A 288,358-nucleotide genomic window follows, 5' to 3' on the forward strand; every position below is an offset into this window, starting at 1 on the left:
CCAGTTATCCTATTTCCCAAGATATAATTAAGTATTACCCACTAAAACATTTTCTTGCAAGTTGTTTAACACCTAGATATGGTCTAAATTTCCCAAAGTCTTTTGGGTATAAGAAATTCAATGCATACTATACTAATTTCCAGTGACAAGAAATTAACAAACACATATTTGTGAACAGTATTTTTTCAATATGATGTCAACATTAAATGGAGTACATATTGATTTCAAGAAAATGATTTTAGAAGCATGAATTTAAAGAGCTATAAAGTGTCAACACAAAATATATACAACAAAGTAAGACTTTTAGCGTAGAAGGCATTTGAGTCTCTTAGGACTTTGTTCCCAGGATCAGACTATCGACTGAGGGCTTTTTTCCACGGCTGTGATGAGACTCAGCTGGACCACTAACAATCCTCTCCAGGGAGCTGGCAAGTCCGAAGGAGAAAGCTGCAATTGGCTCCCCTGCACCCACCCTCACTGTGCTGCCCTCGGTGAAACTGACTGTCTGGGAAGACAAAAGTGTACAGACAGGGAATTTGACATCAAGTTTAAAGCAGTGCCAAACCCACTTTATTTAATGTAAGCAGTGGCTTTCCACCCACGGCTTCCATCTCTTCTAAATGTTCCAGTAATGTCGGCTCATGAACAATCCTTTCCTGTGGACCAGTGCCAGCTTCTTGATTATTATATTTTCCTTTCTAACTTTGAACTGAATTATCTTTCACTGGTTGAAAATCTTTCAGAAATGTTCCCCAATAAAAGTAAACTCTTTCTTTTAATCTTTCCTTTTAATGTATGGAAAACATAAGCATATGAGGCCAGCCAGGGCTAAAGTGAAATTAGAGTTAGAAAAGTAAAATTGAATCTACATATTTTATTGGCAGAGGGAGGAGACTGGTTAGTTAAAGAAAAGTGATTCATATTTTATGCTATATATTACTTCTTTCAATGTAGACCTCAAACTCTGATACTATACTTTTTTTTGACTTTTTGGAAAGTTGCATTTAATTTATTCTCAATATTCACTAGTATAGCCCCACAGAGGCTGGTTTTCTCTAATCCATTTTTTTTTTCTTAGCATTCTTCATTATAGCTCATCTTAACTTCACTAGAAGTTACTATATATGACTTTATATATAATTCAATAGTCAGAATAGAATGAGAAAGTGTAACCAAACTCATTAAAATCTTATTACTACCTAGTAAACTTGATAATAGGGGATATGGGAATGGTAATGAGAGAGTTCAAACACTGGATATATTATCAAATCAAGAGAATACACATGAATGTTCTGGAATTCTCATCCTTCATGAAAAAGTACAATAAAAACTAATCACCAGGGATTTCCCTGGTGGTGCAGTGGTTAAGAATCCGCCTGCCAATGCAGGGGACACGGGTTCGAGCCCTGGTACGGGATGACTCCACACGCAGCAGAGCTACTAAGCCCGTGCGCCACAGCTACTGAGCCTGCGCTCTAGAGCCCGCGAGCCACAACTACTGAAGCCCACGTGCCTAGAGCCCGTGCTCTGCAACAAGAGAAGCCACCGCAATGAGAAGCCCGCGCACTGCACCGAAGAGTAGCCCCCGCTCGCCGCAACTAGAGAAAGCCCGCGTGCAGCAACGAAGACCCAGTGCTGTCATAAATTAATTAATTTTAAAAAAAACTAATCACCAGTTCTAGTTTACCTAGACCAACTGGTCTTCTACACAAAGAAAATTCCAAATTTTTAAACTATATTTCATTAAGAAAGTATCGTTTGAGGCGCAAATCTCAGGAGGGGTTGGTAAATTGCTGGTTTCTTCGGATATGAGTATAAAAATTGACCCATATACAAATATATCCAACCCATATGAAAGATATTCTCAATATGTCCTACTTTTTATGTGAAAAATTTTAAGAGCTATTTCTACAATAGCAAAGGGTATGTTTTTCGGAATAAACAACATTTCCATCCCCCCCCCCCCCAAAAAAAACACTCCTTGGCTGTCACATCCTAATGACACACACCATTTCTAGTTTCCTTGCAAATGCTTCCATTTCATTTGAGGACAGGTGCCATATGAGGTCAAGAGTACAGTGGTCAGAGCACGTATTGCACATTGGCGGTGGTAGTCATGACTTCTGGATAAAAGAATGAAAAGTGAATATATTTCCATTCAGAGTGTCAGTTAAAAACTCAGTCTTTGGTGGTGATGACGAGTGGGTGGGGAGGGCCTTGTATGGTTTTCTTTGTCTTGCTAAGGTTTTAAAATGTTTCAAAAATATATACACTGTTCCAAAATAAACCACTTAGCTTTAAATAAGCTAATTGGAGAATTTTACAAACTTTAATGGTGCTCTTGACTTTCACATAAAAAAAATCAAAGGAAAAACATTATGGCTTTCTATGGGTAATTGAGGCATTAAAGTAGTAGTAGTGGTAATAATAATAATAATAATGTTGTATTTGGCAAAGAGAAGCATCACGGAAATTCTAAACAAATTGCAAGTGTCACAGTAGCAGATCTCTGTCCAGTTGGGAGGTGACAGCAAAATTTATTTTTCATTAAAAGACAAGACTTTTTCCCATGTTTACTAAAGACTCTTTGCCAAAATCCACCAAAACTATTAAGCAAGAGCACTAGGTATAATGCTCCTGTTTGTTAATAAATTAACAGATTTCTGAAGTGATATCGATTAATTGCCATTTTTGTCTCTTTTTCTTGGCTCATACATTTTAATTTGAGGTAACTAGTTTAATCTTGACAGATACAGAGAATATTTAGTTTATCCTGTGACTTAAGGAAAATTTTCTTTCCATCCATTCATTCATGTAACATCAAAGCCCAGGATGATAATGATAATGTCCTGGTGGGCAAAGCCACAGTCTTTTATATTGATTGAAAGTATGGAGATTGTATTAGTTTTCTACTGCCGCTATAACAAATTACCACAAACTTTGTGGCTTAAAACAACACACATTTATTAGCTTACAATTCTGGAGATTAGGAGTCCAAAATGGGTCTCACAGGCTAAAATCCAGACAGCTTGCATTCATCTCAGGAGGCTCTAGAGGAAAATATTTCCTTGCTCTTTCCAGCTTCTAGAGGCTGCCTGCATTTCTTGATTTGTGGCTTCCTTTCATCTTCAAAGCCAGCAGTGGCTGATGGAATCTTTTTCACATGATATCACTGTGACACTAACTCTTTCGCCTCCCTCTTCCACGTTTAAGAACCCATGTGATTACCTTGGGCCCATGCAGATAATCCAGGATAATCTCCCTATTTTAGATAATCTCCCTGACTAGCAACCTGAATTCCATCTGCTTCTTTAATTCTTTTGCCATGGAAACCACCATATTCATTTAATGAAAACGAATTTTTTTTGCAATTATTTTTTTCTCCAAAGAAAGAATATGGTTCTGGGGAACTAGGATATGACATCTCTGGTAGTCTATTTTGCTGCCTGCCACAGAGCTATTCTGTACAGATTTGTGTAAAGGAACATCTTAAGGAGGTGATTTTCAATGTGAAACATGTGGTTATTAATATAGTTTTATGAACTTGCCCAGCAATGAAAACCAACTGCTCATTAAATGAGTTACTTGTTAGAAATATATTCAGGCCTACAAATTAATTGAAAGTTTGTAGAAAAAGTTATGAAATGTCCATATCTTAAAAATGGCATGTAGCTCAGAAATAGTTTCAATAGCATGAGCTCCACATTGTGGGATCTTAGTTCTCCGACCAGGGCTCAAACCTGGGCCCCCTGTGGTGAAAGCTCGGCGCCCTAACCACTGGACCGTCAGGGAATTCCGGAGTGAGTTTTTAATAATGACTGATTCCTAAGGAACCCTCCAAATCTACAGTCCTCTCTTTTAAAACTTTGCCTAATTTACTAAAATGTTTTATTTTGTACATGAAAAGAGAACTTTACCTAGTTAAATGCATACAATCTTGTTTTTTAAATATTGGCAATAGCAAATTTAATTTATAAACACTCGTGTGTTTATTGTTTGGTGTTCTCTAAAGGTGCTGTACATACTTGTTTCAACAAATCGCCAGATACAATTGATCAGACAAGTGTGTCACCATCCTCCCTTTGAAGATGAGGAAACGAGGCTATTAGAGCCATCAGTGATTTATCTAACATTACTTATCTGGAAAATGGCACAGACAGCCTTCAAACCCAGGGATTCGACGACTTACAGTGAAGGGTGCTTTGAACCCTGGCATTTGTTATCCGGGAAAATCTAATAGGAAACACTCATATCAAAATACGAACAAGTTAGAATCCATGATCATAAGACTGAATTTTTGAATGTTCAGTAGAAATGAATTTATATAGGTAGGTTTCAGCCTTCCAATATAATAAGCTCAGTCACTTGGTATTATTTCTCTAATTTTGCTTAGTATCATTGCATGACTTGAATCTGTTGTGAACCATTGTATTTACATGTGTATATATATCCTTATATTCGTAATCGGTATGAGCTGAGGTATGAACATAGTCAAAAATAACACTGATTTAAAACTTAATTTCATGTTTAAAAAAAAAACACAATAATGTTAACATGTTTATGCAAGATAGCCTCAGGAAAATTGAGTATTAAGGAGTTTTTCTGAATCCCTTGTATTTATAATGCTGAAAACATTGGTAGAAATTGGTGAACTGAACTGCAAAGACACAGATAGAATTTTTCCCTCAATGTAGATATTTATTTGGAATTTCAAAAATTTTGCCTAAGCTCAGAGTTAAATTTTGTCACTTATGTTTATTTAATTGGTCTTTTCTCTGTAACTGTACAGTCTTCCTTTATATACCTAAGAAAAAATCCCTGCCAAAGTTGCTGATCACATCTCATCCATGTCCAGATATGGCTCCTGTTTTTTCTATTTTATTTCTAGAATTTATGAAAAATAATCATGACCTCTTCTCAATTTCTCTAATCCTCACCCCTTCTGGTTTTGTTCTAATTTCTCTCAGGAATTGAAAAGTTCAGTTTTCTCATATAAAGGTTTTCCCTATGTACACATAATGCTTTTGTAGCACTCTTTCCATGTATCATATACAATTAACATCATTCAAATAGATATGGTTTGATGGATCTATTACTTCTCCTGAACTCTTATGTTACCAACCTATTGTTACCCACAAAAGCAAATCTACCTCTTCACGTGTACTCATTTGCCTGTAATACATATCATATATTAGCATATGCATAACCTCATGCTTTTGATAACATGAAGACATAATTATAAAACCAAAACAAAACAAAACAAAAAGTAAGAAATAAATAGTCTAACTACTAATTAAACTAAAACTAAAACTGCATTGGCATTTATCACAGGCACCGTGAGGATCTATTCTGAAGATTAAGGAAGAAACCTGAAAGAGGGAGAAATTGTGATTTTTGTCCAGAATATTTTGTTATCCACCACAGCAGTTTTACTTTTTCACTCCTCATTGATTTTTCCTCCCTTTAAGAGTAATGTGTATATCACAAAAATGAGATATTTTACTAAGATTAGTCAACAGCCTCCCTCACCTCTGTCTGTTTGCTAGAAAGTGCACAAAATTAAAAACTAGAACATTAGGGTGAGAAATAGAGGCCAACGGAAACTAGGAAGAATCTAGGATGAGATTCAAAAGAACTGTTTTCAAAGTGTGAGAGGCTCATTTAAATTGCTGACTTAAACTGTCATGTGCATTTAGATATTGATGTGGTAAAAGTAATTCTCTCTTCTTACTCCATTAGTTGCTCAAAATCATACTACTTTTTTATTTGATCCATGACTTTCTGGTGAGCACTGTATATTTCTCAGAGTAAATTGCCTTCATATTTCTGCTTACATGTTGCCTCCATATTTTTGACACAAAATAATGTGCCCTTTCAACTGATCAGTTTTTCAACAAAATTGTCTTGTTTTCTCGAAGACATACCTCCTGGAGGCCTCGAAGTTGTTTTGCACACAGACACACACACGCTAATCTTGATTATTCTGCATGAGAGCGCCACAAATCACTTTGCTCTTTGTATCTTCAGGAATCAAGTCTCCCCATGGCATTTCTTGGACAATTAGACTCTCATCTCTACCAACATGCTCAACTCTGTCATTTATGAGGTCCTGAGCAAGAGGATGAACAGAGGCCCATGTAGCATATGGCTAAATTTTTAAAGATTATAAACCAAGTTAACAAACTGCTAATAAATTATGATTTAGCCCTGTGCCTTACACATATGCATTCATAAAAATATATTTAAAGAAATATGTGTAAAGCTATGGTTTGTATATTACTGAAAGTCAAAATAATATCAAGGATGAGTGAAATCAATTATTATTGCACATGTAGGCATTCCGCTGATGACCTGACATTTTTCTTGGAGGAAAAATAAAATCGAAATATAATAAATGATTATACACTTAGTCCATAACATTTTCTTTTATTTATTTTCATTTTAGCATAATGTTATTATATGGTAATCTTAATCTTAAAAATATGAAATAGAATATAATTGTATTAAAAATGTAAATGTAAAAAATCAATATGACAAAATTATACTTATGTATTTTTCCAAAAAGTTATTTTTCTAAATTATTTAAAATTATCCATTAGAATTAAGAGGCAAAATACAATTATAATCAATAAATATCTAAAATTTAAATCAAAATTATTTAAATAAAGTTAAATTTGTCATAAACCTTTGTAAATTAAGTTAAATACTATACTAATACTATATTAGTATAATACTAATATACTAATATACTAATACTAATACTATAAATACTGTTATGTCACTTAATGTCCATCTACTTCCTGGTTCAAAGGACAAATAACACACTTCCAGTATGGTATGGCTAGACCCCAGAAAGACAAAGTAAAAATAATATGTTTACGATTGCAAAAAGTAATATGTTAATTATTTAAAATTGCAAAATATCCCTCATTGGCATGAGCAATACCCGTGAATATCGCGCTAATTTGTGTCACCAAAACCTCAAAATGGAGCAAAAAGAAAAGCAAAATAAACTAGATCTCAGCACTACTGGGAAAGGACACTTCATTATGCAAGAATCTATGGTAATCATGCTATTTTAATGGAAGGATATGATACATGAATTTATTTTTTCTCTTTAAGCAATTCTGTCACTCAATTCCTCTGGGCACATGTAAACACTGTCAGTCTCCAACTTTGGCATCACACAAATTAAAATTTTCACAGCATTCGGACTACGTTGACTTTAGCTTCTGAACATTGGGCAAGAGAAACAGAGGTTTCCTAGGGGTCAGAATGGTGTTAGTTCACAAACTGTGGATGCTTAGAGTAAACACCCATTGGGTTGCTTTGCTTTGGTGCCAAGGGCTGGATCCTGAGTGACAGAAACTCATGCATTCCTTAATGTATAGTGAAGAATTAACTTTACCTAAAGAGAGGTCTGGTCTTTGTCCTTAGCTACTGGGAAGTGATTCCAAGCTCCTGGAATGTGTTGCTGATAAGCACATCTTTGTTTATCAGAGGTTTTGGCAACCAGACAACCTAACAATGTAATTTGTAATGGGAGCTTTAGACCACACCATATTAGTTTGGACTTCCAAGAGAAACTGGACACTGAAGGTATTAGTCAGACCTCTGGAGGGAGGGGTGTACTGGAGACTAAAGGTCAGCCATGTGGGTAGTATGTGAGCCCCAGTTAAAATTCTGGACACCAGAGACTAGCGTGAACTTCTCTGCATGAAATACTCTGAGTATCGTCACACTGCAATGCCAGGAGGATAACTTGTCCCTGAGAACAACAGGAGCTTCATGTTCAAAACCCTCCCAGATTTTCCCTGTATGTCTCTTCTTTTGGTTAGTTCTAATTTATATACTTTCACTTAAAAAAAAAAAAAGAATAATGTAATTGTAAGTATAGTGCCAAGTTCTGTGAGCTATCTAGCAAATTCTCAAACCTAGTGGGGTTCTGGGAATACCTGAACTTGTAGTCAGTTGGTCCAAAGTGAAGGTGGTCCTGCAGTCCCCAGACTTGTGGCTGGTGTCTAAAGTGAGGACAGCGTTTTGGGTACTATTCCCTCAGACCGTGTGATTTGCCCAAACTCCATTGCTCTTAGAGTAGTTGCTTTTTTTTTAATTTTTATTTTAATTGGAGTTTTAAGATGAATTCTTCTAATAAACTTTTAGGGAGGGATCTAACTTGTTCTTAGGCTTTCATATTATAAACACAAACATGTACCTTTGTTTTTTGTGTGTTTGCTTATGTGAGCCCTTTAAAGCAGAGTGCCCATGGAAAGGGTCCCTCTCCTTAGTCAATGTGTGATCCTGTCCCCAGAACACCTGTGTACTTAACTTTGTTTCATCCATAAATAATGTTTATCCACATTCTCTCTTGCAAGAAATACATTGTTTGCTGATCACTCCCCCCCGCCCCACGCCCCTGCTATTTTCTTCATTTGTGGTACTCTTTTTCTTTTTTAACAGCTTTAATTAAGAATAATAAACATCAGTAAAATGCTTATGATTAAAGTTTAAAATTGATAAGATTTGATATATGTATATACCCATGAAACTATCACCAAAATCAAGATAATAAGCAATCACAGCCAAAATTTCTTTAGGTCTCTTTGTAATCCCTCTCTCTGCTTTTCTCCACCCCCTCCATCCCGAAAGATCATTTATTTGCTCTATCTCACTATAGATGAATTTGCATTTTATAGAATTTAATACAGTGAAATCATACATTATATACTTTTTTTAGTCTGGCTTCTTTCACCCAGCATGATTATTTTGATATGCATCAAGACTGCTAAGTGACTCAGTAGTTCACTGCTTTTTATTACTGAGCAGTAGTCCATTCTATACCAAATTCTATCATTTGTTATCCATTGATCTGCTGTTGGAAATATGGATTGTTTCCAGTTTTCGGTTATTACAAATAACATTCATGAACAAGTATAAATATATGCTTTATTTATACTGAGTAAATAGCTAAGAAGGAAATGACTAGGTCATATGATAATTTTAACTTAAGAAACTGAAAAATTGTTTCTCAAAGTCGTTGTATCATTTTACATTTGTACCAACCGTGTATGAGAATTTCCGTTGTTATACATCCTCATCAACACTTTAACATCTCATCTACATTTTAACTTTTGACTTTCCAGTAGCTGTTCAGACTTACCTTATTGTTGTTCTAATTTCCTTTTCTCCAGAGACTAATGATGTTGAGCATCTTTTCATGTACTTGTTGCAATCCATATATATTCTTTGATAAAGTGTTCAAATCTTTTGCTTTTTTAATTTGATTGTTGGTTGTCTTATTCAGTTTTGAGTGTTCTATATATGTTCTGGATACAATTTCCTTACTAGTTGTGCAATTTGCAAATATTTTCTCCCCGTGTGTGGTTTCTCTTTTCAATTTCTCATCAGTGTTGTTCAAAGAGCCAAAGTTCTTAATTTTAATGATGTTCCATTTATCAATTATTTCTTCGATACGTTGTAATTTTGGTGTTATATCTAAGAAACGTTTACCCAACACAGGATCAAAAATTTTTCTCTCACATTTTCTTTGGTGAGAGAAATCACTTTTATGGTCTTTGGTGTTACATTTAGGTCAATATACCACTTTGAGTTTATTTTCGTATATAGAGAAAGATATACATTTTGCATATAGAGAAAGGGAAAGAAATTGGTGAGGGAGATTAAGAGGTACAAACTTCCAGTTGCAAAATAAATGAATCACAGGTGTGACATGTATAGTGTGGGGAATATAGTCAATAATTATGTAATATCTTTGTATGGTGACAGATGGTAACTAGATTCATTGTGGTGATCATTTTGAAATGCATAACAATATCGAATCACTATGTTTTGCAACAAGAGCTAACAGTGTAGGTCAATTATACTTCAAAAGCAAACAAGCTCATAGAAAAAGAGATCAGAGTTGTGGCTACCAGAGATGGTTTGGATGAAGGCAGTCAAAACGTATAAGCTTCCATTTATAAGATAAATAAGTACTAAGGATGTAATGTACAAGATGATAAATATAATTAACACTGCTATAAGTTATATATGAAAGTCGTTGAGAGTATATCCTAAGAGCTCTTATCACAAGGAAAAAAAATTTTTTTCTATTTCTTTAGTTTTGTATCTATATCTCATATGATCTATACGAGATGATGGATGTTCACTAAACCTATTGTGATAATCATTTCCTGATGTATGTGGTCAAATCAGTATGTTGCACACCTTAAACTCATACAGTACTGTAGGTGAGTTATATCTCAATAAGCCTTGAAGGAAAGAAAAAGAAAAGACCCTGAGTCTAGTAAGGGAACTTACAGATAAACTTTAATTAATTAATTAATTATTTAAAAGAATCAATTGATTGTGGCTTCTGTGAAAGGATGTGGGTGGAAAATTCCCTTTAGCATTTGTGTGCATCGGCAAGTTCTTATTTAACCCCAACTCTTGAATAAAAGTTCGGCTGGACGTGAAAGGAGAGAAAGATATGGATCAAAGTTCACCATTTTTTTTATAAATGGATATTCAATTATTCCCATACAGTACAAGAATTGTATTCCTTCTTTGTGAAACTGACTTTGCACCCTTGATGAACTGACCATGTACATACATGTATGTCTATTTCTATAATCGCGATTCTATTTCATCAATCTGTTCATCCTCACACCATCATCACACTATATTGACTACTGTAACTTATAATAAGTCCTAAAGTCATATTCCTAGTCATCTAAGTTTAATCTTTTTTTTCCAAGTTGTTTTGTCTATTCTAGGTAATATGTATTCCTGTACGAAACTTAGAATGACCTTGCCGATTTCTACAGTAGAAAACCTGCTATAATTTTGACTGAGATTGCATTAAACCTATAGCTCAATTTTAGGAGAAATGACATCTTAACATTATTGTGTGTTCCAATTTGTAAACAAGGCATATATCTCTACTTACTTAGATTTTCTTTGAAATCTTTTATCAGTTTTGTAATATTGATTGTACAGGCATTGTACATATTTTTCAGATTTGCTCTTAAGTATTTTATATTTTAGTTCTATTGTAAATTGTATTTATTTAAGTTTCAATTTCCAATTTTGTCTAGCTAGCATATAGAATAAAATTAATTTTAGTATATTTATCTGGCCTCCTGCACTATGTTAAACTCAGAGTGAGTTTAGTTTTCATTGTCCAATCTGTACACCTTTCATTTAGTTTTCTTGCCTTACTGCACCTACTAGAACCTCCCACACAATGCTGAATAGAAGTGGTGAGAGTAAACTGTCTTGACCTCTTGCTTCTCTTACAGGGAAGGTAATCAGTCTTTCTTCATTACGTATAAATTTAGCTGTAGATTTGTCACAGAAGCACTTTATCAGGTCAAGAAAGTACCTTTCTATTCCAAGTAAGCTGAAAGTTTTTCATCAGGACTAGATTCGGATGTTGCCATATGCTTTTTCTGCATCTGTTGGGACAATCATGTGTTTTTTCTTTTTTTTCTACTCTGTTAATATTGTGAGCTATACTGATTGATTTTCAAACTCTAAAACATTTCATTCCTTGGGTAAAACTCAGGTGGTCAGTATATTATACTGTTAAAAGTATTGTTGGGTTCAATTTGCTATCATTTTGTTTAAAATTTTTGCATCTATATTCACAAGGGATGTAGGTTTGCTATTTTCTATTTGTGTATTATCTTGATCTGGTTTTAGGATCATGGTAACAATAGCCTCATAGAATGAGTTGGGAAATATCTCATCTTGTTTATTTTTCTTGATGAGATAGAGTAGCATAGATATTACTACCTCTTTACTGTTAGAATTCACCTCTTATCTAGAACTAGATTTTCTTTCTGCAAAGATTTTAACTGCAATTACATTTTTTAAAATAAATTTATTTATTTATTTTTGGCTGTGTTGGGTCTTTGTTGCTGCGCGCAGGCTTTCGCTAATTGCGGCAAGCGGGGTTACTCTTGGTTTTGTTGCATGGGCTTCTCATTGCGGTGGCTTCTCTTGTTGCGGAGCATGGGCTCTAGGCATGCGGGCTTCAGTAGTTGTGGCATGCGGGCTCAGTAGTTGTGGCTCGGGAGCTCTAGAGCGCAGGCTCAGTAGTTGTGGCACACAGGCTTAGTTGCTCTGCGGCATGTGGAATCTTCCCTGACCAAGGCTCGAACCCATGTCCCCTGCATTGGCAGGCAGACTCTTAACCACTGTGCCACCAGGGAAGCCCTGCAAATACATATTTTTAAATAAACCTATGGAATTCAGGTTATCTGTTTCTTCTTGAGTAAACATTGTAGTTTGTGCTTTTCATGTTATTAGCTTAATATAAATTTTCAAAGTTATGACACAAATTGTTCATAATACTCCCCTTTATCTTTTTAATAACTGTAACATCTGTAGTAATATCACCTCTCTCATTCCTGATATGGGTAGTTGGCTTCTTTTCTGTATCTTTTTTTTTTCCTTTTCTTAATTATCCTGACTAGAGTTTTATTAATTTTATTGATCATGTCAAAACCATCTTTGGTTTTATAATTTTTTCTATTTTGTATGGTGTTCTTATTTCCTAATACACTGATTTTTGCTTATTTATTATTTCCTGTATTTTGAGTTTCATGTAGGCAGCATCTAGTTGAGTTTGTTTATTTGTCCCTGTAGTGTGGTTATGGTATTCAACTGAAACACAATTAGGTCCTATTGTTTCAGTGTTCTTTCAGTTTTTGAGTTACTGTTTTCCTTTCCCATTTATATTAATTTATATTTAAAATATGTAGAAATGTAAAACTATGCTTAATAATAACTTTAAATATAAATGGCCCAAATTTCCAACTAAAAATAGAGCTTTCAAATGTCAAAATTATACAAAAGCATATACTCAAGAAAGTGTCATTCTCTCTCCCTTGTATTCTACTTCATTCTCTGCTCAAGTTTTCCCATCAATTTTGTCTTTTCAAACTACGGTGAAACTCTGATTCATCAATCAAGCCATGACAGCATTTGAACTTGGGGAAAATACAACATTTCTATACTAATTATTAATTTGACTCCTGCTGTTTTCACTGTTCTCTTAGCTCAACTCAATTAGTATAGTTTTATTTGGCACCCAAAAGCTGTAAACACAAACGTAAAGACAAGGACTATTGTTTGGCACCACTTGATTACAGAAGTGCCAAACATTATCCAGAGTATACATATGTGTGCATGTGTCTTTGTGTGTATCATCAGAATGAGAACACAATAATATAATATCTCATAGGGAACTCATTGACCTCTGAGAAAGCATCTGTGGGTCCAAGTACAAATAACACATATACTTGTCCAATTCTCTCTTTTTCAGGAATTTTACCATAATTCAGGGAGAAAAAGAAAGAAAAAAGATAAATCCTACCACTTTTATTAGTTTATGTACACACCATTGTTTTTTGCTCTTCAGTGGTATATATTTTTCATGGGGTACATAAATAGAGAGTGTTTTTTTTTAAATAAGTAGTTTATGTAGGCTTTATTAAATACAACATGCCCATGTTCTTCCTAATGGTATGAATGGTAAATGTAAGGAAAACTCTGAACTGAACTGACAACTTTTTTTTCACATTCTTTATTTGAGTTTTGGTAGGAAATGTACTCTTATACAGGATTACTTATTAACTGAAGAATGAGTAGAAATTTAATGATAATAATCAAATTATGGGTATAAAAATAAAATAATGTTTGCCTAACTACCTTTTCTTACATCTCTTTCTCCTTTCTTCTATTCCACTCCTAAGCTAGCCGGCATGCTTGCACCTACATCACAAACTTGCTCAGTACTTTTTCCATCTCAAAATTTCAGTCTAAATTCCTTTTCCAAATTATGCCATATGCTAATTTCACATTCTTTTCTCTCACTTCTCAGATCTCACTTTAACATACCAAGACTTGTTCGTTTCATATTTCTAGAAATCACGTTGCAGTAAATTGACAATTTTGTGGTGAATTAATATCCAACATATTATTGAATCACTTTGCTAGTTGAAGTTAAAGTAGAAAATCAGGAAGTAACCAGAATTAATATCCAATATTTGGCTTTAAATAATGACATTTGACAAGATCTCATTTTCTTAGGTTAATATTTATTAATTTTTAAGTCCTATCTCCCACATTTTACTCCTTTATTCAGTTAGGAAATGGTTGTTATAGTCATAGGTGTCTTATGTAAGCAGAACTAGAAGAAAAGCATTACACTAAAATGCGAGTTGAGTATATTTTGACGAAAAAAGACTTCAAGGCACGATGAAACAAACAACAAATAAAATGTTCACAATGTTCACCTGTAAAATTATTCCCTGTAATTTTTTAGTTTTGTTGTTACTGTTGTTTGGTTTTTTAGTGTGTGTTTAATTTTGCCAACATGGTATGAAAGAGAAAGTTCTACTTAAGCTCTACTTAATAGGAGCACCTCATCAGCATTCTTGTCTTAAGCATGAAGATAGAGTTTAGTCCTCTGAGACCAGGTGGTGGACTATCCTGCAGCATTAGCTCATAGCCTGTGGAGAATTATAACACATGACAGACTCAGCAAAGAGATGGATTCCAAACCCTTTCAGAGCAGAGCTCTGAAAGATGACAATAATATTTTGGCAAGGAAAAATCAATACACATGATGGCAGCAGTTTCAAGCTCAGACTGACTCCACCCTTTTTCTTCACCTACATTTCTAGCTTTGTTTCAGAATGTTTATTGCTGCAGATTTGAGAGGAGTGGTCAGATGAGAAGCCTCTTATCAGGCTATGAATGTGTGAGGATCCACCTGGCCTTCTCTACAGTGAGGCTTCTAGGTCCAGGCGGATTGGATTTGACACTTGTCTCAGTATCCTTGAAAGGCAAGAGCAGATAAGAAATTTGATCAAAGTTAGGGGAAATAAGAGGGAAGTTAATCATTTGGTGGTTTGGAGTGGTTCAAGAAGTCTGGCGAGATTAGAAGTACTGGGCACCCTGGAAAGCTTTGAATAGGTAGTGTTAGAACAACTGAAAACACTTATTTAATACAGTGACTGATAATTTGTGGAACTTGACTGCCCAAGGGTTAATGCTGTTTGAAGATGGAACAATTTAATAGCAATTTTAAGGAATATCTAGATAATAAATTACAGTTAGTTTAGAAGAACTTGATTAAAAATCCATTGCACAGAAATGACCTCTGAGAGGTCTCCCATCCAATTCTTTTCATGGAGTCACTGTTAGTCTCATGGTGAACTGGGGTGGGTGCACTGAGGTCCTGGCCTAGAGGGCATTTTAAATGCTCTCACTGAAATACAGTAAATTTATTGAACAAATATTCTGTGTATATTCACACAGATTATGTCTTATCTGGCTGAAAAAAAGAACAGTCTTGTGTGTTATTTACCAGATATTTATTTAGTACCTGTTATGGCCTGGGGAGCATATTGGATTAAATAAGAGAGTGATTTAAAGATAACATTGAAACATCTTCTGCTGGATTTTAAATGTGTTTTTATTATCTAATTAAAATGCTTAAGATAAGAACATTTATCTCCATGGGCAATCTAAGCTTGTCTTCTTTTAAATACAGAATAAAGTCTAATCCCCCCACCTCCTCCCTTTCCGTTTTTCCATATTGATTCTTTCTCTCTTTTACTTGCAACAAATATCAAATGCATACCATAAGCTAGGCACCATGATAAGCTCTAGGGATCTGGATGTGAGCAAGACAAATGAGATGACCATCTGCATGGCACTTAGACCCCAGTAGAGGACACAGAAAAATAATCCATTTAAATAACATGTGATGACTGCTTTGAGAAATGCCAGTACTAAGTAGGTACTTATCAGGAACAACTGGTTTTTCTGTCCTTTAGGGAAAGCGTCCCAGGGCGAGAACATCTGACACTGAAGAATGCATAAGAGCTAGGCTAATAAAGTGGGTTGTGAAAATCGTGTGTCAAACAGAATGGAGGTGAAGATCTCGAAGTAAGAAAGAAGGTGGTGAGTTAGAGGAACTCTAACACCAGTAGTTTAGGATGATCAGAATGAAGACTGGAGTGTTAGGACCCGAGACAGCAAAGTGAGATGAGGAAAGCTAACGTGATTCTTCTTAAAATGTAGGTTTTTCTTCTAAGGGTGGTGAAATCCATTGGAAAATTATAAATTGGTGAGTGACAGGATAAGATTTGGACTATAGAATAATTTCTCAAGAGATGGTATAGAGAATAAATGTAAAAAGAAGAAAGACTGGAAGCAAGGCTAGAACCTAGGAGGGTATCAGCCGAATCCAGGCAAGAGATGGACCATAGTGCTGACCTCTAGAGTAAAGATGTGTGGCACTCAGGAAAGAGGCCAGAGGTGAAGTAAACGTTTAGGGTTTATTTATTCATTCATTTATTTTACAAATATTTATTGAAGATCTATCATGTCCAATACTTGGTACTTGAGTATTGGGTGCTGGCGTTGCAGAAAAGAACAGACGAGACAAAAGCCCTGTCTTCATGGAATTTATAATCCACTTGGAAAGACACTAGCAGAAAAGTAAGTAAAATATATAGTATGTCAGGGGATCATAAATGGTGAGAAGAAAAATAAAGCAGGAAAGAGGAGGTAGAGGGATGGTAAGGATGTGAGATTTTAAGTGAGACAGTCAAAGAAATACTCACTGGGTGATATTTGAGCAAAGATCTGCAGAAGATGAGGGAGCAAACCATGCAGATGTTGGGAAGGAATGATCTAGGATGAGGAGGAGAAGGAGGATGAGAAGAAGAAAAAGCAAAGAGATCTTAGGATAAACAATACCTAGATTACTCTAAAAATAGACGTTTAGCTCTCTTTCTCAGATGCAGTACAAAATTACCTAACTCCTTTAATAGAATATAGACTATAACATCTCTCTCTTACTGGTAAACATTATTGACAATACTACAAAATAGGGCTTGTTTGGGGGCTAATGGCTTTCGTAGATGTGTTTGCTCCAACTCTGAATGTTTTGAGGCATTATGATCTGGAAATAAGAAAGAGTAACTAATCTGCCTTTTAGATTTCTTTTTTTTTTTAATTTTTAATTTTTTGGCTGCATTGGGTCTTCGTTGCTGCATGCGGGCTTTCTCTAGTTGTGGAGAGGTGGGGCTACTCTTCTTTGTGGTGCGCAGGCTTCTCATTATGGTGGCTTCTGTTGTTGCTGAGCACGAGCTCTAGGTGCATGGGCTTCAGTAGTTGTGGCACACGGGCTTAGTTGCTCTGCAGCATGTGGGATCTTCCTGGACCAGGGCTTGAACCTATGTCCCCTGCACTGGCAGACAGATTCTTAACCACTGTGCCACCAGGGAAGTCCCTAGATTTCTTTTATCTATCCTCTTTCCTACTTTCTTTCCTAAAAGAGCTACGGGGATGCACAACCTGAATGCAACTCTATTTCTTATCAAGGAGAGGGAAGAAGTATTATGAAAGCCCTTTGGTTGTCAGAATCTTTCATTGCCCAATTTCACGTTTATAAGAATTTTCTGCATGGTTGAGGGAGTTAGAAATGGTACCATGTTCAGTCTTTCCCAGATAGTGTAGAGGAGGGGGAAGGGTAGCAAGATCATTATAGAACCGGCCAAGGTTGGGATTTAGATGTCACTGGATGAGCCTCTTTGTGTAAGATTTGTAGAAGATAGAAGCAGAAGCAGTATCATTCTTGAAATCATTTGCTCTGGAAAACTCATCTTGACAACTATAGACTGGATCATGTGGCCTTCACAAGTTTCAGTACCACCTTTTTCATAGTATTTTTCACTCTGAGTTGAAACTGTTTCTTGTCAACCTTTCAGACAAGACTGTTTGTAGATTTATTAAAGATGTGGATCAGGTCTATTTCGTCACTAGCCCCATGCCAGGCATAATGCTTAGCACACAATAGTTACTCAATAAGTATACATTTAATTCATGAACAAGGTCATAGACCAATTTAACAGCCATATTTCCCTGCTAAGATTGACTAAAACCTACCAACTTTTTTTGTCACATCAGCTACTATTATGCAGCCATGTCTCTTCACCATATTCTTCTGTAATCAGTTTTTAATATATGCTTTTACATTTATCTCTTACACAACTTTATGATGTTGCTATCAGCCCACCATCACTAAATTCTGAGATTTTAATTTTAATCCTAATATTGCCATGCAACATGTAGTTTTTATCACCTACAAATTTGATTAAAATTTCTGCTATGTCCGTTAATCATAGGACCATTGGTTAAACTGATTTCACACCTTTTATTTCAATATCAGTCCACCAAGACGTCTTCACTTATCTGGCACAGGATAATATGAGAGACATTGCCAAAATTCACTAACATGAACTCTGCAGAATCAGAAAGAAAGCTCTAATTAGTCCCAATCATGTAAAATTGTCCAATTGGAAGATAGTAATGTTGAGATTTTTGTCATATTATTTTTAAGTATATTCACCATTCTCTACACAAAAAAGCTTACATTATTGTCAGCACTTTCCTAAGTCAGAGTGAAGCATTTGATTAGAAATAGAAGAATGCATGCTTGCAAGGCCTTGAGCTTTGTATAGGACAGTATGAATCAGACTCAATTGCTATGACTAACAAATAAAACAATGTGACAGCCAGATGAAGAATATGCTTACCATGACTCAACAAAGCAGTCACAGAAAGGCTAACCACCCCATCTCTGGATCATGGATATTATCAGTTCCTATATTTATTAAGCAGTTAATACGCTTTTAAAAAATGCTACATATTTTGATATGAATTTCTTTGATCTCTTGGTATAAGAGACATTTTGGTTGGATTGAGAAAGTAAGTTTCTTTCTTCTTTTTTCTAGGCTTATTTCACTAAAGTGTATACAATAGGAAAAAATAGATGCTACCTACTAATAGTTAGAGTTTGCAAGCTTATTGCCTTATTCTGAAGCATCCCGTTCAAAATTAATACATCAATTAATCAGGCTACTCCAACTAAAACCAAAATGAACTCAAGTGTAATAAAATAAATAACAAAAAAGAATTAATCTAGAATAGGTATAATCCCTTAAAGTACAAAAAATTCTAGCATGAACTTTAAGTTAAAAGCATCCATATATCAGCTCCAGAGAGAGGTTAAGTAGCTCACAGCTCAGAAAACACTTCATGTGCAATTTTTTTAAAAAATATGTTTGGTTCTCTTTACCTGTGTTTTACAATAATGTGTTTTAAGAAAAAGAATGATATACTGTTAAGTCCAGAGAACAGATGCATCTATTTCTGTGGGAGCTATTTGGAAAACAGAAACTACTGTAGAAATACAAAACATATTACAGGAGGGAGAAGCAAGTATGAGTAAATAATTGAAATATTTTTAATTGGGGAAAAAATAAGTACTCTATGATTTTTTTAGAAAATTGTCGACTTCTTAAACTAGAATAAATCTCAGTCAAATTATGTTTAAACTTATCACTTCATAGATGAATTTATTATAAGAGTGCCCAATGGATATGTTCAATATTAAGTAAATTATATAATCTCTTTAAGGCTAAGAATCATATTACTTTTCTGTTTATACCCTAACAAACTTAGTGCAGTGCATTGCACACAATAGGTATTTGAATAGCATAATTAATTAATTGATCAGAAACTGTTAGAATCATCAAGGAGATATGCTCTACACCTAGAGGCACTTACCTGAATTGTTGGAAAGTAATTTGGAGACAAAAATGTAGAAAGCAGACAATGTTCCTGAAAATCCAAATCTATAAAGTGAGGGCAAACAGCACATCTATGAAATGATTAAAGTGAAAATAAAATAAAATAAAAATTGGAATTTAGTTATCTGCTTTAATTTAACTGTTAATAATCCACAATGTCCCCCAGCTTAACTGTTTTTCATGCTCCTCAATTGCTTCTTAGCACTGAATCAACATGTACATCAAAATAAAATTGTTGTTTGAATAAAAAAATTTTCTTTGAAGAAACTCAAAATTAATAAAGCTTTTTAAAAATAATGATAAAGAGAGAAAGTGATAAAGAGAAGGCCAAGCTGAGAAATGTAAAGCCTATGAAATACTGTTGTAAAGGAAAACCTATGATCCTTTTGGAAATATTTGTCTAAGTATGTCATTTCGGGACAGCTCCCTGCCACATATGTAAGTTTTGTTGGAAACTGTGTTCATTTCTCCACTGTCAGGATAGGATCATTTTGTACAGTTTACAACGTGGACAGGCCCTCAGGGGAGGGAAAGCCTAATTTTTCACTTTCTGGTTTTGCTTGGCTAATCCTAGATTAACACTGCCTACAATAAAACTTGGGTTGTCCTAACAGATTCTGAGAAAAACAAAAATCAGATTAAAAAATATAATTTAGTAGAAGAATGAGATTCTACACAAAGACCTCTGTATTCCAATGTACATTCACACCACCTCAATTCAAGACATTAGACTTCAAGGACTCTTCCATTGACTTTTAAATTCCATAAAGCACTGAGATTTTTCTTTTCTATTCTCTTTTTACTAATATAACAGAAAGAATACACCTTTGACTACATCTTCACATTATGTATTTTTTCAAAAACACTTTTGGATCTAATCTGTGGGATTGTCTTTACAATCATTTTATGAGACATGAAGGAGAATTGGAATCATTACTTTGTATTCACATTTTGTTTTTTGATGCAATGTCACACAATTTTACTTGTTTAATCCTACTTATTCACCAGAAATTGCAACAAGTCGTTTTTGGTAGTTAAAAAAATTAAACCTACTCTCAATAGGTTCACCAGTGGAAACAGTGAAAATAATGTTTCAAATAAATACGTAATTGAGAGGAAAAAAACTGTACTAAACCTAGCCACTCCAATGTTTTCACTGATGAGGAAAACACTCATTTAAATATAAAGTTTCTGATCTGTTTGAAAGCATTTAGGGCTACTAAATTCAACTTAATTCATGGGGATTGAAAGAATGGATCCTGGAATCAGATTTCCTGGGTTTGAATCTTGGCTCTGTGTTCACTAAGCATGTGCTTTTTGGGAAGTCATTTTACTCATTTGCAAAACAGGTATAGCATTAGTCATGCTCACAGGGTTGTAGTGAAGATTAAATAAATTATATGTACATGTTATATATTCTACTTATATATTCTATTTTTATATATTATATTAAATACATATAAAAATAAATACATACAAATAAAACTTAGAATAAGGCTGGCACATAGTAAGTACTAAATAAAAACTGCTATTATTCTTCTTATTATTAAGGGCTTTGTTTATTGTTTTAATTATGGACAATCGTCCACAATTATATTTTCATGAAAATAACCTTCTTCCTACTAATAAAATCAAAACATGAAAGCCCAAATCATAATTGAGCACCTTATGTGCCAGGAACTGCATCAGGCATTAGATATTTAATATTTTTCAAATTTTATTTTGAGATGATTGAATCTCTCTGCATTAACACTCTTTAGGGCTAAGTGCTTAAATGACACAGTCAAAAACAATTTCTGGGAACATTTTAATTGTGGGAGACACTCTTCCTCTTCCTCACTCAACCCCATTCCTTGCCTTTATCTATGCAAACTAACATTTATAAGCCAAGCATTTTCTTATAAGCTTTAAAAAAAAATTATCTTTTGGATGGTGATCCAAAATAAACAGTTCAAATTAGATATGCTTTGGGAAAATGTTAATAAACTTGCCCTGGCAAATTATTTGAGTTGCCTTGTATTACTTTCATTTGGCAGGGATTTTATTTGGGGATTTAAAAAAAAAAAAAAAAAAAAAGAAATGAAGAAAAATATAAAACTTTACAGATGGATATTTTTATTCTAAAGTGAAGCTTTTCTTATAAAACCACTCTTCCAGTTTGAGAATTAAGAACGTTTAATTTAAATTTAGATTATATAAATTAGACTGGAAAAATAAGGAAATCACCAGAAAGCTTAGAATCATTGGTATTGGACTGGATTCTCAGCATCTCATCTGTCAACAGGTCAGTACTTCCTGAGCACTTATTTACTGAGTGAGTACCTTCTCTTTGAGACTACATGCAAGGTACCAGAGAAACAGTGACCACCAGAACAGACACAGCCCTTTCCCCGTGGGGCTTTCATCCTTGCAGAAAATATAAAATAATAATTATGAGTAATCAAGTAAATTATCATAATAAGTAAATAACTACCGGAAAATAATGAGAGAAAATAACTGAACTAATGGCCACTTCAGGAATGTGGCCATTCAGTATGGCCCATATTTTGGCCTTCTTTTTCAATATTTTAAAATTCTGTGTCTTAAGATTTCTTTACCCCAAACTCTTGCTGCCCACTTCCCCTAAGTTCTAAGCTGTTGAGAAGAGGAAATGAGAGGTGTTCTCTTCACCTTTTTTAGCCAAGGAGAACAAAATTTAATTACACCAATGCAGTGCTGGAAAAAACAGCTAGGAAGAGAGCTAACACCATGGTGGGTACACATGGGTACCCAAGGTGCCTGTCACTACTGCTGTTGTTTCCTCTGATTCACTGGTCACCCTTTCTTCTTATTAACTGCTAGGAAGGATTTTGCTAACTAGTATGGCTGCGATCATTAGCAATTTGGTGAGATTCCAAAATCCACAGCCCCTAGAAATTTTCCTGGATTCCTTACTTGGAGAAACACTACAAGCAACTTACAGCACACTAAATCAGAAAGGTTGGCCTGGAAAACCATTTATGTAACTTCTCTGCTTTTGTTTTGGGGAATCTTCCAAATGAAGTGTCTAGAGAATCAGATATAATTTTGAGCAGGGTATGTTAACGTGGCTTCAACAATGATTTTACTTTTCTTGTAATTTTGCACTTGACATCATTTTTTCCAGTGGTGTGTCATGCTGTCCCAATTGACTGTCTGGCCATATTTTGCTCTGGTGTCTGCTATAGCAAAAAGTGCAGATATAAAGTTACCTTCTTCAACTCGATGTTAATTTCAGTGAAATCTCTCAAGATGCATCCTCTCCCCTTTTCCTCCGCTAAATCTATATGATTTCAAAGAGTCCATCAGTTCTTGATTATATTTTGAATAGGAAAGAGTAACTCTCTGATATTTTAAAATATTTCAAGAGACTTATTTTAGCTTGGGATTTCTTCTTAGTTAGTCATCACAATTAATAACTAGAAAACATATTTCTTTCTTATTTCTTCCCTTCCCCACCATAAATGTATGTTTTTTTGAAACGTACTTTTATTTGAAGTACACCACTTCAAATTGGGAGATGGAGAGGGCCAAGGAATTTTCATACAATCCTATGCAGTTTGATCACATAGTGCCTCCAACTATAACCTTTAGCTGTTGGCCTCTCACCGCCAGTCATACCCTAACTGATATTTTAGGAGTGACCATTTCAGCTCACACCAAGCAGCAATCAAGAGTGATACAACCCTGATGCTGAATCTAGGTCAATGAGGCTGCTCACTTTGGAGCTGACCTTGACCCAAACAACCGAAAACTGGATTCCAACTCCTACACACAGGGATCCTCTCAAGAATACTATTACCTGCTTCTATATATTCCTTGGCATACTCAACTAACCCAACTGGCATTTCCATACTTCTCCAGGGAATTTAAACCAATAAAGCAAGCAATAGGAATAAAGGCATTCAACATTTGTCTTACATTATGTGTGGGGTGCCTATATTTGTGGAAGGGAAGGAAAATGTCAGTATTTTGATGACTTGATTATTTTACATTATTATTTTTTTCCTTTTTAGAATTTTTACTGCAAGGAAATTGAGTCAAGGGAAGTGAAACAGTTCAAAAGTGTGAGAACTCCTCGTTGAAGTATTTTGTTCTCATGATACTCATTTATATGTCATTTAAAAATTTTTATCCCCAAAATAAAACACATGAAAATCGTGATGCATTTCTAGCTCAATTATTTAAATTGTTTTTGAAATTAACTTTTGACTTTCTTGTCATTCTTTCTTATCATCCTTGGCAAATTACCTGTGTTTCTTTCCATTAAAAAAAAAATTGTTTGTTTTTTTTTTTTTTTAGTGGTCTCTTACTTGTGATTCTTGTGGTGAACACAGAGTTTGACTGTTTTCAATTTGTTTGCTAACTAGTTCTATTGTTTACTTTTTTTTTTTTCTATTTGAGAAATAAATTCATAACATCTGGAAGTCTCAAAAACCCATTATAAATCCAAAGCCTTCCTATGCTGGAAAGAGTGACCTTTCTTTTTTCAGAGTGATGAAATACTGGGAATAATTAATTTATTAAAAATTACATGAGTTCTAAAGGATACAAAGGAAATAGATTACTTCACATGCATTCTGTTGGATTAAGTGTTTCATATTGTAAATCATGACACTTGACATTTATTCATTGCATATTCTATGAAAGGCACTATGGTAGTTACTATTGGGTATAAAATGATGATTAAACCTGAATCTTGCTTTCAGTAGCTTTCAGTCTAGCAAGAAAGATAAAACACTATAAATTAAAAGAAACTAAGAGCCATGGGAAAGCTAAGGAAGATTAGAGGAGGAGGAGAATTATCTCAACAGGGAGGATCAGAGAGATTTCCTAAATTAGGTGATGTTTGGGTTGGGTGTTAAAAATTGAGTAGGACTCGAGCATATGGAGTTGAGGAAGGCTCGTTTCAGACAGGAAGGCAGCATAAGGAAAGGCATGGGTACATATAAATATGTTAGGAATTGGAAAAAGGGAGCCATTCGATTCTCATTAGTCAGAGGTTTTGACCCAATCACTTCATGAAACGTATCTAATATCTGTGAAATGATGAAGGGTAGAGGCAGACTCTTCGTATGGGTCCTGCAAATTTTAAGAAATTCTTATATTATTAACCACTTAACTTTTCCCCCACACTTTCATTTATTTACTTTTCAATGTCTAAAATCTCAAGGGGTACAGCATCATGTGGATTCTGTGTCCAGTGGCCTTCGCAGGAAGATTGCTTCCGAATTTGGCACAAACCATGCCACTGTTTCCATGAGCACAAGTGGACTGACTTTTCCCCTCATTTTTTTGGTTTTGTCTGGTTTGCCCCCAGGAGTCACTGTGTTCTTTGCTTTGTATACAAAAGAACATTTCTTGCCAAAATAGAATTCAGTTTCATTTCAGGCATTAGCATCTTCAGTTTTGAGAAAAGCTGTGCTGTACTCCCTCTTGTTCTGGAGATCCCACTTAAGCCAGCAAAAATGGCCTTGGACCACAACCTTCCAGACAGATCTGCATTTTAGAAATTCTATTCCCAGCAGGCGTCCACACGTCCCAAGATGGAAGAAAGGGAATGCCTAATATTTCAACTACTTCATTCCAATCCAGTCATTCTTTTTTTACATTTATGACCTATTACCTATGATCTACACGGGACTGTGTTTGCTGCTGTGCATGAGTTTTAAAAGGGGATGGGAATAAAAAATAAGAATAGCTTATAGGCAGGAATAAAATAAATATATAAATGAGCATAAATATAAAGCAAAGTTACAAAAATGGACATTGTCACATGAAAGCTAAGACTCCCGAGGGCAACACTCACATCCTTTGGAACAAAAGGAGCCTATTTACCATAGCTTCCTTCCACCAAGAATCTAATATTGGGATTATTCCATATACCAATAACATGCCTAAATATAAAGCTTCTTTAAACATGATTTAATGTATAGACAAAAATGCAGTCTTCAGACAATCAAGCAGAATATTTGTTACATGAGCAGTAATGCTGACCTGAATAGGGGTTAGTTGTACAGAGTAACAGTCATAATAAGTTACACCTGGAAAGGCCATGTTTACCTCCATTTATTTGGTGAGAGAGAAGCAGGTGGCTCTAAATTTCTTTGTCCTAAAGAATTATTTGGATTAAGGGACCCTAAATATGGCCCCATTGGAATATCTGAATATAAAAATATTGAGAGGAATTAAAATCACTCTCCATTTGAAGCATGTAAATCCAATAAATTTGGCTTTGGCCTATCTCATGCTTCTATCAGAAGATCGTAATTTGGGCTTTCTTTTTATCTTCAGACAGAATTGGCTTCATTTGAAAAGCTATTGCAGCTGTGTTGGATACTGCTGAAAATTCCTAAGTATGACTCAGATGACGAATTATATTTGATAGAGAGTCTGGTGGGATTTGCAGAGTGGAGCTTCAATCCTGAGAATGATTAAGTTAACTGAAGACCCAACAGGGAACTTCTGAACTCCTACAAGATGTTACTCCCAGACTCTGTGTCACCTTTGTGACAAAATTTATAAAGTAATCACACTGTTCTGGAATGAGTCAGTATGTTAGGTAATGAGATAGATTCCAATTTTCTGTGAATTTTCAAATATAATTACAATAATTATGATGGCAAATAAATATCATTGAAACATAAGTATATAAAGACTTCATTCCAGGAGGACATAATCATAATACTTCATAAACGTTCACAATTCAAACATGTACATTAAAGCAGTTTCCAGGGGACTTCCCTGGTGGCATAGTGGTTAAGAATCCACCTGCCAGTGAGGGGGACACGGGTTCCATCCCTGGTCTGGTCCCTGGTTCTGTCCCAGGTGCCACATCCCGCGAAGCAACTAAGCCCGTGCTCCACCACTACTGAGCCTGCGCTCTACAGACCGTGAGCCACAACTACTGAAGATCGCGTGCCTAGAGCCCGTGCTCCACAACAAGAGAAGCCACTGCAACCAGGAGCCCCTGCTCACCGCAACTAGAGAAAGCCCACGCACAGCAACGAAGATCCAACGCAGCCAAAAATAAATAAATTAATTAATTATTTTTTTAAAGCAGTTTCCAGGAAATTTTACTTGCTCAAATTTTAGTCAACCTTTAAAAGTATATGTGAATATATTAAAAATATATTTGCATATATATATATATATAAGCATATACACAGACACACATACAGACACACAAACACAGATGTGAATTCTCTTGCGTGCCCTGAGATTGAACTCCATCATTCAGTATAAATTAATGAGGATTTACTCAAAACTTCTTAAATTACAGCAACACTGGAAATTAAATGATGAGCCGAAATCAGAATATTTCTTTTTAAAGATTAATGATGAGCCGAAATCAGAATATTTCTTTTTAAATTGGTCATTAACTCTACCACTGTATTCTTTCTCCATCTTTTTACAATCCTTCATTAGAAAAAAAAAAAATGTATTCACCCAATTCCTAAATTGCATAAAAATATTGTTACCACATCAGTGACTAACCCAAGTGGAAAACATGGTGAAAAAAATTTGGAAAGCGTGCTATTTAATTCCAATTCCGATGAGTAATTTTGAGGTCATGCAACCTCATTGAACTTTCTGTTCAATCTTGGGGTAATTTTCAGCTGAAAAATACCGGGAGAGAAATGCAGAACCTCAGGCTTAACAGCAAACGATATAAAAAATAGATAAGAATAGAGGTACTTAGTGTTTCCAAAATGAGTACGTGTAGCACACTTCATTTTACTAAACATCAAGGAAATGTGAGTCCTGTCCAAAAGTAAAATTTCTAGGTTAAAGAGAAGTGGTTATCAATATAGTTCTATAGGAACAAAAATAAGGAGACAATTAACTCTACTTCAGGGAATAAGAGGAAATTACAGGGTCTTGAAGAACTGATCGTAGTAATCATTCAGAAATTTGCCTGTCATGTCCCACTACCAATCTCACTGCCTCAATCTTAGATATACCTGTGGTTAGAAGTGCCCCAGTCATTCAATACAACATGACATTTGCAACCACATTTTGGCTCTACTACACACATATTGGTATTTGTTTACATTATTTTAAAGGAAACACATCTCTCCAAACATGTTTTCACCACATAAAGTAAGTGAACTGACCCACCTCTCTAGGAATAGCAAAGAAAATTTGCATTGTATTTTACAATTGTAAGTTATCCTATTTTAGGCTGCAATTCTGCTATGGATTCAGTATATTTTTAAGTGAATCTTACCACAGATACATTTCAAATGGTTTTACAGTGATTTGAAAGCATATAGAAAATGTCCATTAAAAAATGCACCTCCTTTGCTTAAAGAAGAAAGTTATATATGAAGCAGTACGAGAAAGAGAGAGAGACGGAGAAAGAGAGGGAGAGACTTCTCTTCCATGTGTTTTTCATGATGGAGATAATTGATTTTCTTATCGCTATTGCTGTGTCGCTTAATGCTGACATTCACTGGCCTACTGAGTTCATCACAGCTGTGCTTATGCATCTCTCCCAAGCTCCATTTTCCACTGAACTGGAAAAGATTTGAATTTTTGTTTGATAATCTGCCACACCCTTGCTTTGCCTCATCTTTTTAGTCACCCTCTTTGTTAAAGGAGAACCAGATTAATCAGTGCTTTAGTTGGTGCAGGTGTTTAGATTTGTGTTAAAACTCTAAATGTGATCCAGAGAGCAAAATGACATGTCTGTGTGAACTGGTTAATATCAGGGAAGTCAGGGATGTATAGAAACCAATGTGTGTCTAGAGTACTACGAGGACATCAGCCCTTGGACTGCATAGTAGAATTCAACACTGTGTGTATTTTGTCCAGTCGTGACACCAGCTGAGATCCACATCCATCTAGACACTGTATTAGAAAACATTTTGACATGAAAAGGATAATAAGATCTGGGACATAGAATACAAAGGATCCTGGTGCAGGACCTCCAGATATGCTTGAGGTAGTGAAGAATGCCAAATCAGAAAATCTGGAGTATGAGATTTATCTCTGGATCGCTCATGGATACCTTAAAACACAACAATTATTTTTTTGTGCAAAATATCAGCTAACTTTTTAAAAATGAGTACATCAATCATGAATTTTTCTCATGGGTATAAAACTTTTATTTGAATAGATAACCAAATTAAGAATTTTAGGACAAACCAAAAATACAATAGAAATTGTATATGTAATACCTGAAATAAAGTATAAAAAGCATTATTTTAAAAATAATGTATCTAATTTTCCACATTGGAAAACAATTCTAATGAAGAAATTTAATCAATTTCAACTTTTATTGATCATGTACCTAAGATAAGGTAATGAATACAGATACATAAATTTTTTTATGCAAGTGTCAGAGACACCAGGAGAAAAATGAATCATGTTTCTGAATTGGTTTGAACACAAGGGGATTTTTTTTTAATATAAAGCAAAGATGATTGAAAGACAGAAAAATGTATATAACAGTCTTTTCCCCCAACCTCTCCACTATGATCCAGTAGCAAAGCTTATTTTCATGACTGTTCAATTGTTACTTTTTTTCCCTAAGTAGTGTATCTCTGGTCTAAAATCAGAAGATGTACAAGAGATTGGTCCAACTAGTTTTCTTTTCCTGTCACCAGGTGATGTCATCTACATTTGGACGTCTTTGTGCTTTTAGTAACTGGGCCTGTAGGGAGGCAAGTGTACAACTGTCCTCTCTTATAGAATAGATGTACACCTACGATTATACAAATAACATGTAAATTGAGTAAAACATTGTGTAACATGAATTGGGAGAAAGAGAAAGAAGATGAAAACAGTTTTAATGGAGGAAAGTCTTGAACTGGGTATTAGAGAAGTGACTTCCATGAATTGGTGTGAGATGGGGAGAATTTTATGTGCACATACATGCATGGAGATGGGCATGGCTAAGTTGACATGGAAAAAATAAAATAAATGCAGATGACCTTGATTAGAATTGAATAGCTCATGTAGAATAGAGAGATGAATGAAGGAACTATGGACTGATGATTAGGGTATAAAGAAATATCTTGATTAATAGAAATAACTTGGTACTGTGGACAAGCACATTTTTCTTGCAAAGATTTATCAAAGACCTATAAATAGTATTTGCCCCTCTTTAAAATATGACCCAGAAATTACTCCCCCTATCCAGAAATACATTGAAAAACTATGTTAATGTGGCCTGGAAATTATACATACAAAAGTCTAAGTTGAGAAATATTTATACTAATATTTATACCAATCCAGATAAAATGAGAAGTTTTGGTACTCTTCTGATATTTCATGTGATAAGCTCTTTCTCTTTCTGTTTCTTACAAAGTCAAGACATGAAGGGCTAAATTTTCCTCTAGAAAAATCCGTTTCAGCTTTTACAAGCAGTATAAAATTTGCACTCACAAGGAATTACTCTTTGGCTGGCTAAAGAAATTTGTGAAAAATAGAAACAGCTATAGATTAGCATCTAACTTTTAAGGTGCCATTCAAACATATCTTAGATACTTAGTCTTTTGACATTTGCCTGAAACTGAATTTCCAGGACCCAGAGTGGGTGGATGAATGAAAGGGACACACAGAGGCTTTTCTTCCAGTTAATCTTTTCCAGTTCCCTATTTAAATTGAGTTAGGGTGGATCCTGGCAAAATCCCAATATAAAAGTCTTCTAGGAAGATCAGGTTGGCAAATTAGTCATGCCCAAGAAAAGGGCATGAAGAAATTTCTCAAAATGATGCAGTTGTTAATAAGGGGAAATAAAAAAATACCCACATCTAAGCCTTTTATTAAAACTCAAGGTAGAGCCTTTTGATATATATTCTTAAGTTGTGCAAAGACACGTATGACTAAAATATGAAACAAACTTATACATACACAGATAGACACAAGCTCCAGATGTGCAATTTCTCCTAAGTTGTGGGTTGTGTCTTCCATAAGGGAAAAAGACATATTAATCATTTCTTTTACTGCTCAGGGGATGGGTGCTGCTCTCATATTTCAGAAAGGGGCTGGAGAGCGAGGGAAGCCAAACTTTTTCCTATTTAAGGCCAAAGCACAGGAATCTCAGTGGCTGAGTTTTATGACGGGCCCGGTGCTGAAGGGCAGGGAACAACTGATGGTGCTACTCTGAGCTGCTTTGCTTTTCTCCTTTTTGCACAAAGAGTCTCATGTCCGATATTTAGACATGGTGAGCTTTGTGCAAAAGGGGACCTGGTTACTTTTCGCTCTGCTTCATCCCACTGTTATTCTGGCACAACAGGAAGGTGAGTAGGTACCGATTTCAAGCAACTTTATGGGGTTTTTGCCTTTACTTCTCTTTACAAATCAGTATAAAGGGGAAACCAGTCTCCTAAAAGCTAATTTCCTCTGTCAGCTCCCAGCTGTGAAACGTAGAACTGACCAGGGTGGTGCTTTTTACATTTGCTTAAAGAGAATACTGTCCGTTTTGTATTTTAAAGTTCTCTGGTTGTTGAAGATAAAGATGTTCTCGTACTAACTTGTTTTCACGTTAACGGTACTGGAAACTTTTTTAAATGGCTTTTAAAAGTTCCCCTCCTGGATTGTTAACATCGTGGAATGCTTCCCTAAGCAGTCTGGAAGTTGTTGGTCTCTTGTAATACCTTTATGCTCTCCTTTGTATGCTGGATTCTTTGTCAGGATAGAACATTAAGCATTGTTTACCCAGTAAGATAATACATCTTAAAAATAGCATGCATTAAGGATAGTCTAAAGGAAAACACTACACATTATTAGAACCATTGAAACATAGTTCTGTAAAATGGCAACAAGGTAATACCTGCAACGTTCTTTAAACGGGTTCAAACTGTAAAAGAGTTTCATTGTTCCTGTTTGTATTCAGTTTCAAGCATTTACATGGTTGATTAATACGTATCTTCTAGTAATTTATGGTTAAGGCTCTAGTGTTTTCTGCATGTTCTACATTTTAACTGCATTTACATTGACAAAGAGAGTATTTATGAAAATATTTTCAACAGGAATGTTTGACTTTTCTGCAAACAAGGTAAAGATATTAGTACTCTTTGACTTCAAAAAGTTGATTTGTTCTATTTTCTAATAAGTGTAAATGATGGTTCTCATGTTCTAATTTCCTCAAAACCATGTTTGGTTCATTATCTTACTGTGTGAAAATATTTCTTTTAATTCATATGTTTCTCAGAGTCATTAAAATACCAGACATATTGGAATTAAACCTTTCATAGAATTAAGTCTTTAAATGCTAAATTTGAAGATACTAGAAGAAATCATTACACATTCATTTCTATGTGCACATAGTAAAAAAATGCTTACATTTAAACCTATAGTTTTTGCAAACATGGTGTCTGAAAACAGTTTTTCATTTTTAATGTCAAATATCTTTAATGTCCTATAGGTTGTATATGTAAGGAGGGGGGAAACACCCAACGATCTTTCTTCAGTTATATTCAGCCCATGGCCACAAATGAAAAGAAACATCCATATTCCTTGTTCCCTTCATTTCCTCTCCTCCTTTTTCCTCTCCTCCCTTCCTTTCTCCACCTTCTTATCTCTCCACCCCTTTTGACTCCTTTGGACCTCTTCCCCCTTGTCATTCCTTCACTTGTCACCCCATCCCCTTCCTAGGCAAGACCATCTCTCTTCATCTCTCCTCCTCCTTCCCCCCTTCCTCTATCACCTCCTCCCTCATCCCCTAGTGCCCTCCCTGTGGCTCCATCTCTTTTCTTTCTTCCCTCCTCTTGCCTCCTCCCCCTTTCCTTCCCTTGAATTCTCAGTCCTCTTTCCTCTGTTCCTCTCCTCTTCCCCTCCCCATTCTATTCTCCCAGAAGATGCCACAACCCCTAGTCCTTGGCTAAAATACCAAATGACTTCTACCACACCTCCACCTCAATCAAGACTTTTACCTTTTTAAAAATCCTTAAATTCTGCTAATTTCTGGGGAAAAAAATCACAAAGTTCTCATTTATTGGAAAGACTACAAACCTTTAATGTTTAGTTCAAAAGAGTGACAAAATATTTGTGGTTGCCTAGTGGTTACAATCTTTTATAATCATTATGGCTGTTTTTCTTCTCAATCCCACTTTAGAGGGGAAAAAAGTGTTTGATACCTACAGGATCTTTATATCACATAAGTTCTTTTTATTTTCCCTTTTCCCTTTAGCTGCAGAATATAATAAAAAACCATGAAATTTTGCTGATCCATTTGTATGCTTTTATGCTCAAAAAAGTTGTAAAGGATTTTGTTCAGTTTACTGCTTTTGTTTCTCATGAAAAAAGATGTTTAAGTTTTTTTTGAGATAGTAACATCTTATGTTCCCTGGAGGTTTTACAAAACAAGACCAAAAAAATGCTGGTAGATTAGCTTGGGGGAGGTTACAGGAGGTGGTTGAATATACAGCACATTGAGAATAGTCATATATAGTTCTGGGGTATGGGTTTCTTATAAATGCCCTGAGAATCCCAGAAACAGAACAGCTCCAATAAGCACTAACTTCTAGTCTACTCACACGAATATTCTAGAGCATAAAACATGTCCTCACAAAGAATTTTGGTCTTATTACAAATCTGTGGAAGTTCTATCTAATTCATGTATTTTCTTCTACCAATGGAGAAATATGTTCTATTTTATATTTCCTGTAGTTTATAAACATGCCAGATCTTAAGCACAAAGACTTGCCACCTAGTGGCTGACAGACAGTTACCATTTGCATAACCAGTGCCAACATAGATGTTACACAGCTGGATTCCGTACTTTATAATGAGATTTCAAAATATCACATGTGTGAATTTTAAGTATTAAACACTACTTTCCTAAGAAAACAGGTATATTACTGATAAAATATTGTCAAACACACATACTCAAACACAAACACATGGTAGCAATATTCAAAGACTTTTAGGAAATGGGCTTGAATGTTATGGCCACTTTCAAAATTCCATATATAACTATTCCACATATAATATATAACTATTTTTGTGAATATGTCAAGTTTCTGATTTTTTGGACTATTTGACATATTTTAGTTACTGCTTATTAAATAGATAAAAGGATAAAAAGTTATTACTAAGTAATATTTCTTCATTAGGGCAGGGAGATAAACTTAATTTTAATTCAAAGTGTTCTAATGTTTGAGCTTATATTTAGTTACTCGGCTAATTCCACTGTGATAATGAACTCTGGGCATTTAATTGTTTTAGAATTAAAGTCCACTGTAAATGGACTCAGAGAAATCAGTTCCTTATCACAGGTTATGAGAGTCTATTTTCTTTTACACTAATTTCCGTTATGCTTTAAGAGGGGATTTGTAACTGATCAAGCACACTTTGAACTGCTAAATCTACTTTTAAATAGGAGGTTCATCTAAAATTTAAGCAGAAATTATCTTCAGCTCTGTAAAAATATAAATTCCAAGAAAATAAAGTATTGGTACAAAATTTTGTGTTTTTCATTAATGATACCTTGCATTTCCTCCCCACCTCTAGAGTATTCAACATCAGATGATCTAAAGGCCTCTAAGTAAATAGATATTCTGATTAAATTCTGAAATTAAACATCTCTGTATTGTAAGAGAAAAGAACAAAGCCACTGGAACAATTCTGGGAAAGAAAGACTGTGGTTATGTGCTTCTAACTAATTCAGATTCTTGGGTTGATGTCTTATCTACAGGCTCATTATAAAAAATCAAGAAGCATTGGATATGAGTTTTCTAGGAGTAGAGTTGAGACTAAAAGCCCTCACAAAAGTCTCTGTTCCACACCTACAGAGTTGCATGCCAGAACTTGAGTAGTCACTCAGGGAGAAGAGTGCCATCTACTGAAACCCCATGGTTTCCATTGTGGAGGACTGGTGCAGAGTTCCAAAGATTATGTAGCTCAGTTCTTTCATTTTGTAACATCAGATGATCTCACCACCTTGAAGTGATTAAAGTGGATTGCTTAAGAGTTAAAGTTTTAAAGATGAAAGATGTTATTATTGCCTTTGCTGGACATGAAGAACATTTGTAAAGTTTCCAGGTCTACAATAACTTTCTGGAAACGTCTCAGTGGGCTGTTTCTCGTAAAACAGTTTTTCCTAGAAAAAAGTGTAGTGCTGTTGTTTTCTACATTCAAAAGAAAAAAATAAAATAAAATAGAAAAGAGAGGGGTGGTATGATGTAAAAAAATCTAGAGTTTTCAAAAGGGAAACTTGGCCTGTTTCATGTCAAGATGACAACGGAAAAAATAAGATAGCAATTCTTACACAAATCATTTGTTAACTGCAGTTTGGGGAGTTACATTAAACACTAGAATTTCTGTCTGTGCCTAATGAAAACACAGCAGAAATGGATTCCTTTCAGATTAACTAATAAAACCCTTGTATTTTCCATGACTGAGGTCAAGAACTGCCATTTAAAATGTAATCTTAGTGAACAAAACGAAAAGTTCAAAGAAGAGGACAAAAATTAAAGTGCCCCAAAGATGTAAACCTTGAACATAAAGGATTCAGAACCTATTAAAAATTAAATTTGCTTTGAAAAGTCACATTAAGAAATTACTGCTTCAGTAAAATGGCATTTATTTTTCCAAAACTTTGTTTTCTATAGTATTTGGTGCGGAGGATAGCAAACAGGGACTGTGTTTCTCAAGTTAATTAAAATCAGAGAAATGCTCTGGAGCTGCCTGGTGTGTTCATAAATGTCCAAGTTCAGAAGGGAAGCTTTTAATGAAGTTAGAAGTTCATTAATATGAATCATTTAGTAACTGTATTTTCTGAAAATCAATCTTAGACATCCTAAATAGGATGTCTAAAAACAAAATCCTATGTTTTTTGGCACTGGATACATAGGCCTTATCTGTTTATTGTTGTTGCTGCTGATAGGCTCCTGCTTCTCTGTATCTAGTAAAATGTATGCTGAGTTCCCAGTCCCGGTTAATCCTGTTGGTGGTCTGGATGTCATTAGGGTGGTCTTGGAGATTAAACTCTTTTTCATAAGGTCAGGAGAAAATAAACAACAGAATTCAACTCCAGATATTATCTTCTCTTTTTGAGGCCAGATTGAAAAGATATTCTGCAGAAAAATGTTATTCCTTAAAAAAAACAAAAAACAAAAAATAAACCCTGTCTTTTTAGATTCTGATTTTAAGCTTGCAGGATTTAGAAACCATAATGGGACAGAGCTTTGAAGTTAACTTCTTTAATCCTACCCTGCCCTTGAAACTGCAGAAAGGGAATAGAATGTAGTAGTTAAAGAGTATGGAATTTAGAGACAGCTTTCCTAGGTTCAAATATTAGCTTTACCTCTTACCATAGAAAACCTTGGGAAAATCACTTCATGTCTCTGTATCTCAGATTTCCCACCTGTAAAATGAGGATTATGACAACACCCACCTCACAGGGCCTGTGGGAAGATTAAGTAAAATAGATATGCGAAGCGCTCAGAACAGGGCCTGCAACATAAGAGATACAGATACAAACTCTGCCTAGTATTAGTTTTACTAACACTGGAAAATAAAATTACTGTAAGGAAGAAATTAAAGTACTTAATGACTTAGTGATAAGGAAGGTAAGAATAACATTTTGGTTATCAGGCATAAAACTTAAAGATGTTTGCCAACTGTAATTATACAAGTAGAATATATTTTCCTCAGTATTCCTATAATTGATCACTAATCAGATTATATTATAATGTAATTGCTGATTGTTAGGTATATGATACTTTTAATTCTAATTCTCTAATATTTTTATTTTTCACAGGGAAAAATATTAACCACCTTAAAGGAAATTTCTAATTGGAGACATAAAAATCATATAACTATAAAGAATAAAACAAGGAAACATCTAGAAATGATGATTCATAAAATTTCTTGGTTTGGGGTTTTTTTTTTTGTTTGTAGGGGACAAGAATAAGAAGAATCTACCTTGTCCATGCAAAACATTTTAAAATTGAAATTATCTACTTAGGTCTACAGATATTTCCTTCAGTCCTTTTTGTTAATTCATCTAACATACTTTAACATACTCTGATTAATAATAAGCAGCCAAAACATATTTATTAAAAATGTATGTTCTTCAAACATAAGTATCATTTAAAAGCCAAACATATTTCAGTTGGAAGCTATATGAATTCCTTTTGCTCACACTTACAAAATATTCAACTTTCTACCGTAACAGGAAAATAATGTTACGATAATTTGCATATCACATCTGTTATTTTTAGATTTTCAGATGAAAGAAAACCTTCTCTCTGAAGAGGATTCAATCAGAAGAGAAGAGAAAAGAATTAAACTTGTCACTCAAGCTAAATCAACAATTTGATTGGATGCTTTAGGGCATATTATTTTTACTCCAAAAATGGAATTAAGACAAACATAACTTGCATTATTTTTTAGTCACTACAGTAAAAGTCTATCAAATCAGCATAAATTAACATTTGAAGAATGGAAACCAAAACAACAAAAAGGAAAGCTTTTAAGAACATCTGAAAATATTAAATTATGTTACTTGGTTTTATTTTTCTCTAAAGTTCCAAAACAGAGAGCTAGAAAATAAAAGAGTCAAAGAGTGGATTATGTCATACACTAGCTTCATTTTGTTTTATAACTTAGATGATGATTTAGTCTAATGCATTGTTTGAGTGAACACAGAGAAATTTATTTCAGGACAGTTCTTTGTACATGTCACTAAGTGACATGAGAGGTGGGGTTTAAAATTAATTACGCATTGGAACAGGGAGACTTAGTTTAAGCAATAACAATAAAGGAAGTAATTGGGAAATCTATTACTTGTCCAGCAGTAAAAATGAGATTATTTACCTCTTCTTTAACATATTTACAAAAGTATGCATCTTATTTTTTTTCATCAAAGCTGCTCTGAATTTAGATATCTAAGAAAAGAAGGGAATAATATGAGATGACTACTGTTTCTGAATTCCGTTTTCTATTTTATTTCTAAACGCTGCAAGTGGCTAACTAGAGCGTTTTATTCCTCTTGAAAACAAAACATTTTTTTTCCTTGACTCTGCCATGATTTTCTCATATATAACTAGGCTATGGTCCTAAAACTGAGGACCGTGAGACATCTGTGTAATAGGTTTAGCTTCTGAGAGAACATGTTGCCAACCATATTTTGTCATGCACAAAACACAAAGTTAGAGGCAACTACATACAATTCTCCATTCTTTCAGCAAGGGTGACTGAGGTAGAACTGCAGAGAAAAGTCTGACTTTCAGCTACAAGTTTCTACAGGAACTGACTTTTCAGGAGAGCCAGATTTCTTTCAAATGAATGTGAGATAAGTTACGGCAATAAGCAAAAGTGCATTAATTCTTATTTTTCAAGCATTCCACCTTTCTTCTTTTATTTAGAACATCACCTTTAAAAAAAAGAGAAGTACACCAAAATAACTCAACCTTTATATTGAGACCTCTATGTTTTAAAAAGCATAACACACATGGCTTCTAATAAAATTTGGAAAGAAAAGGCTAAATAATTTTCATTTATGTAACACTGAGTTTAACTCCAATTCTAAAAAATTCATTTACAACTTTAATGTCAATACTATGCTCATTTGTTTAAAAGTTTGCAGAGTGAATGTAAAATACCGTATCTCTAGGTTGTGATAGTACCTTCAATGAGACACAAATATAGGAGGATGAATACACAAGGGAAAATGTTGTATGTTAATTTTAAAGCAGAATAAGAACATAGGAAGAGAAGATATTTAAAATACAACATGCTTGACCCTAGTTTTAACTGTTATCTTCATTTGTCTTTAATATGTCATCAGTATCCAACAGCTAATTTTTATAAAACAGGTCCTATGTCAAATATAGAAAGATATTCTTGACCCAAAGACAAAGAGCTAAAAAAAGTATTAGTATAAACTGGTCGTATCTTTTTCTTTTTTTTCTCAGCTTTATTGAAGTATAAATGACAAATGAAATTGTATATATTTAAGGTGTACAACATGATGAGCTGATATATATACACATTGTGAAATGATTACCACAATCAAATTAATTAATACATCCACATAGTTACGTGTGTGTGCGTGTGTGTGTGTGTGTGTGTGTGTGGTGAAAACACTTAAAATCTACTCTCTTAGCAAATTTCAAACATATATTGGCCTATGGTCAATATTCTGTATAGTAGTGATATCTTCAAGGAAGCTGAGAAGCCTGATATCCACATTATTAATGGGAAAAAATCTTGAGCTAAAACTAATCTGTTGGGACACTTCATATAATGTTAATTTAGAGAAATTTTTTTAAAAATAATTCATCTTAAGAAAAGGGAGCCAGTGTAAAGTTTGAAGAGTGTATGTCATGCAATTTTATTAAACAACCTTCCATCTCATCAAAATTTTCAGGCCTTTTCTGAAAACCAGTGAACTTAGTTCCTAAATATGTCAGTTCTGCTTAGAGAACAAATTTAATGCCTAGATCCTTTAAATTACTTCTGTTCATAATAATATGAAAAAGATTGCACTTCTCTTAAGCATATCTTTCAAAACACCATTTAAACAGGCCTACTTCATTCACATGAGGTAAGCATTTTGGCATTCAGCTTTTATGCTCACAAAGTATAGAGGAATGCTCCTTTAAAAGCTTAGACAATATTTCTTTCCAATGTTCTCATCTGTTTCAAACATGGAGGAGGAACTAAAAGAACTTTTTAAAATAAGCAGATTCTTTCTTGCTTACTTAAATTTGCAGTTAAACAACCATACTTTCTTCTATTAGCTGTAAACACATTGGGTAATTGTAACAAGAAAAGACTTTTAAACTTCTTGAATCCATCAGGGGTGTGGCACAAGATCATTAAAGTTGTATCTGAACACATAGATGGAAATGAGGAGGGGAGGTATGCTGTAGAGTACCTAGATTCCAAAATTCTCCTTTTTTTGTGAACTTTTCTTTATTGAATCAGCCAAACCTCTATACCCAAAATATTTAGCATTACTTCAGGTATGGAGAGGATATAAAAACGGGAACATGAAGAGGTTATCTTCATGGCTGTATGTAGTATCCAGGTAGAAAAATCTCAGGACTCTCTCTAAGGCCTCTTGGTCACAGGGCACCAAAAAGTGTTCTTAAATGACTTGCCTTCTCCCAAGCAAGCCTCTTTCAACAGACAAAAGTTCGGGCTCTGAGAAAATAAAATTTCACTGTTTTACAAAAATACAAATACTGAACTAGTATATGATTTGTTGTTGGCAAAAATTTTTGCAGATGTTTAGAAACTTGTAGTTTATTTTCTCAACTACTGGCAAGCTATCATAGTAATCCTCAAGAGCTAAAGTTATACTCAAGCACAGTCCACAGCTAATGCTTTAAGAATTGAGACCTGGTTTTATTTTGGCAACCCCTAAGCTGATTCATTGTTAATAGCTGCTGAAATTTCAGTATCTTACATATAATTAGGAAACAAGTCTAAAATTTTGGTTGAAGCAAATTTTTGACCATTTGAAGCCACAAATACACATGGTCATGATTCATATTTTTCCCTATTATTCCTTGCCAATTTTTGTTTAAAAAAACTTTTTTTTTTTTTTTTTTTAGTGATTTGGAAACCTCTTTACATCCATATGGGGTATACAATATATTATATTATATCATATTATGTTGACCTACTAATGCCCAACAGAGCTAGCAGTGATATTCAATACATACAATAAGACTTGTTACGATTTTCCCAGGAATCTGGAAGAGTTTTATGTTGCCAAGAGTAATTCAGATTTCCCCTGAATTTCTCAACTAGGTTAATAAAATCCAGGAAGTCTTCAGAGTTAGTGACAAAATCATCTTTATAGTTTAATGCTCCCATCTATAGTTAAAGCGAAGAATAGAAATTAGATAGAAAAACTTGTTTTCAATTGCACAATTAATGAATAAATGTTTAAGTGATTGTCGGATTTCCACTGGTGTTAAATTCTCACTACAAGCAAAAGTAAAATACCTACTGGCCCTAAGGAGAGTTTACCTTGGTATACCAATTTGATGTTAATAAACAGATTTGGTATTTAAAGCAGTCTCCTACTACTTAGCAAATTATGGAGGAAGACCATGATATTCTTCATAATTTAATTTTGGATTTTTTTTTGAACGTGCAAAATATCACCCCATCTCTCTTATTTTTCAGTTGTTGAAGGAGGATGCTCCCACCTTGGTCAGTCCTACGCGGATAGAGATGTCTGGAAACCAGAACCATGCCAAATATGCGTCTGTGACTCAGGATCTGTTCTTTGTGATGACATAATATGTGATGACCAAGAATTAGACTGTCCCAACCCCGAGATCCCATTTGGAGAATGTTGTGCAGTTTGCCCACAGCCTCCAACAGCTGTGAGTTTAAAGAAAATCTGTACATACTCAAGATTCATATTTAAACACATGAATAGTTCCTATGTCATAGGAGCCTGAAAGGAAGTGAAAGTAATGTCCAGCAAATAATCACATGGGTATTACCAGTAAAAGGTGAACCTTCCTGTTAAAAACCAGAGATTGGATGCAATTTAGGACAAGAAATTGGGACACACTTCATGGGAAAATTGTTCCTATCTATGTCTTGTTTAATCTGTATCTTTTCCATTTATTAGCCCACTCGCCCTCCTAATGGTCAGGGACCTCAAGGACCCAAAGGAGATCCAGTAAGTAAACATTCTACAGTGAAAGGAAATTAGTTCCTTGATGAGTTTGCTTTCCTTTTTTCCCTTCTAATAACCTTTCCATATTTGAACTTTCATCATGTATACATTTCCTTTAGTACCACATATTTAAATAATGACACATGATAACTCAAACTGAGAATCCATAATTGTGCATGTAAAGATTCAGATTTCCCCATCTTTGTATAACGTCTTCATCCCTATTATTGGTTTGAAAAATAACATATAGGTCAATATACAAAGGAATAAATTACACTGAAATTATTCACATGATTTGGGTAAAAATGTATAGATTCCCAAGAAAACGTATCCCTTATGTTGATTTCTTATAAAGCATAGAAGCTACAATTTAATAATGATTCTAAATCACTAGGACTTTTCAGTGTTTTGTTTATTTTTATCTCTGATTTTTTTTTTTAGGGTCCTCCTGGTATTCCTGGGAGAAATGGTGATCCTGGTCTTCCAGGCCTGCCAGGTTCCCCTGGTTCTCCTGGCCCTCCTGGAATCTGTGAATCATGCCCTACTGGTAACCAGGTAATAAATTCCAGGACTAAAACGTTGTCCCATTTAAAACTACCTGGTTCATTTTCTTTTCTTTAGTCTATATTACATCTCACTTCTGTGGGTTTCTTATATCTATTCTCTGATTTTGTGTATTTAACAAATTCCCATCTAGTGCTTATATATGCTAGGCACTCTTCTAAATGCTTTATAAATATTCACTTTTCCTCATAATTCTAATGGTATTGCTACTATATCTTTGCAAAATTTCCCAGCTTCTAAGCAGGCATATAATATATGCATGATGTTTGAAAAATGAACCATCAACTCCCCAAAGAATTAACCTAGAGAATTTAGGAATTGCTGTAACTATTCCCCTTCTAATCCTGATGGTAAAGCCTCTGAAAGTCTGGACAAAAGCAGCTGAAGAGCTATGAACACTCCTTAATGACTTCAAGTCCAGAGGATTATTCACGCCTATGCAACGACTCTTGCCAAGCCTTCAGAGCATATCCTGCTCCTCTTAAAAAGCATGGCAACCCACTAACTCTGCATGTAAAGCAGATAACTAAACAAATAAATAAGACAACATTTCTACTGCATGAAATTAGGAGAAATTAGAAAACACATATACAACTCACTGTGGGTTGAAAAAAAAAGATTTTCAAAAATCAATTTGACAGGAAGCAAAGGATATAGTCTAACTTATTCTTATCTTGGTACCAAACAGAATCCATTGCTAGAATTCAAAATAAAATAATTTCCAAAACAATCCAATAAACACATGAACCTTTCTATTAAATCTCGTGCTTGTTTTCTATGGGGATGTTTACTTTTTGGCGAATCTGTTAGGTACATTAACCAAAAACTGGAGATATAAATTTTACTTGTATCATTAACTTTTGAGAAAGTAATTTGACATCTTCATTTTTTCTGCTCCAAGTAAGAAAGTCAGATTATATGATCTCAAGGCTCTTTCAGCCTTCGTCTACAATCTTATGTTTCTAAGGCTGTAGATATCACTTAGAAATATTTTTAGTAAGAGCATATAGAAACAAATTATTTAGAAACAAATTGCATACAGTCAGTTGAAAGATTTGTGCATTGCATAGGCAAGTACTTCTGTAAGACATCTAATATCTAAAGTTACAGAGAGATAGAATAGCAAGATAATTCAATAATACATACCACACTCTCTGGCATGCTGAAAACTTTCTATCAGTGAACAGATGTTGCATGCATTTCATCTAAATGCTTCTGAAAAGAACTATGATCTGTATATCAACATGATCTTATCTACCTGGTCTCTTTGCTACAGAACTATTCTCCCCAGTATGAGGCGTATGATGTCAAGTCTGGAGTAACAGGAGGACTCCCAGGCTATCCCGGGCCAGCTGTATGTACAAGTGTTTGTCAGCATTTAGAGAATAATTTAGCCTTCCACTCTGTTAAATCTTGAATGGTTGTTCTTCTAGTAATACTGTGTTATGACAGAATTGTACAAAATAGCTTATTCTTTGTTAAGACCGGGAAAGAAAATGGTAGGTTTATCATGATCCTTCTTTCCTAACTCATTTTTTTTCTTCACTGCCTCTTATTTCACGGCTGTTTTGCCACTTCTTCCTTCTTTACAAAACCACCTGTTCCAGGGGCACACCTGCCTTCATACTTAGGTCTCACACGCCTATATTTCCTAATTTTAACCAAATTTTGTTATTTTTCACTTCCACTTTTTCTCACCTGACTTGTTCAAAACCTTCTTTCAATGTCTGTTCATTATTCAAATGCTACTTTCTAGATGACAATCCACTTGCTGACAATCCAATATCACAATTCATCTCACCTCAAATCCTGAAATCAAATACAAATATTTCCAGAATTTATCGAGTATTTAAGTTCATCTATTGTAAATGATATCAATTCACATTGTATGCGAAGGGTTCCCTTCAATGTAAATGACTTGCAGTTTTGATAGAAGAAAAGAGCAAAAAAGCATTGAAACCTAGGCACGTGTGCTTGACGCATGGTGTCCCATGTAAATGACCCTTGTTGAAGAATAGCCATTAGGAGGAGCAGTACTATGGAAGGTTATCATTTTACTGCCAGAAACAGGTATGTATGTGTAAATGAGACATGAAGCTGGATTCCCAGGGATTATGGAAGATTGCTGCCCAGATCATTGGACCCCATAGCTGTGACTTCTAAAACTAGAGAGGATAAAATTTCAGCTATTAGATCGAAATGATCAGTTAAAGAAAGACCCTTAATTGGTAAAAAAGTAAATTGTAAGAAGAGAATTTTACTCATCTTTAAAGTTTTAGAACCTGTGACTTTTTTGTGTATATTTTAAAACCAGAAGGACAATTGTATTAACTATGTAAATGTAAACATCTGCTGTTACTCAGCTACATTCACATTATGAATCCTATTTTTCAATCAGATATGCTGTTTTTACTAAAAAAAAAACCTAAAAAACTAAAAAGTCCACTACTTATTAAGATTCCAGAAAAAAAGTTACAAGATAAAATTTAAGGAGAAACTCTAGTTTTATAAATTTATTATCAGTATTTATAAATAGTGTGCTACAGAGCTGAAGATTTTCTAGTTTAACCTGTATTTCTGAACAATGATATATCAATTATAATTTACTGTTGTCCCACGTACGATGAATCTTACATACGCATCTAAATCTTCATATCAACACACCTCAGTGATAACAGTTAAGAAATTTTGGGTTGATTTACATCATTATTTTTAGAAACTGGGGTTTATAGTATGCAGATCAATATTTTTCCACATTGAGTTGAGCTGCCAGGCAAAAATATGCTTCTTCACCAGTTCGAGTATCACCCTAATGTTGCAGAGATTCTCAAAGCATTTTGTATAGATTTTTCTAGATTTTGAACGCACTTTTTGGGGAACTCAGGTCAACATTTTATAACACCAATAATTTTTTTGACTCTGAGAGAATTTCATTTAGAGTGAAGTTTTTGTGATGAGATTTTCATTTAAAATTAATAAAATTAATTAATCTATGAATAGTTATCACATAATGAGGTATGCTGTTCTCATTTTTAAAGATGTCAGTATCATTCTAAACAGAGACATCTCTGATGCCTGGTTAAAGTGTATTGCAGATGCATTTATTTTGTACTTATCCTTCGAATTTTTGTTCCAGGGTCCACCCGGCCCACCCGGTCCCCCTGGTGCATCCGGTCATCCTGGTTCCCCTGTAAGTATAGCCATTAATGGTGATTTCTTCTTCATGCATATTATATGAATCAAGTTAATATAGATCTTGCTGTAATTTTGCCATTCCAGCATGTATAATCTCAATTAAGTAGAGAAGTAGCAACCAAGAAACTATCATTCCTTCAAAGATGTTGGAATCTCACATTTAGTTCCTTTTAACTATTAGCAATTAAAACCTTGGTAAAATTAAACCACATATTTAATTTGCTTGTCATATGGCTTCAAGTCTGAAACAATTCAGTTTCAGTGGAATTAAGTGTGTAGAATGGAATAAATTAACTCTATTTTGATCTGAAAAATTGTGGTTTCAATATTTATAAACTAGAGTACAATTCGCTGACTACATTCACAAATTCTGATTTCATACTGTCTTCAAGATGTAAATGAATCATATGAAGATTAAGTTAGTTTAAAAATATTTACGTATTATTCTATCCACTAGGGTTCTCCAGGATACCAAGGTCCCCCTGGTGAACCTGGGCAAGCTGGTCCTTCAGTAAGTAACAACTGTATCTATATTTAATAAATTAACAGCTCTAGATAGAGACCACCTTCATTTTCTAAAACATAACCGTCGAATGCTACAAAATATAGATCAAATTTATTTAAAATAATAAGTTGTACTTTTATGATCGTTGAACTGGTTTCAAAGATCTTTTGGACTCAAAGGTTTAGATATCTTAGAGACACCTACTATTTTAATCTAGGAATTTCCTGGCTAATTAGCCACCACCACAGTCCACTTCCTAGTGCGAATACAAATCCTCTTTCTCTTAAATATGGATTAATTATCCTGTAGCCGCTCAGTTCACCTGCATGTCTACTCCTCTGAAATACAATTTTAAAATTAATTTAGTAGAAATAAGCATAGTCTAACAAAGTCCACCGAGAAAACATGCTGTGTAAATAAGGTTAAGTTAGTTTAATATTTCAAAATATTTGAAAATACCTATACATTTAAAATTTCAATATCTCAAAAAATGTAGAAGTGCATTTGGGTTTATAAATACACACATGTGATATAAAATACTGATACATGGTACTTAAAATTTTCATAAAAAATAAGTTTAATTAACAGTAACAACTGGATTTAATATAGGTATACTATTAACTCAGTGTGTCATTTTCATGATGAGAAACATTGATAGTATTTTTTAAAAGGAGTTTTCTTCTAGAAATACACATAATTAGAATAATAAATTGATTGTAACAGAAAAATCTACAGATATATTTGTTTTTTGTTTCCTTTTTTTCAGGGTCCTCCAGGACCTCCTGGTGCTATAGGTCCATTAGGTCCTGCCGGAAAGGATGTAAGTTTTTAAGAATTGAATGGGGATACAGCAAAATTCAAGTTGGAATATTCTAAATAGTATATCCCATGTTCTAGGATCTCAAAGAGAAAAACCTTACTCAAAAACTTGTTGATATCTTAACAACTTTTTAGCTCATATTAATCTCTGAATATCTACGTAATATTTGCATAGCTACATATACCAGTTTTTGAATTCCAAACCAACAAAACCTCCAAATGTGCTTCTTGACTCTGTCAAGAAGAGTCATCCAGTGAATACATCACTTAACTAGAGAAGACGCTTCTTCTCTCTGTCTCTTGTAATAAAGAAATTTGTATCAGTTTTTTACGAACTTGAAAACTTAAAAACACAATCAATATTATGCCAGTCTTTCTTTTCCATTTAATTTCCAATGGCAAATTCTTCCCACTGGATTGAGAGGTGGTCATAATACTTGTTTGGAGTGATGCCTGCATTTTTTATAAGTTTATATCAAGGTGGGAGAAGCTCTCCCCATTCCTTTTACTAGGAAAGCTGTTCTCACAACCATATGTTTAGTCCAACCATTTTCATGAGTCCTTGGTGAGAAAAATGCAAAATAATCAGTTCACTAATTGGTTACAATGAGTTTTCTCTTACACAAGCTCCCACATATTCTTTATTTCTCCACCTAGGGGGAATCAGGAAGACCCGGACGACCTGGAGAGCGAGGATTGCCTGGCCCTCCAGTAAGTCTTCAGCATGCAATGAATTAGTTGGAGTAATCACAATGATCTTAGATTGAAAATTACTATATAATTAAGTTAAACTTAAAAAGGGAAGGCATTTTCACTACTGGATTGTGAGTCTATTTGAAAGTTCATTAATATCTTTTTTATTCCTTATTTTTAGGGTGTCAAAGGTCCAGCTGGCATGCCTGGATTCCCTGGTATGAAAGGACATAGAGTAAGTACAGTTTCTAAATTGACTCTAAGTTGTTGCATTTGGCTATGTTTACTTACCTAACCAATTTTATTGGACAATTGAGTGTGTGCCAGAAATGATTGATTCTGACTAGTTGTTTTGATTTTCTAAGTCTATCAACTTTATTTGTTGACCAAATCAACTAGTTATTTTACATAAAGTAATAAAGCTGATTTTAAGTGTATGGAAAATACTTGCAAAACAGTAAGTTTCTTACTGCCGCTGTCAGAAAAGATGAAAATATACCATTGAGAATTATTCTTGACTTAGTCAATATGATTTACAGATCGAATCAAATGACTTATTCTATGCAAAACATTAGATAGAGTAAACCAGCTGAGCCAAAAATTGATCAACTTCATAAGACATAAAAATCTACGAAACTGATACTTGCCTTAATGCTACATTTAAAGCAAATTCCTAATTGGACTAAATTGTACTTTCTAATTAGTTCATGTTTTTTACTGTAAAATCAATGTCCAGGGTCTTCAATGCACTTAAAAGAGTTTTAAATTATTCATGTCAATGTTGAAAATAGTGCTATGTGGTAAAGCTAGCTATAAAAAATTTAATGTAAAGTTTTTAACTGTTCTGAATTGTTAACAGATCTTAATATTTTTACTACTTTTATCTATTTCAAAGGGCTTTGATGGACGAAATGGAGAAAAAGGCGAACAAGGTACTCCTGGATTAAAGGTAAATCACAACAAAATCATAAATAAATTTATTTAAATATTATAGCTATATTTAAGATTTATATTTTAGGGTTTGCCTTTTTCTAAAACATACCTGAGTTTTGCATTTTAAGAGCTAAATAACAGCGACTAATTGAGATGTTCTCTTAAAACTTCCATGAAAGCTGATAACTTGAACTGTCTAGATTAGAAATGATTGAGCGCCCAGAGTAACACGTTGATTACTTCTGTTTAGTCCTCAAGTTTTTAAAATGCAAAAACTGAGATTTACAGCATATAAGATTGCTAACAAAAATTTGGTGTTGTTAAAATGTAATCTTTTTCTTGGTTCCATATGTTTTTTATAATATGCTGTGTTGAAAAAGTTATAAATTTCTCCTCCTGTTATACAAAATGGTGACACATTTTACATGTTTCTAGGGTGAAAATGGCCTTCCAGGTGAAAATGGATCTCCTGGAGCGATGGTAATTATGTTTCTTATCATACAATTTTCAGTTTTACTATTAACTTCCACCCAACGCAAAACTTGCCTTGCTCACTCTCCAACCATTCTCACGCATATCTAGTTTAAAATAAGACCACACTTTTAATTTTATTCTGTAGGGTCCAAGAGGGCCTGCTGGTGAGAGAGGACGACCAGGACTTCCTGGAGCTGCAGTGAGTATTCTTACTGACATTACACAATTACAACCCGAGTCACCGAGAAGTGTCTCAGTCAGGTTCCAGGCTGTGACAGTCTGCAAGAAGTTTTCTATAAAATTGCATTTAAAGTCACCTCCATAAAGATTTTAGCCATAATTATATGCAAACAAATAAGTGTTTTGTAGTTATTATCTGTTGAGGATTTTTTAACGTGTTAGCTTGGCATATTTATGCATTAATTTGCCTTCAGGTCTGTAAAACACAGAATCTAATCTTTCTACATTAGATCATTGCTGTACCTATCAGAATTTCAACAATTTCCCTCTAAAGGTATATAATTATTAAGCAGATTTTAATATACTTGAGGAAAAGTCAACTCAATTGAGTCAGACTTTTAGTTAAAATATTACTTGTGACCAGCCTTTCAGAAAGAAGATATTTGAGACTAACTTCTCTTTTTAGGGGGCTCGAGGTAATGATGGAGCTCGAGGAAGTGATGGACAACCAGTAAGTAACTTTTTATCTAACCCTGATGGGCTTAGTGTAATGAGAGATTATGGAATTTTGGAGTATTGGAATAACATGGATTGTAGACTTAAAACTCAACGTTGTTCATAAATATCTGATTCAAACTGACACTAATCCCATAAACAAAATCTAGAAACAATTAATCTAGAAACGGTAAGCCCATAAACAAAAATTCTGATACTCCTTATTATACTTGGCCAGTTACTAACATCTGTATGGTGCTTACAATGTTAGTTAAGGGCCAATATTGGATATGACAATTAAAAGAGTCCTGCAAAATAGATAATAATGCTATCTCTATTTTATAAATGAGAGCTCAAGGCTAAGTGACCTGCACAAAGTCACCAGAATTCATGGCATAAGTTGTCGGGCATGGGTGATCCAAATTTTCTTTTTATTTTACCACACTATTTCTCCACATAATGTTCATCTCTGACGATAAATACTGTTTTTATCTAATTTTCCTCTGTATTGTGTATGTACCCACTTATTATTTACCAGTAGTGTTAGTTTTCTTTTACTTGATTAAGAGCTCTTGAAATGTTATTTATTTTTTTAGGGTCCCCCTGGTCCCCCTGGAACTGCAGGATTCCCTGGTTCCCCTGGTGCTAAGGTAAACATGTATTTCTGTAGAAGAATGTAAAATATATCTTTGAGACAACAGAAAATCATTGGGCTGCTTCTTGAAAGTGATTTTTTTTAACAGTCAAGTGGATTTCTTTGAGCCATATAGATCTTTAAAGCCCTATTCTTGTTTCCAAAAGGGGTTTTATCCCTGGCCTTCGGCTATTCTGATCTCTTCTGATGTCTTTTCTTTTTTCCCCAGTCTCTTTCTGCAAACAGAGATAACACAGTCACACACATAGTTACCATTTTTCTCTGCCTATGTGATTAATGAAATTTTGCTTTAATTATCGTACCACTTCAGCCTTTGGGAGATGGGTTTAAACAGGACTGACTAGCAAACTGGCCAAGAGATTAGAAGTGGCAAGGGAGACTGACTACTTAGGGTTTTATCCCTTAGGGTGAAGTTGGACCTGCGGGATCTCCTGGTTCAAGTGGCTCCCCTGGACAAAGAGGAGAACCTGGACCTCAGGGACATGCTGGTGCTCCAGGTCTTCCTGTAAGTACCAAATATGGCTGATTAAGGGAGAGCATTGTTACACTTTATTTCATGAAAGCATATGTTCTAATGTTGCTATCAATTAAAATTACTTTTTTGCAAAGAAATGTTGCTTAGTGCTCTGCAATAACTCTACCATGATAAATATTGATTTGACGAGTACCGAAATTAGTTTTGCGGTCTGTACTTTTCTAGAATTTATGAATTCTATGGTTATATGACACAGAATAAGTAGAGGATGGATAGTTATCTGATACTTTGAAGACTGTGCCCCAAACTAATCACCAATCAGAAAAATTCGGAAGAGAAACAAGACCAAAAACCTCTTCTCTATGTTCTTATTTAATAATTTAGACCAAGTGCGTATTATCTTTAATTTATTCAGATAATGATCATTTTTTGCGACATTTTATGTGTTGTGCTGTAGTTGGAAGAATCACCTAATCTCTATAAAGCACCCATCAATAAATTTATTTTAGTTATATAAGCAACTTCAAATATATATGCACTATTTGCATTCTTATTAATATGCTCTTTTCCCCTCCTAGGGCCCTCCTGGGAGTAATGGTAGTCCTGGTGGTAAAGGTGAAATGGTAAGATGCCCCCACCACTCACCCGCATTCAGCCATACACATATTATTGGCTTCCTCTGCATTTTGCAGGACAATACATTTAAGTTAGCTATCTAGAAAAGAAAGTTCAAGTTTGCCTAATGTTAACGTTCTTGGATTGTTTCTAGGGTCCTGCTGGCATTCCTGGGGCTCCTGGACTGATAGGAGCCCGCGGTCCTCCAGGACCCTCTGGTACCAATGGTGCTCCCGGGCAGCGAGGTGCTGCAGTAAGTTGTCTATTTTTCCTTTATTGTCTGAAAGGTGTGGTTTATTTCTCACAGTAAAAAAAAGAAATAGCAGGCTCTTTGTTCTTGTTCCATTGAATTTATATTGATTTCACTCTGGTTTTATAATTGAATCAGGTGTGACTGGTGATTATTTTGTTAGTCTATTTTCCACGTTTTTAAACCAAGATTATGTCCCATTTAGGGTGAACCCGGTAAGAATGGGGCCAAAGGAGAGCCAGGACCACGTGGTGAACGCGTAAGTATCGCCCTAACAGATTTGATTATTTCTTAGAAATGTATACCATAATCAGGAAATAAACAGGTAAAAAATTTGCAGTGAAATTCAGTCATTATTTCTTTATTGACCTCCTTTCACAGGGGGAAGCTGGTTCTCCAGGCATTCCAGGACTTAAGGGTGAGGATGGCAAAGACGGTTCTCCTGGAGAACCTGGTGCGAACGGACTTCCCGGAGCTGCAGGAGAAAGGGTACGTTTCCCACGGGCATCGAAAAGGAAAACAATCATAGAACTTCACCTTCACTGTGAAGCAACCATGTTTGTTCTTAATCTGAGTAGTACTCAATCCCAAATATTGTTTTGAAGCATCTCACAGTATGAGAATTATGAAAAAGTTTTGGCACTTTAGACTTAAATATTTGCCTTTCACTATTTCAGGGTATGCCTGGATTCCGAGGACCTACTGGAGCAAATGGCCTTCCAGGAGAAAAGGTAGATAACTTTCGTTTTCGATGCTCAGGAATGCTGGTGCTACACATAGGTATATTCTTCTATACAGTTTCCCATTACTTAACACCTAACTATCTGAATGAAATATATTGGAGTTAAAAAAATAGTAATTCCCAATGTAAAACAATGGGAATTATTGCATTCCCTGCTCAGCCATTCTCTTAGCTTTGTAACTAACGTTATTTAACCTCTATGAGAATTCTTTAATTTATCTGTCAATTGGGGACTATTTATCTCAATATCATTGCAAGAATAAGTTAGACTAAAATGCCTGAAAGTTCTTTGGAAACTCTGAAGTGCAGTGCAAATCTGATTTCGTAACATCAAAGATATTTGATTTTATATGCACCAAACTATATTGCTAAGCCCACTAAATATTGCTTTCTTCAGCATGTGATGTTCATCGAAGTTGCCTTAAAATATTTCCGGTATGACAACCCAAGCTAATAGGTAACGGTGATTTACACTGAGCATGCCAGCAACACCCCACCTCTCTTTAAGGGACCAAAAGAAGTTCTCTAGTTGCAACCTAAGTACTGTCAACGTCTAGGTCAATGAAGGCTCTTTTACATACATGTTGATTTATTTCATCACATAGGGTCCCCCCGGGGAGCGTGGTGGTCCAGGCCCTGCAGGGCCCAGAGGAGTTGCTGGAGAACCTGGCCGAGACGGCCTCCCTGGAGGTCCAGGATTGAGGGTAAAGAGGAACACTTGTTTGATTGACACTGTCATTTACTAAGAAGAAAAGCAAATGAAGAACGTTCAAAAATAACTTAAATCAGACTCTACATTTTGTAGGCTCAAAACAAAACAAAATTCTTTTAAGAAAACTTAAGCTAGTATAGATTGAAGGACAGAAAATAGAATGCTTGACGAAGATATTTACAGACAGAAAAACATGTGTGCAAATATGAAGCTACATATGTCAGTGGAAAGCTCAAAATTTTACAGATAGGTGCTTTTAGGTTTTTTTTAATTATCGTTTTAAAATCAGCTGACTGACTGAATTCTTCAATGTAGGGTATGCCCGGTAGTCCTGGGGGACCAGGCAGCGATGGGAAACCAGGGCCTCCCGTAAGTACATTTTTAACATCTCATTTTACAAGTCCAGAGAATAATGAAATGCACAGTTTGAACTAGGCTTGATATATATTGTATAGCCTTGGTATGTACATTGTATATTTTGATCAGATTTTTATGAAACCTCTATTAATATAATTTTTTCTCATTAGGGGAGTCAAGGAGAAAGTGGTCGACCAGGTCCTCCAGGCTCACCTGGTTCCCGAGGTCAGCCTGGTGTCATGGGTTTCCCTGGTCCTAAAGGAAATGATGTGAGTTCCTTCCTTCACTTCTTCAATAAATATTTGACAAAAGGTCTTTTACTTTCTATATGGGAGTGCAGATGGCCAAAAATTGATCTCCACTTCAAAGCACAGAAGAGTATATGAAAATCAAAATACCGTGTGAGAAGGGAGCTAAAGTATTTTTTCTGGAGTTCTGGGCAAAGAGTGGAACATTTATGGAAACCTAGCTCTCGAAAGTAGTTTTCGGTTGTGGATGTATGCATGTGTGTGTAGGGGGCAGATCAAAAACATGAGAGAACGCTATAATGAATAATTTCCTTTTGAGAATAAGTAAATACTGGCTACTTCTTTAGGGTGCTCCTGGAAAGAATGGAGAACGTGGTAGTCCTGGAGGTCCTGGCCTTCAGGTATGTAGCTTTCATCCACTCATTTCCAGTCTTCTAGTAGAAGCATTTCTCTCCAACTCTATGACTTCTATTATCTTTATCTCTGCTTCCATAACTGGTTTTTTTTTTTTCAGGGTCCTGCTGGAAAGAATGGTGAGACTGGACCTCAGGGTCCCCCAGGACCTACCGTAAGTTTACTCACATAAATTGGAAATGGAAGTGGATGGGACTGGGACCAAGGGAAGACTTTGGGTATTATGCAGTCTCTGACACTATATCATTATAGTTCACCAAAGCAATTACAAAGCTTGTTTAGTTAGTTAGCTAAATACTAATATTGAGTAAAGTTTATGTTGTACATGTCTCCCTTGCATCACTTCCACAAGCCAGACTCTGCCCCCCTTTACACCATTAATTTTTTAATTAAGCAACTGGCCTGATGAAATGAAAACTGTGTGAACTAAATATGAAAGGATATCTTATAATGAAGCATCTCAATATTTTTTTGTACATAGGGACCAGGTGGTGACAAAGGAGACACAGGACCCCCTGGTCCACAAGGATTACAAGTAAGAATTTGTGACTTAAATGTCATTGGGCACCTACTTTTATCAGTACTTTCCTTTGATAGTTTTATTTGTTGAGTTAATCAGCTGTTCAGTATCCTTGTGACACTAAAAGATTATAATGCACCTTAAGCTTAAAATGTGCGGATCTGACTTCTACCTTGAAATAAAACAATAGGCAATGTTAATAGGCATAACTTCCATGCCTATTCTAGAATGAGTGCATTAATAATTTTTTAAAGAAAATAAAGTTCACATAATTCTATATGCTTATACTTATTTTTATTGTAATTTAAATGTATATAGCTAAATTCATCTCACCACACTCATCAATTCATTTTTATATACAGCAGCAGAAAGAATTGAAGGAGATGAACATAGGTTTGTAAGATATGATTATCATCTCTCTATCGTTGGATTTTGAGAGCTACATATTTTTTACACTTAAAAAGACTGCTAAAACCATTTTTGAATACTTTGCAGAAACATACTTACATGAGAGAAGCTTTTCTGTAAGCAATGTTTGAAGTGATTACACAATACAAATATGATTCCTTGTAGGGCTTGCCTGGAACGAGTGGTCCTCCAGGAGAAAATGGAAAACCTGGTGAACCTGTAAGTTGCTTGCCATTTTTTCAAAACTTAGAAACCAAAAGAATAAATATTAATCATTTATAAATTATTAACTTTTGCATTTTCATGCCACGGTATCTGGGCTTTAACAATTAGTTTTGAAATATTCATTAACAAAACAAAGAAAAATTATTCAGTCATAACTATTCCATGGAAAGTTTGAATTTTACCATAAAATAAAAGGATCTAAAGGAAGAGTACACAGCTCAAGATTGGACAAATAATACAGTATGCAAGTCAAGTTTGTATTTTGCTTATACTTATATAATGTATATTCTGATAGAGGCCTAATCATGCAATGCCAATCTCCTAGGGCCCAAAGGGTGAGGCTGGTGCACCTGGAACTCCAGGAGGCAAGGTAAATATTTCCATTTATTTTCTCATTTCTTCAGCATGTTATAGAGCAGTTGATTAGTGACACATTTTTAGTACAGCAAACCAAAATATTCCTTTCTTTAGAAGCACGACATTGCAAATGTTTGGTGAATACACTTAGGGTAACCCGAGACATTTCCAATACATTAAATTTGCATCATCTGGAAAATGAAATTTTCTGACATGAATAAACACTGTAGAGTCAACTATGGACCTGAAATTTCAAAAGAAAACTTTTCTGGTGCATTGGCTCTCTATAGAAAAACTGTTTTGGTAGAAGAACTTTAAAAATTTGCCCTTGTGATAAAATAATAATAATAGTGTCAAAGCTAGCTCATCAGACCAGCTATCCAAGTTTCCTTGTTTAGATTAACTAATTTTGTGTTTCTGTTTGTCACTCAGTTGATCAAATGTCTTTTATAATTATAAAAATTTCTAAATTTTTCAAAAATGTACGTTAAGAACCTTGTGGTCTATATCAAAACAATACAATTTAGGGTGTTTTTGCTTTGTTTTTAGCCTTGGTTTTCCTAACAGGGATATTCCATTTTCCTACTACAGGGTGATTCTGGTGCCCCCGGTGAACGTGGACTTACTGGACCTCCAGGGCCCCCTGGGCCTAGAGGGGGAACTGGCCCCCCTGGTTCCGAAGGAGGAAAGGTAACTCCACATAATTCAATTCACCTAGATTTTACAAAATGCATTTCATGTCTTTCCTGTGATTTACTATTTCTCCTTTAATTTCAGGGCGCTGCTGGTTCCCCTGGGCCACCTGGTAATGCTGGTTCACCTGGTCTGCAAGGAATGCCTGGAGAAAGAGGGGGTCCTGGAGGCCCTGGTCCAAAAGGTGACAAGGTACCAACTTATTCTCTGTTAATTATGTAATAAAACCAACTTTGTTGGTTAAAGGAAGGCAACATTTCTGGAAAATAATCTATTTTCAAAATTAATATTATCATTTTATTTATTTTTAGATTTTTTTTAATTGGAGTAAAATTGCTTTACAATGTTGTGTTAGTTTCTGCTGTACAATGAAGTGAATCAGCTTTATGTATACCTTTAACCCCTCCCTCCTGGACCTCCCTCCCACCCCACCCCCATCTAGTAAGTGTAATTTGAGATGGATTTCTAAAGCAACTTTCAAAGCAGAACACCTACTATACATTGCAGCTAATCTTGAGGGTTTCTCCTCTTCTTGGCATGTTTTCAGTGAAGATACCTCTAATCTGATGACACTGGCTTTTATTTGACAGGGTGAGCCCGGCAGTTCAGGTGTCGATGGTGCTCCAGGGAAAGATGGTCCAAGGGTGAGTACTTGAATTGGGGAGAAACAGAATTTATCTGTATGTGATATGGAGTAGTCCCTCACCTCAACTTCTATTTTTTCCAAAAACTCCTCATGATAAGTTAGACCATACTTTGCCACCTTCTGGGTATTAAGAAGACCCAAATGACATGATTGTTAAAATTCCTGGTTTCTATCACTAATAGTTCAACAGTGACCTAAGAATGGAAAAAATCTCAGAAGTATGATAAATGTTATAAGCTGAAGTCATAATAAGTCACTAAAATTCAAGATAATCAATACTGCTGATGAAGGAACTTTTTGATTTTAAAAAACATTGAAATTCCATGGTACATTCATACCATGGAATATTACTTAGCAATAAAAAGTTGATACATGCAACAACTTATACAAACACCAAGGACATCATGCTGAGTGACAAAAGTCAATCTCAAAAGGACATACTGCATGATTCCATTCATGTAACATTTGTGAAATAATGTAATTATATAGAACAGCTTTATGGTTGCCAGAATTGAGGAATAGGGGAGAGGGAGATGGGTGTAACTATAAAGAGGTGACATGAGGGAGTCTTTTATGATGATTGTACCTTTGAATATCTTGAATATGGTGGTGGTCATGCGAGGCTACACATAATAAAATGTCATAAGGCTACATACACACACACACACACACACACACACACACAAATGAGTGCATGCATAACTGGTGCGAACTGAATAAGCTCTATGGGTTGTACCAATGTCAATTGCTTTGTTTGATACTATACCATAGTTGTGTAAGATGTAATCCTGAAGGAGGCTGGGAGAAAGATGCACAGGATTCTCCTGTATATTTCTTTGCAAACTTCTGTGAATCTATATAACTATTTCAAAATAAAAATGGAAAGAAAAACACATTACAATCAATTCTATTCGCATTAGTAAACACCTAGATATGACTGTAGCAAATAAACATGATAACTAAGCCATTAGATAGACATTATCTTCACTGTAGTTGCCTTAAACAAATTCATAAATGCTTCATTTTTAACAGACTAGATGAGTAAGCCATCATAAAATTTTTTTAATCTAATATTTTATTTATGTAATATAAGTAAAACTTTAATATTTGAAAACTTCAATGTGAAAACTTTAATATGTGTAACAGTACTTTAAGTGGTTAAATGAAATATTTTGAATTATCATACAATTGAATAAGGCAATGCACTTTAATTCTAAAAGATACGACTGTGAAATCTTACATCACATCTTATTTATCTTCTGCAATAGAAAGAAAAAATGAATCTATAAATTGCCACTGAATTATATAATCCATGAAATCTTATATTTACTAAACTCTGCAGTATTTACACACTGAGTGAAGAGCATATCATTCAAGCCATCAAAGCAATCATATTATCTAGTTTATTAGATGAACAGTATGTCCTTATATATGCTCTTTGATTAATAAGGAAAATGATGCTTTTTATCTTCGAAATTAAAGTATATTTCTATTTTCTTTAGGGTCCTACTGGTCCTATTGGTCCCCCTGGCCCAGCTGGTCAGCCTGGAGATAAGGTAACACTTGACACTATTTAGAAACAGAAAATGTCTTTTGTCGTCATTGTTGTTTGAATGCAGGGCAATATAAATTATTTTTCTCTTTTTTAAGGGTGAAAGTGGTGCCCCTGGACTTCCGGGTATAGCTGGTCCTCGTGGTGGCCCTGTAAGTGTTTAAGACATTTCAACGTAATTTTAACCGCACACAGGCAGCAGCTACCTGTGCTTCCCTCTTTAGCAATTCTGCTTCTGGCCCCGAGTCTCAATGATGGGATACTGTCTTTAGGCATCATATGACATGCAAGGAAAGGTTAAAGTCCTTAAATCTAAAATTCACAAGAGACCATTTCAAATCTTGCCATCTTTCCTAAATAATTCTGGAAAAAATATAAAAATTGCACAAGTAATATGCATTTGTAAATGAGTATTTCTTAAAGCTATAGGGTCTTTGCCTGAGCCTCCTTCTAGATCTAAGATTCTCTACCTTCAGGGTTTGCAGACTCAGGAGAGATACTTAGTAAATGTTTTTAATTAATTAATTTAATGATTGATTTCTCAAAACTTTTACCATATTTTTATTTTTTTAAATCCTTACATTTTTAGAAGTTATACAAGTAAGTGTTTTAAACACTTCAAAATTCTCAAATTATTTTCCTTGCAAATAATATCACAGTCAGAAGCAGAAGGAATCAATGGTTCTGGTGTTGTCTACTTTGAATTTTATTGAGAAATGGAAAAGTCTTCAGAGGTTAAGCTACGTTAGTTAGCTTTGCACACTAATACTATCTTTTCTTAGCTTAAAGGAAAGATAAGATGATACAGAGGATGACGTGTGCTCCCAATGGGAAGATGTCTTCACTGTGACTAATGAGTATATTTTCACTTAAGGGTGAGAGAGGTGAACATGGGCCACCAGGACCTGCCGGCTTTCCTGGTGCTCCTGTAAGTATGAACATTAAAACATACATATCACACAGCCCAGAATCACTATCTCGCTGAAAAATAGCAGAAGTATAAGTCAAGTCTGAATTCTAATCTATCTCAACCACTCATTCCTTATGGGGTTTCATTTATCCACCTCCTTTTTTTTTTTTACACATTATCTCTATTCTTACTGTTTAAAAGATGGAGATAAAAACACCTGGCCTGTCTTTATGCCAGGTTAATGAGGCTAACATGATCCCCTAGACTTAAAGCACTCTGAAAATCTGAAAGGTTCTTCCATTATTAGATGGTACTAATTAAAATTTGCTCTAAGCCCCATCTTTCTCAAATGCATTTACTGGTGATTGTTTTGAGATGCACAATCCTCGGAGAGAGGTTCTCCTTTATGACAAAGAATGTACATCTTACCACTTTCTTGATAATTTTCTTTTATCATAGAAACTCTTTTTGGGGGGGCCACATAATGGGGCATGCGGGATCTTAGTTCCCCAACCAGTGGAAGCTGGGAGTCTTAACCACTGGACCACCAGGGAAGTCCCTGTCATGGAAACATTTTCATTGTCTTTGTTTCTTCCATGTCTTCAAAGACTCTTCTTTTCCAATTTTATTTCAATAGCTCTCCACCTGAAGAATTCTATTTTCTGAAGGAAAATAAGGACAAGCCCATTGTATTGTGAAAGATGTAAGCTCACGGGCTGTTTTTGTTTCTGAATGCAGGGCCAGAACGGTGAGCCTGGTGGTAAAGGTGAAAGAGGTGCTCCTGGTGAGAAAGGTGAAGGAGGCCCTCCTGGAGTCGCAGGGCCCCCCGGAAGTGCTGGGCCTTCCGTAAGTATTTCTCTTTCTCTAAGCCTTCTAATGGAAAGCACTTAGGTTTGTCGATACTTCAATATTTCATACTGAGAGAGCTTGTCATGGTGACAAGGGTACAGTTTTCCTAGGAATACAGTTCTGAGTTTGACGCTTGACTCCAACAATCTAGATATGACCTCAGTCAAGTTATTTTAATGTCCTCATAGAGTTACTGGATTTGTTTTTGTTTTTCTTGATGTAGCTTCTCATTTCTGTAGTAATGTTTTTCCCCCAGTTCTACTGAGATATAATTGACATATAACATTGTATTGTATAAGTTTAAGATGTACAACATAATGATTGTATGTATTACAAGATGATTATCATGATAAGTAGAGTTACTGACTTTCAAAGGCTTAATGCTTTTCCCAAATTTTGATTTTGGTGCTATTCTTATAAACCATTTCCATCTCCCTTCCACATAGGGTTCCCCTGGTCCCGCAGGTGTCAAAGGCGAACGTGGCAGTCCTGGTGGTCCTGTAAGTAATGATCCTCTTAACTATTATTGAAAAGCATTAAGTAATATCAATCTGTATAAAAACTGCTTTGAAAGCACTAGATCCCTAAAGGGAGTATAAAATTATAATCACTCATTCATATGTGAGTTATATGTAAATTCCAAGAGGAAAAAACAAACCATAAGCGATCCCGGAGTAGAATGCAGGTCCTACCACATTTCTTACAATTTATATTTGTTTTTAGTGGTTAATTATTTGTTTTCCTTGATTTTTGACATCAAAAATATATTTATAATTTCACAGGGTGCTGCTGGCTTCCCTGGTGGTCGTGGTCTTCCTGGTCCTCCTGGCAATAATGTAAGAACTTTTTAAAGTATTTTTTAACCATATATTCCATAAAGAGCATTCATATATACATAGGGTGAGAAAATTATCCATTGCTACTTCTCTTAGTATTAAACCCCGTATAAAATTATTTGAATGCAGGTAAAAGAGGGGAAAAAATTACTTGTTCATTATAAAATATTCAAATTTCAAACATTTCTTTGTAGGGTAACCCAGGCCCCCCAGGCCCCAGTGGTCCTCCAGGCAAAGATGGCCCCACAGGTCCAGCTGGTAGTAATGGTGCTCCTGGCAGCCCTGGGGTGTCTGGACCAAAGGGTGATGCTGGCCAGCCGGGTGAGAAGGGACCACCTGGCTCCCAGGGCCTTCCGGTGAGTGGTTTCTTTGCTCTATTGATTGACAGTAGCTTTATTTTCAATCACAAATCCAACAGAGGAAAACATAGTCACATAAATAATAGCTAAGATTTCATTATCTGTCACAACAGGGAGTTCCAGGCCCACTTGGACTTGCAGGGATTGCTGGAGCACGAGGTCTTGCAGGCCCACCAGGCATGCCAGGTAGTAGGGGCAGCCCCGGCCCACAGGGCCTCAAGGTGAGTATAGCTATCTTTCACTGGACTCTCGCTTCCTTTGATAGTCTTCAGACATCACATAAACATAGCAAGTATGTAATGATCAAGTTTTCCTGTAATTAGATGCAAATTCTTGATATTTTCAAATTTTCAGGAAGCATGCATATTACTAAAAGTCTCTGGAACACAAAAACAATGCACATAATAGACTGGCCTTGAACATCAAAACAAATAGATTGATATCACAGAAAAATATCTTGTCATCTCAAATACCTGTTAGGAAACCTGTCAGCATTCTTCAGTTTGCTGACTGTCAGTCTTGAAGCAGGAAATAATGTCAGGTTATAGACCTATGAAAGCCTTTAATTGATACCAATTATCCATCAACTCAATTCATTTTATACTCCTGACTTTCTTTCACTGATATTACTATAACATCCTAGTGCTTAACGTCTTAAATATTTATTTAGCAAATAGGGTAATAAAATCGTATTTTATTAGGACACACCGTTTTTCACTCTGAGCACCTCTTTAAACTAAATGTCATATACGATTGTAGTGAAATTACAATATAATATTTAAGTCTAGTCAATTTATATGAACATTTCCAATAAATGTATGTATTCTCTAAATAGAGCCAAATGTTCAATATAACCTAATTCTAATGGGTACCACAAACCTATAGTTTCATGATGGCTCATCATTATATTTTTCTTACAATAGCCATGTCTATTTATGTACCTCATATTAGGATGTATTCTAATATGAGACTCAATGTAATTACTCAACCTTTTGGTATCCAGGTTCACTGGGCAAGTTAGAAAAGACAAGAAGCTTGCTTCCCCAAAGCTTTTCCCCTATGGCAGGGATAGTTTTAGGAACAAATTCTATAGAAATTGGGAAATAAAGACAGCTGATAATATCACATTAATTGATTTCTTAGGTTAAAACACAAATTTATTTTATTCTTTTGTACACAGGGTGAAAATGGGAAACCAGGAGCTAGTGGTCTCAATGGAGAACGTGGTCCTCCTGGAGCCCAGGGTCTTCCTGGTCTGGCTGGTGCAGCTGGTGAACCTGGAAGAGATGTAAGTACTAGTTCTTAGAAAATACACAATAAGCAGGGTAGTATTTGATAATTTATTTAAGCAAGGGTCAAATTGGGCCCTACTTTGGGTCTAAAAGTATAAATATTGCCACAAGCCAAAGTTCTCCTTCTTTCTCTAGTAGTAGATATTCTTTCTATTACAACTTAGAATAGCCTTAAATGTTCATGTTCTTTAGTATTTACCCAATGAATGATCATTAATGGAAAAGAATATGATCTTTAGCTAAATGAGAAAAAAGTTGGGGATAGGGAGAGCCCCAATTTACAACATTCCTTCTGGGTAAAAATATTCTGCATGTTATCTGTGATTAGTCTTTCCTTAAAATGTAGATTTCCATTATCAGCTTAAATTACAGTGTGTCAAGATGTTATTTATTATTTCTCCCCCAAGGCTCCTTTTTAGACTTTTTTTCCTAGTCACTTCTTGCTCTCTCACCCTGTGAAACTTTAGCACCATAGATATACTGCATATCTGTTTAGGTATTGTCACTCCTTGCAGGGCCACACCCATTGTCATATCTAAGATTTTTCACTCCCAAGAACCAATTTTATCCTCTTTAGGATGATATTTTTCCCATTGAGAATGCATGGCTTAGATGGTATTTAAATGGTTCCAAAGAATTTGATTTCATTTCTTCCTCTTTTTTTTTTCTTTAATCAGGGAAACCCTGGATCAGATGGTCTGCCAGGCCGAGATGGATCTCCTGGTAGCAAGGTATAACAGGCACATGTACAATAGGTTTGTGTAATTAAAACAATAGCTGCTGATCAGATCGATTTTGGAACTGTGAACTTGTCCACAGGGTGACCGTGGTGAAAATGGCTCTCCTGGCCCCCCTGGTGCTCCTGGTCATCCAGGCCCGCCTGGCCCTGTCGGTGCAGCTGGAAAGAGTGGTGACAGAGGAGAAACTGTGAGTTCTCATGAACTTCATCTTTCCCTACTTATCTATTTTCCTCAATAAGGAGCTCAGTAGGTAGAAAATAGAATGTCATATCTGCCAACCAAAAGATCTACTCTCAATTGTTTCACAGTTTTGTATGCTAGTCAGTCCTTAGGCAACTGTGGTAATAAAGATATATGAGAATTTCTGGCAGTAGTCAATGAAGAATTCATTATTAATATTCAAAATGGTATTAATCACGCCAAGTGTATATCCACTTGGTCAATATAAGGTTGAATTAACAGGGTTTTCTGAGCTTTCCTATTCAGACCCCCTGGTAAAGCTGTAAACAGGTAAAGGATTTTTAAGGAGAAAATAATACTAACTTTCAATAATAGCAAACATATCATTATTCCCTCACAATGAAATTATTAACGTTTAAGTAAAACAAAACTGTATCAATAAATAAACACTTCCCTGTGCATGTTCATTTGTTTATTTTTATTTTAGGGCCCTGCTGGTCCTTCTGGTGCCCCAGGTCCTGTTGGTTCAAGAGGTCCTCCTGTAAGTCTTTTTTTTTTTTTTTTTTTTAACTAGTTCTACAATGTAGGAAATATTCTATTTTCTGGCATGCTCAGCAAAAAGGGATGACTAAGTACATAACTATGGAACCAAATTTAAACTTTCCTTTGATGATATAGAAAGCAATTTAGGATCTAAAAGTTCCTTGGGGCTATGAGATTACACATCAATTATTGGGGCTCCATACAATTCTCAGTCCAAGATCAAAACAACCACAAGAACAATCTTTATCGTTCCAAGTATGCAGTGTTTGTTGATGAGATTTCTAGCTTGTAAAATGTTATAAAATGGACTTAATTGTTATAAATCCTATTTTGTTTTTCCGATGTGTATGTGTGTATGACCTTAACTCGAAATGTGTTTGTGAAGGGTCCCCAAGGCCCACGTGGTGACAAAGGTGAAACGGGTGAACGTGGTACTAATGGCATCAAAGGACATCGCGGATTCCCTGGTAACCCAGGTACCCCAGGTTCCCCGGTAAGTGTATCCATTTTGTTAGAAAATCCCCTCAATGCATTTTAACTAATGAGATAGGCAAATCTTCGAGACCAATGATAGAAAAATGTTCATCTGTGAAAGTCTATGCTAAAAGAGATTAGAAATGGATTTGAGGGCTTATTTGAAATAGTAGTTGGCATGAGACAATGGGGATATTAAAGGAAAAGGAAATCATATTTTATCATGATCCCTATGTTTCTTGATCTGATCTTGAACATACAGTGTCCTAAGCCTTTTTAAAGTCTTCACTCATATTCACCTTCCTTTCCTTTCAGGGTCCCTCTGGTCACCAAGGTGCAGTCGGTAGTCCAGGACCTGCAGGCCCCAGAGTACGTACCACAGAAAGATATTGGAAGGTCCATATTTTAAAATGTTAGCACTGCAGGAAAATATTCTAGCATTGTGATATCATGATAATTTCTTAGGGACCTGTTGGACCCAGTGGGCCCCCTGGCAAAGATGGAACAAGTGGACACCCTGGTCCCATCGGACCACCAGGGCCTCGAGGTAACAGAGGCGAAAGAGGATCTGAGGTAAGATATCACTTATAAATATGTGTATTTAATTTGCTTTAATTTTCACATTTTCAGAAACACTTTACAATATTTTAAAACTGAGATAGTGAGTTAAACACAATGCAATTACCAAACCTAATTTAGGACCTGAACAATGACTTTAAGACATTCTCCACCACATGAAGACTTTCTCATCACACTATAATGACAGGGAGAAAAAAACCTTTCTTACAGTTTATCAGGTAACAGTTATATCAGAATAAAGACATAGCCCAATTAATAAGATGAACTCTGCCAGAGCTGATCTCATATTAGAGATCTCACAATTATGATAATCTTAATGATTTACAAGTATAAAGTACATTCCACTTCTCAAACGGCTTCCATGTCTCCTGTTTTGCTACTGATATCATCATTCCTAATACATTCCTATCCCACACTTCTGGAGTAAACAGAAGAAAAGCTATTATCCCCACAAGTTACACAATTAAAACACAAATAAGTTAAGTGGTTAGCCCCAAAAAACACAAAGTTAGATTCCAAAGTTGGGATCAGAATCTAAGTTTCCTGATCATAACCCCTCTGTCATGTCAGCATTAGAATTGCTTACATCATTTATACAGAAGGAAACACGAGAGAGTAAAATGTGTGTTCCAACACCAATTCTTCTTACACACTGGAACACACTAAGTGTCATAACAATGAATTATAGTTATAAATTGGTTAATATTTGATCACAAAACAAGCCAAATAAACTTTTACTGAAACAATTACTATGACACAATATATCAATTGTTTGGAATGCATTTTGGGGGGCTAGCAACATATTTTTTTCAGTGGATACCGAACAAGTGCCCCTCAGTGATGTATGCTCTTACCCTTCCTAGGGCTCCCCAGGCCACCCAGGACAACCAGGCCCTCCTGGGCCCCCTGGTGCCCCTGGTCCATGCTGTGGTGGTGGGGTTGCTGCCATCACTGGCATTGGAGGTGAAAAATCTGGGGGTTTTGCCCCATATTATGGAGATGAACCAATGGATTACAAAATCAACACCGACGAGATTATGACGTCACTCAAATCAGTCAATGGACAAATAGAAAGCCTCCTTAGTCCTGATGGTTCTCGTAAAAACCCTGCTCGGAACTGCAGAGACCTGAAATTCTGCCATCCTGAACTCAAGAGTGGTACGCTGGGGAATCTTTCACACTCATGGCAACAGGATAACAGAGAAAACTGCTTATATTAGAATTTAGGGGAAATGAAAATTTTACTGGGAATAGAAAACATTATATAGCAGAGACAGTACTTAAAGAATGTTAGTTGAATTGAAATTCCTTGATATTCTGAGTAAGAAAACATGAATTTTGTAGGTGTACTTAAACTGTAATGTAAATTCAAAATATGCCAAACGTAGGAAAATCTAAAGACAGTTTTACAGAAATTTTAATACAAATTATAGTTTGGCATGTCTTTTCATATCATCACAAAGTTGTTTGAGTGATAAACAACGTATATCACTGTGTTTGTAATTTGATGCAGACATAATTTGTAATTTAATTATTGCAACATTTATTTATTGAAACAATTTTTACAATAAATCTAATTATCAATGTTTTCAAATTAAGAAGCAATCTAAAAGTTCCTCTATTCTGCTACACTATAAAAGTACAAATACATAAAATACAAATACATTAGCAGTCAACATTATGAATGCCTTACAAAATCATTTTGGTCCAAATCCCATTACTGGATATTATAACCAATTCCATTGTCCTTTTTGTGACTATTCAGGAGAATATTGGGTTGATCCTAACCAAGGTTGCAAGATGGACGCTATTAAAGTATACTGTAACATGGAAACTGGGGAAACGTGCATAAATGCCAGTCCTTTGACTATTCCACGTAAGAACTGGTGGACAAATTCTGCTGCTGAGAAGAAACATGTTTGGTTTGGAGAATCCATGGATGGTGGTTTTCAGGTAAGAAAAGATATACCATTTTTCTTTAACTAATCCATCTCTACTTACCTGACTGTTTTGTTCCTCCCATTTGTTCATCACAAAACAAATTTAGTTAATAAATAGAAAAGTGAAAAATTTTATATACTCAGGTAACTACTTTTATAACTTGTCTCTCAAAAGCTAAACTAGATTAAATTATTCTTCGTAAGTTACCAACTTTTCTTCAATTCTTAAGATCTTCTTTACTCTAGCATTGTATGTTATACATACAATAAAGACATAGTCATACATAAAATATATGAACAACTTATATTACAATGACCATACTACACTGCATGAATCCCTTATGTATAATTGCAGCTAAAATGTTTGACCAGCCTTATTTGTTCCCTATCACAGTTTAGCTATGGCAATCCTGAACTTCCTGAAGATGTCCTCGATGTCCAGCTGGCATTCCTCCGACTTCTCTCCAGCCAGGCCTCCCAAAACATCACATATCACTGCAAGAATAGCATTGCATACATGGATCATGCCAGTGGGAATGTGAAGAAAGCCTTGAGGCTGATGGGCTCAAATGAAGGCGAATTCAAGGCTGAAGGAAATGGCAAATTCACCTACTCAGTTCTGGAGGATGGTTGCACGGTAAGTAACAGCATTTTTATAAGCATGCATCATAATGAGCTTAGCATTTCTCATTTAATCATGCTACTTTGAAAAGAAGGAATAAAAATAATGAGGGTGAACAAAAGATGGCATTTGGTGTGAGTTATATTGAATCTACTGATTCATTCCAGGGAAGGTTAAATCACACAAAAAATGAGCATACCTTCTCAACCTCCAGGTGAAAACCAGCTGATGTGAAAGCAATTGAAATTTAAATCCATGATATAAACTTTGCCAGATAATTTAGACAGTTACTATCCACTCTACATAATTGCCATCATACGGACTCAATCTAAAATCTCTTTTTAATTTTAAAGGTTAACTTTAAATCAATCATTTGTTATTATCATTTATGAACAGAAGGAGAATTCACTTCTAATATTAACAGATTCCAATGTGAGAGACCTATCCACTTCTTAGTAAACCAGCTCTATACCTGGTAACAATGACCAGAACCAAGGTTTCTGAGAATGGACTGGCCTGTGGCAATCTCCTTGTTGGGTTTACCCTAAAGCCCTATAAGGCTTTTGGTTAACAATATGGTTTATCAACTGGGAGGATTCTCACTTTGAACTGGAGCAGGTCTCAGATGTATGGAAGATAATGTACGTGGCAAGTTGGCAACTCCCTTCAACAAAATTTTTTTTTTTTAACTTCGTCAAACACAGAAACTGTCTAAGTAATTGTAATGTCATGATCACTTACTTTTTTTTTTTTTTTGCTCTTTTTTACAGAAACACACTGGGGAATGGGGCAAAACAGTCTTCGAATATCGAACACGCAAGGCCGTCAGACTACCTATTGTAGATATTGCACCCTTCGATATTGGTGGTCCTGATCAAGAATTTGGTGTGGACGTTGGCCCTGTTTGCTTTTTATAAACCAAACTCTATCTGAAATCCCAGCAAAAAGTTTCACACTCCATATGTGTTCCTCTTGTTCTAATCTTGTCAACCAGTACAAGTGACCAACTAAGTTCAAGTTATTTATTTCCAAAATTTTTGGAAAAAGTGTAATTTGACCAAAAAAGAATACTTTTTTTTTTTTTTTTTTTTTTTGCTGTTACACCAAATACAGTTCAAATGCTTTTTGTTCTATTTTTTTACCAATTCCAATTTCAAAATGTCTCAGTGGTGCTATAATAAATAAACTTCAACACTCTTCTAATAACACTGTGTTACATTCTTTGAATCCTAGCCCATTTGCAGAGCAATGACAGTGCTTACCATCAAAAGATAACCTTTCTTCTGAAATAGTCAAACATGAAATTAGAAAAGACCTTCCTGTTTCAACTACCTCAACCTGGTCAGAAACACAGATGAATTCTATAAGCCCCATAAGATGAAAAAAATTGTATAAAATACCAAAACTTATAAATTTCACTGATTAAGTTCCTAAAATATTGGTTAAAAGAAAAAGAGTAGAGTGTAGTACAAGAATTTAAAGAAATATTTTTGAAGCCATAATTATTTTAATCTTGAATATCAACTGCTTTTAAAGGTGCTTTTCCTTTTTCTTGTCATTGCTGGTCAAGATTACCAATATTTGGCAAGACTTTAAAGACACATGTTCTGGTGCTAATGTACTTTCACTTTTAAAACTCTAGGTCAGAATTGTTGCCTTACGTTCAAAACACAGATGTACACCATCTGTACATGTCTCCGGTCAAAAAGATTTCCTCGTGTGTCACTGCCGGGGACCCTTTCTCTGCAACCTGTAAAAGTCAACAACAAAAACAAAAAACAAATTTTGGGGCTGCTTTTGTCACAATAACAGAGAATGTGTTGAAATTAAACTTTGTAAGCTTGTATGTGGTTGTTGATCTTTTTTTTCTTACAGACACTCATAATAAAATATCATAATAAACATTCCTGGTTTTTGTCAACTTTTCATAGATTTAAAAAATGCAAGTTTACAATCTAGTGATTTTTCTTGAAAAAAGCATATTGAATCCTAGCTCTCTGGCTTAATAATGCAATGACTTTCAGGAATATGAGATGATATAACTCATGCTGGGAACAGAGATAATGCGCAATGGGGAATCTTGCAGATTTTTAGATCATATTTAGTGGAACTCCTTGGGGCATATTGAAAACTGAGGGCTTCTATATGACACAATCCCTGGAAATAGTAACATAGTAAATTAGGGAGTCTCCAAAGTGGTAGTAATCAGGGAGGAAATTGCTGGTAATTTAGAAGGAAGTAAGCAGGGTCTGGCAAAACAGACATTAATATTAAGAACAGTTGCAAGCTTAGGCTTTTTCTACCACCTCTAAACACTGCCTCATTTCCCTCTTGAGTCAGCCCCTTCTCCATCAACAAGTTATTAATCTTTTAGTTACTGCAAATGAAAATAGCATCGTCTTGCATACCTGACTTTATAGTTTGAAATGTATTCACTCTATATAATTAATAATAATAATCCTTTCAAAAATAAAAATTCCATCAGTCAAATGTCAAGACTCTTAGTCTACTTATCCTCCAAGCTAGAGGCAACCAATGTTAGCAGTTTCTTGTGCATATTTTCAGAAATATTATCTATCTATCTATCATCTATCTATCTATCTGAGTCTATTTGTGTTATGCATTAGAAATTAAATTCCTTGCAGTTTCATTTTAGACATATTCAAAGCCAGCAATATTTGGTCAAGTCTTTCTCACATTGCATCACTCTGACATTGGCTCTCCTGCCTCATCTTTCATTTATAAGGACTCTTTTAACTACATCAGCCCTGCCCCCAACTAGATAATTCAGGATAACTTCCCCATTTTTAGGTTAGTTGATTAACAACCTTAATTCCATCTGCAATCTTAATTCCTCCTTGCCTTGCCATGTAATATAACATATTCCCAGGATCCAGGGCTTAGGATGTGGACACATTTGGGAGCTATTATTCTGCTTACTTCAACAATGATGCACAGAAGTAAGGAGAATGGTGGTGGTCATAGCTGTAGTGAGGGCAGTAATAGCCAGGTTTCTAAAGAAATTTGGCCAGTAGTGCCAGAAATGTCATTCAGTGCCCAGCTCGTTGGTTTCACCAGGCTGCTTCTGGGGTGTGATCTTGAAGATGGCTCTGAATGTCAGCATTCCCTTCATAGCTGTTCATTTTATGAACCTGGGTTCTATAACTTGCTCTGAATTTCCCTGAACTTCAAGTAAAATCTATAAGTTGCATTTCTTAAATCAGCCCAAGTTGGTTTAGGTTGTTTGCATGAATCCAAATGTTTTGGCCTGAGTAACTGGGAGAAAAGTTGCCAATAGCTGAGATGGAGGAGACTATCAAGGTAAAAGATTTGAGGAGCTAAAAGATTTAACAAGATGGGGCGAGTTAAATTTAGAATGCCTATCAATCATCTAAGTAAACTTGCTGAGTTGGAAGTTAGGTATAAATCTGGAGGTCAGAGAGAGGTCTAGATTAGAAAAATTAATTTAGGAGTTTCAGCATATATATGGCTTTTATATCCATGGAAGTAGATACAATCATTAAATAATTGAGTATAGAAAGAAAGGAGAAACTGTATAAGAACTGAATTCTGGGATATTTGAATATTTACAGGTTGGAGAAGTGAGGATGAAGCAGCTAAGGAGATGGAGTAGGAATAAAGGGAAACCAGGAAAGTGTAGTGACCTAGGTGTGAATAAAAATGTTTGCTGTTTAAATTTTTAAATTATAGCATATTAAGAGGATAAGGATGCTTAGGGTTGGTGTATTACAAGGCCACTAATTGCGTATTTTAAAAAGTAAGATCACATGAGGTTATATCAATATTCCTATGTCCTATAGATGGCAAATAATGATGTAATTAAATCTTCTAATTCACAGTTATAGTATCACTTTTTTACCTCTTTGTTGGTGGAAAATTGAATACAACTCTTTATCTTCAAGCTGGCATTTAAGCAAAAAATATTTCATTTATAAAATTTATTTTATAGGTCTTGAGGGTGAAATTTTTGCAGTCATAACAGCATTTTTGGAAAATGGAGAAAAGTAGGGAGAAAAATTAATTATCCATGTCTCACATCTGTGGATACTTCCTTAAAGTCTTCGTTGTATATGCTGACATAATTATGACAAAATACACTTGTAATTTTGTATGCTGCTTATTTCATTTAACACAATACCATTTTATCCATAAGAATTTTTTTTATTTTGTTAATAATTAGGAAAAACATAGAGAAAAATAGCAGTAATGGCTCCAAAGTTAGAAATAACATCAAAGTGATTGTACTTTTATCTAGTTTATATTAAAATTTTACTTGTCTGAGTTTTATCTTAGAGGAATGTACTTATTTTTAAAAGTGAATCATAAACTGTGAAAAATATTTTCTTTTCAGGCAAAACTCTCCATTGAATCATAACTCACTAAGTGAGCTTGATACAACATTGGTGAAAATATTTTATATGACAGAGCATACATGAAAGCTCTCCCTAAATCTTTATGTTTCCCAATTTACCACACCTAAGGTTTTCAGAAATTTTTGAAGAATCACTTGCTGAGTTAATGTCATAAAGAAAAAAAGGCAATCATCCATAGCCAATATTTTTTTAAACAAATTCTTTTTTTTTTTAAATTAATTTCTAGTACCATTTTTATTTATTTATTTATTTATTTATTTTTGGCTGTGTTGGGTCCTCGTTTCTGTGCGAGGGCTTTCTCTAGCTGCGGCAAGTGGGGGCCACTCTTCATCGCGGTGCGCGGGCCTCTCACTATCGCGGCCTCTCTTGTTGCGGAGCACAGGCTCCAGACGCGCAGGCTCAGTAGTTGTGGCTCACGGGCCCAGTTGCTCCGCGGCATGTGGGATCCTCCCAGACCAGGGCTCGAACCCGTGTGCCCCACATTAGCAGGCAGATTCTCAACCGCTGCACCACCAGGGAAGCCCACAAATTCTTATCTGATCATATTTTTCCTCCTTTTTCTTCTCACCTCTTTAAATCTTGTTCAAAAACTATTTCCCTTTAAAATTTCACTAAAATACACAAAATGACTTTGGCATCTTTTAACCATATCTAACATGATATTCATTAATAGAAGAAAGGCTACCCTATGTAGTCCATAAAGTTTATAAATGGGGATTACTATATTTCACACCAGTTTAGTGGTGATGGAAACGCAATGATACACTTGCTTCAATTTTGAAAAGGAGATATTTCATAATTAAATCGGTGGGAGAAATAATAAAAAGATTTAAGCTCTGTCTTAGATTGGGTTCCCTGGAAACAGACTCTATGGCAACTTATGTGAAGATTTACTGGGGAGTCATCTCGGGAGATACAGAAAGTCAGGTTTGGACAGAAGGAGAAGCTGACCCACATGCAACTGACATCGAGGCTTTGGGAAATCCTACAAGAAGCTCTGGAACTGAGATGGCCCTTTAGAGTTGTTATAATTCACAGTAAGAGTGATGGGTCTGTGTAACCTTGACTCAGATGGTCATTGACTCTGGGCCAGAACCTGGAAGGGGTGGGGAGTGGGAGAACCTTCTGTAAGGCAGTCTTAGTGATTGAAGGAAAGTTTTAATGAGGGGCATGGCTGTGAGTCCTCAGTAACAGATATTCCCAGGAGCTGATGCTTTGGCTTTGAAGAGAGGTTATGGGTGGAGCAACACATGATCCACTGGAAGCTCCTACTCCATGCTCATGTGAAATATAACACATGATCACTCCTTGTTAAGAATGTGCTGTCTAGAATAGATAAGTTGAACCCATATGAAATGGTACAAAAGCCTTCAGATGGTGAACAATTAAGTGCTAAATTATGCTGGGCCAACCATCTGAGATATAGGTAGTAGATGAGAAAAGGAATTAGCCAGTGGTGATTACATTGTCATAAAAGTCTTTAAGAAGATAAAACTTGAGTTGTGTAATAAAGAAGGGGAATAATTTTGGTAAATTGTGGCAAAAAAAGAAAGCCACTTTAGAGTAAGAAACAAAAAAAGAGGAGAAATCGAAGCAGGGATAATTATTCCATGCTCACAGGACAGTGAAGAATCCAGGCTACCTAAATCTATTTATTTCAACAACATTACTGAGCAATTATTAAATGCAAGGCTCAGAACCAAGTGCTCAAAAAGGTTCAAGGAGAATGAGATTCCATGAAATTTAGAAAATAACAATGTCACAAGACTCTACGTAGTAAGTTGTATTAGAGAGATCCAAGGCACTTAAAAAGGCCCAAGGAAGGAACCGTCATGTCTGCTTGGAGGTCCTCAGGAAAGGCTATGTGAAGTATATTTGGCAACTTATATTAGCCCAGTTTCAGATGAAGCATGGATTTCATGTGGTGGTGTAAGAGATAAGGCTGGAAGTATAGTCTGGACCAGAAAGCATAGAAGAGCCAGGTGACAGGTTTTTGTCTTTTTTTTTTTTTCCTAATCTACATCTCAATGTAGACCCATATAAAGGTTTTCACTATTGGAAGGCTGCTACTTGAGGAGAGCCTTGAGGTCAAGGGAAGTGTAGTGAAACAGCATCAGATTTACAGAAGATGAAGAGATACCTACTGTGGAAGAAAGAAAGATGAATCAACATTTTAGGGAAGAAGAGGATGAGACTGAAGAACCTTGGCAAGGGATCAGAACATCTTTATTTTCAAAGACTAGACTGAGGAATGAGTCACAGAGTATAGACATAGTTGCTGGGAAAATTAGGTTAAGAGGGGACAATGGGGACAGCAAAAGGAGGACATCAGAAGTCAGGCAAGAGATGTTCCTATTTAACACAGAAGAACTCAGCGGAAAGTTACACAACTCCAGTCTTACTCACAGCTCTCTACGTGGCAGTTCACCACGACAGTGATTCCTTTGGAAGGGTAGCTGAACATGAAAAAATGTGTGACTGTTTGGAGAATACTAGGTCAGGGGCAGTTAAGTAGATTTGGAAAGTACCCTGATACAGATGGTCGATGAAATCATCTGGCTCCAGAATGAAATCATTAGGGAGCAAAACTTCCAAAGGAAAGGGGAAAAGGACAGCATGGTGTGCCTGTGGTGGGAGGAGTTATGTGGAGAAAGCATCATCAAGAGTTGGATTTGGCATCCTTGGTTTTTAATGGTTTAAGAAAAGGAGGGTTTAATTTTGAAGGCTAAGGTTGTGATTAATTCGAGGGTTATGAGGAGAGAGAGGAGACTAAACAGAAGGAGGGTTATCATTTGTGCTACTGATAAAAATGACTGGGGTCTGATTTTCAAATCTTGTCTTGAATTTAAACCACCTGGAAACTGTCGTCAGTGGCATCAGCAAGAGCACAGATTTGAAGGAGTGAAGGCTGTAACTGCCTGTAAGAATCCACAGGGCACAGCATTATGCAGAGAAACTTGTCAGATGTCTCAAGGAGGGGCTTGGACTGCATCTTGCTATCTGAATCTTTAGGGCTTACATTTGGACTACAGATGTCTTCAATTTCTTTGCATTTTTCTCATTAAAGTGACTAACAACTGTGGTCATTCTGTATCTCCAGCTGCCTTTCGTTATAAGATCTATCGCATAACAGTTTCAACTCTTGGGAAAATTGTTCACATTGCATTTCTACCTTCCTCTATTTATTACCATCTGAATCCACATTTTTTACTTCACATATGTGCAGACCAATTTCTTGTAGTATTGATGGCATTTAACCGTAATTGCTTATATATGTAGGCTTTTGTTACACACTCTTTAAATTGTGGTGAATCATATTCTTAGATAAAAATAAATGCACTCTTCATGTTTTTGTTTTTGTTTTTAACTTGTAAGATAGTCCCATGGCAAGGCATCGATGTGAATTAAATATCATTTGAGGTGTTTGTTGATGGCATCAAAATCAAATCCAGCAGAGAATTAAAAGTGTAAGTTGTATAGGATTATGCTTAATTAGTACAACTTCATCTTTAGGGATCCTTATTATAACAGTCTCACGGGTATCTTTGCTTAGATTGATTTTCAACCAGAATTTTCATCTTTCTTCATATTTCTTTCTATTGGTCTTCTTGAGTTTAGTCATGAAAGGGCAAAAATGAGAATAAAAACTGCATTATTGCATCAAAGGAGGCTTCAGGTAATCTTTTCCAAAGTTCATGGTTACCTTTAACAACCAAGTTTTGGGATCCTACAACTAAAAAATAATATTCCTAACTTTCCCCTTTCTCTCTTTTCCCCTTAAACTCCAGAGGTTCCCAGTGATCTGTTCTGGCTCACTACTCTCCTTTGACGTCCTTCTTGAGTGATCCCATTCCCACCCAAAGCTCTAACAACTCCTTGATGTGATGGCTCACATATCTTTAGGTATAACACCCACTTTATCTCCAGAGAGATGCTCCATACACACATCAGTTACATCCTCAGCCTGTTTCCTTTTCTATTCCCCATGTTAGTAAATGTCATCATCTTCCATCCAGGTACCTAAGAAGCCAGAAACCTGAGAATGATCCTAAATCTCTTGTTGTCTCACCCTCTCACTCTTTTTTTTTTTTTTTTTTTTTAAAGCACTTTTCTTTTTTTTTTTTATAGCTACTTTATTTATTTATTTATTTATTTATTTTATTTTTGACTGTGTTGGGTCTTCGGTTCATGCGAGGGCTTTCTCTAGTTGAGGCAAGTGGGGGCCACTCTTCATCGCGGTGCAGGGACCGCTCTTCATCGCGGTGCACGGGCCTCTCACTATCGCGGCCCCTCCCGTCGCGGGGCACAGGCTCCAGACGCGCAGGCTCAGTAGTTGTGGCTCACGGGCCCAGCTGCTCCGTGGCATGTGGGATCTTCCCAGACCAGGGCTCGAACCCGTGTCCCCTGCATTAGCAGGCAGATTCTCAACCACTGCGCCACCAGGGAAGCCCTCCCTCTCACTCTTTCATCAGATTTTGTTGATTCTATTTCTTCCATCCCTTCAAGTCCATCTCTCTTTCTCCATCCTCAGTGGCATTGACTTCTCAGTCCCTGTTACTTTTTCTCCAAACTTGTTCTAACTAATCTCTCTGTTGTCAGTCTCGCTCACAGTAAAAATTCTCCCTGAGTATTGCTGCCGAGGTGATCTTTCCAATATGCAAATCACAATATGTATCTTCTTTGCTTAAAACTTCAGTATTTTGCAGTAAAGGTTCTATTGATGTTTTGGATGGTTCAGATTTTGTTCAAAGGGATTGGCTTGCATGCAAGATATTCAACATCTTTGGCCCATCCATAAAATGCTAGAATATTTCCCAACTGTTATAACCACAAACACCCGCCTCACACATATCCAAGGGTTCTCTAGAGAGGATGTTTACACTCCCAGCTTATAACCAAAAATAGTTGCCTAAAAAAAAAAACTTCTTCAGAATAATTTTCAATCTCTTTAGCTTGACATACCTTCATGGTACCTCTTTCTCCTTTAACTCCAAACAATCCCTTGTAGGCAGTCTACTGCCATGTCAGCCTGATTGGGATTCCCTGAACAAGCCACAGCTCTTAAGAACTGCATACCCTAATTTATGCTGTTCCTTATATCTGGTATGCCTTCATTGCTCAAGACACTGTCTTAATCCCTCACAACTCATTAAGAGAAAACCTTTTCCAGGTAGTCTTCCTTGCTCTCCCTCCTCTCCAAATCCCAGCCTAATTTAGAGGGCTTAGTTCTGTGGTTCCACTGTGCGTACTCCATTTAGATCAGTTATAACCATGTATTTATTCAATTCAGTTGGTATATTGGTCTGTTTTACCCACAAAATGGTAAAATGGTAAAAACAGCATATAAAGCATGGAATGACTTCCTGTAGCATCAACTGGATACTACATTCCAAACAAAAAAACATACCAATATCCTTACATGAAAGACACAAGCAAAACATGCACTCACAACAGATTCTTAGGCTATAGTGTAAATTAATCGGCCACCATTGTGAAATTGGTTGTGTTATGTGAATTTTAAGTTCCATTCTATTTTATATTTGTATCTGCAATTTTTACAAATGATATTTTAAGTTACTCATCAACCGTTAAAATTCATAGTTCTGGAAGATCCCCAGTGTATCTTGTTCTTTCTCCTACCCCCAGATCACTTCTGGTGGCACTATCTACTCACATTTACAGGAACTCTAAGTAAACCAATTTGATAAAATGACTGTAACTATACTCTCCAAATCCAGTGGGATAAACAGACAGAAAGTGTATGTGAGTGTTTTCCTGCATCTTCTTTACATCTATTACAATCAAACATTTTAATATTTGTCAAATTCTGATAGATGAAATTTAATATCTTACTGTTTTGGTTGCAGTTTTTATTTCTAATGACATTATATATCTTCCACATGTTTATTGGCCTTTATTTTATGGCTTTCTGAATTATCTATATAGGATTTTGCACAATTTTGCTTTTTTGTACTGATTTTTAAGGGGTTTTATTTTGTAAGTAAAGTATACGAAGTCTTTTCTGTCATAGTTATTACAAAAATTTTCCCTGTTTAAACAAGCTCTTATGCGTGCTCATTGAGTTTTATAATATAGATTTAAAATTCTAGAATCTGATATTTCAACATTTTACTTTGTTATTTATATATTTGTTTTCATTACCATTCCAAGATTATTAAACTACTCAAAATAATTTATGCAAATACTACATTTAGAGGTTCTTTAAAAAGTGAAATATTCAGTCCATTTGGGAAATGTCTTGGTTTAAGGACTAAGGAAGGAAACATTCTTTAAAATGATAAATGTCTATCAAGTAACTGTAACACCATTTATTGAATTAATGAGAATTAATTTAATTATACATTAAAAATATAATATAGACATGTATTTATATATTTATATATATAAATCTAATATAGATATATAGATTCTTGTCTAAATACTCTTCTTTTACCATGGTCAGTAGATTTTTATTATTTTTTTCATATCTAATAGGAAGAGTGACCCGTCTTTACTCAGCATTTCTGTTTTGGGGGGGATTCCTTATCACTTTTCTTGCATATTTTTGATTCCAATGAGCTTTAAAATGGTTTTGTCATACTCCATGCTTTTAAGATCCTACAGGGATTTTAAGTAAGATTGTACTAAACTTATATTTTAATTTAGGAAAAAGAATTACATTTTTCAAATACTGAGTTTCCCTATGTGAGAAAAAGGCACAATTATGCCCATTTAATCTTATTTTACATACCTTGGTCAAAAGTTATAGTTTTTTTTCAATCAGGTTCTATAAATGTCTTATCATGTTAGGTCCTTAGTGTTGTATGTTGTTATTGCCTTTGTGGATAGAATCATTTCTTCTGTTATGTTTTCTATCTAGTAATATGAATAGAAACAGTAATCATAATACAATAGTAATAATGAAATGTGCTTCATGCTAGTACATATATCAACTATGTATTCTCTAAATATACTTTTCCAGTTACACAGTAGATATTTTCTCATCATTCATTCAATGAATGTATTTTGAACAAACACAAATATCAAGCAGTATGTTGGATCCTTGTAAAGAGCCCCTGCCCTTATAAAAAATACAATTAATAGAGAAGACTAAGACTAATCAAATAATCATACAATTATAGAAAGCATCATAATTTGCGCTATAAGGAAAAAATACAAGGTGCCAAGAAAATTTATAACGGGGGATGTTATCTAACCTGGGAGGTAGTGAAGGGTGAGGACTCTAGGAGGATTTCGTGAGGATGCAGCATTGAACAGAGCTCTAAAAGATGAGTACTAGTAAACCGGGCAAAAGAAATGCAAATGCAGGTGGCCTTTGACAGGATGGGGAATCTGGCTTAGGAAATGGACAGAAATTCATTGTGTGTGAAGCAGAGAATAAGGCAGATGGTGGCAAAATGAAGCTTGAGAATTAGGCGGGAAGTCAGGTCATGCTGGAGCCTCATAAAGTTTAAGTATTTTTATCTTTATCCTAGAAGCTACCAGTGAAGCTTTTTAAGGATCTGTGTGTGTGTGTGTGTGTGTGTGTGTGTGTGTGTGTGTGTGGGTGCATGTCTGTGTGCTGTGTTGGATGGTGGCGGAGAGTGAGGTGACATATTCAGGTTTATATTTCAGATTGATCCCTCTGGCTCTCCTGGGAGTAATGGATCAGAAGAGGGTAAGAATGGATGCCTGAAAACCTTTTAGAAGGATATTGAAGGAGCCCAGGTGAGAAATAATGATAATGTGAACTAGGATAGTGGCAGTGGAGGTAGAGCGAAGGGTATGGCCATAAGGAACATTTAGGAAGCAAAACTGAAAATACTTAGCAACGCCAGGGTTCTGGCATTGTAAGGGAGAGAGAGGTGACAAGAATGACTACCAGGTTTCTGGTCTGCCTAAATGGATGAATGACGAGGCTCTTGCCTGAGATAGGGAACATAGAACATAAATCAGCTTTGAGATAAAAGTATCGTAATTTTTTGAAACATAATGAGCTCCTAGTACTTCTGAAATCCAAATGAAGATGGTGAGTTAAACATTTACGCATGCATTTCTTGAGCTCCCAGGAAAGATTTAGGTTGTGTATATACATTGGAGCTATTGACATTAGATAGAAATGACATGGATAAAGCCGGTGATGAACGAGTATTGAGTGTGAGGGTAAAGAGAAAAAGACTGGTCCCTGGGGAATGCTGACATTTACATATTGAGTAAAATGATCATTGATAAAGGAGACTGAGAAGAAAAGCTGCTCTTGGGTAAGCCAGCCAGTCTGATAATAAAAAAAAATCATCCTACTGGCATGCCCCATGCTCCATAGTCTTTTGGTTGTCTTTGCAGCATCATTGCCTTGGTTTGCCACTGTTGGACCTCAGCCCCCAAATCAGCTTTTAAGAGATTATTCTTAGTCTCTCCTAAAATTTTCATAATTTCAAAGAAAAGTGTTATCTTGAGGTGTTCTTTTTTCATGGTGGGATAGGAACTCTAAGTGAGGTGGTTCCAATGATCATTTTTTTTTCCAGATTTTTCTTGCACTTGCTTTCTGCCATATAACAACATCGATGTGAGAAGAAATGTTCTCTACAATTTCTTTGAATCTTTTTTTAATTTAAAATAAGCTACATTGAAACTGGTTCATTTGCCAAATTTTGTGTTAGGAGTCTGGGACTTTTTTGGCATTGTGTTTTCTTTGCTATTTTTCTTCCTTTCTGTTAATTTGGGGAATTTTCATTTGTATTTTTAATAAAGTAATAATAAATTAATGTCACCATCCTCCCCAGCTGCAGATTATTTCACGTTTGATGATGCAGAGTTTGAGGTGTGTATTGAACATGAAGGAAAGAAGTACACTCGTCTAATGAAACCTATAGATCTGGAACAAAGGCAAGAAATTTGAGGGCTTCTGGAATGGTCTGGGACAGCCTTTTATTTGTAACATTCCTGAGGTTCAAATAAGAAGTGGTATTTCTATAGTTGAAAATTATTAGTGCTTTTGACTTAAGAGAATCACCACGTATTTCTGGCTCATCTAGCTGAACTTGTACAACTTGTATAGGTTGGACTTGGAGGAAGTGTTACTACAAACAAAACTCACAAATCTTTAGGTATATACATATTCAAATATTCAAAATCAAGATGTGGGGCTCAAATAATAACCAATTTGGGAGAAAACAATATTGTGAAATAAATATTGAAGGTAAAACTCTGAAAACATTTAGGCTAAATTCATATGTGATACACTGAGACATACGTTTTATTATCACAGTTTATTCAACCATGAAAAATAAGTTGCTTTCCTCTTGGTATCAATAGTCAGTACGCTGAGATTTTTAAGGGCATAGACAGTGATAATTAGTGTCGTGTTGCCTTTGTGAGTGATGCTGCAAATTGATTTTCTTTATAAGCCAGTGTCTACATGATGAAAGGTATCTGTTGTTTTGTCTTGTAAACAAATGGTAAACAAAGAATACCACAACACCTAACTTTTCACCACTGAAAACGAAATGGATCTAATATGTTCAAAGGAATTCCACGAAACGAAAACCATTGACATGACAAAAGCGTGCATTTAATTCAATGCTTTGCAGAGATACATGACTAAAGTTGTGTGCATGGCTTGTCCTTTGGGATGGTCCCAGCTGTTTATTTTTAAAGAAAAAATAAAAATGGAGCCAACAAATGCAATGAAGGAAAAAAAATCCTTGAGACATAAGGGGACCTACATGTTCTAGTCTAAGAAACATGCAAGTATTACAAAACATTCCAGATACAGCATGACAGATGAACAGTGAACAGGCACTGGGACAATGCTCCTTCTTTCAGAAACGGGAAGTGTAACAGTTATGTTTTCACAAATGGTATTGATGAAACCATCTTTATTTTTAAAGAATTTTATAGAAGGAATTTTAGCACCATCATTAAAGGAAAAATAATAATACATTTTAGCCCTGCCTATCTCCAGTCTTGGAATAATCACAGAAGCATAGCACCTTTTAGTATCTAAAATATAAACAAGACTAGTTAAGTCCATCCCAGCTTGTAGAGATGAGGTAGCTCATGCTAAGAAATGTTGGGTCATTTTTCCTATGAGAGGTCAAAGGCCAAACGTTCTAATTCCAATCATCAGATTTGATTAGAATCAGCTCCACAACTCTGAGTTTCTAAATCTTTTTCTTCATTATAGGCCTCAGGAAGATGAGACTGTACATGTGGAAGACTCTCAACTTTGGGTCCTGAACATTTGTTTTTAAAGTTATGTGGAAATTATTTAGCATTCTATGTTTTCTTAAACAAGAAAGTGCAAATGTATTCAATGGTATACTCATTTAACTTCTACCTATATTGATAGATCGAGTCAAGAGGGAAAGGTAGCTTTAAATTTGAATGAGAAAGACGTCTAGATTCACCACACTTTACAAAAATTTAGGATCACTTTTTTTTCAGAAATTCCATTGAATATATACTATTTTAACATTCCATTTAAGACAGTGAGAAACTGATATTTTTTTCATGGTTCCCTTTAAAGAGTCTCCATGTTAGTTATACAATATCAAGACATGCATCTGGGTTTCAATCACAAGGATAAACATTTTGCTTTCATTTTTAATTGATAATCTGGAAATGAGAGGTCACAAAAGGGCACTACTTTCTATTTTTCCAACTGCAGCCACGTGAAATAAACATGTGTTGTGGTTTTACATACCCCACTCTTTAAGCTATCTGCCAGGAAGAAAGATTTTCTTATAAATACTAAGCAACTTTGTCATTACATTGAAATAAATTGAAGAAAATGGAGATTTATTTATTCAAACAGTTTACTTTTTTTAAAGGTTGTCATTGTCGTTGATCATCTTAAACCTAAACTGCTTATTGAAAAATATTTTAAATCAATTAAAACTTGAGGATTGTAAGTAAAATAAATATTCTGAAGGATAAGGAGGCCAGGCACTTAAGACCATATATACAATGCTGATGCAGAATCAGCCATTACTTCAAGAGTCTCAGGATCAGCTTCAAACAGTCAAAGTCCTGTGAATGGTGGTGGTCACTGAGGGTCGGGGTGGTGCTCATTGTCGATGTATCTCGGCTTGCTTCACACAAAACAAACTGGCCCAACTTCGATGCCAAATTCTTGGTCTGTACTGCCGACATCCACAGGGGCAAGATCTATAATGGGCAAGCGTGCCACATTCTGTGTTCTATATTCAAAGATGGTCTTGCCCACATTTCCATTTCGTTTCTGGAATTAAATGGTACAACGGGTTAACAGCATATACAAATTATCCCAAAGATTTTGGACAGCAACTTCCAAACCAGCTTTTATAAGGTAAAAGCAATGATTTTTAGAGCACTATTTAAAAGTAAGAGCGCTGCTAACATAAAGTGAGATACTGGCATAACTCGCAGGCATTTCTCTCATTCTTTAAATTGAGAAAATGACCTTTATTCTTTTGCAGCTTCCCAAATGGTCACTAACAATACAAATTATGAAAGCCTTTTTGATTTTCACAAGTGAAACCATAATTCATCATTAAATATTTTCCTTTTTTATATCTAGATATGCAAGGGGGAAGACATATAAATCAGTGAAAAATATAAGGTAACTCAGATTGATTACATATTTTAGAATCAGGAAATTATAAGCATGGAATTGAGATTAAATAAACTAAGTAACTTGCAGGAGAACCAAAGTGAGTTTGCAAAAGAGCTGCAAGGATCCAGTCCTTTATTGTTTTGTATTAAAATCTCTACTGGTATTTCATGTACTAACACACATTCAAACTTATCCTAAGGAACAACTATAAACAAACTGCTGTTGTGTTTATATACAGGGTAAAAGTGCCCCCACCTCTAGTGCCAGGACAGTATTTTTAACAAAATGATTTTTTTTCTTCAGCCAGATCAATATGGATCAAAAGTACTTACAGAGCAAGTATCATGAAGAACTACGTATCTGAATCTAAGGTTTCCCTCTGCTTTGATTTCTAAGTCATTTGACCCTTTGAGAACCACAGCTTTCTTGAAGTTCTTAGCTTGATCATCCATGTATCCTACACTGTTTTTACAGATGTAAGTAATGTTCTGGGAGGCTTCTTTCGATAAAAGGCGCAAGAAGGTCATTTGAGTAATGGCTGCATTAGGTGACTGGTGGTCTCCATAAACAAACTAGAAAAACAAAAAGAGTCTTTGTTATACGTGTCTACCCCTCTTGAGTTCTTATGGTTGGACTAATAAAATTGGCACAAGACAGATTAACAGGAGAAAAAGAAACAACTTTAATTCAGGACACAGAGGTCTCATAGAAATGGGACCTAAGAAGTAGCCAAAGCAGGCAGCTTTTATACTTTTTAGACAAAAAAAAAAACAAAAACAAACAATAAATTTGAGAGGAATTGACAGGACAAAGAAACCTAGGTTTGGGTATGTAATTGGTAAGGAATTTAAAGTTTGGGCTTGGGTAGTAAATTAATAAGGAAGTAACAAGGTTTGTTTATACAGGCTTCTTGGCTCTAAATTCCCTGTCTCTGATGATAAAAATGTCTTTCTGTCCCCCAGTACAGGGATGGCACCTTTCACAAGGGAGATTTATTTCCTGCTTTCGAGGAGACAGAGAGCAGGGTCAAACTGTCCCTCTTGCATCAACCGTTACTCAAATAACTTTAATTCAAAATAATCAACATGCCACTGATTCATATTTTGGAGTGGCCTGCCCTGGGCCCCAATATATGTAATACTGATGAGTTTTATAGTGGTGTGTGTGTGTGTGTGTGTGTGTGTATGTGTGTGTGTGTGTGTGTGTGTGTGTGTGTATTGATTTCAGACAAATTAATTTTGAAGAGTATTACTTCTTTTGAAGAGTATTATTCTTTCATATAACAAGATATTCTACCTATATACATAAAAATATCTTAAAATTTCTATGAATATTCACAAATAGGAAGCTTTGTCTTTACTACCCCAAACAAGTGGTGATGAAACCAAAGATAATTATAACTCACCAGAGAAAGTTTAAGTATTTTAAAATTTGCTTCTCTATTTGTTTAAAAAAAAATCTTGAATATTACTTTTTAGAAGAAGTTATATACTTGGGCATAGGTTTGGATATTCAATCATGTAGCAAAAATAACTCACTGTTTTTATTGTTAATTATAATAAGAATTAGGACTTAACATTAGTATAAAATCTTTTTTAACCCGACTGTTATATACTTGTAGGAAATATGAAGTACGAGTTTTCCATTAGCTAAAACAAATAATCAAAAATAACTTCCTACAGGATATTTCCTACCCATCTTCTACTTTGAGCTTTATTTTCAATGCTCCTATATGAGCTTTTTACATAATATGTTAACTAAATTACATTTCACTTAGGTATATTTAAATTTTAAAATTTTCCTTTTCATTAAATAATGGTAGATTCTAGTATATCCTGCATATATCCATAATGCCCTCCTACTATGTTTATTATGAACAGGAGTTCTGAGAAAAGGTCAGGAGCAGAGTTGAGAAGAAAATTTCAGAGTTAGGCTGCCATAAAGAGATCTGGAATAGAATTAGAATCTAAACACTGGACCATGAAAGAAACATAGAGGGGACTAGACTCAGAAAAATATCAATACCATTTATATAATCATAAAAATGCCTTAAGTTTAAATAATACTACAAGGTTTGCAAAGTGATTCAATCATTACAAATAATATTATAGTGATTATCTAATATTTATCCATAACTTACCAAATACTAGATACTATATTAAGCACTTTATATACACACAGAAACTATGAGATAAATATTATTGCCCTCACTTTAAAATGGCAAAACTGAAGCTCCAAAAGGTTAAGTGACTTCCTAAGGTCCCAAAGTTAGTAAGACATCCAGGTATGAGTCACCTAGGTCTCCTGACGCTAAATATACTTCTGTCTTCCAACTATGGCAAGATCCCTTCAACTCTACTCCACAGTCAGTGTCATACGCATTAAAGGAGCTAATATGAAAAAATAATTACTTTTGTACATTCCATGAATGGGAAAATTATCATTCAAAATTTATGTTAATTTAATTCATAGTAATGTTTATGCAATGATACTATAGTTGTAACTAATGAGAATATATCACTTCAAAATAAACCCAGTCAAAAAATAATAGCACAGTCCTAAATAAATACAATAAATAATGACAAGCAATGAATACGATTTTAAGTAAGCATATTAAATTACCTGAGATCCTCTATTCATATCAAGACCATACCAAACAGGCTTATTATCAGGAGATTTGCTGGCCCACCAGGTTTTACGTGGTACACTGGATGGGTTTGCTGAAATACATGTTTCTCCTGTTTCCATGTTGCAGTAAACTCTGATTGCATCTTCAACAGATCCCTGGTTAGGATCAATCCAGTACTCACCTATTTTCCAAAATAAAAATATTTGCTAAATAAAAAGAACTTCAAACATGATTATGAGTCTCTAAAAGAATTAACAGAGGGTTTGAAAATATGAACTCATTGATTAAGGACTCTTTGAAGAGAGAATCGCAGTTAAGGAAACACTCTGCAGCTAAGGAAAAAGTAACTGTTATGCATTTGGGCCCTTTCTACATGCCAGGCACCTTGCCAAAAGGTACCCAAGGCTCAAAACACAAATGTGAAGAAAATATCATTATACCCATTTTACAAATGAGAAACTATACCCATTTTACAAATGAGAAACTATACCAAAAAGAGAGAATCCACAGTAAGTAAGCAGCTTTGCCAAAATGAACGTGTTCCCACTTAATTTGTAAAGCCAATATTTTAAAACAAATAATAATGGAATGTAATAAAATAATGTATTCAAAACTATGAATAAAGTAAGTAAATGAGTCAAACTACAATTAGAATGCTATGAATTTTCTCACTGGCTCTATTTAGAATTGATCTTCTCATGTAGAAGAGATCCTTGAAGCAGGCTATACCAAGATAGTGCTTGGTGCTAGAGATACAGTCAGTAAACACACAAACTAATACATTTTTGTGCATATATGTCTATGTACACATCTGTGTGTATATTTTGTACATATATAAAATATATGTATATATATTACATGTATATTTATATATGTATATATAAATATATATCATTTATATAATAGTATATGTAATATATGTGTAAAATATATAAATATATGTATGTATATATAAAATGTATGTATAAAATACATAAATATATGTATGTATATATAAAATATATATATAAACTATGTATGAAAAACTGCATTTTAAATGAAATGAAGGGGCATTTATTTGGTGGTGGGATATAAGGTATAGAGTTAGTAATCAAATTGCCTATTCTGCAAAGATAACAATTTTAGCTATCCCTGTTAATATCATTTCAAAGTTAACTGAAACTCTTAAGCATTTCATAGCTCATTCCTATGGCCTAGGATCTTTCTTTTCCAGGTCTTATTAGATTAATCAAAATGATAGAATTTTGCAAACTTCAGGCATGGTATATACAACTAGAGAAAAAGACTATTTAATTCCAAAATATTTTATAACATAACTATAACATAATCCTGCAGCAGAGATTACTGAAGTGTGATTTGTAGAACAGTAAATGACATGAAAGGAATTCCATATTCGAATAAATTTGGGAAATAAAATGTATACTTTATTCTACTCTTGATGATCCAACTATATGTTAGCATATTAAATCCCTGAGAATTACTGAGGTAACCAAATATATTTAACCTTGCTTAAGCAAGTATTTTGGACATCTATATCACCACAAAATTATCAATATTTTAAGACTTCTGGGTGGAAATGGAACTACCACCGTGAAACTGGATCACGAATAGGCTACGTCCTCTATTAAAGCGCTTAGCTTCTCACCCCCTAATTTTTCATATCATTGGCCATCCCCACCACTAAACCACAAACTCTGTGACTGTCCACCATTTTATCTCTTGTGTCTATCACTAAATAGAGAGTAAATAAAATATTTTGGAATGCATTGGAGAATTACACATCAGAAGCAATAAGCTTTGCTCAAATGGGCAGCTGTCTACTCACCGCTCTGCTTTGCAGAATGGCAAAGCTTTAAGTCATCACAAGTTCGGGCTGGGTGCTTTCTAGAGCCATCAGGGCTGCGCATGGTTTCGATCTGACTACTGAGTGACTTCAGGGTAGCATGCACCCCTGGGTCCGTTTTATTTTTGTCATCAGGAGCTGCCTGATCTTCAGTAAACTCTGGAAGTGGATCTGGCATGCTCTCATCATAGTGCCCCATGATATCCCCGAGAGCAGCTGTAAGGTGGCCAGGGGGACCCGGAGGGCCAGGGGGACCAGGCTCGCCAGGAGGACCCTAATTTAAAAAAATCGGAAATACATTTAACACATTTTTTTGGTTTTTGTTTTTCTATTGGACGCAAAGGCATTGATGGGACTTGGTGCAGAGAGAGTTACAGTGCAACACCCCAATGTGATGGTACTTGGGAGATCTGTGACTCATGCCCTTTTTAAACTAGATGGTTCTGGCCTGCGAACCTGTAACATTCCAAGGGTGAGAAATGATGCATAATTGTTTTTCAGGCAACATATCTGCAAGTTGGCATCTGAGATAAATAAAGAGCAAAGCACAAAATATTTGCTTTGATGTTTACCCTTGAAGATGTAATACATTTTATGTTAAGAACATACAGATATGCACACTCATTTCCAAACTATTCTGGGCAAGGCACAACTAAAATGTTTTGAAAGGATTTATGGACAGAAGATGAATGAGGATATGCAGAGGAGTTGTGGGTGTTAGTTCTATAAGACTACATGTCAACGCCAAGGAAATACACACAAGAAACACTCGCAAGAGAATTTCCCCATATTTCCAAATAAGGGGGAAAGCACAGGAAGTCTTTTTATGTGCATTAGTTAGTGTGTAGATCAAAATCCTCCATACTAAACAAAACTGGAGGAAGTTCTCTTTGCCCTTTTTATTAGCAAAAAATAAAGAGTTCTCTTACTTTTTTTTGCCAAACCAGAACTACTGGAGCAAAAGGGAGATAAGCACAAAAATTAGCAGAGGCTAGAAAAGTGGATCCTCTCTATTAATTTCCTTCTGCATTTTCTCAAGGAAGAACTCAGCAACTTGAGAGAATTAACCAACAACCTGAAGATATGTGTGGTCCACATCTCTCGTGGGGAGTACAGTCCTGGCAGGCAGAAGGCTGGAGTTCTGTTACTGGCTCCGCCACTTGTTACATGGTTCTGGAAAGTTGCATCAACCTCTAGTGCAAACAATTTCCTCACCGTCAAGAGACTGTTAAATCTGTGGGGTTTTTTTTCCTTTAAGATCATATCATGATTCCATACATTCCTTTATGCTAATCTCAGGGGAGGAGATTTTTTTTCTATCAAGGACCACTAAAACACAAGATAAAGTCAATCAAGAGCCACATAAGTCAGAGGTATTCCAATTCTGTGGCTGTTTTCCATTTAAAGTTGGAGAAATAAACAAATAGAAAATATTCCTCTTGACCACAGGAAATGTAAAGCTATTCTTTCCATGTAATAAATAATAAATATTTGGCTTAATGGTATTGACAATAAAGGGCAGAGACAGAATAAGAAAAGGAAAATAAAACCAAAGAGGAAGAAATACCAGGGAGGGATGCATAAACTCGTATACACACATGCACATACACACATGCAAGCATGGCAGATAGAGGAGACTGCTTCTCAAAGTTTGTTTTCTGAGAAGCCAAAGTCTAACTAAAGCGATTTTTATAGCTTTACATAATCCTCACGTCAATACTACTGAAATATTTTATTAAAAGTTTTAATTGAAATCCTTTCTGAATTCCATTTTCAGTAAATAACTCTTCGATTTCATATGCTTCACTTTCCAGCATTTTCATGAATGAATGCATTCATCAAATCTCACATTTAGTCTATTGCCTTTTAAAGCAAAGCAACATTTCCATAACTCTAATTATAATACAGTCATAACTTACTATTTGCTTTCATTGATATCACATGAAGTCAAGGCCTAGGTAGCTTGGACTCTGATTTTATATACTCTGAATAATCTGTATTAAAATGTTTGAAATAGCTACTTATACAGACAAGCTCTCATGTGACTTTCAGACTTGTTTTCAGGGTTCCCTGAAGTGTTTTGTCCATCATGCTGCACAGACATTCCTTAGACAGAATCCAAGCTATGAGAATCAATAGAAGCAATCAATCACTTGCATACAAATCTGTGATTTTACCTCAGGGCCTGCTTCTCCGACACTGCCTCGTACACCAGGAGGCCCGATGGGCCCAAGTGGCCCAGGGTTTCCTTCTTTACCTGAAGGACCAACTGGGCCTGGAGGACCCTGTAAGCAACAAAGACTGTATTTTAGATTCTAGGAAGAAAATCTTTACAGTACCTTTCTCTGATCAAAGAACTATTTCTTTATGGAATTAACACAGTGATTTCTCATATTCGTTTTCTTAATGACTAATAAATGGAGTTCTAGCACTTTCTAATGTTTACTACTTCATCACACATTTTCCACACATGAATTTTCCACCATCCATGCAAGGTAAAAGACCAGTGTCAATTAAAAACGTTAATGGACTAGTCATCTTTTACTGGTAGGCACTGCTTCAACAAATTTCATGTACTGTACACCTAACTAGAAATTCAATTAAGTAGGAGTAAGAAAATGACAGAAGGAGTGTCTGATATAAATTAAATTTGTGTGCCTAAACCCCAGAATCTCATCACATCCTAGTAATTTTGATACTGTTCTCAATTTTATGTGTGATTTGTTTGCACTGTATTTAGATACAGCAGAAATTTTTTCTAATGATTTTCCTAAGTAATTATGTGTGTCAATTGTCTTATGACATTAATGACCTATTAGAGGCAGCATTAATACTAATGCAGAATTTCTATAAGCTTCAAATATTGGTTTCATTTTATGATTTGCTTCCTAGTTAGCCTTATGCCAACCATTTCTGAGGAACTATTACAATTACTTAAAGGAAAAAAATAAATCCAGCTTCAAAATCTATCTCCACTTCATGGTAAATCGTATTATATCATTTCAAAGAGTACAATTAAATGGAAATTTCAATAAACACAGAGTAAGAAAATGAACTAACAGATGAGTATATCCACCCTAGGTTAAGAGATTTTAATGTGGGCCCATGAAGTAATATGTCATATTTCAGGATATTTCTACTTAAAGGTAAATGCTGAATGGTTTGTCTCATATGTTTGCTGCCAGCTTCAGAGAACCGAGGCCAACTCCAACTTCAATACCATGAAAATGATACTGAAGCACTAACAGTGTACAACCAGGAGCATTATTATTTACATGTGCAACTTATTAAGTTTTGTTACTTACTCTTGGGCCAAATGGTCCTGGGATTCCAGCACTGCCTTGTTCACCATTGGGACCCTTAGTAGGAAAAAATAATGATGCCAAAATATTTATATCCTACGTTTTACCATTCTTAGCTTTTTCAAATGTACTGTCATTGACTTTAGCAACATAAACTACTTTCATAAAGTCATCAACCTCTATAATGTTTCATGAGTTGGCCAATACTAAAGACAACTGCAGGAGTAATGGTGCATATATCCTTTTGCTTTATTTCTTTCCTACAAAATTACAGCAAATATATAAACAATTATATTGGATAGCTAGGTAATTAGTTACTCATCGAGATATTCTTTGAAATGAAAATAAGATACAAAAAAACCCATCCATTTTATAGACAGATAAATGTTCATGTCAAGATACCTGTGTATTCTCATATGCAGGGCAAATAATACTTAAAGGGATAACTTACAGGAGGTCCAGGAAGACCTTGAAGACCAGTAAAGCCTCTGTGACCCTTCTGACCTCGGTCACCTCGGTCTCCATGATCACCTTTGTCACCTCGAGGTCCTTGGGGTCCCTAGAAGTAGGGTCATAGCATGGATATTGCCTGTTGAGACTACAATTTACTACAGTTTTACTTTGTGTAATTGTATCTGCTACAATTTGGGGTACTGTATTTTATATGAACTAATATATTTACTTATCTAAATAGTATTAGACCTAGAAATTTTTGTCTATTTTTCTCAAGGAATGAAGGTAATCCTTAAAATCATAAGCTATATAATAATGCTTTCCTAAAGATTCAGTTTTTTTATGTTTATCCTACATTCAGACTAAAATGAGGTATTTTAAAGTTTGATCTAGCCTATCTGAGACATTTTCCAAAGATTATATTTCACATATTTAGCTGATATCATTATGTAAAAATACTGCCACCATATATAGATTCTTTTAAATTAAAACGTGAGTTCTTATTTACTTATGTTACTTCTAAGAATAAAATGTTTATTAAATTTGCATATGCAGATAAACTAACTAGATATGAGCTGGGACTATGTTAAGAAATTGGCCATATTTGAAAGTTGCAAAGGGAGTAGATCTTAAAAGTTCTACCACAAGAAAATAAAATTTGCAACTATGTGGGATTATGGATGTTAACTAAACTCACTGTGGTAATCATTTCACAATATACACCTGTATCAAATCATTACCTTAAACAAGTACAGTGTTATATGTCAATTACAGCTCAAGAAAACTGGTGGAAAAATAAGAAATTGGCAAAAACTTGTTTGAACAAATGAAAGAGGAATATCTTCATCGAGCCACTCTCTTCTAAAGAAAACACAAAGAACTCTATGTTATCCTCATATCTGCAATATCTGTACCCAAATCAATCAACCCTGATCCTGAGAAACTAAAGAAAAAGCAATAGTTGAGAATCTAACTGTGGGACAGAAGCTACACCAAGAAGTAAAAATTATCTGATCAATCTTATCAGTCACAGACTTTTTCTTTGTTTGTAAAAGTCTCGGGTAGTAAAGGCAGCTCCAAGGGTCTAGTGGTTCACAGTAAACTGACAAGTAACACAGGGTCACCTACTACAGGGAAAGCTTCTGTTGCCTTTAAAGCTTTTCTAAAAGAGAATTGAAATTCTATCAATCTGACTTTGGAGAATGGAAGATACTATCAAATAGACTGGCTCTCAGGTTAACTTTTCCCTTGTTAGTCTTTTGTTCTTATTTTGTTTGGTTCTTATTTTTTAAATTGGATATCCTAATTGTCAAACAGTATGAGAATCTTTTTTATAATAAAAACAAGACTAGATCTCAGTAACTTTTACATATTATATAAAACAATGTAAATTTAAATACTAAAATCAGTTTGAATGCTTTTATAATGTCAGAAAGGTTATTTTATTTTAGGGATGCCCCCAAACCTCATAATTAAAATAAACCAAACCAGAAAGCACCTATTTAAATGATTAACTAGAGTTCATTTAATGATGGAAAACAAATTGTAACCAGTTAGAAAACCATTCACTTGACATGCCATGTAACTATAAAATCTTCTCTAGCCTAGCTCAAATCAAAGCTGAGAATGATGATTTAATAATAGGTCATAATTTTAAGGCTATAATTGTTCTTCATGAATATAGATATTGATATTGAACACAGATATTGATTTATATAATGGGTGTGAAAGAAACATGACCTATTAGACTGCCCATAAGAGATGATTCACTCATGATAAGACATCAATATAATAATCATTAACCTCGAAGCAATTGCAAATAGCAAAAAAATCAGAACATGGGCAGGGCAGTCTAGTTGAAAATAAAATATATTTGAATAGTACTTTTCAAGTTTACAAAGAGCTTTCAAACCCATTTTCCTATGTAATTTTTAGAAAATCTCAGAGAATGGCACTATTTCTCCTGTTATTTTGGGGAGAAATTGTGACTCTAAAAGTCTTAATTGATTATTGAAATAATTTGTAGTTAAATTCAGAGGAGCTATATTAACATTATAAAAACAAATATAAACTCCTGGTTATCATTTTAAATCAACATTTTGTTCAAAGCTTGAAGAATTTGGTAATTTTCACTTATGAGTCTTAAATTGTACTTCTTCTTTGGGAGTATATTTTACGTAAGAAGACATATATATAAAAAAAACAAACAAACAGAGAACTTACAAGTAAGCCACGTTTCCCAGCTCGACCAGGTGGTCCAATAGGACCCCGAGAACCCTAGAAGAAATTTTCATAGATATTAATACAAAAATATGGATGTATTATATAGATATAGAATTCAAGAATATATGTTTGTAGTTGAATACTTATATATGTGTATGTGTGTATCTAAGTGTATAGTCCTATGGCTAATTAATTAAAACCAGGCTGAAGTCCCTAGGTATAAGAATGTGCTCACTATAACCCGAATGACATTTCTATAGTCAATTTTATCAACGGTCTTCACTGAATGAAGATCACCTTAGTTGTTTACATAAGACATTACTTACTTAAATTTAACATGATACATACTTATTACATCTCCTGTAAACAACAACATTTTTAGATGATGAAAGTCAAAGCATCAGGATTTTTGAATACCTATTAGAAACCAAATTTTTAAGACTAAAAAAATTAATTCCTAATTGACTGTTTATCATTCTTTGTTTAGAGTCCTTAACCAAACACACATGTTATTGAATGCATGCATATATGTAGCTCATAATACAGTATGTTGATGTTTATAACTGTCAGTGTGAAACTGACTCTCCTTACCGGATCTCCTCTTTGTCCTGCATCTCCTGGAGCACCAACGGGACCAGGAGTTCCAGGGGCACCCTGAGAGCCTGGCAGACCTGCAGGCCCAGGGTCTCCACGATCACCCTGACAAGAAAACCATGATATTATCTTTTTAATATTTATTCTAAAACAGCCGTATTCTATATGCTCATGCTGTTCATGAGAAGGAAAAATATAACTTTTTAAAACATATTTTATTTATTATTTTACTAATATTTTACTTAAATATTTTAACTATATTTGCTTATTAATAAATCAAACTGAAAAGAATAAGATATTTTCCCCCAATTTCATCCCTCCCCTCACTCTCACCCTATTATTGCCATAGTCAAGATTGCTGGACTATAGGAGTGGTCACCTCCAGAATTCAGCATGTTTCTTAGACCAATAAGCCTTCCAACTGGGGTATCCGTACACTTGGTATAAACAAAAACTTTCCAAAGAGTGTAAAAACAGGGAAAATTCTAAGGAAACCACTTTCCAGATTTTCAACTTCATATTTGTTCTTTCAGAAAACTGAGTTGGAACATCCTTCCCTACTTCCTCTTTAATAACCACCCTTCTCCCATTTTATGAAATAAAAGCAGATATCGTACAGTCTGCAATCTTATTATGGTGCAGTGCTTCGAAGAATAAACACCACTGGGCATCAAACTAAGGGACTTTTCCAGAATGCACAGTTCACTTGAGAATAAAGCAAAGAGGTATTCGGAAAGAAAGAGGCGGCTCCTTATTTTACCCAGATGACCCCATTATGACAAGGCTCCGAATCTTACTTGTCTCTTTAAGTGAGAGATGAGATTATTGTTACGTGAACGTGCATTAATATAATTATTTGACTTGAGAAACGGAGTCACACCTTTTTTCTGACAGAAGTTAAGTCTTATTTGACTGATTAGTTTGGCAACCAGGATAAATTCTGGCAATTAGGTTAGAGAATTGATACATAATACACTGAATAAGCTGAATTGGCAACTCCAAGATTTTGAAAAAAATATATTGAAAGCACATGTACATTTAGAATTTACCAAGAATTACCTCCTTTGCAACTATTAAAACTTGTGATTAAAATAAAATGTGATGGCAACTTAAATTCTGCGTAGGGGTTCATAGATTTTCAAAATTGTATCAGGGGTACATCAGCAAAATCTTTGAAGACTACCACACTGGACAATATATTACCGACCGAGGGAAAAACCCAGATGCCAAGAGAATTTGCATTCCCTGGCTTTCCGGTAGATGGAGGGGAGTGGCCTTACCCCAAGATTCCTCAAAACTCTTTCTTCCCCTCTCTTTGAGTGCCTACTAGATACTTTAAACAAGTTATTTGAAACACAAATGCCCAGTGGTATAGGTACTAATCATATTTCAAGTATTTGAAAATTGAGGCTCAGAAAATATGTTCAAGATCACACAGCTAGTTACTTAAAGAATCAAGATTCCAATCCAGGTCTCTCTGGTTTCAAAGCCCATTCTGCTACATGATGAGCTCCTGGAGTGGAAAGAGCCTCTGCATCATAATAGACATTAGAGAGGGTTTTTGTTTTTGCCTTCCATTTACTACTATGTAGTCTGAGACAACTGTGTGACTGCCCAAAGGGACTAGAGTTTCAGATAAAGTTGGGGATATTTTCAGTTCAGCACATGTCTAATTTAAAAACACATCATGAAATATACAATATTTAGAAAGACATGGTTTATTTCCTCGTGGGGCATTGACTTTAGGAGGTGAGCAGAGAAATTTAGATGTTACACAGCTCTATTTGTGCTGCCATACTTTTGTGAATGAGTTTGAAATTTAGACTACTTCATATGTATCCTCATCCAAAGCCTTCATGGTGCACCTTTTCCTACTGTTAATTAAAAAAATGCCGTCTCACTTGGCTGTGTATTCAAACTTTCATTTATAAGATCTACTCAAATTATGGCATTACAAAAAAGATTGTTACAATCAGAAATTTCAGGGCTGCATTGGAGCTATGAGAAGAAAGAGTAGCTTTTTACTCTTTAGTATTACAAAGATTTCAAATTTACATTACTCCAGATTTTTTAATCAGTGAAATTGCCCTTACACGTTCTCCAATAGCACCATCCCGTCCTGGAGTACCATCATTACCAGCTGGACCCTATAAAGAATCATATTTGAAAAATGAATTAACTGAGTAATAAAAAAGCACATTCCAATTGCCAGAAAAATTACAGCATGTTTTCCACCTCTCTTCCATATTATAAATTAGCATTTATGGAAATTTCAGTAGAAGAAAGTCTTCTGCCATCTTTCTATTACTTTGATTTGCCTGGAAAATTATTAACACATTCTTACATTTTTGGTGCCAACTTTAAATGCAGTTTTATTTAAGACACTATTTTCCACTTACAATTCAGTGCTTATAAAGTGCAATGTTATTTCCTTTCCCCGCGTACATATTTCATATTCAAGTATTAAGAATGCCCAGCTATTTACTATAGCAGCTCAACTTTAAAACTGTCCTGGCATTTGCTACAAATTTGGGCTCTTCAATGTTTGGTGTGAAACAGTACTAAATCTATGCTCAGGTTGGCTTAATCAACCTCTTCAGTGGTGGGCCCAGAGGAGGTGCCACCAGATGGAGGAGCTCCACCACCAGAGAAGCCCCCAGACATTCCTCCTGCTGGGCCTCCTGCACTAAGTCTAAATTCTTCATTTCTATTTTTTATTTTTAAAAAAGAAAAAGTATTCAAATTCTTCTAAATAAATAGACAACAATTACATTCCTGGTATTTTGTTTTGTTTATATTATCAGTGGATGGTTTTCCTCACATTTACTTACCCAAATAATATCCTTAAAGTTTAAAGTAAAATATCTGCGTTTAGATATTAAATTACTTTAAAAAATATATAGTCTTCTTTTCCTATTTTATTTTGATTTTTTTCAGAACTATGTTTTTACCCTTTGAGCAAAAATTGCTTTGAAAGGCATTGATTGTTTCTTTCAAGAAAATGTGACACTAAATGTTTGGTGATTTACTCATTAAAGCACTGAACAGAGGAAATTCCAACCTATAACTTCTCAAATCACCTTTCAAAAGCTGATTTCCTCTCAAAAGAACCTAAGGGAACATGATCTCCATAATGTAACTTTATAGGGATGTGTAAGTAAAAGCATCTCTACTTACTTTGCCCTCTTCACAAGCTGTAACAATTATATTAATCCTATCACCATAAAACTTGGCAATTTTGACAAATATGCCATTACAGAATGAAATAATAATAAGAGAAAAGGTAAATGGCTGTGTCCCTTCACCTTCAAAATAATTTGGCAACAACATAAGTCAACTAAAATACTTGGCTCCAGACTAGATGAAAGTCAGTGCAAGACACAAATCTTACTACTTTTTCCTGTGTCATCATTTAGTCAACTCTCTAGGCAAGGACACATCAAGAAACATCACTAGGAAACTTCCTTCAGGTCAAATGTACAATTTCTAAATTTCTAAATTGACTTGTAAATTTAAAAAATGTCCCCAGGACACCCAGATGAGGAGGGGAGAGGGATTTTCACTGCAGTACTCACTTCAGGTCCTGGTTCTCCCACAGGGCCATTTGAGCCTGGGGGCCCCACTGGTCCAGGCGGGCCTTTATCTCCTGGTGCACCAGTTGGTCCTACTTTTCCTGGTGTGCCCTGAAATAAAAGTATAAATATGTCCACCACTTCTGAAGAAGTTTAAGGAGGCCAGTTCACATAAAGGCTACATTTATTCAAATGGCACCCCAGTCCCTCCTTCTATAGTAATAATTGTCCATTATCCCACAACACTCATGTCACTGTAGTGCCTTCCCAGAGGCATGCGCACTTCTTATCACACTCATCCGGACATATCAAAGGGAATAAAAAGTATCCTTTGCACCAAGTCAGGTTCAGTTTGGTTTCTAATCTGATGTATCATTGTCATTTCTGGATGCCCTTCTTGAATCTGTGTCACTAGTAAGATTTGCTCATGCTTATTCATTTCTGCTTTGTCTGCTCACTTTACTTCTATATCCTGGCACTTTGGTCTCAGTATTGGGAGATTTTACTTCCAGGTTCCTTGGCTCACTCCTGATAACAATAAGACAGCCCTTAACTCCCAGTTTTCTGGTTTCACATCTCCACCCACATGTCCCCAGTTCCAAGGTCCCAGCAGTAAATCTCTCTGTCTACATTCCATATAAAAACACCATTTTTTTTCTCAAGCATGTAAACTTTCAGCAGTAAAATTTAGTCTCTTCAAACCTAACAGTGAGTTAAACTTTTATCCATACTCCAGGGAATATGAAATTCTTAGCACCCTCCAGGGAACAGGAGATTACTTTCAGAATCCTTCTTTATTGTTCACCCCACTTTCACCTCCAATATTACTTTAGCTCAACTACTTCTTCCCTTTGATGGTTTATGAAAACTTACTCTCTCAACAGTGAAATATGAGTGTTTCTGTTAGGCATGTTTATTTAAAAAGAGGCTACCTACTCACCAGGAGATTATCCTCCTTCTCTAGCTCCATGGACATTTTTATTCTTTGAAGAAAGATTTAGAGTCATCAAAAATCTATATCCTTATTTGCCTACTTCTCTAGTCCCAGGGTTAAATAACTATAATTTTCCAAGGACTTTCTAAGGTACTTAAGTAAAGAATTTGACATTGAAAGTCAAAAGGTTTTTAAGATACTCAGAATTTGTGTCTAAAAAAGACTTCAAATCTATTAAGAAAGAAAAAAAAGGTAAATGTTCCCTTCACAAATTTTATTGCATATAATCAGATGAAATATCGACCAGTGCAGCTACTCACTGCTGGGCCGGGAAGGCCGGGCATCCCTCGCTCTCCACGCTGCCCCGGCATGCCGACGATTCCTCTTTGCCCAGTTGTTCCAGCTGGACCAGGGGGACCGTCTGGACCCTAATTTTGAGGACAAACCATAATGAGAAATTCTCCAGGGAAGACTATATGCAAGCACTTTACAATAGAGCACAGCTTTACAGGTTTTTTGGTATGAGAAAAAGTTCTCTGTTCCATAAAACCATACTATATATGAGTAGTCAAAATGTGTAATCCACACTGAGCCTCTAACATCATTTAAAGGTGAGAATGGCTCATTTAGTTGGAAAGGAACTTGAAGATTAATGTGAATATTAGTAGAATAAAAGAGGTAAACTGTTCAGACAAATATTTTTCCTCTTTTTAAAATGACAAGAAAAATTTTAAAACAAAGAAATAGGGCTCTATCTAAACATATTAATGTTGAGGCATTTGGATATTAAATAAAATAGTTCGGTTTAAAAAAAGGTTCTTCATTCAATACAGATATTTGACAAAAAAATGTTTCCTTGTTTAGTTTCTGAACACCATATCCATGACTATTATATTTTTATATCTGTACATATGCTTTTTCCTAGAGCAGAGAATTATAAATTAAAAACCTATAGGGCATAATGCATTTAAAGGATTACGAAAGTGCTCAGGATAATATATAAACAGTTTCTTTGTGGCAGTAATTCTTATGAATTTCTACTAGTAAATATCTCAGTTAGAGGTGGTCTAGAACAAAGATTCCAAACTTACAGGTTGCCCATCTTCTCCTGGGTCCCCTTTGTCTCCTGGGCCACCAGGGGGGCCAGCTGGTCCTCGATCTCCTAGTCGTCCGTGAGAGCCGGGGTCCCCACGAAGACCTGGAGGTCCCTCCTTCCCAGGTTCCCCTAAGGGCCCTGCAGGTCCTGGAGCTCCCTAGTACAACATAGAAAGAGACCCAGGAGGGCAAAGTGGAAGCCACGTTAGAAGACCTAATGTGATGGTCTCTGCCTCAGAGGCAGATTCCCAAGCCTCACAGGTCCATTTTTCCTGTTGGATGATCACTCAGTGGATTTAAACAAAAATAAAAAATACAGCTGCCACACAGCTGATTCATTTCCCAGAGGAAAATCTAAATTATTTGCAGACAATTACCTTTCACTCATTATTAAAAGTGTGCTGACAATATTGAAAAATCAACTATACTTCAATTAAAAAATAAAAAATAAAAGTAAAGTGATTTGGAATTGCAAAAAAAAAAGTGTGTTGAAATTAACTTGAATTTTCAAACTCCATGAGGCTCTGCCCCAACAATGAATACATAATATTGATATTTTATTCTGTCTGACCTGATCTTATAATGAAAGAATAACTTCTATTAAAGATAATTTCATAGATTCTTCCTAACTGAAAGAAATGATTATTAGCACATAATACTGTTACTATTTAGTACCCAAATGAAATGAATTAACAGTCAAACACTGGGGCTTAAAAGGATCTGCAAATAAGCTCCTCCAGGAAACACTGGATGATTAAAGAAGGATTTGCTTGACAACATACCACTGTGAATTATTGGGACAAGAGTTGTCAACATGGGATAACAACTAATTAAGGGATTAAACAAAAGAACAAATAATAACTCACATATATGTGTGTATCATTATAATATGTACATATGTGTGTGTTTGTGTGTATTTTTATGTGTGTGTAAAATGACTCCACTATCAATGACTTCAATTACTGAATCGACTTACAGTAGGACCTGGAGGTCCAACTCTGCCGGCAGAACCAGGAAATCCTGTAGCACCCTAGAAATATAATATCATATAAGCAATTTTAGAATAAAAGTTAATTCTATATACTTTCTAGGGATTATTGATTTTACAGGGATACTTAGGCCTTTATATTCCTCTCGTTATGACCAATATATATTTTTTCTTTTATCCTATGTTTTTGGGAATGGATCTGGATTAACTGGTAGGAAGGATACTATTTTTCTCTTTCCACTTTCCAATTCTCTTGAATACATACAAGTATATTGAAGGCAAGGGCTAGAATCACATTAATATTTTATATAACAGAATTATACAAAGTACTTTGACATTATTCATTCCCTCTTCCATAGGTAATATATTATTTATGTTACATATGAGGCAGCTGGGTCTCCAAGATCAAAAAACTAATTTTAACCCAGATCTCCATCAAAGTTAAGCGCTCTTTCCACTACTGTATAGTTATACAACTAAAAACTTGTTGTTACGGGTTCAAATGCACTTTAAAATGGCTATAAAGTAATAGGTATCTGTGACTAGCTGTGTGTAATTCCCAGAGCTTCAAACCAACTTACAGGTGGACCCTGAGTTCCTCGACCACCTTTTAGTCCAGGAACGCCACTAGGACCCTAAAGAGAAAGAAGCAAACAAAAGATCGTTATAGTACAGAAAGATGGTCTAAACACAAGGTCAAACAGTGGGCACTGGACTCAAGTTGTGTCTTTTTTATTTTCAACTTACATGAGGGCCTGGGGATCCTGCCAGACCTTGTGGTCCAGGAGAGCCAGCATCGCCCTTCTGTCCTGGCTCTCCAGGTTCACCTTTTACTCCAGGCTGCCCATCAGGACCCTACATTAATTGAACAAATAAGCAGTTGATTATAACACTTACAGACATATGATTTCATGATAATTATTCCTAACATATCATTTATTCATATATGGTATAATGGTGCTTTGAAATCGGTATAAAAGCATAGAAGAAAAAAAAAACGCCCTGATAAGATCTTTGAAGACAGTCTGAAAAAATAAGTTATGCCACCACATTTTTATTATAACAAATAAGTATATAATTCAATATAATGCAAATTCATCCATTTTGGGGCCAGTTCATGAAAAAATGTATTGAAAATGAGAATATTGCCTAGAAAACTATGTTTTCCAGGATCTTGAATATACCTTCAAAACATATGACAACGATAAGTAATTAAGTTCATCGCTGTAACAAGAGGAATGTTCGTTTGTAAATTAGGGATATTTGAAAATCATACCTGGGGTCCAGCAAAACCAACGGCTCCAGTTGGGCCATTTTCACCACGAGAACCCTAGAAGAAGACAAACATTACTGTAGCTTTCACACATTATTCTAAACAGGAACAGTATTTTAAAATGCAATTATATAAATTTGTAGTGTCTTGAAATGTACACATAGAGAAAGTAGACATATTGCTTGAGGAGGGCTCTTAAGCGTGATGTAAAGATAGGGGTCATAGAAAAAATTTTCCAAGGCCCAAAGTCTCAAAGAAGCTTCTGATTACTTAGTAAACGAGCTGCCTACCTAGACTTAATAGACTGTATAGAAATAATGCAGTGATTTTTTTTTTTAAGTTTAATGAGAATAGTAAAAGGTGAAAAACAGGAAGTTAAAAGTAACCTAATCCAACAGGCATGGTTTTATAAATATCAAGACAAAATGATGAATTGTTTTACTGCTCAAGCTCATACTAAAGAACATCAAAATACTGTCACTTACAGGATTTCCACGGGAGCCAGGTGGGCCAACTAAACCTCGAGGTCCAGGTTCTCCCTAGAAAGCAGATTTTAGATTGTTATTGTCCAAAGCAGTGGCAAAACAGTACAACTGTAGGATTTGGGCCCTATGTGTAGGGCGGATGGGAGGAGAACTCTGAGATGATCTAGTCCAACTGTCATATTTTATGAAAGAGAAAACATTATGAAAAAGATCCAGCATTCAAATCTCAGGATTTTAAGTCCACAAAATAACAACTTGTGACATTACCTTTTCTCCAGTAGGACCTGCAGGACCGGGAGGACCCAAGGGACCCGGAAGACCCTGTCAATTAACATAACATAGGCATACTGAGCAAAAGAATGCACAGAAATCTCCATGTTTAAACAAACTAACAAAGAAGGGACGATTTTGTTACAGCCGACTGCTTTTGTAAAACATTACCTATAATAAACGATATACCTGTATATTCTCAATATTTTATATAGTCTAAAACAATTTCCAATGGATTTTCTCCACAAAACGTTTTAAGCTCTTTCATCCAACTCAACTCCTCCATATATAACACCGTCTTCAAATATTAGTATGAACTTAGTGCTACCCTTCAACAATGTTTCTGTTTCCTAGCTTATTTAATTTTGCTAATACCTATTTGAAATGTGACAATAGACTGAAGAGGCTTTTCTTCTTTTGTATAGAATACTATATTCTTAAATTATACTAGTGAAATATCACTCCTTTTTTTTTAAAAAAAGTGAAATTCTACTAAAGCACTCCCCTGAGATGAAAAGGAGTTGCACTACCCCGCTACACTGAAGATGATGGTGTTCTTTGGCTCAGAATGTAGGGGCGCTACCACATGGGGTTTTCTTGACATGAGGTTACAATCTTTAAACTGCTGCACTGTATTGGGATCCTTCCTAAGACAGGTTTTCTCTCTGATATTTGTGTATTGCCTCTTCACAAGCCGCCCAGATATTCTTTTGTCATTTAATTTCTGTATGCATTACTGAAGAAACTTAAGGAACAAAATGACTTTTTAATTTTATATCTGTGACAAGAACATGAGAAAACTGTGATCTTAAATTCTCCAGATCTATAATGAAACAATGTTCTGCCATCCATTCACCTAATATACTTCCTTAAAGGATTTGATTAAATATAAAGGTGACTTCATTACATTCACATTTTTTTCATACAGAAAAAAAGTGATTCTTTTTTTTCCCTTTACCATGGGATTACAGCAAATGCTCTGCTCTGCTTCTTCCCTAAAACAACATATTTCCCTCACTAAAAATGAAGCAGTCATTGCTTAAATCTTGATCCTATTGCATTGCATTTCCATAGTTCAAAGGAACAATAGTTATATATTTCAGCTTTCTCCTTAAAATAAACTGTCAATGCATCTCTCCTTCAAACAGCACTTCACTACTTACTGTGCACTCCAGACCAACCATGATGTGAAATACAAACAATAAACCGGATTTACTTAGACCACTTTTTGAAATATTAAATCAAATATTAGATTTAATTAAAAGGCAAGAGATATTTTGAGTTCATAATTTGCTAAACTAAGTGTTTCACCTTAATTAGCTTTCCAGAAAAAGAAAAAAGGGATACTTATCACTAAGGCTAAAACTTTTCTATAATTTACTTTATTTTTTTAATCAAAAGTTAATATAATCAATGTATTAACAGTGGCTCAATGGACAGAACAAAATATTAACAGTGGTTCAGTGTCATCTCTTTTTTAATAGTATAACGGCTATTGTCAGGACACAGCATGACAACTAACAGCAAACCATGTCATACTGAACCAGAAACTATTTATCAAATATCAGGAACTATTTCCAGGAAATGCTGCCTGTCTGAGCAACTGTAACTACCTGCTCTTACCTGAGAGGATCATTCATGTCTGAAAATATATTTTCAGTCTGATTGTCTGATTATCCTTAGAATTGCAAATACATTCTATTTTTAAGGACATAAAGTTTGTTAAATGTCAATTTCTGGAAGGATATTAAACAATCCTTCTTTACATTTCACTTATTCAGCCTCTTTATCAATGAAAGCATTAATGCCGACTCATCATGCAGTAATTTTCTCACCCCTAACATCTAGCATATTGAGAAACATTTGTCACACCTTTGGCTACTCTGTAAAACTCTACTTGCCTGCACTGGAATGAGGTCTGAGGCAACTCATTAGATCAGCATTTTAATAAAAATAAACATTGTCTATGAAATAAAAAGATAATAAAGATAAAGAGGGCCCCACCGCTTAAAGCACCAATCTCATATGCACAATAAAAATGTGTCTTACTTCATTCTCTCAATAATGACTATTTTTTGGCTTGTTCTAATTCAAGGTAAGCAAAATGAATATCCGTGGTCCATCAGTGTCAAATCTCAGATCTCATCATCCTCCTAATCCTGACAACCATGGAAACATGAACCTTATTTTTAAAAGTTCAGGCAAATTCATACGATAGTGATGACGCTGATTCCTAGCCCAGCTGCTGAAAGGAATGATTTCACTTACTCTTGCTCCATCATTTCCTGCTGTGCCTTCAGCACCCTTCTCGCCTATGCCACCCTGGGAAAACATATGAAACACCATTTAATCATTTAATTGTCTTTTTCCTACACTTGCATGGAAGCTTCATGAAAGCAGGGACTTCTCTCTAATGTTCACAGCTGTATCCCCTTGAGCCTAGAACAATGCCTGGGACTGAACATTTTCTAAGTACACATTTACTGAAAGAATGGATGAATGAATGACTTGTGACTTAGGATGGTAGAAGTAAAAGTCTGTCCAGGAAGTCATTATCAGTAGAAGGTGTAAATGGATGAACTAAACAAACCACACTTACTCTGTCACCCTTGGGGCCAGGAGTTCCTGCAATTCCTCTTTCTCCCGGCATACCTTGAAGACCTGGTGGGCCTGTATCTCCAGGGGTCCCACTTGGTCCTGGATTGCCCTGAAATGAACCAACAATAAGTAAGCTCACCTATATATTAAGGTTGAAACTATATGAAATTCCTGTTTTGGTAAATCAAAAATAGTAGAATCTTGGCAATTTCATGTGGTTCAACCTAGTGCTTATATTTTTCATTTGGGAAAATCGACTCTGAGTTCCTTTTAAAAAAATCAGATCTTGCTGTTTTGATTGTTGGTTTGTTTTCAACATTCTCTTTGGAGAAATTGGGTACCAATTCAAATAAAAATGATAGAATTGCCTTTTTATTTTCTTTTTTTGGCAACATCATAGGGATTCTAATAAAAAAAGAAGACATCACATTTAGAGAATACTCCATTCTCTCTCTAAAGAACCCATGATATGAAGCTGGCTTTCAGGCTCATTTAGTAATTAAATTGAAGCAGATCTTCTGCAATCACTCTGGCCCTTGAAGGTGATAAGGGATCTAATATTATATGATCATGAAAAATTCTACTTCAGTTGTTTGCACTGAAGTTGGCCACACAGACTTCTACCAATTTTAAAACAGCACCCAAAAGGAAATGGTACTGATTTTTGCCTTATAATGTATTGTACTTTCGGATTTCAAAAATGACATACTTTCATATATTAAGTAAGCAGAACTGTAGAAACTGAGACAAGGAAAATGGAGCATATGATTAGGAAGACATCCTAATAAATTATGCAATTTTCGATTTCTTGCCTCTGCTTATTAATAGAAGTCATTAATAAAAGTTATATAAATAAATATTAGAAACAGGTTTGTATATGAGAATGTATCACTACTTTATGTAGTGATCAAAAATCCCATCAAAGAAGAGATTCTTTTTTACCTGACTCTTTAGTGCCAAAGCAAAGCCAAGTAGGTGCTCATTAAATATTTGTTGAAGAAATTATATAATCAAATATTTTGTAAAAACAAGAGAAATAAATAAAATAAATAATAATAAATCCTAGCACCATTATGTGTTTATTGAGCAGTAATTTTAGACCATTTTAAACTACTGAGCTCACTACCATACTTACTTTTGCACCATCAGGACCGTGTCCTCCAGCCATTCCCTTCTCACCAGGAAGTCCAGTTATTCCTGGTTCTCCTCTTTCCCCTGGATTTCCTCGTTCTCCCTACACAACATAGGAATGTCAAACAGTCTCAGTGCTTGGTCTGAAAATGGGTTAAAAGTGTTCCTGGAAATGTGAAAAATGACTTCTACTGGGGAAAAATTTAGAAATGAGCAACTATTAAGACTCAGTTTTCTAATTTAATAAGAAATGAACTTGAAGCAAGCGTATACTAGTTTCACAGCACAAAATATTTCTCATAAGATTGATTTTCATTAAGTAAAAAACTGTAACAGTTAAAGCCCAGTTTAAGATAAAAGATGCTTTTTCAAACTGAAGCCAATGGACACAAAGTTAATCATGAAGAAGAAGAAAATACTTACTCTAGGTCCTAAGGGGCCAACTGCTCCAGGATCTCCAGGAACTCCCTATAAAATACATTTTTTTTAAATGAAAAACTTTCAACTGAACTTTAGGTATTTATTAGAAATCTTTCCAGATCATATACCTAATTTCTTCTAACATACTATTAGAAGTCTGACTAAGCCCATAATATTGAAGAAAGAAAAATGTGTACAATTTTATAAACAATGGGATATCATATACATTGGATGGAAATATTTTTCCAGAAAAATTTATATTATACATGAATGATTGATTTTTGGCAATGCGTTCATTCAAAATATTATCTCACAAAGATATTATTTTTAGCAACAATAAAATACAAGTAAAAGGCCTTTTATTTCCTAATGGAATGTGAAAACCTTAACAGAGGAAAGTGAAATTAAAAGCAATGAAGTACTAATCTTTTAAATAGAACCAATTCAATTCAATTTAATAAATATTTCTTGAACATATAATATAGACAACACACTCTACTAGGAATTGTGGGTTCAAAGTAATGCAGTCATGACTACATTAAAAGTTTGCTCTTAACTAAAGGAAAATTTGTCATTTAAAACTTCTCTGTTTGATAAAGACAGTAACTATATCAAGTAGGCCTCTAGTCTTGTCCCTTGAAATGTACTGTCTTCACTGTGGCATAATCTTCCTAAAACCCAAATCCAATAGTATTTCTCTCTACTTAAAAGCCCTTCATTAGCTTCCCATTACTCTAATAATACGAACAAACTAGACTCAAATTAAGACTTTCCAGAATCAGGCCCCTGTCATTCTCCAGCCTCATCTTCACCCTCCTCAAATTGTATTTCACATTTCTGACCTACCGAACTTTTTTCAGTGCCTAAATTTGATCAGCAAGCCTTTGCACTTGCTGTTTCCATTTCCTGGAGTATTTTCTTACCTTCCCTCCTCCCCGCTTACCATCGTTCTTCCTTCAGATCTCATAAAAGATACTATTTTGTCCAGGAAACTTTTTCTAAACCCCAATGTCTGCATTAGGTGCATCTTCTAGGTTTACATACACACAGTGCCTCTCTTACCTTAGCATTTAGAATATGCTACTGTTGTAACTGACTTTCTATACTCTCTGTCTCCTAGTAAAATAAAATACAAGGCAAGGTCCATGTCCATCTTGTTCAATTGGTTCAGGCCAAGGCTTAGTAGAGCTTAGCACAGAGTGCTCAGCAAATATTTTTGAACAGTTAAATGAATGAATAAATCACTCAAAGAAAAATAAATTACATAAACCTATGTGCTGATAAAATGACAGAAATAAAATGGTAAGTTTCTGTTCATAACCCTTTATGAAGCCTCCAATAAAATGTACAGTAAGACATACTTAGTGATTAAGAACACAGTATAAGCACATGACTTGGGTTCAAATCATATCAGCTGTGTGACTTTTGGAAAATTACTTAACATCCGTGTGCCTTATTTTCCTCATCTGTAAAATGGGCATAATAATAATAATAGTACCTAGTACATAAGAGTTGTTTTGAGGATTAAAGGAGACAATTAAAGCGAAGCAGAACAGAGCCTGACACATAGTAAGTGATATTATGTTAGCAATTTTTAGTACTGCTATCCTTACTATTTAAACACTTACCTGATCACCTGGCTTTCCACCTTCCCCAGGAGGCCCTGGAGGACCAGGAAGCCCCTAAAGCAAAAGTAAGAATATAAAATTGTGACTCTGTGGAAATTTAATAGGCCACCAGTGTTAACAGTTCACAATTCATGGAGCTCCCTGACTATATTTTCAAGCAAAAGACATTATTTAAACACAAGTTAAGCAAAGCAAAATGAGAAACCTACATCCTCTAACATAACACAGCAGCTAGTCAGTTCGTAGGTTTAGATTTTCATTTGCACACCACTTAGCAAAAAAGAGGTAAGAATATAACAGTAGGTTCTTTACATCTGTGGAGCTTTTAATGGCTCTGAGAACAATACTTTAGGCTGCTAGAATAAATATTGAAAGTTAGTCCTGACAGTTTTTTCCCCAAATTATGATTATCTATGCTATTAATCTACCATCATATTTAACTAAATAAATCATGAAAATTTGTTCAACAAAAAATTTTAGACACTGTGTCAATAAAATTAGATAAGCCTTAATATAGTTAAATAAATCTTACTGAGATATTAAGAACATTTTATGATTTATAATTTGTTAATAGGTTTGGGGTTTGATCAGTTGTTCAGGGGAAATCTGTTCCTTCTCTTTGAGCAAAAATGTTTGATTTTGTCCAAATGTCTATCTTATTTACCAAAAGAGGAATGACTTCTTTGAAAATTGTAGAATTTCACATCATTCAACCATATCTTTTTATAAAAAAGCATTTTGGTTAGGGGAAGAAGAAATGGAAGACTGTGTCAGTGCATACCTGAAAGCCAGTGGGGCCTGGAGGGCCTTGCTCTCCTCTCTCCCCAGCTAGACCCTAAGTCACGAAGGAAAGAAAACCATGAACATCAAAAGCCAGATCCTTATGCCTGCTTCCTACTTGTGTGAACCACCAGAAGTATTTATATTTCTTTGTATTTCTTCCAATCACAAGTTTTTCATTTTAGCCAGATAATAAACTAGTCCTAAATGTCACCTAATGGTACTGGTTTGAAGTCCCTGATGGTGAGAAAATATCTTCTAAAGCCAGCGAAGAAACTGATAACATGTGTTCATTTTTTTATCCAAACATAAATGTCTGGAGCCAACTGTAAAATTTGGGGGGAAATTGACTATTGGCATGGAAAAATCCATTACTTTTATATGTCTAATCTAAAAGGGTAATTAATGCTTCCATTGTAGTTTGTTTCTCAGTATTATAAAAATTATTAATCAAACCTTCAAAACTAGAATAACTAAAGAAAGCAAAGCTAACATTTTTAAAAAGATATTTAAATTGCCCCATTCCAAAACAAATAAACATGCCATAATATTTCTGATAAACAAAATTTTAAAATCCTAGGATGAAAATATACCTCAGAGGATAAATATTATTCCTTTTTAGTCCATCCAAAAAAAAAAAAACCCTTAAATAAATTTCTATAAGACACAATATTAGAAAAAAAAACCCGGTATAATCGAGTATTTATATATTTTAAATAAAATACAGTATAAAATATTTGTCAGACACTACTTTCCTCACATAATTTTCAACTGTGATAACACAGAGATGATGAGGTAGCTTTTACCATCAGCATTTCATAGAAGTTTAAAATGAAAAGACCAATAATTCTATTTAAAAAGGCAGAAGATGCCAGCCCAGGAATTAAAAGAAAAGATAGAACTGAAATTCTTCCATCTTGCACTTTTTTATTTACTTCCCCCTGAAACCTATCCATGAGTAAAGTTTCAGACAAACATCACTGAAGGATGCAATGTGAATATAGTCTCACTAAAAATTACATACCGGGGGGCCCACAGGACCGGAAGGACCAACTTCACCATCTTTTCCAGGAGCTCCCTAGCATTGCAGAGAGATAATTTATGAGGTGAGACCATGAGAATTTGGGTAATTTCATATATTTTTTTTTCTTTAGCAGAAAATGTGTAGTTACCCTCTGCCCAGGAACACCAGCATTTCCTGCTTCTCCAGGTTTTCCAGGGTCACCCTAAAGAATCAATGCAAACTAATTTAAATTTCAATCAGTTTGCTATAAACATGTCAGCTCCAAGTGAGGATTATGATGAGATGGCAACATTATACACTGTACTCACACTGCTACCTTTGGGGCCTGGAAGACCCATACTCCCAGGCTGCCCTCTGATTCCTAGGGAGCCTGGAGGACCTGGGCGGCCATCCTCTCCTGGAGCACCCTACACAGTTGACAGGAGCAAGGTAAGTTTCACATAAGTTCTCTCTGAATGTTACATCACCCAAATTGTCACTTGCCTTTCCTTACTATAAAAGTTATGTAAGTTTTAAATTAAGCTACGTTTTTATTTTAGTGAATCAGGACAGTTGAGTGTTTTAAAAAAAACTGCTGAGGTATTTGAATGTTTAGAACAGAGACTTCACTCTTATTCTATACACAAGCCTCATCTTTATGTCTCTTTACATTCTCATATTAATAGGGGAAATCTTCCTTCTTTCATTTACTCTTGTTTGTGGTAATGAAAACTCAGGACTTCCATTTCACATTTACTGTATAAGGGAAGGGCCCAGAATACATGAACTGTCAAATTTATACCTACTTATCTCTTAAATGTATAAAATTGGAAGGATATCAAGAAATGAGAATGTTGCTAACAAATTCCACTAATATTAATAAATACATCATGGCAACTTTTTCATTTATGTCAGAGAAGCAATTACAATCTCAAGCATTTATTTCAATACAATGTTATCAATTTTTGGTCATTTTGAAAATACGCAGATCCTTAATATTTGCTTCCAGGAGAGGAAGGTACATTTTAAACATGTAAACATGATTAGCATCCACCGGATCAAAAATGTTAACCTTAAATTAACATCTTACCATTGAAGTTGCATGTCTATTGAGAAATATTAATGGTGGTGGACTTTTGTTTAAATTACTTACCAAAGGTCCAAGTTTTCCTTCAGGACCTTGAACACCAGGATTTCCTGTCAGACCCTGAAAATTAAAAGCAATTGTCAGTTTGTTGCTGACCTGCAACTGGAGTAAAGATTCTAAAGAGTAAAAATAGCACTGCATTAGAAAGATCCAGTTCCGCTTGGCAAGGCCCACTCTCAGTTGCCTTAGGCTCCTCTAGACAAACTCACAGCACCATCATGGACCTCACCCAACCTGGCTTCAGAAGGATACAGGGCAGACAACACAACATGCAACAAGGCATCACGTGTGGGACTCTCCACTGGGACGAGTCCTCACAGCACGGCCTTCAGGGCCAGACTCTAAGCCTCCCACAGTGGGAGGCCCGATGTGAGAGAATCAGTCTACCTGGCGGGTGCAGGAGCCACCCTGGTTTGAAATCTCACATAACCAATATTTGTAACAGCACCTTGGACATACTATACTGGTCCCAGCAAGGTGAATGCCCAGGTACAAGTCCCTGCAAACTCAGGAAATCCAAAGCTATGCCTCCTACCAGTTTTTTAAATTCATTCACTGTCCTCCAAGTCCAAATGCAGTCTACAATAAGGGATCAATTTTACTAAAAGTAATTGAATGGTCATTCAGCTGGCATTCCACCTTTATCATGTGTCTAGGGAAGAATATCGAAGATATGCATCGAAGATGAACCCAATGCCTGTTTCTCACATAGAAGGAGAAAGGGTTGTAGGAGACTTTTACTCATATATCTAACACTGGGTTCAGAATAAAGAACTTATGTTGAGCCAAATGTATCTTTCCATGAAGCTTTCTGTATAATCCTTTTCTCTTTAAGGGGCATTGTTGACAACTGAATATAAGGGTAATTCCATAGTTCAAATGAATTTTCAAGCGACATTTTGTTAAAGTGAAATTTGTCAGGAATTCTCTGTGCTAAAATTCACATAAGTTGTTCATCAGCAAGTAAAGAAAAATTATAAAAATTGATAAACAGGATTTTTTTTTCATATCAAGTGGTAAAATTATTAATACATACCTCTTTGAATACAGGAGACTAGAAGTTACTTTTTTTTTTCTATACATGATAAAAATAGCAAACCATTCATTATTTTAAAAATAATGAATCAGGTCAAACCCAAAGAAAAAAACAAAGAAATGTTCCAAGTCGTGAAAGCAAGCTATTAAAAAAAAAACCAAAACCTTTAAAAAACCTTTAATGAATTCTCAGGAGCATATCTCCTAGGTTGATGTAGCAAAAAACTGCTGTGTTCTTACCCGAGCACCTGGAAGCCCAGGTTCCCCCGGACGTCCTGGATCCCCCTGACCACCTTTAGGTCCTGAAGAACCTACAGGACCCCTCTCTCCTTGAGCCCCCTGTTCCAAAGCAAAGCAGAACATGTCAGAAAAAAGGGAGTGCAGGGAAACAAAAGCAAGCATATATAAAATCCTTGTTTTACAAATCAAACCACTAGTATAACATAAAAGAGTTTGTCAAAGTAGTTACAAAGACTTCTTTGTAAACCATGCCACTTCACATTTTGTTCTCATTTGGATTCCTTGTAGAATAGAGGTTTTTCATCATTAACTAATGAAAGTTGTGTTTAGAGCCTCACTCCAATAACTTAGATTTAGAAACCCCCAAATTTTGAAAGAGTCTAAATTTCTAGACAAAGAAAAAATATATATATCGGCTAAAGGAAAGATTTATGGCCTATTCTTCTCAAGAATGTCCCTGGAAAGTTTGAAAACAAACTCCAATACACCTCCAACCATCGTCCTTCTCCCCTAGGCCTCTATAATGAAGAAATTGCGCAAGAGGGATTTGGCGTTAGGAATAACATCTGTGTCCAACTCTTTTCTAGATCTGGACCCATGTGGGCCAAGGCTAGATCACCATGCTGGACAATGGCATCTTTTGCAACACTACCCACAGGAGTGTCAACCTTGATAGGATAGCCTTACCTTTGGTCCAGGTAAACCATCAGAGCCTGGAAAACCACGATTGCCAGGAGCACCCTACAAATGACCAAAATGTGATTCTTAATTGTGGATGTTTTTGTAATATATAATGAGTGGGTGATTTTTATTCTTAGTACTATAAGGTTTTAGGAGCTATGATCAACCCAACACAGCAATAGGTATGTATGAGAAAAAATAACCTGACTATACAGAAAGACATTTTAAATTTTGAAAAATATATATAAGTACTGAGCCAAAATTATTCAAATCAAAAAATATTTTACCACTTCATTGTAAAATTAAACATAGAGAAAAACTGATACATAGATATAGATAGAAGAGGCAAAGAAATGGTACCATCTACCGCAATCAAAATGTCAGCGATCGCAGGCATTAGTATTGTCTTTGATGTGAAGCCCTTTGCATTTTCTGAGGTTCCATACAAAAGTAAGGTGAGATTGTTATTCTCCCTTTCAGACCTGTTTCATTATAGTCCAGTCACAGCAACCTTTTCTGGTCTTTAAAATCACTAAGCCCTTTCTGGCCTCCTGGATTTGCATTTTTTTGTTTCCTCTGCTGAAAAATGCTTTTTCTCTCAAGTTTTCTTGCCGGCTCATCCTCATCTTCAGATCTTAGCTAGATGCCATCCTCTCAAAGAATCTTATTTCCTAACCACCTAACCTAATGACACACTACTGTCATAAGTTACTCTCTACCACATCACCCTGCTATTCCCTAAGTGTATATGGCACTTATTAAAATGCGTAATTATATTTTTATTTACCTGTTAACTTGTTTATTGCTTACCTCCCCACTAAACTATTGTTTACTAGCCCCCTCATGAAGGCTGGGACCATAGCATTCTTGTTCACTGATGTATCCCAAGCACCATATATCAAATTGGCATAGAGCAGTTGTTCAGTCAATATTAGATGAATGAATGAATGAACAATGATTAGACAGTTGGCTCCCTGAATTCACAGATAGCCATACTGAACTGTGCAATGCACCTGCTAGCAATTCTCTTAATTCCTCTAGTTTTCCTCACTATCCCAAAAGTTATTCATGTAATTCCCCCACAACTATAAGAATTTATTCAATCATTCAAATTTTACCCTTTCTCCCACGGGGCCTGGAGGACCAACTGTTCCTGGGTCACCTCGGGGACCTCGTTTGCCTTCTTCACCAGGTGGGCCTATTGGACCCTGAATACCATGTGGCCCCTATTGAAAACAGAAGGACAGATACCAGAAAGAGCCATTTGACAAGGGAGTTATAGTCAAAAGATTCATTTAAATAAGTCGTCACAAATTTTAAACTATATTAAGCAAACTATTTCCATCCAAAAAGTATTATAATTCTCACCGTCATTATTTGAAGTACTTGAGTATTTTGGGCTTACACTTCTGGATAATATTCATGTTCTTCTTATCATTGAAAAGAAATAAAACCTTACCGGTTCCCCTTTTGGGCCAGCTTCTCCTTTGAAACCTGGAACTCCTGGATCACCCTAAAATAAAAACATCGATAATTATAAGAACCAAGATATTTATCCAGCCCAACCTGCTTTAATTATTACAGTGAATGGGTCTTGAAAATTTTCTGCAGCTGAGTCTGTACTGAATCAGCAGTATAATAATTTTTTAAACTATGCAAATCTTGTAGAATGTGTGTGAAATTTTATAAAATCCAGTATAGTTAGGTAGTAATTTGTATATTTTACAGGGGTCTTCAAAAGACTTACTTTTAAAATCTTGTTTTTAATCATGCATAGTAGGATAATTAGAATTATTCAGTTATTATTCCAGTTTGATAAAAAAAATTAGAACTAACAATGACAACTTCAATAGATAAATCTATTTAGAGTCTATTTTAGGAAATAGATTTGTTCACCCAAAATCAAAATAATTTTATATCTATGCTCTATTTATTGAGATCTGACAAAACTTCAAATAGGGTATTTTATCTTTAGAGTATTCTAAAGTTTTGGGTATGTGTGTCTTTATAATACCAATTGTACTATAATTTGTGGGAACCAGATTGCTAGATTGAGAACATGATAAAATCAAATGTAAAATACCAACAACACGCATGTTTTTATAAATTTGTCACTAGCATTTAAAAAGGATTTATCAGCATGATCAAATTACTTAGATCAGGATCTTAAATATTTGTTTTAAGTAGTAGTAGGAAACAAAGTTTTGTTATATATCAAGCTAAAAGATACATAAGCACAACTTCTCAATGTGTTTATTTCTTAAGAACTAACCGTAATATTTTTACCAATAGATAAACATATGAATATAAAATATACAAATTTATAGAAAATGTGGAAACTCGTTCAATATAAACAACACGTTGGAAGCACTCTTCAAGAATAAATCTCAAGAAATAGCTGTTGAACCCATTTTAGCCAAGTTGTCATTATAAACCCCCATGAAAACTCCGTATTTCCCCATACTGGCTTGCAAAGTGTCTCCATATTTGTTATGCAACTATTTATAAAATTCTATGAGGTGGATCATGAAGTTATGACCTTACTATTTTAAACAAAAGAACGCTAAAATTTAACATAGTGCAATAATTTTCCCCTTTGAATTTAAACATGTAAATTGTACATTAACATTTGGCTTCCACTTTACAAAAATTCCTACCTTCTTTTGCCTCATTCAAATAAGTCACATTATCTATGTTTCACTGTTATCTCATTACATATTATTTCTCTGGCGATCTTAGTTGTATTATACTAATGGATGATAATTCTTTGATGGACATTACCGGTTGGCCTCGAATTCCTGGAGGTCCAGTGCTACCCTGAGGTCCTGGAGATCCAGGGGGCCCTGCTAAGCCAGGAGGACCAGAGGTACCCGGAGAGCCCTATTGGAATGCAAGAGTAACATGATGAGCAGAGACCTAGGCACAAGTCTACGGTCACTGTCCAAAGGATTGTATCCATTTGAACCTCATGTGGCATAAATGAAGTTAGTTACTCACTGTTGGGCCTTTGGCACCAGGCGTACCATCAGTTCCCACTGCACCCTAAAAGATACAGGAAAAGTTCATGAAATATTAAGCCATATCTAGGGTGGTATTCAGATGTCCACCCATCTCGCAAAAGGAGGCAGAAAAACTACCAAAAAGAAAGAAAGGAAAAATAAATCAACCACCATTATATTATAAAAATCACTTTTATGACTAATTAATTCCCTTTTCCACAAAATAGACAAAATCTGCAGAGTTGACAAGGGACATTTTTTTTTTCATGAGTTCTAAACACTCATTCAGAATTGAAAGAGAATATATTAAAATATGTTGCCTCTGTTCAAAAGTTATAAAACATGTCCAGCTTTCAGTGATAATTTTTAAATATACTAGGAACTTACAGGAAGACCTTGAGAGCCAACAGGACCCGGTAGCCCAGTTTCACCTCTTTGCCCCTGAGGACCTTCAGGGCCTCGTGCCCCAGTGGGACCTGCTTCTCCCTAAAGGGGTATGAGGAAAACGTTAATTTAAGAAAACATAAATGTGGTGTGTTTCAAAGCTGACTGCTTATTTGGAGTTTTACATTTTACACCCAATCATTTAAACGAGTCAAGAGCACAAAGTAGTTTCCAGGGGTGTGTGCCTAACTTAGCTTAAGGGACGGACTCACTTCCCGCCACTCTGGATGTGATGAGGCCCACAGCATGCAGAGCAGAGCAACCTGGTCAAGGTCACCTGATAGCCACCCTTGTTTCAACCCAAGATAGGGATTCACACAGTAAATAAAAATACAGGATGCCTGGTTAAGTTTTAATTCAGATAAACAACAAATGATTTCAGAATAAATTTGTCCCATGCAATATTTGGAACACATTTATCCTAAAAATGCATTCTTTATTTATCTGAAATTCAAACTTAGCTGAGTTTCTGCATTTTATCTAACATATTAGGTACCTAATGTAAATCAAATCCTAGAGGGAATCCCTATTATCCTTCACTGAAATACAAAGAGCGAGACGTGAAAGTTTACTCTTCATCTAGAGAGCCAGAGACCCTGGAAGAATATTACAGGTATGGCAGAATTCTGGCCAAAAACAAACACCGGGGGTGGTGGTCTTTATGTTGGGGGTGGTGGTAGGACAGGGAAACAATTTCTGAAACAGTTTTGTGAGGTGTTTGACTTTATTAAGGAGTTTTCAGTAGCCAACAGCCCGTACTAGAAAAACCCAGGAGGAGAGGGAAGTATCCATAGTGAACTACTGTATAAACTATGATGGCTAGTGAAGTCTTAACGAGAGGCCATAGTAGGAGCAGAAACCACTTCCTGCTAAGTGAGAGTCCTGGGCATTGTGAGTATTCTTTCTTGAATTCTCTAGCCAGAGCTCGGTGTGAGGGTGGAGAGTCTCACAGAGAGAGAGAGGGAAGGGATTTTGCCTATTTTGATTGAGGTACACAGGGAGGTTGGGTCCTCCAAGGTCAGAGTCAGTGGCAGCAGACTTAGGACTTCAGGGAGCAGATCAGGTACAGAGGGGAACTGAAGAAGGTCCTTCCTACTCAGCTGAGCTCACAGTGAGTTCTCAGTTAACGCAGGGACTGGTTAGTGAACCAACGGAGGGCACCATTTTAAAATAAAGCAGCCACACCCCTGTGGCACAGAATTTAAAGTCAGCGTTAGAGAGAGCCGAAGAATAATTTGACTTGATGACTCTCACATTTCAAAGAATACTTGAAATGTCAACTAGAGATTTTGTTTGTTTGTCTGTTTGTTTCGAAGTTCGAATCCAATCTGAGTGGCCCCACTAACAAGAAGCGTGGGCCTGTACTGAGGGCATCCTCTGCCTCAGGCACTATGCTAAGGGTTTGCATATTTTCTCACTTAATCTTCAATAAAATTCCTTGAGAAAACAAGATTTAGAGAGGTGAGGTGACTGGCCACGGTTATTTTTGTACAGCAGAATCTTGTGAGCAAATCCCTTCTTCGAGATGAAGAAAATTATTGCCAAAGAAAAACCGGGTGTGAGAAAAATCAAACGTATTGTGTTGTTCAAAGTTTGAAGGTAGTGTTCTGAGTTTATTCACTAATTTAGCTAATATAATCTTAATAACCTCCCACTGTAATCTATGGATTTATCATCCAAAGTGTTGAGAGAAAGAACAAGTTGTGACTCACTACAAATGTAAATCATCCCAGCAGAATACTTCAATTCATTCCCACATGGACAGCCAAATAGCCTCCCCACACGTGCCATTAATGATGGTGTAAGTTGGGGGGTGGAGGTGGGAAGAAGGGGGGCAGAAGTGGAGGCCAATACTGTGCGGCCTTTTGACCACCTCTGATTTATTTTACTCTCCTATTGTTTAGAACATTCTGCTATTTATTACTGCCAGGCACTGTATCCAAGAATGGAGTTCCAATTCAGATTAAACTCTTATTCCTCACAGCCGTTACAACTGTCTGGTGTTAGAGTCCTATTGCAACAGATTCTTTGATACTACAAGTGTATGACTATAAGTAATTCTCTTTTAATTACTTATTATATAATAATATCATTTTTTTCATTTTCTTTTTTTTTTCCCTACCATAATGGACATTGAGAATACGCTAGGCTCTTTTCCTTAGTTAAGAGCGACTTCCACACTCTTCAATGAAAGAAATGACATTCTTTACTTTGGGATTCAGGTACTTAAGTAATTCATATCATCAAGAGCTAAATATAGTAACATCTTACCTTCATCCCAGGATTTCCTGGAAAACCAGAGGAACCAGGTATCCCAAGAGGACCCTATTAAAAGAAACCAGAAAAGTGATTAGACATGTATTTTAATTAACATGAAATCTTTTATTCTGTACTTTGACATGTAAGAATAATCCACTTAGTACTTTAAAATCACAAAGATAATAATATACTTTTATCATAAGAACCTTACAACATTGATATGAAATTGTGCTAAAAGACATGTCCAGTGGTATTAAACATAACAGAATTTCCTAGTTGTAGCATACGAGAGTCAGTCACAAACACAAATTGTTTGAAACAATTGCTTCTAGAGAAATTACTTTCTTTGTGTTAACCAAGTAATAAGGATAGTTTTTAGAAAGTTACACATTGTACCAAAATCTAGGACTTCACTTTATTAAAATGATGATTAAGAATCATCTGGATATTTTGGAGTGATTTTTTTCAGGCTAATAAAGAGTGAATATGTGTCACTATACTACATTTGGGAAGGCATGAATAGAGTCTAAATCACTGATTTAAAGGAAATGAGTGTAAGAGGAATTTCATTCTAGGTTATCCTGATTCTTCTTTGAGGACTGTATTTTAAATCCATCAGTTTTGCATTAATAACAGCCCTTTTAAATTACACTTATTTTTCCTCCCATAGTTTGTTTCCTTTTTGTGAGTCACAAGGGAGAAAAGATCTTAAGGGCAAGTAATTTCAAATCTGATTTACCCTCCTAGTACTGAATATTTCCCTGAACTCATCGTGTTTTTCACCTATCCATTGTACGGACCATGCTGTATTCTTGTTCTTTTGTATACTCATCTTTCAAGACTAAGCTTAAAAATTGTACCTCTCTAAGTCTTTCTTGACATCTTTGTCTCACTACTGGTGTCAGTACAGGTAGGTTCCCATACTTCAGGTTGCTTTCCCTATTACAGCAGTTAGCAATAGCATTATGCTACAATATCAATTGATATATCTCTCTTCTTTGATAGGGCAGGTTTCAAAGACAAGTACTATGTGTTTATTGCCTTTCTGTTCCAAGCACCTGGGACACAGTAGGTGCTTTGTAAATGGTAATGAATGTACAAATGGAAGAATGAATGAATAAATGAATGAATGAATATGAAAGTAATACACTCACCATTGGCCCAGGTTTTCCAGGCATACCATGTGCACCTCGTTGTCCCTAATTAGGAGAAGAGGCAAGATAACAGTGCATTTTCTACAGTATTTGTTGACAATTCATTTACGTTATAAAAATTTCTATGTTAAAAATTGGAGAATGAATATTAAGGTTAACTGACAACTTTACCTAGGTTAATAGCAATAAAAATACACATTTATACAACATGGGTAAAGTAGCAATATGCACATCTATCCTTACAGCAATAAGAAAGAAAAATCAAGACTGGAAATATAAACTGATTAAAATGATTCTTTTTACTTGAACGTGTCACCTTCTATCAAATGAGCTCAGAGACAATGCAACTTTGAACACCAGGCTCTTCTTAATAGCCAGAATAACCCAGAGGAAGGAATGTGCTCCATGTAAAACAAAAACCTAAAGCACATGTGCACACACATGTACACACACACACACACACACACAAAGGGAATTAAGTAGTAGTGAATGCTGCGGGTGTCACCCAGATCCCCCTTCAGCACAGAAGTAATCATTCTACCACTGCTGGAAGTGTTGTAAGCTGTGATGGCTCACAGTTGAGACCCTTCCCACAAATTGCTGAAAGGAGTTAGGTATCCCAAGGTTATGCCCTTCTATGGTCAATGCAGTGGTACAAAGGATTAGCCCCCATTCAAAACAGTCCGAAGAGCCATCCCAGCTCCACTGTTCCCATGGAATGGAAGACTTATAAAGATTGAGGTCTCTGTTGCAAATGTAACACAGTTTAATTTCTCCCTGTGGCAAATCCTGCTTATTTTATTAATTTCTTCATAGGTGTAGTTTCTTTCTTTTATTAAAAAATAAATTTATTTGTTTATTTATTTTTGGCTGCGTTGGGCCTTCGTTGCTGCAAGCGGGGTCTATTCTTTGTTGTGGTGCACGGGCTTCTCATGGTGGTGGCTTCTCTTGTTGCAGAGCACAGGCTCTAGGTGTACAGGCTTCAGTAGTTGTGGCTCGTGGGCTCTAAAGAGCAGGCTCAGTAGCTGTGGTGCACGGGCTTAGATGCTCCGCGGCATGTGAGATCTTCCCAGACGAGGGCTTGAACCCATGTCCTCTGCATTGCCAGGTGGATTCTTTTTTTTTTTGAATTTTATTTTATTTATTTATTTTTACAGCAGATTCTTATTAGTCATCAATTTTATACACATCAGTGTATACATGTCAATTTCAATCGCCAAATTCATCCCACCCCCACACCCCGCCGCTTTCCCCCCTTGGTGTCCATACATTTGTTCTCTACATCTGTGTCTCAATTTCTGCCCTGCAAACCGGTTCATCTGTACCATTTTTCTAGGTTCCACATATATGCGTTAATATACGATATTTGTTTTTCTCTTTCTGACTTACTTCACTCTGTATGACAGTCTCTAGATCCATCCACGTCTCAACAAATGACCCAATTTCATTCATTTTTATGGCTGAGTAATATTCCATTGTATATATGTACCACAACTTCTTTATCCATTCATCTGTCGATGGGCATTTAGGTTGCTTCCATGACCTGGCTATTGTAAATAGTGCTGCAATGAACATTGGGGTGCATGTGTATTTTTGAATTATGGTTTTCTCTGGGTATATGCCCAGTAGTGGGATTGCTGGGTCATATGGTAATTCTATTTTTGGTTTTTTAAGGAACCTCCATACTGTTCTCCATAGTGGCTGTATCAATTTACATTCTCACCAACAGTGCAAGAGGGTTCCCCTTTCTCCACACCCTCTCCAGTATTTGTTGTTTGTAGATTTTCTGATGATGCCCTTTCTAACTGGTGTGAGGTGATACCTCATTGTAGTTTTGATTTGCATTTCTCTAATAATTAGTGATGTTGAGCAGTTTTTCATGTGCTTCTTGGCCATCTGTATGTCTTCTTTGAAGAAATGTCTATTTAGGTCTTCTGCCCACGTTTGGATTGGGTTGTTTTTTTTTTTGATATTGAGCTGCATGAGCTGTTTATATATTTTGGAGATTAATCCTTTGTCCATTGATTGGTTTGCAAATATCTTCTCCCATTCTGAGGGTTGTCTTTTCGTCTTGTTTATGGTTTCCTTTGCTGTGCAAAAGCTTTGAAGTTTCATTAGGTCCCATTTGTTTATTTTTGTTTTTATTTCCATTACTCTAGGAGGTGGATCAAAAAAGATCTTGCTGTGATTTATGTCAAAGAGTGTTCTTCCTACGTTTTCCTCTAAGAGTTTTATAGTGTCTGGTCTTACATTTAGGTCTTTAATCCATTTTGAGTTTATTTTTGTGTATGGTGTTAGGGAGTGTTCTAATGTCATTCTTTTGCATGTAGCAGTCCAGTTTTCCCAGCACCACTTATTGAAGAGACTGTCTTTTCTCCATTGTATATCTTTGCCTTCTTTGTTATAGATTAGCTGACCATAGGTGCATGGGTTTATCTCTGGGCTTTCTATCTTGTTCCATTGATCTATGTTTCTGTTTTTGTGCCAGTACCATATTGTCTTGATGACTGTAGCTTTGTAGTATAGTCTGAAGTCAGGGAGTCTGATTCCTCCAGCTCCGTTTTTTTCCCTCAAGACTGCTTTGGCTATTCGGGGTCTTTTGTGTCTCCACACAAATTTTAAGATGATGTGTTCTAGTTCCGTAAAAAATGCCATTGGTAATTTGATAGGGATTGCATTGAATCTGTAGATTGCTTTGGGTCGTATAGTCATTTTCACAATATTGATTCTTCCAATCCAAGAACATGGTATATTTCTCCATCTGTTGGTATCATCTTGAATTTCTTTCATCAGTGTCTTATAGTTTTCTGCATACAGGTCTTTTGTCTCCCTAGGTAGGTTTATTCCTAGGTATTTTATTCTTTTTGTTGCAATGGTAAATGGGAGTGTTTCCTTAATTTCTCTTTCAGATTTCTCATCATTAGTATATAGGAATGCAAGAGATTTCTGTGCATTAATTTTGTATCCTGCAACTTTACCAAAATGATTAGCTCTTGTAGTTTTCTGGTGGCATCTTTAGGATTCTCTATGTATAGTATCATGTCATCTGCAAACAGTGACAGTTTTACTTGTTCTTTTCCAATTTGGATTCCTTTTATTTCTTTTTCTTCTCTGATTGCCATGGCTAGGACTTCCTAAACTATGTTGAATAATAGTGGTGAGAGTGGACATCCTTGTCTTGTTCCTGATCTTAGAGGAAATGCTTTCAGTTTTTCACCATTGAGAATGATGTTTGCTGTGGGTTTGTCGTATATGGCCTTTATTATGTTGAGGTAGATTCCCTCTATGCCCACCTTCTGGAGAGTTTTTATCATAAATAGGTGTTGAATTTTGTCAAAAGCTTTTCCTGCATCTATTGAGATGATCATATGGTTTTTCTTCTTCAATTTGTTACTATGGTGTATCACATTGATTGATTTGCGTATATTGAAGAATCCTTGCATCCCTGGGATAAATCCCACTTGATCATGGTGTATGATCCTTTTAATGTGTTGTTGGATTCTGTTTGCTAGTATTTTGTTGAGGACTTTTGCGTCTATATTCTTCAGTGATATTGGTCTGTAATTTTCTTTTTTTGTAGTATCTTTGTCTGGTTTTGGTATCAGGGTGATGGTGCCCTCATAGAATAGGTCTGAGGATTGTTCCTTCCTCTGCAATTTTTTGGAAGAGTTTGAGAAGGATGGGTGTTAGCTCTTCTCTAAATGTTTGATAGAATTCACCTGTGAAGCCATCTGGTCCTGGACTTTGTTGGTTGGAAGATTTTTAATCACAGTTTCAATTTCATTACTTGTGATTGGTCTGTTCACATTTTCTATTTCTTCCTGGTGCAGTCTTGGAAGGTTATACCTTTCTAAGAATTTGTTCATTTCTTCCAGGTTGTCCATTTTATTGGCATAGTGTTGCTGTAGTAGTCTCTTAGGATGCTTTGTATTTCTGTGGTGTCTGTTGTAACTTCACCTTTTTCATTTCTAATTTTATTGAGTCCTCTCCCTCTTTTTCTTGATGAGTCTGGCTAATGGTTTATCAATTTTGTTTATCTTCTCAAAGAACCAGCTTTTAGTTTTATTGATCTTTGCTATTGTTTTCTTTGTTTCTATTTCATTTACTTCTGCTCTGATCTTTATGATTTCTTTCCTTCTGCTAACTTTGGGTTTTGTTTTTTCTTCTTTCTCTAGTTCCTTTAGGTGTAAGGTTAGATTGTTTATTTGAGATTTTTCTTGTTTCTTGAGGTAGGCTTGTATAGCTATAAACTTCCCTCTTAGAACTGCTTTTGCTGCATCCCATAGGTTTTGGATCGTCGTGTTTTCATTGCCATTTGTCTCTAGGTATTTTTTGATTCCCTCTTTGATTTCTTCAGTGATGTCTTGGTTATTTAGTAACGTATTGTTTTTCCCCCATGTGTTTGTGTTTTTCACGTTTTTATCCCTGTAATTCATTTGTAATCTCATAGCATTGTGGTCAGAAAAGATGTTTGATATGATTTCAATTTTCTAAAATTTACTGAGGCTTGATTTGTGACCTAAGATGCGATCTATCCTGGAGACTGTTCCCTGTGCACTTGAGAAGAACGTGTAATCTGCTGTTTTTGGATGGAATGTCCTATAAATATCAATTAAATCTATCTTGTCTATTGTGTCACTTAAAGGTTCTGTTTCCTTATTTATTTTCATTTTGGATGATCTGTCCATTGGTGTAAGTGAGGTGTTAAAGTCCCCTACTATTATTGTGTTACTGTCGATTTCCTATAAAGTTCTTAGCAGCTGCCTTATGTATTGAGGTGCTCCTATGTTGGGTGCATATAGTTTTATAATTGTTATACCTTCTTCTTGGATTGATCCCTTGATCATTATGTAGTGTCCTTCCTTGTCTCTTGTAACATTCTTTATTTTAAAGTCTATTTTATCTGACATGAGTATTGCTACTCCAGCTTTCTTTTGATTTCCATTGGCATGGAATATCTTTTTCCATCCCCTCACTTTCAGTCTGTATGTGTCCCTAGGTCTGAAGTGGGTCTCTTGTAGACAGCATATATATGGGTCTTGTTTTTTGTATCCATTCAGCAAGCCTGTGTCTTTTGGTTGGAGCATTTAATCCATTCACGTTTAAGGTAATTATCGATATGTATGTTCCTACGACCATTTTCTTAATTGTTTTGGGTTTGTTTTTGTAGGTCCTTTTCTTCTCTTGTGTTTCCCACTTAGAGAAATTCCTTTAGCATTTGTTGTAGAGCTGGTTTGGTGGTGCTGAATTCTCTTAGCTTTTGCTTGTCTGTAAAGCTTTTGATTTCTTCATTGAATCTGAATGAGATCCTTGCCGGGTAGAGTAATCTTGGTTGTAGCTTCTTCCCTTTCATCACTTTAAGTCTATCATGCCACTCCCTTCCGGCTTGTAGAGTTTCTGCTGAGAAATCAGCTGTTAACCTCATGGGAGTTCCCTTGTATGTTGTCATTTTTCCCTTGCTGCTTTCAATAATTTTTCTTTGTCTTTAATTTTTGCCAATTTGATTATTATGTGTCTTGGCATGTTTCTCCTTGGGTTTGTCCTCTATGGGACTCTCTGCGCTTCCTGGACTTGGGTGGCTATTTCCCTTCCCATGTTAGGGAAGTTTTCTACTATAATCTCTTCAAATATTTTCTCGGGTCCTTTGTCTCTCTCTTCTCCTTCTGGGACCCCTAAAATGCAAATGTTGTTGCGTTTAATGTTGTCCCAGAGGTCTCTTAGGCTGTCTTCATTTCTTTTCATTCTTTTTTCTTTATTCTGTTCAGCAGCAGTGAATTCCACCATTCTGTCTTCCAGGTCACTTATCTGTTCTTCTGCCTCAGTTATTCTGCTATTGATTCCTTCTAGTGTAGTTTTCATTTCAGTTATTGTATTGTTCATCTCTGTTTGTTTGTTCTTTAATTCTTCTAGGTCTTTGTTAAACATTTCTTGCATCTTCTCGATCTTTGCCTCCTTCTTTTTCCGAGGTCCTGGATCATCTTCACTATCATTATTCTGAATCCTTTTTCTGGAAGGTTGCCTATCTCCACTTCATTTAGTTGTTTTTCTGGGGTTTTATCTTGTTCCTTCATCAGGTACATAGCCCTCTGCCTTTTCATCTTGTCTATCTTTCTGTGAATGTGGTTTTTGTTCCACAGGCTGCAGGATTATAGTTCTTCTTGCTTTTGCTGTCTGCCCTCTTGGCAGGCGGATTCTTAACCACTGCGCCGCCAGGGAAGTCCCATAGGGTGTAGTTTCTGAGAGCACTCAGAAAACAAATTTCCTGCACACAAGTCTGCTTTAATGCCATTTCCTTGGAGAACTGACCCGTATATCATTGGTGCCAGAGGTAGTCAAGAAAGCCTATGCTAAAATGGAGTTTTTAAGCTGGATTCCTCCCTGGCCAGCTGGCGATAGATAGGGTATGGATTTCTCTTGGCATGCTGTAGTGATGCAGTAGTAAATATTGTCTCCAGTAGTGAACTCAGATAGGGTACAAGTGTAAGGGAGTGGGCTATGGGTGCAATAGCTCAGGCATTTGAGAAGGTTTAGGGGATGTAACAATTACTAAGTTAATGGAACTGCATGGGTCTTGTCGAGTGAATCCATTGGAGAAAGATGCTGAAAGGCTGATGGTAATTAATCATCAATATAAATCTTCTTAGCAGCATTTAAAAATATTGTCATCTTCTACAACCAGAGGGAAGAAAAAGTTGAAGATTAGGCCCAGGACTTTATGATAAAGGTTTAAGTGCTCTTGAGAAGGTTGAATTCTAAAATGTGGAAAGTCTGCTATGCCATGGTCAGGGCCCTTGATTGGAGGGAATGGGACCTTGAAATTTGGCATTGGGATATCTTAAGAACTTTGAAATCTCTAATACCCTGAAGCCTCTGGGCCTACAGAAGTGGTCCTTCCCACCATTAACAGCTTATACTTCTCTCTTGCTTAAAGATGAAACAAAGGTCTCTACTTTACCAGACAATATATGCCACTACCACCACCACCACCACCACCTGCTCCTCCCCTGGCCACCAGACCAACAACTAGCATCAAGTCACAGAATAACTGCATTGAGGAAATGCTGTTTCTGATAAAAGAGTGAAGAGACTATACACCAAAAAATCTATAAGTCCTATACATCATGTAGAGGCAGAATCCAAGAAAGAATGTATGGGATTAGGTCCTGAAGGTACTGGATCAAGAGGGACAGGATATAAAGCTGGAGAATTTTAATGATTTGGAAGCACTCTCCCATAATACATATTTAACACCCTGATAAAGACCCTGGGAAATGTTGTTAACAGGGACAATAGTTCTTAGAAACTTGGAAAGAGCAGTGGCACACACTAAGTGAAGTAGAAATGCTGGAACTGCCTGGGCAGATGGTAGAATAAAGCACAGAGAAGTGAACACAGTAGATTGGATATAATATGTATGGCTGGATAAGGCAATAGCTGACTATATTCTACAATATTCTCTACATTTCCAGAGGAGACGCTGCCTGTAAGTGATTAAGAATGGCCTAGTGAGAGGGTCTCACTTCTCCTGAATCAAGGCCCTGATTTTGGTACCATTGAGAAGCACTAAGGTGGTTGTCTTCTATGGGATAATAGTAGGGGATGCTATAAACCTGGGAATTTTAATTATAATGGGGATGATAGGATATCAAAATAACAGAGGCCAGATGGCAGTCCTTAATTGTCAAAAGAAAAGTGGGTGAAATATAATGAACTGCAAGTTTTTGAAATATTAGCAAGTATAGCCCGACTTTCAGAGAGCTGTGATGAGAATGAACAAAATAACGCTCCCCTCCAGGTTCAAGGTAGATGGACAGACAGCAAGAGAATTTCTCAATCTATACAATTAAAATCAATCAAGAGAAGATGACCAGGAGACTCTAATCTTTAAAAGGGTTTATTCATAGTACTTACCTTTTAGGATTGTGATGAACAAGAGATAAAGATATTTAGAAGAATGCTTGGCAGATAATAAGTGCTTGATAAATATTACCTGTTATTATAATGTGATTACTATTCCAAAGTCTATGATTCTCCATGCTGCTAAATGTTTTTATTATTTCTTAAATTCTGTATTAAAATAAGTAGGCAACAAATGTACTTTGGTTATGTAAGATGTTAACTTTAACAGAAGGTAGGTATAGGGTACAAGGGAACATGGGAACTCTCTTCTATTTTTACAACTTTTCTGTAAACTTAAATTTGTTTCAAAATAAAAAGTATAAAAATTACAAAGTAGGCAACCAGTATGTCATTCTCATTTAAAACGCATATTCAGTAAAGCATTTGAGAGAGTTGAAATACACATACTTACAGGAGCACCCTGTGGCCCAAGTCTCCCTCTCTCTCCTGGCATTCCTCTTGGGCCCTGCAGATGAGAGAGAAACATCTCTTGAAACATCTTACTTGAATTTCTAGGGTAGTTTGATTTCACTACTCAAATCAATCAAGACCCATTATAATTGACCTAAATAGATTTCACTTAACCTAGCTTTAATGGCCTAAATCTACAATAATCCTGATTTGATCACTGGGTACCGAAAAAGAATAAGGGTATTCAACAAATAAGAAAAACAATGTAACGCAGTAAGCCTTTTCTATTTGAAGGGGCAATTCTTACAGTGTGCTTGCCTTTCAGCTGATAATAAAGGATTATTTCACCAGCTAACATATGTGCTCTAGGTCTTTTTTTTTTTTTTTTTCATTTAAACATTCTCTTAGTATTATCTAAAAAAGCAAAGAATTAAATTGATACGTACCATTGGACCCATGGCACCCATTGGACCAGTAGGGCCAGCTTCACCCTAAAGCAAAAATGAGATCATATTACAATATGGGAAACCTTCAATTGATATTCATATCATTCTGTTCCATGTGTGTGTTATTTTAAAGGTTTATTTTTCAAAGTGAGCATTTGAAAGGTATACTTTCAATGAAGGACCTCAAAATTCTCCTGTAACACCTTTTCTCAAAATACAATGGAAATTTAGTTTCTACAGAAATAAGTCTAAAATAAAACTGGGGATTTAAGCAAGACTGATAGAACTATCACACCTAGCCACATTAATTAGAATTAAAAAACTAATTATTTGTCTATGTCTGATAATACTTCAGGTCAAGTAAAATTTTACAAAGCTAAAATTGACTGTAATATTCCTTTAAGATCTCTTATAGGAAGCTTAGAAATGACAAATTTAAAGCCAAATGCTTTTTCACATATGTATTTCATCGTACTTTCTACTAAAAAGTCATCTGCACTTCCTGAATGTCCTCTTTCCCTCTAGAAGCATAAATAAATTTGGGAAAGAAATGATGGCCAAGAGGCCCTAGAATTAAAAGGGTACTAAATAATGGGACTAATGAACCATCTAAACCTCTCAGATATTTTTAAAGAAGAAAAAAGAGTAAATGTGTTTTAGAGGGTGGATTCATAGTGCATCTTTATATAAAGATAACAGCCATCCTACATTGGTAGAAACCCAGTGCCATGGTGGCTGTTCTTGGTGGCAAAATTAAGTCATGTTGTGTATCCTGCTAAATCTATTGCCACTCATCCATGAAAGATTATATTTATCTATTAAATTTATCTACTTAACTATTCATTTTTTATACTCCTCTTTCCTCCAGAACTATTTAAGGTGGTCCTGAAAAAAATTTTAGACTTGAAGCAGAACAGAAATGCTATAGTGGGGTTGTATTGAGATACTATACAATTACCTTGGAACCGATTGCTCCAAGTTCACCTTTAGGGCCTTCAAGACCTTTGTGTCCCTGAGAAAAAAAATATAAATTTGTATTTTATTGCTTTTTTGAGCCTCAGAAATGTAAAAGAAGAACCAAAAATAAGCTCACAGAAAGTACTTTATGAAAACAGATCTCAGATTTACAGTTGTTACTCAAAATGTTTCCAAATTCTCAACCTTCTTTGAAAGTCTATCCAAAGAAAATTAAAGTAGGGTTTCCCTCTTTAAATAACGTTTTCAATGTGCAATGTTCTCACCTTTCAAATTTTTGTGACTTCATAGAAATTTATTTTATAGCAACAAATAAAAAACCTATGGTGGCCTTAGAGAAAACAAATAATTATAGAATTTATATAGTTATAAAATATGGTTTATATCCAGGAGTGATGTTCAAAATATTTAATAACTAGTATAGGAGCAAGCATTCTAATTATAAGCTCAACCACTCAAAACAGAGGCCAGTCAATGTACACTGAGTGAATATCAACCATGCTTTCAGATAGATAGATAGATATGTAATTTCTATATATGTATGTAACATAATAGTTGCATATTAATTATCCTGAGTTATAAAGAGAGAAGCATTCTATAGACTTCCATGTCTGAGTTGGGCTGAGTTGGCTAGGCACCCCCTGTGATCTAGTGCACTTTTTAGTATTGTGTCGTTTATTCCACTATATAGTAATTGCCTGTTTTCTTAACTGAATCTCATTAGCCTGAAGCTGAGAGTCATGGACATTTCTCATTTATCACTGTTTTTTCTTTCATAGCACAGTATTCATAGTATTCACAGTATTACATAGTAAGAACTCAAAATACATTTGTTTATAGAATCAAATGAAATGTAAAACAAAGCATTGTGATTTTGGTAACTGCAGATGACTACTACAACCACAGCCAGTTAAGGGCAATTGACAAATGGAATTGTAAAGATTTTGAAGGTAATGCTCCCCAGACCCTACTCTATAAGCCACAGTATCTAAAAGGATTACAGAGGATTGAACTTACTCGGTGACCCTTCAGGCCTGGAAGACCAGGAGCCCCAGGAAATCCTCGAGCTCCCTGTTGAGGGTAAAAAAAAAAAAAACAGATAAGGCATTTCAGAGTCATTAACTGCATAATACACTTTTTTTTCCAAAAAATATCTGGTACATAGTTTTTCACTAACAAACCTAAGGAAAAAAAGGAGAAGTATATTTTTACCTGTCAAAATACATCTAGGTGATCAAAAATTAGCAAGGCAAATGGAAACATGTCTTACACAGAGACACGGATTAATGCCAGGTATTGATTTGATGACATTTTAAAATTTTCAAATTATATCACTGTATTATAATTAATAAAGAATAAACAACAAGAAAATAAACCTGAGTCAACCTGCTCAGTGTCTGAATCAAGTAGCTCAAGGTACAGGAAAAAAAATCCGAAGAACTTAAGGAAAACTATGTTTTCCCTCCTTTATATTGTGTTTTATTTGTGGTAGAAGAATAAATGTATGTGTAGCAAACCAATATGATTTATTTTTTCTGAACTTCTAAGTATTAGCAGCAGAATATGATTAGAAAGATTATATTAAAATGTGATCAGAAATTTTTTTAAATAAAATGTTCAGAAGAAGCTTGTGGATTTGTGATTGTTTAAAAAACTGAGAAAATGAAATATCCAACAGAAAAGAAAGTCAAGAAATACGAAGAGAATGGGTTGGTTCCTTGACTCAGTTTCTTCATTTCTGTTAATTCTATGCATCCTTCACCTAAGCATATCAAATTAAAAAAAAAATAGAAATCAAACACTAAATAAAATCCAAACGGCATGACTATTTTGAAATGATGCTTGAAACTTTTTACTCATACCCTCTTAAAATAGATAACGACCCAGTGACTTAATTATTCACTTATTCTGGTTGACTACATTAATTAGGTTTTGAACTGAATGCTATTAATACTGCCACCAGTAGACTGAGCACCTTGATAGCACAGACTGATGCTATCAAATATTATCAATTATTATTATTAATCTGCATATCCCTGGCACTTAGCCTTATGCCTTAGTAGTGGGCATTCAAGAATAAGCATTGAATAAACAACTGAATGAAGAAATGGTTTAACATTCATCATCTTTTTCATCTTCTTGACATTCATGGCGCTTTTCCTAAATCTTTCTGAAGGAACTTCTCTTGTACTAGCACAATCTAACAAGCAAAATCCTTCTGTTCTGTATTATCATAGACTTAACTTAAAGTTAATTGAATGAATAAATAACTCAGTAAATGAAATTTGTATGATAAAAGCAAAGCAATAATTCCTCTGCGACCTCTTCCAGGGAAAATGTTTCTGTAGTGTTTTCTAGGGGGTTATCATAGTAAGGGCACATCAAACCATGCTCTCTGAACAAATAAAGTTCCACTAATTCTTCTGTTTACACAGCCTGACTTAGGAATTCGTTCACTTCAAAAACTCCCTTTAAGTTTTTCCACTGGAATGCTCCCCTTTACTGAGATTCGTCTCCCCTCCATCCTGAGCAGAAACTCAGTATACATCCATCTAAGCCTATAGGGGAATTTCTGAGCTATGTTATTTCAAATAATTAGTTAACTTTTGAGTTTTTGTGGTCTGCAAGGGAATTCTCATATGATTACATATCTTTAATATAACAAGAAAATAAACCAGATGTACTAGCGCTCATAAAATTTTTCTCATTCTGCCGACCCAAGACTGTCATCACACCCCAATCACACATCGTTGCATTGCACTCACAGAGTGCATCTGTGACATGTTGGCAGGGCACGTTTCCTCCCCGTGGAGGGCCTACGCTGTGAATAGGTGCAAGAGTGTAGCAGGGCAGGAGGTTCAAGCCTGGATTGGCTCACGTGGACATCCGTGCTAATGACTAAACCACATGTCTTTGTCTGCATGGACTTTTCAGGCTGATGGGGGAGGAAAGGAAAGAGAGAGCGGGGAACTGGGGAACTGGTTTTGTGTTTGAAACGAAATAATCCTTACAGCGCTGTAAATTCCCTTAAAAGATCAGCATTTATTTGTTTAAAAAAATCCTAGCATTGAACCTCATCAATTTTCAGGAAGTAAAGGGAGAATAATTCAGTATTGTTGGATGTATTGGGTGGCAGAAACATTAGGATATTATCGGAAATATAATAAGTAGGAGGCCAAATCAGTTTAGGGGATTTTGGACAAGGAAAAAGTTTAAGAGCAGGAATGTTAGAACATTTTTGCTTGCTTATCATTTTCTAATTTTCCCCATTGCCTGTGTAGTGCATCCTAGGGGAGGGCCTATCAAGGTAATATGAGTGAAGAAAGAAAGGTGGGGTCAGAGTGTGGCCAAGTGGCCCAGGTCTCGAATTCTGGTGGAACCAGTTGCCAGGGACTTCTCCCTGTAGTAAGCCAAGCGGGAAGAAAATAGCTGTATCAGCAGAGCTGGTGATCAGTACACCTTGTCATAAGATTTTAGGGGCCAGGACATCAATCAAGAATTTCAGTCAACAACAGGGTTTGGGGAAGCAGCCAAACAGGAATCTTGTCCACAATTTATTGTTCTAGGATATAAAAAACAAATCAATAAACTCTTTAAAGCAGTTGTTTTCAACATATGAATAATACAAAATTAAAAATACTAAAAATATCTTTAAAAGATAAATGGGATTGATATGTTGTGAAATTTAAGTAAGTCAAGCTGGTGACTTAAATGAAAATTTGATACTCATTTTGGAAAGAATCCATGTTAGGTTATGATATAATTTTCTAGCTCTAGAAGGGTCATTTATATGGTGCCAATGCAAAGCAGGCAATTGGAATTAGCTATCACCCTGGCAAACCGTCCTGTTTCAGAATGACAGAAGAGAACATATCTTGGTGACAGTGCCTAATGCATGCGCAGGCAATGAATTGCGAGTTAATTTTAAATGTTCTTTATTTTTTGAAGTTTGTCTTTACATTGTTGTATTGATCAGTATAAACTTACCGGAGATCCTGCAAATCCTACTTCACCAGCTTTTCCATTTCTACCAGGCTCACCCTTTATGGAAAAAAAGCAAAGTAGAGGGAAGCAAAGAGGAATTAAAATGTTCTCTCCTGAGACTAAATGACAAATCGATTGCAGATAAAAAGTCTTACTTAGAAAGCTTACGCCCAATGCTCTAAGCAGTGTAAGAACACAGCTCTATTCCTGATGGCAATCCATTAGAGCAAGTCAGTTTGTGGAGATTTCACTCATTTATCAGAAGAAGAAATAAATATAAATTATACTGGTCTCACCTAGCTCATCATTTTATGAACATCAAAATTTACACACACACACATGCTATGAAATTCTACATCAACATGTAGCACTGAATTAAATAAATAGTGCTTCTTACAATGATATGTGCCATTTCTTTCTTGTGATGAAAAAAAATTTAAGAACTACCAGAGATATTTTCTTTATGGCCAAATTCATTGTAATCCACTTAAATAGATCTCACGATACACAAAGAGAAAATATTTTCTTGGTTTAATGTCACACAGACGTTGATGGTTTACCCATAATTTTATCCTCAACTTTGGTACAACTAACAAAAGAATCCAGAAAAGCAAATCTGTTGTTACATCCTGTTCTTTGTTCTTTGATCACATGTTCTTAATGTTAAAATCTGAAGGTTAGCCATAACTTTAATTAAAAATTCAATTAAAGAAATGAAGCATTTCTTCAAATGCTCAAAATTTCTTCAGTGCTCAAAATGAAGCATTTTGAGCACTGGAGAGCAATATTGACACTATTTTACTAACACTTTTTAAAAAATCCATTTAATGAGGGCCTCACAATGATGTTTCAGGATCAAAGCAATGTATTTTTCCTTAAGATCACTTCAAAAGCTCTACTACCAAAGGTTGTTGCTATTGTAACAATTCTAGTATCTCATGGAGAAATCATAATGGAAAACCTGAAGAATGCAGGCAAGGATACAGTACCTAATAATACAATACCATCAAAATTAAGAGCACTTTTAAATTTATTAAAATTCCATTCTGACTTCTCCAGTTTTTAGTGACTTTAATGACAGAAATGGAGGAAATGAAATGGGAACCAATGAATAACTTTCATGTTAACACTGTAGCTCCTTCTTAGCCTCTTTCAAAATTTCAAAGCAAAATGAAGAAAGGTAGCTTACATCTTCACCAGGTTTTCCAGGAGGGCCCTCTGGTCCACGTGTGCCAAGTGGACCCTAATAACAAAATGAAACAACACAAAAGGAAAAAAAAGAATATTTACCTATATTTACCCATACCCATCAATGATATAATCCAAAATACGGCTGCAATAAATGAAAATTATCATAGAAAATAACTTTATTAATATTCTGAATTTTATGTTGTATCTGTCAGATTATGTGCTCAACAGGAAAAAAGTTCACAAATGCAAGTATCTTAGCACTTTCTGCTGACCATATTCAAAGCCTCTGAATTTAAATACTCTGCCAAAAGAAACATAGAGCTTAAGCACAGTCCATAACAGAGGGCTCCTGAACTGGACTGGAATTTCTTGTCACATTAGGAAAGAGTTAGTAATATAAATAACTCATGACATCATTGTAATGATGGACCCATACTTAACTGGGTCTACATGCTTACTTGACATTTACCATTGGTCCAGGGTCACCAGGCTCACCAGGAGGTCCTGTAGGGCCAGTACCGCCCTAAAATTGAAAATAAATTATATATCTATATATAATTTATGTATAATATGTAAGTTATATAAACAAACCAAAGAAAAACATAATACTAAATCCTACACTCTCTGCAGTATAATGCAATTGCTCAAAATGCTGGCTCTACCACTCTCCACCTGTGTGACTTTGAGTGAGCTACTTAATCTCTCTATACCTCATTTCTTAATCTGTGAAATGAGAATAATATGGTGCCTACTTCATTAGGCTGCTATAGCTCTTCAGATAACTAATGCATGTTAAGAACCTAGAATAGTGCTGGCACAGAGTGAGTGTTCAATAATGGTAGTTATCTCCCTCTTCTTCTTCTTCATCAACTACAGTTGCCATTCACAATGGCAATAATATAAAATAGCTTGAAGTAAAAGTCCACAACATGATAATGAAAATACGGTATCTCTGATTGAGCTAAGAATTCTTTTCTTTCTCTCTTTTGAAAAAATCATTTACTACTGCCTGTCAAATTGCTACAAACATTAAAATAGCTCTACATCACTATTTTATTGGTATTTGATAGGCTATAGAAAGAAAGTACAGTATTATATTCTTTTTAAAGATTCGATGGAGTGATCATCTTCGCTGTTATTTTTAATAATACCACATGGTGATGTCCTATGATCTGATTTCAGAGCTCCAGAGCTGGCACATAACTAATTATGAGAATTTTCACCATGACATGAGATAATGATGTTATTTCAGAAGCACAGGCACATAAAAATTCTTTGTATTGGAGATCAGTAACATAATGAAACCAGATAATAAAACTTTAACGTCATGAAGAATCTATGAAAAACATACTGCATATATTTCTAAGTGAGTGAAAATTAACTGAATACATCCCATTCAGTGAGCATTAAAATATGCAATTCAAAGGCCAACCAAAAGCAGTCATGTCACAGAGACTTTATTTATAAATTTTTCTTTTTTTGCTACAGTATATAATTTAATTATAAAAAGACTTACCTGCTGTCCTTGTAAACCTTGAGGTCCCCTCGGGCCAACAGGACCCTTAGAAACAAATGAGAAGAAAAGTTGCATAGCGTTCATGACAATTAGTTGAAACATTTCAAAAATGTTGAATCAGTGGGGCTTCCCTGGTGGCACAGTGGTTGCGAATCTGCCTGCCAATGCAGGGGACACGGGTTCGAGCCCTGGTCTGGGAAGATCCCACATGCCGCGGAGCAACTGGGCCCATGAGCCATAACTACTGAGCCTGCGCATCTGGAGCCTGTGCTCCGCAACGAGAGGCCGTGATAGTGAGAGGCCTGCGCACCGCAATGAAGAGTGGCCCCCGCTCGCCGCAACTAGAGAAAGCCCTCGCACAGAAACGAAGACCCAACACAGCTAAAAATAAATTAATTAATTAAAAAAAAAACAAAAACAAACAAACAAACAAAAAATACAGCTAAATTCAAAAAGATTAAAGCTTGGGAAACATTTGGGATGATTTTACACACACCCTCAGTGTCATACAAAGAAATAAAGAATGTGCCTATACACACCCAATGTCTTTGGGACAAGAACACTTGAATTGCTTAAGGGGTGGTTCTATTAAAGCAGAACATCCAACAAAGAAAAACCTTGGCAAGCATAAAGTCATTATCAAACTGTCTATTTAATTCTTCAGCTTCACAGCAGCTAACTCTTATAACTTAAAATGAGCAAGTTGAATTAAAGGCTTATGAAACTATCAATAATGATGACTAGATTATTTTTAATGTAAGTTTAAAACAATCTGGGGCACTAAGTTTTTTGGGTTATTTCTTTCTTTCACAACATACACTTAAAGTATCCACACAGGCTTTCCCCATTTAACCATGAAATGATTACACTGAGGCTTAACCAAAGGAAGAAAAGGAAAATGCAATTTTAAAAATTATTAATAAATGTCTATGTAATTTTTTAAAATGTCACACTTTAAAAGGTGAAAGCAATTAAATGAAAATCTAGTTTGTTCTTATGGCAAAAACTTCAATTTTTGTTTTGGATTGATCAGATATTTAGCTAGTAAGAAAATAAAAGCTTCATTTAAAAAAAAAACACATATGTAATTTCAACTTCAAACTGTTAAAAACTCATATATTTTAGAAAAATATCCCAAGTTAATCACTGAATGAAACCATACTGCTACTGACTTAGAATGTATATAAACAAACAATGTTTAAGTGACTTAAAATATATACAAACAATGTTTAAGTTACTTGCCGGCCTTAAGGATGGGTAGAAGGGGTGTTTATGCAGTCTGACTTTACATTGTCTGAAATGTCATTAATCTGGGATGCCTTTGAATTATGTTATGAGCAAAAAAGCATGGAGAAGTTGCTTTGAAAAGTGTTAATTCATTCAATGAAATTGCACTGCTCCAAATACCCAGGTTAAAATACTTACCCAGAGAAAACGGGAATCTTTCTAGCTGCTGAAGAAATTCAAAAGAGAATGGGGATGGCCCAGTGCATAAATTTTAGAGTTGTTGGCGTAAGGCAACCAGAGAGTATTAAGATAAATAGGAAATAATAAAAACTTAAAGTGGTAAAACTTCTCATTTCAAAATTTTGTCAAATAACTTTCTAACAATACCATAAAAGTTTTTTTTAATTTTTAAAAAGTACAGTTTTTGTTGAGGTGGTGGTGGTTATATGTTTTAAAATTCTTTATTTTCTTCAAATAGTAAGTGAAAAATACAGACAGCCCTTTATTAATGTAGACACATATTTTACACAGTTATGAATGGAAAACCATTGGGCTTTTAACTGGTACACAGCAGGGTTTGATAAATAAATTGAATGAATGAATGGATGGATGGATATGTTTTAAGAAGACACACATCACTTCTTAACTAGCCAACTCAAACCTCTCTGCACAATGGTTTTTCCAAAGTACTTTGATTATCAGTAAAATCTGAACTTACCACAGAGCCAGGCATCAGTCCTACTTGACTCCCGAGTCCAGACTTTTCATCCAACCCAGCCATCTGAGCTGAAAACGGCTGTAAAAGCAATGTGTTGACATTATTTCCACAGTAAAAGACATATATCAACATACTTTTTAAACTGAGAAGTGTACATTCTCTGGGATTCTTAAAGAATGGCTCTTCTGAGAATCATTTTAAACTTCTGATTTAAAGCAAGGAAAAAGGTTCAAGCTGTTTTCATTGTATGTGTTTTCGATTGAACAATCTTCCTCGGGGTATTTTATTACTATGTTGCTTCAGAATAACTACTGCAATGGGCCAAATGTCTGATACTTGATAAAAGCATGGATCATTCTGATAAGTATTTAGCCAGTCTAATCGACTTCAGGTTCAAATCTCTTTATCTGATTTCCTCCCATGGTTAGAGCATGCCAAGCATCTGAACAAAACCTAAAAGTGCCTTTAAAACATTTGTCCTAAAGATTCCAGATTCCATTTCAGAATATTTTACTTATATGGTATTCTTTGTTTGTGGCCAACTTTAAACTGCACTTATATAAGTTGATTACAATTTTACAATCTTTTTAATGAGTCCCTGAATGTTCCAAAATTGGCAACAGTTTTACCTACTCTCTTTCATATCTAAAAATCTCTGGTAACCCAATTGACCAAAACTGCCCATACTCATTCCAGGAGTTCTATTAATTTCCAGATTTTAGTGGGAAAAGAATGTGCGTAATGTTTTAAAAATAAACTGGCAATTCCTTCTACAATGTGTTGAAAATCAAATGTAAAAATTGTTGTAAAAGAAAAATCATATTTCAGGGTTCCATAAGTTCCATTGTTGTGCTATGCAATCTACTCATAAATCCCGTCTCTGCCACTAAGAATTCAAAGAGTCAGGTATACAAAGACACTTTGTTTTATTTTACTTCCGGCAGGAAACTGATATTCAGGAAATAACCAGGTAGCATTTTTAGTGTCAACTCAGTGGCTCTTTCATATACATCATCCTGGATGTGTCATCCTCCCTTGGTGTAGAGGACATGACACAGATTTTGTCAGCATTCTGAGCCTAGAGAACAAAGGACAAGGACATATTTCTCTTATCAATTCATAGTGGGAACAATATTAGTGGTCCTTCAGAATCACCAGAAAGTACAAAATTCCAATGACCAGAACTGACATTGAGAAATACAAATAATTTGAAGCAGCACTTTTAAAAAGTGCTACTTTGAATTTTCCAACAATTCCCTGTGGATTTCCTAGTTTTATTGTTATTCATAGCAGTATTGTGTTCACTTAAGCTTCTCTTGCAGTCAAGGGTCAACATCTGAATTAACACAATTTAAAATCATAACAATAAATCAAAAACTTAACATTTTATCTAAAGATGATATTGAACAATGCACACATCTCACCCTGCTCAGGCCATCGGGTCCTGGGTGAGATGGATGTCCAGGAGGTCCTGGGGCACCCGGTTGACCAGGAACACCTGGTTCTCCATCGATTCCCTGAGGACCACGAGGACCCTGGAAAAATAAGCCAGTAGAAATTAGAACCTATTGCCAAATATGTACTTAGTAGAAAGCAAAAAGCAGACTTCTTGATGGAGATAAAGTGTTCATTATTTTTAAAAAAATAGCAATCCAGCCACCTACAGTAATTTCATCAGCTATTCCAACACTGCGGATTTCAGCCCTGGTCAGCCTCTACCATCGGGACACGGTACCTTCTGGGTAAGAATTTTACTCTTGATGTGTTAAATCCCCAGTAATGAGCCTTCTTGAAATAATTATAAGAGTGTATTCAGTTCATCAGTATTCTAGTATAAGCTTCCTTATTTGGTTGAGTTTTGCTGTTCAGGGTATCTAATCAACGATTTCTAAATTCACTTGTCTGTCTTAGATTAAATTAACTGTGTATGTTCTTGCTTAACTTCCCCCCACTTAAAAAAAGAATGTGATGGATCCTTGATTGGGGTTTGTGGTTTTTCTCATCTTTCTAAGTTTTTAATGCTTCACATAGTTCCTGGCTCATAGTAGACACTCAGTATATGCTTATTACATTTTCACATTTCAATCCTCTTTACTCTAGTACTTGAAGTCTGGCACACTTTATTTTCCCAACTACTCCCAAAGGTAGTCCAGACCAATGAGAAGTAGAGGGAAAGGCACAGGGACTCAGCCAAGTCTACTTCTCAGGGCAGTGCGCAGTGAGTTGCAGCTGCTGAATTCCACCCTCCTCCTAGCCCACATTCTGAAGGCAGGTTGGGGGACAGCTACGTCCTCAGTTCTGGAAATGCCCCGTCCCCAGACCTCATCATGCCCCACAAGCCTTGTTAACTATTTTATGGCTTTTTAACCCTAGAGATTCTTAACAGGACCAAAGAAAGGAAAGGAAGGATGAAAAAACTCAATACACTTTTACTAATTAGAAGCAGGGATCAAGAAAAATACGGTAAGTGAGTTAGAGTTTAATAGTAAAAGAATCTTCTCATGCCTAAGCATGAGGATATCTTCCAGCCCACAGTAAGCAAATATGAGCTGGTACAGCAGAGGGAATAAACGCAGGACAAGCAGAGGGGGCAGAGGGGGCAGTTTGCATATGATGGTTTGGGGGAGGGTGGCATAACAGCTATACAGAAATTTAATTAATATATTTTAATATATTCAAACACTCATGTTTGACATGTTTACTTCCTGGAGTAGTGGAATAATTAAGCAAATTTATGTGTTCAAATAGAAGTAGATAGCTTAGCCTGAGAAAACTCACATTTTGAAAACTAATTTCTCAGAAGGTTATTCTCATCTTTTAAAGATCAAACCCCTTCTGACTCCTAAACCACTAACCATTCACTGCACTCTTTTTTCATTTTACATAATGGAGGCTAATTTTTCATTGCTATCTAGGACTTCCGGATCGTATGAATGTGACACCATGAGCTGGAAGTGTATATTGTCAGTGGTGGCATTGAAAACATAGTGGTCTGACCTACTCAGACTACTACATGTGGAAAAGTCTTAATGTATTTTTAAAATGTGAAATTGTTAATTGGTAACCAGGTTTGGTTAATACAAAAAATGGGCTAGAACATTCTCTCTGCTCCGAAAGAGATTTCCAAAGCAAAACCAAAAACTACATTTAGTTCCAGTGCAAGTAGAGAGAGATTTGGGCAATATTAATCCTCAAAAACTTGTGTCCTTTCCCCAGGCCTCTGTGATTAAAAATCATGTTTCTGGGCTTCCCTGGTGGCGCAGTGGTTGAGAATCTGCCTGCTAATGCAGGGGACACGGGTTCGAGCCCCGGTCTGGGGAGATCCCACATGCCGCGGAGCAGCTGGGCCCGTGAGCCACAACTACTGAGCCTGCGCGTCCGGAGCCTGTGCCCCGCGACGGGAGGCGCCGCGATAGTGAAAGGCCCGCACACCGCGATGAAGAGTGGCCCCCACTTGCCGCAACTAGAGAAAGCCCTAGCACAGAAACGAAGACCCAACACAGCCAAAAATAAATAAATAAATAAATAAATAAAGTAGCTATAAAAAAATTAAAAAAAAAAAAAATCATGTTTCAAAGTCTGCTCTGAAGACAGTTCACTTTTTCATTGACTTCATGATGCATTCTGTGCCTCCATGGTATCTCCTCTAAATAGCCTACATGATTTACTTTTATACAAATTGGATTAAAATTAATAAAAACTTGTGAAAATTATCCAAAATTAAGTGAACATAATAAGCAAGATTATAAGTGAAAATAAGAAAAAATATTATAATACATGATATTTTGCTGGTAAATATTTAAAACAAAAATTATAACTTTAGAATACATTAAAATATATATTTTCAAATTTCCAAGTGTGCTGAATCACATAAGTTTTATATTAAGGTAAGTATTCTGTTTATAGTCATTCCTTCCCACCCCCCAGGATACTCCACTATCTCAGGCAGCAATCCACAATAAAAAGTACTTGTACATTGCCACTAGGTGGCAACATTTAAACATTCACAAATAGAAAGGAATAATAATGACCCCAAATTGTAAAGAACTTTATTCACTGATGATTAGTAATATCACACACACACACACACACACACACACACACACACACACACATACTATGAAATGTTAGAGTTGGTAATAACTGGTATAGTCCCCATTTTACAGACGAGGGAAGAGACCTATAGAGGTTGCGTCTCATGCAATTAGAACTCATCACACCATTGACTGTCCACCTCCTGACAGGTTGCTAGTTTGCCACTATGAATTTACCAGGACAATACACTTAAAACTAAGGATATGTGATGAGAGACAGTCATGATCATTGGCTAGTAATGAGGGCTTCAAGAGAGTATCTCTATATCAGTAGTTCTCAATCTTAAGCAGTTTGCTCCCCTCCCCCACTCCACACTGCCAGGGGACATTTGGCAACACCAAGAGACATTTTTATTTGTTCCAATTGTATGAGGGAGGGGGGCAGGTGTTTCTACTAGAATCTAGTGGGTAGAAATCAGGAATGCTGCCAAACATCCTACAATGCATAAGGAATGATCTGGCCCCAAACATCAGTGGTGTTAAGATTGAGAAACTGTGCTCTGCTTCACGAGCTTTTGTAGTGTTTGATGGTAATGAAGTAAGGGGAGGAAAATGGTATTTATGACTGCAGTACCAGCCTATATTGTGTCAGCCACAGCTTTTGTCCAGGTAAGCGTCTCCTGCAAGTCTTGGGACCTGAGGCAAAACATTCTACCTGTAGGTATCTTATGACATCATGCCAGTATCTTGAAAACAGCCCTGGTGGGAGTATTTACACCAGGGAAATCAGCAAAAGCTACAGGCATATTCTTTTTTTTTAAACACCTTTATTGGAGTATAATTGCTCTACAATGGTGTGTTAGTTTCTGCTTTATAACAAAGTGAATCAGCCATACATATACATATATCCCCATATCTCCTCCCTCTTGCATCTCCCTCCCACCCTCCCTATCCCACCCCTCTAGGTGGTCACAAAGCACCAAGCTGATCTCCCTGTGCTATGTGGCTGCTTCCCACTAGCTAGCTATTTTACATTTGGTAGTATATATATAAGTCCATGCCACTCTCTCACTTTGTCCCAGCTTACCCTTCCCCCTCCCTGTGTCCTCAAGTCCATTCTCTACATCTGCATCTTTATTCCTGTCTTGCCCCTAGGTTCTTCAGAACCTTTTTCTTTTTTAAAAAAATAAGTCAGTCATTAAACATTTACCATCACACCACTGCTTGCTAGGATTAAGAGAGGAACAGATTTCCTACTTGGGTATCTGCCAGGACTGTCTTGCTTGATTCCAGGTAAATAACTACTCCTCACAGTTTTTCAAACACACACACAAAATTCACATTGTCTCAGACTTAACCAAGATAGGAAATGGAGCCTATAACGCACTAAGTCGAGAAGAGAAGAGTAAAAGTGAGGAGTAGATTCACTGAATCCTGACAGAAATTCTGGAATTCCAACAACTATTTCCACAGCAACTTCTACGTAGACTTAGGACTCAGTTTTATCAATTATTTTGGGCACAAGTACATTGATACACAGTGTTTTCTGCATGACCACCCACCCTCCACCCAACTGAAGTCATCTTCCACCTGTCTCTGTCATCCTAGACCCTGGACAGACATCTGAAGACCTACCAACAGCATTTAAGCTACCAACGCTGGTGAGGTAGCTCAGCAGAACAGCAATGAAGAATGGGCCATAAGGGAATCGGGACACAGCTTTGCTGCCCACCTACATGGCTATGAACTCCTTCCTTGGGGCCACTGTCATTTACCTGCATACCTGCAAATACCTTCCATAACTCTAGCTGCGGTTTGGAAACAGTACTGGCATCACCCTATACTTGGTGAAATGTGTAGAAGCAAAAAACAGTATCAAAGATGAAACCAGTGGCAAGAGTTCCTAGGGACATGATCTAAAATATGTTTTTTCCTTATTTGTATATTTAAGGTTGTTTGTTCCTTCCTTGCTCATCTATTTTTCCCATTTAGATATGGATAAATACATCTTTGGAAGGTTAAAAATCCATAGAGAGGGGGGCTTCCCTGGTGGCGCAGTGGTTGAGAGTCTGCCTGCCAATGCAGATGACACGGGTTCGAGCCCTGGTCTGGGAGGCTCCCACATGCCGCGGAGCAACTAAGCCCGTGAGCCACAACTACTGAGCCTGCGCGTCTGGAGCCTGTGCTCCGCAACAAGAGAGGCCGCGATAGTGCAAGGCCCGCACACCGCGATGAAGAGTGGCCCCCGCTCTCCGCAACTGGAGAAAGCCCTCGCACAGAAACGAAGACCCAACACAGCCAAAAATAAATAAATTAATTAATTAAAAAAAAATTCTATGAGAACAAAGCTTAAAAAAAAATCCATAGAGAGTTAAAGTTTAGTAGATATCATTAGAAAATTAAGCAGTAGAAATTTTTCTGATTGTAACACGGATAATGACAGCAATACACAAATTCGTCTAGGTATTTAGTACATAAAGGACATAAGTTTTTGAGGGTGAGATATAAAAAAAGCAAAAGAATTGCTATAGTAGGACTTGGTAATAAGAGAAAACATTTGGCACATATTACATAATAACCTCATGTCTTATCTCAAGAATACAGAGTTGATTATTTAAATTTAAAGATGTTCCCTTTGGTAATGAATTTGTTGATGTTTAAAATCACTCCTTTGATAGCTCCGCAGCAGCTGCTCAGTGAAAAAGGCAGTGTTACTTGGGAAATAAATTCATTATACAACCACTTGAAAGAAAATTTTGTCCTCTAATAATTTCTTGTTCCTTTATCCTACTTGGATATTCCTGCAGCAACCACAGATCACAGAACTTGGGTGTTTTATCTCAACAATGCATTCTTGGCTGTGTTTACTCATGATTTACAACTTCTGAAAACAACATGAGGTACTCATTATGTTTCCTAAGATTCTACTTTATCTTAATTTGAACCCCTAAAGGACAAATAAATATCATCTGTGTTATCTAAGAAGATGTTAGGTAATTATTAGCATGTGATGCTTTCCTCTGAATCAGGATCGATACGCAATTATCTCATGACCTGAATTCTATGTCACGTTTAATAGAAGTGAGAAAGGAACGGTGCCACTGGCTCTTTGCTACATCCAGGTAGCTTGGTGTAGACGGGCTTATGCAGTACACAGCACAATTCGCAAAAAGGGAACTCCACTGCCAACTTACAGGTTTTCCTTTTGGGCCTCTCTCTCCTCTTGGTCCCTGTGATCCTGGAGGTCCCTAAAACAGAAAACAGTGGTTATGCCTGCAAAACACATATACTTCAGACATTTTTGTTTTAAAGGTTTACCGATATAAGAAAATTGGAAAACAGAAATATCACACTTTTTAAAAATTTAATTCAGTTGAAGACTACAGAAAATAAACCCATGTGCATATAAAAGCTCTGTGTGCATAGAAAGGCTGGTTTTTTTAGCACTGAAGCTTAAAGACTTGAAAAGAAGTGTAAAAACGTGGTGCCCAATGAGCTGTATATATTAGTTTGAACAATAACTGTAAATTTGTAAGGACTGTTTTTTTGCTGTCTTGTCTCAGATACAAAAACTGACGATTCAGATTTGAGAACTACAAAATCGTACAAACTCCAGATTTCCAATTTTCTGACGGATGTATGCGTTCACATTGGTACATGATATCCCAAACTGTTCATTACTATTCAAGTTGCTGATGAAAGCAGTGGAAAGAAAGGCCTCTTATTCTACTGTTAATTTGTGTGCCTTCAAGTATCTAGTATCTTTTTTTTTTAACTTGATTTAGAATATTGCGTCATCTCCATCGTATATTTAAAATCCACTGAGAATTTTCCAAATGGTAATTGCAGTTATTTCTCCATTAAAATAACAAATGATTGGGACTTTCCTGGTGCCAGTGGTTAAGAATCCGCCTTCCAGTGCAGGGGGTCGGAGAACTAAGATCACACATGAAGCGGGGCAACTAAGCCCGCGTGCTCTAGAGCCCGTGAGCCACAACTAGAGAGCCCGCACACCGCAACTAGAGAGAAGGCCACGCACCGCAATAAAGAGCCTGCGCGCTGCAACGAAGGATCCCACATGCCACAGCTAAGACCCGATGCAGCCAAATAAATAAATATATAATTTTTAAATAACAAATTATTATATTTCAAAAGTGGCATTTTGTGCTGATATCTTAAAGTAACCTTTTTTTCCCAGAAAATGGCAGTTGCCAGGAGAATTTTATTTCTCTACAAAACCGTTTCAATCGGGCTTCCCTGGTGGCGCAGTGGTTGAGAGTCTGCCTGCCAATGCGGGGGACACGGGTTCGAGCCCTGGTCTGGGAAGATCCCACATGGCGCGGAGAAACTAGGCCCGTTAGCCACAATTGCTGAGCCTGCGCGTCTGGAGCCTGTGCTCCGCAGCTGGAGAGGCCGCGATAATGAGAGGCCCCGCGCACCGCGATGAAGAGTGGCCCCCACTTGCTGCAACTAGAGAAAGCCCTCGCACAGAAACGAAGACCCAACACAGCTATAAATAAATAAATAAATAAAATTAAATAAATATTAAAAAAAAAAGTTTCAATCGAGTTATAAAAATTAGACTGTTCATTTACTCAAGTCAACATACAGTATTGTTTAAAAGCAAAAGCTTCAGAAGGACTATAGCAGGTCTGTTAAAGCGTATCAGTATTTCACTCATGTTAATTTAATGTGTTTTAAAATTTACAGGAATTTTGTGTGTGCGTGCGTGTGTGTGTGTGTCTTATCCATCTGGTTACCTGTGAATGCTACCACTAATCCAAACCTGAAATCAATAGTCTTTTACGCTAAACCAGAAATATGCTTTCTGATGCATAATTTCTCAAACTCTAATGCAATATGTGATTTAATTTTATAGTAACAGATGAAATTAACAGTTTGTTTCATTAAACAGATAAAAGGAGTCTACCCTTAATCATTGTCAAACAACAGACTAACATGCCCTAATTTCAATGAGTACAGTTAACCTAATTAGGGTTCATCAATATCATTCACTGCTGCAAAGGAATTCTTAAACTTGAGGATGTTTCAAAACAAAATGTTTCAAGAAATCAAGCATCATTATTTTATAGTCTATTGTCTTTTCATAGACACAATATCCATAAAGATTCAGTATCTCAAAGAACTTAACAGTACCATGAATATTGGAGGAAACTACTTACTGAGGGTCCTGGACGTCCACGTATGCCTGTTACCTAAATGATAAACAAGATAATATGTAAAGAAAAAGTTTCTAAGGAGTTTTCGAAAACTTAATAGTCTAACAAATAAGAATAACAACAAAAGCCCAGTGAATTTTTTTAGAACAAATAGATGTTGACAGTTGATGCCCATTTCCTCCTTGCCTATAAAGCTAAGACATTATCTAATTTAAACTCTAATATAGGGAGGCAGTACTGGTATAGTGATTGAGAGCACCAATGCTGGAGCCAAGAGGGCTGGGTTCAAATCCTAACTCCATCCCTTCCCTTACCAGTTGTATGACCTTGGACTAATTAATTATTGTCTCTGTACTTAAGGTTCCTCTTCTGTAAAATGGTGATAATGATTATGAAACTACCTCCCTCTCAGAGTTGTTGTGAAGACAAACAAATAAATATTTGGAAAGTGCTTAAAACAGTACCTTAGACATTGTGTTTTTAAATGAAAGAAAACAATATGAATGGTTTACTTTTTAGGGAATCTTTGTTAAAGACAAGCCAATTTAAAAGCAAAGCAAACATGCAAATGTTGTCAAATAAATCAACATGTTATATTTTTGTGTTGACAAAATGATGATAACTCCTTTAAAATCTAGGAGAGTGGTGAAGAACTTTCATCCTCTTTAATGATATACTTTTTGATCATCTACAAGTCTAAATAACTCTTAAGAACTCTTATACACTATGAATTTAAATCAGGATAATGGCATAACGTATTTCCAGAAGTGTGGCACATAAATCATGCCTTTCCATTTGGATTATATGGCTATTTATACTATAAAAAATGTACATCTTAACTATCACTTTATATTCACATACATTATATTTAATTTTGTAAAACCCTGATTTACACCTTTAGTCATACGACAATAGAAGTCAGGAAATTGTGACAAATAAACATGAAATATTATATTAAAGAATTGATCTATTTTGGTTTGCTTCTTTTATACTAAAAACTTGGTTATAAAATAAATTCCCTGTTTTTGAAAGTATGTATATGAGCAATAATATATCAATACAACAAGGCTGTAACTAAGTTTATCAATGGTACATGAAAGCAGTATATACATATATACTTACAACAGGCACTAACCCTGGTTCTCCTTTTTGTCCCTATGAAACAAAATAAAAGTTCAATTAGCAAAATATAGTGGCTTGTTGAGCATTAACATGTCATATTAGAATATTCCATGTAAACACTGGAAATTTCTGTGTAAGAAAGGTAAAAAAATAAATTGAGAAAAAAAGTTAACAATCAATCTTTAAAATATTTAGTCAGACATTATTCATGAAAAAAACACTACTTATCTCAAAGACATGAAAAGAAAATTAATCCAAAGTGTGAAATGTGTAAAGTTGTTTCCCTTCAGTTTTCACAGTAATCAAGCCCAAAGAGAAAATCCAGAAATGTGGACATATTTGAATTTTCACACTCATATTACATGCCACCTAGCTTTTAGTAACCTATCAGATGCCATTCCTGAAACACCTGCCATCCCTTTTTTTTTAACTCATGGAAGAATATGAGAAATAACAAGAGATGTATGGCTGTCTTTTAAGAAAAAAAAAAGGAAAGAAAAGAAAGAACATAATAATATTAGTCAGGTAATTCTCAATATCTGTGGAAAATCTAGAAAAAACATTAACTGAACAGGAAAGTAAAAAATAACACAAGAAACTATCATAACTTAAAGTCAGGAAGTTTAATTTGCTCTTATAATAGATGTAGATAACACAACAGATACAGATGGAATTTCTTTTGATTCTTAGAACTTTAGATTATCAAAAACTGCATTCTTATAGCATGATGTCAAGTATATAGTTTAAATAATATTGGATGAATTGTATCTTTATATACCTCTACTGTATCACGTACTTGCTTGTATTATTTATTTCAGAATTTGTCTTCCAACAGATTTTGGTCTCCCCAAGGTCATGATTATGTCTACTTTATATTCTCAGCTGGACACACAGAAGTTCTCAATAAATTAATTAATATATTAATTTTCATTAATACACTATGAAAAATGTTTTTTCCTAGGCAATTACAGAGAATGAATGCATTGAGGATTACATCCAAACTATAGAAAATGCAACGATAATGAATTCTCTTTTATTAAATTTCTCCTTTTACATATACTGTTCTTATATCTGATTATATAAAGAACATGAGTTCATAGCAGGGAATTGTTAAATAGAGGAAACAGAGAGATAAACTAAATATCATACTCATGCCCAGGAGATAATCACTGTTAACATTCTGGTAATATTAGTTTTCCATCATGTACCTGAGCTTGGTTTACCTAATCAATGCCTCAGTATTTTACTCTTAGATTTTGTCTTCATTTAAAACATTATTTTACAATCTTGACAGTCTTAATGGTGGACTCAATGAAAGAACAGTACCCTGATCATACTTGCTGATTCTAATGCTGAGACAGCTAATACTCATGAAGTCAGGAATAAACTGAGAATTCAGAAGTATTGCAAATGCATTGCAGCTCTATTTACAATAGCCAGGACATGGAAGCAACCTAAGTGTCCATCAACAGATAAATGGATAAAGAAGATGTGGCACATATATACAATGGAATATTACTCAGCCATAAAAAGAAACGAAATTGAGTTATTTGTAATGAGGTGGATGGACCTAGAGTCTGTCATACAGAGTGAAGTCAGAAAGAGAAAAACAAGTACTGTATGCTAATACATATATATGGAATCTAAAAAAAAAAAAAAATGCTTATGAAGAACCTAGGGGCAGGACAGGAATAAAGATGCAGATGTAGAGAATGGACTTGAGGACATGGGGAGGGGGAAGGGTAAGCTGGGACGAAGTGAGAGAGTGGCACGGACATATATACACTACCAAATGTAAAATAGATAGCTAGTGTGAAGCAGCCGCATTGCACAGGGATATCAGCTCGGTGCTTTGTGACCACCTAGAGGGGTGGGATAGGGAGGGTGGGAGGGAGACGCAAGAGGGAGGAGATATGGGGATATATGTATACGTAGAGCTGATTCACTTTGTTATAAAGCAGAAACTAACACACCATTGTAAAGCAATTATACTCCAATAAAGATGTTTTAAAAAAAAAAAAAGAAGAAGAAGTATTGGAAATGGCTCTACAGAGGCAGGAGGGTGCTTCAGGGTAGACTGAAGCACACCTACAAGAAGACTAGAGGAACAGGGGGTCAACACCTATGGGAGGCAAAGTAGAACAGGCTTATCTCCGCGCTAACTTCTAGACTAGGTCTTCCCATTTTTAACATGAAAGTAATACAAATTAACCTTTTAAGAGCTGAAAGAGCTTTCTTTGAAATACTAAGAGAATTTTAATTGTTCAGAGAGGGTATGCAAATCTGTGTCCAATAAATAAAGGACTTTATGAGAATGATACTGAAGAAAATGTTCCTTTTAGGAGCAAGTCTAGAAAAACAAGTAAGAAGGGAGGAGAAATGATTTCAGGCAAAATTAGAAAAATGAGCCTCCTATTGTTCCACAATACTTGATATGGGATTAAATGTTCTCTTATCAGGTTCTGATAACAAATTTATCTAATGATTCTATGATATTTCTTATTTTGGAAATAAGCCACATATGTAAATATTTGTTGCTTTTGTTAATATGGGCTTTGAATAAATCAATTTATGTGGAATGATAATTTTACTAAATTTGATTTCCATACCCCTGGGAAACATAAAATTCAAGTACTCAGATTCAGATGAGAATTACATTTTATTTAACTTCTCATCTGTTATTCATCACTTAATGCTCTGTGGACATGCCTCACCACTTTTATGGCATGCCGTTACCATGGAAGCAGTCACAGCATTTTTCCCAGCATCATGTCATCTGTATTATTTGCCTCCTACAGGATTTCAACAAGGGCTCAGTAATTATTTGGGGGTTAACATGAATGAATGAATGAATGAATGATAAATAAAAATCAATTTTATATAAACCAAGCACAAAATGTATTTCTATAATATTACTCTGCTCTCATATTTCTGATGACGCTTGATAATAAATAACAGGGTCATGAAGATAGTAGCACATAACTAGACCATGCTAAATTAACAGCTGCTTTGAGTGTGTCCAGCTGTCCCATACCACCTTTGGGAAAAGGCAGTAAACTAAATGACATAGCCTGACAGCTGTCCCTCAGCAAATTGGGTGATTGCTAACCAAATCAAATTGATTACATCAGGGCAGTTCTCACCGTTAGTTCTTTTTTTATTTCACAGATTGTTCATCTATCTACCTACCTATTCACCTATCTATCTAGTTTGTTTGAGGCCTATACTCAAACTTTTATGTTTCATATTTTTATAGCTTTCAGATGTAAATTAAATGTGAGCTGGAATCTGTAGTCCTTCTCCTTTAACATATATTCAAATGTAAATAGCTTCACTGATATTTATGTCAAATAAGACAACAACAAATTTATGGTGTTGCCCTCTGAACCAAAAAATGTAAAGGTGACAAGGACCTCCCCTTGATAGATGGCATCACTTTCATTTACCATGAAGGCATTTCATTGCATTATCTGATTATCACTTTACCAAAGTTCCACTGCATGCAGAGGCAAAGAATTTAAATTTGCTGTCTAAAATCTGCCATGAAAATTGGGATGCCTGCTCATTTCCATTCTTGATTTCTGTGCCCAGCCCATCTGGATAAGACCAGAGCAAATTCCATAGTTTTCAACTTAACCAGGAAACGGAGAGCACTTCCAAGGGAATGGAACTCTCTTCACTGACTGGGATTACCCATGTCCAGATGACAAGTGGCTAAACCAGCCAGCTGTACCAGGGTCATGGCTATACCCCAATATTGTCCTCTTGAGTGTAAGGCTTGTCTCTCGGATTAGATTTTAGGCTCCTTGAATGTGAAGAAGGGGAGAGAAAGGGAGGTGATGTGTGTTTGGCAAAACGTTCAATTAATTCTTTTAAATGAATCTTTACTTCCCAATCAATGCACGAGAGACCACGATTCCACTGAAGTAGAACTAATACCCTCCCTTCTCTTCCTTCCTTCCTTCCCTCCTTATTTCCTTCTGTTAGACATCCATTAGACATTTAATATATTAATTAGACCTTAATTAATTAATTAGACATTTAATTAGACATTTAATATACATAAGGTATATACTAAGTGCTGTGATAAATGCAAGTAATACAAAGGTTAATATGACACAGTCTCAATCCCTAAGGGATTCACAACCTTCTGGAAGAAACATCTATACACAAAAATTAACAAAGGGAATAAAACAGAGGCATCTATAATCTATAATCAAAGTAGTTAAACTGTGCTCATATATTTATATTAGTGTGGTACTTTATACTTTACAAAAGGCTTTCAAACACTTCAAAGCACAGTCCTATGCGGATAGCGTTAGAATTTTAAAAATTTACAAAAATGAAACTATGCAAAGTAAAACTTACCTTTCTTCCTCTACCTATAAAAAGAAAAGAATAAATATGTTATTTTATGCAAATATAGTTATTGAAAATCTCCTAAATATTTATTTCAATAATTATTTTTAGAGAGTCAGAACTTAACTTAAACAGGTTTCCCTGTCACCAGTAGATATAATTCAAAAGTTGTTTTGGATCAGTATGTTCGTAGGAGGCAAAATAATACATCCCTTTGGAAAATTCTGACGTTATGTGATTATTCTTAACATCCTTTATATAGTATTTAAAATTCATTAAATTATAAAATTGACTATTAAAATTATAACTAATTATCTTCAATCAGTATGCTCTGTTTTTGTTTTTTATACTTTTTTGAGTAGGCTATTCATTCACATGGTTAAAAAAAACAAACCCAAAATATATTAATAAAGGTATACAATTATACAGTGAAAAATCTCCTTCTTGTCCCCTTTCCTCTAATTCCCACATTTCACTTCTCACAGGAGGTCACTATTATTAATTTTCCTATTATTAGTCTTCCTAACCAAGAACATAATAAAACATTACATTTATTAAAGTCATCATTTGAGTTAGTAGTGTTTTAAAGTTTTCTTCAGATAGGTCTTGCAAATTTTGTATGAAGTTTATCCTTAGCCACTTTATCCTATATATTGCTATTATAAATAAGATATTTTTATTCCTATTATTTATTCTATGAGGTAATTGTATACAGTATATCTATTAATTTGTTAATTTTATACTTCACTATCTTACTAAATTGTTTTGTAGTATTTTTTTACTCTATTCCCTCAGGTTTTGTAAGTACACAATTGTAACAAAACACTGTTACTATAAAGATGAATCATTGGACCAATTCTGAGTTGGCCCTAAGCATTAAAGGTAATGCTTCTATTGTGACCACCTAGAGGTGTGGGGTGGGGAGGGTGGGAGGGAGGGATATGCAAGAGGGAAGAGATATGGGAACATATGTATATGTAAAACTGATTCACTTTGTTATAAAGCAGAAACTAACACACCATTGTAAAGCAATTATACTCCAATAAAGATGTTAAAAAAAAAAAAAAGGTAATGCTTCTATTATTAAATATAATAAAGCTTCTAAGCTGAGATGTAAATATTTTATTATGTTAATGAAATGTCATTTATTACTAAGTTACTAAGTATCTGTATCAAGAATATTTATTTGTCTTTGCCAAATGTCTTCAATTATGGAGAAAAGCATGTGATTATTTTTTAATAGCTCTGCTAAGATAATTATTTTTAATTAATTATTTTTATTAATAGCTTTCCTAATATTGAATTATTCTTTTACTTAAGGAATAATCTCTACTTTTTCATGGCTAATTATCCTTTTAATGTGCTAATAGATTTAATATTTTATTTATGTTTTTTTATAAATTTAAAAATATTAAGTAAATTTGTATGATTATAGTTTTCTTTTTTGTGCAATCCTTGCCACATTTGGCTATCAAGGATGTACTTCCTTCATAACAAGACATTAGAAGTATGCCTTCTCTTTGCATGTTCTAGAAGAGCTTAAACAGCATTAAAATAATCTGTTTTGTAATGGTTTAGCACAACTGTGAAATCACCTGCTACTTTTAGTAGGTCTATCTGCTTTACAAATTTTTCTATTTCTTCTAGGGAAATCTGTGTGCTCACTTTTTCTCCTTTTACCAGGGCTAGTTTTAGCAAATTATATTTTCCTAGAAAGGTATCCATTTCATATAGGTTTTCAAATTTATCAGCATAAATTTGTGCAAAGAAACCTTTTATTATTCTTTTATGTTCTCTGTTTTCATTTGGTCATTTTCCCATTACCATTTCTTATTTTATGGTTAATTTATTTTGTTGATTTCCTGTAGTACTATTTTTTGAATTTACATATTTCTACTGTATTTCAGTTTTCTCACTTTTCAACTCATTTTTTCTTTATGAATTTCTTCTGCTTATTTTCAGCTTATTTTGTTGTTCTTTTTCTAATTTTTTGAGATGGATGCTAAATGCACATATTTTTATTCTTTCTTTTTCAATTTTTTAAGAATATAGCTGTAGATTTTTCATTATATTTTTAAAAAATGTTTCAGGGCTTCCCTGGTGGCGCAGTGGTTGGGAGTCTGCCTGCTAATGCAGGGGACACGGGTTCGAGCCCTGGTCTGGGAAGATCCCACATGCCGCGGAGCGACTGAGCCCGTGAGCCACAACTACTGAGCCTGCGCGTCTGGAGCCTGTGCTCCGCAACAAGAGAGGCCGCGATAGTGAGAGGCCCGCGCACCGCGATGAAGAGTGGCCCCCACTTGCCGCAACTAGAGAAAGCCCTCGCACAGAAACGAAGACCCAACACAGCCATAAATTAATTAATTAATTAATTTAAAAAAACATATACGTCACATTTAAAAAAAAAAAAATGTTTCATAATGTTTTCAAGAACATTTGTATTGTTTGGTATGTTAGTCTTTCTGATGTTTGAGAAGATTCATATATTGGCTCTACTATTTAACATTATTCTTTTATATTACTCATATCTTTATTTAGACAGTTTCTATTAGCTCCATTAAAATGAGCAGTGATAAAAATTACAGTGCTTCCTATTTCTTCTCTGACCCCCACACTTTCTTCCAGCACGCAATTTAAGACAAGAAAATGCCCTAGTATTTATCTCTGTAGTGTTAAATGTGCTACTATACTTCTTCTATATGATTTGTCAGCTTTGAATGATATTTTTTGACTTCTGCCTCTTAAAGGTGAGGAATTAGCAAACTCAACTCTACTTTACCCCTTTTTGTCTTCTCCTCTCATTATGTATTATTAGCTGTATTATTTCTATATTGTCAGATTCAATAACATTTACATTCCCATCCATCACCCTAAACTGCATTTTTGTTTTAGTCTCTTTCTACAGTTATATATATCAATGCTCACGTCAGTTCTTTGACAATTTCCCCAATTAACTCTTGGTTGTCTTGGGTTTGTCCCATAGTAGTTTCCCTAAGATATTTATGGAAAGATTCCCAGAGTTCCTGTGTGTTTTGCTATTTTTTCCATAACTTTAATACTTGAAGGAGAGAATGGATTTATCTTTAAACTTTGGTTCCACATATTTTTTTCCTTGAGAAACATGTAGATATTGTTCCACTCTCTTTGGGTATTGAATATTATTACTATGGAGAAATCTGTGACTAATCTGAATAGTTTTTCATTTTAGAATTTATCCATTCTTTTTCACTGATTTTCCAAAAGACTCTTTTTCTTTAAAGTTTAATAACTTTACTAAGATATGTCTCTATGCTGACTCTTCTGGGTCAATTCTTTTAGCCACTTGGTTTCCTTTTTCAATATCAAAATGAAAGTTTAATTTTACTCCAGAAAAGTTTTCTTGGATTATATCATTATTTGTTCTGCTCTATTGCATTTATTTTTTCTTTGGGATTCTTCTTTAGGGCTATCCTTTACATATGTTCTATATTATTTTCTTTCAAATCCTTTTCACTATTTTTATTTTTTATTTTTACTTTTCTCATTTCTATTTTCTACATCCCTTATTGTATTTTCTGCAGAATTTATCAATTCTCCTTGTGTACCTTGTGCAATTTATCAATTTCTGCAGAATTTATCAATTCTCCTTGTTCACCTTCCTATTTCATCTTCATTTCCCTATGATGATTTGGTTATCCTTCTACTTATTTACTCATTATTCCTTCTTTTTGTATTTCTAATTTATGACGTTCTTTCTTTCAATTACCTCATTAAGTTTTATTTAGTTTATGGTTAAATGGTTGGTCAGAATTTTTATCTGTTCTGTGACAGTATATTTACTGGTGTGTTCTTTATCTCATAAATTTCGTTAAACTGTCCTACCTTTTTCCTTATAGTATCTTTGTATCAATGCTGTTGTCATCTCTTTTTTTTTTCATTATTCATCTTGGAATAAATTGGGCTTCCCTAAACCACCTATTTGTAGGAAGTTGTGTATTTTTCTCTGGTTTTTGATATTTGCCACCATTGTCCCAACATACTACTTGCTTATTCCCACAGGTTTAATATTGCTTTACTCCTGGGGATTCTGTGCAGATTGTATCTACTTCAGGTAGCCCTTTGGTGTCTTGTTTTTAATTCTTCCCATTATATTTTCCGTATTACCTGGCTAAAAATTAAGTTTGGGTATTTATTCCAGGCAAACTCTCACTGTTGAAAGATACCCAAGAGGATAATTGGTAAATTACTATGTAATGTTTCCATGAAAATACTTTTGAATACTTCATCATATTTGTTGTTATTTGCAGTGATATTTGGGGGAAGAAATAAAGCCTTGACACTGTCTAGACAAGGATGCATGCAAGTCTCCATTCATGACTGCTAAAACAAATAACCTAAAAGTTTAATATTAATCTTACCTGGTTCACTAAAACACATAAATATGAACTTGTTTCTCTTATATGGAAGTTTTTCTGACATGTTACTCAAATACACAGGTTATGTTAAACACAGACACTTTTCTCCAAAAAAGAAGTTTTAAAAACCAATAATTTATATCATTGTTTTCTCAAGGAAATCCATTTCATTCTCTTGTCTTTCTTAGCCAACATTAAAAGCATTCTGCATTTCTGAGCCAATGTAATAGAGGGTGCTGTGGCAATAAATTACATTAGAAATTATTATTCCATTACCAAGGTCAAAGCTGGCACCAGGGAAGAGAAATGTGTTTCTAGAGCTCCTCTTAGATATTAATGGACTTCATAGAAAAGCAACAAATATCTTGGAGGCACCCAGCATGGACAGGGTAATAAATGACCATCTTAAGTAGTACAAGGAATTCTCAAATTAGACTTAACCACTTAAAATGCAGCCAAAAAAATTCCCTGGTTTTTAAGAAGACAAGAAATAACTTTATTTTCATTACTGTTAGATAAAGTGGGTGAGAGAAATTATTAACCCCAAAGACCACTGAATAGTGGCTTAATTATTTTCTTGGGTTGCTGAATTCTGAGAGCAAAAAACACTGTTACTATAAAGATGAATCATTGGACCAATTCTGAGTTGGCCCTAAGTATTCTTACCAAAATTGGTATTGCTACTTCCAGTTGTATGTGGACAGACAGGACAGCACTCCCCAGGAGGAGTTATGGGGTCGGCACATTCAAGCACATCCTGGCACTGTATCTTGTCACAAAGAATGGCGCCATTGTCACAGACGCAGATCTGGCAAGGGGCAGGTTTCCAAATGTCCCTGTTTAAGTACATCTGACCATTCTGAGTGCAGGCTATTTCTTCACCATATCCTTCTAAAATAAGAAGAAAAAAAGGAGGTTAGTAATCTTCTGAAATTTTGGAATCTGGGAAATATTTAAGAAGGTGAGTCATCTTGTGGGTTCTAAAAAACTCTGGGCTAAGCGGTAACCTCCTAAGGTGGCAAAACACAGATGAACTTACTTCATTAGTATTTAAAGACAAAGCATGTAATTCACAATTGAATTATTATGATACTTATATTCCAGCATGATAGGGGGGTAAAAAGTGATCCAAAGTTAAGTATACTAAGTCAGAGAGGCTTCCCAAGATCATTTTTGAAGATACAAATAACCAAATGTGGTAAGATCATGTCAGAAGGATAAAAATAAACCACTGAAAAGCAGGAAAAGAATAGTTCCAAAGAGAATACATAATTTCAGCGTTTGGTGAACCCTATGTGACTTTAAACTGACCAGAAATTTTCCATTAGTAAATCCCACAACAACAGAAGACAATATATATTCTCGTACCATGAAGAAAAACTTAAATTCATTTTAAACATTAAGGTAAAAAAGAATAATGGTGACCCATTTCATGGAGTAGATTTCCACTAAACATCCGAAACTAAAGTTGTTTCCTAAACTGTAGTGGAAATGCAAAGCTTACACAGGTAATGCATTCATTATCTTTGCATCAAAATTAATTAAGGAAAGTCACAACCAAAACAATATGGTAAGCTATAACCTAATATCTGCCAAATACTTTTCTTACATTTAGATAAAAATTTAATGCAGATTTGGAAAATATATACACACAGTTATACACATAGTAGTTCTCTTATACATTTACTATAAAATAAACACATATATTACATCTTTAACTTTGTGATTCTTAAGAAACAAAACTATAGTATTTTAAAACATAATGTGGATCATATAATCCTTGCTTAATTCCTTCAGGAGCTTTCCAACTACTTAAATTCAAAGCTCCTTTTTCAAGCCCAAAGGCCCTCCCTCCCAGTCCTTGTACAACTTGACCCCTTTGCCTAGCACTACCTTTCCATCCCTCAACTCAGACTCTGATAGCTCACTATTACGGTTTGCTTAATTGTCACCTGCCCCCCACAATTCTTCTCTGACTACCCTATAAAAGTAGACTTCCTTTACCGAATTGAAATGCCTCACAGAACTCTTTAAAGAACCCATTCACCCATCCATCCAGTGATTCATTCGTTTTGTATTATATGCAAGGTAATTAAATATTTACTAAAATGGAATGGCTAGGCAAAAATCACTGCCTTCATAAGATTTATCACAATTAGTATTCTTTTTTTTTTCCTTGTTTATTTTCTTATTTCCACCACTAGACAGTAAATTTTACGAAGGTAAGAACTAGTGTGTCTTGTTCGTCATGGTATTTCTAAACCTTGATGTCATACCTTGCATAGAGCCGACATTCAACAAATACTTGTTCAATGGATGGATATGAATGAATGAATGAATCTAAATTATGGTTCACTAATTTAACTGCACCAGCACTAACTTTACACTTTACAAAAATAAAACTAAAAATTTTAAAATGCATTTACAATTAGTTTTTGAAATATATTTAGTTATATTTATATATTTATCACAATATAGTCAAATGCTAACACAGAACTACGGATGAAAATGATTTCAGTTTAAACACATTAGTCCAAATATCCATCTTCCTAACTTCAGAAAGTTTTTCTTGGATAACATTCTTCTCACTGCTCTATGGAATACTTTGCCTCACATAGTCTTTCATCACATATTTGGCAAATGGAAAATTGTTTTCGGAGCATGACACCACATCCTGGCTTCTGTGTTATTCACAAGAAGAGCACGAAGTTTCTAATCTGTTTCATTTTCATCAAAAGATGTTTATCACATAATGTATAGCTACTCAATAAAAGAATATTGGCTCTGTCTATCCAGTGTTACTATAGGCATTTTAAACTAAGGAGAAAATAAGTATCCTGCTTTAATATGCTTTTCTGCAGAACTATTTTGAAAAAAATAAGAAATTTTCACATCAAATAAGCAGTGTTACTTTTAGAAGAAAAATCACTTTGAAACAATGTAGTTCCATGGTGAATATTTTCACAAAACACAACCTATATAGAAATGGACTTACACCCATAGTCCATCGAACTACTCCATTAAGTAACAAAAGAATAACTTTGTTCATTAAATTTTTTGATTGAGAAAGAAATATCCAATCACAAGCACTAAATACCATTGACTGAAAATGAGATACACCACAAGTTCAGTTAGCTTGCTTCTCCCTTCCCACACCCTGGGAGGCAAAAGTGTTCACATGTATCTACGGAGGGTTAAGTGGGTATGTGCCTAGGACTGCATGTGCAAAATACTGGAAGTATATGTATTCTGTTCTCAAAAATATATACTATCATTGTGAAGTCTCAATTTCACTGATGAAATAATTATATATGGGGAAGTAGTGAATGTGAAAAACAAAAAATGAGATGACATACAATGATGTTGTTGATTAAACATCATTAAAATATGTGAGAGACTCTTCAGGGGTGAGTTATACTGTTCTCTGTGGCTCCTTCAAGGTTGGAATAAAAAGACACATTCTCTCAGTCTGTGTTAACTCACAGAAGGTCAGTTTCTTCCTGAAAGTTTAAGACAGCATGACCTCAATCCAAGGGGCACTATATTACTTGCTTTAAATGACAATGTTAAAAGTTAGTTTTATACTCTGAGTCATCACTGGTCCTTTTTCCCCCTGAGAATTTATAATTAAATTTAATATGATGTGGAAAGTTAGTTGGAATGCTTTTAAATGGCAAGGAGATGAAAAACCACATTCGCTGCTAAAACCTGCCCTCTCTTCCCCAGCACAGAATCCATGCACATCACAGAGGGCACAAAAACTTCGTGAACTCTGATTCTTCATGTCTGAATGAAAGACATGTACAAAGAAACACTGGGTAGAAAATACAGGGTGTCTTGCAGTTCTCAAGTTTGTACGTGGTAGTTGTGTACCTTATGATTAGGTTGTCCCTTCTGTTTTCTACATAGATATTTATTTAAATGAAAAAGAAAAGTAAAATAGGAAGCAAAATTGCAGCCAATTTACAGTAAAGTAGCCATGACATAATTATTTTATGAATGACAATATTATTAAAAAATAACTAAGTAAGAATTCTCATATGACATTCTGAGAGGGTCAATACCGCCCTCCTGATTCCTCTATAGAAATCATAAAATAATGCAAGCTGACATTAACCTTAATTGAAGGTCCAGAAGTTTAAAAATTATTTCTTATAAAATCTGAAAAAGAATTCCAAAACCAAAATACTTTGACACTTGTATTTTTTCTACGTGTTTCTTTAATTTTCCTAAAATTGAGGAAGACCGATAGATATCTTATTGTATTGCCATTATTTTGTAATCTTCCATGGTGTTGTAACTTCCAAAAATTTTATCTTCCAAGCCACATGATTCTTTCACCCTTATCAAATGTTCCAACAAATTAAACCAATCCATTGCAAAGTCATTACCACAAACATCTTGGCACTGATCTCTTAGATAGAAGAGATGTATTTTATCTGACCATGTTTTGTTTGAGAGTAACTCAATTGTCCTGTGTTTCTCATATATCCTCAGATATTTGTCTTCTCACAAAGATTAGGTGCTTTTAAATTTAGTTCTAAGAATTCAGTTCTTAATCACTAGATGGCAGAACAAATCCACCATCTTATTATAATAGACAATTAGAAACTCAGACATCAGAACTGCTGCTGCTTGACAACTATGGCCCACACCCTAGGGCTACATTCCTTTATATAATTGTACTTGTGCAAAAAAGTCTGTATAGAAATGGCCTTATTGAAACCTTTGACTGTCCAGGAGAGATGTGATTCTATTTTTAATATTAAATTATTGGGGTCTACCTAAAAATTTTGAAAAATATATGAAATAAATGCACCTAAGCCCATGCTGGACATTCTGTAGACATTAACTAAAGATCTTCCTTGTAGAAATAATGTGCTCGCATATCACAGAAATTTTAAATCTCTTATTCAAACAACTGTTTGTTCAGACCATTTTCTCTCACTGGACTGTGAGCTCCTTGGGAGCCAGACGTGTTCATCTCAGTAACCTTCACATCCAATGTCATAAAATCAGTCTTTGATAAACATATTTGCTGTGTGGATGAATGAGTGAGTGAATGAAGGCAGGAAGTACTATTTCATTGATGTGCTTATTAAACAGATAGCACATGAAGCTCTCTTTCCTCCTTCCCTAAACTTCCCAAAGAGGATGTGCACTGAGGACCCCTATTTTGAATGATAGGGAAATGGGTCACTTGATTGTTCTTGTTAAGTATGCCCCTGACATCTAGACTTCTGTGTGGCCAGAAAGGAAGAAAACTGTGTCCGTCACAGCCGCTCACATTTTGAAAAAATTTTCAAAAAGCTATAGCAGCCCTTCAGCCTTCCTGGCCCAGTTGGTCTAGGTCCCTTTGCTGGTTATGAAGGTCTGGGTTAACATAATTTAAAGTTTCTCTAATTGTAAAAGTTTTTGAAGGGTTAGAATCATGGCACAGTCAGCTGGTGTCCTCATGAAGTGGGCAGAGAATGCTTTATGGGACAAGAGAAGCAGCAGCAGAGCAGCTCCACTGGTCCCTCTGGACCAGAGCACAGATGCTGCCTTTACCGAAGCACAGCATAGCCCCAGCTGCTGGACTCAGTTCCAGAGAATGTTCCAAGGCAATCCCTCCCTTCCTTCTGCGCTCAGGCACTGTTTATCAACACAACGGAGAGACGAAGAAGAGTATTCAGCTCTTCCTTTAGACCCTTCTGACTCAGTGCCAACAATTCCACACTGATCATTTCTTTTTCCTTATCTGATCCCCAACATTTAAAAAATAAGATACATATGAAGCCACCAGGGACAGCTGAGGGGGATCTGTTACATACTTTGACAATATTTTTCCACCGCAGCCTCAAGGTCTGTGAGAGAGTGGGTGGGTGAGTATGGAGCAGGCCTGTGAAGTTTTGCATCTTTTGTTTCTTCAATCCACTTACAGGCTTTCACTTTCCAATGAGCCCTCTGAATTTAAATCCCTTTTTAGGATGGTTACTCAAACTATTACTTTTTTTGTGCCCTTCTCTATTTTTTTGTACCAGTTGAACAAAAGTAGCCATTTGATGATTATTTGAGCTGAGTTAAATTTCTGTTCCACTAGGACAATCATATTTAATATTCTAAAGCAATATAATAACAATTAATTTTGAAAACTTATCTTGAAATCTGAGAAAGTAAAAAGAAGACAATGTATACATAGTATTTCAGTGACACATACAAATAATGAGATTAGACAAACTGTACAAAGGTAGTTAGTTTCTGCAATACAGTCATGAAATGTTTCTCAATCTCACATGCAAAGGCTTTCCAGTTAACTAGTAAAACTGCTGTTTTTCCTTTACTTAAAATGGAAAAAATAAAAAGGAAAATCTTTTATATTAGGTATTACTTAAGTTTCTTTCCATGTATCATTGGGAAATCTAAATGATTGTGGCCAAAATGTGAAACTAAAATTACACACAGTGCACATGCAATGCTCATCTACAGTTTTGTCTGGAAAACCAACTTTCAGTCTGTTAATGCATTTGACATAGATTTTTTTTTTTTTTTCTCCAACCGAAGGCTCAAACTATTGACTAGTTGTAAAAACACCACACAGAGAATTGAGCCTGCCTTATATTGGAAACACTAGAAATTTTAGTAGTAATATCTATAGCAAACCCTAGTTCTATTCTCAAATATTAATCCTAAATGAATAATTAAGTACAATTTGTGCTATGCCAAATGTATGAATTGCCTGCCTAAATGCATGAAAAGTTTCAAACTGTTTTTTGTTTTTTGTTTTTTTTTGAATGAAGTCTGTCTGCTTAATCTCTCTCCAGCAAAGACATTGCTTGAAATAAAGAAGAGAACCAAAAATCTGCCTAGCTATTTCTCTCTTCAAATGGGTAGTATCATGACTTTTATGTAGTCTGGAGATAAATTAAGTAACAAATTCTGAGCAACATATAGTACCCACATTTCAGATTTCCTTCATCTCCTTCAAGTCTTAGCTCAAATGTCACCTTCTCCATGAAGCTTACTCTGGCCACCTTATAAAAAATTGAAAATTACCACACACACCCATGTCACCCTCCATCTACCAATTCCTGCTTTTTTTTCTTTTAATGTGGTATTTAGCACTTTTGAACCTACTATATTATTGTATTTTTGTCTATTTTGTGTCTCCTCATGATAGATTTATAGCTTTATAAGGACATATACAATTTATTCTGGCTTGTCCACTGATATATCCTGATATTCTAGAATAGTAGTCAGGATCATAGTAGATGCTCATTAAATATTTGTTGAATTAATTTGTTAATTGAATTGAATATTAGTTGTTTGTGTTAGCAGCTTTAGATGGTGGAGTTGTTTTATAATTATAGAGTTATTATATAACTAAAAAGAGTTATTGTTATATTATAAGAGAATATTTACAGAACTAAACTAGGGATATTTCATTATCCTATGTTTGGACAAGAAAAATACAAAAAATGGAATCCAAGATTTTGACCTGTATTTAAAGCCAAAAGCCAAGATTTTGACCTGTATTTAAAGTAAATAACTATAAATACAGTTATTTACAATAACTGTAAAGTTATTAAGGGTAATAACTTCTCAGTGCTTCTGAGAAGTTATTACCCTTAATAAGTAAATGAATGGAGACCAAATTAAAACACCCTTATGTAGAGGAAAAGAAAATAAAGGAAAGGAACACACATTATTTTCTTAAAACATTTCTTTCTTAAAACATGTTTTAAGAAAGAAGATTTAGAGTTTTCAAAAGACTTTTCATTATTTGTTCAATCCCAAATAGCTATGGAACACTTTTTTTGTGATAACACATTGGGTTATCTGGTGTTGAGATCAGAGGAGAAGAATGTAGAACATCTGCTAAGCTGTAGAGGGTAAGATTTAGGTTGAACAAAAAGACATTAACTAGGTTGTTTACTTTAGTAAAGGATATGTGCCTCAGTTTCTCTACTCATTAATGTATAGGAAAAGATGAAATATGAGCCTTCACTTTTGGATGGGATGAAATATACTAGGATATGACAAATAAAGTTGCCTTAAATTGCTGCTGAAAGTAAATCCAAATAAATTAGTCAATCTGGAAAAAGGAATGGAGGCATTATTTAATCCATTTAACCAGTATTTATTTATCCAGAAAGTTTTAGTGAATACTTGTCTAGTACAAGAACATAGTTTAGGTCGTGGAATGAGACAGTTGGAGTCCAGCTTCCTTGCCAAAAACAATCAAAATATACAGAAGTTGCAAAAGGTAATGCAACTTTCTTATAGGAGAAAAAATAAGTTTGTACAAATGTATATTGCAAGAATTCATTTTGGAAAATTTGCATACACATTGAAATTTTTATAAAATTAATTCTATTTTCTCATTAACCTACATGAGTCCCAGCCCCTTTTGAATTATTGGTTCTTATCCTGGAAATCTTCCTCTGTGTTTTGAGAGGTCTTTGCCTAATGCTATTTATTTTAATTAACTAAAGCTAATTCTCAGGAACATCAACCTGAGGGCTTTCTAGAATCCCAAACAAAAACAATCTTCAATCATTTGGGGGGAAAAAAAAAAAGTTATGTTTATAAAAGCAGGCTGCAAATAAGCTAGGAGTGAAAGGAATGCAGAATTCCAAAAGGCATTAATTGAAGAGTAGATTGGTCACATACTGACTGTCCTTCAATGTCCTCTTTGGTAAGAAAATGGACCTCGAACCCTAAGATAGTCTGAATGCATAGCAGTGAGAGAGCGGAAAGCCACAATTCACACCATCCCAGCAGCCCCCACGGTGCAGCTGCTCCGCTGTGCGTTTTTCAGGCTTCCTTGGATGTTTTAGTCTTCCAATAGCTTCGGCATTAAGAATAGTTTCAAATTATAAAGTAAATGCGCTTACTCTTGAAACAAACATCAAAGTAACATAATGTATGCATTTTGATAATATAGTTTATTTATTTAACAAATATTTATTATCCATCTGTTACTGTGCCAAGCACTGTGAATACAGAGGTCAAGTTACGAATTCCTCCCCATCCTCAAGAAGCTCACAGACCAGTTAGGGAACCATTCCAGCAATAGACTAGAAGGACACAGTTCTTTAAGTATAAAACTAGAGGCAAACCCAAGTTGTTGTGGGAATATTTAAGAGGGGCACTTCACCGAAGCTATCTAGGTCAGAGAAGTCAAAAGGGTTCTGTAATGTCTTTCTTTCCTTTCTTTAACAATTTTTTAGTTTTTTTTTTTAAGTGCGAAACTAATAGCCAAAATGATTTCTTCCAAAAATTCACTTCCAGGCTGTATAATATTATCACTCCTGGCTCATTGCTGGTAACAAGCAACGAACTCCTTCTTTCTACCAACCGGCTGGGATGGATCTGAAGGAGCACAGGCACTTCCTCTCACTCATTACTTCCTGTTTTCATCTCTTTGGCATCTATTCTCTTGTCTGAGGGTAAAACAACAGCACTCTTGTTTCTAAACCTCCTGATGCCTACATAGGTGGGTGTCTTAGAGGGGAGCAGGGATGTGGCTCTTCGGTGCGTGGAGCTGCCTGGCAGCGCAGAAACCCGGGACAGCGGCACATAGCAACACGGGAGGCATCAGTTGCCACCGATGACTAAGTCTGGCAACACTCTGATGAACTATAAATGCATTTTTCCAGGTCCAATTCTACAGCCATTTGGAAATTCAGCAAAGCCAAATTAAAATACCATTCCTCCAATTTAGATACAGAATTCTGGATTATGCTGCCTTGAAATTTTAGGAAGTCAAAAATTGTTGTATTGTGTAACATTTAGCTTGAAAGACAATGAGTTTCAACCATGGGTGCCAGTTTATAATTTAGAAAACAGTGAGAAAAAAAGGTATCAAATATCTGTGCTAGAAGTTCACTTATTTTATACTCAGCAAATCTATCCACATCCACTTTCATAGATTACATAAGCATTTATCAAGAGTCTGTGACCATATCCCATGCCAGAGAGATACAAAAGTAAAAGACATATAAGCTACTCCAGAAGAGCTTTTAGTTGAAAAAATAAGAAGGAAGTTTATAAAATCATGCTTTTAACAAATATTTACTAAAGACTATCTAAATATAAATTATCTTCTATCCAGTTATTTCTCCAATGACCACAATTAGTCAAGGAAGCACATTGTTTATGTAAGACACTAGGTTCAAGGAATTATGGATAAGAAATCTAAACAGCTGAGATCATGATGAGCTGAAATTATCTGAGGAGGGGTGAAGAGAAGTGGGGTCTAAAGTAGGTCTGGAAAAATGCAAGGTATTTGAGATGGTGGAGGTAAGGAAGACTCTGCCTGGGATGGGAGCAGGAACCACCTAAAAGAGGCATGGAGAGGAGGGCAAACATGTCATAACAGGAGGGAACGGTTCTATATACGGAAAAAAGAGGTGATGTGAATTCTTACTATGAGTGACACTTCTTCTTCTAGGGGGGTTTTCATGACTTAACCTTTTCCCACATGTAATTTGGTCACTCTCTTCTTTGTGCTCTGATCTCATCTTGTCCATACACCTGGCAAAAGACCTGCAACAGTCTATCTATTGTTTTTTTACATGTAAACTCTATCAGGCTGTACATTTCTTGAGGGTGAACACATTTCATTTCTCTGTATTGTGAATGTAGAACAGTGCCTGACACATAGAACATGTCCAGTAAATGCTTATTGAATAAATGAATAAGTGAATAAATAGGAGGATGTATAAGTAGCTTTCAGGAATATTAATCTAACAACAGAATTTAAGGTGAATTCGAAGCAAATGAGACTAAAGACCACTAGTTTAAAATGTTATACTGTAGTTAGGAGAAATAGTTGTTCTGGGAAAGAAGAGGGGTAAATCCATAAGACACCAGATAGAAAATATGTAGAGTTTGATTAACTATGAATGGGATAAGGCATTGGAAAAATTAAAAAATAACTTTTGAGGTTCAGGATAGAATGGAGGAAGTAACATTTATTGGATACAGTTGTGGGTGGAATTGTGTCCCCCCAAAAGATATGTTGACCTTTTTTGGAAATAAGTCCTTAGAAGATGTAATTACTTAAGGTGAGGTTGGACTAGAATAGGGTTGGTCCTTAATCCAATATGACTGGTATCCTTATAAGGAGAGGAGAAGAGAACACACAGAGAAACACAGACACATGTGATAGAGGCAGAAATTAAAGTGCTGCAGCTGCAAACCAGGGAAAATCAAGGACTGCAGGCAACCACCAGAACCTAAGAAGAGGCAAGGAAAGATTATCCCTCTACAGGTTTCTGAGAGATCATGGCCCTGCCAACACCTTGATTTTGGACTTGTAGCCTCCAGAACTGTGAGACAATACATTTCTGTTTTTTTTAAGCCACCCAGCTACTATATATTGCGTTGTAAGAGCTATGCTAAATTCCTATGTACATTTTATATTTAATCCTTAAACCACCCTGGTAGAGGCTTGGAGTCAATCAGGATCACAAAGTTAGTGAGTAGCAGAGCCAATATCTGAACAAACACACACTCCTAATAACTATGTTCTAAGTTAGACAATTGGACTGCTACTTTAGAGAGTATTTAAAAGAAAGACAAATTTGAATACATAAGATTTACAATTCACACTCTAATTGTAGATTTTGAATGCATGAGAATAATAACCTGACAATCCATATGAAGGATGAAGAGCAAGAGGGGTCTGGATTAACTTTAAAGAAAAATTTAAAAGAGTAAAGCATTCGTAGAGATACGAAAAGGGAGAGATAGTGTTGGTTTTTTTTTTTTTAATGAATTTGTTTTCAAAGGGAAGCAAGTGAAACATACTAAGAATATGAACTCTATTCTTTCTTTCTATTCAGCTCCCAACTCTAAATGGTCAATATTTCATTTCCTGATGCTGTGCCTGTGTAGCCACCAAATGTTACCATCCTAATATCCTGTGAAATTTCCCCTAGCTTTCCTGAGGCTTCACAGGATATTGATGGGGAAAACTAGCTGCATGACACAAATAAGCTTTCAGGCATTTTGATGAGTATGGATAGTAAACGACTGCATACCAACTGTTATTCAGTTCTTTTTTAGATTGGTTTATAGGACACAGGAAATGAAATTTTCCCGCAGAAAACTCAGCTTACATTGTATAAATGTGATTCTCCTCATAGCAAACAATATACTTTATTCTATCTACTTTATTTAAACTAAAGAGGTGATGCTGAAAAAGCCATTGGGGAAAAGTCAATGAAATTCAACATTAAAAAATATAATTTAAAAGGAAACCATCAAACACCTGCTTCTTAAATTACATCATATTCAGTTCTTCATTTCCTTTCATTTTTCTGAAGTCTGAACTAGTCTTTACAAAAGTTGTTAACTGTTTTCCTTTTTTTAACATTTAATCTTCTGTTAAGAGCTCTGAAAACAGAAACTTCCTCCAAGAACCAATCTACAACTTCAGTTTTTTCCTGTTTAATAACTATCAGTTCATCACAATCTATGTGACTGGCAATAATGATTAGAAATTAAAGTAAATAATGGAATAGATGTGATTGTACATTTTGTTTTATGTTAATAAGAGAGGGAATGTGATCTAATAAAAATGTAAACCTGACCCATTTGCATCCTAATTTAATGGAAACTAATTGGATGAATTGATATTCTTATGATGTTAATGGAACAGCAGTGATTAAGATTTATTTAATGGAACATTTTGGCTAAATATCAAATACCATGAGCTCATGGTATTTGATATCATGAGCTCAGCCAGACTTTTCATGACTGGATCATATTATCAAATAAGATAATGAGATGACAAGGTGGGCTAGATACAAAAACAAACAAATAAACAAACAAAAAACCCTTATAGTATGTCTCCACCAATAGAAATCTCTCCGGAGTAGCAGAGGTTCATCTATAGGGGAATAAGGTCATTCTCAGCATCTTAATTGCCAAACAGAATACATTTAGAGGCATTATTTCATGCCTATCTACACTTACCAATGACTTCTCTTAGAGTTAGGAATTCTAAGGCATAGACAAAATCATTCTCCATATCTACACAAAACTGTAAGTCCTGTATAGCAGAATTTAATATTCAATATTATTCTATCTCATCTCATAAAATAAGAGGCTTTTCATCTCTTATAGGCTCCCAGGTTTTGGAGTCCTTAAACTGTCCATGGAGTAAATGAAGAGTTTACCCACAACAGGAATATGAAATATGCAGTGATAACCCTCTCTCAGCCATGACTTCGTGCTACTTTATGCCAGCCCATGTATGATAGATTACAAAATCCACCATTTAGAGTGTTCTAAAGATGTCATAATTTTAAAAAATAATTCTTATATGGGAACTAGATTATCCTTTAAATTATTGGGGATTAATTTAGCTCAACAATCATTCAGTTTGTCAATCTTAAGAGTGAAATAATTTAAAAATTAGTAAAGGAAAAAAGCCAATGTGACAATAAGGTAGCAAAATGTATATTATCTAATAGTCAGTATATGTGGATTGTTTACATGGCGATATCTTGTGTGATGGAAAGAGACTACGGCAAATTTCCCTCAGTTATGATTATTAACGCCAAATTAATAATTTCTATTTCAAAAATGTTGTTCGTACTTAGGAACTACTTTATAATCAAAGAAGTATTTCTCTTCCTTGTAAAATTTTATTTCTTTCCATGTTGCTAAACAAGGATGGATTTCAAGAAAAGTGATATATCACATTGTGCAGAATATCCTAAGAGGAAAGAGGAAATCAGCTCTTCAGCAGTTATACTAAAATGTCAAAAAGTCCTAAAACTCAGGAAGAATAAGTTATATTTCTTAGTGAAGCATGTAGATAAAATAATGTAAATCAAATCTAATTTCCCCTATAGAGGTAGCATTGTAATTAAAATGCATTCCAAACCAAGGGCCTAACAACGGCAATGACAAAGATGACCATGCTTAGTAAAATGAAACATATACAACCCAGTGTGCTATGTACGGGCCTTGAAAGATCTTGGCAGAGTAAAGGTACGAACTGGAGTCTCCAAAGAAGTATCCACAGAAACACTCCAAGGAATGCTAAGGCCATGAGGAGAGGCAATATGGTCTTTATCCAGCCAACAAATATTGAGCACCTACTATGTGCCCTTTCTCTACCACGTACTAGAGCTGAACAAAACAAAAAATGCCATCCTAAGTCCAAATAGCTATAGCCCAATGAGGAAGACAGTCAGAAAATCAAGCAATTAAAGTATGTAATGATAAGTATCTTGATAGAAATAAATACAGGATGCTAAGGGAGCACACACAAGCATTGTTTCAGGCATTTTGTAGGCGGGGTGGGTTAGTCTTTCTGGTGGAAGCTGCGCGTTCAGGTGCGAACTGAGAAGTAGAATTTATCCAGTAGCTATATGTAGCTCACTATGGTTGGAAGGAAGAGAGGGAACGAGAAAAGAAAGAAGAGGAAATAGAAATTGAATGGCGGCTTAAAGGGACAGGGATGGACGAAATGGCACCTCTTTCTTGGCTCTACCTTTGGGGTAAGTAGTACTCTGCCAACTCAGTTCAAGACAACAAGGAATGAAGAATGAGAGGGTAAACTTGCAGCTCTAACTGATGAAACTTTCAGATGTATTTTGACTCTTAATCCAGTCATGGGAACCTCTAAAAGGCAAAGTGGTACATGAGGAATGAAAATTGAGGAGTTGAGGAAAGCTAAGCTTTTTGTTTTATTTTGCTTTTTTGACCTTGGCACTAAATATTACTTACGTGTTAATAACTTTTGGCAAATTACAACTTTTTTGATCCTCAAATTTTTTCCTCTAAAAAATAGGGTAATATACTACCCCTCACACAAGGATGTTTTGAGAACTAAATAGATGTGAAAGTGCTTTAAAAAATCAATATGTTATTCAAACACAACCATTATTATTATTTAGCACAGAGGTTCCCAGACTCCATTTACATGTATATCAAAAGCAAATTCATGCTCACTCCTCTCCCCCTCATGAGTACCTGTCAGAATCTGGCATAGTTAGGGAGGAGAGAGAAATCCTGCATTACATCATATTGGCAGAAATCCATTCATACAGGGCTATGATCACAGTGGAGGAATCCTGTTTCTCCCACAAAGCACCCTGAGGTCAAGTATTTAACAACCAGTCTTCTGGTCTGTCCACATAAACAACATCACAAAACAGAAGCACACTCAGATTTCAAGAAGAGCAGTGATAAGACATAGGGAGGAGGGGGAAGGTGATTTCTGTAGGGCAAGAGGAATTTTTCTAGTTAGCATATGATACCAGACAAAGCTGTTGTAGCAGTTAGTTGGGCCTGTTAATGCCACAGTACCTGAGCTACCTGCCCACAGCAGTACACCTGTGTTTAATGTAATCACAGCTAATTATGTGGCACTTTGACAAGAGGCTTTTTAAGTCGTCGCAGAATATTTTGTGATTTCAGCCAATATGACCCATACCTTGCCAGTTATGTTTTTAAAAAGTAAGTGGTATTGAGCCTGCAGGGTTGGGAGGCAAACCGCAGTATCATCTTTCAGAGCCATTTAAAGCTTCAGGTTACTTTTATGTCCATGGTTTATAATATTTCAGTTCTTCCTTCAGTCAAAGATTTCACCCAAAATCAGTCCCATAAAAATTACATGGGTTTTGTGACTTTAAATGCTATGTATCCCTCAAATTGAAGGGTTTCTTTTAAATCTATTTTTAATTTCAGCCTTTATTTTAAGTTGGTACATCAGAATCTACTCAAAGAATTTTTTTGAAATGCCAGTTCCTAGACCCTACCTCTTGTGATTCTGATTCTGTTTTGCACCTGGAAATCTCTATTTTTTAAATGCTTCTCTGTATTTTGATACCAGATTTGGAAATATTACTGCAGTCATCACAATAAGCACTTCCAATGATGTACTACTTTCTTTAAATGGAAGAAACAACAGGAAAACTATTGTTCCTTAGTGTAATCATGCCCATTTAGGGCCTTTCCTTCCTTATGTACAAGCTGTTAAAGAATATATTTTCTGCTCCTTCATTTTAACAACACAGATAAAAGCTAAATGCCATTCCCCTCCATAAATGATTTACCACGAAGAACTACCACAAATCTGAAATCTCACTCTATAATCATTTTTTAAAGGTATAAATGCCCTTAAATATAAATTGATTTAATCATTATGACTCTTTGGTATTTCAGTAATAAATCTCCCTAGTAGAGTGTACAATTTAGATCAGTACAGTGAGACTCTGTTGTGAATGTAAGAAGTTGCAAAGCTCCCTGAGAATCCATCTGTGCCTTTATGGTCCACTAGTGAGTTGTATCACTAGGTAGAATTCAGACCAAAAAAAGAAATCTCAAGGAAAACACTTCACAGGGAGAATTTAACAAGAGAAAACAATAACTACCTTATAGAAAACAGATGGCTGGCGTTAGTAAAGCTGGAAGGCTGTCAGCTGTGCCTTCGCCTATTTTCTGTGCTTTCATAAATTGGCAGGAAAAATCCCTCACATTTTACCAAAAAAGGCCCAGCCCATAAACAGTTTGCTAAAGAAATCTGAAAATCCATATTTTGAACATGAAAAATGTAAAATGATTGAAGAATAACTTTTTAGTTCCTTTTATTTTGAGAGATGATTCTGAGACATTCCATAAATATTCAAGAGTACATAGAGAAAAATGGTGTAGACAAAATAATAGTTTATATGACAAATATCATTTTTGTTTTCATTTTTTAAAACCCTCTTCTGTCTTTTACATTCAAAAACTACTAGGTGGTGTTTATTTTCATAAATCACCTATTTAATCTCAAAATGGACAAAGTTTGTGGTCTAGGAAATTATTTTCAAGTTAGGAATCAAAGAGTGCCTTAACTGTATTGTGTGCATTCATTCAAACTTAATTTATGCTAAGACTTAGGAAAAGACGTTAGATTATAATTTAGCCATTTATTAAATACACATTTTATACAGTTAAATTATAGTATATAGTATACTGGGAGGTTTATAGTGATGTAAAATAAAGTTCATGCCCCTAAGGGGCATGAACATTTGAGTTGTTTTAAATTATGCTCTTATAATGGTTCTGTCTATAGCAGTTATGAATTTTATGACCATAACTGACATTGAAGCAAAGAAATATGAAAGAAATGAGCAGTTAACTGAAGTAAGATTTATGTATTGTGATATTCTAGAGATCTTTTTGGCCACAGAATTAAAATACTTTTCCTTCCTTATATTCCTTCAGTTTAATTCAACAAAAATGCATTTTCTATCTTCTCTGTGCCAGACACTTCCCTGGACACTGGTGATACAGTGATGGGCAACACATGCCTGAATACTTTTACTTCTGATCAGGCTCACCTGGCTTTGCACGATAATTTTCCTTCCTCTAGTAATTCATGGAAAGATGGTAGTATTTTGTAGGAAGAATCCATGTGTGTACTTTTGGATAATTTACTCCAAATCCTGTTAATCACAGAGATATTGTGAGAGGAGAGTCTATGAAAAAAATGTTTGCTTTTCACTTATAAGTGAAAAGAGATTAAATTTTGATTGAGAATTTTAAAAAATTAATTTACTCACTTATTGAACAATTATTTATTGAGCATCTAATATGTGCTCAATTTCAAAAGGGTACTTCTATAAAAAGCTGATCATATTCAACCCTAAGTTTTGCTTTACTACCTCCTAGACTACACTCTCCACTGAGGCAGGGTATCTCTGTTTTGTTCACATCTGTATTCTTGACATTTCTAGTAGGCGATGTCAGGCACAGTAGGTGTTCATTACAGCTGCATGGTTAACTAAAAGGGAAAGGAAGAAATCAAATCAGAGGAATGCTACCATATTTAAATAGCCACTTTGGCTCTGGAAAGATTTCATACATATCTTTCATTTCTTCTAAAGGGATATGTCCACTTCATTTTATAGATGAAGAAGTATTTAGAGGATCAACCAGTCTACAGTCTTACCTTTTGCACAGTAACTGTTAACTGTGAGTCCAGATTTAAAATCCCAAGTCATGTCAAAAATCTCAGTAGATTTCTTTTTCATTCATTCAATGCATATATATTGAGTACCTGCTCTGTATTGGTGCCATACCAGTGTTAGGAAGGTAAGTGTGGACAGAACATAAAAAGTCTCATCCTCAAAGAGCTTACGAACTAGTGGAGGGAAACAGAAAATAAGCAAATTAAGTACATTATCATATGATCTCTCTAATAGTGACAAGTAAAGAAAACTGCAGCAAGGCAAAGACAAAGAGTGCTGGGAGAGAAGGGAATTGGATGGGAAGGGGAAACCAGGGTTAATTTTGAATAATCAGGGGTGATCTCACAGATAAAGTAGAATGTAAGTAGACATCTGAAGGAAATACATAGCATTTTAAAATGACCATTCTCATTAGGAGAAATGTCATCTTTGAAAATTATAATCATGAACAGTGATTTCAAGTTTATTCTTGGGTTATAGGAAATGACTTTGACAGTTAAGTGTATTGTAAAGTTCATATAATGGGACACTTTGCAAATGTGACTTAACAGCAAATAAAATACAAAGCATTTTAAGAATTCTGTTTTGCCCTTAAATTGATCATGCCATGTCAAAAATTTCATGAAAATATGACAATCATTCAGTGAGAAAATTTAACTTTTGCTTTAAGAGTTCTCAGCTGGACCAAAAAAAGTTGAATGAACTAGATTGTCTTAAGACACCAAAATAGATGGTTTTAGGACACTTCATTGGACAAAAGATTTAAGAGTCAAAGGTTGGGTTTGAGCTGCTGTTGGATGCTGAAGGCAGCTTTAAGTACTCTGCTTAGTTCACAGAGAAAGGTGTGTGTGTCACAAGCAGGGGGATTTCTGTTGAGCAGAAACAATAAACAACTAGGCTTGGAGCTCACTAATAAGATGCTCAGCCTGTCTGGACCTGGGGGATGGAAAAATATATGATGATTCTTGATGCAATTTGGCTTCAGAAGAACACACTAATGATACCCTCTTTAGCCCCAAAAGGTGAAAATCTAGCAACTCTAGTGAAGGGTGAATTTAAAAACCAAATTGTTGACAAGAATAAAAACTATGATTCAATTAGTTTTACAGTCTCTCCAAGAATTTCTTCATATATATGTAAAACTTTTAGCTAAACTTACCTCTTGTACTTGGCAAAACAAATTAGAGGGGAAAGGGAGAGACTGTATGTGTTAATCATATTTCTCATAATAATATTTGAATTTTGAACATAACATTTGAATTTTGAACAAAATACTTCTATGTAATATAATTGACAAAATAAAATATGAATACTAAATTTTGGGTTAATTCAGAGGATATTAGATTTTGATTATAAGGTATCTATAATTCACCCACTGAGGTTCACATTTTGATTATCTTGTATTAAAACGTCTGTTATTGGAAAGGTTAAGGCATTGAGATGTACGGACATGTGATTAAACATGCACATGGCAAGGTTCTTTGATCTCAAGAAGCCAGAATAGCCACGTTTTACATCTATTTTTATGATATGTAGTCATGGCCTACTTTTTAGAGACATAAGTAGAAGTTTCCTACCACATCAACATTCCAGAGTAACAGTATCATTTTGGTACAGACAACTTCAGAAAACCAGAGAGAATAAAACATCACGTTTTAGGAAGAGTTACAATCTTGATTATATATTTTTTTAATTAAAAAAATTTTTTGTTAATCAGATAAAATGAATTCTGCATGTTTAAGGGTGTTGTGTAACTAACTTTTTAAGCCCTGGATTCAAATATTAAGTAAAAACTCTCCTAACTTTCTAATAATTTGACTGTCCTTTTATTTAAACCAAATACCATGAATCATTTTTAAAGCATAATAGAATTAAAAAACAAAGAATGAAATTCAACTAACCAAAACATAATATATAGCAATAAAACATGTATAATTTTTAACTACCTATCTAATTTATTGTCAGAACTCAATACAGCAATTAAGTAATCACTGCCTGTGAGTGCCTGGCTATGAGCTGCAGAAGTAACAACCGGGGAGATACTTAAGCAATTACACAGAGATAAGGAGTTAAAGATGGGATGTGCCTGGGGAGCATTCTAGAATTTGGTTTGCCTGATATTGAGTATTCTATATAGGGAATAAGTGGAAGAAATGCCAGAAAGTGTGAGTTGCGTCCAATCACAGAAATCCTGAACACCAACTAACAGTGTTGTATTTAATTTGGTTGATGATGATGTGACAGCACTGAAGTCTTTTCCTTCACTGAGCAGAAAAATGAAAGGAAGATTGAATCTCCTGAGATTGTAGAGTAAACTGGGAGAATCATAGAGGAGAGAAAGTTGCCAGGCAGCAAACAGGTAGGTGGTCATTACTCTGGTCCTAGTATGAACTGAGGAGGGTTCAGCCTAAGGACAGAGGGAAAATAACAGAAAGAAGCTAGAGAGGCCATGTGAAGCCAGATGTTGGTGACAGAGCCAGAGGAGATCAGAAGTTATGTTTCTTACATGGTAATGATTTTTTGGAGCAGTTCGTCCTGCCTTGAAAAGTGGAGCAACTAATTCTTCTTTTAGGTGTCTATTTCTGAACAAGAGACTGGGGAGATACATAGGAAATCACTGCCCTGCCCTCACAGACCTTACAGTCTAGTGAGGACACAGCCATGTAGAATTAATTGGTTCACCATCCCTGAAAGCTCTTCTTTCACTAATAAAAACAGAAACAAACACTGAAAATGATATGCTCATCAATGTTCTTCGGTATCAAGAAAGATTCCTAGATCTAACATTCTCTCCATGCTGCTCTGAGAGTTTTTAGTACCTCTAGCCCTCCATTCTGTTCCAAAAGTCACTCACTTAGAGCTTATTCACTCACGAGCCAGGAAGCCCTTACAGAGTTGATAGTAATTATAGCTTGAGCCTGAAAATCATTCTATTAAAGTAGTTGACAATATAAACATAATAATCTCTCAGCAACTTGCTAGACTGTACTGGAGTGCATCATTTTCAATAGTTTTGTATAAAGCAAATTCAAATTTGATGAACTACAGAGTAAACAAAACTACATAAAAACATACTTTTGGAATTTGGGAGTTGCCAAACACCAAGAAATAAAGGGCAAATTCCAGGAAAGTGAAGCAAATTATATAATAAATGGCACTGCAAAAGTTTCATTTATTTCTCTTAAGCCTGTCTGAAAAGGAGATGGGGTAGATAATCAGTTTTAAGATTTACAAAATGAAATCCCCCTAGTCCCAATTATTCCATCATTAGTGAAAACACTAACCTCTACATGCCTTATTAACCACATGAAATTAATACAATCTGAGAAGTTATAAGAAGCATTAGTTTCAAAGCTTTGGAAAGTCATCTTGCCCTTAAGAACAGTAACCATATCTTCAGCTCCACAACCTAAGGTTATCGGGAATATACATATAATGTATATAACAAATCTTTTAAGTCATCCTTTTTTTTTTTTAATTTTAATTTTTTAAATTATTTATTTATTTATTTATTTATTTATGGCTGTGTTGGGTCTTCGTTTCTGTGCGAGGGCTTTCTCTAGCTGCGGTAAGTGGGGGCCACTCTTCATCGCGGTGCGCGTGCCTCTCACTATCGCGGCCTCTCTTGTTGCGGAGCACAGGCTCCAGACGCGCAGGCTCAGTAGTCGTGGCTCACGGGCCTAGTTGCTCCGCGGCATGTGGGATCTTCCCAGACCAGGGCTCGAACCCGTGTCCCCTGCATTGGCAGGCAGATTCTCAACCACTGCGCCACCAGGGAAGCCCTAAGTCATACTTTTTATTTTTGTTCTCCTATTTCTATTTTCCATTTCCACTTACATTTACAGCTGAAGTCAAATAATAAAGTACTAGCTTAATCAAAAAACCCATAACTTCTAATTCAAAGCAACCAAACAGCAAAAACAGAACCTATCACAGATGGTCATAGATTTCTAGAGTATTATCTCAACCCCTTTAGCAACTTTTTTCTTCCCAAACCTGGATAATAATGTGTAATACATAATTTATGATGAAGATATTTTCTGACAAAATATTGCCACACAGGCAATTGGGTGTTCTGAACAACAACCCAAGTGTTTTCAATGCTCCATGAAGCTGCTGGGTACCTGATAAGAGAAACACTACCTAAGCTTGCAAATGAGGTACTACAATGATTTCTAACAAGTCCTACTCTTCTGTGTCATAAATATTGGTTACAAACAGTGAACTGAAAAACAGAAGGTTTTTTTCCACTTGGCAGTTTCCTGTTCATGATAATCTGTAGGCTAAAGTGTTTCAATTGTTTCAGCTTCAAACAATTGCAAACACTATGGCCATACCTACACACTTAGGAAATTTCCAGATTAATGACAATGAACTGGTGATTCAGCATTTGGATGTTGATCTTTTTTGATTTTCTAAGAGTTATTAAAATAAAAGAATTCAGTTTCAAAGAACTGTATTTAAACTGATAGCAGTTACAGTAATGGTAGCACTAGAAATAGCAATAGAAGCTTATATTTATTGAATACTTGATATGTGCTAAGTACTGTCCAAACTGTTTTATATTCTTGATCTCATTTAATCCTAAACATACTTTCATCCCCAGGAGGTAACTGACAGTAGCTCACAGTGATTAAACAATTTGCCCCAGGACCAAGATTCCCACACCTCAGAAGTGATAGGCCCTGGATTTGAAAACAGACAGTATTATTGCAGGTGTAAGCTTTTTCATGAAGAATGAAGATCAGCAGAGAAACAAGATTTTATTAATCATACATTCTTTATCAATCACATTCATTCTCTGGATGGGCTGTAGTCAGGTGGGTGTTAGTATAAAATGATTGGTAGCATGAGAGCTGCTGAGATAGGGTCCTGATTCAAGCTCTAGTTTCTCAGCACTGAAAGTCCAGAATCTTGATGGTTAACTTAAGCTGTATTCATCAGATTTATTTCTCTAAATGTTAATTTATGTGGCATAAATTCATAAGAAACTAATTTGTATATGAAAAACCAACATATTGTTCTGCAGACCAGAAGTTTCCATTGAATTCACCAGCATCTTCTAATAGAGATATTACTATTATATATGTAAAAATATCTGGTAAAAACCCTACATCACATATATCCTTGTATGTGTGTATGTATTTACAAATACACACACATATATATATAAAACAGTTTTATATTGTGTATTGTGGTTGTAGATATTTCCTTTTATACAAATGGTTATATACACTCATATTAGGCTGCTGTAATTTTTTTATAAATACATATATACCTAATATACATGCACAAACATGGTAAAATCTTGTGGTTTTATATTTATGTATACAGACATGCATAAACATGGTAAAATCTTGTTTTTATATTTATATGTACAGACAGACATGCATAAACATGGTAAAATTTATGATGCTGACAATTATGCAATGACATGGGGAGAGGGAGGTGGTCAAATTGCTAACCCTGATTTATTTTATATACTTTTAAATTTTGTTTTATACTATACTTATTTTTATACTTAAACTTGATTTAAACCCACCTTTATTCAGGTAATTACAACCTTTTTTTTGTGTGTTCCTGCCATAAGTCCATTGTCTTGCCAAATATATCCAATTTAGTTCAATCAGTAAAACATGGCAAGCTACAAGCTTGCTTCATTTGCAGCAACTTATAACCTGGGCTTTATATTTATTTTAATTGTTGATGGCTCAAACTTTTTATTTTCTTGTAATGTTCATCATTTTGAAAACAGAAGATAAATGTAAGATATGATGCTGAATTCATATTCTATATATTTAGCATACCAGAAATCTATATTCTACAATTAATAAATGTTTTCTTTATTCATTTCCCTTCTGAATAAAACTGGACTGATCTCTGCACGCAAAAATACAAATATAGTGCTTTAAATATAGCAATAAGATGTAGTTTATAGATCTTGAGTAAATCATTTATCATTGGCCATTTACACAAAATAACATGGTTCAAGATTTATAAAAATTGTCACAAAAAATAAAAGACATTAGAGATATCTTTTAAAGATTTAAAACTAGGCCATATAATAATGGTATCTACATCAAGGTCACACCAAAATCCAAACTCTGTGTTGGATTGTATCACTTTATGAAGTCATTTTATAGAAGTGGCAGGAAAACATTTTGTTCTGATCCTCACTGGAGAACCAAGGATTAGGGCAGACATCCAAATTTAGTGGGCAGGGTTCATTTTGCATATTAAGCAAATAGGGATACTCCTCACTCACATAGAGGAATATGCTTTCTTTCATTTTACTTAAAAAACATATATGTCATAGACAACCCTTCGTTTTCCCAATGTGTTAGTCATGGGTTCAAGAAGTATTTTCCTCTTTTCCTTACTATGTGAAAAACAACAGTGCATGTAAGGTGGAACCTGAACTGTTTCCTCAGTGTCCAAGAGAAAGTGAGGTGGAGGTGGGGATGGGGAGAGGGCTTACGGTAGACTGGAGCTTGTGCAGTCCCCACCAAGATTTCAACCACCATTCAATGCTAGGTGATTGGTACATGAATAATGTGGGTCCACAGTTTCTCGGATATGATAAATTTTAAAAAGAAACTAGAAATCAATATCTGTATTTGACATCTCTCAATTTTTCAACGTTAGTTTTGTAATTCAAATAGTTTTAAGAAACACTGTGTGGACCAAACAAAACATATATGCAGGCCCATTCAGCCTGTGAACTCCAGGTAGGGATCTCTGGTTTAGAGTATATATTTAAGATATTGTATCCAGCCTTTACTTAGCTCTACCATTAAGGTATTCATTAATATGTCCTAATTTGCCTCCATTTTATATGATATCCCACACAAGGAAAGTTTCAGAAGAAATGCTATAAAAGCTAAGGTTATCCTACTTCCAAGCTGTCCTTGCTTCCAAAATATTAAAAAAATTCATTTATATATGTGCATACACACACACACACACACACACACACACACGTATTTGTATACACACATATACTTCCTTGCTCTGTCAAATGAGAGGGTGTAAAAAGAATGACTTGTTAGTAGCAATGAACACACACCTAGGTCCCAAATTGTGGTTTCTAATGCCATACTGCAATTTAAAAAGCCTCTTTGGAGAAATGACTGATTCTATGACTGGGGTAGGGGGGTAGGAAATACACAGGATAAGCCTGGAATGTCTTATAATGTTATAAAGTAAGAAAATACTCCAAAAAACCCCATAATGATAGGGATATATCAAAGGGACACCAGAGCCAAGTGAAAGAACTCCCAAAAGCCAAAGCTAAAACAATTTGACCAACAAAATAAGCAAAGTAGCATTGAATTATTACCCAAAATTTAAAATAAATACCCATGAGTCCATACTGAAATAAATGCATGAAAATAAATAAGTAAATAAATGGAATAGACAAATCTCTGTGCAGAATTCCAAATAATTTTTGTAGATACTACACTCTCAAGAAGATAGAACATAACTCCTACTCCTTAATCGTGGGCTGCACATAGTGAGTTTCTTCCAAAGAGTACAGGATAGAAAGGGAGAAAAATAATAAATTTACGGTGAGACATCTGACAAATACTACCTTAGCCAGGGGATGAAGTTTAACATCAATAGTGATAAGGTATGTGGGTAGTTGAGAATGACACCCACCTCTCAGGTTGTCTTCCTCAAAATCCACAACCCCAGTTTAATAATGTAAAAAAAATCAGACACATCCCAATTGAGGGATATTCTATAAAATACGTGGCCAGTACTCCTCAAAACTGTCAAGGTCATGAAAAGCAAGGTAAGTCTGGGAAACTGTTCCAGCCAAGAAGAGTGTAAGAAGCTTTGATGAATACATGTAATATGGTATCCTGGATAGGATCCTGAAAGAGAAGGAGGTCACTGGGTAAAACCCAGGGAAACCTGAATAAAATATTGACAATAAAGTGCCACTATTGGTTCATCAGTTGGTAATGTAAGATGTTAAGAAGAGGGGAAATTGGGTCTGGATATAGGGGAACCCTATGTACTAAATGCATAATTCTTCTGTAAATCTGAAACTTCTAACATAAAAAATATATTTTAAAAAATGGCCAGAAGTTAAAGCATGCCGAAGTACAATTGTTTAGCATTTTTATAATTATCTCACTCTAGAAAGTGAGAATAAAAATAAGCATCAAAATTTAAAAAATAACTCATTTATACTAACAAAGAGAACTCACTTTAACATATGTACATACTCCATAGAGTACCATACAGAACAAAGAACGAAACAAAAATTTCCCAGAACATTAAAACACAAAGAAAATGCCCAAGGCCTCAAAGATGAACACAGCCTTCTGAGTCCCACTCTAGAGCTCTTCCCTGGGGACCAAGTCGCCTTCACCTTCTTTCCTTTATTCTGTCTTTAACAGATTAGAGTACCATTCTGAATATCAATACATTTTAAGCCTGGAGGCACATCTAGCACGTTATTATGAAACAACGGTATGTTTATAGAACAGATAGATAAACACAGAGATACCACTGTGCTTCAACAAAGCTAATGATAAGGATACAGAAATTTTATGTATATATGTGTATGTGCACATATATACAAAAAGGAAGAGAGAGAATGGAGAAGTTTGTCTTTGCTCAAAATGCATAATGCTCTATTGTCAGAGCTTTAAATATCCATACTCCTTTCTTTTTAGGATATTATCTTTACCCCTTCCCCTTGTTTTTATCATCTTATTTCTCATTGTAGAAGTTTAATGTATACCAGAAAAAACCGTTTCTGGCATCAAAAGACTCAGCTCTAGAAATTACTAGCAGGAACACCTTGAGTAAGTTAATCATTTTTCTAAGCCTCAATTCTTCCAATTTAAAACATGGGTTTAATAATTCTCACCTCAAATCAAATGAGATAATTTACATGAAAAAAAGCACTGTAATCTGTTAAGTGCTACACAAATATTCCTTGTTAATTCATAAAGATTCAAATATTCTATTCTAAAATGTACTAAAAAATCATACTTTGCCCACTTGAAATTTAAAAATATTTTTAATAATAAATCATCATTCTTTTATTGAAAGGACCTAGAAAACAACCAGATGTATTCCTTATAATAGAGATGTGCTGAAAGTGAGGCATTCTGGGAATTAAAGCAGGATTGACAGGCAGAGATGGGAGATGAATGACATGAGCTAAGGATTCCAGATGGTTTAGTGTGGAACTACAGTGTGCAACAGACCAATGAAGACAGTGGTTAATTAGGATGCTTAAGGTCACCAGTAATAATAAGAATTACTTATTAAGTGTTTACTTTATTCAAGGCATTTTCAGATGTTATCTGATAAATGCTCACAATTATTTGAGGTAGAAATTATTTTCCTGTTTCCCCATTTTACAGATAAAGGGCCTGGGGCTCACAGAGGCAAACTGATTTCCCCAAAGTACTGAAGAGCCAGGTTTCAAAGCCTTACTTATGTGACTGCAGAAGGTGTGTTCTTTCTGTTACGTTAGCCAACAACTATGTCATTGGTATACAGTAGAATGCCCATCTGTCTAGGATGATTTATTTGTGGCTCTAGTAAAAGATCTCCTCTCACCCAATAAATAAAATAAGTTTACACAGTCGCATGGGTCACATAGTTAAAGCAACCTTATAGTTAACATACTCTCATCTCCCAACTTTCCCCTGAATTCTTGATATTTACCAGTGCTGCAGGGAAAGAGTGAAATGTACTGCTAAATTTCCCCTGGATTCTTAAGGTATATTCTGACCTGTAAACAAAGTTAACTGGCAAGTTAATTGGATCAAAGAGATTATAGAGCTTAGTAGTGAAGCCATCTCTTCTAAACTTGAAGTAATCCAGTTGTCCAATATATTTCCCTTGCTTAACTTCATAATGAAGATTATGTCAAAGACCAAAGACCAAAAGTTAAGCTTCATGATACTAAGGAAAAAAAACTGAGATGTTTTACGGACAGTCATTTTATAGATACTATCAAACTCTTCTGGAATCTCTTAAGTCTTATGCTAACAGATTATATAAATTTGATGTATTTAACAGCTAAATTTTCCCCTAATCTATGTAAATATTGAAAATATTGTAAAGACTTGACAATGTACAATTGGAATAGATACAGACTATTCTAAAAGATTTAAATTAAAACTATTTAAAATTTTTTGATGTTATGATTAAAAATAATTTTAAACCAAAAATTTCATTAAAATAGTAAAATTCCTTCTACTGCAAAACAGGTTTTCTTTCCAATTAAATATGTCTAAACATTTATAATTCCCCCCAGATTCCTTTTTTTCTTATTTTTGAGATAAATTCTTAAAATTTTTTAAGTAAACTGTAGATTAGTATTTCCCCTAAGGCAGTCAACTAGTTCACCATAATTATAAATTTTCTATACTTGTTTATATTATGTACCATTGTTTTTGTGTATTTTCCATTAAAATTCATTTTAATTTGACTCTTCCATTTTTGAAGCTTTAAATTTTTAACCTCAGATTTGATAAGCTATATAGTTGGGGTTTTTTTTCTAACATACATATAAGCACATAACTTGCAAAACATAAAATGTGTGCTACCTGAAATTATCCTGTGTATCACTACAGACTAATGTCCTATGCTTTGGGAAACATTCCCATAAGATCATAGAACTTTGGAGTGTAATTTTTAAAGTTAGTTTATGCCATAAAAATCATAAGCAGATTATCAATTAAGGAAAACAAATGATCCTCTATTAAAAAAGAATACTTTAAACCTATACTGAGGAGATCATATTTTTGTATGCCAATTCAGTACTATGTTCTTGCTTTATCTAAGAATGCTTAGTAACTGAGTGCACATATTAGGAACTCAATAAATGGTGCTCTCAAAATAATAATTATTATTATTACATTCATGAATATCCATTAAAGAATAAAAATTTAAATCATTATTATCCGTTCCATCTCCTCAACTTTCAAAGCACACATCCTTAGATTTTATACACACAGAGTTAACCAGAAATTTTTCTCCATACTTTATCTTAATCATTCTCCCTTTCTTTCTGCTTTCAATACCACAGACATCTTGCAAATTTCTTTGTACTAATGCTATCCTGCAACCTATTTTAAATGTAGCTACTAAAACTGTCTTCTTAAATGGCACCTCAACCATGTCACCTTTCACGAACCTCAGCAATAGCCCTCAGTTGCACTCTGCCCCAGTAACAAATTCATCCACACCTTCAGAATTGTGTCATTTTCTTCACGCTGACTGTTGCTCACTCCCTACAAACCTCATCTACTGCTTCCTTACCTACGTATCCATTCTCTGGCCTTTCAATCTCTTAAACAATTTTGAACACCAATTTAAAACCTAGATTCTTAAATAAATCTTTTTCACACAAGCAACGACTACTCACAACTCTCTCCCAACATGCAACCCATAAAATTTCCTAGGTTCTTAGCCTCTAGCTTCGTGCCACACAGAGTACACCACACAGAGTAGGCACTTCCTAAACTACCAAACTTCCTTTACTTGCATGCATCATCTGTGCCACTATTTGGAGGGCTCCTATGTATCATTTGCATTTCGTACACTTCACAAAGCTCCAACTGAGGGGGCCAATGGGAGGTGAAATTCATTCCAAGCTCCCTTTGTCTTGCTATGAGCCCTAGCTTGAAGGCTGCACCTACTGGATGAAGGGAGGCATTTTTGTTTGCACAAGGGTACTGTCCACTTGCCTAAGATCACACAGAGGTGACACCTTCTCTAATTCACACAAATCTATGTAAAGGCTAGACCTCGCCCTGTAATTGAGGTTAATATTTCACATTGTACAATTTTTTCCTAACTTAATCCCTTCCTAATACAGCCTCTCCCACATTCTGTATTAGAATGAGGCTTCTTCAAAGGCATTACTTAGTATTCATTCAACAACTAGGTCTTGAATATCTGTTGTGTCCCTATACTGTCCCTTACACTTTACAAAATAAACAAAAAGAATCTTGTTATCAAACAATTTACACTCTGATTGAGGAACCAAAGCACACGTGAAACATTTAAACTAATGTACACCATGATATGATGTGAAGACAAGTGCTCCATGCAATGAAAGGGCAATGCATAAAGGTTGGATTAACTAGGAAAGACTTCACATGAAAAACAAAATCTTAAACCAGCCTTTGAAAAAGGAGTAAGATGTGGCTAGGCTACAGAAAAGAAATGAAGACATTACAGCACCATGGAAAATGTCCTACAAATGGAATGTCATAGGTAGTATGTGTTTCATCTTTAAAAAAACATATAGCTGGAGAATTGAATTCCTGAAGAATTTGACATGGTAATGAAGATTAATATATTAGGGATCACCAGGGTAGAATTTTAGGTCCAATCTGTTTCCCAGATCGTTAGGGGGGGAAAAGAAAACACCCTACTGCTTGTATTTATCATCTGCAAACCAGATGGTTACGGAAAGGGGTGCGGGCTCTCAAAGACATTCTTCCCTTGCAAGAAACATGCTGCTGTGATGCAAGACTCTTGAGTCTCTAAAAACAGTGAACTCAAAAGTACTTGAGAGTTTTCTCAAGAATTCAAGAAATCAAAAGATAGATAAATAAAAGAAAGGGAAGAAACAGGCAGTTTGACACACATGAAGAATAGGAATCTCAGTTTCAATAAGCAAGTACATAGTTGGGAATTTTCTTAGCTTTATCTAGTTAGGGGAACAAAAGTTTTATTTTTGAGCAAGGTTTTTCTTAAAGGAGAGGGAGGAAAAACAAATAATCGGCGCTGGTTTATTGTAAATGTTGGATTAGAAAACTGGACTGTGATTTTATAAATATATCTTTAGCTTCATAAAGACTCAGAAGGCTGCAATGTCCTTGTTGTAACCACACAGTACCAAAAGATTGGGACCAAAGAAAAACAGATGTACATAATATGATATGTAATACTCTTTCAAAAAATCTGACTAAATGAATTCCATGAGTCATCTTGTTAAATTTTTAAAATATATACATTTTTATCAGAGTCTTTAAAAGTCATAAGGAACTTGAGAAATGGCGAATGCTTATTATTCCAACAAATAACGTGAGACACTAGCGGGACTAACTAGTCTGTATGAAGAGAATATCCTGAGCAGGAAGTACGGCTTGAGCACTGGGCAGTCCTGACTTGCTGATGTGGATGAAGAATTCTCCATTTGGTTTTGAGTAGGAGCAGATGCCTCATTTTCCTTTAGAAAGGAAATTACTTTCTACATAAGAGGAACTCAGCACTGCCAAATTAATAAGACAAGAGATTTCATCATCTCCTGGAATACATTAGCACGCAATTCTCCTCCTATTACAATGATTCTTACTGAATTAGCCCTTCTTTGAGTTTGGAATCTCATGGAAAGCTGAACTATAGTCCACAACCAGCACTGCCTTCAGAGCACTGCAGAATTCTTTCTAAATTCCTACATTATGGAACAATGGAAGCCATGAGTGTTTCTTTATTCTCATAAATAATTCCTAACTCCAAACTCTCAAAAAATGGGATATGAGAGAATATAAGGATTCTTGATTCTATAAAGTGCTAAAAATACTATATGGGAACTATGAATCCCATATAAACCTTACTCAAATTAGTAAAATAATGTGAAAAATCATTTACATCGGAAATTAAGAATAACTTATTCCTTGAGCATCTTTTCCTTGTTTAATGTTCTTACATTTCAAGGCAGTGTTCATTGAATTTCCTATTTAACAGTAAAAATACAGTAATGGAAATATACTATAGTTCACTAAAATAATGAAACTAAGCTGAAAATATAAACGATTCATTCATACACCCCTAATATTTATTAAATATTTATTACAGTAGAGCACAATATATATACGTGCTACACTTAACTCCAAGAACGCAAAATGAATAAGACATCATCCTTCCTTTGAGTTTACAGACTAGTAGAGTAGATCAACCCACAAATAATCAATTATAATAATGCATGGTTACATGTAGGAATAGAAGTGTGTATTGGATGCTATGGTAGACATAGGAATGGCACAAAATCCAGCTGGGGACCCAAATCAAGTAATTTGTAACGATGCATTGCTGTTTGGATCACATGCTAAATTAGAAACTCCAAGAAGGTAAAAATCTTACCTGCACTTTCACCACTATAGAATTGGTGTCTACTACATTGCCTAGATCGTTGTGGGCACTTTAAAAATTATTGTTAGGTAATAAGCTGAAGAAGATTTTATTCAGTACAATTTCTATTGGGCAAGCACAATATTTTAAAATAAATATATTTGCTAAGTTGCTTAGAGTATAGAGAAAGCCTGTATGAAAGGTGAGGTCAGGCTACAAAGATGTATGAAATAAGGAAAAATGGTTTTTTTTTCTGAGAAGGAAGGTAAGGGAGAAAAAAGAGCTAGAGATAAATACAGGTAGAGACAGAGAGATGGAGACAGAGACAGAGAGGATTGAGGAAGGATGAAGAAAGAAATTGAGATCTTAGTCCTTAATAACGTGACCCTTCCTTAGAACCCTAAATCTTCAATTAAATTATTAAATTATCACAGACTTGACATGAATGGTCTTTATCGTGTTTATGAGTAATGTGCTGACTCTCACATCTGGACTCACACAGGGCAAGACAGTAGAATTACACAGAAAGCAAAGAATCATGGATTTAGGGAAAGTTACATGAATTTAATTGAAAAGTGGCCTATAGGTAACATTTTGATTATAGTGGACATCTTGATTACATTTGAATATATGAACAATGAAGAAGATAAGGAAAGATATTCCAGGAAAATCTGGGAGAAGGTACAGAGTTGTGAAATGATACCATTTAGTAAGAACTTTACTGGGAGAGAAAAGGAAGAGTTCATGTGGGAAGTAAATGAAGATAGGGTAATTAGGCACCAAATTATCAAAGGCCTTGTTTGTGAAACTAAAGAATATGAACCTTATTCTGAATGTTATAGAGAACCATTTTAAGTAAAATAATCAGAATAGTATATGACAATTAAGAAAGTGAAAACTTGATAAATTAACGATCATGTGAATTTATATTGCCATTCTCCCATAGGCAGATATGCAAGAATACACGAGATTACAGACATCTGCTTGGCAAAACTGAATTTTCAGAGTCTAGACAGATTTGAGCAGGAATTGATGCAGGCTGTATCGTGAGTGCCCATTCCTGTCTACTCATTATTTACAACAATTAGGCTCAGCATTTGGGCAAAAGAAGGAATGCCATAAAAAATAATTTAATTTTAGGAAAGAAAGCTTAGGAAAATGTGGCCATTATATTAAAAAAAAAGTAAAAAGGAATAGTTTAAAGTAACATAAACCACAGAAAGTCTGGAGACTATTTTAAGATACAGCATTAGAAGCCCAAGATGAATTTTCTGTCACGAATCATAAAAACAAGCCAGATGCAAAAAAAAAAAAATTTTTTTTACAGCAAATTGTTACAGAACAAGCTGACTTCACAGAGAGTAAAGCAATAAGCATAAAATATAAAGATTTCCAAATCAAGGGAGAAAAGGGAAAATTCCAAAATGTGACAGATAAGATACAAATAGAAATTAGGCAGATCAGAAAAATATCTGGGAAACTATCTTACAAGGAACATCATAGCCACTAATGAAAAGTATCCTTAAATTTGTCAAAGAAAAGGAGAAATCCAACCACAGAATCCAGAAAAATCCTAAATATAAAATGACATATCAGGGGAATACTCTAAGAATAGTTATTTCTGTTTTGATGTATTCACTTCATGATTTCAACATTTAAACTGTATATTGAGGTAGGCACATCAGAGGTACTAGATTCAAATTGCTAAAAATACATTAAGTATTTTATTCATTAGAAAATTGGGCACAGATAAATATCTGTGACGCTGTAGCATCTACACAAAAATTATGAAAGAATTTAAGAGTGAATGTTGAACAGTGAGGTAAGACATGTGACCTGTCAATAACAAATTACACCAAGCCAGAAAAGGTAAACTGTCAATAATAATCCTCGCTCATAAACACAGAATCCAGTGAAGACCTTGGAAATCTAAGACTCATTTCCACCCAGGCAATCTTATGGAATCTGTTATAAAGTGGGTCATAACTATGTACTTAATACAACAGAACTCACAGAGGAATCATGGTCCTGGAAGTGGAAATGGTGTTTGACTAACCTATTACAGTTGTCAGGTTAAGTAAGCAATTTGGACAGGACAGACCTGGTGGATGAAATTTATTTATCTTTTCAAAGGGCCTTTGACAAGGTTCATACCAAAACTACTTGAACTTTGAGTCACCGTGAGACTTAGGAAGATGTCTTGACATGCATAAGGAGCTAGCTTAGAGTCAGGAAACAAGAAGTAGGAGGGCCAAATAAGTATTTCTTCAGGTATAGAAGTTCAAATACTGGTGCCTTCCAAGGAGTGGAGTGCTGTAATTTCTTTAGACAAAGGAGTGCCCAGAGACTTCTCTAGAATCATGAGAGTGATTTTTACCTTCAAATCCATCTACAAGTCTTCCCCAATATTCCAGCACCCCAGCAAAATCTCTTGGGTAAGGAGATGGGGGTGGTGGGTAGAAGAGATAGAGGAGGAGGAGAAGGAGAAGGAAGAAAAGCCTCATCTCCTCTCTCAAGCTTTCTGGACCTTTATCAAATGAGCTGGTAGAAAAAAAATTGAGCATATTATCACAAATCCTTAGAATTGCTACTAGACAATCCTAAACCCTTCTGGGGATTGAAAAACCAAATTGTGAGTAATTGTCAATGAAAAGTTCTGTGATGCTCTTAGTAGACAGATAAAAGGACAAGTGAACTTATCTGTGGAAAATATAGTTATATTTACAGAAAAACAAATTTCCATTCACTGGGGGAAGAGGGATCCTTAGATGACAAGCTACACTATGATGGGAAAGACTCAGAAAAATAATCTGAGCTTTTGCACAGTTATCTCTGAAGATATTCCAGCAAGATGCTACTTTAAAAAGGCAACATATTTGTGAAGAGAGAAAAGTATATAAACAAAGTAGTATCTGACACTTAAACAAAGTCACAATGTAGCTGGGCCTGGAACATGTCATGTAGCTTAGGTTGCCGCATCTAGGGAAAGATACATAGAGGTGGAAAGAATCCAGCAAAAGCCAAACACAGACCCAAGGGAGGTTGGCATCTGTATAAATAGATACAGAAGAAATGAGGCTTCCAGGCTGAGAAGAGTGTGACAAGCCAGTGACCTCTACTTAGTCATGGAGGGTGTAAATTGAGACTTGAAAGATGTAAATATAGGTTTGAAAAGAAAACATTATAAAGTTGATAATAAACATAAAATCCATATTTCCTTCCTGTATGGGATTAGAAAATTATGAAGTACTGCAACAATCAAGATTTAGCGAAATTTAGGAATGCTAGACAAAGTACAAAGATATTTGGGAGTACCTTTAAAAGTCCTTCACCCCCACCTATTCTAAAATCATAGATCTAGCTGAATCTTCATTTTTCCACAAAGAGTCACTGCACAAACTTGATCCCACATATAGATTAATAATTCATATAGACCACGGCCTTAACCAAAGATGGAATTCCTAAAATATTTGAGAGGTAATTAAGTTCATTTTAATTGTAATATGATCTTCTATAAGAAATACAAATTGCTCTCCAATTAAAGTTTGAAAAATGGAAAATATTACCCCTCCATCAAAGCCATTTCACTCTCTTCTCATCAGAAAGAATATTTGATTTGTGAATTTTAAGGTAAAGATTTTCTCACCATTGTATCTTATACGTTGTTTCAGAAACTAGTGGTGAAGACAACTAGAACTAAATTCCTGCAAAATTCATACAAGATTGTTTCAGAAAGTGAAATAAATACAGTAACACTTGCTGAACATTAATATTTAATTGGTTACTTAAATTTTTGGCTTTCCACAATCTAAAATAAATTACTTGTAAATATTTTTAATATTGGGCCTAAATTTCATTTAATTCTGAAAGTCTATGATTCTTTTAATAGTCAGGTGAAATGCAATTTCATTTGCAGACATCTAATAGAATAAAAACTAATGTGATACTTTACATTAAAAAAAAAACAAAAAAACCTTTTAAGTTTCATTAGGTCCCATTTGTTTATTTTTATTTTCCTTTCTCTAGGAGGTGGGTCAAAAAGGATCTTGCTGTGATTTATGTCATAGAGTGTTCTGCCTATGTTTTCCTCTAAGACTTTTATAGTGTCTGGCCTTACATTTAGGTCTTTAATCCATTCTGAGTTTATTTTTGTGTATGGTGTTAGGGAGTGTTCTAGTTTCATTCTTTTACATGTAGCTGTCCAGTTTTCCCAGCACCACTTAATGAAGAGGCTGTCTTTTCTTCATTGTGTATTCTTGCCTCCTTCATCAAAGATAAGGTGACCGTATCTCTGGGCTTTCTATCCTGTTCCGTTGATCTATATTTCTGTTTTTGTGCCAGTACCATACTGTCTTGATTACTATAGCCTTGTAGTATAGTCTGAAGTCAGGGAACCTGATTCCTCCAGCTCAATTTTTCTTTCTCAAGATTGCTTTGGCTACCCGGGGTCTTCTGTGTTTCCATACAAATTGTGAAATTTTTTGTTCTAGTTCTGTGAAAAATGCCATTGGTAGTTTGATAGGGATTGCCTTGTAGCAGTAGATTGCTTTGGGTAGTATAATCAGACACTATAAAACTCTTAGAGGAAAACATAGGCAGAATACTCTATGACATAAATCACAGCAAGATCCTTTTTGACCCACCTCCTAGAGAAATGGAAATAAAAACAAAAATAAACAAATGGGACCTAATGAAACTTCAGAGCTTTTGCACAGCAAAGGAAACCATAAACAAGACAAAAAGACAACCCTCAGAATGGGAGAAGATATTAGCACACGAAGCAACTGACAAAGGGTTAATCTCCAAAATATACAAGCAGCTCATGAAGCTTGATATCAAAAAAACAAAAAACCCAATCCAAAAATGGGCAGAAGACCTAAACAGACATTTCTCCAAAGAAGACATACAGATTGCCAACAAACACATGAAAGGATGCTCAACATCACTAATCATTACAGAAATGCAAATCAAAACTACAATGAGGTATCACCTCACACAAGTTAGAATGGCCATCACCAAAAAATCTACAAACAATAAATGCTGGAGAGGGTGTGGAGAAAAGGGAACCCTCTTTCACTGTTGGTGGGAATGTAAATTGTTACAGCCACTATGGAGAACAGTATGGAGGTTCTTTAAAATACTAAAAATAGAACTACCATACGACCCAGGAATCCCACTACTGGGCATATACCCTGAGGAAACCATAATTCAAAAAGACACATGCACCCCAATGTTCACTGCAGCACTATTTACAATAGCCAGGACATGGAAGCTACCTAAGTGTCCAACGACAGATGAATGGATAAAGAAGATGTGGCACATATATACAATGGAATATTACTCAGTCATAAAATAAATGAAATTGAGTTATTTGTAGTGAGGTGGATGGACCTAGAGTCTGTCATGCAGAGTGAAGTAAGTCAGAACGAGAAAAACAAATACCATGTGCTAACACATATATATGGAATCTAAAAAAAAAAAAAAAAGGTTTTGAAGGACCTAGGGGCAGGACAGGAATAAAGACGCAGACGTAGAGAATCGACTTGAGGACACAGGGAGAGGGAAGGGTAAGCTGAGACGAAGTGAGAGAGTGGCAATGACATATATATATACTACCAAATGTAAAATAGATAGCTAGTGGGAAGCAGCCGCATAGCACAGGGAGATCAGCTCATGCTTTGTGACCACCTAGAGGGGTGGGATAGGGAGAATGGGAGGGAGACGCAAGAGGGAGGGGATATGGGGATATATGTATATGTATGGCTGATTCACTTTGTTATACAGCAGCAACTAACAGAGAAATGTCAAACAATTATACTCCAATAAAGATGTTAAAAAAAAAAGCAGCAATGATTTCCCACACTATCAACCAAAAAAAAAAAAAAAACCCACATATGATAAAGGTTAATTATAAAATTAAATTGGACTTGGCTAAATATCAACATATTCTGATAATACAGAAAATAAAGTGCATTAAAAATGGCTCTTTTCAATGGGTTAGGATCTAAAATTCTACATTTCCCTTTTCCTTTTTAAGTATTTAGTGGTTTCAAGACAGCTTGGAAGGCTAGCATTAGAAATTTCTGTCATCAAGTCATTAACCTCCAGAATAAAAACATGGGCTTCTATAAAGACATTCCTTTTTCATTGCCAAATTTTTCTAGAGAAAAACTTTATGATAACACTTATTAAAATAGAACCTTTTATTTAGTGTTCTTTGTTAAGTCTTAGAAACTTAAAACATACACTTTGCAAAAATGATGTATGTCCTATATGGCTATGTAATTACAAGCTTAGTGCAAGGGCTTTAAAATCCCTCTGTGAGGTGTATTTTATGTGTCCCCTCAGTTGTTACGGTTTGCTTTAATTTATGTAATTATGTATGAGGTCAGTATGGAAAACTAGCCCTCACTCATTACCGGCAAACATTCCTGAACAATGTGTGTGCCTTCAGGAATCAAACAGGCTCACAGTCCGTACCGTAACAAGGTCAAATGAAAGCAACCAATTGTTTAGCCACTAAACGGTTGTGATTGTTTCCTAAATTACAATTGTACTTTGCAGATGGCTTAACAGGCAATAAATGATGTCCAGAATGACAAGCTCTCAGATGACAAGCAACAGCACAGGAAGTGAATAGAGTTCATGCTAATTGTCACATATCAAGGCACAAACACAAATCTTCTTATGTTATGTCAATATAAAAATCCTTGAGATATGGTGCATGGAAGAGATTTCTATTTGAAATTCAGTCAACTAGAATTCTTTGAGACACAAATATTTTCAAAGATGTAAATTTTAAAGCCCTTTAAAAGTTCTCAAAGATTGAAATGTTAGTTTGAAATGTCAATGTCTTTGTGGGCTATGAATATTTTCTATCTTTTAAGAAATAATCCAAACCAGGCTTGGGTTTTATTCCTCCATTTAAAAAAAATCCTTGAAAGATAAAGAGTTTTGTATACACAATAAATGTTCCCTGATATTCATTGGTCTGCTTGGTTACTTCAAGAGATGGAGAATTCACCACCTAAATGGGAGCCCATTCTATTTTTACTTAGGTCAAATCATTAAAAAGATGTTCCATAGGGAATCCCATGTGGCATTTTAGAATGTTCCTATGTATAAATACAGAGCAGAGCAGTCTTTAACGTAACTCAATGAGCATATCATGGGTTATGTGGCAGCCAAAATTGACCTACCTATACTTTCTACCATATGGAGCTACCTTGGCCTGCTGGAGTTGCAAGAAATAAATCTAACTCATTTCCACACAGATGATCCCATCAAATATTTTAAGATGTACTAACAAGTTCCCCACCTTGTTATCTTCCTTTCTTATCCACTCTGATACTCACTCAATCACTTTACCCTTTGTATTACAATAGAATTACCATAGTCTTCTCTGAACATATTTCCAAAATGTACCTTCTTTCAACTAAAGTGGTCTCTATGGCAAATGGGCTTACAGTCAATCGATCCCAAAATGGTTTTATGGTTTACATTTCATAAAGGCATAATGACAAATGAAGCAATCTTCAGAGTGAAGACACTCATAATCAAGATAACAGATCCTCTCAAGGAAAGAAAGCAACAGTGAAAATAACTGGGCTTTGACTGTCTTTTTTCTGTCGTATCCATGACTGAAGACATGAATGTATGGCAAATGCTTAAAGAGAAGTGATGGCCTAGACAATCTAAAAATCAAATAAACATCTGACATCTAGCTGTCGGTTTCATAAGATTCCTTTTCAGTTGGCTTATTCTCCTTCCACAATGAGTTTCAAAGGTGTGTTTAAATTAAACACACTTTACATATCCCAGTAAGAAATGATATAAAAGCTATTTTTATTTTAAAAACCACTTTGCTTTTTAAAAAAAAAATCACATGACTATGGAATTCACCTGAAAGTTGTATTGTTGGGTCTATGATCCTAGCTTTTATATTAGAAAGAGAACTGTTCTGTTCCTTTGTTTACTTAAGAGCCTTAAAGAGATAACTCCTTATAATTCAAGGCATAACATTGTTTTCAAATTTCTAGGAGAATAAAAAGCATAATCATCTAATCTAACGTAGAAGAAAATTTGTATTTCAGTAAAGAAAATCTCATTGGAAACATTTTTTTAAATTGTTGATTGCCTACAGTAAAAATTAAAACTAAGGAATTTTGTAAGTTTAATTTGTACCACACATTGCGTTAAATGCTGTAGGTATGTTCTCTTGTTTGATACATGAATTAGATAAGCAATGACTTTCATCCCATTTTACAAATGAGATAACTGAGGCTTCATGAGGTTAATTTCTTACTCAAAGTCACAGGGATCAAGGCAGCCTGAGATTTGGATTTGCAGGTTGACTTCAGAGGCCCCACTCAAAAATGTTCTATGTACCTCCCCTGGACCAACCAAGTGCTAGATACTGTGGCTGCAACAAATACACAGAAATAAAAATGATCTCTATCACTTAGTCACTAAGGAGAGAGAGTCAAATAAATCACAACGTAAACAGAATTATTCAAAATCTCAGAGAACCGAGAAGGAGTCACCCACTCTGTTTCAAGTACTTCAACACACATGATCTCATTCCGTCTGCACACAATGCAAGGTAGTCAGAGCAAGTATTCTTATCTTCTACACTTTACAGGTACAGAACCTGAGGCTTATATGTATGATTTAAAATAGAAGATCATGCAGCTAGTCAATGGAAGAGCTAAGATTTATACTGACAGTTTCTAACTTCAAGTATAATAATAGGTAAGGTCAGCACCCTATGACCTTCAGGCTACACAAATCATGATACCAAGAAATTCTGTATTGTATCTCCATGATGCTTCTTCAGAGAAATCAGGATGGCAATGGGCATTGGCAACTAATGAGCTAAGTTGAAGTGGCAGGAAGATCAACACAAGGTGTAGCTCAACTCAAAATTTAGACTTCAAAGCTCCTGCAGCAAATTCACAAAGGAACACAGCCAAATGTCCAGGTGTGGAATGAGCTAGTTCCCCAAAGGGATCTCTTCCTGTTATCCTGGCTCCCGTTACTCCGCCCCTTGGGAAAATAGTTGTGGTATGAATTAGGTTTTTAGGTTGCAACTCCTGCAGAGGCTGGCCTTTTGGAAGAGCCTGGCTTTTTCTGGCCCAGAACCAGGCTTAGCACAGAAGTTGGAAAAAAATCTCTATTTCAGAAAAGATCTGGGGCAGAGAGGATTGTAGAGGGAAGTGGGAAAATGAAAATGATTTAGAAAGGGAAGTTCAAGGTCTCACCAAGATGTGAAGCTAGGTGGGAAATTTTATCTGTCTTGAACTGCTTAGAACTGGTTGACTAGTTTGGGATGGCAATTACTAGCCTGCATTTTAAAATCAACACACAGGTTAAAAGAATGTTGGAGTAAAAGAAGCATCGTGGATATTCAGTGTGCAAAAAGAAATTCATCAAGGATAGATTTTTTATTTTCATATTTTCTTCACCTTTTATGAAACAATTCCAAGAGGGTGCCTGATATGTAGAGAAAACACCTGGTTGCCTGTGTGATTCTATTACAAGAGCTCACAAAAAGTCAACCTGGCTAAAATATCCAATCTATGAGTCTGCCAACATTACATTCAATTCTCAGGTGTCTTCCGAAAGTAGAATTTTTTCTAACTGGATAAAAACATAATGCTCATCCTGGAGGTTGGTTGATGCGGAAAAAAGGGAGAAGAAATTCATTCATGCATGCACTTCACATACGTTATTTCATTTGCTTCTCACAACAGACCTTTGGCAGTGATATTATAACCTCCATTCTACAGATGAAGAAACTGGATGGTTTAGAGGTTAAACAACTCAGTCAAAGCCACCCTGGTAGTAAATAAGGAACCCAGAATTTGAAGACAAATCTGTTTGACTCCAGTCATGCAGGCTTTAATAACCCCATGATATCTAACAAACATATTAGCCAGGAAGAGTTTCCTGATTAACATATTGACAATAATAGTTATAGGAAAGATAATGAAGGTACAGGAAGGGGTAAGTGGGGTACACAGCAGTGATAAGCTTGTGTGTGCATCACAGGACAGGGGCAGACATACTGTTACCATTTGCAGTTAATGGGGCACCAAATTTTGATCTCTTGGCTCAACTCTCTTCCCTGTACCTATATTCTCTGGGTTCTTCTTGCCTTGCTTTCCATGTGCCTAATCCCTCTCATATCAGTGCTTCACATCCTTTCTGGTTGTTCTGGCAGGACATGCTTCAGTTCTTTGGAGCAGTTGCCAAAACAAGCATTTCAACATCTGGAAATCATCCTCCATCACTTTCCCTGGTAAGATGCATTTGCCTTAAAAGGTAGTTCCCATATAGACCCCCTGAGATTCCACATTACCTTTGAGTAACAACTTTCCAATATTCCCTGGCTATGGAAAATTGTAACCCACTGACTGCAAACTCTGGCACTTTCTATCAACTTAATAATGACATATTTTATAAGTCAATATTATAGCATCCTAAAGTAAAATAATTTTAAAAGAAAAAATTAAAACAAATGATCAAGCAAACAACAAAGCATACACCACATACACACACGCACACACACACACACACACACACACACAACCCTCTGGATTCCTTAAAGGAGACAACCATACCAGAAACTCTATTTTTTATCCTATAAGACATGACAGTTGAAAGTCAATATCACTAATATAAACTGCAAAAGGACAATGAAATGAATACAGAGCAGCAACAACAACAAAAATACACTATCAAGATAAAGTTCTAGTTCAAGACTTACTAATAGAAGGACTTAAATTTTACTGAAGATGATTCTCATTTGCTAGGGGAGCCATAATTCATGATTCCTACTTCTGCTTCTTCCACTGATATGATTTGTGTTTTCGGCAGGGATGAATCATTTCCACAAAATGACCAGGAAAATGCCTTTGATACTGGACAAGTGGGCAGTCCCCAGCGTAGCAGGGCAATCCTGACAGTCCCCCTCTTCCTTCACCCTCCCTAGAGCAATGCAAAACTGCAGTTTAACTCTGTCTCTAGAATCAATGGCCTTCTGAAGCCATCAAAATGAACCATAATTTTTAAAAGGAGAATTCTACCAAACTGTGAATTCCATGAGTTTAGCATCTCTGTCATATCATTTTTGCATATATGTTACTTGGCATAAAACCTGACACAAAATTAGGCTTTCAGTAAATGCTTGCTGAATGAATGAATGAATGAATGGCCTAATGGGTACTTAAAATGGTAGGCATGTCTCTAAAGCACACTGAGAGGTTCTTAAGTGCTCTACATCCCATCCGTCTATTTTATTTATTTTATAGCACGTATTGCTCTGCATTTTGCGCTTTCTGCCAGGAATGCTCTTCCCTTGGCCTTCACATGCCCAATTCCTTCTTCTCATTCAGATCTTCACACAAACTAACTCCACCTTATGTAAAGGAGCACTACTGACTACTCTCCAGCTCTCCTGAACAGCACTGTCGAAGAGAACTTTTTTTAAAATTTTATTTATTTACTTATTTATTTATTTATGGCTGTGTTGGGTCTTCGTTTCTGTGCAAGGGCTTTCTCTAGTTGTGGCAAGCAGGGGCCACTCTTCATCACGGTGCGCGGGCCTCTCACTGTCGCAGCCTCTCTTGTTGCGGAGCACAGGTTCCAGACGCGCAGGCTCAGTAGTTGTGGCTCACGGGCCCAGTTGCTCCGCGGCATGTGGGATCTTCCCAGGCCAGGGCTCGAACCCGTGTCCCCTGCACTGGCAGGCAGACTCTCAACCACTGCGCCACCAGGGAAGCCCCCGAGGACTTTCTGTTATGATGAAAATGTTCTATTATTTGCACTGTCCAATACAGTAGTCACTAGCCACACTAGCAGCACTTAGATTTTTATTAATTTAAATTAAATTTAAATAGTTACAAGTGGATAGTGGATATTAGACTGGCCAGCACAGCTTCAGAACTCTACTCTGTTTTACTTCCTTTGCCACTTAGTAACTGAAATTATCTTTTTTAAAAGACATATTTTGCTCATATATTGTCTTATCCCATTGTATGAATTTTCAATTGCTGCTATAACAAACTATCACTGACTTAGTGGCTTAAAAACATCACCAATATTATTTTACAGTTCTGAAGATCACAAATCCCAAATGGGTCTCACTGACTAAAATAAAGGTGTTGGCATTCCTTCTAGTGGCTCTATTAGAGAATTTATTCCATGGCCTTTTCCAGCTTCTGGAGGCTGCCTGTATTCCTTGACTCATGGATCCATTCCATCTTCAAAGCCAGCAACCACAGGCCAGTCGATCCAACGTTGCCATCTCTCTGTTTCTTTCTTTCAATTCCCTCTTCTACTTTTATATTGTTGAATTTGAATCTTATTGTTGCTGTAACAAATTACTACAAATTTACTCTTAACAACACAAATTTATTATCTTGCAGTGTTGGAGATCAGAAGCCTGAAATAGGACCCACTGGGCTAAATTCAAGGTGTCGGCAGGGCTGCGCTCACTCTGGAGGCCCTAGAAGAGAATCCATTGCCTTGCCTTTTCCAGCATCTAAAGGCCACCTGCATTCTGTGACATGTGGCCCCTTCCTCAGTTTTCATAACTAGCAATGTAGCATCTTCATGTGTCTCTCTCTGACTCTGACCCCTGCTTTAGTCATCACATCTTCCGTGACTGCATCTGTTCTGCCTCCTTTTTTTCTCTTATAAATATCCTGTGATTACATTGGGCCCACTCAGTTAATCCAAGTTAATCTCTTTCTTAAAGTCAGCTAATAACCAACCATAATGCCATCAATAAACCTAATTCCCCTTTACTGTGTGAAGTAATATATCCACAGGTCACAGGGATTAGAGCATGGACTTCTTTGGAGAGCCATTATTTGCCAGCCACACCCTGGAGTAGAATTCCAGTTCCACGTGGTCCAAGACCCACTCGTCGCTGTATTCCCAGAGCCACAGAATTGTGTCTGTCACATTGCACTCAATACATATTTGTTAGAACTACCATACGACCCAGCAATCCCACTACTGGGCATATACCCTGAGAAAACCATAATTCAAAAGGGGTCATGTACCAAAATGTTCACTGCAGCTCTATTTACAATAGCCAGGACATGGAAGCAACCTAAGTGTCCATCAACAGATGAATGGATAAAGAAGATGTGGCACATATATACAATGGAATATTACTCAGCCATAAAAAGGAACGAAACTGAGTTATTTGTAGTGAGGTGGATGGACCTAGAGACTGTCATACAGAGTGAAGTAAGTCAGAAAGAGAAAAACAAATACCGTATGCTAACACATATATATGGAATCTAAAAAAAAAAAAAAATGGTCATGAAGAACCTAGGGGCAAGACGGGAATAAAGATGCATACCTACTAGAGAATGGACTTGAGGATATGGGGAGGGGGAAGGGTAAGCTGGGACAAAGTGAGAGAGTGGCATGGACATATATACACTACCAAACGTAAAATAGATAGCTAGTGGGAAGCAGCTGCATAGCACAGGGAGATCAGCTCGGGGCTTTGTGACCACCTAGAGGGGTGGGATATGGAGGGTGGGAGGGAGGGAGATGCAAGAGGGAAGAGATATGGGGACATATGTATATGTATAACTGATTCACTTTGTTATAAAGCAGAAACTAACACACCACTGAAAAGCAATTATACTCCAATAAAGATGTTAAAAAATAAATAAATAAAAATAAATAATAAACATTTGTTAAATAAGTGAATTCTAAATTTCCCTTTTAGAGAATGATTTTTGACTGTGTATACTGAAGATTGTAGATTTTAAAAATACAAGAATAAAACATACCATAAAATTATAATTTACTTTATATTTGAAAACAAACCAATACATTATTTCTTCATTTCAACATATTGTCCTTTTATAAGGACTTGTCAATACTTGAAAGTTTCAAATATACTCAGTTTTCTGATACATATTGATGGTCTTGTCCTCATGTATTAATTTAAAAAGAGTCTGGCTATCCTGCTTTGTTGGAGAGATTGACCCAATGAGTCATAGGCATTATATAAGTAGAACATTATCACACATGGATGCACTAATAGAATAAAATTAATGTTACTTTTGCATACCCCAAAATATATATTGATGTGTCTCAATTATGCTTTTGTGCTAACTATTTGAGTCTGTTATCTAAGAATAAATTCCATTAAATTGCCAGTGTTACATTATCTTCTGAAACTTTCCAAATAGCTAGTGCAAAATCCAGTGTTAATTCACACTAGGGAATATCATAAGCATATGGTCTATTAAGTTACTCTAATAATTTGCAATAAAATAGTGGAAATATGATGGAGGATTAGTTGCCATGGTAGATGATAAATAACATCTGGTAACAAAATGGAAAAATTCAGCCTAAGCAACTGTTAATATGACTATGTAATAGCTTTGACTATGTATATATTTTTCACCCATCTTCCCAGTGGAAGCTTTTGAGATATATAAAGATCTGAATACAAATAATGCTAAAACTATTAGATCACATTAAAAGTGAAAGTTGTGTAAATTTGCTTTCTTTTTTAAAATTTGTTTCTTCCATGTTTATTAAAGCATATACAAATGATAACACATCTGGAAGCTTGACCCAAAACAAAAGTTAAAAACAATACAGTGGTAGAGAAGAATGTAAAATATTCATTGAGATAACAGGGCACACTAAGGACATTTAAGTAAAAAGGTCCAAAAAGAACAGGAATTCAATTTCATCAATTATCTTGAACAGTAATCACAAACAGGGGATTCTGTTATTTCCTTATGCTAAAGGAAGTGCTGGTTGCACCACTTTGCCCACCTGACAGGACACAGTAAACAACATGGAATCCCAACCTAGGCTACTGTCTAAAGTGTATTTCACACATACCAGTAATAGGAAGTCTGGAATATAATGAGCTTTGGATGACAGAAATAAAATGTGGGCTAATTCTTCAGTGGAACTAAATATTTTGTGGTATTCTTGCTTGAAATAAAACTCTGCCAAGAGTTGGGTCAAGATGCCCTACTCCCTCTGGTATGTCCTGGTTTGAAGAAACAATATTTTTACCGTCAATGAAAGCACTGAAATAATAAACAATTTTTATCTGATGTCAGTTATATATACATGACTTTTCCTTGATCTAAATAGAAAAAATAATTTATTTGTGACAATTAAATTTTAAAACATTCCCATTCTATTTTCTTGTTTTTCTCTCTCTAGATAGACCATGAGTTCAATGAGAGCAGGGACTGTGTCTTATACACTGTGGTATCCCTACCTGGAACACAGTAGTGTCCAATAACTGTTTGCTAAATTGTAATTAGAAAGTCAAAATTTTTAGGTAATCATATCAGTAATTAATAGATGAGTCTCTGAGAATCAGCACAGCAATGGCTGAAGATATGTGCAATGACTGACTCCATAGTAATGACTTTATTGAGTAATTTATGGAAATTTCTGTTATTTTTATGGTAACAAGTATTCTTATCACATTAAGATTAAATATCATCAAGCCAAAGAGAATTTTATGCAGCTCTCTATCTAATCCATTGATCACCGTTCTCTACTTTTGTATAATACCTCACCAGCACTGTAAACATTTCCTAGCACTAAAAATATTAACATAATGGAAACGCCAACAGATCACATCTATCATTTCATTAATAATAGTCAATAGCTCCTTAGAATTAGAAAACAACATAGAACTAAAATTAGCTGAGTACAATCTAGTTAAATATATGACCTAAATGACTATTATGTAAAATTAGTTCACAAATCAGTATATTAGAATATAAAAAAAGTCTGACCTCTGGAAATTTTGCTTTGGTTGTTTACTGCCTGGACAACCACTCTCAAAGGTAAACAGGAAACTCCACACTGCCAGATCCACTAGCTTTTCTCCATCACCTCTCCCTTGGATATCTGTGATACAATTACCACTGACTTCTTTTTAGAACACTTCTGATAGCTTCCACAACACTATATCCTCCAGTCTGCTTCTTCTCTGAAACCTTCACTCATTTCCTGACAACTCCAGCTGATTTTCCCCTCTCCTGAACTGACTCTAGGCATATTCTGAAAAGTTTAATGTATTTTTAGTTCATATTACATATCCTATTTCTTAGCCTAATTATTTCAAGTATTTACTTTCCAACTAAATTAGAAACTTCCCATGGTTAGGAATCAAGGATTCTACTTCCTAATTTATTAATAAATATACAGGTTAAGTGCACCATAGCACTTGACTTGGTACACAGAAGCCAAATAAATATTTCTTATTGGCAGATTTAGTGATTATCAATGGCAGCATTTACACAAATTGGTAGAACATTTCTGCACGTGATTCAATTTATAACTCATTTGTAACTACCTTCATAGAAACTCTTACAAATGTTTTGACCAAAAATGTCACTATAGCAGGAAGAAAAATATTTTCTTAGCAAATAAACATTTTCATTGCAGATCTTCCCATTAAAAATGTTTGGTTCAGATGTCTGATATTTATAACTTTTGACTAATTTAAAAACCAGCTTAAGATGGTCTACATGCATGTTGGTGCCTATACATCCATCATTTCTCTTCACAAAAGTACATAACTAGTTGTATCTCTCATATTGGGGTTCTTAAATATGAAGATCATTTCTTATTCTTCTTTCTACTTCCAATTTTTAACATGGCACTTTAGGATTCAGGGATCATGGAAGCACTCAATAAATATTTGGCCAATGATGGTTTCATTAATTTTATAATCAGTGCAGTATATAAAGCCAGGACAGAAAGCCTAATAATTAGAGGGATCCCACTGAACGCTAAACCAGCATTAGTTTTTCTTTCCAAAAGTCCCTTTTGGCTCTTGCCCTGTAACACAACCTGTAATTGTGTTTGTTTTCACCACTATGCAGATTCCAGGTTACAAGGTTTCCTATTTCACCTCAAGTAAAACATTTTATTTGTATAAACTAAAAGTTGTATGGTTATTTCCTCCTCACTATAGTTCTTCGTGATAATCTCTGACTTCCAGGTCTAAAAAAAAAAAAATCTAAGCTTCTACAAGATTGAATTATACTTTCCCTAATCATTGTCTGTCACAGGTTTGGTCTCACTGAAGTCTCTAAGAATGCGTCACTGAATAAAAATGATTTTCATATAATAGTGTGGCGTGCTCTTCTTGATAACTAAAACTGTCTTCCTCTTTCCTTTTCTTCTCTCTGTGAGATACAGTTGAAAGAGTCCTGGACTGGGAGCCAGAAAACCTAGGTTCTCTATCTCTATCCAACGTCTGCTGCATCATTTATCCCTTGTGCATCTCGGTTTCCTCATCTGTAATCTAAGGTGCTTAGGTTTTACGTGTACATCAAATGAGTGAATGTACTTTGTGAACTGTACAATCCTACTTAGATCTAGTGTGATATTATTACTAATAGAGGCAGAAAACTCTACAAATAAATGTCAACTGAATATAGACCACTGGCCAGCACAGAAAACCTTAACCTTGCCTCTGAGAAAGTGAATCTTTTTTTTAATCATTGTGATTTAGGAACACCTGACCTTTAGTGGGGGTGAGGTGGGGGTGGGGGGGAGTTAGAGACTGATGGAAGGTTGAACCTGACTATCCAAAAGCACAACACATTGCCCAGTTAGAAAAAGAAACATCATGTATTTTGATGCAAGCATTTTGAGCAACTATTTGATATTTAACCAACATTCACAATGAAAACAAATGACTTACTGATAACTTAATCTTCACATGATGCTAGCACAAACAGAGCAATAGGTGAGACAACTGGTCTCAAAGGACATCCTAGTATATATAATTTAATTGTTTAAATTAAATTGATTCCATTTTAATTTAATATTGATGCATTAAAATGATTGAGGCATTAAAATAACTGAGGCAATAAAAAGACTTGATGTATTCAAGCATGAACAATCACACCCCTACCTCTTGTACCCCAAACGTATTTCTTTCACCTGAAGCTACAACTGCATCTTTGTCTTCCCGCATCTAATGTCGAAGATACAACAGCCAATCTCCTTTCAGAGGCTAACTCCTCTCCCCTTACACCCAGTGTTGCCCTCTCCTATATCCTGGTTAATCTTCTCCCCCTTTCTTTCTGTATCTTCGACATCTCTCCCTCCATGGAACTCTTTCTCTCAGTCTGTGAACATCCCATCCTGTCATCTGAAAACAAAACAAAACAAAACAAAAATCCTCACTTGACTCTACCTAACTATGGTCCTATATCTCGTCTTCCCTTCACAACTAAGTTGCTTAATAAATAGGGAAAGAAAAAAAAATAGTCTATACCCACTGTCTCTACTGTTATTAAAAACTGAATTTTTAAATAATTAACCAATAAATTATCCAAAAAAGTCATCTCTAATAATAAATGAGATAATCCCACGTTCCATTCTCCAAGCCATCAAAGTACTTGTAGTTTCCTGCAAAACAATGTTAAATAACACTTCTGAGTATTGCAAATGTTTTTTCCTATCTACACGCTATTTACTTGCTCCTCTTGTCTCATTTCTTCTGGTTACTGCACATTCATCACTTATATTTTGGATCTGGCTCCTCCAGGAAACTAACCTTTGCTCTCACAGGTGAACTGAATACTCCTATGCCCTTCTTTTTCATCATATTTATTATATTGTTTTATAATTATTTGTTCATATGTCTATTCCCCTCATTATGGATGCCCCTTAAATACAGGAGAGTGTGTCAATCATCTTTGCACCCTTATAGCCTGACTAAAATCACTATAAATAAAATGGGTAAGTTATAAAATTAACTTTTGTTTGTATATAGTAGCCAATTAGTGTGCTTTGAAGTAAGTATTTTTATGAGGCTTTACCCAAAAAGGCGCTAAATACAGCTAACCTATACATAAAAGCCGGCTCCATTTTTTTAAGTTTGCTGCTATGTATGTAAAAACAAGCAAGATTGAGTAATGTAATTAGGCAACAATGTGACAATCAATGGAGAGAAGGCATTTGACTTTAAACCATCAAGGGAAATATATTTTGTTCAAATTGTTAATCACAAACATTTATTGAAAACCTCTTAATATGCATAGCACAGAATCTGTATCTGACGTTTTGGGTTTGAGAAATGGTCTTTACACTCAAGGAGCATATGACATAAGTAAGAGATCAGTGACATTTATTAAGTAAAACTAAAACAATGGGCGATGCAGAAAAGGTTTTATTGAGTGCTAAATATGTCATAGAAAGGAGAAGTGCTGTAGTTTAGAGAAAAAGAGCAAAGATATCTGGGATAATCAAAAGTTTTCAAAGAGGACACACACCAGACTTGATTATGATTTGAAGGGTGTGGATGTGTGAAGAAGAGGCTGGAATACAGATAGAGGAAATAATGGGGTGAGTGCAGGGGAATGCCTGCTCAGGGGCTCCCTCCTCTGAGACCTTCCCTGGCCTCCCATCCCGCCTCCACCTTCCAGGCTGTGTGTCAGGGACGCCCTCTAGACTCCCCTAGTACCCTCTGTCTGCCTCCATCACTGCACGGACCACATGGTATTGTTCTTGCTTTTACTCTTCCCCCTCCCTGGGGGGCAAGGACTAAATATTTGTTTCTGTATCATCCAGTAAAGAGCCTGGTTAACAATAGGTACTCAGTAAATATTTACTGAGTTAATGAATAATGAAGGAATGAAAGTAGGTTGCAGGGTGGGGATATACTGCCCTGTATAGAAAAGCAAGTCAAAATCATCATCACTTGAGATCAGAGCACTATTTCTTTCAAAGAAAGACAAATTTTTCAGAATCATCTGAAGCAAATTCTAATGCCACTAAAACAGTTTTATAATGGTTTTTGAGGATAGAATGGGATTTATATTCCCCAAAGAAGGAAATTATTGTCACCTGCTTTAAGATGACTGAGTATATCTCATTTATCAAAGAGTCCATTAATCTAGAACCTGACAGTTTTCTCCCACTGGCATTTCTGATTTTACATGGATGTGAGCATTTGTGAGTGCCTTTTTAAAATCTTGTCAGATTTTTAATCTAAATTTTTCATATGCCCGAATTAGACACACGTACTTCTGGTAAAGACATTTTTTTAAAAAGGCTATTTTCTATCCATAATGCCTGGGAGTGAAATTCTAGCAGGACTTGGGGACATAAATGTTTAGAGGACTAAATCAGGATCAGTGAAGTAGTAAAAGTGGGAAATAAAACACAAAAATGAGTCCCTCATTTTCCCTGAAGAAAATGGGAGACAAGCAGCATGTTCCAAAAAGTTCTGTGCTCAAGAAATATCAATGGAATAAATCAAGCCTTCTAAATATTCAGACTAAACATGTACATATCTCCCAACAAACATTATTGCAAAGAAAAATAAGGGCTGAGGAACAAGTATAAAATAAGGAATCAAGAACAATCATGACAATCTCATGAACTACTCCTCAGGTAAAGCTCATAAGTTTTTAATTCCCCTTCCTGCCTCCCTCCCTCCCTTCCTTCCTTCCTTCCTTTTTTTTAAAGGCTAGATAGAATAGAATTTAGTACGTTCAGCAGATTGTCAGTAAAAGTAAGCAGTGTCTTCATTGCAAAGACAAATCCATCAGCTTTAAGGGCAAGAGTCTAGGATGCCACTAACCTCTGACCACCATCCCACCAAAAAATATTTAGAGAGCACCAAGTCTTATGGTTGTAATAGTGTAACACAACACGGAATGCATTTACATATTTTCTCTCTAACTGGGAAATTCAAAATTAACCTGAAATCTACAAAATTTAATGCCAGATTATTCTGAATTTTTTTCACAATCACCTTTTACAACAGCGTCTAGAAACTTTGTTGTAAAGCCATTCGCTGAAAAGCAGATCATTTTGGAAGTTGTGTTTCTTAAATGAACCACAGTCAGGTAAATAACTAGAAACCTGGATCAAAACTTCAAATCCTAATTTAAAAGTACAGAAAGATATTACCTACAGAAATTATGCATAATGCTTCAGTCTACCAAAACGCATACATGAGATTCTTCACAGTGGTATAGCACAAATCTGACCTATGTGAAGTAAGTTTATGTAAACCTTCTACAGTCACAGAATTTCAGAGCAGAAAGTGGCCCTGGATAACAAAGGAGGAAACTGAGGCCCAGAGAGAATTTAAGTCACTTCCACAAAATCACCAAGTTAGTTCATGATAGAGCTACAATTAGAATGCAGATTTCCTGTGTCCTGGTCTAGTTTTAATTTAGAATTATTTCAACAATTCATTCATGAAAGAAAGAAACAGTCTATTTAGTTGAGGCCCTCATCTCTTTAACTGCACGTTTCTCTCTGTACAAGTAGAGAGTCTTAAAATATACCAGAAAGTAGACAGGCTTGAGGGATGATGGAACCTTTGTCTAAACACTTGGCTCAGATTGCTGTGGATATTTATCACCAGTTTAAACTTCTGGCTCAAAGTCACCTTCTGACCCAGGGAAAAGGGATACCATGCTACAAACAGGCCCTTAGAGCTTAACTTTGATTTTGAGACAGGCTTCCTGATGAGAGATGAATAGGGAAAAAGTAATAATAATAGTGGATTCAGCCTTCTGTCAGGAAGCTACAGTTTTGCTTGTATAGAGACTGCAGTCCAGTTATATTAGAAAAATCACGTTTTGTCTTTCCGTCTCTTCTGTTTATCCTCAAGTCAAAGCCTCTATTCTCATTTTTTTCCTACTTAATTCCTATTTTGGGGCTTTGGGAGTTTTCTAGATAGATATGTAAACAAGGTATTTTACTCTCTGCAATTCAAGGTTTAAAAAACTCCACTAATTTTGCTTTCTTTCAGGTCTGTGAAGAGTCTTATATTCCTTTGGATTATAAATATTCTCATTTACCTAAAATAAAACATTTATTTTCTATTCATCTAACTTTTCATTACAGTAAATCATACTAAAATAATAACATTACCCTTATCGAGGCTTTTAAAACTTGACACAGAATTTCCACAGATATTATGAACTCTTCATTTTGAATCTGTGAGGTAGCAAAATAAAAAGTATTATCCCTGTTTTATAAATGAGGAAATTAAGGTTCCAACACATTATAAGGAATTTATAAGGAAAGAGTCAGGATTTCACTGGAGTTGTCTGACTCAGGGCCAGTGCTCTTTGGACCCTGTTGCCATGTTGAGTCAGTAGGAGTTGAATGAGCTCACAGAGCTCCTTCCTCTGCATTGACAACCCAGGTGGAGGTGCATGCCATCCCTCATAAAAACATTGCCAGGGTCCAAATAAGTCTGTCTTGAACCAGTAAAATATCAGGAAAGTAAACAAATGTTTTATGTATTGAGCATAGTTTCTTGAACAACTCTACCTGAACCAAATGGGCAAACATTATATTAGAAAAAAAGAATAAAATTAAATGAGTATATGTACCACTAAGTTTGCGAAATGCATCCTAATACCAAAGTATAAGTTTCAGGGGGGTTGTGCCAGTTTGCTTTTCCTGACTTGCTTTGTGAATAATCTGGAGCTGAGCACAGACCTGGCCCAAGGGAAGAACATGAAATTTAAAAAAATTCCTTATTGCCATTTCAAACCTCGCAATTATACCTCTCTCCACTCCTCTCCCCCATTCCTGGCCCTGTTCTGCTCCAGGGATTCTGCTCCCCCCATCAAAATTTTAATTCAATTCTTCAATATGCAGATGGGAAAACTGAATCTCAAAGATCAGTAACTTGCTCAAGGTCACAAGGTTGCAAATGGCAAACTCAGGATTCGAATTTGAGACTCCAAAGACCCAGGCTCTGTTAAATTGCTTTTTGAAAGTAAATGGAAAAGAAGAAGTTCTAAATGTAGAAACTGCTCACTGTTTAAGGTTCTAAGTGTAGTAAAATGGTAATAATTGGGAACCGAAGGAATTTCCCAGAATTAAAAAATCTCATTGTGAGATAGTGCCCTATTCCTACTATTCCTACAGCCTATAGGCCTAGTTAAGAGTATCTATGCCATTAGCTCAAAAGAACAGAGATATAGTATTGTGGTTGTGTTTATTTATTTATTCATTCTAAAATGACTATGTTTTAGGAATATAGGGTAAACAAAAAAATTAGAGAAATCAAAGAACAAAAATTAAGAGATATCACAAACTTCCCCAACCTCTCTGAAATTCTCAAAATAAGTCCCTCAAGACATGATATAGGAATGGTCAGGGAGCCCCACATTAGCTTGGAGCCTTACATTTTAATGTATGATTTCAATGAGGCTATCTGAGCCAACTGCTAATTGGTATCCTTGTGTACCCACAGAGAACCCATCTTCCCATGCACGTATGCTTTCCATATGATGCACAATCATATGGTTCTATCCTGAAGAAACTCAGAAGTCCTCTTCAGAAACAGTCGGAATCCTGTGGGCAAATTTCCATTTTGATTATACTAAGGCAACTTTCAGTTTCTATTAGAATGGGTTTGAAGTGATTCTAATGTCCTGACTGTAGAACCCTCCACGGACAAATACGGGATGCCCATGACAGCTGTGTTTTATCCACCTATAGTGCCATAGAGTCCATCCGATACTGGGACTTTCACCCAGAGCCATGATGTCAGCTGATCCTGATGGCCAGAGAATATTGGGGAAAAAAATCATAAAAGGCAAACTACCATATATAATATACTCACATTACATAGGAGTAATATTTTTTAAAGGGTGCACTGGAATAATGACTAGAGAGGGCACGTGTTGTAGACTAGTTTCCCAAGGAGTAGAAAAGAAGAGGACACCAAACAGGTAAGTTTTGATAGGAGGTCAGTCTAGAAGAAAAATTCTGTAATTTGAACCAAATTTGGGAAGGAGACATGCAGATAAAGCTTCAGTGTGAGACCTTGATTCTCAGGCAGATTCCTGAATGCCTTTCCTTCAAACTGAAAGGAGGTTGAAAACGTATTTCCCTAAACAAATGATTAAATTAAATTAAATTTAAAAGTCATCTACTTCAAACCTGTTTTCTTAAAACTGGACCTGCTTACCCTCCTGGGACTTTAGCAACATGGAACAGATGTGGAAGGGGTACAAGGTAGCTCAGGTGAATATAGCTCTGGCAAGTTTCTCAAATATTTATATGCTGAATATACCAAAATACCATAAAAATACTAATTTAATTATCATAAAATACTGATTTAATTTTATTTCATCATCCTTCACATACCCAAACACAAACACTGCCAATGGAACTTTGAATGTATCCACAGATTAATCTCTTTAGAACTGTTTCAATTTTGATTCATTCTCTACATAAAGGAATTAGCCTACTTTTTAAAAAAATAAAACAAACAGATTCAAAGTATCCTGAAATCTTCCCAGGCTAATAAGCACTCCATTGGTTCAGGAATTTATCAGTTGCTTCTCAGCAAAATTCAGTTCAGTTTTACTGCGCTTAAGGGAGAAAAATAAAAATACAGACAAACACATGCCTAATCTAATGTGTAGAGATCAAGATTTAAGAGGAAATGGGGAAGGGCTGGAGAAAGAAGTGTTTTTTTTGTTAACACTCAGAAAGACATAACACTTGCAGCACCTGAAAGCTTAAACACAAGCTCTTGATGGAATGTTCAGTTGTTCCTCCTTCATTGCCCCCAAGTCTCTTTTTCTTTTTTTCTGTACAAACTCATATAAAAGAAGATTCTCATATCAGAATCACTCATTTGCCTTAGAATGGCCAGTGCCCTTCTGCCCTCTCAAATGAAAGTATAAGCCTTCTTTATAAACTTCAGAGGGTTTGTGTTTTTAGCCAAAGACCAGAAAACTAGGAACTTTTTCTTTGTAGTTCATCTTCCCATGGTAACCAGTTAACCTCACTGTTCACCCACCAGCCCATCCTACTGGAAACTCTAACTAAAAATTTAGCACTAACATGAGAAGCATAATGTTCTGAATTAAACTGTAACTTAATTATTTCTTCAATAGAAAGCTCTGGAAAGAATGAAAAAGAAAAAATTTAAAAATAATTTCAAACTAGCATGAATAAATCTGATAGGTTCTTCTCCCTCGGGAGCAAATAATAAGTATATAACTATTATTTAAGAAATATTAAATGAAAGATAAATGAAATGAAAACATTAAATCTCTATAAATAAATTGTATTTGCTAAGGGAAGCACCCATATTTTAAAATTCCATAATGAAAAACTCTAGAGCTGACAGCCACAGAACAGCTATATTGAATAACAAAGATTTAATTAAAGGAATTCATAGCTACTAATTATCTGGTGATATTCCATGTGCACACCTCCTGCCAAGTCAAACCCATCATTCTGTTTAAGTTTGAAAAACTGAGAAGAAAAAAAAGTACAGCAAAGTAAGGAAAGTGTGATTATAAAGAATGTGCCTACATCCTACACCAGTTTCTGCTTTCTGGAGTCAATTTTACAAAAATCTCCTGGGAGCGAAGGGAGTAAAGAAACCAGCAGACTTTGGAAAATGAAGAGACTTGCTGCAAAGTCTGAGAAAAGACAGTCACTCCCTCTACTGTATCCAAATAGTCCTGGGAGCTGCGTTGTAAATCCCTGTGCAGTGAAGCAATTCCTCTCATTCCAGATACAACCCAGGGCAATGCAGTGTGGAAAATAAGCTTCCAATTTTTACTACAGACTTTTATGACTATCATATTTTCAGAAAATAAACTCTGAAACAGACAGAGCCGGTAGACAGACATGTGGTAGCACTGGGGCATGGAACGGATCGTGCTTGGCTTGCTTACATCCTGGGAACGACTACAGAGAATGAAATGCTGTGGGGGTGAGGAACAGGAGAGCGGCAGTGATGCTTCAAATCACAGGGTCATTAGAAAGTATTCAGTGGAAAGAGCTTTTTGTTCCCTTTGTTTTTTCCCATATAAACCTACACAAGAAGACGCTACAATAAAGCTCTGCTATTTGAAGGGTAAAATTTATAAATGGGCTTACAATATAGACTATTTAGATTTAGATGAAAATACTGAGGTATTGTCCAAATGACCATAGTAGAACAGTAAATAAAATTTGCATTTTAAGTTTTACACTAATTTTAATCTCTTTGAGAGCAAAAGTTGTTTATTTTTTCCATAACATCTAACATTTTGGTTCTTATAATTACCCAATAAGCATTTATTATTATTGCTATACTACTAAATAGTAATGGAATAATAATATCAACTGGATAATAATGTTGGATAATGGTATCTATAATCATTTGATGAGCTCCTAGTATTTGTTGGGAGCCATACTACTATGTAGGTGGTTTATATACATGATAGTCTTCAAAATAATTATTTAAGGTAAATATTACTATTCTAATTTTATAGACAAAAAAACTAGGACATAGAGCCATCAAGAAAATTGCTCAAGAATATGCAAATATAATTTGCAAATCCTGAATTTGAAATCAGTTCACTCATATTTGAATGAATAAATAGTGGGAGAGATTTTTTTTAGATTTTCAAAAATAATATTCATTGGCATATATGCATGGAATAACTATCATATACTTAATACATAAAATAAATTTATGACATGAAGTGGAACCTGGGAAATAGACTTTAAAAAAGGAACCGTGTGTGTGCATGTGTGTAGTGAGAGGTGAGAACTACAGGCAATTCCTATTTTGAGGCAAAGAATGATAGTGATTGTGACTAAAATTCTAGAAATGGGTCAGATCATGGAAGGTCTTGTATTCCTTGCTTAGGAGCTTGAACATTATTCTTTCCTCAAGTTATGGGACTCAATGGAAGATTTTAAGGAAGGTAATGAGGTAATCAGATTTTAGTTTTATATCACAGTGGCAACAGAGGGGGTCTCTATAGGTGTGGGTGGGAAGTAGTCACATGGGAGGCAAGAGACAAAGTTAGATGCTACTGCAGTAAATTGTAGTAATACTGCAATATGATGATGAGAGCCTAAACTTAGGCATTTGTAGTAGAGAGGGAGAGGAGGTATATATGAGGAATATTTAGCAGGTAAAATGGTAGAGTTTAGTGACTGACTACACTTTTGCTTGAATAACCAGGTAGGATGATCTTGCCTTTAACTGACATAAAGAATACATGAGAAAGATGATCCTGTCTTGGAGGGAAGATAATGAATTGAGTTTGGGATACACTGAACTTGAAGTGGTTATGGACCATCCAGTGGGAAGCTGGGTATTCTGAAGTAGATGTGGAAGGTCAGGGTTGGAGAGAGAGATTTGAGAATGATCAGCAATTAGCTGTTAAGCAAAACCCTGAGAGTGAGTAAGATTCCTAGATACTCTAGGGAGAGAATATACAGAAAGGACCAGCGGACAAAATCCTATGAGAAAACAAAGTGCTAAGGGATAAATAAGGAGAAGGAGCCCATGAAGCTGAGAGGGAAAGGTCAGGAAGGTAGAGGGAGAATCTTCAGAGCACCACCTTTCAGGAAAGCTGGAGTGGTCAATGGTAGGTAAAAGGAGCCCACTGTAACATCACACATTACTAGAAGAGCTTAAGTGGAATGGATGGGGTAAAAGTCAGAGTGCATGGGATGAGTGAGGGCATGGAGGCAGACAGAAAACTGTTCTGCTCCTTTAAAGCAGCTGGGCTAAGAATAAAAAGAGGATGGGAGCCAGACACAGACCCTGGGAGAAAGCTGAACTTGTTTACAGGCTAAGGGGAAAGAGCTCATAGAAAGGAAGCTGTTGAAGTTATGGAAAAGAGAGCATGATTAATGGAGCAACTTCCTCCAGGAGATGGAGAACAAACAAAGTACAGAAGGAGAACAAATCTGGAAGTTTCTTCAAAACAAATTCAAAGATTTGGCGAAAGTAAAATATATACCACCAAGGTTTGTATCTGTGATGACTGAAATCAGATTGTAATATCACTTTCTGTGTCTCATTTAAGTGCTCTAAAAGTGCCTTCAGGTAAAGTTCTCAAATGACCCACCTAAGAGTCCCATCAGATTAACGGGTGTGTATAAATTCTCCAATTTCAGATGAGAACTCAAAGGTTTGGGAAAGTTACAGGACTCTAAAGGTAGCAAGACTGCTAAATAGCAGAGATGGACCAGAACTAAGGTGTTCTCCCAATGATGGTTGGACTGTGGCTTACTTTACTTACTAAAGTATATAGACTACAACAAGGCTATGATGCTTATGTTGCAAGCAATGTTTCCACCGAGAATACTGTCATCTTGAAACTGAATTTATAATTCTGATTGAGCAGACACCCAGAAAGGAAAAGAAAAGAAAACCAACTGTGAGACAGTCCTTCCTCCTTCTCAGATCTAAACTAAAATTTTTTTTAAAAAGCATACAAACATTTTTGAGTTTGAACATTATACCAGAAAGCTAATAGGGACAAAGTTCATTATTTATGAATATTAATTTATTAATACTGTTAATATTACTGCCTTCTCTGTAGAAGGCAACACGTGAGTAAGGAAAATCTTGTGCTATTGTAATGTCCCTGATACACTGTTCCTTACAGAATATACTCAGTATAAGATGGAACCATCCTGATTTCTGTTGAAGAGTTTAGTTTTAAACATATCAATAAAATAAAATAAGGGCTTCCCTGGTGGCGCAGTGGTTAGGAATCCGCCTGTCAATACAGGGGACACGGGTTCGTGCCCCGGTCCGGGAAGATCCCACGTGCCACGGAGCGGCTAGGCCCGTGAGCCACAACTACTGAGCCCGCGTATCTGGAGCCTGTGCTCCGCAACGGGAGAGGCCGCGACAGTGAGAGGCCCGCGCACCGCAATGAAGACTGGCTCCCGCTCGCCGCAACTGGAGAAAGCCCTTGCACAGAAACGAAGACCCAATACAGCCAAAAATAAATAAATTAATTAATTAATTAAAAAATAAAAAATAAAATAATAAAATAAAATAAAAACACTAGGCGACCAATGTCGTCACAACTTTAAGGCAAAATTTTCCACTGGATAGACTACCCCTCATGCAAATGCCAAGGATAGATACTCTTTGTACATAACAGTTCTTCAGCCTTAAATGAAATTTAGAAAAAGCCACATGAAATTTATATGGAAAGAAATTTAGAGGAAAACTGAATGGTCCATATGTTCCAACCATTCCATTGTCTTATATAAACTTGTTCAACTTGCCAATATGTACACAATAGGTCAATTAATAATTAACAATTTTAGTCTTTCTTTCCTACTATCATTATATCTCTCATATGTAAATCTAAACTTTTCAATGTTGTAATCTCAGAGAAAAAAACATCAGTCAAAAAGTGACCGATCCATTTTTAAATATTTTATGAATTTCCATATAAGGCTAAGTGATGATGTTATGAATTATCCTTCAAGTAGGAGCAAGCTGTTTGATTAAAAAAAGAAAAAAATAGATTAACATGACTTCAATCTTCTGAGTCTCCTCCTCTCAAAACAAACCTTTCTCTTTATGTTTTTACTTTACATACTGCATTATGTGCATTTCTAGAATGATCAACACAATGAGTTTTAGGCCTGTGTTGATATGATAGAAGTGTGAAGAGCAGGAAGTAAAAGAGAGAAAAAGAAAACTATATATTCACCTGGAAATACATTTTAATAGTCTGTGTCCTTTGCATAGTAGAATGATTCACCTAACCTGCCCATGAGGAGGATTTGGGCCTTGAGTTGTTTTTCCAGAAATGATGGTGAATTTGCAGTGGTTTATATACAAACTTCAATTAAGCAGCCTTATAAGTGAAAGGAATGACTAGAATAGCAAGATATTGCCAAAGTCACAGTGTGTAGCCTTAGAACAGGAAGCCAAATGGTGTCATATCAAGACAAGAGTGTTAGGTAGAGATTTAATACAGTGGTTCACCAGCATGAATCAGAATCACCTGAAAGCTTCCCAGATCCCATCCAAATCTACCAAATCAGGATATCTGGAAACAAAGGGAGCCTAGAATCTATATTGGCAACAAGCTCTTCACGTGATTCTTTATGCAGCCAGCTCAACACTGATCTGTGGATCGCTTACCAACAAACTTAAAGAGTCATGGTCAAAGTATACACTGCATTTGTCAATATAAAAAATTCACTATAACTATCAATCTACCAATCTACATATATAGAGAGATACTCTTCAAAATAAAGCCTTGTTCTAATTTGAATAAAAATTATAGGTACGTCTAAATTTATCTGAAGAGAATAAGGAAAGAATTGCAAAGAATTACAACCTAGTATTTAAGTGCCATCCAGTGTTCTTGGCTTTGTAGTCTGCTCAGAAGTGAACAATAACCAGGGTAAATCAGGTTACTCAACTATATTCTGTCCATTGAAACCAGATCTATTCCACTAGTTGACAATTATACTCATTGTGGCTGGGATTATAGTTGCCTCCTAATAGCTATTCTCCCTTTTATATCCTTCATAATATAACTCTATTCAGTAGAGTACACTGCCAGTGCTATCCAGCTAAGACTACGTTTCCCAGCAGTCCTTGTAACTTTGTATGACCATATGACTAAATTCTAGCCAACTTTCAAGTAAGTTGAAATGATATGATGACTTAATAGTCTCCATTAAAAAAGAGGGAATCACGGCCTTTGTCTCCCATTCTCTACCCAGATGCCAGGAAAGTAAATATAATGGCTGGGATTCCAGCAGCTGTCTAGGAACATAACATCAAGGAGTGTACCCTAGGGATATGAGAGAGCTAGAAAAAAACTGAATCCCTGATGACTCTGTAGAGCTGGTCTACCAGCCTTTCACTACCTAACTAGAAGCTTATTTTATATAAGGAAAAAAACCACTTTTTTTGTTTAAACTACTGCATTCTGCTATATGCAGGTAGACCTAGATTAAAACATCCACTATAAAAGAAAAGTTTGCATATCCTACATGATACAAAGTATCTATTTCAGTAGTAAAAAGTTTAAAACAATTTATGAGTGAACAAGTATCTTACACTATGTATTTGTATTCTGTACCTCCTTTAAAATCATCCCATCCAAGTACTGCTGAGTGTTAAGCATTAGTTTCTTCATATTTGTATTTTAACAATGAGATAAATGGTAGACGTAATATAATAAAAATGCAGGAGACCATGGTATAGAAAGGACTGTGAGCCCCTCATCTCTTAGTAATCAGAAGTTGGCTTGGGTCCAGGATATTAGTGTAGGGTTGCCACAAGAGGGTTGCAAATTTATGGTCCAGGAGCCAAACCTGGCACTCAAATATACTGCACTTGGCTTAGGCAATGCTTTCTGAAAACATTAGATGTGACTGTCTTCAAGTGGGCATGCATCTTCAGTTCTCCACAGGCCCACCATCCCCTGTTGACGTACAAACACTCGCTTGCTTCACTTATTGATGTTACCTACCTTCTCAGTGCCTCTGAGAAGCACTGACGTTTATAGTCTCTGGAAATAAAATGGTACATTTCTGCACCTTCCCTTCTCTCCATTTCTTCTCTGTTGTTGAAATCAATGATTCATATCAGAGACTATTTTCCAAGATTAAGTATGTCCACTTCTAATAACAAGAATGTATATAAGCTCACTAGGTGTTAGACCTTTATTTAGGAATATAAAAATTACTATAAATGCACTAGTATTTTCTCCTACAAAAAACAAATGGGGAACCTTTCAAAGCACCCCCCTAACAAACACACACACAAAAAAACTCACGAAAAGCTGATTTTGTCACCTTGACTCATTTTTGTTACTTAATTTTACTTAGTAGTCTCAACTAAAGTTAGCCCAACTCTCAAACTTTCTCATTTTTATGAATTTAAAAAATCAATTCAGTTCTTAAAATTTAGTGAGAAGTAGTAATGATTTTGGCCTAAACGGCCTAAAACTTTATTTACTTTCTTTTATCTCCTCATTCATAAGTATTTTTATCAGACAGGTACTGTGTAACTAAGTAAAATATGTTTTAAATTTCCAGTAAAAATAATCACAGTCAAACAGAAGAAAAATATACCTTGAAGTCCTGAAAAGAAAAAAATAAAAGCTCATAAATATGTACTTACATACGATAATAGGTCTCCACATTCAAAGGGGACATATCTGTACACAAAATCAATACCACATTATATGACTTAGAGCTAAAATTTGAAAAACATATTTGTTTTGCATGTGTGCCTTAGATATTTCTTTAGTTTAAAACATTTACCTGAACTTACTCTTCCCCAAACTTAAAATCACATGGAGTTTCAAAATTCTGACACTTCTATTAAGCTTGTGACAAGCCTGAACAGGGAAAATAAAGTATTGCCAAGTACCACACAATATAACTTAAACCAAAATATGCATGGTAAGTAAATACAAGTTATGTAGCTCTGAATATTCTGGATTCTGGAATTCTTTTCTACATCAACTTTAATTAGGACCATAACTATTTTCTTTTGCTTTTGAATTTTTATCACATGTATTCTCTTAGCTTGAGTAATAAAACTGAGGAATTTATTTTTTATAATACGTATGAAAGCAATTACCCTTTTTCTGTAAAATATAATGTTTGGAATTCCAGTTTCTATGCTGTTTGGTTATACGGGGGGGAGCAGAGTTGGTATGGAATCAGGGACTTTTTGCATCAAGCCTCACATTCCTAACATTTATGTAAATTAGTATTAAGGAAAATTGAACTATGCTCATTTTTCAGAAACACCTACAACGTAATTACAACTATTTGAGAAAGTCTTTTAACATATGGCCTACTCCATATGCTTTAGGAAACATTTATTTACATGTTCAATTATTTTCATACTTTATAAATGTAAGTTATTTATTTTAAAATATATTAACAAGGAAAGTTGTGTTAATTAAGTTTTAAAAGAAAGTTGTTGGTTGTTTTGGTGGGGGAGGGGAGTCAACTACTTCTTTTATGTTCAGATTTTTCTATTTCTATTGTAATTTTTCTGTATTTTATTTCTCCCCTTTCCTGACTTCTACTTCCTATTAAATTATCTCCCCAACCCTTCCAAACTGTACATGCTTTTCACAACATTACAAGGAAACTCAAGAAGTTTCATCTTTTATAAATTGTCTCATTTTCAAAAACATAAAAAGTAACATAAAAAGATCCAAGATTTTAGAAAGTGCCCCCTCTATGGGACTCTGGACAGATTGTTGGGTATTCATCCCAGATTCTTATTTTCACTTTTTAAATGTTTTTTAGACCTCGTGGTCTCTATATTAATTTTATGAACATTTATAGAGCAAAAATACCCAGAAGCAGGTATTAAAATATATATATACACACATACATATGTGTATATATACACAAAAATATATATGAAAGACAATAACAAAATTTTAATAAATATGCTAAGTTTTAAAAGCTTGAGTTTGATGTTAAATTGTTATGAAAATCTATAATGGCCTATTATGAAACAGTACATGTCTGTATTTGAAACTTCAGGCCTGGAGGGGAAGGATTTAATAATCAGTGGAACCAATTTAAATATTTTCTTATATTTTATAGCAGCCATGCATTTTTGCTTAACATACCATAGAACCCAACCCTAACATATGCAAATTTCAAATGAAAAGAAATCGGTAACCAGTCAAGATTTGCCTCACATTTTAAAAAAAGAAAAGAAAGGAAACTTGTGTTTAATGAATAATGCCAATAAAATGCTCCTTGATAAATAAATTATATAAGGCATGTGGATTTCCTGCCTTCCGCCATCCAACAGGGAACCACCACTGTCCTGATAATCAAGTCAGTAGGGTGGGAAAATAAGAAATCTGGCTTCTATCAACTTCTGCCATGGGGAAAGAAACGAGACTGTCTCTCAGAAAGCAAAAGTGATTGTAAGATCACAAATGAAAACGGGAAAGACGTAGAAGCCTGTAAAGAGAGCAAAATAAGGAGCCAAAGACAAAGAAAAAATCAGTTATCAGACTGGCTGCAGAGGTTTTTCTCAACAAAGAATTTTATGAAGCAGCTGAAGTTCAGTACAAAAAGGACTCCACCCTACCCTGCTTCTGCTGCGACTTCTCCTTGCTCTGAAAACTCCAGCCCACGGAACAGAACTCCTCTAACTAAAAGTGCCTTTAGTGCTCTGTTTTAAGCACTCTCCTTTTCTTTTAAACTTCCCACTCTCCACATTCAGGCAAAAGGACTTATCCTAGGCTTTCCCAGAAATATTCAGGAGTGTACTCTTGGAACCGCAGATGTGGAAGCTCCGGATTTACAAACATCCCGATTGTCTCCCGAGCTGTTTCCCAGGTGCAAGTCTGTCAGCCCCCTTCTCAACTTCAAATCAGAGCCTCCTCTTCATGCTCTTCCTGAGGCTTAACATTCCACCTATTTCCCAAACCATGCAATAAACACCACAAGGAAAGCAAACGGCAAACTCACCATCCTCGTCTTCTTCCTGGGCTTTTATTGAGACAAATTGCCCTAATAAAATAGTAAGAATGAGGAGAGGTCTTGCTTCCACCCAATTTGCCATCATGTCTAAATATTAGACATGTGGGTCCTCCTGGGAGTGAAAAGTGGATTCTAAGGTTATTGTAGCACCATGAAGTAAGCTGTGGGCTCTTCTTTCAGCACCAGCCCCAGGGCAGCCTCTGAAAACCCCCTTTTTCAGCACCAGCTCCAGCACAGTCTGCGAAAACTTTTTTCAAGCGATGCAGCTTTAAATAGGAAGAATGCTGCCTCCACTTCTTTTCCTGCCCCTTTTCAGCTTGTTCAGGCTCATAACCATCCAGTGTCTGCCAAGCAACGGTCTGATTGATGGTAAACAACCAAATCAGAACACGCGCCTCTGTGCCTTGAACTGTCCCTATTTCATTTATGTTTTAAACATAAATGGGGCTTAATCACAGAAACAAACGTTTGTTTCTCTTTCCCTTTTTTTTTTTTTTTTTAGAGAAAGCCTGTTAGAAGGAAAGAGACTCATTCTCCCCTCCCTACCCTTTTCCCCAGACACACACCCCTTCACTTTTTCCCTATAGGGAGGAAATACAGACTTTCAGCCTAGTTTTTGGTGTCTAGATAATTCAGGATCCTTGTCCACTTTAAACTTTCAAAGGAACAAATTTTAACCCTTTCTTTTTACTAAGGAGGACTCATTCTTGTCCCCTTGCTACATTCTGTTTCTTTTCCCAGATTCTGGAAGGGGACCCTTAAATGTCCAGGTGAAGAAACTATTTGACAAATGCATCATACTTTGAATTAAGATCGTCTCCTTATCTCTCCATCTCTCTTATTTAGAGAAACACATCTGCAGGTCCTTCTTGTCCCAGAGAGTTTTAATTATGTAAAAAAGCAGTCCACTATGTTAGTGTGGAGTAATGGGAAGGACACTGTATTTGGATGCAAAAAGCCTCGCTTCAGACATCAGCTCTGCCACTCACCCATTTTGTAAACACAAAGTCCTTTATCTCTGTGCACTCCAGTTTTCTCATTTGAGAACAGAGTTTTGCCCTGACCAGCGGACAGGGTTTAGTGACATTAAAACAAGTAATATATTATTAACTAAGTTCTGAGTTGCAAAGAACTACGTAAAAGTAGATGGTGGTATTATTACCCCTAAACCAGCTTTTCAGGGAATTTGGTAGTTCCAGTTGCAATTGCCATTCAAGAGCGTTATTCATGAACTTTTGTGCCACACTCATGCTTGCCAAGATCTTAATGACCTCCGAGTGTTCCACATAACCTAATACATTTGCTACCTTGAGTCTACCCAGAATCAGAATGGCTGTTCTACACAACACAGGTGAGTCAATGGTTTATAATTACTCAGCATTGATCAGGAACCCTGCCCTGCGCTAAGTACTGGAGGGAGAGGATGACACAAAGTAAGTGAAAGGCATACCCACTGCCTCCAAGGAACACGTGTAGACACTAAGAAAAGAAATTTACATGAAACAAGAAATATAAGCCAGATCATATACATATGTGTGGGATATATTAAGCCTAGGAGAAATTCAGAGAAAGGAGAGATTATAGGGTAAGATTAGGTAAGTAATATATTATCCTCACTTTTCTTCATAGAAGAAATCTAAGAAACTTTGAATTTTCACTTTGGAGCTAGAATCTCCAGAGAAGTATTCCAGAGGAGGTCAACTCTCCACGCAGCTGTACCCCTCAGTCTAGTTTTTCACTTCAACACGTCCCATTTCAATTAAATACTTCTGGCACCACCACACTTAAATGCCCTGCTCCCACTTAAACGAATGGGCCGAGTAAGAACCAAAAATCACCCTTCTGCTAATTCTAACTAGAATATCTGAGAGAGGCCAGGACTTGAAAAACACCTTGCTAAATATTCAAAAAGAATAACAGGAAAATGCAGAGAAAAAACAATTTACTCCATGTGCTTGCCACTTCTATTCTACTTTGAAACTATTTTAGACATCAACACCCCGATACCAAAGGGTTGGCACAATTTTCAGGCATCTTGTGTGGAATCTTTACTGAACCACAGAGACTAAGGACATTTATGGAGAATCTGCAATTCTCAGAAAGTATTCTAAATGCTGAGAGCACATAGATGATAACTAAACGGGAACAGGACTTGTAGCAGAATCAGTGTACATAAACACTCAGTGCTTGCTCAGACCAGCAGCTTAGTATCTGTTATTAAAACAGTTATTATCAGCATATCAATAGTTATTTTAAATTTAAATGTAAACACAGCTTTTATAAGAAAGATTTAAAATCCAAGGCAACCTCTCACAGTTTCCTCCAGTCCCAGCCTCCTCTCCCCATCAGACCAAAAGCACATGGTATGATAGAGGCAGAGCAAATATTTTCAAGAGAGCTGAGATAAATTATTAGCATTCTCTCTTATCCTTGCTAGATTTGTGACTTGGGCTTTTCTTCTATGTTTGGCTTTAGGATTCTACATTATAATGTGGAAAAAAGTAAAACATACACAGATATTGACCAGGTGTGTCTGTTTAATAGATGTGGCTAAATTCAGGAAGACTTGACCATTTCTCAGTCCTTGAAGAACTGATTCTAGGCCTCAGTGCTTGAGTGGAGAGCTCAGAAATCTGTCACAATTCCAATGAATTGTGCATATTATAATAACATGGGCCTAGTGGGTCAATTTTTACTAATCCAATTTTTCACAGCAACTCTGAAAGGGTATTTATTAATTTTCTCAAGTCACATATAAAGGGATTACGCTTCAAAGAAGTTTCAAGTTTGCTAAGCTAATAAGCGGTAGATTTAGGTTTCTATTACTCCAAAGTTAGTGTTCTCACTGCTTCCTAGCTTTTAGATCTACTTGACACCAATACTTCCAATCTCAGAAGGTGTCTCAGCACCCTTCGGGGTTAGTCCCTCCCTCTGCACTCTTTATCCCTTCCCTTTACATTTCCTTCGAGACATTACTCTGTCAGTATCTTCCTCAATTTCTTCAAAAAAGAAGCAAAAAACCAAAGGTTTCCCTTGACTACACATCTTCTACCATCTTTTTTTTTCCTCTCCTTCCTCTCCTTCCCCTCCTGGTTATACTTCACCCTGTGCATCAGGATGTCATCACCGGCACCACCAGAGACACCAATACCCCTTTGTTGATAAACCCAAAGATCTTTCCTTTTTCCTCCTGTTGTGTTTGATACTCAGACTACTCCCTTCTTCTTACTGAAACTTTTTCCCCCCATGGCTTCCTGGTCCCACATACTACTTACTACTCCTCCTCTGTTTTTGGGGTCAAATTTCCTTTGCTAATTCCTTTCAGAAAGTTATTGTGCTCTCCAGTATTGTATTATCAGCTTTTTTCTCTCCTTGCCCATTATCTTGATCTATTTTAACTACTAGACCCCTTGACTTTATTTCCATTTACATGCTAATAACTTCCAGTCAAGGCTTCCCTCCTGAGCTGTGGACCTGTATTTCTAAGTGCTTGAACATCTCCCTCTGGACAAGTCCATGTAGCTCAATACCAATTAACACTACCACAATTATCCTAGTCCCAAAGATAAGACACAGAGGACACTCCTCCTTCTCCTTCAACCCGCATCCAATTGTTCACTGAGTCTTACTGTTTTTATTATGCGCTTGCATTTTTTAAAATTGTAGCTGATTGACAATATTATATTAGTTTTAGGTGTACAACATAGCGATTCAATATTTTTATAGCTAATACTCCATTTAAAGTTATTATAAAATATTGGCTATATTCCCCGTGCTGTACAATATATCCTTGTAGCTTATTTTGTGCATAGTAGTTTGTATCTCTTAATCCCCTACCCCTATGTAGTCCCCCCTTCCCTCTCCCCACGGGTAAACACTCATTTATTCTCTATACCTGTAAGTCTATTTTGTTTTTTTATATTTGTTAATTCCTAAGTACTTACATGATATAGCAACATGATATTTTAAAATAATAATAACAGTAATAATAATGAAGGAGGAGAAGGAAAATGCCTATTTCTTGGTCCCATCTCCCTCTACTTTCCTCTTTTGGCTTCAGCCATTGGAAACATAGATTTTCCCAGGAATAAGCAGTTTCACACCTCAAAATTTATTCAGGCTCTGACCTTTGCCTGAAATAACCACCTCCCCAGTTTAATTCATTTTCTCATTCAACAAATATTTGTTGATTGTCTATTATTTGCCAGGTTCTAATCAAAGCACTAAGGATGTAGTATGAACAGCACAAACAAGGTCTGCAGTAGAGCTGTGAGCAGCACAGACAAGGTCCCTGACGCTACGGAGCTTAAAACAGAATAAGTAGCAAACAAGGTAATTCCACACAGGGATACGCCATGAAGGAAATAAACTGTGTTGTTTTAGAGTTGCTCACGAGTCAGTGGTGGGAAGGATCCTGCAGATAAGGCCGTAAGAGTAGACTCTGTAAGGAGGTAATAGTGAATCTGAGACCTAAAATTTGAAAAGGATCTGTCCCTGGAGAACTGGGGGAAAACGGCATTCCAAGCAGAGGCAACAGCGAGCATGAGTGGCCTGGAATGGTGTATTAATTTTCTATGGCTGCCATAAAAATTACCACAAACTTAGTGCCTTAAAACAACACAAATGTATCATCTTACAGTTCTGTAGGTCAGAAGCCTGGGTCGCATTAAGCTAAAATCAAGGTGTCAGCAGGACTGCACTCCTTTTTAGAGGATCTAGGGATGAATTCATTTCTTTGCCTTTTCACGCTTCTAGAGATCACCCCCATTCTCGTGGCCTGTTCCTCATCTTCAAAGCCAGCAACATAGCATCGCTCTGACACTACTTTTGGGGTCACATCTCTTTCTCTGACCCTAGCCAGGAAAGGTTCTCTGCTTATAATAGCACATGTGGCTGCATTGGTTCCACCTGAATAATCCAGAATAATTTCCCCATCTCAACATCCTTAATCACATATCACAAAATCCTTTTTGACATGTAAGGTAACATATTCACAGGTTCTAGACACTAGGCCATGGACATCTTTGGGAGGTCATTATTCCTCTTACCAAAGATAGGAATAAGCTTTGAGTGTGAAAGAGTAGAAAGAAAGCCATTATGGCTAGCCTGATATGATGTAAGGCTGGAGATGAGGTCTGTCAGTAAAGTCTTGCAGGTCATGTATAGGAGTTTAGATTTTTTTCTAAATGCAGTGAGAATCCAATGAGGGTTTTTAAACAAAGGAGTGATGTGCTCTAATTTACTGATTTTTAAAAAATCTGAATGGCTTGTGAGAAAGGTATTATAGCAAGGTAAGAATGGAAGTGAGGGCACAGGTTAGTAAGCACTTTTAGTCCAAATGAGAGATGATGGAAATAGAAAGAAGCAAAGAAATTCAGACTATATTGTGGAAATAAATTCACAGATGACTTATGAGAAGCTGAAGTGCAAATTTGAGGAGGACACCTCTGCCAACTAAGTAGATGACAGAGCCAGCAAAGCTCAAGTGTTGCCCCCCTGACAAACCAGTCTGCTCCTTCATAGAACTGACCAACGTGTTCTGTATGGACCTCTCTAACCTCACACAATATTTACGTCTGATTTCCCTGCCAGACTGAAAGCTCCTGAAGATAATGGACATTGTCTGGTTATTTATATTTGCCTAATAGTTATTGTTAAACCCATATTGCTTAGTAAAGGATCAGTAGAACTTGATGATTGAATGGCCATGACAGAAGAAACGGTGAGCATAAATAAAAATGATTACAAGATGTCAGCCCCAGAGGACTAGGAATATGATGGTTCTAGTCAAAGAAATATCTAAGCAAGGAACAGAAACATAAATGAGTAGAAGGAGAACACATAACTGATTAGGTGCCTCTCTACACATATTTGCTATAAAATAGCAAAACCATAGTTTCTGAACAGAAAAAGACTGCATATTGTGAATATACTTTCTTTCTGGCTGAAAGCCATTGTAAAAATAACTATAACAATAATAATAATGATGGTTAGAATGTATCAAGTACTTACTATGTGTCAAATACTATATAAGTACTTTGCATGTACTCATTAACTTAATCCTCAAATCAATACTATGGAATAAGTCCTATTATTTTCTCTGTTTTACAGATGAAGAAAGGAAATTGAGGCTCATAGAAGCTAAATAATTTGTGTCAAGTCATACTAGACAAGTCAAGAAATGACATACTAGTCAAGAAATGGCTAGGTCCAGGTTTGGAACTCTGGTTTCAGTCTTTTCTCTTAAGGAACTGAAGTTCAAGGAAATTATATGATGTTTATTTCTTTAACTTAAACGCTATCACTGATTTTTTTTAAACAAATGACAATACTTAGAGAATCTCTCAAAATGCCTTCAGTATAATAGCTTTTCAAGTAAACAAATACATGAACCAATTAATTTACTGGTATCTATATCCAAACTTTATAAATATAGGTTAGCTCTATCTGAATATTTGTATTGAAAATATATCTTTTTACATTTAGGCATAACTAGAAATATTTTCATTTTTAAATTCTTAAAATATGAACTTTCATTTTAATCTGGATGTTTATATTTTGGCATAAGTCATATTTTGAGAAAAGTTTGCAATTTTACCTTTCAAAATATTATCTTATCTCTTAAGGCAATCAACAGTCACATTTAGAAGTTATGGAGAAAGTGAAAACTTTTATCTATTACTTTGTAGTCTGTGCTTTTTGTGTCTTCTTTAGGAAATTTTCCCTACTCCTGTATTTTCCTCTGGAAGTATTTCACACTTAGGTCTTAAATCCACCTGGATGTTTTGTTTGGGTTTGTTTTTGTTGCTCTTGGTTTATAAGTTAGAGATACTTTTTTTTTTTTTTTCATTTGAATAGCCATTGTTTACTGACTAGTCCATCCTTCCCCCACTGACTGTGACGTCACTGCTGTTATACGTTGTCATACGTGAGGGCCTGCTCCTGGGTTCTCCAGCCTCCTCCCTTTGTCTGTTGATGTACCCCTGTGTCAGTGGCACCGTGGCCTACTTACTGTTGTTGTTAGTAAACCTTGATAACTTAATAGGTCAGCTCTTCCCACTCCTCTTAATCATGAAAATCACTTCAACCCTTCCTGTTCCTTTACTCTTTCATATAAATTGTTTATTCAGTTTGTCAGATTCCAGGAAAAGGCCAGTTAATATTTTTATTGGACTTACATTGAGTTGAGAGATTAATCTGGAAAGGATAGATGTTTTAATGATATTGAATATTTCTCTTAATAAAAATGGCATGTCTCCACTTATTCATGTCTTTAAATGTATTTCAATAAAACTTTATAAATCTTAAAAAAAAAAAAAAAAGAAGTTATGGAGAGTCCTGTCAGCCAAAATTATAAATGATCTGATAAATCATGTTGGCTCATATAGCACCCAACTCTTCACATACTGTTTGAGCACACACATACTCTTTGAGACTCACAATAACCCAGTGAAATAATATGAGCAGAATGATCATTCCCATTTTATACTGGGATTCAGTGAGATTAAGTGACCTTTCAGACAATGCAAACAATAGTTTCAAAAATGGTTTCCAAGTCCTAGCACTCTCTGCACTGTACTTCATGATAATTAAACTATAATATAGTTCAACTTTACTAACTAAGAAGACAGCATCAAAAGAGTCCGCAGGCTGGATAAGAGAGTAGATCTTAAAGGTTCTCACCACACACACACACACACACACACACAAGAAAGGTAACTATGCCATGTTTATTAAGGCACATTTTAGATAGAGTAAATTCACCTTTTGAGATGTACAGTCCTTTGAGTATGACAAAGGTATATAATCGTGTAGCCACCATCGCAATCTAGAGGATATGTTCTTCACCCCAAAAAGTGCCTCCATTTGGAGTCAACCTTCTCCTCCCAACCCCACTCCTGGCAACAGTGATCTGACTTCAATGCCCATAGCTTTGTCTTTCCAGAACATTATATAAATGGAACCAGACAGTATGTACCCTTTTGTGTCTAGTTCTAAGATTCATCCATGTTGTTGCATGTATCAGTAGTTCATTCCCTTTTTTTAAAATACTATGTTTACATTTAAAACATTGATTTCCTCATTCTTAACCATGAATCCCTTATTTATTAAGCCTAATAAATCCTGAAATGTGGATGACTGTTTGTATTAGAATAGACAATTCTCTGTAGCTAAAATGAGAGTCCATGAGTCAGGGCTTCCCCTGAGGGAAACTTTTTAGATGGCAGGAGTACGTACAAGCTACAAAGGGGAAATTGTCCAGAAAATCAGTGACACCAAAGGCCATTTATACCAAATGAGCTTGCCATGCTCCGTATACTGCTTTGAAAAAATTAAGGCCCTGAGAGTCTCAAGTTGTTTCTCAACAAAATAAGGAGTCATTCAGCCCATCAGACTTTTGAGTTCTTACATTGTTCAACTGACAACTATGTGGTGACCAGAGGTCTGGGAAATTGGTCCTTGGTTTGGAGAGGGCAGTAGAGGGCAAGGAAATCAATATGAGACATCTTATCACATTTCATACCTCCATCAGTATTTTGTTTAATGTTTTACATTTTCCTGTGTCTTGGGGCAAACTACTTCTTCAGACCCTTTAGTAACTTCATTTTAGTTTTACAGAGCTGTGGAATTCTCTGCCTTTGCGAGGTAATAAAAGAAATTTTTGTAAATTGGCTGTTGAGAAAGTATAGCATTTCCTATAACCTGCTTTTTCAAGTGTCATTTATGTTGTAGCTTTGTTTTACATTTTACATTTGTGTCCAGTGTTTGAATATGAAAAATAATTATACCAATAATTACATCAGTTATCAATATGTCAGGAGTATTCAATGCCAATTTTTTAAAACACTTTTTTAGACAATCTATGAGTAATAAAAAGATTCATCCCTATCTCCCTCTGATATACATATATCCCTCCCATATGATATGCATATATCAAATGAGAAATGGCCAGCAGTGGTCAATTCTTAATGCTGAAAAGCAGAAACTTCTGCTCACAATCTCTACTATCACAATTATTTGTCATATGTAAGTACTTTAATAATCATGAAAAAGCTAAAATATATTATTGATTAAAAAACATATAATGCATTTGAATTATAATTTTTATTTAAATATCTCCAAGTAATCAATGAGCTCACTTTGGTATAAATATACAAATATAAATTAAGATAGGCTCTTACTACAGTAATTAAAGTTAATTAAGTATTAAAATTAGTCACTCTGTAGCCAAGATTTTCAATGCTTTAAATACCACAAGGACCCAGTGGCTCACTGATTATATGGCTTAGAAATCAGGAGCATTCTGTATATTTATCACACATTGCCCTAATTACTATTTAATTAAAATGTGTAGATATCTATGCACAAAAACATACACATACACAAAAAGAGTGGGCAAAAAAGCAATTTATAAACTTGATTTTGAATATGTTCTTAAGTTACTGCAGCAACATAAGTCTGAGTCCTCCTTGACACCCAAGGATAAGAAAAGCAAAGACTCCTACGACCACTTATTACCAAAAAAATGGGTTATTATTCCTAATACATAGAAAATACTATGGCAGGATTTCACTCACCAGTCGAATAGTGTATTATTTTAATTTTTCTAAGTATGTGAGTGATATCATCTCATGAGATTAGGAGGAACACATGGATCTCATTTTCTTGTTTTACAAAGACTTACTTTTGTTTTCTCTGGAATAATTGCAATCATAAGATATTATTGGATGAGTGAAATTTTATAAATGTGCCTTGTCTTCTCTTTCAGCATCATCTCCACTTCCATGATTTTGGAATGAGAGGAATCCAGAAAACTGTTCCTGGGACATCTGAAATCTCTTCTCCATAAATACATAGTTAAAGCAATCAAGGGACACTTAAAACATTTGGCAATTTCTCTCCCTGTTAAACTAACTAAGAGGGGCTTCCCTGGTGGCACAGTGGTTGAGAGTCTGCCTGCCAATGCAGGGGACACGGGTTCGAGCCCTGGTCTGGGAAGATCCCACATGCTGTGGAGCAGCTAGGCCTGTGAGCCACAATTACTGAGCCTGTGCGTCTGGAGCCTGTGCTCCGCAACAAGAGAGGCCACGATGGTGAGAGGCCCGCGCACCGCGATGAAGAGTGGCCCCCACTTGCCGCAGCTAGAGAAAGCCCTCACAGGGAAACGAAGACCCAACACAGCCATAAATAAATAAATAAATAAACATTAAAAAAAAAAAAAAACCTAACTAACATTAATTTTACACACATTTATTTGTAAGAAGAGATCCTTTATTAATTCACATCTTGTAGTCAATCTCTAAGGCCGATCAGTTGGCTCCAAAAGCCACAGTGTACTTAATTTAGTAAATTTATCCTGGATTCTGTTCAATTTTTATGAATCTCTCCCAATTACTTCAATTATTTGTGACATGGAAATCATCAGTAATAGGAAGAATTAATAAATAACTGCCTAAAGGCATGAGCACAAAACCCTCATTTCAAATATACCTTGCTCATCCTAACATGTCCATCCTACTTACTTAAGGAAAAGGAGGTTGTGGCTTCAGAAGTTATATGCAATTCAATACAATGCACATTTGTCAGGAGATTACTTTGAGGATGCAAATATATATTGGACCTAGTCTTGCTTCTCCATGGGCTTACCTGGTTTGGTGGTAATAGACATAAGCACTGATATCTATAATCCACATAATACTGGCCCAATTTCTATTATAAAAGTACACAAAACAATGGAAGAACAGGGTAGGGTAAAAGCACTTAGAATCATGAGGAATCTGGAAAGAAGTTATGGATGTGGTGGAATTTAAGCAGAGCATGAAAGAATGAATAGCGCTCCAACAAAGACTGGCTGAAGGGAGGTTAGGGAAGACACACAGGAGAACACTCAAGTGACTTAGAGAAACTGAAGGTAATCTAGCAGAGTTAAATCATAGGCCACTTAACACTACAAAGTGGGGAAGTAAAAACTCAATGTTTTAAAAAGCATGAAGTGTTTAAGTAAAACATATTTACTTATACTTAAAAACTTATTAGGTAAAACTTAATATTTTTAAAGTATAAAGTATTTACAGTAAAAGAGATGGGAAGAGGGGGCAAAAAATATTTAAAAGCTAACTGCAGTAAATCCCAACCTTAACAATACCTTTATCTTTTAATGGTCTAGTCAGTATTTCAAGATAATATCTATGGTAATTATTATATTTCAGGGTACAATGAGTTTTTAATGATTTCACTAAACTAATAAACTACTGTACTGGATTCTTCAGAACTCTCTGTCATTAGAGAGGCACAGAAAGATATCGATAATATCCCCACATCCTTAGTCTTGTAGCAAAAAATAAGAGCATTTCTAATACTCTGCATGGTTTTGTTTCTTGTAGAACCACACCCATATCTTAGCTTCCAAAAGAAGACATAGCTCAAGAAAAAATGTGCATGAATCAGTAACCATACATAGATTTGAATTCTGTTTTTCACAGAGCAACCTCATCTCATCTTCTAAGCTCACTCCAAAGTGGTTTTTCAGCAGCCTGAGTCAACACAGCAAAGAGAAGTAGAAAACACACATCTGTAGGTCCCTATCTTATCTAAGCCCGTGAGTGTTACTAGCCCTTTAAAATATTTGGAAAGATAAATACAGTTCCAAATTCCAAATCTTGAAAAGAGGGAATGAATAGCTAGTATAATCAAAATGATTTTAGGTTAAAAAAAAAAAAACTATAAAAACTCATCTTGTTCTACAGAATATTATCACTGGCAGTACTGGGCCTTGGGAAACATAAGCTCTGGTCCTGGGACAGTCTCTGATTAACCTCTTGACCTGAGGAGGATCTCATATATCATCAGAGCCCAGTTCCTTGTTTGCAAAAGGGGATAGTAAATGTCCCTTCATATTTCCAAGTATTGTTACAGGGACTATTCATGAATGAGCTTCATAAATTCTAAAAATTAATAAAATATAAGCTATCATTCTCATTATTACTACCCTTAAAAGGTGATTAAATAGACTGTTTGAGAAAAACCTTATTCATTTCTTTGTTTAAGAATGGACAGTGGATACTGAAGTTATTTTTAGCCATTAAAAGCGTATTTTCAATGGGTAAAAGGACAAGACAAGTGAGCAATGTAATATTCCTTGGTCTGGCAGGGTTCCATTTAGATCGCCTCAACTCAGAAAGAACTTCCAGCTCGAGCATTGATCTAACAGAATGAGCTAAGAGGAGAGCAAGAGTTTGGAGACACAGGATGGGTAAGAATAATGACAAGGACAGTTTGATAGCCTTCTGAAAAAAAAAGAAAAGACATTTTCCATTTGCTTAGAAGTAATGCACAGAATTAAAATATTATTCCTTTACCATTTATGACTATGAAAGCTGAAAACATTTACTATAAAAGACACTATCTGATTAAACAGAGAAAATAGAAAAATTACATGTATTGTATCTCAAGTCTTTGTTTTGATACTGCAAAGGAGTTCCACAATGACAATGACTTTTCTCAACGACACAGTGGGATACAAATCTCATTTTACAGATAACTAACATTTAGTTCAGTGGGGTTTCATGAAATGTCAAAATTACACCACTAGTAAGTAAATCACTCAGGACTCAAACCTAGATCTTACTTCCAGTTCTTCCTCTACCTCAGAGAAGGGTCTAAGTACTCCTGGGTGCTCCTAAGACATTCTTTTATTAGGGGGTTGGGGGTAAGGGTGAGTCTGTGAAGTTTTCCCTTTTCCAATCACATATCTGTATGAGGCCAGGTTTTTTCATATACTTTAACCACAACAAAATATGGCAACAGATTGAAATCAGATGTAAATATGAGAATCTGCTGTATTCTATTAAGCCAGACATTTAAAGGATTTGTAAAAATTTTAAATAATGTCACTCTTCTCATTAAGTTTTTATTTTGGTACATAGAGTTATTTTATAACAATACATCATTGATGGTAACATTAAATGGGTATATTGTCGTTTTAAATGAATAACTTTTTAAAAATTTCTGAGATTTAATTTCTAAACTGATAAATATCAATAGGTATAATCTACTAAATGCTATTTGGAGTCCTTGATAATTATAAAAGTGAAAAGCGCTCCTGAGACCAAACCACAAGTTTGAGAAACACTGCTCTACACCATGATCTAAGCATGTCTTCTACATTTTTAATCTAGTATGTAATTTTCACATTTACAAGAGTAGCATATGCTTCCCTCATGCCTAGGAAAGGGAAAATGCAGAAAGTATAAAGAAAATGATTTCGCTTAATAATCCCTGATATAATCATTGTTAATACAATTATTTATTTCTCTTCAAAATTTTTTCATTTGAGAACACATTTTACATGTAATCTCTTGCTTGATGTACTACTTTTTTCCCAATTAACACTATGAGATAGCATTTAATGATATACTAAAAATTCTATGAACAGCCCTTTTAGTGACTATACCATATTCTATCATAGTCCAATCTATAACTTATTTAGCCATTCCCCTGTTGTCAGATACTTAAGCTGTTCCCCAATTTACAATATTATAAATAAAGGAAGGTAGAAAGAGTTCCTGGAAAGATTCTCTGTTTCTGGGTGGTGGATAAGGCACCTGGAGACGTGCATGTGCTTTGTTGTGGTTAGGAAAAGATATGTTAAAGCTGTTGAATTGGTTTAAAAGAACGTTTATTTAGGTTTAGTTAGTTTACTAATGATGTTTAAAATGAGAGCTAAATGACAAAAAGTTGCTAGCCATGAAAATTACCAGAGGAAGAAAACTCCAGCAAAAACTCATACAAATGCATTCAGATAGGATCTGCTTGATATCCCTAAGAAACAGAGATGACCAGTTTGGCCAGAGGCTTCAGATTACTGTTCTTTTATGTGGCAGAAATTTCTCATAGGCCCTTGCTTGCTATTTTTCATTCTGCAAACTTGACCTTTAATAAGATATATATTTAGATCTAGGAGTACATCACTCTTACCTGAAAGAAGTGTATATTACTCTTTATCATCAGTTTTCCACATGGATACTGAATGTATAAATATTATTATCTTTATATAATAAAGGTATATAGATATAAAGATAATGAATACACTTGCAAGTATAGAATCTAGTCTGGCAATCACTCATCTTTGGCAGTGCTGCTGGAGTAAAGTGAGATCTTTTACCACCAATCTGCGATTACTTGATTATGAGCAAAAACCTTATGAAAATGAAACAATATGAAGCTCATCTTTAAATGGATGAAATGTGGATAGCAAAAGGGGAAACATGGTAGCAGGTACCACTTTTTGGAAAAATCCAGTGAGAAAGGATAGGCAGGGTAGAAGATTTGCTAGAAAAATGGGAGGAGCTAGAAAAAGTTTTAATTGTTGGTTTGTTGACAGATGGGAGGCACATACTGACCAGAGCCATTTATTAATGATATGTCTGAGAAGTCAATTAATCATCCAGAAATTGCTTTCATAATAGTAGATGGAAAAAAATTAAAGGTCTGAAAATCAACCCCTTACCTACTGTTATAGAACATATATAAGTTGCCCTCTTGAGGGATACACATAAGTGATAAAAGTAAACAATCATTAGAAATGATGGTCAACATCAGGCCACCCATTCCTCAACTTGAGATATAAACTAATTTTTCTTTTCAGCAATAGTCAGTTTTTAGATTCCAAGTTGGAAACTAAGAGAGAGTTGTTGACTTTTATTTTCGGAGTAACTCTACTCTAATTTATAATTTATTCATCAACTACTTTATGTATTCATTCATTGAGCCATGTTAATATTTTTTCTTTTCTATAATTATGTTTTCACATGATGTTCTGTCTTTTCAATAGATCATGGTTCAAGAGAAAGAAGCAAGACCAATTCTTTTTGTAACTTTTTGTGAGCTGGAGTCCCATAAACATGAATTGTTGAGCAGGCCCATGATGAAAAAGCAAGATTGGGCACTTTGTTAATTCTATTCTTATTTAGCAAAAATTTATATAATCCACATATAAGTGGTCATTAAAAACTTAAATGTAAAACTATCTCATAAATGTTAGCAAGAGGGATGAACCATGGGATCATGCCATAAGCATCTACAGAGTAAGGTTTATTAAGGTAGCATTTAGTCAAGTTTTTTCTCTTCTCTTTAAAATACAGAACAACCCACAAAGTTATGTTGCTTGTTTTTATTTCAAAACACAAAGTAGAGTGGCTAATTTAAAAAAAAACAGCCAGAACTCTAAAAATTCAGGTCAAAAAGGCTGTTCAATTTAAAGTCTAAATTAGGTACAGATATGGCTCTACAGAATTTTCTACAGTTAGAATATTTACCCTGATATAATAAATTCCCAAAGAAAGCAACAAATGTACTTTGTTTTCTCCATTTGCCCCATCAGATTCATTCTCCATCTTTCTTTGTACATCTCTTTGCCCCAAGAGGCTGACATTTACAGGTTGCACCTACAGACAGACAGCCTCATCCTCTGGTTTGGTCTGTTATGGTCTGGCCATTGGGAAGCACAGTAGGGGACTGGAAAGTAGGAAGAGAATGAGGTCAGAGTATTTATTCCTCTGGGCCCTGCCTGCCAGGCTGTGGTTAGAAAATGGCTGCATTCCTGTGGGGTAGCTTTTTCCTATAGCAACATCTCCCCAGGTTCCAAAAACTGCTCTCCTCTTTTCCTTTTCCAGGCCTAAGAATGATAAACACAGGTCTTGGGTGCTTTACCATTTGTTGTTGACTATACTTTCCTTCCCACATGTTTGTAAATGTTTTCATTCATCATCCTCTATTATACCCCTGGAGGATCTCATCTCTTTCTTGCCAGGATCCTGGTATATACAATCTATCAAAAACAGAATGCTTCCAAGTGTTAGATACGGAAGAATATTGGTGAGAAAAAGAAAAAAGGTGACTAAGAAAAGGTGAACCAGATGAGATGAAGGAAGATGTTTGCTCTAGCAACTTGTAGGCAAGGATTTTGCAAATTTATAAGTAAGAAGGAATTAGTAGTTAAAAGCAAAATGATATAATAAAAACAAAAAATTAATCATAGTAATAATAATAATAAAATGTATTGAATACTTTTTGTGCCAGGCATTCTACTAAGTGTTGTTTGGGCCTTATATCATTTAATACAAACATGATGCATGAAATAGGTTCAAAGTTAAGAAAACCAAAGCCTAGAATGGTTAAGTATAATCAGGCGAAGACAGTGGTTAGATCAGAGTTTCAGACTCTGGTACCTTTGACTCCAGAGTCCATTCCCTCAGCTACAATACAATATCACCACAGGGTATTTAGCCATATAATTTCTACCTTTTTCAATTATTGCATGTATATATCACATTTATATAAGGAGGTAGCATAGCACTTAATCAAAAGATCTGTAATTTTACCAGATCAAAGCTCAGAAAGTCTGTGGGGAAAGGACAGGTGAGTAGGAAGGAGAACTTCCCTGTAAACATCACTGCCAGCCATGCCACTCTCATGGATGCTGAAAACTGAGTGAAGATTCACTCTGAAAGAGTGCTCAAAATAAGAAATCCAAATCAAAGCAAGAGGCCCTTACAGTTTGTTTCTTTGCTACTACTTTTCTTTCTCCACTTTATCTTTCAGCTAATTTCCAGCCCCATTAATACCAGCATGGAAACTAAAAAGAGAAACTGAAAAATAAAAGGAGAAAAGGAATGCAAGCAAAAAGTAGAAGAGGAACAGCAGAACACATAAAAAAAAAAAACAGAGGCATAGTTTAAACAAAGAATTCTTCAGACTGTCAATAAAATTAGTGTGTGATATTTTTATTAACAAATTATACTACTAATAAATTATGAGTCAAAAAGTTTACCTGTCTATAGGAGATGAAAAATGAGTTTATAAGTGCTCAAAAAGGAAATGGAAGATAAATATGAAAATATTTAGAAGTGAAAGCCATAGTTGAAAGTAAAAGCAATGGAATAATTATTACTGAAAACAGAAAGACAGTGAACAGGTTAAAGGTACTCACACAAAAATGAAATGGTAGATAATACAGTTATTAAAATATATGAAGACAATAATAGATATTGGAAGACTAAAGAAATCAGAGATTCAATATATACATAATTGGTGCTCCTGATTTTAAAAATAGAACTAATGGGGACTTCCCTGGTGGTGCAGGGGTTAAGAATCTGCCTACCAATGCAGGGGACACGGGTTCAATCCCTGATCCGGGAAGATCCCACATGCTGAGGAGCAACTGAGCCCATGCACCACAACTACTGAGACTGCACTCTAGAGCCTGTGAGCCACAACTACTGAGCCCATGTGTCACAACTACTGAGGCCCGTGCACCTAGAGCCCGTGCTCTGCAACAAGAGAAGCCACCGCAATGAGAAGCCCGCACACCACAATGAAGAGTAGCCCCAACTCGCTGCAAATAGAGAAAGCCCACGTGTAGCAACGAAGACCCAACACAGCCAAAATTAAATAAATAAATAAAATTTCTAAAAAAAGAAAAAAAATTAATCAATTAAAAAATAAAGAACTAATGGAACAGAAAACATATACAGAGTATATGAGAGAAAAAACATTTTTAATAAAGAGAACATCTTTAATACACATATAAAAAGAAGATATATATCATAACAAAAGTTGTTACTGGACAATCAACACAAGGTCATATCTTAGTGGACTTACTGAATTTCCATGGTAAATAAAAAATGATCTGAATATTGAGGTAGTTTAAAGAAAAAGTCCAATACAAAGGAGGAAAATCAAGTTGGCTTGAAAATTTTCCACAGTAATATTCAGCACCAGAACAAAATGAAGTGATGTCTACAAAATACTGAGGGGAAGGAAAAGTGGCAAAATAATACTTTTAAAACAAAAATCTGCAATAATGAAAACAGCCAATCAAGAGGTGGCTGATGAAATGGAGGTACAATGTGAAAAGATTGTGCTAAAAACTGAAAACATTTAGCTAAAGGAAAAAAAAGAAGTTAAGTTTGATGGTATAAACAACAAACAAACAAATAAATGAAGTAACAAACTAATCCAAACTAAGGAGTTGGAAAAGAAAGAAGGTAGAAAGAAGATGAAATGTATTAATTTTCACATCTTTCATTGCTCAAAGCCATTAAATACATCTCAAAATGAAATATATAACTAGAGGGCCTCTTGCTTCTAACTAGTAAGTAGAAAGCTAATAAGTGCATCATTCCCATCCTAATAATAAGTAAAACTCAGAGAATCTTCAAAATCATAATTTTTCCTTAACCCGAAAAAAGATGAGGTTACAAGGGAGCCAAGCAGCTTGGATTCCAATAATATGAAAAGAAGATAGGGTTGCAAAACAAACTGAAGAAGAGAAAGAGAATGGGACAGAAGAAATATTTGGAGAGATAATGGTTGAGAGCTTCATCTAAGTAATAAAATATATACAAGGCTCTGATTCAAGCAGCTCAGAGAACACCAAACAAGACAAATACCAAAAAGGGAAAACAAACAAGCACATCATCTTTAAACTTCTGAAAATCAAAGACAGAAAACAAAATCTTCAAGGCAGCCAGGCTTAAATGACATAATATGTAAAGGGGAACAAAGAATTACACCAGATTTCCCATCAGAAACATTGCAAGACAGAAGAAAGTGGAATAACACTTTTAAAGTAAGGAAAGAAAAAACAATGCCAACCAAAAATTATTTACCCAGCAAAAATATCTTTTAAAACAAAAAAGAAATATAGACTTTTTTAAGACAAACAATAACAGAGGTAATTCATTACTGGAAGTACTGCACTACAAAATTATTTAGGCAAAAGGAATATGACAGAAATTTGGGTCTACACAAAGAAATGAAGATATCTGGGAATGGTTAAAATTATGGTAAATATAAAAGATGTTATTTTATCATTTTTACCCTAAAATATAACTGAATGCCTAAATCAACAATAATAGCAATTATAGCACATGGAAAAGTAAGCTATAAGATCAAAATAGCATAAAAGATGAGAAAGAAGAATTGAAAATATACTGTTGTAAAGTTTAATACTACATGTGAAGGTTGACCTTGATTTAAAAATGTATATTATAAACCCTAGAGCAACCACTAACAAAATATTAAAAATGGGTATTAATAAAAAGTCCATAATGGAGATAAAATGAAATCATACAAAATACTCAGTTAATCCAAAAGCAGACATACTAGACACAGCTAAAGAGAAAATTAATAAATTGGAAATTAGAATTTAAGAAAATATCAAGTATGGAATATTAACAAAAACAATACAATGAGAAATATGAAAGGGACATTAAGAGATATAGAGGTTAGAATAAGAAAGTTCTAACATACAACTAATTAGAATCCCAGAAGGAGAAACTCAAGAGAATGGAAGAGAGTCAATATTCAAAAAGATAATGGCCAATAATTTTTTCAAAATTGAAAATTACTCTGATCCTCAAAGTTAGAAATTTTAAAAACCTAAACAGGATAAATAAAAAGAAACTCACAAATAAGTGCATTGTATTGAAACTGCAGCACACCAAAGACATAATATTATAAGAGCAGCATGAGAAAAAGGCAAATTATTGTGAAAAAAACAACAAATAAGCTAAGAGCTAATTTCTCAACAGCAAAAATAGAAACCAGTGTAAGTCACTTTAGGGATATACTGTAGGAAGAAAACAAAAGTTATCTCAGAAAAGATATCTGAGATGCAAGCAAAGAAAAACAGTATACATATGGGTAAATCTAAATAATCACTGACCATATAAAACAATTTCTAAAAATTCCAATGGATTAATAAATACAATATAAAACTAAAATTATATAATCATTTCATATTGTCATATATAATATAGTTATATTGTATGCAATGTATAGTATAACATGATAAATATATACACTCTATGTATTATACAATATATATAATACATAGTCCATGTATTAGATAACATAATACATATACATTATATATGTTGCATTGTATTTTATGTATTATATAAATATATTATATATATAAACATTATAAATATAATGTATATGCACATACACATAGGGTTTGGGGAGTATAGCATTTTAAGCTGCTGTTTTAGTTGGTAAGAGATTAAAGATATTAACTTCTTTAGACTGTTAATTTTAATATATGTGTAAAAAACTAGGAAGATAATTTTAAAAATAGAAATTAAACACATAGAATACAATCTAGTTGGGTGAGGGGGAGTAGAATGTAAACAAAAACCAAAACCACTAACCCCCTCTCTGAAAAAATAAAAAAGGAAAAAACAGAAAAATAGGATAAAATCAAAAGAATGAGATGCAATGTTAAAACTTAAGACATAGGAAATGTAAATCAACTGAATTATACCATTAAAAAGCCATAGATTGTGAGACGGGGTCTTGAGAAAAAGCTGGATTTAGAACGAGTGGAAGAGAGAGGTGAGGAGAACAAGTGCAGGGAAAGGTAGAGGATGGAATAACATTTATTTATTCAAGTTGCAATAAGTGAACAAGCAGAGATTTCATATTCAGAAGCAGTAGAAATTAATTTCTACAGGTTTAAAATTAATGTAGGAAAGTGAGAGCTACTGAGCAAAAGAAAGAAATGACAAGAGCAGTATATAAATAAGCATGTAAGGTAAATTTAAGGAGATAGATTAAAATATGAGATTCCATAACTCACTTTGAGGAAAATGATACATTCACAATGGGCATGATGAATTTGAGAATCCTCATAAAAATCATTATCTTTGGTGGAAGAATCAGCCAGAAAGTAGAAATGAGGATGAGGGGAAGGGAAAGAGGGATCAGAGACATAAAGCTCATTTATTAAACTTTTCTCAAGACCAATTTCAATCATTCATGTTTCATTACTTGTTACATTTAAATTTATCAATATTTAAATGAAATTCTTTATTCCTCAAAAGAGTTTTGCTTAACAGCTCAATTATTTCTAGAACAATATTATTACTGATAGATTTCAAGCCTCTTCCCTGCTAAATATTTTTTCCTCTAGTAGCATGGAAATGTTAAAAATAAAATTCAAGTTCAGTAACTTCCCACTAGTACAGATAAAGTATAAATCTGAAATGGAGTTTTTAAAGTTATATTTTGGAAACAAGAGAAAATATGAGTTCTTCAAACATGTGTACAAGTCAAGGATATATAATGAGGATATATCATGACCATAATATAATTGCCCTGCCTTATTTCTTTGCACTCTTCCAAATCTAAAAGTGTCATTGCTTTCAAGTTCCAACCAAAAAAACATAGAATGAACTTAAGTACAATGTAGTCAAGAACCAAACACCAGAGCTTTAACTTACAATCAACACACCCATCCCATAAATACAGGAGAAACTGTGCTGGCGTGGTAGAATTACAGGGAGCAGACCAGTATTTGCTTTGGCAGATTTGAAGTCTGTGCAAATAGGAACACATCTGTATGCCGAGTTTTTACTGTTTCTAAAACTGCTGAATCAGACATAAAACCAGATCCAAAGTTGTAATGTATCAGCAAGTTTAGAGAACAGTATTTTTTTAATTTTTATAGAATAAGTGACCTGTATTAAGCATTTTTGTCACCATGTCAGTTGTAACATAGTAATTACATCTTCAATTTTGAGGGTCATATCTTACGTACATGGCTACAGTTCTTGTTCCAATTTAGATATTTTACTATTTTCCTCAAATGTAACACAGGCAAACTCCAGAGGAGCTAGTGACCCATTCGCCTAAAAGAGACTTAATTGAATATATAATTAGTTACATATGTATGAAAATTTCAATACAACTGAAATACTTCACATTGAAATTCTGAAAAGCAATACTGAAATACTGAGAATAATATTGGAGAACTTGGTCCATGACTATCCCTGTCTAAAAAATGAGGCATTTTCACAACACACTTTTAAGTCTCCAATTTAGTAAATTATGCTATTTTATGGAGAAGTCTAGGTCTCTTTAGCATTTCAAAAATAAAAATGAAAAAGAAGCACCTTTTTATTTACCAAGTAGGGCTTTGTCCAAAGATGTTTGCTGAATGAATAATGACTGAATGTCCCCTTAGTGCCTTACTTTTCCCACTGTTGAAAATATTTAGGACTTCTTTCTGGACTAATTAATCACCACCTACTACAACCTACCTTGTTTCTAAATTACATGTTCATGTGTGTCTAACTCCCTACTCATTTAGAGTTTTAGACCAGTTTGTGTTTCGGTAATTGTTATTGAACTGACTTAGACTTACTTTCAAATTATCAAATTCATTTTATCTTAAAACTTTAATCTCACCACACTAGGATGGTTCCCTACTTTAATTCATTTTCCCTCTAGATTCCTTGTCCCAATACTATTTAAAAAGTGAACATTCCGCAAAGACTACAGATAGGTTTCATCCTGTGGGCTGACTCCTGATGGATTTATAATGACTACCTGCATCATTTTACTGGGAAGAGCTTGAGAACAAATCTATGCATTAAACAGGAAAGAATGTTGTGTTAGATTAATTACGTCTGCTATGGGTTTAAAATAGTGGGATGAAAAGTGGTAAAATAGTTACCATTTATTTAGAACCCCAGGTCTTGGTATTTATCTACTGGTAGATCTTAGTCTTACTTTATAAAATTCTAAACTAGTTAAAGCCACTACACATCTTACTGCAGAATTCTCCATTCTCTGTAGTTTTTCATATCCTGAAAGAGGAAACAGAATCCTAACACTGTTGTCCTAACCACCATGACACATCACCTTTGCTTCACTTAAGGATTTTACCGATGGTCACCTCTACCTCCCACCTCCAGGTTGTGGCAACCATAAAGAAGCCAAGAAACACAATTCCTTCTCAAAGAAAAATGGAAACTCCTGCCTCAAACACATAGTTTTTTTTGCTTCCTATTTTATTAGTCAAATGGGAAGAAAGCTATTTTTTTTTAAAAAAAGCCAAAATGTCTGAATTAAGAAAAGAACTATTACTTTATGTTTACTCTACACCAGTCACCATGCTAACTGCTTTACATGGATTATCTCATTTAGCACAGACAATCCTGGAAGAAAGGAACTATTATCATTTTCACCATTACCATCCCTAACCTAGAGATAACAAAATTGAGTCTTGGGTATGTTAAGTGATGTACTCAGAGCCTCAGTGCTGGTGAGTAGAAGAAAAGGGATAGAACCTCATTCTAAATGCCGTGTTCTTAATTACAATGGGAAACTACATCTCTAAATGAGACAATGGACCACATTTAGATCCTACTAAAATAATTGAACTGAATGTTAATGTTCAGAAACAGCACAGTTTGCATTTGACCTTGGCTTAGATTCCTGTGTTCATGCCGTATTTGCTACCTGTGTCTCATAGAGGCACTCTTCCCTTGTGTATAATATGGAGATAATGCTCCCTAAATATTGAAATAATTATGAAGATTAGTAAAATAACTGCATGTAAGACATCTGGCCAATAGTAGATGTCAATAATTGTTGGTTGTCTATACTCATATTTTAATTTCTTACAATTCCTAGAAGATCTCTAGGTTTAAAAAGGGATCTATAATTCATTAGCTAGCAAAAGTAATAAACATTTTTTGGTGAATTACAAGTTTGTGTAATACGCTAGAATCAGGATATCACTTTTACTAGAAAATTGGTGGAGATTTTAAGTAATAATATAGCACCAATTTCATATTATCCCACCAAAATTCTAGTTGCCCAAAATGAATTGTTTAAAGAGCAATTACTCTCCTTCTTCCCCAAACAAACTGCTCGTAGCAGCTCTTAAGTCTACAATAAACTTTTCCAATGATTACTAGGTGTGTATGTCACATCACAGCCTGGGAGCAAAGGAACTGAGTAGGGCACGGAGGAGGGATAACAGGAGGTGTGTAGAGATAATGAGTCCCTGACATGACACCAATAATAGGAAATTAAGAGAGAAAGAACTGGTTCGAGTGAGTTCAGGCTCATTGGTGGACTCCATAAGAAGGGCAAGTGGTAGAAATATGTCAAGGCCAGGGACGTGATTATAACAAGACAAGCAGATGGCAAGAGCAAGAGTATCCAATCTTGAACCAAATGCTGAAAGGAGCTTCAGGGGAGTTAGTTCAACAAAGGAGTACAAGCACAGAGGCCCAGACCAAATTCCTCTGTCCTTATCTGTTACAGCACCTTTAGACTCCTGAAGGCACTACACCCAGTTTGGTCAGACAGAGGGCACATATGGTTTCATCTTGGATGTACATGCCCTCCAGGCCAGCTGCAAGCAGAGGCAGAAACAGTAGCTGCCTGTATGTTGTGATTTGAGAGGAAATAAGAAGTTTCTTTTCCAAAATACACCCTGTGATGAATAAAAGTCCTTTGAGCTAAGGGGTGGTTCTCTGTTAAAAACATTAAGGGTTAGAACCAAGCCTGAGTAACCACTGGGAAGGGAGGAAAGACCACCAATCTTTATTTGTCATTTATAACTCACTTGAAAAAGTATTTGACCAACCAAGTCACTCTGACAGCAATTTTGTGGAAGTTGTTTAAGATTGGGAAGCAGAAAAGGGAAGAAGAGCCACAGGGGACGACAAGGCTATGAAAGGTGATACTGAAAGGTTTTAATAACAATATCACATATTTGACAATTTTGTGTAGAATTGGGCCCAAAGTCCTCTGATAATTTGTTTTCAATTGTATTGTGAGCAACAATTCAATAAGAGCATCTAGGAATATTAAACTTGGAAGCCTAAATTAAAATCCCTTGACTTGTAATATTGCAGATATTTTTTACACATAATTCAAATTTATACTTTTAAAAATAGCAAAAGTGATTTTGTAAACATAATCTTGGATTTTATGCAAATTAAAGACAAAAATTGAGATACTTGCTCCTATAACATTGGAGAATATATGTTGAAAGAAACTAGTAATACCACTGCAGATCAAACAAAGCTTAGTTTTCTTCTTGCATATGTTAAGTTGGAATTAAACTAGGGTACACCTATGACTTTTCAAACTTAACAGGAATGTGGATTAGAGTTGTGAAGTTTATTGCAGTGTGCTATATTCAAAAAATTGGCTTTATTTTCTAATCAAGTCCTCTAACTTCTATTTTTACCTTTTAATATGCAAGATGTTTTTGAATCATTGAAACATATCTTCAAAATTAGGCCAAAAATAACTCAGGGAAAAAAATTAACAAACATTTTAGCTTCTATTCTATTAAACCTAAGCCACAAAAAGCTTGCTCTGTGCTATGATCTGAATGTGCATAACCACCCCAAATTCACATGTTGAAATCCTAACCCCTAAATGTGATGGTATTTGTAGGTGGGGCTTTCAGGAGGTGCTTAAGTAATGAGAGTGGAACCCTCATGAATGAAATTAGTCCCTTATAAGAGGCCCCAGTGAGATCCCTAGCCCCTTTCTACCTTGTGAGGATACAACAAGAAGTCTGTGACCCAGCAGGGGGCCTTCACCAGACCGTGACCATGCAGGCAAACTGATCTCAGACTTCCAGCCTCCAAAACTGTGAGAAATAAATTTCTGTTGTTTATAAGCTCCTAGTCTGTGGTGTTTTGTAATAACAGCCCAAACAGACTAAGACACTCTGTTATTCTACAGTTTAATTAATCCCCTTTAATAATCTTCATCAGTCATACAACTCCTTAACAAGCATCTAGTAGGTGCCAGTTTCTGGTCTAAGTGCTAAGTTTATAGAAGTTGCCTGCAGGAAGTGCACACTGTATCTGGTTAGAAAAGCTGGAAAATAACTCTAATACAACAAAGTGCGTGCCCTGGGTCCTTCTTCTTCAAGTCAAATTCCTCTTAACAAGTTTTTTACGTTAGCTGTCTCCATTTTCATTCCCTCATTCTTCACTCTATTCTATGTGCTGGTGCCATTGCTCCACTGAAAAAGATCTCCTATGATCACTATGAGGTCATTAAGTCCAGTGCAAAAGTCTGCATGCTCATCTTACTAAACCTCAGCAGCATTCAACACTGTAGCTACTCCATCTTTTTGAAATGTTTTTCTCACTGTTTCTGTTTTTAATCCTGCCTCTCTGATTACTCATTCCGCTTAACTTAGCCTTTAAGTGTTGAAGTTATTAAAAACTTAGCCATTGTCTTTTTCTCTTTCCTCTCCTCTCTTCCTAGGACTGTGATTAGAATGTGTATGCTATAGAGTGTCAATGTACTTTTCCAGTTAGCCCTTACTTCTACCCTCCACACTCAGTTACACAACAGTCCTCTCAATTCTCTTAGATGTCTCAATCCCAGTTCCCTCCAATCCCAGTTCAAAAATCATTTCCTCAGGAAACTCCATGTAGCAAAGACCAAGGGCATTTGGTTCATCATTGTATGTACGATGCTTTGCACAATGTCTATAACATGATATGGAGTAATACACACTTGATTTGAATGAATGAACAGATAATCTATGGAAGTACCAAGGAATGGGTCAATAATTTTGTCTGGAACTCAGTTTAATGGAAGAGTTGACTCTTAAAGGATGGACACAATTTTGTCAAAATATAAAAAAAGTCAGATGAGGCAACAGACTAAGACAATGGAAGTATTAAATGCTTCAGGAGAATGAATCAAGAACTGCACAGTAAAGGGCATGGTGAAGATGCGGCTGGAAGTTAGGAGGTGGGGTGGGGATAGTAATAAGGGAAGAAAGGGAGGATTGAAAAAAGAGCTGAAAAAGTAGATTTTGACCAGAGAGTGAGGAGTCTAAAACTCTAGGCAACGAGGAGCCACCGAATGTATTCAAATTGAGGAGGAGAGATTGTATTTTAGAAAGCATACGGTATTGGTTATTAAGTTATTGCCTCTCATCTCCAATGCATCCTTCTATACTCTCTCCTGGGATGCTAGTGATGGAACTATGCAAATAACTCTCTTTTGCCAGCTGGTTCTGTTAGATTCTGTCAACAGGGGACTGTAGAGGGAAACTAGAAGACTGGGAAAAGGGACAAGGGACTGTCTCCTTTTCTGGTTGCTTCATGGTTTTGTCAGTCACTCTACCATGGCACTCGGGCTTCTTTTGGCTCTCCCAAACCTTCCTCATGAGGCCCTTTGGCGGTACCAGTACCTTCCAGGTAGTGCCCTTTCCTCCAAGCCTGAGTCCCTTTCACAGGGCCTTTCCTTTATTCATCCAGTTTCTGAAAACCCCAGCCTCATGCCTCTCCTCCCTCAGCCTTAGGAGTGGTAGCAGCTTCTGCAGTTATTCCTCTGGTTACTTCTTTTTTTTTTTTCTAGTCCTCTAATAAATATTACTCAATACCTTTTCAATTCTCTATGTTGACACACTTAGTATAACTTCTGTTGTTGTGACTGGACCCTCACCTACATAAACACTTTACTCAGATTAGGAAATTGAGTGGTAAGAACTGGAGTTAGAAGCCTACTTAAAAGACCATTTCAGGACTTTCCCGGTAGCACAGTGGTTAAGAATTCGCCTGCCAATGCAGGGGACATGGGCACAACTACTGAGCTTGTGAGCCACAACTACTGAAGCCCATGCACCTAGAGCCCGTGCTCCGCAACAAGAGAAGCCACCGCAATGAGAAGCCCGCGCACCTCAACAAAGAGTAGCCCCCGCTCACTGCAACCAGAGAAAGCCCGTGCTCAGCAACAAAGACCCAATACAGCCAAAAATAAATAAATAAATTAATTAATTTTTTAAAAAGACCATTTCAATACTCTAGACAAGAGATAAAAGTGAGTGAAGCTGTGAAGATGATAATGATGAAAATAATAATAACTAATATTTATGGAGTACTTTACAATATACCAAGTACAGTTCTAAATCCATAATCCCTATGATATAGGTACTACACTTATTTCTTTTCATAGACAAGAAGACTGGGGCCCAGAGAGGTTTTAACTAACAGGCTAGGTCACACAGATAGTAGTGGTGGAGACAGGATTTAAACCTGGTTCCAAAGTCCTTCCTTTTAACAATTAAAAAGGGACTGGATTCTTGAGTTATTTCTAAGGAAGAAGCAATAGTATTTGAACACTTATTCAATAGGAAGGATCATGGAGAGGGAAGAGTTTAAAAAATACTTCAAGGACATAGTTTTGGTGACGGGGTGAATGATGAAGCTATTAATATTAACAATGAAAAATTATTTTAAAAATCAGGTTTGGGTGCCCAGTAGGAATAATTAATTCAGTTTTGAATATTCTGAATGTTTTGAATTAAAGATGTTTGTGGGACATCTGAAGAGTGCTGTCAACTGAAAGCTGAATTTGAGTCAGGTCCTTTAAAATGGTTCGTAAAAAGGTAAAGCTTTCAGAGCTCTTAGAATAAAGATGTTAGATAAAGTCATAAAAGCAGAGAGTAATGCCAGCCCTGAAAAGGAAGCTATAGAAAGAGAGTGAGCAGAGTTTTCAAGCTGCTAAGTATAAATTTTATGGCTCTTTTTCCTACATAAAGCATAGCAAACAGTTTTCAGAAGAAATATATATTAAGCAGTGGAATGGAGACACAGGTGATGAAAGGAAATGTATGTGGTATGACACATAAGCAAAGTATGAAATTATTCAAGAGGTTTTTTAAAAGGAAACAAAAAAAGAGGAAAAGGGGAGATAAAGAGAGTTTAAAACAGAATGCTCTAGTTCCTACACTGAAATGCAGGATCCCCTAGGTTGATTTTTTGCCTTAGAATGATTTGGCAGCAGAGAATGGGATGACATCAGCAAGCCAATCCCTAGCCGAGTAGAATGAAGTAGAATGAGTCACATTTCGTCTGTTTTCACTTGATTAAAATATTTTACATTTGTTGAGCTTGAAAAAAAAAGATAGAAGAAGCCATGATGAAAGGAGAAAATTGAAAGTCCAAATATGGTTTGTTTCTGACTCACCAGAATTGCAGCATCATAGGAACTTTGACTTAGAGACATTAAAAAAAAAAAAGAAAAAACTTCTATTCAAGAAATAACTCTCCAAATCGCATAAAAGTGCTTTACAGTTTTCTTAAACTTTTAACTTAATACCAACAGAAAAAATCCTATAAAAGGGTGATCTTCTTTAATACTTTTAAAATATAAAGATTTTGTTAGCTATAGAAAAAATGGGTAATATTTAAATATCATCTGGTCTTTATAACTTATTTTGTTCAGATTAGTAGAAACTGCTAGTTTTGATGGTTCAAATGTGTCTAAACATTTGCTTCTTTGGAACAGAGCAAGCAGGAAAATCAGAGTAAAGGGGTGGGGGCAGATTTGCTTCTTTACAGGGATTTATGCCAAGTAATCTGCAAACAATCCATTTCCTGGCAAATGTCTGCTAACTAATTTGTCCTTGACTCTTTTTTTACTCTAGTTGCTAATACTGACCTTCAGATCCCTTAACAACAAGAGAGATTTATAATTAGGCAGAATTCACTTGGAAAAGAAATCCATTGCTGCTGACTTTAGGCAGTTGTTTTTCTAAGAATGTGAATTATTGTGAGGCTCAAATTATATAAGTGAAAGAAGTCTTTAAATAATGAGTCACTGCAAAAACCTTAGTTATTTTTTGTTTAATAGATCAGAACATGTAGAAATCATCTACGAATAGGAATAACACTGTTTGGGGCCATTTCCCATTAAGAAAATGTGCTGCTTTCTAAGATTTCATTGTTCTTCACCCTGAATTGACATTAATTAAATATTGTTCATCAGTAAAACTTACCAAGCTCTTTACCAACCAGTGGGTGGGTCTCTCCAGTTTTTTTTTTTTTTATTGAAGTATAGTTAATTTACAATGTTGTGTTAATGGGTCTCTCTAAATATAACCAAAAACAACATAGAAAAAAATTGAGAAATGTATTCACTTAAAACTATATTATGTAAAAATAAATTTAGATGATAAATGCCACACTGTTAAAAATTATTATTATTATTGTTATGTGATAGACAAGAATTAAGATTTATATCTTAAAAAGAGTTCTTACATATTAAGAAAAAGGCAAAGACTCCAGTAGAAAAATAGGCAAAACTACAAACAGTCCATATACAAAAGAAAAAATACAAATGGCCAATAATAAATATATACATAATAAAATAATTATCAGGCTTACTACAAATCAAGTAATAAAAAGTTAAAAACAATGAGGCACCATTCTCACATTTCATATCAACAAAGATTAAAAATGAAAATACCCAGGGGGATTCGGGGAAGATGACAGAAGTAGAGACAGCAGAGTTTCTGGATATTCCAGAAAACCTATATAAGAATGGACAGAAGAGTTAAGAGAGTAAAACCAAAAACCCATGGACAACATCTACAACAAAACTAGACGGCAATATACAAATGTGTGGGAACAAACCACCAACAGCCTCAAACCTGCAAGAGATGGGAAGCTGTGCAAGAGAAAATCAAGGGAGGCCAAGAGGACTTGACCAACAAGACAATCCCCAAACAACTGCCAGCAAGTAATCACTGAAAACTCCAGTAACCCGATTTGAGATCAACTGCTTAGAGGAGGAGGTGGCACAGTGAGAGTGATCCCTCCAGGTGGAGAGGATTATTTTGTCATTGACATTGTTTAGAATTGCCAGTGGAGGCTGATAATATAAAGCCGACCAAGTTTCAGTAGCTCATTTTGTAAAATTCTCTATAGACAATGTGACCCTTTTGGGTCAAGCCACTAATCTCTACTGGCTACTGTTAGATTCATTCAACAATTAACTAACTCATTCATTCATTCAGTATTCTTTTCTCTAGGAGCTAGGGGATGAGAATTCAAAGATGAGAAAACTAAATACCTGCTGCCTTGGGATCTCAAGATCTAGTATGTAAACAACACAACAAAAAGCTATAATGTGATTATAGTTACACTTTGCTACAGTAAAGATTATACTGTACATGTCACTAGGATAAATTAATCAGATTAAAAGTAGTCACATTAAAGAGCAGATAGTTAGATTCTAAACAAATAATATACTATAATATGGTATAATATGTTAAGATCACAAATCTGGAGTCATGCAGCTCTAAATTCTAATTCTGAACACTTACTAGCTGTGTAAACTTGGGTAAATTATCTAGGCTTTCTCTGTCTCCATTTCTTCAAATAGGGAAAACAGTAATAATACTTCAGAGTGTTATTAAGGATTAAATAAATTCAATAATACTCTGGGACCTTAGCATTGTCTCTGATACATTGTATACTGGAAAATGTACATTTTTATTACTATTGAATGGATCTAATGAAATCTAAATTAGCTGGAGGGAAAGGCATGGGCAGACACATGGATATTTCACAGATCAATGAGGACCAACATGAAGAAATTGATGAAATTTACCCTGAAAGAGTGTAAAAAAGAAGAGAGGGGGGAAACTGACAGCGAGCATCTATGTGACAATACTGCATTGGACCTGCTTGATTTAATAAAATAATTCTTAAAAAAAAATTAACACCTGTTATTTAAGAATGAAGATTCATTAATTACAAATGATATTGAACAGCTCCAGTCTTTGCATTTATTTACTTCCTGAAATAAGAATGGCATCAGCATCCTGTTGTCCCAGAAATACACCAATACCGGAAATCAGGAATTCCTTAAAGAGGACCATGTTGGTAATCAGTGTAAGAGCTGAGTAGATTTACCCTCCTGAACTCTAGGATGTGCCCTAGCAATTTGTGCACATAATCATATTTTTGTAAAATCTACAAAGATAAGCTATTTTAACTGTAATCAGTTAAGGTCACTTCCCATCTGACTTCTTCTTTGTCACACTTTCCCTCATGGTCCAGTAGTGTTGGAGAAGCCACAGGCATTTTGGGGATCCAACTAAGAAGCTGAGTTGGGGATACATTTATTTTTGATTTGCTGTGGTATATTTATGTGGTTCACAGTCCATTCCACATATAGTTAAGATACTGCTAGCAGGCCTAGTGTAGGGATAGCTTCCAGAAATACACCTACCCAGAGTACTGACTTGATCCAGCATCATAACACAAAGGTTCAAGACTAAAATTTATTTATTAACATGAACATGTCCAGTGTGCCTTGTAATGAAACTATATAGGTAGTGGAGAAAATACAAGATTTGAAATGTATGAAACCAGAAACTAGTCTGTGGAAAATTCTTCCAGTCATCAGCTGTGTGCAACTGAATGGGAGCATTAGGTTCTCACTGATGCCTAGTCAAAATATATATTGATAGAAGTTCTCTTCTGTCAGCAATGTTTGATGAGACAGTGCACACAATGGTAAATACACCATACATTCTTTTTGTTTTTCGGTGGGAAGCACATTAAATAGAATTGTCAGTTACCTCTACTTATAGAATACAATTTGTAACAGTAGTAAAAACAGGAAGTACTTCAGGGTGTGAAAATGCTTGCTTTATGCATATCAATGTATTGCATTCTATTTTAGCACATCTGTTTTATCTTATTCTGACAGTCTGGTGCTTTCAGAGCAAACAAAATGCAAGATTCCACCAATGCAGCAAAATTGCTTGAAAAAGCTAGTATTCCAATAACAAAACTACTGAGCACATATGCATCAGTCAGCATATAAAGTACAAATGCAAAGCTCAATATGAAAGTGCAGCCATTTAAAAATCCACTTAAATTGCTCTTCTTTATGCCTTAATTTTAGGTTAGTTTTGTATATTTTTCATAATTATTGATCATACCAAAATTCAAATATAACATGAAAAAAGTATGCTAGTAGAAGCCAAAAACATTAAAAAGATTGGTTAAAACTGGGTTAAAAAAAATTTCTATATTTATGGCATTTGTCAGGTTTTTATATTTAAATTTATTACTTCTTTCACTCTAAGTAAATACTAACACGCATACCAAATTTGTATTTTTGATTTCATAGTCTTTTTCTTATAGAAGACCTCTCAAATTGAATAAGTTTCAGGACCCACAGAATCTGGAAGTACCCCCGTGTAAGGACAAAAACGAAATGGATGAATAATCACATTCATGATGACTTAGGTAGGAAAGTGGAAATTACTGTAAAACATTTGGATATAACTTAGATAAAACTGAATGACAGCAGAGTTGCTCATGTCATGGTATTTAGAGCTATAAGTGAATCTGAAAAGTACGTAGTTTAAAGTTTTTATTATAAAGTATTTGAGATTTAGAAAAAGTAAGCAACTTGCTTGGTTACACAACTAGCAGGCACAAGAATGGGTTTGGAATCCAGGTTGAACTGCAACGTAAGCCCCATGTTCCTGGGCCTGGAACACGCCGGGCTGTGGAGACAGGGCCGACTTGGGGGCAGGGGAAAGCCTGCGTTCTGCACGTGCGCAGATGGCCCCACTCGCAGAAGTATCCCGCACTTGGTTCGTTAGTCTGCCGTCATCTTCTTGAAATTCTTAGTAAATTTTGAAAAAAGTGGTCCACATTTTCCTTTTGCGCTGGGCCCCGCAAATTATGTGGCCAGTTCTGTGTAGAACAAGTGTGGCCCGTTACAATGGCCCCCATAGGGCTGAAATGGTAAACCTTTACTCTGCCTAGATGTCACTAGTCGTGGGCTGCCTCAAGAAGGACATGACCTAAGGTGAGGAGACTCTCTGTAGCTGAGACCCAACCCGAAGACGGGGACAGCTGGGCAACGATACCCCGATCTCCCTCTCCTTTGCCGAGGGAGATCGGGGTATCACCCCCGTGACCACCTCTGGAGCCATTTACTCCATGTTGTGTTAAGATCTTATCACAAGACTTTAAAGATAACTTTAGTTGCCCAATTTTCTCCTTCCTCATTGTAAGTATGTAAAGATTCCCAGAGGCTAAGTCATTTTCCAAAGTCACTTAATTTCTTAGTGAGAAAGTTTCTTAGCGAGAGAACTCAAATTTGTTTGAAAATTATTCTTTCAAAATTATTTTAACTGTACTTTAACTTTACTACTTTAACATTAATTCCGTGCATTCAAGAAAAAAGACAAGGACTACTTTTCTACAGGGGTTTTAATATGCCAATCACCCCCACAGTAGCCAGTACAAAGAGACAATTTGTCTTTTTAAGTCAAATTTCGCTCACATTCCAAATGGGCTCTCAGAGAAGGACATATTTTAGGAAGATCTTGAATTTAGGGCATTCTAGAAACAAACCAGTAATCTTGGTTATAAATTAGGAAATAAACCACTGGCAGCTATCGTATATAAAGTGAAAGATCCAATGCAAACAGTATTTTGGCATACCAATGTCATTTCTGATGCTCTGGGGTAGGTAAGCGCAATCATGATCATGAGGACCATCACCCAGCCCTCCCCACTTCTCTTACCCTGCTCACTTTCTCCATAGCACTTCTTTCTTTCTAACTTACTATTCACATTTGTTATTTTCATTGCCAGTCTCCTCCCTCTACAACATAAGCTCTATGAGGTCAGTGCTTTCTGTCAGTTTTGGTCACTATTGTATCCCCAGTATAAAGAAGAGTGGCTAACCGACAAGAGGTGCTCTAAAATAAGTTTTTGAATGAATGAATGATTAAGTCCATAGAAATTTATAGAATTGTGACTAAAAATATAAAGTCCCTAAATTCACATTTGCATAATTAGCAAAGGCCAAGTGCCGTTATACTATAGCTTAACAAAAATTAAAATGGAGATGATAACGTAATACTCATACCCTTAAACACCCCACATAATGAAAATTACAGCATATACCCGTTTGAAGTTCAGCTTGTTTGTGAATGATTTAACTCTACTCAGGATCATGTTTTTGTTGCAATCTAAAGTGTATTTTAAATATCTGAGCAAAGTATGGAGAAGTTATTCTGATTCTTTTTTTGTTTTAAATAGAGTAAAACCTAGAGAATAGTATCATGTGCTAGTAATAAAACTTTGTTTCTGTTTTGCTGATCAGAATATGATTAAGATCTTATAAAGATAAGACATAGGTTCCGGAATCCTTGGGGGTGGATGAGGGGGGAGAGTGAAGAAAGAAATGCTAAAGAGAAAAAGATATAGTCAGGCTAACATTAACACTTAAAGTATGTATTTGGTATGAAGCTTATATCCAAACATTACAACCTCTTTATCAAAAGGTATTTATTCAAGAAATGTAATTAGGGCTTCCCTGGTGGGGCAGTGGTTGAGAATCTGCCTGCCGATGCAGGGGACATGAGTTCGAGCCCTGGTCTGGGAGGATCCCACATGCCGCGGAGCAACTAGGTCCGTGAGCCACAACTACTGAGCCTGCGCGTCTGGAGCCTGTGCTCCGCAACAAGAGAGGCCGCGATAGTGAGAGGCCCGCGCACCGCGATGAAGAGTGGCCCCCGCTTGCCGCAACTGGAGAAAGCCCTCGCACAGAAACGAAGACCCAACACAGGCAAAAATAAATAAATAATTAATTGATTGATTTTTTAAAAATGTAATTAGATAAGCTTACAATTAGGTAAAGAAAAAAAGAAGGCACATGAAAGTTAGACAGGAGCAGCTCTTGACTCTTGTAAACAGAGGCTTCCCGTTCTAATAGATCATGTTCTTAAGAAAAATTCATTTACTTTTTTCATCTTCTTCTCTCCCCATCTGCTCCTCTATGGCAGCAAGGGTGAAAAATAGTGTATGGCAATATTATAAAAGTTGGCCTAGAATTTGGCAAACTAATAATGGCTGGAAGCCCACTATAACTTCATTGTCTATAGAATAAAATTTTCTATAATGTGGATTTATTCAAGACTCAAATCAAAGGACATTTAGTTTTGAAATATGAACATGTTCAGGAGACACTTACACCACACTCAGTACATTCTGAGTTATGGCCTTGAGGCTATGAAAAAAAATTCCTAGAGTATTACTAGAATTGAGCATAAATAATGCTTAACTATTTCAGTTGATCCATGTAAATTACCTTCATTTTGTTGCCATTTAAATTTCCTCTTACTCTCAAATGGATTCTAACTAGTAGAATAAATTCAACTGAGTATGCTTTAGGGTTTGAGCCAGATGTCCACAAACATTAGTGTACATCAGAATCATCTGAGATGACTGATAAAAATGGAAATTCTTAGGCCCCTTCCCCAGAGATTCGTAAATAATAGGACTGGAGGTGTGGTCCACATACTAAGAAACATTGGAACAAACACCTGTGAATTCCAAGCTTTTGCTAGAGTTAGAAATAGTGTTAGAAACACTATTATATAGCAAAGATAAGGAACAGTTAATGGATAAAAATATTATTAAGTATGACTTTTCATAATATATCCTCTAATACTTCTAGGTCAATGAAGAATATTTCATATCTTCTACCAGTTGTATCCTTCTAACCAGGAAAAGTGCCAATTCAAGGTTGTTCTCCTACAAACTCAAAAGAAACATCTGCGTACTAATAAATGCCAGAACAAAAATGATTGGGTAATTTCCTTCTTAGTCTACCAAGCAGACTAATCCTCAGAGAACCTAGACTGGGCACTTGAAAAAGCACTTAAGGGCTTGACTCTGGGCCACTGGACTCTGGCCAAGGCAAACCTGTCTGCTTTCCTCCTCAGAAGAGGCAGTTGTGTTTGTAGTTTAGGAAAGGAAATCACTGATGCCCAGTAGAAAGCCTCCCAGAATACCAAAAGTACAGTTCTGCTTCAGGCCGAATGCAGAACATCACTGAGCATATGAAAAACGGATCTCAGGACCAGAGTAAGTCAGCATTGGTCCTGAGAGCTACTTTACATGAGGTTGCTCTAGTCTCCTGCCCTGAGAAATCCTCACTCACCAGCACAAGTATTCCCAGGATGTATGTCAGAATAGTTCATGGGTAACATTCAAGGACTATAATAAATAAGTTCTAGATTTCAATCAAAAAGGACAAATATCTGGGTTTTTTCCAAGTCATCCCAGGTGAAAATGTGCTCCTGTATAAGACAGTTCTGTACTATAATATCTTACTATCTTGTGTTCATTAGAAAATAAAGTTCTCCAAATGACTTAGCACACAAGAAACCTTCACCAAAAGAACTTCTAAACAAAGCCATCTTTAAAAAGGCATCTTTCTCATCCAAATTTAAAGTCTTTTCTTCATCCAGACTCTTTCACACACAAGATTGAATGCAACAAAACTGTATGTTCGAACAATATTGTACGTATAAAACCAGTCTGGACTACACTTGCCTAATCTATAGTCCCTTCCTGTTTTTCCAAATTCAGATTATTCTCTTCACTCGTGGGGTCTCTGTGAATACTAGACCAAGCTAGGCAATCAGAAGGTCAGAAATAAGCCCAGAAATCTAGAAAAAGCCAATAAGGTTGTACTGAATGTATGTGTGTGTGTGTTCACCGAAAGACATGTATGAAAACAGCCATACCAGAACTTATTCCTAATAGCCAAAAACCAGTAGCCACCCAAATGTGTATCAACAACAGAATGGATAAATAAATTTATGGTTATAATTATACAGCAATGAGAATCAATGATCTATAATTACATGCAGTTAAGTGAAAACCTTACAAACATAATGTTGAGTGAAAGAAGTCAATATTATGTTGTTGGTACATACTCTGTATTTCTATTTCTATAAAGTTCAAACTCAGGGAAAATTTATCTATAGTGTTCTAAATCAAAATAATGGTTAACTTGAGGGAGGAGGAGAAAAGAGATGGATTGGATGTTGGCACAGAGGGGCTTTCTGGGTTGTTAAATGGTTTCATTTACTTATCTGGCTCCTGACTACATAGGTCTGTTCACTCTGAGAAAATTTATTGTGTGTATTGTACATAAAAGATATAACAGTTTTCTATATGTACATTATACTTCAATAAAATGTTCATTTAAAAAATCCTATCATGTTGTGTAACCTCTGAGGAAAATAACATGAAAGTGGACTAAAGGAGATGAGAGGTAAGGGCAGGGAAGGGTTGTACCAGGGAAAGCTAGAAGAAAAAAGGAATAAGATGGAAGAAATATCTCAGAAAGTGACTGCCAGGCTTCTTAAGGGGGAAGGTATGGGAACTGAGGATAAAACCTAAACCAAAATGCTTTGAGAACACCAAAGATCAAGTCTCCAAAAACCCCCAAGCCAGTTTCTCCCTTAATAAGAAAACACGTCAAAAATCAAATGCAACCAAGAAAAATAAATGGCATTGTCTTCCCTGACTGATGATTTAAAAATAATAGTGAGCTGCCTAGCTCATACCATGCAATCTCCCCAGAAATCAGTTGTCCTTTCAATTTAGATGAGATAGATAAAGTATAAAGAAGGAGAAAGATAAAATATAAAAGGGGAATCAATTTTTTTAAGGGAGAAAATATAACTTTGAAGCATGAGTTACTCTAAGCATAATACCATAATTTTTTCAACTTGAAAAATCAAAAACATCTATATACCCAAAACCATAACTGGAAGTAAGAAAAATTTTAAGAAATTTGGGGAAATATCTGCAACTTATTTGAAAGGCAAAGAGTCAATATATGTAATTTGCTAAGAATACTCACAAACCAATAAAAATGTTTTAACAGGGACTTCCCTTGGTGGTCCAGTGGTAAAGAATCCACCTTCCAATGCGGGGGATGCGGGTTCGATCCCTGGTCGGGGAACTAGGTTCCCACATGCTGCAGGGCAGCTAAGCCCACACGCCACAACTACTGAGCTCACATGCCTCAACTAGAGAGCCCGCGTGCCACAAACTACAGAGCTCATGCACTCTGGACGCAGCCAAATAAATAAATAAAAATGAATATTAAAAAATAAATAAGTAAAAATATTTTTTAAAAAAATGTTTTAACAGAAAAATAGACAAAGGACACAATCAGGCATGTCACAAAAGAATACAAGTAAATGAAAAATGAATCATTCTCAATGCATATCAAAATAATTATAGCATTTTGCAATTATAAAATTGGCAGGGGCTTTTATAAGTGTTAATAACCAGTGTTGGTACAATGCAGAGATATGATGGAGATATAAATATTAAAACCATCTTGGAGGACAGTCAATCAGACTGAATCAAAACACTGTATACTGTACATACCAAGTTCAAGCTTGACCCTCAGCAATCTTCAAAGAGAATCAGGAAGAGGTGGTTATGTATGAACAGTGATGACAGCGACTCTAGGATCCAGAAGCTTGCTGGGCTGTTCTTGGGTATAATACCAATGAGGAAGCAGGTGGCTGGGCTTTTCGGGACTTTTGATACATCAGGAGCTGGTCCATGAGGAGGCTAAAAATGAAGAAAAATATTCATGACAAACGGACCCAAAAGGACCAGCAGCAAAATGACAAAAACTTCTCCTATCTTGAAAATAGTCTCTAATGTTATTTTAACCTAAATATCTCTCTTACCACATCTTAATTATCACAGTCACACTCTCAAGGAAATCTGTATTCAAATTTGGCAAAACACTAGTTGTGTTCCCTTTGCACCATTTTCCTAAAGAACAAAGCTGCTGTGGGCCTTTTCTCCTATTTACAACAAAGAGAATATAATCAGTGTTTTAAAAATAATTTTTTAAACGAAAAAGATACTTTCCAACTATGAAAAATAAAAAGAATTAACTGTTTAAAAACAAAACCAAAGCAACAACAACAAAAACAAGCAAAAAGAATCCTTCACATATATGTTCCAAGTTAGACACTGAGTTTTGGGGATATTCTGGGTTTTTTCAACTGTTGTGTTTCAACTGTTATGTTGTTGTGTTGTTTTGGTTTTTCCTATTGTGTTTTACTTTTAGAGCAACCACTGAGTTAAGCTACATAAGTATGACAGTTACTGTGCACTGTCTCTGACTGCAGGGCACAGGTTCTGTACTTAAACTGCCTGGGTTCAATTCCCAGCTCTTCTGCTAATAAGCTGCATAACTTCGGGCAATTTAAATATTTTCTCTATGCATCCATTTCCTCCTCTGTAAAATTAGGAAAATAATAGTAACATATCTGCAATGTTTTGTGAAAATTAAATATCGCTGCATAAACACTAAGGATAATTATTGAGGCAGTAAAAGTGCTACATAGTGTCTGTCATTACATTTATATCTCTTAGCTGTTTCCACTATTACAGATAAAAAGCATAGAGCATGATTTGTTGGTGATAACATTTCCAAGAACTCAAACCAGAAAAGCATATATAAGTAACAAGAACTAGTACTAAACAGAGAAACGATAGAGGAGCGATGTCAGCGAGATGGTGGAATAGGATGCCCCAGACCCTTCTCCCTCCCACAGAAACACTGATTCAGTAACACACGGACCAATTCCCTTTATGAGAAATCCAGACACAGTTAAGAGGCTCCTGTACCCCAGGTGAGCACAAAATCGGCCACACTGAAGCCAGTAAGAAAAGTCATGGCACTCTCTTTCCATAATCCCTCTCCCTGGCACAGCACCACACAGTTGGGAGGAAACTACCATCTCCTGGCTTTTCCCTGGGAAGGAAAAGAGAAGACTAGACCACACATCTAACATTCTGACTTTTCAGAGGGGCTTCCATGGGATTGGCTTCTGCCTCACCTGTCGTGGAGTGTTAATGGAACCCCAGCTACTCTAGGGGGGCCACTGGGAACAAAAATGCTGGGTGGCACATTGATGCTCCAGAGGACCCACAGTACAGCAGACAGAGGCTAATACAGCTCAGCAGCCTCTCCCTCTGGAGAAAGGGAAGAGTGGAGCATGTGATCAATTTTCCAGCTTTTTGAGAGCCGCCCAAGGCACTGGTTTTTGCATAGCCCAACTCAGGGCTCTGACAGGACCCAGCATACTATGGATGACACTATAATAGAAAACTACAACCCAGTATTCCTGATGTATAGATACATAACTCCTCCACAAAATACTAGCCAACCAAATTCAATAGCACATGAAAAGAATCATTCACTATGATTAAGTAGAATTTATCCTAGGAATGCCAGGATGGTTCGGTATATATTTTTATACATTATCAATTGCTATGGTACACCATATTAACAGAACACAGGGTAAAAATCACATGATCATCTAATAGATGCAGAAAAAGCATCTGACAGAATTCAACACCATTTCAAGGTAAAAACACTCCATAAACTAGGAATAGAAGGAAATTACCTCAACATAAAAAAGACCAAATATGAAAAGCCCACAGCTAACATCATACTCAGTGGTGGAATACTGAAAGCTTTTCCTCTATGATCAGGAACAAATCAAGGATGTCTACTCTTGCCAGTTGCATTCAACAAAATACTGGAAGTCCTAGCCAGAGAAATTACGAAAGAAAAAGAAAAGGCATCCAAATTGGAGAGAAAGATTTAAACTGTCTCTGTACACAGATAAGTAGAAAACACTAAAGATTCCATTAAAAAACTGTTAGAACTAATAAACAAATTCAACAAAGAAGCAGGATACAAAATCAACATACAAAAATCATCGGCATTTCTCTGCATTAACAACTAATAATCTGAAAAGGAAATTAAGAAAATAAACCCATTTACAATAGCATCCACAAGAATAAAATACTTAGAAATAAACCAAGGAAGCAAAAGCTTGTACAATGAAAACTATAAAACTTTGCTGAAGTAAATCAGTAAGATGCAAATAAATGGAAACACATCTGTGTTCATAGATTGGAAGACTTAATATTGTTTAAATGTCCATATTACTCAAAGTGATCTACAGGTTCAATGTAATCTCTTTCAAAAACACAATGATTTTTTATTGCAAAAATAGAAAAAATAACCCTAAAATTTATGGGGAGCCACGAAGGACCCCAATAGCCAAAACAACGTTGAAAAAGAACAAAACTGGAGTCCTTACACTTCCAACAGGATAGTAATCTTTAAAGTATTCACTAATTTAAGATGAACTCTTGCCTGTACAGTGCAGGGGTGCATACTGTCAGTGTTTTATATCATTATCCTTCTTCTCTCTGAGCTACTGTAGCCAATCAGTGCCTCTTGTGATTGGCTTATCTGGGTTTTACTCCAGTCTTGTAGTCATCCAGTAGTCATCCAGTGCCTTTAAGATAGCTTTCTAGATCTGTTTTCTGAAACATTATGTGTTGTTTCCATAATATGACTCTCAGAGGATATCTTAATTTATTTCCCAGTTCTCAGAGGAAGCTACTTGAGGTAACTCTCAAAAGCAGTCAATATATGATATAACACATTAATATTATTAACATGTAATGGAAAATTAATGGATCAATTAATCAGTCAATAAATCTGTGGAGGGAAAATCTAAGCCATAAATCTATACTCAGAAGTACACATCATGAACAGAACCATGTTCATAACATTTTGCCTTTTCTATCCATTGGTATTTATTCCCTCAAATTGGACTTCAAATCATACAGTTTTATCATTAAAATCAAACAGCTTGCCACTGAGATAAGAAGATCCATTAATCCCCCATTGTATGTTACTAATATTAATGTTTTGTAGAATTTGCATTTTCATTCTTCAGTTTTCTACAGTGTTCAATGGTGCCCTCTTTTCTTCCACATCAAATATAATCATCAACTTTCCTCACCATATATCCTCATTATTCTCTGAAATACAACACAGCTTTTGAAACTGAAGCTTAGAGAGGTGCATTGTCTTGCCCAAGGTTAAACAGCTAGTAATCAGTAGATCCAGGATTCAAATAAAGCTCTAGCCAACACCAAGACCTCCTTCTTTTCACTGTATATAATATGCCTCACAAACAAACATGCCCTATGGGGTCCTACTTCACTGTGTTCATTCTTGACTGAAAACCCATCTGTTCAAATTTCACCCATCCTTTATGGTCCAACTCAAACTTTGCTGCCTTTCTTTCAAAGATACATATTTTTTGTGAGAAACATCATTACTATAATGCTGAAAAATGTTAAACTGCAATATAATATTAACTTTAAAATATGCTTTCAAACATAAAATACAAAGTGGAAAATTTGATGGCTCAATGGAACAGGTTGAACTTGATGATGAGAGGAAGGGACAATGGATAAGGGAAGGGGGCTGCAGAGAGGAACCTATCAGTTGATCCTGGAGATTCTGGGAAAGTGGAACACAGATGTCTCAGTTCCCAGCATCTTCCAGAGGAAGTAGGATAGAGCAGCCTGACCAGTCCAAGTCCTCCAATCTTATACTCATGGAGACAGAGCGCCAAATGGAGACACCAGAATAGATCAGCCAAGGAAAAAAAGTGAATAATATGAGAGCTTGCCTTATGTATTTTGATGGGTTGGTTAGATGGGCAGATAATAGAAACACAGTGAGCCCCTGAATGGATCAGCAAAATGTCACCACTCAGGGAGAGAAAGGTAAAGAAAAAAGCAGCATAGGAATGCTGCAGCCAAGTGAGTGGTAATCAATCCTTTTCTATTTGGTAAGAGGAATAGAGGGCAGAAGAATACTAGAAGTTTAGAGGAAGGAGAAGAAAGTGAGGTGGATACGTCAGAGAATCAACACAGCCTTTTCTGAAGGGCCAGATTTATCTTCATTGGTTTGGAGGGAGAAAAAAAGAAAGGCGGGTAAGGAAGATAAAAAGGAAAGAGAGGGAAGGAAAACAAAACAAAGGTGAAGGAAGGAAGGAAGTGGGGAGGGGGGAGGGGGGAGGCATAAGAAGGTATTTATCTTGCAATTTTTTATACGTTCTAACATTGAACTGTAGGATTCATGACAATACTGTTTCTCATAACTTACAAGAATTCCAGGTTTCTTGAGAGCTGTGTTCATGCTTTTTTTCTCTATTCAAATAATTCAACAGACCACAACAGAGCCACAAAGAAGCAATATTTTATAAAGGGTGTTACTTCCTTGCTATTACCCACTCCATACACAGAAACTTCATTGTGACAGTTAGATAAAATCTATACCTGGAAGAGGTGCTTTAAGTCAAAACTCAGATGGATTATTTAAGATGATGAAGCTCAAACTATGGTATGCTTACTATATGTGTTTTACTCTAAGGTTAATTTAGGAATGCTTAAATTTTTTTAAAAACTAAATAATGTATAGTTGGGAGTCAATATGAACTTTTTCTTTCTCCTCACCAATTAAGACAGGTTCAACTCCTAGCCAAGGTAAAGTTTTCTCTTAGGACATCTAAGGAGAATGCCTCTTCCTGGGCTTCCCAAGAAGCTCCTCTGTGTGCACCACTCTGTCTATTGCAATATGGGCCTTGTGGAATGTCACCTTTGCCACTGGACTAGAGTTTTTAGTCTCAGACATTCTTTAAGACATTTCTCAATCTTAAATCTTTATGAGTTGATCTATTTCAATATTAGCTTTCTCTAAAAATCTAATGTCCTGGGCTTCCCTGGTGGTGCAGTGGTTGAGAATCTGCCTGCCAATGCAGGGGACACGGGTTTGAGCCCTGGTCTGGGAAGATCCCACATGCCGCGGAGCAACTGGGCCCGTGAGCCACAATTACTGAGCCTGCGCGTCTGGAGCCTGTGCTACGCAACAAGAGAGGCTGCGATAGTGAGAGGCCCGCGCACTGCGATGAAGAGTGGCCCCCGCTTGCCACAACTAGAGAAAGCCCTCACACAGAAATGAAGACCCAACACAGCCATAAAAATAAAAATAAAAAATAAATAAAAAACAAACTTGCTTCCTTTTAAAAAAAAAAAAAGAGTGGCCCCCACTTGCCGCAACTAGAGAAAGCCCTCACACAGAAATGAAGACCCAACACAGCCAAAAATAAATAAATAAATAAATAAATAAATAAATAAATAAATAAATAAAAAAAAATTGTATTAAAAAAAAGAATCTAATGTCCCAAAGATTTATGCCTTTTTCCCAATTTCTCTAGAGATGTATTCTTTTTCTCTGATTATTCTTTCCTTCCTTCCATTGGCTATGTTTTAATCTTTCATATCTTAACTGTAATATGGTAAAGGAATATTTTTAGAAACAATTTTGCTAGGAAGAATAGTTCACCATATGATAGAGTCAAAGTTGAAACTGTATTTTCCCTATTGATGACATTACAACTTATGTTTAGTATATTTCCTTTGGCTGGAGAAACGTATGCCGTGTACTATTGAACTATATCATAGCTAATATTGTGGAAACCACAAAAGCACTTAGCTTAACGATGAAAACAAATTAGACTTCAATGAGTAGAATTCTGTTGATACTGCTGATTTTACTTATGGATCATTGCAAATACTTATGATAATATATTTGGTTATTTTAAACAGAATACGTCATTTTATTTCTGAAAGAAATTTTTAATCTTTCTAAACAAAAAGCATATCATATGAAACTTTCCAATCATTCATAAATACCTGAAAAATCCATTTCTAATCCAGAAATATAATCCAAATCATACCAGGTCACATGTTAGCTAATTACACATTAGTTCTAGTTTGGTATCTTTGATTCATGTAATAATTTATTGAAAGAGCTGTCCCAGCTATGTCAGAGCTGAGACTGGAAACTGTAGCAAATGGAAGCAGGTGATATCCCTGATAGCACTTAGCTACATGCTTTGGCTACAAGAAGCTAAGGAACCACATAGAAAGGAAACTGAACCTGTCCACATTTGGGCTTTAGTTATATACAGACACGTGATAGACTGCAGTATGGGATGTGTTAAAATGTAATCAAAGCCAAATAACAGGCCAATGGAGAACAAGGCTAGTCTTAGAGAAAAATCAGCATAAATGGTAAATAATTTTGTACAATGTACCAGATTTAGCAAAACATCTCCTTGGTGAGAGAGACTGACGGCTGAAGATAAAGCCTTAAGTAATGTTTGAATGCAACAGTCTTAAGCAATGTTTGAATGCAACAGATCCAGCCTTCTGGACTGGAGAGGGCTGCCTGTGGTCCTTGAGAAAGAGAAAACTATGGCGCAAACCTAAAACAATTCAATTGTTTCTTCCTTTTTTTTTTTTTTTGAGCTCTTGAATGTCTGAACACACCTTTATTCTTTTTTTTTTTTTTTTGGCTGTGTTGTATCTTCGTTGCTGCGCACAGGCTTCCTCTAGATGCAGAGAGCGGGGGCTACTCTTCGTTATGGTATGAGGGCTTCTCACTGCGGTGGCTTCTCTTGTTGCAGAGCACAGGCTCTAGGCACGCAGGCTTCAGTAGTTGTGGCACTCAGGCTCAGTAGTTGTGGCTCGCGGGCTCTGGAGCACAGGCTCAGTGGTTGTGGCTCACGGGCTTAGTTGCTCCATGGCATGTGGAATCTTCCCGGACCAGGGCTCGAACCTGTGTCCCCTGCATAGGCAGGTGGATTCTTAACCACTGTACCACGAGGGAAGTCTCTCAATTGCTTCTTAACTGAAGAAGAAAGCAATTCATCAAATCAATTCTTCTGAGGAGTAATAACTTCTCCTCCACTTCCAAACAAAACAAAAAAGCAAGACTGAGATGGAGGAAATGTTTCTCTGCCAGTTGGATAAAAGATCAACCTCAATCCAAGACAGGTAGAATAGTGAGGAGATCCAAGCACAGTAGTAGAGAAGCAGTCTTTGCACCCTAACAAGAGACCTATGCAGGTTGTGGCTCCTGTGCAAATGGGCCAAGAAATGCTGACAGCATCACAGATGGTGAAAGAAGCATCAAAGTGAAGAGCAGAGTGATGGACAACAGTCCAGAGAGATGGCAGGTACAAAAGTAGAGGTGCAGGACTGTGGAATGAATTAAAGAAGAGATAAGAAATGAACCTTCTCTGAGAAATCCCAGACAGCCAAAAAAAAAAAAGAGAAAAAATATTTGGCAGCTGGTGGCTCTTTACCTAACAGTCTTATTTAGTGTCCACAAACCTGTGGGTATTTTTGCATATTAATATATGAATGTGTTAATAGGAGCTATGTACCCCATCCTCTCTCCCCAAAAGAAGCTCTGTGGTTAAATAGGATTGTGAAACAAGCACTTATAACCCCTCTTCAAGATTCACAATACATATTAGAGTTAGAAAATTCCACAGTACAATTTATCTGCCCAAAAGATGCTTTTTTTGCAACATACTTACGGTCACACTGAGGATTACGTGACATATCGGTTAAGGAATCCTAGTTTGAAATTTTTAAGTTTTAAAATGCAAGTAATCCAATGCATGGAACAATGATAGGTTCTGAAAATATATTTGATGAATATTCAAAACCTTTAAAATCAATACATATTCTAATTTTTCTAGGAGTAAAAAGAATTGTTATAATTCACTTGGAAATATTTTACTCCCAAAATTGTTTAAGCTGCACTTTTAAAAACATCATTTTTTAGCTAGTCTTACTATTAGAGCTCCAAAATATCAGAAAAAGGGAATGTATGTATTCAATCTACGAAATGTCACAATTTCTAACCTAATAGCATTTTTAAGTTTTGGTTTTATCAATGTCACAAATTAGTAGTTTTCATTCTCAAGATATAGCTGTGTATGCCATTATTTATGTTTGTACAACAAAGTCTGACATTTCAGAGAAGTTTCCCTTATCTACAGCTATTTCCACGTTTTAAAAAATTGGAGAAGAAACAGATGTTGAATGGTGAAATATATTCTAAACTATTTCAAAAATATTTGGCAGCAAGTGCTGGAGCATTAGTAGAAGAATAGCTCTGTATAAATGGGCAGTTTATTTTGCATGTACTTTTCTTGAAAGAAAAATAATTTTAAAAGAGACAAAGAATTATTGATGTGTATTATATAAACATTTATTAATATGGAAAACAGCTTTTAGTATTATATTTCATGATTTTGAGTCTCTATAAAACTCCACATATATACTCATAAATATATTTAAAATTTTTCAAGTTCCTTCTGCTTATTACAACCTGTGAGTTTTTTTTTAATTAGCCCTGATGATTTTACCCTTCCTTCCTACCTTTTAATTTCTACTATAGCTTTTAAACTAATCCTTGCTCAAAAAATAGACTAATCCAATATTGCTCTACATTAATTTCTGAAAGATTCTTGTGGTCGAGTAATAACTCAAGCTTCTGGGCATATCTGGTCATTTTGTGTAATATGTTCATTTTACTCTTGGTCATCAAGCTATGTTTCTACATCACTAAATAGCTTTAAACTATCTTTAATGCTATTTTAGTGGATAGACTAAAAGATGATTCCACTACAAAGAAGGTTGTTATAATATTTCAAAGAATTTGGGGCAAAAAAGCATTAGTTGGCTTAACTCAAAGTTTTTTAATGAATTTTTTCTTAACCATTTGTCCCAGGGATAGCCAACTCTGTAGTTTTCTTTGGCATGTGAAGAACAATTTTATTAAAACAAACTTTCTGGGAATGAAGCTAGCAATATATAGGATAAGCATATACTATCCCAGATTATTTTTCCTTTTGCTAAAATTCTCTAAGATGGCTGCTGAAATTGATATCGTTTTATCACTAGTTGCAATCATTTACCAAAATAGCCAAAATTCAGGGATTGTCTACATTTCACATCAAAAGAAGGTAGCAATTTTAAAGTTCAATTAATGAACCTGTCATTAATGCAAAGCTTAAATTCTTTTTCCAGTTGGCCTTGAAGTTTAACGTTGTGTATGATGTGGCCAAACTCCAGCAACTGACTAATTTATGAACAAGCAGTAGACTGGTTACAGTTTCCTATGGTAATTCAAAATCCAAAGTTTCTTTATTCAAAAATAATCCAGAACTCATTAGACAATTTTAGCATACTTGAAGTACAAATAAATTATCTTTGTCTTTATCCCAGCATTCCAAATTTAGGTTTAGAAGTAGTCCTTTTATCTGTGATCCCGCTGATTGAATACTCCTGCTTAATTATTTAATTAAAAATAAAACAATTCAAATAACAAAGACATCACTCAGTCACTAGCTGTCAGCTGGATTAAGGCCACTGTAGCTACCTCTGTATCATCATGTACATGAGTATGGTTGTAAAAGTAGAGGAAAGAACAGCATGTTTCACTTCTGGCCTGCAGCCAAGCCACATCTTCCAATGAAAATATATACTATATGAAAAGAATGAACAATATTCAAGATACTTAGGGTGCTAGGGAACAGGAACACATAGCAGCAGCAGCCCCCACTTACATATAGGGAGCTTTCACTGTGTGCAGAGTACATTTCCTAGAGTTTTGGCCAGGTTAACTCATATAATTCACACAGCAAACCTATGAAGTTGGTACTATATTACCCCATTTTACAGATGAGGACTAAAATGCAGAGAGATTAAGTAACATGCTAAGATCATGCAGTTGGTAAAAGGAGGAGCTGTGATTAAAATCCAGACAATTTGACTTCATAACCCACACTCCAAACCAAGTTGACGAAGCTTAATCAGGCTATTCTGCAGTTTTAGAGATTGATATTTTAGCCAACTGCCCCAAAGTTTTTGTCCAAACAATTTAGAGTCACTTTCGCTAGAAGCTTCAATAGAGTGGCTAAACTTGCGGATATGATTTCCTGCAAACTTCTTCCCTCCCCTACTTGTAGAGCACTCCTATTTTCTCTACTTTTCTCCTTCATTGAAAGAATAAATATCCCTCTTACTTTCCAAGACTAACTAAAGGTTCCACTTTAGCACTTAATTCCATCCCCTACATTTTTAGGGGTAAAACCCTACCCTTTTAAAGACCATGACGCATAACTGCCCTCACACTGCTGCACAGCATTTTTTCCTCCACTCAAGACTATAACATATTCACATCTCTACTTCCTTTGACAAAATAAATCTTCCCTCAACCCCTCTAGAGCATTATCCCATCTTCACTCCTTTACCTCATGCAATTTTTATTTTAACTAAGGAAAGGTGGCTAAAGCAGGGCCAAATTAGTCACCATGATTTAGTCAGAGGCCAAAAAGATATCACAATACAAATTGTTCAACTGCTTTGATATAAAGAGATCAAGACTTGGAGCCAGAAATCTACTCTGCTTAATGGTGTGAATTCTGGACATCAGTCATCTGCAAAATATGGACAATGATACCTACCCCCATTATGCTCTTGGGAGAATTACATGTGACCAACTGTGAGAAAACCCCTCAAACTCATCTTGGAACACAATAAATAATTAGGAAATATTTGTTGAATAAGAATTATAAGTAATAATTAAGTGAAAATTATTTTATATTAAAAAACAAGGAATGAGATCAGAATGGATAAAAAGGAGAGAGCACTTGTATGTGAGGGAGAGAGACAGAGGTCAAAATGGAGAAAGAATGAACAAGATTGCGTAAGCACTAATCCCCAGAAGGTGCTTTGGAATTCATTCATTCAGCAAATATTTATAGAGCACCTACTATGTTCCAGGCAGGGTTCTTGACACCTGGGATTCATCAATAAACTAAGCAAAGAGAGTCTCTCTACGTCTGCTTTTGTCTACTCCAACAAATTAATCCTTCTAAAGAACCACTGCGCTATTTCATTGTTTAAAAGTCTTCAGCAGAACTTCATTGTCTACTTAATAAATTCCAAGCCACTTAGCCTGTCTTTCAATGTCTTTTTTTAAACTCCAATCTATTTCTTACTATTTCAGCTTTTCCCCTACATGTACTCTCAGGAGGCATAAAAATAAGATTTTAAAGGGACTCTAGAGTTTTGAAATTGAAGCATATTTGAGTGTAGCTGGGACATCTAAGAGACTTGAGGAGAGGGTGGAGTTGCAGATGATGGGGCTGTGAAAGAAAACTGGACTAGAGCCAGATTATAAAGGACATTGTATGCCACACTAAGAAGTTTGGGTTTGTTCTTAAAGGCAACTGGACACTGTTTTAACAAAGGAGTGACATGATCAGATCTGTGTTTTCCAAAGGTAATTCTGGAGGCTGTGGTAGAGTATATTTGAAGAGGAGATGTCTAGTGGCATGGAAGGCAGCTAAGAGTATTGCAATAATAATGAGAGATGGTGTTAGCTAAATTATACAGTGGAGCTGATGGAGTGAAGGATAAAAGAAACATTTCAGAGTTATTATCAATGAGGTCAGGGGTAAGTTGGCAGAATGATTTAATGGTTATGTGGCTCTGGAGTCAGACTGCCCTTGTCTGAACCCTGTCTTCCACACTTCCTAGATACATGACTTAGGTCAAGTTAACCCTGAGATTCATTTTTCTCATCTGTAAGGTAGAGATAACCAAAGTAGCTATCTCCACAGATGCTGTGAAAATTAAAGTCAATAATTCACACCAAGTTCTTGGCACCATACCTGGCTTATTAAGGGCTCTATAAATTGTATCCCTAGAATGTAGCAATGCATCATTCAGCCTTTAGGTCCCCCTCTCAGCTTTCTGTCTTCAAATTTGTTAAATTTTCCTCATATTCGCTACATAATGCATTTTTACCTCTATTGGATCATTCTTCATTCCATCTCTTTCACTCTGGTTTCCATCTACCAAAATCCAACTTAATGCCAGAGTTTATGGTTTAATCATTTTTGAATTCCCAGCACTTAGGTTAATTAGGCTGGAATTAAATTTGTTCAAAGTTCTCTGAAAACCTCTCCCAACATGATTTTTCCAGCCCCTGAACTTTCATAGTACTTTATATCATCCTTGACTCTTACCACACACAGTCTTGCATTTGAGGACTTGATGTAAGTAACTAATCTCCCCTCATTGCTCCATGAGTCATTTCCCCACTCCAACTTTTCTAGGGCTCTACACATGATCAGATTGGTGTCTTAGTCCAATGCATAACTATTTAATGATTTTCTCATTCACTCAGTGACAAATAATTCCAAGGAAGCCACCAACTAGATTATAAACTCATTATTGCCATAAACTGACTGTCTTTGTAGTCAATACTTACATTTAATGTTTCATTATCTTGGAACCTGTTGCTGGAGAAGTACTAGAAGGTGCTCATTAAGTAATCTTGAGTTCACAAGATTTGATCTTCTGTTGACCGCCCTTGGGTATTTCATGATTCTCACAAAATCTTTCCAAAAAGTAAAACTCAAGTCTTCTCAATTAAGATAATTTTAACTTTTAGGCACATGCTCTGCTATAATTTAACAGAAATGATTGTTGTTTGTCCAGCTTGGGTCACATTACATTTCATTGTGTGGGCAGGCATCTGAATGTTTCACAAACAGCAGTTATAAGGGGTATAAATATTGGTTGGTTTATACTTAGTTTAGAAACTCAAGGCTGCTATGACCAGTGATCTAAACCAGCATCACTGCTCCACTAAAAGATCTTGGGCAGGGCTTTCAAATGTCTTGGGAAGGCAGCCAGCCAAACACATGTGCCATCCACATTTCCTAGTCTGGGGATATGAGAAAAAGGAAATCTGCCTGAGCATACTCAGGGCAGACAGTATACCCAGGCCACTTCTCCTGTCCTCTGGTGTTGTGCTCTCACCCGGGGCCTTGGGAGCACTCCCACATGGCCTGCTGCCTCTCCAGGCCCTGCGGCACAGAACTACCCCTGACATTACACCAGAATCAGGCTGCCTCTGCTTGTCACCAGAAGCCAAGAGACAGTATTCTACTGCATTCGAACCAAATGCTGCTTAGGGATGCCATGAAAAATGTGAAACTGGAGCCAATTTGGGAAGTAAACCACCTCACAGATTCTTGCTCAACCTAGCAACAAAACCCCTATCATTTGAAAGCATCAGTACACACTCCTTTCGTTCCAAAGACACCATAATAACTCTGTATCTTACAGACTTTATGCTGCTACCTGCAAATAGTTGTTATGCTTATTCATCAAATGCAAAAAGAAAGTATCTGCATACTGCATCCTATGTCTTTTCCCAAGGGATAGCCCTAAGATTGTAAAGGACAAAAGTGATGCATCACTCCCACTTCCACCAATCAGAAAACAAGCTAGCCAGGTTCTTTCCCATGTATTAGAAGCATATGCTTCTGATCCAAACACTTTGGTTGGTAGGAGTCAAAGAATCAAAACATAAATTCCAAATGTTGATTAAGAGAATATGCAATGAAGTTAAACAGTTAAAATCCAAATATTAAAAGTCTAGTTCAAATACATATTTCATGCAAGTCAAAAATTTGCATTCCCCAATTAATTATTAAAACAGTCAAATTTGTGTAGTCATTTAACATTCTTTCCAGTGTGCAATAAAATTTATAGGATAATTTTAATGCCATCTGTAATTTTACTTTTCTCCATCTAAATAGACACCTTCTTTTCCCCAACTTCAATCCCAAAATCTCTTTGATGCTGGAATTCTGTTCTGAAACCCACTATTATTTGGATAAATGTTTGAAAAATGCCAATATTTTCACAAAACAAACTAAATTTATATTGCCTGTGATATAATTATTTGTATATCAAAAGTGTCACTGCCGGGCTTCCCCAGTGGCACAGTGGTTAAGAATCTGCCTGCCAATGCAGGGCTCACGGGTTCAAGCCCTGGTCTGGGAGGATCTCACATGCGGCGGAGCAACTAAGCCCGTGCGCCACAACTACTGAGCCTGAGCTCTAGAGCCTGTGAGCCACAACTACTGAGCCCGCGTGCCACAACTTCTGAAGCCTGAGTGCCTAGAGCCCGTGCTCTGCAACAAGAGAAGCCGCCTGAAAGAGAAGCCTGCGCACCGCAATGAAGAGTAGCCCCCACTCACCGCAACTAGAGAAAAGCCCATGTGCATCAATGAAGACCCAACGCAGCCAAAAAAATTAATAAAATAAATTAAATTAATTTTTTAAAAAGTCACTGCCATACAAATATTTTATGTTTTTAAAAATTTTTGACATGATTCAATTTGATAAACATTTATTAATTCTTATTAGAGGTTGGTGCCAGTGCTAGCCACCATATACAATAAAATAAGCTCCCTTGAGGAGTTAATACTCTAACAGGTAAAATAGACATGAAAATATCTAACTATAACGTAAAGTAGAACAATGTAAGCACTAATGTCGACTGCAAACATGTTGTAAGAGTAGAGTGGGGAGAATTATTCATCTTGTTGAGGGGAATCAGGTAACGTGTCATAAAGGAAGTAGCACTCAAGTATCTTGAAACATGAATAAATTGTGACAGAAAAGAGATGGAAGAATATTCTTCTCTCTGAAACATCATGCCTTAAAAGTACAAGGAGGAGGGACAAATAGTGTGGAATGGCCAGAGTATATGGAGGGTTGGAGTAGGAGCAGGGCCTTTAAAGATGATTATAACCTTCAGCATTTATTTGTTATTTATTTACTATATACTCAGATGTAGCTATTGCATGCCTGTTATATCTCAAGCAGACCACTCATACTGAAGATTCAATGGGGATTAAATTCAGTCCATGTCTTCCTGTCTAGAAAGTCTAGAAGGCAAATTTAAGAATTTTTAATTTCATTTTTGTAGGCAACAAGAAGCTTCTGAAGGTCTTTGTGGAAACAGATGGAATAAAAGAGCCTGTGTTTTGAGAGCACTGCTATTTGGTAACATGTTAAATAGACTGAAGCTACAAAAATGAAAATGAAATGGGAACATGGGTATGTCTGGAAGGACACTTTTTCCCTCCTCTGCTGTTTCCTTCCTGGTAAAATGAGGGCCACTAGCAGTATTACTCATGGCTTCTCTTCTCACCCTGAGGAAGAAAATGACTTAACAGATCCATGAATTTCAAAGGAGAAACCAGGCATGTGGAGCCCTGCGCATCCTTCTTCCTGTGCTCTTTGGAGAACACCTGACCTTAAAGAGCTTATGTTGCCCTGAGCTTCTCTAGGCTCCAAGTTGTCCATAGTTGACTCCAACTGGGCAGGTAAGGCTGGCTAATTCAGGAGTTTATCATTAGGAAAATTTGGAGAGCCTTCCAAATCAACAAAGAGTGTTTTCAATATTTTTTACACCTGCATAGCATTTCCTTTGTGAATGTACCATAATTATTTAACCTATCTACTACTGTTAGAATTTAAGTTACTTGCAAACTTTCCTGTTATAATACAAAAATTCTATTACAATACTAAAATTACCATTCTAAAACAATATTGCATTTAGTGATGTGTATATTTCTCACTTCACACACATATGAATGAATTTATCTTTACAATAAGTACTCAGAATCAAAGGCTATATACATTCATAATTTTAGTAGATATCATTAAATTGTCCTTCGTAAGAGTTGTACTAATTTATGTACAGCCACATATGACAGGGCCAATTTGCTCCCACCTTGCTGCCAACACAGTGTTTAGATTTTTATGCAGAGTTTCTCAATTTTTAGATGTCATTTATAGATCATTTTCTAGTCGTGGCATTGTGAAAATTTTTATGCTTATTATTATATGATGTTTCTCAGCTTAAATAATCCATGAGGTTCTGAATATAAAAGTTATGCAAACATCAAGGTATGTGAATTCCCTCAATTATTTGATTTTAATGTTTTATTATAAGATGTCATTTATGTCATCGTATATAGAAAACATGATCTGAGCCTCAATATAATTGAATTTAATTCTAACATGGTTGTAAAATATATTTTACCTTTCTGGATTGAAATCTGAAACATAAAAACATCTATATCATACTTAGATGTAATGTTTATTACTGCAGATACAGTAATAAATATCATCATTGTCAATTAAACATGACATGCATAGAAATGAACCAGATCTTGGGAATAAAATGAAAATTAAAATAATGGTTGTCCCTGCCTCAAAGCAAATTACCATTCATTAATAGCTATCACACAATATATTTTAAAAGTAAATCTTCCGAGTATAATATAACCCCAAATAGAGATGTGTATATTTTATCTTATTCTATGAAAAGTCATTTTAGCTATACCATACTATCTCTTATTAAAATACACCAAAATGAAAAGACAACCTACTGAATGGGAGAAGATATTTGCAAATGATATGTTTGACAAGGGGTTAATATCCAAATATATAAAGAGCTCATAAAACCCAATATCAAAAAAACAAACAGCTGATTAAATGATGGCCAGAAGACCTGAGTAGACATTTTTCCAGAGAAGACATACAGATGGCCAACAGAAACATGAAAAGATTCTTAACATTGCTAAGCATCAGGGAAATGTAAATCAAAACCACAATGAGATATCACCTCATACCTGTTAGACTGGCTATTGTCAAAAAGACAACAAATAATAAATGTTGGTGAGGATGTGGAAAAAAGGGAACCCTAGTTCACTGTTGGTGGGAATAAAAACTGGTACAGCCAGCCACTGTGAAAAACAGTATGGCGATTCCTCAAAAAATTAAAAATAGAACTAACAACTGATCCAGCAATTCCATGCCTGCGTAAATATCTGAAGAAAATAAGAACACTAATTCAAAAAGATATATGCACCCCAATGTTCATAACAGCATTATTTACAATAGCCAAGATATGGAAGCAAACTGAGTGTCCATCAACAGATGAATGGATAAAGAAGATGTGAGATTATATACATATATACACACACACACACATACACACACGCACAGTGGACTACTAGTCATAAAAAAGAACAAAATTTTGCATTTGTGGGACTTCCCTGGTGGCGCAGTGGTTAAGAATCTGCCTGCCAATGCGGGCGACACGGGTCCGAGCCCTGGTCCGGGAAGATCCCACATGCTGCGGAGCAACTAAGCCTATGCGCCACAACTACTTAGCCTGTGCTCTAGAGCCCGTGAGCCACAACTACTGAACCCGCATGCCACAACTACTGAAGCCTGTGTACCTAGAGCCCATGCTCCACAACAAGAAAAGCCACCACAATGAGAAGCCCACGCACCGCAACGACGAGTAGGCCCCGATAGCCACAACTAGAGAAACCCACGTGCAGCAATGAAGACCCAATGCAGCCAAAAATAAATAAATAAAATTTTTACAATAACAAAATAAAATTGTTTAAAAATATTTTGCTATTTGCAATAATGTAGATGGACCTGGAGGGTTTTATGCTTAGTGAAATAAGACAGAGAAAGATAAATTTTTATTTATATGTGGAATCTAAAAAATAAAACAAATGAATGAATATAAAAAAACAGAAACAGACTCATAGATACAGAGAACAAACTAGTGGTTACCAATGGGGAGACAGGTTGGAGGAGAGGCAAGACAGGGGAAGGGGACTAAGAGATACAAACTACTAAGTATAAAATAAATAAAATACAAGGATGTTATGTATAGCACAGAGAATATAACCAATATTTTATAATAACTTTAAATGGAGTATAATCTATAAAAATATTGAATCACTATGTTGTATAACCAAAGCAAATCTAGCATTGTAAATCAACTATACTTCAATTTAAAAAAAAAAGAAATATGCCTAATCCCTTTTGTTATAAAATAAATATATTTAAGTTTATTGTAAAAGTAAGTTTTGTTGGGTTAATTACTGTTATTTCTGTTGTGAAGTTAATTTCTGTCAATGCAAGAGTATAACTCCAGACAATTAAATAGATAATACTAAAAACTTTGGCAGAGTGATCACCTACCTCATATTTTCTTCTACTGGTCTATAAAAGCTAAAATACTTGGGCTGATAATTAACCTATGATGTATAATTGTGTATCCAAAATAATTCATTTACATTGCTGCTTTTTCTCTATAATTTTATATTACCATTCTTTTCTGAACAGACATCTCAGCTAATTACACCTGATCATCTTATTGGGAACAGGAGATAACTAATTAAATAAAATATAAAAGTGTCCTATCTTTGCTTAACATAGTAATTCTGGTCCCAGGACTGCTAAAAGAGCAATATGCAGTTTCTTAATCAAATCCTACCCTCAAAATGAATGATTGTAAGGAAGGTGATATTTGGTTGAGTTTTTGTGGTAAAAAAGGAGACATAATGTTAGGATTCTTTTTCATTCATATTGGGATTTTATTCCTTTCACCTGAAAGAGGAAGGACAGGGAGCTGACGAAGCCCAGGAGATAGCCAAGTGGCCAGGGAGCAATATGGTGGTACAGGAAGAACAGGCATCCAGGAGCCAGGAGAATGGGTGTCAGCCTCAACTTGGCCGAATGAGCCAAGGCAAACCACCTGCCAATCCTTGACCTGTTTCCTCAGTTGAAAAATTTAACCAGATGGTCTCCAAGATCCCTTCCTGGTCCAATATTCTAGTCTATGCTATGATAATTCCAACCTTATCCATCCTTATCCACTCTGATTTCCACTGTCCCAAACAGAGCACAACAGAGAAGTGAAACTCCTCTGTTCACTCCTTTACCCACTTCAGGCAAGTAATCTGTAATGAACCCTTGGTCCATTTTAGCCCAAGGGCAGAATAGTTATTAGTCAAAGCAAACAGTGTGCTAGGAGATAATTATGCAAGCAAGAAATGTGTATTAATTTCCTTCTCAAATGTGAAAAAAGTAACAATGTTGTAAGCCATTCTAAGGTTTTCCATTTATAGATTCTTACAGTAATATTTATTCAAGTCTAATTTTCCAATGTTATTTTTAACCTCACACAGTATGATTATTCTACTTCACTATGGTAACCATGTCACCAGTCTTCCAAGGCAGCCTCAGTTCCAATTGTTTTGTCCCAAATTTAGACCAAGTTTTAAACTTTATCTCTTTTTTTAAGTTTAGGAGATATGATTGCCCATATACTTAATTATTCTCTGTCTGTGTCACTCTTCTCTGATTACAATAACAAACCTGATATGAGATGAGTAGACTAAGGAGATACCCAGATTTTTATATTTCACATCTTTGTACTTGGCTAATAGTTTCACAAGCTGATGTGGTGATGGAAAACTTTGGACCCTGACATAAGATTTACCCATTGAGTAGACACAAACAGTGGGAGATATTTAGCTACAGTAACTGACCACACAGAATTTGGAATTCCTGTGAAGCAAAGTCAGGATTGCTCTACTGTTAATAGCATTTCCAAGTGGATATATTAGGGTCCTTATGAGGGGAAAGAAGCCAATAAGTTTAGGAAGCTGGACAGACCAGCAGTTGTCTTCTGGGCAGAAAAGACAAGGGTCCCGAAATCTTGGTAACTGGGCTGAGGTCCCAGTTAGTACTAGGAATCCACACAGAAAAGAGACAGAAAAGGGCAAGGAGGGTCATCAGATACCCAATGCTGGGCACAAGGATATATGGAAGCAGGGGAAATGTTTATTTTTTTAATTTTATTTTGTATTGGCTGTAGGTAACATAATATTGCACTCTTAAATCCTTCAGTATACATCTCTAAAATATAAGTTGTTTTTAAACTTGTATTATATTCTTCTTTGAGAAAGTGCTAAAAACTACAGAGTCAGGAAAAAAAAAAATACATGCATGCACAATGTCTTATGGGCAATTTCAGGGGATTCACAGCTTCCTAGAAAGTTAGCCACAGACTTCAATTCAAAATCTTTAGCAAAGAGAGATTTGACTTTGCAGGGTGATCTAGAAGGGTAGTGGCCAGCACATGTCAAATCCAGTTAGCAGCTAAGATTATCTGGATATCCCACTGACCAGTGGGGAGGCCCCAGTTTCTAGAATTGGAAGGATAATTAATAGTCAGCCTCTGTGGGAAGCTGAGGCTGTTTATTACCATCATCTGTGTGTCCTGTTTGGTCTAGAAAGTGGAGCAGGGATGACTTGTGGTATGAAAATCAGTGGGCCCAGCTCTCAGGAGCTGAGTCTAGCAAGGGTCAAAAAATAAGGCATCCAATAAGGCTGAGGCAATCAAAGAATCTGCTGCCTGTGCACCATGCCCAAACACCACAGACAAATATAAAGTGGGATTTTAAGGGTCAGACTTGAATAGTAAAGGTCAGAGGAGAGGGTTCTGCTGATGGCTTTGGCAAAAGGTAAAAGAAAGAAAGAAAGATGGTGACCAGATGTTCTCCATTTGGAATCTGTAAAAGGGAAATTACATTACAATAGCAGGAATTTAGGTTATATAAAAGGAAAATTTTGCATCCAATGAACTTTGTAAAGCATGAGAACTACTTACTGAGGGACATTGTTATTCTCCTTCCATGTAATAGTTGAAAACAGAACAGACGTTTGTGTGTTTTCAGGGATTTGAATATAAGGTTGTCAGAAACAAGAGATCAGGTCAGGTATATATGGACATATTCAAATTCCTTGAAAGACTGGCATATCTGTATTTGACATTTATTTAATTATAATAGTTTTTATAATTAGTCTTCAAATCCATTGAATTCCTCTAATCTGACAGTTCACCCAAACTTTTCTATACAAAATTATTGAGAATAAAAATATGCTTAATATAATTCATAATCAACATATTCACAGAACCCATTCATCATCAGTATTCCTATTAATTTTTATTAATATGTATTAATAAGAATTAAGTGAAAACATCAAGATGTAGCAGTCCAATTATAATGTGAAATTATAGTTTTTAAGTAAAATGACTCATATCTACATATACATGTTGAAAATAATATCTTAAGTAAAGTACACCTGGAAAACTATGTAGAAAGTAATGGAAAAGTAAATACAAAAAAAGTTCTGAAAAGACTGTTAGAAAAGTAATGAGATTTACAGATTGACTAGAAACAGCAGAAAATACCCCAAGAGGTATTTGACATTTGGTCAGTCAGAAAAGAGAGTTGACAGTTGGTCAGGAGAAAATGTGAATCCTAAAAGTCTATCTCCTCCATCATGTAATGCGTATGAATCAGATGTCTGCTAGCTAGTTCTCGGTCTCAATTCTAAGAGTCACTAACTACTTTATACGACTACTTCATGACCAAGCTTAGAGTTCCTGTTTTTTCAACTTGTAATATACGTAGCTCACACTCACACAGAATTTGGGATACAGTGTCACTATCCTCCCACCCATTCACACCATCCTTTATTTTGGCCAACTGCTGAAACACAATTGCCACATCTATCACCTACAACGGAAGTTTGACATTTAGCCAACTATTAGGAGGCACAGTAGTGACTGCTATAGCAACAGACTAAACAGACAATCTAAAAGGCAGAGTTAGAGGAAGAGGTAAGCAATTCCAAATACACGGAGGTATGAAAGTACTTTAAGAATTTTCAAACGTAACTCCAAGGCATAAAAACTCAGAATCCACATCAGAGTTAATGATATTCTTTATGTTAAAAATATAATTATTTTCTATAATTGTTTTACCAATATAACCATCTAAGAATTTTTTAAATGGTTTAACCTCAATTTCTAATGAAGTACAAATTCAAAGAATACATAGTTTCAAAATAAGAATTCTAATCCAAAATATCCAAATGCTGACTTCGTAAATAAGGTTATATACAAACAATGTGAAATTACTCCATTCCTTTAGAGCTGTTTCCTGCTAGCCTTCCAGTTGAAAAGGAAAATGTTAGCAGCACCAAATGTAAGCCACAAAGGAAAAACTGACACCACCTGTCCAAACTCTACTTCCATCAGTTTATTTCTCTGAAAGCTTTTAGTTTTCTTAATCCTTCCATTATAAACTCTCTCTCTCTCACACACACACAAACACACACACACACACACACCTTCCTATAATTTTATCAAGACAAAAATCAATTTTTAAAAAGTCCTTTTGTATAATAGCATAAGATTATTGCCACTCTTAGACTGCTGTGTTTGTGGAGTTGTGTGAAACTTTAAAACTGTTTACAAAGAGAATTACCATTTTTGGTTCAGCAATTGATTCTCTATTTAGACCAGTGATTCTAAACACTGACTCAGAGTCTTCTTTTATAACAAATATTTTTTAACCGTTTTGTACTATCATAGAATGAAGTTCTTAGAATATATAACTTCTAAGTATACTTAATTTTAACAAATTAATATAATGTCCTAACTGCAATGCAAACAAGAAATTAAAAAGGAAATAAAATCATATGTATTTCAATATGTAAGTGCTCAACCATGACTACACTAGATGATATACGAAATAAGATCCTTGTACCTACTCATCATCAACCAATATGGATATAATACAAGTAAGACAATGTTCATCTGATTATTACAGTACTATTTATGCTCAACATCTAGATATAAAGGCTAAATAATTACAGTCATATACTTGGTAGCTGCATTCCAGAGAAATGCATTATATATTAAAACTTTACAGAAAGTATTTCGTGTTTGCATATATAATGAAGTTGTTTCCAGGCTCAAATAACTACAAATGGGTTTTTCATTTACATGAATGACTGGTAAGACCGTCAGTCAGGCAAGATGTAGGACGGTTTTTCCCTGCATACCAGGAAATGTAGTATCCCCAGCTTCCACCATAAAAAATCCTCTTACAAATATCCTAAATTCTCCTAGAGAGCAGCACCTCACCCCCACCTCAATCTTGAGAACTACAGGGCTAAGTGGAGACACCTAGACACCTTAGGTCCATCTTGGATTTATGGAAAGAGATGGAGTGGCTCCTCTGGGAAGATTATAATAAAACTTATGTGTGCCATTACAGATATTTTTCAGGTCAAAGAATTGGAATCATGAAGACTATGATTTCTGATTATAAGGAAAATGTTATAAATTAATAAATAAGATAAATGTTTAATTATATATGCAAAAATTAATTGCATTCCTGCATACAGCTACAAATGGTTAAAAACTATGTTTATAAGATAAAATTTATAATAGCAAAAAGAAATACAAAGGACCAAAGGAAAAAATAACAAAATATGTTCAAAAAGCACTATGAAGCATATTATAAAATTTTATTGAAATTCATTAAAGAAAACCTAAATAACTGGAGAGTTTTACTACACTCATTAAAAGTAGAACTCGGTAATATAACCATGTCTATTCTCCTCAAGTGTCATAAATATTTAATATTATTTCAATCAAAATCTCACAAGAATTTCCAGTTTCTAGCCAGACCACTCCAAACTAACAAGTAAAAATCTGAACAAACTGAAAAATCGACAACTCTTCTTTTATCTATCAGAGAGGTGGAGGCACAGGGCAAACCACTACCCCACAAATTAGAGACAAAGAGAGGAATACAGAGAATCACAATACACCAGAGCAGAAACCTCTGCAGGAACTAGTGCCAGGGCTATAAACCCCTGACCTATAATTGACAAATTGCTGGAGTCTCAGTGTGGGCAAGTCTGAGAAATAACATCTCAAAGGGGACCCAGTCATTGGCGGGAGTGTGGGAAATGGGGGGAGGGGGGCAGGAAAGGGTGTTCACAAGTTTTGCTAAGCTTTATCTTCTGAAGCTCTACCAGGTTCTCACAGAGAATACTGGGGGGAAAGGCCCTGGTGCTTCTGGTAGGGGGAGGGTGAAAAAGGAACCATTTTGAAATATAGCAGAGCATTCTGTTCTTCATAACAAGGTGTGGCCTCAGGAGAAACTGCTTAACCAGAGTCTGAAACGTTGGGCCAGAGGAAGGGAAACACCCAACTCCAGCCCACACTAGTTATCTTGTCCTACCTAATGGGGGAAAATATTGAAATACATATATAAGGTTTACAGTTCAGAGGAAGGGCACAACAAAAAACTGAGACCTAGCCATAAGACCATAGAACACTTCCCCTTCCTCTGCCACACCTTATTACTGCATTACTAAAGGTCTATTTATAACAATTTCTTTTAACCAGTATCTCACACGTCTTGCTATTAAGAAAAAATGACAAGACATACCAAATGGAAAAAACATAGTTTGAAGAGACAGAACAAGCATCAGGACCAGACATGGCAGAAATTTTGGAATTACCAGACCAGGAACTTAAAACAATTGTGATTATTATGCTAAGAGCTCTAACAGATAAAGAAGACAACATACAAAAACAGATGGGCAATGTAAACAGAAAGAAATTCTAAGAAGGAACCAAAATGAAATGCTAAACATAAAAAAACACTGTAGTAGAAATAAATAATGCCTTCAATCGGCTTATTAGTAGACTGGACATGGCTGAGGAAAGACTCTCTAAGCTTGAGAATATCTCAGTAGAAACCTTCAAAGCTGAAAAGCAAACAGAAAAAAATGGCTGGAAAAAACAAACACCAGAAAAGGATATCCAAGAACTAGGGTACAACTATAAACACATACACAGAATGTAATATACATGTAACACACACAAATGGAAATACCAGAAGGAGAAGAAAGAAAGAAAAGGACAGAAGAAATATTTGTAAAAGTATTGACTAAGAATTTCCCCCAAATTAATGTCAGACTCCAAGCCATAGATCCAGGAAGCTCAGAAAGCCTGGGTAGAATAAATGTACAAAAAAACTACACCTAGGCATTCATTTTCAAACTAAAGAAAATCAAAGATAAAGAAAAAATCCTGAGAGAAGACACAGCAATAAAATACTTTACATATAGAGGTGCAAAGATGAGAATTACACCTGACTTCTCTTCAAAAACCATGCAAGCAAGAAGAGAATGAAATGAAATAT

At 35.5% G+C, this 288,358-nt stretch overlaps 2 protein-coding genes and 1 pseudogene across 3 annotated transcripts; 1 reads left to right on the forward strand and 2 right to left on the reverse strand.

Moving 5' to 3' along the window:
* Positions 1 to 24,854: 24,854 nt before the first annotated feature.
* LOC132368792 (large ribosomal subunit protein eL33-like) lies at positions 24,855 to 25,751 on the reverse strand (annotated as a pseudogene).
* A 4,994-nt stretch (positions 25,752 to 30,745) lies between these two features.
* Positions 30,746 to 69,253, forward strand: COL3A1 (collagen type III alpha 1 chain). Its single transcript, XM_059928321.1, has 51 exons — positions 30,746 to 30,943; positions 40,794 to 40,996; positions 41,251 to 41,301; positions 41,740 to 41,853; positions 43,139 to 43,216; positions 44,999 to 45,052; positions 45,515 to 45,568; positions 46,329 to 46,382; positions 47,039 to 47,092; positions 47,256 to 47,309; positions 47,970 to 48,023; positions 48,443 to 48,487; positions 48,627 to 48,680; positions 49,128 to 49,172; positions 49,753 to 49,806; positions 50,218 to 50,316; positions 50,865 to 50,909; positions 51,056 to 51,154; positions 51,357 to 51,410; positions 51,533 to 51,640; positions 51,829 to 51,882; positions 52,499 to 52,597; positions 52,921 to 52,974; positions 53,133 to 53,231; positions 53,558 to 53,611; positions 53,725 to 53,778; positions 54,106 to 54,159; positions 54,718 to 54,771; positions 55,103 to 55,147; positions 55,726 to 55,824; positions 55,912 to 56,019; positions 56,418 to 56,471; positions 57,976 to 58,029; positions 58,124 to 58,177; positions 58,900 to 58,953; positions 59,674 to 59,781; positions 60,231 to 60,284; positions 60,567 to 60,620; positions 60,815 to 60,976; positions 61,093 to 61,200; positions 62,160 to 62,267; positions 62,949 to 63,002; positions 63,091 to 63,198; positions 63,679 to 63,732; positions 64,120 to 64,227; positions 64,524 to 64,577; positions 64,674 to 64,781; positions 65,651 to 65,945; positions 66,553 to 66,740; positions 67,122 to 67,364; positions 68,120 to 69,253. Exons 1-51 carry the CDS (start codon positions 30,865 to 30,867, stop codon positions 68,264 to 68,266), a joined length of 4,395 nt encoding a protein of 1,464 aa, XP_059784304.1. The 5' UTR covers positions 30,746 to 30,864; the 3' UTR covers positions 68,267 to 69,253.
* Positions 69,254 to 80,997: 11,744 nt separating this feature from the next.
* Positions 80,998 to 224,434, reverse strand: COL5A2 (collagen type V alpha 2 chain). 2 transcript variants are annotated; one of them, XM_059928323.1, is made up of 54 exons: positions 224,335 to 224,434; positions 158,642 to 158,866; positions 153,591 to 153,604; positions 149,223 to 149,255; positions 148,104 to 148,136; positions 146,115 to 146,168; positions 140,311 to 140,421; positions 138,887 to 138,964; positions 136,942 to 136,986; positions 135,895 to 135,948; positions 135,424 to 135,477; positions 134,238 to 134,291; positions 131,268 to 131,321; positions 130,234 to 130,287; positions 129,276 to 129,320; positions 128,831 to 128,884; positions 120,520 to 120,564; positions 119,378 to 119,431; positions 117,050 to 117,148; positions 116,661 to 116,705; positions 116,445 to 116,543; positions 115,123 to 115,176; positions 114,782 to 114,889; positions 113,670 to 113,723; positions 112,983 to 113,081; positions 111,714 to 111,767; positions 110,890 to 110,988; positions 110,730 to 110,783; positions 110,582 to 110,635; positions 109,559 to 109,612; positions 108,778 to 108,831; positions 107,153 to 107,197; positions 106,734 to 106,832; positions 105,600 to 105,707; positions 105,269 to 105,322; positions 102,998 to 103,051; positions 102,731 to 102,784; positions 102,249 to 102,302; positions 101,720 to 101,827; positions 101,554 to 101,607; positions 100,961 to 101,014; positions 99,981 to 100,142; positions 99,210 to 99,317; positions 97,959 to 98,066; positions 96,477 to 96,530; positions 94,381 to 94,488; positions 93,790 to 93,843; positions 91,565 to 91,672; positions 91,117 to 91,170; positions 89,989 to 90,096; positions 87,794 to 88,085; positions 85,962 to 86,149; positions 83,672 to 83,911; positions 80,998 to 82,985 (listed from the first exon to the last, which is right to left on the reverse strand). In XM_059928323.1, exons 1-54 carry the CDS (start codon positions 224,429 to 224,431, stop codon positions 82,839 to 82,841), a joined length of 4,500 nt encoding a protein of 1,499 aa, XP_059784306.1. In that variant the 5' UTR covers positions 224,432 to 224,434; the 3' UTR covers positions 80,998 to 82,838. The 2 variants fall into 2 exon arrangements, with proteins under 2 accessions (XP_059784306.1, XP_059784305.1); XM_059928322.1 differs by lacking the exons at positions 110,890 to 110,988; positions 146,115 to 146,168; positions 148,104 to 148,136; ... (2 more) ...; positions 158,642 to 158,866; positions 224,335 to 224,434 and having other exon boundaries at positions 140,311 to 140,392.
* Between the last annotated feature and the right edge of the window lie 63,924 nt (positions 224,435 to 288,358).

Source organism: Balaenoptera ricei, chromosome 7, assembly GCF_028023285.1.
Source record: "Balaenoptera ricei isolate mBalRic1 chromosome 7, mBalRic1.hap2, whole genome shotgun sequence".
NCBI lineage: Eukaryota > Metazoa > Chordata > Mammalia > Artiodactyla > Balaenopteridae > Balaenoptera > Balaenoptera ricei.

What these genes read in the sequence shown, in the direction of transcription:
- COL5A2 (XM_059928323.1), bottom strand. Translation starts at nt 224,431, where the DNA reads ATGATGGCAAATTGGGTGGAAGCAAGACCTCTCCTCATTCTTACTATT. An exon ending in CAGGAAATCCTGGGATGAAG is followed by an intron (nt 117,149 to 119,377) that starts GTAAGATGTTAC and finishes ATACCCCTTTAG; the next exon opens with GGAGAAGCAGGTCCCACTGG. An exon ending in CTGGCCCCAAGGGTGACAGA is followed by an intron (nt 105,323 to 105,599) that starts GTAAGTGTGGTT and finishes ATGTTTTCCCAG; the next exon opens with GGTGGCATAGGCGAGAAGGG.
- COL3A1 (XM_059928321.1), top strand. Translation starts at nt 30,865, where the DNA reads ATGGTGAGCTTTGTGCAAAAGGGGACCTGGTTACTTTTCGCTCTGCTT. An exon ending in CATGCCCTACTGGTAACCAG is followed by an intron (nt 41,854 to 43,138) that starts GTAATAAATTCC and finishes TCTTTGCTACAG; the next exon opens with AACTATTCTCCCCAGTATGA. An exon ending in CTGGTGAACCTGGAAGAGAT is followed by an intron (nt 62,268 to 62,948) that starts GTAAGTACTAGT and finishes TTCTTTAATCAG; the next exon opens with GGAAACCCTGGATCAGATGG.